The following is a 288,358-nucleotide window of genomic DNA, read 5'->3' on the forward strand; positions in this document are numbered from 1 at the left end:
GCCTCCTCGGTTTCTCACGCTGCCCCAGCAGCGAGTGGCCTGGGGGTGCACAAGAAGTCAGGAGGGGGCACAGCTGGGACAGCTGGCCCCAGCTGATGGCAGGGGTGTCCTGTACCATATGACATCATGCTGAGCAAGAAAACTGGGGGAAAGAAGGATGGAGAGGGGACATTCGGGGTTACGGCTGAGGCCCTGCTTTCCTGGAAATGGCTAAACATCTGCCTGCCTGGGCAGTAGGGTATAAATTCCTAATTTTTCTTTGCTTGCATGCAAAGCTTTGCTTCACTTATTAATCTGTCTTTATCTCACCCCGCGAGTCATCTCAACTGTGCCCTTCAGATTCTCTACCCCATCCCACGGCAGGGGAGAGAGTGAGCAGCTGTGTGGGGCTTATCTGCCTGTCAAGGTTAACCCACAGCACAACCGAAAAGGCAGCTGCCTTCTTTTTCTAGAGTTTTAACAGGGAAACTGATAAAATAGGAAATATGCGTGAAAAATCTTAATGCCTTTTCTACCTAGAGAAGAAGTTCCTTAGACTACAGTTACAGATACTAGTGGAGGACTTTAGGCAAGCTTATACTATTGATAATGACACTATACCCAATATTTATAATAGCACTAGAATTAAGTGTTCTACTTTTGTGATTTATTTATTGCATCTGTAGCAGCATTTCACAGTACTAGAAGATAACTGAAAACCAAGTGGTGTAGTCTGAAATGGGGCCCGTTTGCTGACACCATTGTTCCTATAGAAGAGGACTGACTCTGCCACTCTGTTTCTCAGGGGCTTTGAAGAAGCATTGGCTTAATTTCCAGTGTGCTTTTCAATAATAATCAGGTAAATGTTAGATAAAGGTGATTTCTGGAGACAATGTAAACCTTGCATAGCAAACCTTCATTGTTGCAACCGAGACAAGTTATTCTTCAGGTCTGCAGTCTTTTGAGAAATCAGATCTGGTCCAATAGACTCAGCAGTTTATAAGTGCATGTGGAACTACTGGGCGGAAAAAAAGTCAGTAGGCAAGGGCCCATACAGCTTTCTCACACTTCTTTCACTAAGTCTGTGTGGTAAGAGATATCCTAGTAGCAGAGTAGGACGTGGTTGTAGACTCAAGGCAGACAACGTATCTTGTTGCGTAAGGCAAGCATTCATATTTTTCTTCCTCTAGAAACTGTGCAATGGATTCTAATTTTGATACTTGTGAACTATGAGGAGTAAGTATTCAGAGAAGGTATTTAAACATGAATTGTAGAACTTGGCCACAGCAGACATTAGACCTTGAAGTCCCAACTAAGGGGTCAAAGCTGGAACTGCTTACTACCATGATGTAATCGCACTGTATGATTGTGATCGCTGTGCATTTAAAAAATTTCTGTAACAATCATTTGCTTGATCTTTTCTCCGGTCTAAGAAAAACTGTGAGAAAATTTAGGCACTCTGGATAAATCTTTTTCTTACAGGTTAAAATGGAAGGGCCACGACTACTTCCTGAGCATGCTGTTTGATTCCCCCCTCACTTTGAGATAATTTTGTATCTAAATTCTAGCTGGTTGATATATCAGTTGAATTGAATTAAAATTGGAAACCATTTTAGGCAAGAGCTTGGAATGCAGCCAAGAGTCACTTTATGAAATCACAGTACAAGGTGAACTACACAAGTGCTGTAATTTGCCTTACTCTTTAAAAAATTAATTCAAAATGCAGTCTACTTCTACAGTTAAAAAGTAAAAGTTGGGAAGGTCTAACATGTGGAGAGTAAAGTCAGGACAAAGATTTCTAGGGAAATGAGTATTTTGCACTATACAAATAGAAGAGCTCTTCCTTTTTTGTGTTGCATAAGAAAAATAGAAACTTTTCTGATTGATATTTTAACCATGAGCTAAGCAATGTGCTTTCATAGTAGGTAACCAGCCAGCATCTGTCTTTAAATATGGAGATGCTGACTAGTATCTGGAGTCTCAGGTAGAGGAGAAGGTGGATTGTGTTACTACATCAGATCCAAATCCCGATACTATCTTGGTTAAACTGCAGCATCAGAATTATTTCTGCTGAATGTCACTCAGGTTTTCTCACAGATCCTGACATCAGTGGTATTACTGGGCATGTGTAGTCCCAAAAGACTATAAAAAAGGGGATTTTTCTGATAAGAGGCCAGACCTCTAGTGACCTTGAAGTCATCTCCTCAGTAGGAAGACGGAAGAGGCCTAAACTACTTTCAAGTCTTTAACTGAAGTGTTTAATTTCTCCAGTTTAGAAAAGATAAAGCTACTGTCGGGTTAATAAAGTTAAAAGAGGAGCAAGAACCTATCCACAATTATTAGCTAGGTTCAGAAAAGATGAGCAGTGCTCCAGAAAGTCAACATTTGTACGATTTTTTCTCTTATTGCAACAAATTTTAACAAGGGGGGGGGGTGGGTAAGGGGTGTTGAACGTGCTGTATTTTGAGAGAGAAGCGTGGGTAGGAACATGAAGGAATGAAGAGAGAAGGCAGTGACCTACAGACAGAGCCAAGCAAAAGACTCTGGTGTCATTTCTAGGGAAGCGAGCACATCAAAAGAGAAATCCATGTGAAGTTGTTTGAAAAAGGTTCGTGAGTTACTTTTGAAAATGCACGCCCTATCCAAATAAAACATTCCCTTAAGACAGGCAAGAAATCTTCTAAAGAGCAGGATGAGTGCTCAGCGGGCTGAGGTGCTGCAGGCGAGAACCCTCAGGGACACAGAATAATGCTTCCTTGAGCGATGCATCCTTGAGCGATGCTCCGGCTTCACGGCTACCGAGGCTGACCTCTGCAGGAGACGTTGGAAGTTCTGCAGAAACTATTGTACAGAACGCCTATCAGCAAGCTTCCTGGATAAGCAGGCAGCTGAGAATTTTGTGACCAAATCCCTCCTCGAATAAAAATACAGAGCCAAGTCTTGTCAAATTTTGGAGGGAACCGCCATGAATTTTAGCAAACGTTCTGATGGACAGTTACAGTGATCGCAGCCCATGCTGCTGGTGAGCAACATCAGAAATGGAACAACTGAAGTTAAACGGGAAGATATAATTGCAATCACTAAAATAAGAGGAAATTAAGAGGACACGTCAATGTCAAAACCAGTGACAGTACATCAGCCCCATCATACAATATTGCTGCATGAGAGACAGAACAGCCCCAGAAGGAATAGGTTCCTGCCAGGCTCTCATTTTTCTGCTCAAACACCTCAGCCAGGAGCTGGGTTTCTTTCCCAGAATGGAGAACAGGAGATTCCTTCATCAGGAAAAAGCCATTCTGAGAGGGCTAGTCCAGCCCAATGGCAGCATATCCTTATCCCGAATATATGTGCTCCTTGACAGAATTACAGGATACGCTTAATGATAGTTCCTGATAGTAACTCCCCTTTTTCGCTGCTCTCCCCTTTGAACTGAGCCACCCGAGAAGGAAGGGCTTGTGCAGCAGATCTTGTAATACACCATACAATGTGTTCATGACCCCTGTATCACAACCTACACAACACACATATGCTGCTCATCAGTGACAGAGCTTAAAACAACCCCTAAGTCACAACTTCCAGTCCTCTCCATATTGATATATGCCTGTGATCACCATCATGCCTTGCTGAGTTACTTCCTATCATCTGAGATGCTGTAACGGATTTTGAACATCCACAGATCACCCCACCTGTGAGGTAAACCTCTTTTTCAGCCAGCCCAACATGTTGTACCTCACAGCTGGGTAGGAAAAGAGCACATTATTAGTCCACAAAGAGTTATGGAAGATTAGTTCTATAAATCAAGCTACAACTCATAAAGACAACGTTTCCAGCAGTTTAGGGTATTCTTACTTACTCCTTGCTCAGCTGCTCGTCCCCAGCTGCTGATGTGGCCACACTGTGAGACACACCAGGGATGTGCTGGGGGTTAAAACGCCCTGGAGTGTCAACCACAGGAGAATAAAGGTCCATGCAACAAGAACTTCAAGGAACAGTTTCCATACTTTTTGACCCAGTGATCTCTTTCCTTGTCCTTTTCATTTCCCATGCAGTACCCCAGACCCTCTTCCCTAACGTATCTGTCATCTTATGTGCCAAGCTGAGGACAAGCAAAGGTATGGGGTTCCTGCTGCTAGCTATTCGCCCCTCTCTGCAGTTACAAAGCTGCCCTTCAGCCGGGGCTGGGCCTGGGGCTGCAGCTCTTCCTCTACCCTCCAGACACTTTCGCATCGTTCAGTCCTGAGATTTCAAATTCAAGAGCCTCTGTCGCGTCGGGATTAAGGACTCAGTGTGATCGGACAACGCCAGTTTATTGCGCTACAAACCCGTGTTTATATAGTTCCTTGCCACGCGATAGCTCTAACGTGATTGGATGCATGCACTGTCCACGCGCTGTTCACTCGTACTTCTCAGTCTCTGATTCGTGCGACGCTATCAGACATGTGCATCAAACTGCTCCTCAGGATCTTGTTTTTCTTGCTAATCACGGTTAATGCAGGCCCCATTGTTCCTCATTGTGACCTTCCTGCCTGCTCCATTACCGGCTATCAAGGGTCAGGCCCAGAGTATCTGGAGGGCTCACCACATGGCCGTGGTTCCCCAACAAGCCTCAGCAAGGTGCACTCCCAAAGGCAAGGATATTCTGAAGTGAAAACCACTGCCATGACTTGTGCCACTTTGCTTCTGAGCTTAACAAGAGGAGCATCCCCACGAGTACCCATTTTCGCTTGCTCTCTAGCTCCTGACTAACTGCAGATGTGCCAGTTGTGCCAAGGAGCGTGGATTTCTAGCTGTGAATACCTCCCAGATTGTGCTAGCACAGGGATATTCCAGTAGCACTGTGTCCAGTGATAAGCATTATCACAACGAATCCTAGCTCCCTATAAATCAGAAAATATTCACGTCATGGGCAAAATGATAGTATTTTATTTCTTGACTCAGATTTGAACTGCTCTCTTCAGGTTACAGTGTATTTAACATTGAGCAGTCAGTAATCTACATTATATACTCAGAGGCTCTTCTAAGCATCATCACTCTCTTACAATTCTTTATTGGCTTGCTTTGTAGGTTCTGAACAACTCCCCATTGTTTCAAATTTTTGGGTTGCAAGATGAAATGCCAGCTCTTCTGGATGAGCCAGAAGCGTGCTTCCAGCCTGAAGCTGAACTCACTAAAATTAAGCTGTGGTGACCTACTAGTAACAAGTAATTATTTTTTTCCCCCCCATTAAAACTACATTCTTTAACAGTAGCTTTAGGTAGACCAAAGAGAGTTTACCAATTTTGTTGGAAAGTATAATGGCTTGTGTAGAGTCCTCAGGTGCCAATGACAACCTATACACTGTAGTTTAGATGAACTAGTTGTCATGACAACTCAATTAACTAAACAAACCTATCTGTATGCAGCAGCAGCTCATGTCCTCTGCATCATCTTTACCTCAGCACAAAGCATTCTGAGTATATGTGTAAATGAATCTGTCCCCCATCCCTTTGCCTCTCCTCCTGCCCTCCCAACCAGACAATGATGAAAATGAGGTACCACGCAGTACTGCTCATTCCTCCTGAGCACCTCAGCTGGAACCGTTACAGCACTGCAGCTGCTTCTGACAGCGCAGAAATCCAGGCCAAGTCATTGCGATCTTCCTCTTCTTCCCGCTTGTCCCCATTCTCCCCTTGAGGTTGGCTAATTAGGTCACCTTTCCAGAATTGGCTTCTAGTTATACTATTGATAACTGTAAATGTAACAAATGTAACATGTAGGGGATGTTATCACTTCAGGTGGTCAGAAACAAGTCTTGGTACTTTGTGAATAATTCGGATGGTTGCAAGACAAGGGACTCCTGAATAATCCCTTTAGGCGCCTGGGCCTTGGGAGAACAGGTATGCAAACTACAGAGATAAGGAGGCTGCAGGATAATCTGAAGACCCCTGCCGAGAGACGCCAAACAAACATGTGCGATGGACATTACCATATATTAATGAATTCTCGGAAAAGCCATTACTATGATAAACATTTCTTGGAAATGTAATGAATATGTATGTTAACATAGCATAAATACCTAGTAACTGTGTCTCTTCGGTGCACGCGTTTGGAGGAGAGATCCCCCGTGTGCCCGGCGCCGCAATAAAGAATACCTGCTTATATAGTCTGCCGACTATTGAGTCTTCAATTCCGGCTTTTCACGGCATCATTTCTGGCGACCCAGATGGGACCCGCTCTGCTCGGCTGCAGGACCCGCTGAGAACAGGACTCCCTAGGGTACCCCCGGGATTTCCCGGAGGGACTCCTCGCCTCACTCGGATCACTGCGGGAGCAGACAAGGACCATCTAAACAAGTAAAGGTACTCTTTTTTTTTCCTTTCTTTCTCTGTTTTGGTATGTGAGACCGGTCATTTGGAGAGTTCTCATAAGTCATAGGAGACGTCCTACGCTGAGCGCTGTACACCAGGCTACTAGTGCCTGAGGGTGTACGTCTTGGTACGTTGGTGCAGGCACGGGTTAAGGTTTGCACTTCTGTAATAACGTGCTTTTGGTAATTGTGCGTTGGTACAAGCATGGGTTAAGCTTTGTACTTCTGTAATAACGTACTTTTGGGTATTGGTGCGTTGGTGCAGGCACGGGTTGTGCTCTGCACTTCTGTAATAACGTGCTTTTGGTAGTTGTGCGTTCGTACAAGCATGGGTTAAGCTTTGTACTTCTGTAATAACGTACATTCGGTATGGTACGCTTAGGAAACCCGCTTAAGTTGTACTTCTGGCGATACGGATTTGTTGGTATTGAACTCGGATATCGGATATCTCGGATACTGGCTTGTTAACATACCCATCAGGCATCGTAAAACCAAAAAAAAAAACCACCAAAAAAAAAAACACCTTGCACGGTGAACCTCTTTTCTTGTGACCAGAATATTAATTGTGACATTTTTGGAACGTGGTCAGAGCGGGACAGAAGGGGACGACAGATTAAAATTGTTAAGATAAAGACTAACAGAGGTACAGAATGAACAAAGTAAAATGGGGGACAGCAAAGCAGTGGTATTTTAAAGAAAAGCCCCTTAGGATGTATTCTAGCACATTGGAAAGCTTGTGTGACTGTATGAAGCCTCTGTGTGAAAGACAAATAAGTCAAAAAGAAAAAAAAAAAAAAGAAAAAAGAAAAAAAAAAGAAAAAAAAAAGAGAGAAAAAAAAATGGTGAAGAAAAAAAAAGAAAAAAACACCACGTATGTTTGGTATGTTCTGCTGATTTCCGGTTTTTGACTTGGGACTGTTGTATTTGAACTCTGAGTCTTCGGGGCCGTGGTTTATGATTTCTTAAGTATCAGTGCAGGGTCTTCCCGTGGGGGGGATTTTGAGAGCCTCTCCCAGGATCTAGACGGCAACATTGGGAAAAGTAGGGGGAGACCCCTCACTCAACAACGTCTTAATAATGTATGGGGTTTGGTTTGCTTAAAGAAAATCGGCATGATTTAGGAATTGAGTTGGGAATTTGGGGACTGGTTTTAAAATACAAGTTGGTATATATTGTGGGGTTACAAGTTCTCTAGTTATTTGGCGTTGATCGATCATTTAGGGACTCTGGTTTTGGGGTATGTATTGAATATATTGTATATATTGTTTTGAAAGAGCTCTATGTATATAAACATGTTAACTGAAGTGGTTTGCATGTATATATTGTTCTACTTAGGTGATACAGTATGTAAACAGAAGGATTTTAAAAGATCGCTTCTAGGTTGTGTGTGTGTGTGTGTGTGTTGTGTTAACCGATTGGTGGAGAAGTTGAGAAGTTATTTTATTGTAACATGAGCTTCGGAGGGAGGTGATCCCCTCATAAGGAAACAATTAATTGAATTATGATATGTTGTTAGAATTGATGCGGTTTTGTGGACAATTAAAAAGTATAGGAGATGAAAAGTTTAACGCGGTATTGAAAAAAAAAAAAAACAAACAACCAAAAAAAACCCAAAAGGAAAACCCCTCTGGATTTTCCGAAGGGCTGTGTAAAGTCATTAGAACAGAAAGGTATCAAGTTACAAGCTGCTTTGCTAGCTGCTGCTCTAAATGAAGAGAAAAAAAAAAAGGCAAAGTTCTTAGAAGTTAAGCAACAGAAAAACAAAATGAAAAAGAGGGGAAGCAAGGTAACTTTTTACAGTATGGACTACTAGTGGAGTGTGAATCAGAATACAATACTCCTGTGTTACCAGTAAAAAAAAAAACAAAACAACAAAAACAGGTGGAACTTACTGGGTAGTACAGGATTTAAGAGAAGTGAATAAGATTGTTAGGGACGTACACCCTGTGGTAGCAAGTATGGTTTACGGTATTGGATTTAAATGATGCATTCTTCTGTTTGCCTTTAGCCAAAGAGAGTCTGAATTTATTTGCATTTGAGTGGGAAAATCCTACCACGGGTAAAAACCCCCAGCTTGCCTGGACAGTGTTACCCCAAGGTTTTAAGCATAGCCCAACGATCTTTGGAAATCAACTAGCACGAGAACTTGAAGCATGGAACGCGCCCTCCAGAGATGGAACCCTTTTACAGCATGTAGATGACATTAATAGCAACTGAAACAAAACCTGACTGTATACAGTAGACTATCAGTTTGTTAAAGTTTTTGAGATTAAATGGGTATCAAGTCTCTCAACAGAAAACTCAGATGGTGCGGCGACGGGTAACCTACCTTGGATGCAAGCTGTCTGGACAAAGAGAACTAGGAACAGAACAGAATGAAGCCATCTGCAGGACTCCCCTCCATCAGACGGTGAAAGAGCTCAGGACCTTTCTGGGACTGACAGGTTGGTGCTGGTTATGAATTTATAATTACGGAATAATAGTGAGACCCTTATGTGAACTTTTGAAAAACAACCCCACCCGATTGATCTGGTCCAAAGAAGCTCAAAACGCATTTCAGACACTTAAGCAAGATCTAATGAAGGCCCCGGCTCTGGGCCTGTCTGATGTTACTAAACCCTTTTGGCTGTTTTCTTATGAGAGACAAGGCATAGCTCGGGATCCTAGCTCAACGGCTGGGACCCTACAAAAGAGCTGTGGCCTACTTTTCTAAACAACTGGATGAAGTAAGCAAAGGATGGCCAGGATGTCTACGAGCTGTGGCGGCGGTGGTCTTGAATATTCAGGAAGCCCGAAAGTTTACCTTGGGCCAAAAGATCACAGTGCTGGTCTCACACACAGTATCAGCTGTACTGGAACAAAAAGGGAACCACTGGCTTTCCCCATCCCGATTTCTACAATACCAGGCCATTCTGATTGAATCAGATGATATTGATATTGTAGTAACTAATATTACAAACCCAGCTTCTTTTCTCAGCGGGTCAATCTCTGAACTATCGGTACATGATTGCTTAGAAACCATAGAGACTGTGTACTCCAGCAGACCAGATCTGAAAGAGGAACCCCTGGAAGATGCACAGGACTCCTGGTTCACGGATGGAAGCAGCATTGTCGGACAAGGTATTCGAAAGGCCAGGTATGCGGTGACAACAGCAGCCGAAGTAGTTTGTTCTCAATCACTACCTGCTAGAACATCAGCTCAAAAGGCTGAAACTATTGCCCTAACTAGGCCTCTGGAGTTAACAAAAGGAAAAAGATAAATATATGGACAGATTCCAAATATGCCTTTGGAGTTGTCCACGCTCATGGGACAATTTGGAAGGAGCAAGGACTACTAACTGCGCAAGGGAAGCAGATTAAATACGCTGAGGAAATCCTTCGACTATTAGAAGCTGTTCAACTACCAGCAAAAGTTGCCATCGTGTACTGCCGAGGACACCTGAAGGGTAACACTGACCAGGAAAGAGGTAACAGGTTGGCTGACTCTGAAGCTAAACAGGCAGCAGAGAGAATGTAAGAGATTTTAGCCTTAATTCCAGATTATAGAAATAGAAACCTGAGTGACCAAGAAAATGTTGAGTATTCTAAAGCTGATGAAGAATTAATAGAGGGATTAGGGGGCCAAGTTCCATCCCAGGGGTGGGCCTACTTAAGTGATGGCAGAATTATAATCCCTGCTAAACAGATATGGGGGGTGGTTAAAGAAGAACACAATAGGACACACTGGGGAGTGGACTCCCTGTACAAATTTTTAAATCAGAAATTAATAGGGAAAAATTTGTATACTACAGTCCGACAAGTAACCCAACAGTGTGAAACGTGTTTAAAAATAACCCAAATACAGGTAACCGGGTACAATTAGGAGGTATTGGGAAATGAAGTATACCGGGACAACATTGGCAAATTGATTTCTCTGAACTTCCAAGAAAAGGAGGGTACAAATACTTATTAGTACTTACGGATACCTTTTCAGGTTGGCCAGAAGCATTCCCTTGTAGAACAAATAAAGCAAGGGAAGTAACTAAGGTATTATTAAATGAAATAATACCTCGATTTGGGGTACCGACAATTATCTCCTCAGATAGGGGGACGCATTTTTGTGCAGAAGTAGTGCAACAGGTCAGCAAACTGTTAGGAATCAATTGGCAGTTACATACGCCCTACAGACCACAAGCCAGTGGGCAAGTAGAAAAGATGCAAAAATATGCCAAAAAGCAAATCTATATTGGTACCAAGCATTGCCTATTGCACTACTTCGGATACATGTAAAACCTAGGGTCAAAGAAAATTTGAGCCCTTTTGAGATACTATATGGGAGACCATATCAGGCTAAACATCAGGGGGAAGATTTGAACCAGTTGGGAAATCAGTATCTACAAAATTATGTTATATCCTTAGGAAAACAATTAGAAAGGATTAGTAAAAATGTTTTGGGTACCAGGGCTAAAGGGTTAGATCACTCGATCCATCCATTTCGCCCTGGAGATTGGGTTTATGTTAAGAATTTTTCAGGTGATCCACTGAGAGAGAAGTGGAATGGACCTTACCAGGTATTGCTGACTACCTTCACTGCAATCAAGATTAGAGAACAACCGGCCTGGATCCATTATTTCCGAGTGAAGAAGGCTCCTAAACCAGGATGGATGGTCGAAAAGGCTGGCAGTTTGAAACTATGATTGCGGCGGTAACTTTGTTAAACCTAGGCTTTTTAGGATACCGCGATCATGACAACTCAAGCTACATGACTGGACCAAGATGTGACCTACAGATATTAGATAAAAACACCCAGATATAGGTCAGCAATAATAGCTGCCTATGGAAAGCAAGATCCAACACTTGTTCGTGCTGACCCCCTTCCATACACACAAAAATTGTACTTGCAGAGATGGGTGGAATGATTATTTGATCAACAAAACTACAGTAGAAGTAGGAACTTGGGATTTGAAAGGGACAGGCGCGATATATATAGATTTTTGTAACAGAACCCAATTAGAAACCTATAGCCCCTCGAACTGGGATTATTTTAGGAATGTACCAATTGGCTGGGTAAACCGCGGAACATTTTGCAGAGCTAATCTCACAGCCACTGATGGGGCCCTGTAAATTACACAACACATATTGGTGGCTATGTGGTGATGGCATTAGCAGAAAGCGACTCCCTGCGGGTTGGAAGGGAATGTGTACCATAGGTCATCTAGTCAGCCAGGACCGAATATATAATCGGTCCCAAATACCTAAAGGCATATTGAGAACATCATGGAGACAAGCCAAACGGGAAGACAACCCACTTGTAAGTAGGGGAACAAAATTTAACCTCTTGGCTCCCCAATTTAGAGTGATTGAAACAATTGTTCATGGGAATGATCACACTGGTCGTTTTAGGAATACTTGTTTGCATGTCTCTCAAATGTCTCCTTTGGTGTTGTCGGGATTCAGTTGAGACACACAGTGATTGGAAAAAGGAATAAGATTAGGCACCAAATAGAATTATTTGAAAATAATACCTACAAAATAGAATAGTGAGGATTCATAGCTTTCTAGCTACAAATCCTCAAAAGAAAAGGAGGGATTGATAACTGTAAATGTAACAAATGTAACATGTAGGGGATGTTATCACTTCAGGTGGTCAGAAACAAGTCTTGGTACTTTGTGAATAATTCGGATGGTTGCAAGACAAGGGACTCCTGAATAATCCCTTTAGGCGCCTGGGCCTTGGGAGAACAGGTATGCAAACTACAGAGATAAGGAGGCTGCAGGATAATCTGAAGACCCCTGCCGAGAGACGCCAAACAAACATGTGCGATGGACATTACCATATATTAATGAATTCTCGGAAAAGCCATTACTATGATAAACATTTCTTGGAAATGTAATGAATATGTATGTTAACATAGCATAAATACCTAGTAACTGTGTCTCTTCGGTGCACGCGTTTGGAGGAGAGATCCCCCGTGTGCCCGGCGCCGCAATAAAGAATACCTGCTTATATAGTCTGCCGACTATTGAGTCTTCAATTCCGGCTTTTCACGGCATCATTTCTGGCGACCCAGATGGGACCCGCTCTGCTCGGCTGCAGGACCCGCTGAGAACAGGACTCCCTAGGGTACCCCCGGGATTTCCCGGAGGGACTCCTCGCCTCACTCGGATCACTGCGGGAGCAGACAAGGACCATCTAAACAAGTAAAGGTACTCTTTTTTTTTCCTTTCTTTCTCTGTTTTGGTATGTGAGACCGGTCATTTGGAGAGTTCTCATAAGTCATAGGAGACGTCCTACGCTGAGCGCTGTACACCAGGCTACTAGTGCCTGAGGGTGTACGTCTTGGTACGTTGGTGCAGGCACGGGTTAAGGTTTGCACTTCTGTAATAACGTGCTTTTGGTAATTGTGCGTTGGTACAAGCATGGGTTAAGCTTTGTACTTCTGTAATAACGTACTTTTGGGTATTGGTGCGTTGGTGCAGGCACGGGTTGTGCTCTGCACTTCTGTAATAACGTGCTTTTGGTAGTTGTGCGTTCGTACAAGCATGGGTTAAGCTTTGTACTTCTGTAATAACGTACATTCGGTATGGTACGCTTAGGAAACCCGCTTAAGTTGTACTTCTGGCGATACGGATTTGTTGGTATTGAACTCGGATATCGGATATCTCGGATACTGGCTTGTTAACATACCCATCAGGCATCGTAAAACCAAAAAAAAAAACCACCAAAAAAAAAAACACCTTGCACGGTGAACCTCTTTTCTTGTGACCAGAATATTAATTGTGACATTTTTGGAACGTGGTCAGAGCGGGACAGAAGGGGACGACAGATTAAAATTGTTAAGATAAAGACTAACAGAGGTACAGAATGAACAAAGTAAAATGGGGGACAGCAAAGCAGTGGTATTTTAAAGAAAAGCCCCTTAGGATGTATTCTAGCACATTGGAAAGCTTGTGTGACTGTATGAAGCCTCTGTGTGAAAGACAAATAAGTCAAAAAGAAAAAAAAAAAAAAGAAAAAAGAAAAAAAAAAGAAAAAAAAAAGAGAGAAAAAAAAATGGTGAAGAAAAAAAAAGAAAAAAACACCACGTATGTTTGGTATGTTCTGCTGATTTCCGGTTTTTGACTTGGGACTGTTGTATTTGAACTCTGAGTCTTCGGGGCCGTGGTTTATGATTTCTTAAGTATCAGTGCAGGGTCTTCCCGTGGGGGGGATTTTGAGAGCCTCTCCCAGGATCTAGACGGCAACATTGGGAAAAGTAGGGGGAGACCCCTCACTCAACAACGTCTTAATAATGTATGGGGTTTGGTTTGCTTAAAGAAAATCGGCATGATTTAGGAATTGAGTTGGGAATTTGGGGACTGGTTTTAAAATACAAGTTGGTATATATTGTGGGGTTACAAGTTCTCTAGTTATTTGGCGTTGATCGATCATTTAGGGACTCTGGTTTTGGGGTATGTATTGAATATATTGTATATATTGTTTTGAAAGAGCTCTATGTATATAAACATGTTAACTGAAGTGGTTTGCATGTATATATTGTTCTACTTAGGTGATACAGTATGTAAACAGAAGGATTTTAAAAGATCGCTTCTAGGTTGTGTGTGTGTGTGTGTGTGTTGTGTTAACCGATTGGTGGAGAAGTTGAGAAGTTATTTTATTGTAACATGAGCTTCGGAGGGAGGTGATCCCCTCATAAGGAAACAATTAATTGAATTATGATATGTTGTTAGAATTGATGCGGTTTTGTGGACAATTAAAAAGTATAGGAGATGAAAAGTTTAACGCGGTATTGAAAAAAAAAAAAAACAAACAACCAAAAAAAACCCAAAAGGAAAACCCCTCTGGATTTTCCGAAGGGCTGTGTAAAGTCATTAGAACAGAAAGGTATCAAGTTACAAGCTGCTTTGCTAGCTGCTGCTCTAAATGAAGAGAAAAAAAAAAAGGCAAAGTTCTTAGAAGTTAAGCAACAGAAAAACAAAATGAAAAAGAGGGGAAGCAAGGTAACTTTTTACAGTATGGACTACTAGTGGAGTGTGAATCAGAATACAATACTCCTGTGTTACCAGTAAAAAAAAAAACAAAACAACAAAAACAGGTGGAACTTACTGGGTAGTACAGGATTTAAGAGAAGTGAATAAGATTGTTAGGGACGTACACCCTGTGGTAGCAAGTATGGTTTACGGTATTGGATTTAAATGATGCATTCTTCTGTTTGCCTTTAGCCAAAGAGAGTCTGAATTTATTTGCATTTGAGTGGGAAAATCCTACCACGGGTAAAAACCCCCAGCTTGCCTGGACAGTGTTACCCCAAGGTTTTAAGCATAGCCCAACGATCTTTGGAAATCAACTAGCACGAGAACTTGAAGCATGGAACGCGCCCTCCAGAGATGGAACCCTTTTACAGCATGTAGATGACATTAATAGCAACTGAAACAAAACCTGACTGTATACAGTAGACTATCAGTTTGTTAAAGTTTTTGAGATTAAATGGGTATCAAGTCTCTCAACAGAAAACTCAGATGGTGCGGCGACGGGTAACCTACCTTGGATGCAAGCTGTCTGGACAAAGAGAACTAGGAACAGAACAGAATGAAGCCATCTGCAGGACTCCCCTCCATCAGACGGTGAAAGAGCTCAGGACCTTTCTGGGACTGACAGGTTGGTGCTGGTTATGAATTTATAATTACGGAATAATAGTGAGACCCTTATGTGAACTTTTGAAAAACAACCCCACCCGATTGATCTGGTCCAAAGAAGCTCAAAACGCATTTCAGACACTTAAGCAAGATCTAATGAAGGCCCCGGCTCTGGGCCTGTCTGATGTTACTAAACCCTTTTGGCTGTTTTCTTATGAGAGACAAGGCATAGCTCGGGATCCTAGCTCAACGGCTGGGACCCTACAAAAGAGCTGTGGCCTACTTTTCTAAACAACTGGATGAAGTAAGCAAAGGATGGCCAGGATGTCTACGAGCTGTGGCGGCGGTGGTCTTGAATATTCAGGAAGCCCGAAAGTTTACCTTGGGCCAAAAGATCACAGTGCTGGTCTCACACACAGTATCAGCTGTACTGGAACAAAAAGGGAACCACTGGCTTTCCCCATCCCGATTTCTACAATACCAGGCCATTCTGATTGAATCAGATGATATTGATATTGTAGTAACTAATATTACAAACCCAGCTTCTTTTCTCAGCGGGTCAATCTCTGAACTATCGGTACATGATTGCTTAGAAACCATAGAGACTGTGTACTCCAGCAGACCAGATCTGAAAGAGGAACCCCTGGAAGATGCACAGGACTCCTGGTTCACGGATGGAAGCAGCATTGTCGGACAAGGTATTCGAAAGGCCAGGTATGCGGTGACAACAGCAGCCGAAGTAGTTTGTTCTCAATCACTACCTGCTAGAACATCAGCTCAAAAGGCTGAAACTATTGCCCTAACTAGGCCTCTGGAGTTAACAAAAGGAAAAAGATAAATATATGGACAGATTCCAAATATGCCTTTGGAGTTGTCCACGCTCATGGGACAATTTGGAAGGAGCAAGGACTACTAACTGCGCAAGGGAAGCAGATTAAATACGCTGAGGAAATCCTTCGACTATTAGAAGCTGTTCAACTACCAGCAAAAGTTGCCATCGTGTACTGCCGAGGACACCTGAAGGGTAACACTGACCAGGAAAGAGGTAACAGGTTGGCTGACTCTGAAGCTAAACAGGCAGCAGAGAGAATGTAAGAGATTTTAGCCTTAATTCCAGATTATAGAAATAGAAACCTGAGTGACCAAGAAAATGTTGAGTATTCTAAAGCTGATGAAGAATTAATAGAGGGATTAGGGGGCCAAGTTCCATCCCAGGGGTGGGCCTACTTAAGTGATGGCAGAATTATAATCCCTGCTAAACAGATATGGGGGGTGGTTAAAGAAGAACACAATAGGACACACTGGGGAGTGGACTCCCTGTACAAATTTTTAAATCAGAAATTAATAGGGAAAAATTTGTATACTACAGTCCGACAAGTAACCCAACAGTGTGAAACGTGTTTAAAAATAACCCAAATACAGGTAACCGGGTACAATTAGGAGGTATTGGGAAATGAAGTATACCGGGACAACATTGGCAAATTGATTTCTCTGAACTTCCAAGAAAAGGAGGGTACAAATACTTATTAGTACTTACGGATACCTTTTCAGGTTGGCCAGAAGCATTCCCTTGTAGAACAAATAAAGCAAGGGAAGTAACTAAGGTATTATTAAATGAAATAATACCTCGATTTGGGGTACCGACAATTATCTCCTCAGATAGGGGGACGCATTTTTGTGCAGAAGTAGTGCAACAGGTCAGCAAACTGTTAGGAATCAATTGGCAGTTACATACGCCCTACAGACCACAAGCCAGTGGGCAAGTAGAAAAGATGCAAAAATATGCCAAAAAGCAAATCTATATTGGTACCAAGCATTGCCTATTGCACTACTTCGGATACATGTAAAACCTAGGGTCAAAGAAAATTTGAGCCCTTTTGAGATACTATATGGGAGACCATATCAGGCTAAACATCAGGGGGAAGATTTGAACCAGTTGGGAAATCAGTATCTACAAAATTATGTTATATCCTTAGGAAAACAATTAGAAAGGATTAGTAAAAATGTTTTGGGTACCAGGGCTAAAGGGTTAGATCACTCGATCCATCCATTTCGCCCTGGAGATTGGGTTTATGTTAAGAATTTTTCAGGTGATCCACTGAGAGAGAAGTGGAATGGACCTTACCAGGTATTGCTGACTACCTTCACTGCAATCAAGATTAGAGAACAACCGGCCTGGATCCATTATTTCCGAGTGAAGAAGGCTCCTAAACCAGGATGGATGGTCGAAAAGGCTGGCAGTTTGAAACTATGATTGCGGCGGTAACTTTGTTAAACCTAGGCTTTTTAGGATACCGCGATCATGACAACTCAAGCTACATGACTGGACCAAGATGTGACCTACAGATATTAGATAAAAACACCCAGATATAGGTCAGCAATAATAGCTGCCTATGGAAAGCAAGATCCAACACTTGTTCGTGCTGACCCCCTTCCATACACACAAAAATTGTACTTGCAGAGATGGGTGGAATGATTATTTGATCAACAAAACTACAGTAGAAGTAGGAACTTGGGATTTGAAAGGGACAGGCGCGATATATATAGATTTTTGTAACAGAACCCAATTAGAAACCTATAGCCCCTCGAACTGGGATTATTTTAGGAATGTACCAATTGGCTGGGTAAACCGCGGAACATTTTGCAGAGCTAATCTCACAGCCACTGATGGGGCCCTGTAAATTACACAACACATATTGGTGGCTATGTGGTGATGGCATTAGCAGAAAGCGACTCCCTGCGGGTTGGAAGGGAATGTGTACCATAGGTCATCTAGTCAGCCAGGACCGAATATATAATCGGTCCCAAATACCTAAAGGCATATTGAGAACATCATGGAGACAAGCCAAACGGGAAGACAACCCACTTGTAAGTAGGGGAACAAAATTTAACCTCTTGGCTCCCCAATTTAGAGTGATTGAAACAATTGTTCATGGGAATGATCACACTGGTCGTTTTAGGAATACTTGTTTGCATGTCTCTCAAATGTCTCCTTTGGTGTTGTCGGGATTCAGTTGAGACACACAGTGATTGGAAAAAGGAATAAGATTAGGCACCAAATAGAATTATTTGAAAATAATACCTACAAAATAGAATAGTGAGGATTCATAGCTTTCTAGCTACAAATCCTCAAAAGAAAAGGAGGGATTGATAACTGTAAATGTAACAAATGTAACATGTAGGGGATGTTATCACTTCAGGTGGTCAGAAACAAGTCTTGGTACTTTGTGAATAATTCGGATGGTTGCAAGACAAGGGACTCCTGAATAATCCCTTTAGGCGCCTGGGCCTTGGGAGAACAGGTATGCAAACTACAGAGATAAGGAGGCTGCAGGATAATCTGAAGACCCCTGCCGAGAGACGCCAAACAAACATGTGCGATGGACATTACCATATATTAATGAATTCTCGGAAAAGCCATTACTATGATAAACATTTCTTGGAAATGTAATGAATATGTATGTTAACATAGCATAAATACCTAGTAACTGTGTCTCTTCGGTGCACGCGTTTGGAGGAGAGATCCCCCGTGTGCCCGGCGCCGCAATAAAGAATACCTGCTTATATAGTCTGCCGACTATTGAGTCTTCAATTCCGGCTTTTCACGGCATCATTTCTGGCGACCCAGATGGGACCCGCTCTGCTCGGCTGCAGGACCCGCTGAGAACAGGACTCCCTAGGGTACCCCCGGGATTTCCCGGAGGGACTCCTCGCCTCACTCGGATCACTGCGGGAGCAGACAAGGACCATCTAAACAAGTAAAGGTACTCTTTTTTTTTCCTTTCTTTCTCTGTTTTGGTATGTGAGACCGGTCATTTGGAGAGTTCTCATAAGTCATAGGAGACGTCCTACGCTGAGCGCTGTACACCAGGCTACTAGTGCCTGAGGGTGTACGTCTTGGTACGTTGGTGCAGGCACGGGTTAAGGTTTGCACTTCTGTAATAACGTGCTTTTGGTAATTGTGCGTTGGTACAAGCATGGGTTAAGCTTTGTACTTCTGTAATAACGTACTTTTGGGTATTGGTGCGTTGGTGCAGGCACGGGTTGTGCTCTGCACTTCTGTAATAACGTGCTTTTGGTAGTTGTGCGTTCGTACAAGCATGGGTTAAGCTTTGTACTTCTGTAATAACGTACATTCGGTATGGTACGCTTAGGAAACCCGCTTAAGTTGTACTTCTGGCGATACGGATTTGTTGGTATTGAACTCGGATATCGGATATCTCGGATACTGGCTTGTTAACATACCCATCAGGCATCGTAAAACCAAAAAAAAAAACCACCAAAAAAAAAAACACCTTGCACGGTGAACCTCTTTTCTTGTGACCAGAATATTAATTGTGACATTTTTGGAACGTGGTCAGAGCGGGACAGAAGGGGACGACAGATTAAAATTGTTAAGATAAAGACTAACAGAGGTACAGAATGAACAAAGTAAAATGGGGGACAGCAAAGCAGTGGTATTTTAAAGAAAAGCCCCTTAGGATGTATTCTAGCACATTGGAAAGCTTGTGTGACTGTATGAAGCCTCTGTGTGAAAGACAAATAAGTCAAAAAGAAAAAAAAAAAAAAGAAAAAAGAAAAAAAAAAGAAAAAAAAAAGAGAGAAAAAAAAATGGTGAAGAAAAAAAAAGAAAAAAACACCACGTATGTTTGGTATGTTCTGCTGATTTCCGGTTTTTGACTTGGGACTGTTGTATTTGAACTCTGAGTCTTCGGGGCCGTGGTTTATGATTTCTTAAGTATCAGTGCAGGGTCTTCCCGTGGGGGGGATTTTGAGAGCCTCTCCCAGGATCTAGACGGCAACATTGGGAAAAGTAGGGGGAGACCCCTCACTCAACAACGTCTTAATAATGTATGGGGTTTGGTTTGCTTAAAGAAAATCGGCATGATTTAGGAATTGAGTTGGGAATTTGGGGACTGGTTTTAAAATACAAGTTGGTATATATTGTGGGGTTACAAGTTCTCTAGTTATTTGGCGTTGATCGATCATTTAGGGACTCTGGTTTTGGGGTATGTATTGAATATATTGTATATATTGTTTTGAAAGAGCTCTATGTATATAAACATGTTAACTGAAGTGGTTTGCATGTATATATTGTTCTACTTAGGTGATACAGTATGTAAACAGAAGGATTTTAAAAGATCGCTTCTAGGTTGTGTGTGTGTGTGTGTGTGTTGTGTTAACCGATTGGTGGAGAAGTTGAGAAGTTATTTTATTGTAACATGAGCTTCGGAGGGAGGTGATCCCCTCATAAGGAAACAATTAATTGAATTATGATATGTTGTTAGAATTGATGCGGTTTTGTGGACAATTAAAAAGTATAGGAGATGAAAAGTTTAACGCGGTATTGAAAAAAAAAAAAAACAAACAACCAAAAAAAACCCAAAAGGAAAACCCCTCTGGATTTTCCGAAGGGCTGTGTAAAGTCATTAGAACAGAAAGGTATCAAGTTACAAGCTGCTTTGCTAGCTGCTGCTCTAAATGAAGAGAAAAAAAAAAAGGCAAAGTTCTTAGAAGTTAAGCAACAGAAAAACAAAATGAAAAAGAGGGGAAGCAAGGTAACTTTTTACAGTATGGACTACTAGTGGAGTGTGAATCAGAATACAATACTCCTGTGTTACCAGTAAAAAAAAAAACAAAACAACAAAAACAGGTGGAACTTACTGGGTAGTACAGGATTTAAGAGAAGTGAATAAGATTGTTAGGGACGTACACCCTGTGGTAGCAAGTATGGTTTACGGTATTGGATTTAAATGATGCATTCTTCTGTTTGCCTTTAGCCAAAGAGAGTCTGAATTTATTTGCATTTGAGTGGGAAAATCCTACCACGGGTAAAAACCCCCAGCTTGCCTGGACAGTGTTACCCCAAGGTTTTAAGCATAGCCCAACGATCTTTGGAAATCAACTAGCACGAGAACTTGAAGCATGGAACGCGCCCTCCAGAGATGGAACCCTTTTACAGCATGTAGATGACATTAATAGCAACTGAAACAAAACCTGACTGTATACAGTAGACTATCAGTTTGTTAAAGTTTTTGAGATTAAATGGGTATCAAGTCTCTCAACAGAAAACTCAGATGGTGCGGCGACGGGTAACCTACCTTGGATGCAAGCTGTCTGGACAAAGAGAACTAGGAACAGAACAGAATGAAGCCATCTGCAGGACTCCCCTCCATCAGACGGTGAAAGAGCTCAGGACCTTTCTGGGACTGACAGGTTGGTGCTGGTTATGAATTTATAATTACGGAATAATAGTGAGACCCTTATGTGAACTTTTGAAAAACAACCCCACCCGATTGATCTGGTCCAAAGAAGCTCAAAACGCATTTCAGACACTTAAGCAAGATCTAATGAAGGCCCCGGCTCTGGGCCTGTCTGATGTTACTAAACCCTTTTGGCTGTTTTCTTATGAGAGACAAGGCATAGCTCGGGATCCTAGCTCAACGGCTGGGACCCTACAAAAGAGCTGTGGCCTACTTTTCTAAACAACTGGATGAAGTAAGCAAAGGATGGCCAGGATGTCTACGAGCTGTGGCGGCGGTGGTCTTGAATATTCAGGAAGCCCGAAAGTTTACCTTGGGCCAAAAGATCACAGTGCTGGTCTCACACACAGTATCAGCTGTACTGGAACAAAAAGGGAACCACTGGCTTTCCCCATCCCGATTTCTACAATACCAGGCCATTCTGATTGAATCAGATGATATTGATATTGTAGTAACTAATATTACAAACCCAGCTTCTTTTCTCAGCGGGTCAATCTCTGAACTATCGGTACATGATTGCTTAGAAACCATAGAGACTGTGTACTCCAGCAGACCAGATCTGAAAGAGGAACCCCTGGAAGATGCACAGGACTCCTGGTTCACGGATGGAAGCAGCATTGTCGGACAAGGTATTCGAAAGGCCAGGTATGCGGTGACAACAGCAGCCGAAGTAGTTTGTTCTCAATCACTACCTGCTAGAACATCAGCTCAAAAGGCTGAAACTATTGCCCTAACTAGGCCTCTGGAGTTAACAAAAGGAAAAAGATAAATATATGGACAGATTCCAAATATGCCTTTGGAGTTGTCCACGCTCATGGGACAATTTGGAAGGAGCAAGGACTACTAACTGCGCAAGGGAAGCAGATTAAATACGCTGAGGAAATCCTTCGACTATTAGAAGCTGTTCAACTACCAGCAAAAGTTGCCATCGTGTACTGCCGAGGACACCTGAAGGGTAACACTGACCAGGAAAGAGGTAACAGGTTGGCTGACTCTGAAGCTAAACAGGCAGCAGAGAGAATGTAAGAGATTTTAGCCTTAATTCCAGATTATAGAAATAGAAACCTGAGTGACCAAGAAAATGTTGAGTATTCTAAAGCTGATGAAGAATTAATAGAGGGATTAGGGGGCCAAGTTCCATCCCAGGGGTGGGCCTACTTAAGTGATGGCAGAATTATAATCCCTGCTAAACAGATATGGGGGGTGGTTAAAGAAGAACACAATAGGACACACTGGGGAGTGGACTCCCTGTACAAATTTTTAAATCAGAAATTAATAGGGAAAAATTTGTATACTACAGTCCGACAAGTAACCCAACAGTGTGAAACGTGTTTAAAAATAACCCAAATACAGGTAACCGGGTACAATTAGGAGGTATTGGGAAATGAAGTATACCGGGACAACATTGGCAAATTGATTTCTCTGAACTTCCAAGAAAAGGAGGGTACAAATACTTATTAGTACTTACGGATACCTTTTCAGGTTGGCCAGAAGCATTCCCTTGTAGAACAAATAAAGCAAGGGAAGTAACTAAGGTATTATTAAATGAAATAATACCTCGATTTGGGGTACCGACAATTATCTCCTCAGATAGGGGGACGCATTTTTGTGCAGAAGTAGTGCAACAGGTCAGCAAACTGTTAGGAATCAATTGGCAGTTACATACGCCCTACAGACCACAAGCCAGTGGGCAAGTAGAAAAGATGCAAAAATATGCCAAAAAGCAAATCTATATTGGTACCAAGCATTGCCTATTGCACTACTTCGGATACATGTAAAACCTAGGGTCAAAGAAAATTTGAGCCCTTTTGAGATACTATATGGGAGACCATATCAGGCTAAACATCAGGGGGAAGATTTGAACCAGTTGGGAAATCAGTATCTACAAAATTATGTTATATCCTTAGGAAAACAATTAGAAAGGATTAGTAAAAATGTTTTGGGTACCAGGGCTAAAGGGTTAGATCACTCGATCCATCCATTTCGCCCTGGAGATTGGGTTTATGTTAAGAATTTTTCAGGTGATCCACTGAGAGAGAAGTGGAATGGACCTTACCAGGTATTGCTGACTACCTTCACTGCAATCAAGATTAGAGAACAACCGGCCTGGATCCATTATTTCCGAGTGAAGAAGGCTCCTAAACCAGGATGGATGGTCGAAAAGGCTGGCAGTTTGAAACTATGATTGCGGCGGTAACTTTGTTAAACCTAGGCTTTTTAGGATACCGCGATCATGACAACTCAAGCTACATGACTGGACCAAGATGTGACCTACAGATATTAGATAAAAACACCCAGATATAGGTCAGCAATAATAGCTGCCTATGGAAAGCAAGATCCAACACTTGTTCGTGCTGACCCCCTTCCATACACACAAAAATTGTACTTGCAGAGATGGGTGGAATGATTATTTGATCAACAAAACTACAGTAGAAGTAGGAACTTGGGATTTGAAAGGGACAGGCGCGATATATATAGATTTTTGTAACAGAACCCAATTAGAAACCTATAGCCCCTCGAACTGGGATTATTTTAGGAATGTACCAATTGGCTGGGTAAACCGTGGAACATTTTGCAGAGCTAATCTCACAGCCACTGATGGGGCCCTGTAAATTACACAACACATATTGGTGGCTATGTGGTGATGGCATTAGCAGAAAGCGACTCCCTGCGGGTTGGAAGGGAATGTGTACCATAGGTCATCTAGTCAGCCAGGACCGAATATATAATCGGTCCCAAATACCTAAAGGCATATTGAGAACATCATGGAGACAAGCCAAACGGGAAGACAACCCACTTGTAAGTAGGGGAACAAAATTTAACCTCTTGGCTCCCCAATTTAGAGTGATTGAAACAATTGTTCATGGGAATGATCACACTGGTCGTTTTAGGAATACTTGTTTGCATGTCTCTCAAATGTCTCCTTTGGTGTTGTCGGGATTCAGTTGAGACACACAGTGATTGGAAAAAGGAATAAGATTAGGCACCAAATAGAATTATTTGAAAATAATACCTACAAAATAGAATAGTGAGGATTCATAGCTTTCTAGCTACAAATCCTCAAAAGAAAAGGAGGGATTGATAACTGTAAATGTAACAAATGTAACATGTAGGGGATGTTATCACTTCAGGTGGTCAGAAACAAGTCTTGGTACTTTGTGAATAATTCGGATGGTTGCAAGACAAGGGACTCCTGAATAATCCCTTTAGGCGCCTGGGCCTTGGGAGAACAGGTATGCAAACTACAGAGATAAGGAGGCTGCAGGATAATCTGAAGACCCCTGCCGAGAGACGCCAAACAAACATGTGCGATGGACATTACCATATATTAATGAATTCTCGGAAAAGCCATTACTATGATAAACATTTCTTGGAAATGTAATGAATATGTATGTTAACATAGCATAAATACCTAGTAACTGTGTCTCTTCGGTGCACGCGTTTGGAGGAGAGATCCCCCGTGTGCCCGGCGCCGCAATAAGGAATACCTGCTTATATAGTCTGCCGACTATTGAGTCTTCAATTCCGGCTTTTCACGGCATCACTATAATTAAAGAAAAAAGGACCATTTGTGGATAAATACACAATAAACTACCCGCTTGCCAATAAAATCTGGTTTTACGCAAAGAACTAGCACAATCAAATATGACTGCCAGCCTGAGGCTGTCTTTAAATTAGGTTTTGGTAATGCATGCTCTTTTAGAAATATGTAGTGTAGCAACTTAAGTTATTCAGCTAGCTCCACTTACCAAAGGTCTATGGGCTCTGGAGTCATTGATATATCTAAGCGAATGCTCAGATCACAACTAAGTTATAATTGCCTTCACTACAAGAGGAATGTAATGTTGCTTCATAAAGGAATAAGTGTTCCAATGCCTCCCTCAGAACATAAAGCACCAAGGAAAAGCATAGATAAAAAAGAAAGGTTCCTGATTAGAAAGTTGTTGAGGTTACTGCAGGTTGAGGCCTTAAATGCGATTTAAAGAACAGGTAACATCCACCTGAAATCATCTAGCACTGATGGCTTTTGTTATGTTTGAAAGCACCTATTTTCATGTTCTGTCTTTTACCTACTGTATATTTATCTGTCAGAAGGTGTTATTGTGTAGGACTTAACAATATCAATAAACAGAGCCCAGGTAAGCGAGGCATAAATCAGAAGGAAGATGGACGAGAAATAACAAAACAAAGCACAAAGGTACATGCCATAGTCTTAATGGAGCACCTGACAGCCTTTAACTGTTAGCACCATCATCATTATTTTCATCCCTTTCACACCCTGGTAGTGCCCAGACTGATTTTTGATCCTGAAAGAAGCATCAGATCTGTGACAAAGTCCCATTTAGCCCAGGGAAATGTTCAGTGAAACCACATTTGAATTCTAAGAAGAGGCTTAAGTGGCCCTTGTCTGGTTTGCATTATACTGTGCAGAACAGTTTACACTGAGGTGAATTTTATCCAATATTGAGTCTGATAAAGATAGTGGAAATTTTAAAGAATGTAATACAGGATCTCATTCAGGAAAGCATTTAAGCTACTTACTTTTGTCTTTTTTGGCTCTGGTGTTTTTCTAATGGGATATAAGTTCATGCCTAAAATTAAACTCTTTTTTTTTTTTTTAAGAGAGATTTTTTCCCCCTCTCAAGTCCCTAGCGATTCAACTAGGAAAGCTTTAAACAGGCTGGCTCTGTGAGTTTACCTGGAATCGCTTTGATTGCAATTTTTGAAAACTTAGAAAAAGGGAATAATTCTACTTTTAATATTTTTCCGGCTTTGAAAACACATACATAAAGAATAGGTGCCAACTTCTTCAGCACCCCAGCAACAATCATCCCCAAAACCCCACATAAAGCTTAAATAGTGTGTTCTCATAAGATAACATTTCAGTATCACATTTCTGGACTGTCAGATTTAAGCAGAGAACGATGGATGAACTAAGCATTTCCTCAAGACACAAGCCTCACTTCAGGAGAATAGACAGACGTTATGACTGTTTTTGAGGTGCATCATCCCATCGTACTGCTGTGAAAGCTTGAAGCCTAAGGATTCAGAGGCTGTTGTTCTCAGGCACATAGTACCTGAAATTCAATAGAAAGTGCCAAATTGAAGGAATTCAGTCCAGAGAAGGTTTAATTATATAGAGTGGAAATAAAAGACCCATGATTCTTCTGAAGAATTTCAGAAATGTTACGAGAAATTGTGAAAAGGCTCAGTTTTACTGCCCAGGCTGGTGTGTGGGAACGGAGTGTTCCTCTGCTTTGTCTGCCTTTGCAAGGTAGTCCAGGACTCCGAGTCCCTGATGGCGGCCAGACGCTGACTCGGGTGCAAGCGTAAAAGGACTCATGCTGACAGGCACCTGGGAGAAAATTTGGATCACCAATTCATTAAGAGCTCAGCTCCTATTTATCTGGTCAGTCTCACTGACAGCAAAGAAAACTTCAAGCTTTTGAACAAAGCACATTTTTTTGTACTGAATAAAGCTAGAATTTATCATGCCTGCTTTTCTAATGGACAGCTCCACATAGTAGAGGAATCATCAGTATCTCTGGAACTGCACTAATTTCCATCAGCTGCAGGTCTGACTCACAGTGCCTAAACGTGACTGAAATGTCTTTATATCCTGAGCTCCACAGTGCATCTCCAGGAACCATATGACTGCCCACCACACAAAATTGTGAACCATCTGTCTGTCCTGCTTAATAAGCCTTTGTGTTTAGTAAGTAAATGAAATATTTAATATTTACAGAACTCAGGCTGCAGGCTGCACAGTTGCCAAGTGCAAAATGGCCAACAGAACGTACACAGCTGCATTTCTGCCTGTATGGATGTAGCTGAGGAACTCCTCTGATGCCAGACACTTTCTGCAATTAACATTTCTTAACAAGCAAGCTTCAAAAGCAGAGAGTGTTCCTATGTTTTTGTTCAGCAGAAGGACGCTTGTATCTTAAGCAGGGCGTCTGGACACAAATTTAAGTACTAATAAATAGGATCAATAGTTCAAGCAACTAACATACTTTTCTCCCCTCTTTTTGTTCCCATTCAACATCCTCCATCCTTTCCTGCTTCTCTCTTTGGATTCTAAATTCACTTATTTTTCTTCATCTTACACCCACAACATGAACTGGTAAAAATGCTCACCCAAAACTTCTCAGCTTGGACATCTGTGAATAACCTCCAACCTGGAGGATGTCAAAAGAGCTTCCTTACTGGCAGTTAAGACCCAAGGATGTATCTAAATGTGGCATATTAGCAATATTAGATTACCAGCCCCCATTTGGGCTGTCTGGGAAGAATCTAACTAACAACACTGCTCAATAAAGTTTTACCAGCGCATTTATTTTGGCTGATGCTCTTAAACTCAGAGCAATGTTTTAAGTAGTATGTAAATTGGTGTGGTAATCACTTACCTTTAGTCAAAGCTAGAGTTAATACCACAGAAAATCCTAATAATTAAAATCAGTGTTATAATTTTAAGTAACAGGAGTATATTTGGAAGACAGTTCTCAGACCAAAGAGATTTCTTCCTTCTACTTGAAAGAAACATTCTTCCTAGCACAGCGCTCTTTCTTGTTCATGTCTAGGGCTTAAGAAAACCAATTATCAATTTGCATGGCTTCGCTAAACAGCCATATAATGGCCTAGTAAGACAGAGTGAACAAGGCACGCTGGGGATATTTGAGATCTGCTATTCATTCAGTCTTGAAGAAACCCGTGAATGCAGCCTTACAGTGTATCTTCATGTTGCTCAGCCATTGATGTACAGTCAGCCTGAATGAAGCGGGAGAATATCATTATTTCAAGCACATGAGAACAAATTCCAGAATTATTTAGTAAACCCATCATTCCAGATGTTATAAAGTCAGCAAAACAGAAAGTTCTATGCGGTCAGTCACGTGATGCTGAGGAGATACATGCATGTAGTCCCAATCTAAATAGCTATAAATCACGTTGTTTGGATAATCCTGCATCTAGCAGCCCTACAGAGCACAGCAGCCAGCCTAAGGTAGTGCTGGGCTGTTGCTGCCTGTGGGTTACATGTGCTGGCCTGGAGGCTGACCCAGGCTTGCTCTGAGGCGCCTGCGAGGTGGCACCGTGCAGGGTGGTAGGCTGAGATGCTGGCGGTTCATCCCTTCTTCTCTCCAGGCACATGTCACTTCCCTGACATGAGGCACCTTTCCAATTCTTTGGTCTTTTCCCCTTATTGGAAGGGAGATCTAAGCATAGCCGCTGCTAGAGCAACCCCGTGCTATTTCCCCTCACCAGATAGACTCTGTTTCTAAAGCACACAACTCCTGTGCTCTTACACCTTTTCACACCTTTACACCTTTTTTTCTTCTCCTCAAGTAAGGAACAATTTGACGCCAGGTGTATCAACATCAACTTCTTTTCTCTTAGCAATATTCCCAGTTTTCCAAGCATTGGCGGACCTTCGTTTACATCCACTATTAATTCATCAGTTACTGCATATCTAATTTAATAGTTAATAGCTGAAATCCACAAATAACGCATTCTGTATGACTTCCATTTTTAGCAATGAAACCTGGCAATGAGCTATAGCACTCCCATTTTATTCAGTTTGTTTCCCATAAATATCTGCAATTTAGTAGCGTAGAAGATCTAAAAAGTTATTGCTCTTAGATTCAGAATTACATCCTAATATTTTAAAAACAACTAACAATATATTCTAAACAAACTTAGTCTTCTTTAAAAGTGCTGATTTATTAAGTAGAACCATTGATAGCACCTGTTATCCAAATGTTAAGAAATAAATAATGAATTGAAAGATACAAGATAAAATATAATTGAGACAATGTACATTATCAGTTAAAGTAGGTATGCAGTATAAACTAAAGTCTCAGAGCATGTAGTTTGGCACAACTGTGCTAAGGTCAATGAAATTCTTGTGATTTATGCCAACTACAGATCTGCAGCAATTAAATGATTGGAAAAATAAAATAGTTTCATTAATTTTCTCTAAAATAGAGAATAAAATAAACACTATTTAAATGCCCAGTTTGTCAATCCCTTTTCTACAGGTGTTTGTTTCTATATACAAATCCATCTGAATACAGATTTACATCACTATGTCCTTAATGCTTCAAACATATCTAGAGGTCTTTTCCTGGAATTATTCATATTCATTTCAACAGCTGGATATCTGACTCTTACCGGGGCTCTGGAGAAGCATCATGATCTACCACAGGACTCAAAGACAAATTTAGCTTTCCTCTGAAGAACAGATCCCATTTGTTGCCAGTAGTTCTGGATTTTACTACAGGCATAAAAGGGCATGCCAGCACTTTATTAGGAACAGCTATGCAAATATTTTAAAGCAGCTGTGCTAGCGGTCAAGCACTGCAGCAGCTGCAGCATGAATGGTAGGGGTGTCTCTTTAATGCCATTTATGTCCACATGTAGTTTATAATAGAGTGGAGATGAAGAACGACATAGGTTAGTAAATGGTTGTGGCTGGTCAGTCTAAAGGATTACAGAATTTCGGATGAGAAGAGGTAAATGTACCCAAAATAATGAGTCTGTTGCTAGCCAGTGAACAATCTTTCCCCTGCAGCACTTTCTGACAAACAGGATGATTATTCTTCATTAATGTTTCATTATTACTTGGATGTTTTCCTTCCTAGCACAGGTACTTTTCATTTTGGAAAACAAACAAAACCTACCCTAAATCTGAAGTACTAAGTGACAGGCTACCATATAGTATAGTAAATTTAATTAACATCATAAAGCATAAATTTCTTTATGTTGAAACTCAGAATCCCATACACTAAGTGAGCATTCTGGCTACAGAATTAGAGCTTCTGCAAGGAATCAGAAACAAGAGCAATTCCTTTTTGTGTATTTCTTTGATTACATTTTGGCAAGAGATAAGGTTAGAGGGACAGAGAGATTACCTAATGACCCTTTTTACTATAACTAATTTTTGTTTAACTGGAGACGGTTTAGCATGTACTGTTGTGAAAACTGCATTGCTATAGCAACCTACTGAAAAAGAAGAATCACTGTAGGTACATCACATATGTATTGACATGTAAGCACTCACATGAGGTTTTTCTTGAAAGACAGAAACACCTCCAGATTTTCTATTTTATACGATTTAGGCACAGGCTGAATATAAATAATCTCCTTTCTCGAATATTTACATTCTCATGAAACTATAACTGCCTTAACCCTGCATGAACTCTAGCTATGCAAGTGACATGCATTTTAATTGAGCAGCATACACTGAACTTCTTGAAATGAATATTTTATGCTTTTTTCACACACAGAAGTGCTGTAAACTAGCATATATATGATATTCTTTTTAAAGTAATTTTCATTTTTTAATATGGTTATAATTATTAAATATCAATTTACATATCAAATATATATAAAAGTTAAATGTTCACATAAACGTTAAATACCAAAAGCCTGATTATTTGAGCACTCAAAGAAATGTTAAATGCTGAATCACTGCACATTAACTAAAAGAATGACTAACAACTCACATTAAACTGTATGCCACTTATTTTTAGTTAATTTTATATCAGTAATTTTCTTGTTCTGATACAAGCCTTTGCACTCATTTTACTGTCATGCTAGCATTACTTCTCCCACAGTTAGAGAATATAATCTGGAATGTGTTTTTAATACCTTTTTTCAACTGAGCAATGGCCTTGGTGGCTTGTTTGTAAGAAAAAGTGCAGAGAGTAAATATGTATGTATAAAACACCTTTTCAGACAGGAAGCTATATTATCATACCATACTTACAACAAACAACGCATAAATGTATTTGCAATCAATAATTCAAAGTAAAGGAGTCCTTTAAAATCACCACATTCAAAATAAAAGTAGATATAAATCTGATTTAATAATATTCAGGTGTAACACAGGACCAGTAAGAGAGAACAGTGGGACACCCAGGTCTGGATAAATGCTTTGTCACTTGACTTTGAAGACAGATCTGAAAAGGAATGAGGCACTGTAACACTTCAGTGTCAAACTGCAACGCACCTGGCCCACCGAACAAAAACCAGGGCCCTTTTTAGGTGCTCCAACTTTTGTATACAACAGAAGGGAGAGCCAATCATCCTTGGCCGTGAACCAGTTCAAGGGCAGAATATGGCATTTTCCAATAGGAAATCTCAGAACAGCACATTTGCGAGATCTTTTGCCTTTTAAATGTACGCAGCTTCCCTGCAGCCCAAGGCCCAGGGGAAAAAGTCATCTCCCTGGAGGATGCACCTTTTCGTGAGTTTGTTCTCACACAAACAAGGCACAGCCACGCTCTCCTTCAAAAACATGAGGTAGAGAGCAGCTGCAGCTTCCCTTTAGTGCTCTATTTAACTGCACAGGGCACCTGGCCAGGAGGAGTGAGGGAGACACACGTTCTGTTCTCTCCTACTGCCGAGGCAGTATCCTGGAAGATGTCTGTGTCACCAGGCTTGGCGACTCGCCGCTTGGGGCACTCTCTACTCCTTACCTCCCGAGGGCAGGAAAGAGACAAAAAGCACGACATGGGTTGGCTAGGAGGGCTGTCCAGGTTGGAGGGAGTCATCTTCTAGCTTCTGCCTCAAGAACTGTGGAAGAATTCTATCCGAAGACTGCCCAGGGAAACAATTTCCCGTTAATAAATATGGGACCTGCAGAATTGCAGTTATAGTAACAAGTGTTTAATTGCCTTCTATTCTTTTTGTGCTCAAAGGAGTTTTTTGGGCACTCAAATCCCAGATGGGTATCTAAATAAAAAATGAGTCTTTTGAGTTAAGAAAGTACTTCCCAAACTTCAAAACTAATGTCAGTAAACTTACGTAGGATGCATAATGTGAAGCATGAAGCCCCAGTGGTTTTATTGCAAATCACTCAAGGATTTTTGGTTGGACCTCTGTAAGTTTTGTTTTTAACTAGTTCAAGTAGTTGATTTGATTCAAAAATCAACAAGATTTGCACTTGCTAAAAGGAGCAACAGCTGTAACTTGCTGTCCTTAACAGTTCCACACAATAATGTTTAAAAAAAGAGAGAAATAAAAACAAACTAAGGTTTGAATTTGTACAATTTCTGTGCCAGATCTGGTTGAGAGATGAAGAAGAAAAGAGTCTGCTGGGAACAGAGGAGGATGGTAAGTTAGTAATTATGTCTCTTGGTACCTGTTTTGTTTACTAATCAAAGGTCTAATTGCTTTGCTCTGTTTTAATTAACAGTGTTCTTAGTTTCATTAGTTACTTTTCCTGCATACATTAGCATTGAGAGAAACCACTGAGAATATGAATAATATGATGAAGAGTTTAAAGTTAAGCTTTTTAAAATGTTAAAATCTTTTTAAAAACAATTTCACAAGAGTTTAATAATGAAAAATAAAGTTGTTCTTCATAAATGTGGCTACTACTTCTCCAAGGATTTCATCTTAGAAAAAAAAAAAAAAAAGTTTTTTTCTTTTAACTTAAGAAGTCAACTGGTATAAAATACAATTACCAAGAAGAGATAATGTAGGAATATGAAAGGTTTGACAGTATTTAGATATACTAAAATGTTCAAGCTGGCCAAAGCTTTTGAAACGTCCCAATGCGACAGCCATTCTCTTAAAAACCCATCTTAACATGATTAGCAATTATCTTTGAAACTTATGGAACTTTATCTTCTTCCCTAAGAGAGGCTAGGAAAAGGCCAACAGTGCCCTGTGGAGGAACTGGAGAACTCACACAAACTGTTCCAATTCCTGGGAAGATATCAGAACAAATAACCTTTACGTAAGTACTTTAACAAGGACATACGTAGCAACCGTTGTCTTTTTCCTATGAACTGTTTTTGACAAATGTTTTTACTTCCTCTGTGGGGCAGGTAACAGGCTTGGTGTATAGGGAGAACTATAAATCCTCAAGTTTTGGATATAGCTCTGCCTAATGTTCCTGTGTGCAACCTAAGAAGGGTTGGTCTGTATGAAACTAACAGGCGTACGTTACACAGCTGGTTAGAAAACCACACATGGTAGTTAGCCGTCAAATTGTTGGCAACTACCCAATTGGGATTTTGCAGAGGCCTGAGTCTGCTTACTTTAAGCAGTAAATAAAACAGAAAATATATTCATTAAACTTGAGGATAACAGCAAAATCTCAACGTCTGAAAAACATGGTAGTAGATCATTACGATTTGTTTTGAAAGAATCAGGATGTAATTCAATAGGACAAATGCAAAGTGCTACATTTGGTAGGAATAATCAGCTGTTTAAATACAGAATGCAATAAATACAAATATAGGAACAATTGTTTGTTGCTCTTCCAGAAGAGGATGAGGCAACTTCAGTGGAAGAAGCAGAATATGAGTCAATATTACCACGCTGCTTCACAAATAGCAGTCACAATGGGATATATAAAAAGGAGCAGTGAAGTAATCCTGTGCTATCCAACCCAAGTAAATGGTTAACTCAAATACTATGATCAGGTTTGATTATCACGTGATGGGGGGAAAATGGGGGAGGCAGGTTCGCTGAAGATTCTGGAATGCAACAGAAATGACAAGGGATGTACAGAAAATGTGACTGATGAAAAAACCTGAGGAAATTGGATCATGAAGTCTAGAGATGCCTTAGGAAGACACAGTGATGTAGTTTTCAGGAGTGCAGAAAGTAACTAAGGAAACGAACTACTCACCATTCTGCTATGTACAGGACAAGAAGTGTTCCTTGCTACAACTAAAAACTTCATAAAGCATGGCTAAAGGACTACAATTGATTGTCCAGGGAAGCTTAAGGAAAAAAAACATATATATTTATCAGAGTATCATGTATCTGATTCCATCTTCAGGTGGCAAGAGATTAGGCTGATTCTTGAGGCCTTTGCCAGCCCACTATTCTGATTGCCAATCCTGTACTTCTTTAATGCCACAGCATAACAAATATTTCAGGCAGAATACTGTAGTAGAATACCTACCACTGAATTACCTCTGCAAAGAGACGAATAGTAAGTTTTGCACAGCTGTAGCAGGGAGAAGAGGCAAAGCGAAGCTCAGTCCTTGCAAGAAGATTTGCACTGATTTTAGCCTTGATTTGTTTTGGTATGCTTCTGCCAGCTGAGTGCAACTCCAGAATCTTTCTCTTCTTCAGTAAAAGATCACGCTGCAGTTACCAACCAAACACAAGCTGGTCTTTCAGTGCCAAAATGCTATTGCCCTAGCACAGCAGCTGAAGAAGGTTATGGATGCAATTATCAGAAGCTAAAAAAATATCTTAGAATTGGGTTTCCTAGATAATTAGCTATTCAAGCCATACTTGAGAAGCATTCATTTGTAAAAAGGATGTATTTTGCCAAAGTCACAACCAACTCCAAGTATACTACAAAAGCTGCTTAATGTAAAAATCTGACTTCTGCTTAATTACAGCACAGTTCACACCATTTTTCAGCAACTTTTTTTTAATCACACTTGCATCCGTTAGTGAATGGGGGGGAGCACAAAGTGCAAACACCCAGAGGAACAACCAAGTGGTTTTCTTTATCTTCTTCAAGACTAGCACTAGGGTACATGCTTCTGAGAGACACCAAATGCTTTCCACTCACACTTGTTACTCAGAGAAAATCAGCTGTTTAAGGACTGGCAACTCGCTTGTTTGTAAAGTACATCTCAAACCCAGCCTAAGTCAAATGTGCTTTTAAAAACTTAACCATTTGGCAGTCAGATCACAACCACTATGAATAAGCTTCTAGTTCACTAGCAATGAGGAACACAAAGAACACCGTGTATCTGACATTGCCAGGGTGACTGGTAAAGGTTCAACTACAGATAAGCATTTTAGTCCTCATGAATACTCAACTCCACTTTTCTTTCCTTAAGATGACTCCCTCTGGAGCTGAGTGAGCGATGCTAACAAGATGCTGAGGAGCAAACTTCTGTACTGTTGCCTGTATACTAAGCTTTCCATAGCCTACAGAATTTCCTTGTGAGAAATGTTAAATTTAGCAAGAGTAACAGAACGCATTATACCTCCCTCTTCCCTCCACAAGCCCAACCAAAACAAGACTGTGAAAGTACTTGCCACCTTTTATATTTTTATTGTGCATTTTCTAAGTGCTTAAAGATACGAGACTGTATGCATTACATTGCCCGTACATAGTATGCCACACAGTAAGACAGACAGATCCCCCAAAGTTTTCATATTCTAATTCAAACAGCCAAAAGTTAGACAAAATATTATCTCATTATACAGAAGGCAAACTGCAGAAAGTGTCTGAGATCACACAAAAATAAAGGGAGCAACTGAAAGAGATCTTCCAAATCTGTACATTAAGTCCATCAAAAATACCATGTGCTTTTGGCATTTCTAAAACAGAATACAAATTCTATGAATCTAGTTAGGGCTTGTCAAGTTAAAAAGATTATTTAAAAATAAATTTTCCTAAGTTCCCAATTCAGAAGAAATTAAAGTATGAAAATCAATGAAATAATAAGTACAAAAGGAATAAACAAAACCCTTTTTCCTCCTTCAGTATAAATTAATTGCCAGACTAGTTTGTCATAGATTACTTTTCTTTCTTTCATGTAAGGATGCATATAAATTCATGAAGTTCTTCTCAGAGGATGAAATTAAGTTGTCAAGATCATAACCAGCTTCAAAGGTAGGTCTCTTTCCAAAAATTACAAGAGCAAGAAATACAGCAAAATGTGCAGTAAGTCCCCATATCTTGAATGACTTGTTATGTTCGTGGTCATCATACGTAAAGCAGTGCATCCAACTCGAGTAACCAGATGAGGTTTTATAAGGCAAGGTCTTGTAATTTAAGGGCTTGATAAAGTACTCCAATGGGACAACAAAGACATCACTCACTTCATCTGGATTAGGAGTGGCCTGGAATGTATCCTCTATAAATCCTACAACTGGTGTTACCAAGTGATTCATCTAAAATGAAAACAAAACAAAAACAACAAAAACACCACAAAGTTTGTACCAAGTAAATGTTCTTTTATGTTAAAGTTTTACCTCATCAAAATTTCATTTGTTGGTGCTTCTGTCCATTTTCTCAAGCAGAGCTTGGTGTATCACCTGCTCTATAACCACCCTGGAGGTATCTGAAGAGAGCAACTAGATTCCCTGCTAGCTTTCTCTTCTTCAGGCTGAGCAAACCCACGTCCCTCAGTCTCTTCTCATAATCCATGTGCTCCAGCCCCCTTACCGTCTTTGTGGCTCTCTGCTAGGCTCTCCCCAGTTTACCACCGTCTTTCCAGTACTCCCATGTCTCCATAACTGGACGTGGTACACTAAATGTGGTCTCACAAATACCAAACACAGAGCAAGAATCTCTTCCCTTCGTTCCGCTGGCAACACAGGCCACGCACTTTAACGAGCAGTCCTTATTTATATGTTTGAAAAAGTCATTATCAACATTACAAAAGAAAACAACCCAAGCTTATTTTCTAACGAAATGCTGACTTACTCAGTTTATTGCTTACTTTATCAATTCCAGGCACAAGCCTACAGACGACTTCCACCTTCTCTGGCTCCAGTCCCACTTCTTCTTTAGCTTCTCGGAGAGCAGTATCAATTTCATCTTTATCAGTTGCTTCACTTTTACCTCCTGGAAAACACACTTCCCCTGGTGATCTTCTCAGCTACAATGTAAAGGAGTGCTACTGTTAAATATAACGAGTTTTACACTTCTTCTTGTATCCTCACGGACACTTGTTCATATTGCAGAATCACTTTATCTTTCCAGTCAAAGAACCAGGAAACAGTGGCAAGAGGTTTCTGCACATCAGAAGAAACGTGCCCTATAAAGAGGTACACAAGAAGTTCGGGCTGTACCCAACAAATCCATAAACCCTCGCTATCAAAAATACACAATACTGTACAAGTGATATGTGTAATTCATACGATACACGCTGCTTTAATACTTCAGAATTTAAATTTTTCACCCTCTTGCTTGCATAAGACACAGATGAATCTAGACATACAACTTGAACAGGGAGATCAAAATACTCAAGGTAAGAGCAAGGACTTCTAAAATAAGTATTTAAATGACATACCTTTAAGTACATTATAGTAATAGGCTTGTGCATCAAAGATCAGTAAAAGCCCACTTCCAGTTACTTAGCTGATAAACTGATTGTAATTATTGGGGTCTCAAAATTTCTAAGCAATACCCCAAAAAACTTCCGTTTTTCAGCAACAGGAAACCAGACAATCTCTGAATACAGGCAGGTTGATTGGGGCGGGGGGGCAGTAAGAGTTGTAAAAGGAAACAAAACGCTGGCAGAAGAGTTCTGGGGGACTTGGTTGTTGCCCTTCATGTACGAAAATAAGAGTAATATTAACTGCAGACTGGTAAGTCACAATAGTAACAGCTGCACTGCAATGTCAGCTTCCTTATTTAAAGAACTACAGGATCAAAATTTCCTTTTATGATCCGAAAGTCAGCTTTTACCCTCACGGGTCCCTGGGTATCGGGCATTTTTCCACCACGTACATACGAGAGACCGCCGGTGCGCAGAAACACCCACCGCCAGCCGGGCCGCAGCCCAGGCCCCGCGCTGAGGACGGGGCCTGCGCCAACGCCCCGCTCGCCGCCCCCGCGGAGCCCGGCTCGGCGCAGGGGGGCTGCGCTGCCCCGGCCCACGCACCTGCAGGGCCCGGACAGTGAGCAGCAGGTGGAGCTCCCCGCCCCGCACCAGCAGCGGCAGCAGCACCGAGGCCTTAGGCAGCGGCAGGCGGGAGAATCTGTCCCCAACGTCGAACTCACGCAGGCGGAGCCGGGCGCTCTCCGTCAGGCGCCTTCTAGGAGCGAAGGGAAAGCGGGGTCGTCACCGCGCGGCCGGCGCTCCTCACAGCGCTGAGCCGAAGCGGTCACAGCGCCCGCCGCCCCTCCCTGCGCCCGGGCCTGCTGCCGGCGGAGCCGGACCCGGGCAGGGCTCGGCAGCGGGCGCCGCTGATACCGCCTTCCCCGCCCGCCAGGCCCGGGAAGGCCTGCCCGGCTGGGCTCTCCCCACAGCTGGCGGGCAGGGCAGCAGAGCAAGGGCTCGCGCCAGCCGCTACCTGTGCAGCGCCTCCTCCCGCTCCGCAGCCGCCATCGCTGGCACCCCGCACCCGGGAGCGGACTTTCCCCTTCCCCGTCGCCTCCCGCCCTATCTCGCGACCGACGGCCAGTCCCTCCAATCAACGTGCGAGATCGCAGAGCTCCGCCTTCTGATTGGCGGCGGGCAGGCCACGCGCGAAGCCCTGACGGGGCGGGTGCAGCGCGTTCCCGGTGCCGGCGGGCGCTGAGGAGAGCGGCGGGCGGGGCCGGGGTGAGGCGGGTCACTCCCGAGGGCTATCGAGCAGTTGGGGCAGCTTCCCCGGGCTGCGCTGACCGGAGAAGGACGGCGTTAGCTGCCGGCAGTTCTCGCCTCAGCTGGGAAAGGCCGAAACCCGCGGAGCGGCTTGGCGCCGCGCCCTGCCCGTGGCCCGCCGTCAGAGGGGCGAGGGCGGCGGCAGCGGGCGGCGGCGCTGGGCTCCCGTACGCGCCATTCCCGCTGCCTGAGGTAAGGGGCACGGCCGCGCAGGCACCGGCGTTCCGTCTCTCGCCCGCCTGAAGGAACGGATAGCGTGACAGGCCGCGGCCCCAGCTCCCGGGGGCTGTGGAAGGCACCCTGCACGCCTGCCGAAGCCTGGGCCCCTGTAATCCCTCGTAACAGCTGAAGGACAGCAACAGACCCTCTTCCACACGGCCGCCTGGCTCGCTACTAATTCACAAGGGGAAGAAAAGCCCAAGGTCTCAGGGCTTACTTTAATTGTTTAGAGCAGGTAGGAAACAGCGAGGTGTCAGAGGCTGCCTCAAGCTTGGTGCGGTTCCTAGGCAGCAAAATTCAGCTTCCCATTCTCACTGGGGACACAATTCTCTGCTGTAGTGGTTTATCATCCAGTCTTAACAGCCAGTAATCAGTGTTACCTGCGCTTCAGGTAACACCACAATGGTACAATCCACACGTGATCCCTCAGAAAGAAACAACACCCCAAGCTACATGGAATGTGTAAGAACTAAGCTCAGTGTCATTACCTTAATGTTTACTTTTCTCAATTGCATTAAGCTGAAGAAACACATCTCTTTCCTATTTGGTATGCACTTTGCACGGTTGACTGAGTTTGGTCCATAAATGCTTATTAGCGTATTTGTTACGTAAAGTACATGTTTATATTTACACACACAAGCTCACATGTTAAAATAAGTGCAGTTTATATACAACACACATGATGTGTTACTTCATATGGTAAACTAAAACCCAAACATAATTACATACACATGTCCTGGCTGTGTCCCCTGTGATTCCAGCAGAACATGGTGCCCATTTCATGGCCAGTGTGCCGTTCAGGTTTCACTGAAACTTAAACAGAACTCATTCACCTTTATGCTGCTTTACGTAATCATTATAGGAAAAAATATATGGAGTAGTAACTTTAGAAAATGTTGTAGTTCTTCAAAGAAAAGAGCACAATTAGTAGATTACATCTTACTATTCATCCACTATAGTTTCAGAAGACTGATATTATCAGATCCTGTATTTCTCTTTGGCTTTCTCTTTCAGAATGCAGATGTGCTAAAAAAATATAAAAGTACAACTTTAGTCAATCTTTACCTTCAAACAAAATACAAGAATGGTTTTCAGTTATATTTCTAGCATGATAAGGAAAACAGACCAGAACAATAATCTTTGTGAGTTTGGTTGCAGGTTTACTACTTGAAGTAAAATTGAGATGTTAATATTTGCTTCCAAGCTCATCTGTAATTTATAGATTTGTATATTTTGAAGAGCTCAGGTTTGTCTAATTATTGTGTCCTTTTTCATATTGTCTTGCAGTAGCATAGATCCAGTATGTGTCTTTAACAGAACTGGGTTGTCTTATTAAAAAGACCTTCAAGTGAAAAACTTTTCCACTTAACCAGATTTAAGAAAGTACTTTTGAAAACTAAGGAAGGAAGAAAAGATCAGGTCTGTCTATCAGTTATGCCCTTTCCAAGTCTACTACTCAGTGCAGCATAAGGAGACTGTAACGGAACAAAGGAAAATGATGTTGATGGACCATGTTACGGAGTGTAGGAAAAACCTTCACATGCAGTCCACACAGAGCCATCTGAAAGACTTGACTAGAAAAGAGCAACATAGGATTTCACCAAGACAGACAAATGCCAAATTACAAGTTACTTTCTTTTCAGATGGGGCCAGCAGATTGTATCCTGTCAGCCGTCCCGGAGGATTCAGGGCAGCATGGCTGGGCCATGAGATTTATGGAGCAGATTCATGAAAAGGTAAGGCATAAACAAGTTTTTATGCATTTACATTGAATTATCAGTTTGGCACACTAATAATGTGTTTGCCCTTTCAATGGAAGTTTCTAGTCAGATTTGAAGTTTTGTTAATTGTTGAGAAGCTCGTAGTATACAATAATATTCTTGCTGGTTACCTGTGGTAAATGTCATATATGTAACAGTTGAGGCACACATGTATGTACTTACATTTAGATCTCTGAAGTATTCGTTATAATCAAGAGCGTATCCAACCACAAATTTATCTGGAATTTCAAAGCCTATATCTGTAATAAAACACAATTCTTTTTATACTTGGGTTGTGTAAATAGCTTTTAAGTACACAGTATTCAACACATGCTTCAGCTATTTAAGAGTAATATCTAACAAATACAGCATCTTGCTTTCAAGGTACTTAGCACGCTTCTTTAAAAATCAGAGCCGTAAATTGATGACAAAGGTTAGAATCTATACCATCTCCATCAGTTAGTAATACAATTAAAATGTTAAAAGAATGCATTTTAAGAACGAAATAATTATTTAAAACCTATTTATGAGGTAGTCCTGGGAGAAGGAGACGGGGAGTGAGATTTTACTTATGTCAAAGTAGATGCAGTGCAACTCAGTACGGATTTTCAGTTTGAGAGCAAGGCAAGTTTAATGCAGAGTCAAAACAAATGCCTTTTAGGGTCAAAGCCAAACAACACAAAGTTAAGGTTTGATTCTGTTTCTGATATGTAGTAACAAGTAACCAAACCGCACTCAGAGTAACCGGGAGAAAAAAAGACGATCGTTGTGAGGTTTCAGCACGGGATGGCTGGTTGTCAGTTTAAAAATTTTTATGTATTTTCTCCCCATTTCTCTTGGTCTTCCTGAAACTTATATGCCAGTTTTCAGACTTTCTGCATGTAGTGAAATTATGAAATTGTATTTTGGACAACCAGAAGAACGCAATACTTACAGTCTGGTCTGTAACCTGGACTTTGGCATGTTCTTTTAACGAGCAGGCTGTAAGGCAGAGCAGAGAAGGTTATGTTTTTTAAAATGTGTCTTGCTCTAAGCTGTATACTTCACTTCTCCCACTGCTCTGCATAAGCTTCTACAATCATGCAGTTAAATTAAAACAATGAGATTATTGTAATAGAAAGAAGTAGTGTTCAGCCGGAAAGGCTCTGATCTAGGTTCATTCTGGATGTCCAGATGACTCTTGTTTTACATTTAGTTCTTTTCGATTCTGGATCCCAAATCATTATCTTTTCATGTAGCAATGTATCAGAAAACTAGAAGAGCACAGATGGATAAGCAAGTTCAAGTGGCACGTGAAGACTTTAGGGGGGAGGGAGGGAGAAGAGCACAAGCTGTGTAGTATCACTATGATTTTTTCCATGAAATCATATCCATTCTTGCTTTTCCTATGCACTTCTGAAGAAACTGAGAACCTCCTGAACAGTCACTAGGAGGAGCATAACTGGTACATAAAACAAGAACTGTTTTTTCAAAGCATTGTGATTACTTCACAGAGACAGGGATATTCCCAAAAAATTCCCTTTAGAGATCATCTAAAAGCAGATGTAGAATGCCACTTGAAGGCATCTTGCAAGTGCTGACAAACTATTGGATTCTGAAAACCTGTATGACTCAGAATATTAAGAAAAATTCTGAGTGGTGTTGTTCTAGTATTAAGGCAATGGAGAACGTGTTGGGAAACCTATGAAAAAAGCTGAATTTCCTTCAAACACAAGGAGGTAAGAAACAGGGAATCCATCAGACTTTACGGACTACGCAAAAAGAGCCAGGAAACCCTTTTTATTCATTTTAATAATAAAGGTGATAGTGCATACGTAAATTTCCCAATTTAATAAATACTTAGTTTTTTACCAGCTGGATAAGGATTGCTTCCTGCCTCTACTTCCTCTTTCCTTGAACTTGAAACCAAACAAACACAAACACCCACCAGCATACACTGACTATTCACCTAAACGATTTTGCTATATCTTCTCATTACATGACATTAGTAAGTGGCCATATTGTTATACCTTACAACTTTTACCATCTTTGGTTTGTTGTCTTTTAGTTTTGAAAGTAGCGCTTTCATTGTTCTACCAGTCTCAATAATGTCCTGGAACAGAAAAGAAAAAAAAAGTTATCCTCTCAGTCTGAAAGAGAAACCAGACTGTCAGTGGATTAATTTAAGGCATAAAAGCAGTTAGCAACCCTGGCAGCACAGTAACATTATTAATTGTTTTATATGCAATAGGTATTAACTTGCAAAACGGGGAGAAAGAAGTCCATGTCATTCCCTCCCCCCACATGGCAATCTTTACTTACCTCTACTACTAACACATTCTGGAAAAGATCATGTAGGGAGAGAAAGAAAAGAAAATATTTACATGGCAATATTCAGTGAATTATACATTGCACTACAAACTTCAGTTACAACTAAGTTGCAATTGATTTTCAAAGGAGATTATTGCTTAACTACCTACATTATTTTAGTGCTTTCTGAAGAGTCTTTCTGTAAGTATTTACGGAAGCATAAAATATTGTGATAAAGCCACCTGTGTCAGGTTTTATATATTATTTTATGTACAGCAATAGCATTCTAGAGCCATACTGCGTGAGTCAGTTTAAGATAGTTCATTTCTGGGGGGCTGTGGGATAAGGTGTGGAGTAGGATCTTTAGAAGCATGCAGTACTGATGGTGTTAAGTTTCCACTGAGATCAGTGGGAGTTACTCACTGTTGGAAAGCATGGCATTTTAAACCAGTGGTAAGTGGCTGTAAATGTGTAGTGTCAAAATCTTAATAAAGATGGACTTCCTGGAGGATACACAAGAACTGTTTTTTTCCCTTAAAAACTGAAGATGCCAACTCATACCTTCCCATTTAGTGTAGACAGTTCCTCGCCAACAATACAAATTTTTTCTGTAGGTGAATCATTCTAGAAGGAGAAAGAAGAGAGGGAAGTGACACAAAACATGCTCAAAAGTGTTGTCTTGTATGTGTATGAATGGTGTAGTTGCTTTTCGCCTGTGAAATGACACTTGCAACTTTACACAGCGCTCCTTTGGTAAAACAGCTGTTAAGTAGCTGAGAGCACGAGGAGAGAGTGAAGTATCAGTGCAGACAGATGTTTTCGTGGAGGAAGACTACATCCATATTCATGAAATAGACACCATTGCTTTCAGCTATTTTTGTTACCACAGATTTGTTTTAGAATTCCATTAAAAATTTATAGGATATCGTAAACTGTTGTATTTAGCACGGGGTAGATTTTGATCGGTGCACAGAGCCTTCAAAGAGGGGAGAAGATAAAATGGAAAAAAATAGCAGAAATCATTGCTTTACAGTAGTTGGCTCAGGCCAGCTGTGATTGGTTCAGGCAAAAGATACCTGTTCCCCGAAACACAGATTATGAAAACAAGTCTCTCCGTTATTATCTGTAGGAATAAAAAATAATGTAGAGAGAGACAATGAGCAAGTCTCTGATGCTAAGCTCCTCTCCATAATCCCTCCCACCAAAGGCTACCATGGTAAAGACAGAGCAAAACCAGTATGGAAGCTTTTGGGCTGGAGAGCAGGATGTTGGAAACCTGACCCTGGCTTTGTCATGTGAAGTGTTCTGCCATATGTTCATTCCAGTGAATATACAATAGCCATCTGATCATGGGGACAGATTGGAAGATCAGTTGCATTTCAGTATGTAATAAACTGGGTTGCTTTGAACACAATATATGCATAAACTCAATTTTTGTGGAGTTTTCATGTAAACTACCAGTATTCAGAATGCCGATCTATGGGGGGAGTCAATTTTCCAAAGAAAAGAAAATTACTTACACAGTAGCTCTTTACTCTAACAAAATCCACAGTAATAGGCACAGATTTATCACCATTTTGATTTAGTGCTTTTATATGGTCCAGCAAATCAGCAAAGAATTTATAGCCTCCTTTAAGGACACAGAGTGCAACAATGTGATGGCTTCCCATATCTTGCATGATATCTCTAGCCAAACGTTCTGTCCTGGAAGGAAAAAAACAAATCCTGTGAAGTGCTTTGTGTGTCATATTTAATTGTCCTTATATTAAGCAATGTCCAAGTTAAAATTCTGGTCTTGCTGTTAGGTTTTATAACCAGCAAATTGTGACCACATCAAGACATAGGGAAGTTGGCTGCATATTTGCAGTTCACAAGATGATGCCTACTCCACTTGACATACTATTGATTTAATCCATATATCTCAACAATGCCGGGTGGGAAAGCTTCAAGATATTTGAGATAACATGGAAACTTAACTGGGGTTGTTTAGGAATCCTCTCCATAAAACTCCTCTTGTATTAAACTCCAGAACACAAGTGTTACACCTGCAGGGTTTCCATGTTTCTCACGGGCTGTGCAGAGTAGGGCCTCAGTCTTTTTATTTGGAGGGAAATGGATCATTTGCATCACTATCACTACTCGTTGTTGTTTACCCTCATACCTGTCGAGGATGAGTCCATGAGGAATGAAGACTCTTTCTAAATCTTCTTCATAATGCTTAGGAATGCAAAATAGGTTTTTGTTATAGCCACTTTCTTCATCTCTTATCTGCAAGTGAAAGGGAAATAGCTCTAAGAGTAAAGACAGAGCCATACAGGAAAAAGCCTTCCTGTCTCTGATGATGTGGAGAAAGACTCCTTCCCCCCCAATAAAGTGTCAAAATAAAAATATACCTGAGAGTTTTTGAACTTTCTGATAGAACAATTCACTGTCTGATAATTCAGGACCTAGTGTGCTTGTCCGAGATGTGAATGAATAGATAAGTACTTTGCCCAGTCATTACAAGAGAAATTCTTAACCATCATCAACTCATTAAAAAATCCTGAAACCACAGCAAACCCCCTCTCTTGTATTCTCCATTTCCTGTTCTGCAGACCACAGTAGCTTGCTTGTGTTGTGGGCAAGCGAAAATTAAAATTTAAGCAATTAGATTGGGATTACATCTTGATCTCCAGTCAGCAGGTGACTTTAGGATGCTGCACTTCCTGGACCATCATTTTTCACTGGGTAAAAGAGAAAACTCTGCCTCCTAAGGGTGGATTCACAACTGAACTTTTGACAGAGGTAAGCACGTACCAACCATCAGCTGTCTCAGAGGACAGGGGAGATGACTCCCAAAGGAGAAGCTTTGAGATGGTGGTGGGAAGAGGAGAAGCTGCAGAGAGTGCCCATAGGAGGGAACTGGCGACCTGCTGAGCTGCAGTCTAACTCATTGTGCTGTTTGCCCTGGTAGCAGATTGCTCCTCAGCATGGTTGGGGAGAGCCCATACCTGCTTCCCGTGGATCAAGGCCTTAACCTGTTTGCCATCAGGGTTGAGAATTACAGTTCTTACTTCAATGTGCTGGCTCCAGGCTGTTGCACCCAGAGGTGTCTGGATGCCTAGAAGCTACATATTCTCCATTTGGGCTTCTCTTCTGACTAGTCTTTTGGCCCCAAACAGATCTGTGTCTTGGGATTCTACTACCCTTCAAGACCATAATGGATGCTTTGGTCTTTATTCATTTGTGAAGTGGAGGTACAAAAGCAGGCAAGAAAAAAGTATAATGAGGTAGAGACAACTGTGAATAAGAGGGCTAATTTGTAAGTATTAGAAATAAGTCAAGAAAAAGCCTCACCTTAGTGAGATTTTGTCACGTGCAATATTGCCCTGTTGTTGTTAAAAAATACAGAACAAATTGAAAGAAAAATTCAAAGCTGGCTCAAAGCTTCAATAGTGCAAAATAGGTGAACTACACACCAGCTACATTCAATAAAACTCCATACAATACAATTCAAAATGTAAGAGTGCTGCATTGTGCAGATTTCTTTGGTGGAGCATTTGTTCCTGATAGTGTATAGCCTGTTTATTGAGCAGTGAAGTACGAAGTGGACAACTACTTCAGTAGAAGGCAAAGTTTTAAAAGAGTGGTTTTACTCAGTATTTTTGCTGAGACTGTAAATCTTTTCCCCTCAGATTTGGCACATGTAATACCCCTGTACCAACTGCGAAACATCCTTTGATTTTACTGAACAGGCCTCAAAACCATGGATGTGGTAGCTTGCTAATGGACAGCACAGAACTATGAACTAGGCAATAATAGCATAAAGTATTGCTAACAAACAACACCTGCAAACTCTTTAGACAGACAAATCGTTTTTAATTCCTCTTTTTTGGCATAGAAGTGATGAGTGCTTAGGAAGAAAGGACAAATGGACTGTAGGGAACAGGAGTAGGTTGTTACTTGCAAAACTCACAGCAGGCAGAAAAATGAGATAATCAGTTACTGCTGTTTATTTTGCATTGGCTGCAAATAGCCCACAAATAGCCCGCAAAATTTTATCTTTAAATCTTCATTTAAAGATAAAACTAGAGAGACAGGTGTTAACAAGAATTTCAAAGAACAGATTATCATAGTATAAGACAATGCATATGGGATCTCATCCTGGCTGAACTAGCTGTCTTCTACAAGCACTCAAAATTGATAGGCCTTGGTGTTCCACGTTAGACTTACAGAATAGGCTCATGGTTGACACTCTTTAGAGTGTCAGCAGTACTATTTTGCCTGGTTTAGTTACTAATTTCTTCGTGGCCGAAGTCAGTGAAGTGAAAGCTTAGGTGAAGGATTGTTTTCACATTAAATTTGTTTGTGCTTTATTAATCTTGGAAGAGATACTGGCAGTTACGCTAGTATCAGCTGTAAATGAGGCTAGACAGTAGCATCTATGAGCAGACTTTCATGCAGTGCAGAAATGCTTATTGTTGGTTGAGTGTTATATTAACCCGGCTGGCCAGTTTGAAATGGGCTAGTTTCTGCCTGTGTGAGGTTGCTAGTGGTGACAGACAGAATACACATACAGGATATGGTATTCTGTCAACAAGAAGCAGTGATGGTAGGACATAATTAGAAGCATTGGTCAAACTCAAAAGACAATGTTTATTTGAGACTACTGGAAAATATAAATATAATCTGGAATACAGAAAAAGCATCTTAAAGGATAGTCACTGACATGATAAACGATTTAAAAAGTGCTGTAGAGTGGGTTGTTTGGTTTGTTGTTTGTGTTTGTCTTGTCTTTTTTTTCAGGATTACCATATTTGTTGCATTCTGCATAACTGCAACTTACTTGCAATGACTATACTACTTGTGACTTGAACAGTTTTTCTTTTGCCCAATCATGACACTGATTGCTGTATTTAATGGACTTCAGCCTTACAATTTGCTTTTGCGATTATAATTTGGGCTTTCACCTGCACAGTAAGTTCAGCCTTGTTGCCAATGAATTTATCTTCCTGCTGCATTTGATGAGAGGCGTCACTGGTTCAGCTCAAGTGAGAGACGAGCTTTGTCCGTGCTAATGTAACTATTCAATAAAGCTAAGCTTGAAGCATACAGGTGTGCATAGCGATTACTGCTTATATCTACGCCAACAGTGCAGTTTAGTACCTTTTATTTGGTTAACAATGACGCTCACTGAGACTATTTTGTGCAGTGTCTGCCACCTTAATATCTTGTTTGTTGCTATGTGTGAAGCATTTTTTAAGATCTGCTGAAAGGTTCATGAACAGAACCTTAAGGACTGCATCAGTTTGAGCACCACATCACCATAGCAACATGCTGCATATACCTTACAGGCTCATAAAAGCATTTGTGTTGTGGCAGATGCTCCATAATACAGCAGCATCCCATTACAATAAAGCAATCTACTAAACTATCACACAAAGTCATTACATTTTAAAATCACAAGCTTATAACGTGAAGACTTAGTTATTTAAATTTAAATTCAGTCTCATTTGTTGTTCATTTACTGATGTACGTTTCTGAGTTTCAGGGAGAAAAAACAACAAAATGAACTACAGCAATTATGTACAATAAAGAGATTCATAAATAAGTATTGTTTCATCAACACAGAATGAAAGCCTATGAATATAGGTCTATTAAAGTCAAATAAATAATGTCATAAGTTTGTAAAAAAAAAAAATTGAGTCTATTAAGATACCTCTGTTCTGAAAGCCAGTTTATCTCCTGAGCAAATATAAGAAACAAGGCCTTTCATTAGCCGGTATTTCTAATGTTCTATTATTTTTGCTGAAACTAACCTCTCCCCCACACCCAAAGCTCCCTTCAATCAAATCACCAAATATAAGTGCATTACACTTTCTTACCTGAAGTCCATGAGCCATAATCTTACTTTGAACTACACTATCAGAGAATGAGTTCGTATTACTACTGCAGTTTGTCTTGCTCTATTTTCATCTCGCAGTCAGATCATGACCTGCTTCTAAAAGGTCAAAATTGCCATCCTTCCTGCAGGAAGCATTACTTCCTCCTACTAATGCACTGACATCACAATCCCAGGTTCTTACCTAATCAGATTAACCAGAAATAAAATAGGCATTAGCTCTGCTGCAACCAATCAGAGTAAAGATATGGGGAATGAGGGAGATGCAAAAAGGAAGCACATAATTCAAATTAGTGGGAAGGACTAGGCAGGGTAGTGGCTTTTTATTGAAAACACAAATCAGGTATTTGATTGTAGCAGATTGTAGCAGATGATACTTCAGTGGCAGGCGTGTAGAAGGTAATTTTCGATATCAGTTTCTTACACAATATTTGTGCATCCATTGTTGTGATAAAGTCCACATCTTTTTAAAGTTCTTGTGCTAACTTGCTCTCAAAAATCAGTATCTGAATAAACAAAGCCGTATTTTTAAAGGTGACTTGAAGCAGAGGTCTACAGCTGTTGAGACACAGTGAGCCCTGTCTGACATTGTTCCAGATCATCCTTTCATAAAATGAGGTGATAGTTCCAGTAACATACTCCACATCATTTAAAATCAAATCGTGCTGACATTCACTGTAATCTGATTATCTGAGTGTACCAAACTGCACTATTATCTGAGATTAACATGAAAGTCTTAGATTTCTAAAAATTAATCCTACTGACAAAATGAGCTAACGTCAGCTTGCCTACAACATGTTACAGAATGTTCTTACCAGGTTGGGGACATTTTATTAATTCAACAAGTTTAGTGTTTTCTTGGGGAGAGGGCACATTAATGAAAGAAGATTTTTCTTGTTTCTTTGTAATCTTACAGATGCTCTTCAGATTGTGGCTGATGACACTTGAGATAGTGCAGAAATGCTCTTCCAAGTGGATTAATGGATTTATCCATAACTGTCAGTGATACATTAAATAGTTGTACTATTTGTGAACTATTAATACCTTGAGGCTGCTTGGGCCCTGTTTCGTGCAGTTAGCAATACCTTCCTTCTATGAATTCCTTATCGCATTCCCTACCTTACATATGTGAGCTCCCTGTCTTGTGAAAAGCGTTGCTTTTCTAATTCCTAGTGTAAGGCACACCTTTCTAGCAGGTGGTAACTTGTGGTCAAAAACCTGGAGAATTTCCTCAACAAAATGCTCCTTTGAAAGGAAACATTAACAAAAACCATACATGTAAACAGTGGTGGCTGTTGTTTGCACAGAGATACTCTCCCTTGCTTAGTCTCGGGTGCCAAGATGAAGGTGAACAGCAGCACTGCTGAAGAACTCATGCAAGCGTACAATGCCTTTATTAGTGCTTGTGGAGAAAAGTGAGAGAAAGAAAAGGGAGGGACTCCCAGCCTACTTTGTGTGTTTCCCCTCTCCTGAGCTTTTCAGCCCAGTGTAATGTAGCTGCCCTGAAAGGATGTTGGTGCTCTGAAGAGCTTTGAGAGGATGAGGCCGTGACAGAATACCAAGTGCTGCAATACTGTTAGTACCAATTGCCCATGGATCAGAGCTGCAGCTTTATATGACTGGTTCTAGGATTTAAATAATTTATTTTTTTCTAATTATTTACAGGAAAAAAAGACGTGTATAGCTTTTACATTGGTTTGTTGATTCTCATGTAGTTTTCCATATTGAAACAGAATTTAGTGTAGTTTTGCTAATATCAACAGTATGGGTAAGACTACTTTAAACCTCTGTCTAATGAAGGGGCTAATTATTGGCACTATCTCAGTTTACAACTTCCAGCAGCCTAACTGAGAACAATTACTCAAATTACAGTGAAGAAATAAATATTGTGTGCATATCTGATGTGATTTGTAGCACCTACCTTAGCTCTGCACTTTTTTAAAATGCTCTGTTCTTCTCTACATTATGTAATTTTTTGCATGTTTAATCTCTGTATAGGGAAACCTTGACTGCAGATCACACGTACTAGGCAGCCTTCTCTCTGAACAGGCCACCTTGAAATATTCTCAAGTGTAATATGTATGCTTTGATTCTGTCTATTAGAAGACCACCTCTGTTATGTAAATTACTTTTATAAATCCCTGAAGTCATTACCTGAGTAATGTGGACATTATTCACATTTTTGTAAATTACACACTGGACCTTACAAATCTCTGTCTCTCCTTTAGGCACCATACTGTTTGATCTGATTTGAACTGGGCCCAATTCTAAAGTCCTGTTTAATTCTATTTTAGAAAAAGATTGCAGAAAATCCCCCCCGCTGACTTTATTTCTGAATTTTTACTGGATTTTAAGTATTGTCTGAGCTACAAGTGAGCAATGACTTTTTGACTAGAGTCCGTGTTTAGAAAGAGCAGAAGAATTTCATTCATAAGGGGTGCATGCATATATATGCAGGTATTATATTATTGTTAAATTCTCTTAATAAGTACTGATTTCTCTTTAGAGAAACTGACAATTAAAGAGACTATTGTGATATTGCTTGATGATGGGGACCTCTGTTCAGCTGCAATGCGATTCCTCTGATTGAATGGGGAAAATAGGTACATTCTACAAAAATCCCCATAGGTGGAAAATGGCAGACAGGCTACCATGTGGCCTCCAAAATTTTATGAAAGGAGTCATGAGAAATAGTCAGGTCAACAGCCCATGAAGGGGAAAAAGTAGATTTTTGTATGCTGGGAGACTTGGAGTGGAAACATTTACTGTTGGGAAAAACATACACATTCATTAAACTTTAAGCTGGTTCAAGAAGCCTCTGCTTACTCTATCTGAAACTCAGAAGACTACTTTCAAGGTCATATTTGTTTGAATGAATTTAGGATTCTTGATAAATTCCATAGAACCGTAGTAGTAACCACATACCACTATCACCTGGCAAGTACTTGAAAATCCAATAAATGTGTTAGCGGTCTCAATTACTAGTGGGCTGAGATTTGCATTGTGAAAGTTACTGCTACGATGAATGTTTTTATTGTCACTTTCTGAAGAAAGAAAAATTCACAGGTGAAAGGTTCATGCTAAGACAGCCCTTTGTTGTTGCTGAAGAATGAAAATAGAATGTAGCCAGTTGGCATCCTTTCATGATTTTTCAGTTCGAAATAATGTGATCATGCTCCCATAGGAAAGAATAAAAAAATTTAAGCGTATATGTATCTGTTCCACATAGGAGCTCCAAGTGCCTCTTTTTAAAGTTAAATGTTTTGAGGAAGCCAGTGCACCGAGCAAGTCAGGTATCAATCTGTTACCCTCCTCTAAATAACAGGATACTGAAAGAGCCGGGAAGTGTAGCCCAGATGAACAGACTGGAGATTAGTTAGATCAGCACTGACAGTTTGGTAAAACAGTGGCAAGTCAGTAGAGACCAACACTGCTCTTGTCCTTGTATCTGTTCCCTGAATTACTGAATCAATAATTAGCTTTTTCAGGACATAATTTTGTTGTTTACGTACCTAAGTTTGCTGAACAGTTTTACATTGTATTACAGTTTGAAGTAACTGGTCTTGAGACTGCTACAATAATTTAAAATGTCCTCAAGGAACATTGTATCGGCACTAAGAAAGTCCTGTTAGGCGTTTCCTTTTGGCTGTTTTAAATCAGAAAGCAAATACATGGTATTGGATATATTGTACAACTGTTTCGTTACTGAAACCTTACAAATAAAACATGAGAGGAAAGTGTCCGCTAGAGGGAAGCCTCTACCATGGAAGACAGTACTTGCCAAAGGGGGAGAAAACCTTGCATTTTCTGAAGCAAACCTTCTAGACTAAGAAACTCTGTTTTCAATTAATAAGTATACAGATATCTCACCGAAATACAAATGGAATCAGGTAATTTAAAACGGGCATCTTAAGTATTTAGACCAGTTCTGAAGTTGTATAATAGTGGATTACAGGAAAACTGCTCTGATTTGCACCACTGAAGACCTGACCCATGGGCTCCATGTTCCAAGTGGCTGATAAAGCCTTATATTAAAACTGAGCCTTTGTATTCAGTGACTGATGTGTTATTAATACTCTTTGAAATGGCTTGACTAGAGTAATTTGGAGCCAATCCTAAATCTGTTTTTTGTTTGGCACTTTTAAGTCTTAGGTAAGACCAGCTGCTTAATTGGTTTGCTAAAAACCTGTTTGAAAAAACCACACTGCACATCCCATGGTAAATAGTGCATGTTTACAATTAGAAATTAGAATCAATCTCACAATTTTAAGTCTTTATCACATCTGCTTCTGTGGATTATGTAGCTCTTTTACATAGAAAATTTCGTGAGTATGAACCTTCATATCTTCCTTGGCTGTTTTCTCCCTGGTCTGAATAAGAGATTTTTGGTTTTTTACTGAAACAGAAGAGTGATCTGTCTTGACTAATATTAGATGCTTATAAATGTTTTGCTTGAAAAGGTCTTCTGCTTTTACAGCTCCTCTAATACCTCCAACATCTAGCAAACACAGACTGCTTGATGGCAGAACTTGAAGAAAACACCCCTGTAAAAGGGGACTCAGATTTAAATTTGACTAATTCTTGAATATATGGTGACACCAATTCTTAAATAGATGAATGACAACTGCAGACTCAGACATTCTGATTGCTGACCTGGAGGAAATGTACAATATACATTAACAAAGTCTTTCTGGCTGTAGCATAAATGGTGGAGTGACTGTGTGAAGAAAACCTTTATATACTTTTTGCTACATTTGTTTTGTCACTAGGAGAAATGTTTCAGTCTCCTGGTCTGTATTGGAAAGTCATTTTGAGAGAGGATCTGGTTAGAACTGGTGCAATACAGCAGAAAGACAGGGAATCGGGACTTCTGGATTTTATTCACAGCTCTGACAGACAGTTTATTTGCTGTACGACCGTGGCCAATTTATTTTCCTGACTGCTCCTGTTGTACCTCTGACCTTTCTATGTGCCTGCTTTTTCCCGCTTGCCTCCTATGATCAGCTGACCTTAGTTTTCTGAGGCTTCTCTGCTGTGGGCAACACAGGTCATTGTTATTTTTGGGAAGGTGCCATTTAAGAAGCACCGTTGCTGTCATTAACTAGTGGTCAAATTAATGATTTGAAAGAAGATCGTGGTCTATTTGCCTGAATTTTAAAATACATTTGTTATAGTTTAATATGTCAGTGAGCAAACATGAGTCGCTCCGTAACTGCCACAGTGTCCAGTGTGTCTGATCAAGTTCCCTCCCACCCCGCAACAGCTGGAGGAATTGTTTTACCTAGGGAGCAATGGGTGGTCCAGGAAGCGCTCTGCTCTGCTCTTGGGGAGCTGGACTCATCTTCACTGCAGAGATATTTAATAAAAATATTTGTTGAACAATGGCTTTATCTGGGTGTGTGATCACAGCTGTTTTATTTTAGCAATGTAACAGCAATAACGATTAAATCCATATTTCTTCTTGGATATTTATTTTCCTGAATTCATTCTTAGTGCAGTGAAAGTATTTGGTGTGAATTGCTGAGTTAAAATAGAACTGCATGTCGTGGATTTCAGATTACTTGTGTTACCTATGTGTGATTTTTCTATTACTTGAGACCTTAAAACACAGTAGAAAAATACATACCACAGAGAGGCCACACTGAAAAATATTGTTCCCTCTATTTTTTTCTAATCACTGTTTTTAATTGTTAACAATGTTCTGTTCTGCAAAGCCATGTTTGACTATTAGAAAAGCAATCTTCCCATAACAGCATGTAAGAAAAATGTGGACTATGCATTTTGCTAAAATAAAAAAAATATGGTCTTTTAAAATACCATGCAATTACTGCATTCAAATAAAGATAGCTCATCTCTAAATCTCAATTTTATAAAACCAACTATTTCACTGTTGCCAATGCCTTTTGTTGAGATGTTGAATAATGAAGATGACACTTTGTATGAGCTTGCTTAGAAAGCTCATACTGTTGCTGCTTATGTTTACTTACAGGCGATTCCAGTGGTTGGTAGCTTGCAGTGAAAACAACCGCTAGTGTGTGTTAGCTATGCAGGCTTGCCCACAATCTAAGAAGGAAATTTAGTGCTGGTCAGTACAGTTTCGTAAGACAATGGAGGGAACAAAGAGAAAGCTTCTGTTACTGATTCTGAAGTTTTCAGTTCCTTCCTCAGATCTCCATCATAGTACTCCAGTTACTGCCTGTTGGATCTGATGGCATAGATGACTCTTTGGAATCTGTTTACACAGTTGAGTATCTGAATTCCATAGGAGGCCTGCACCATTGTAAAGTCAGTAAATCCTAGTAAAGATGTTCATAGAGTCGTAGAACAGCCCAGGTTGGAACAGACTTTGAAAGATCATCTGGTCCAACCTTTTGTGGGAGAAGGAGCCTAGATGAGATTATCTAGCATCTGGCCAATTGTATCTTGAAAGCGTTCAGTGGTGGGAACTGTACCCTGTCCCTGGGGAGGTTGTCCCAGTAATGATTGTTCTCAATGTAAAAAATCTCTTTCTTATATCAAGATGAAATCTCTCCCAGTGAAACTTGTATCCATTGCCCCTTGTCTTCTCCATGTGGCACCTTATAAGGAGAGAGCCTCCTTCCTCTTTGTAGCTGCTCTAAGTACTGGATGATGAGGTCCCCCTGAGCCTTCTCTTCTCTGGGGAGAAAAGACCTTAACTGCTTAGATCTTTCCTCACAGGGCAAGTTCTCCAGCCCTTCAATCATTTTACTGTCCCTCCTTTGGACCCTCTCTGTTATGTTATAATATGCCTTTTTCATATTGGTGAAAACTGTGTCTTTTTCCACTTCCAGCACTCAGGTTTCATGCCTTCACCCTCCTTGCAAACTTGCTCTTATTCTAGTAATGAGAGAAGAACTTCCCATGTCCTAATATCCTGTCACCTTATTCACTGAACTCGTTTCCACCTGGTTCTTGCATCTCACAAGTAGTATTACAGCCTTTCCATTGTAAAAGTGTAATCTCATTCTCTTAATCAGGTACCATCTTTCTATTCTCCCATCACACATCACTTCTAATTTCTCTCCGTTCACTGAGTTATCATCATGGGCAAATGTTAGGGCTCACATTTATTAAGTCTGCACTCATGGCAGCTTTTGACCTGGTTAATATCTTCCTCCTGGAACACTTGTCCTTGTTTTGCTTTTGATTTTGTTATCTCCTTCCACTCAACAGTTGCTGATGTCCTCTAATGTATTTTATTTTTTCTCACATTTTCTTTTATGAGGGAAAGCTATAACACAAAAATAAGCAAGATCCACTTTCAACATAATTCACTTTTATGCCCATTAGAGATAATGAAATGTTCTTCCTTAATTGAAATGAATGGATTATGCCCTCAATGCACATCATGCTATGTTTACATAATTTGATATATTTCTTTTTAATTTTTTATTTGGTTCTGCAATGGATGGTGTAAATTTTTGTGTGGTTGTAATTATTGTATTCAGTTATTTCTACTAGAGTCCTCTGCAAACAAAAGCCTCCAGAAACTCAGAGTAGTTCACCACATTTCCATCCTGCACATGCACCCTAATTCAGGTAATTGCTTTCTCTTATACAACCTATATGCCAGACTGGCAGATTTTATGTGTATTTAATATATACATTTTGCCAGCCTAAAAAATAAACATGGCTTGTTCATGGCACTTGACAGCTGTTACTGGAACAAGACAGGGAGCTGGAAAGAAGTTATGCTGGAGGCTTCTTGTGTTTAGTTTTGGATTACACTTAAGTAAATCCTTCAGTGTTAATAAAATAATTTAGATTTCTCATAAAGCCTCCTTTGGCAAATTTTTTTAAAAGCAGTAATTCTGAAAAAGGATAAGTTGTCAGCACTGATATTTCTGAAATCGATTTATTTGCCCTTTCAAAAATCTTTTGGTAGTGTTTAGAAAGGGTGCAAGAAAACAATCATCATTGTAACAGGTGTCTTCAGCTCTGCTGTCCTTTTGAAGTCATCATTCTAACATAGTGCAAGGCCAAGTCTTGTTTATATAAAATGTATAAAGTGTTACAAGTTAAATCGCCTGTCGTACAAAGTCATATGTGAAATATTGATTTATTCTATGCAAACCTTACATTTTACATAGGACCAAATCTGGAATATTTGCTAGAAGCCATCTCATTGAAATCGGATAGATTTTTAAGGGATTTAAGCAAATTAGATACACAGGTTTTCAGGCCTGGATATTTGAATTACTTGTACATCAACTTTACTCTGACCAGAACTTGGAAAATGAGTATGTTGTTTTGTGACTACACAGAAATTAGTGGGATATATAAAAGATTTTTAATGAAACACATTGTTTCACAGTTCCCTTATGCTATTATAATGACTACAATCTGTGAGAGAAGTAGTAAAACCAGAATCTGAGTTGCTGAAAATTAATGCAATTCTACTGTAGTTAATATACGTCTGCTTTAAGCTGTGTATTCACCAATAGTTAAACCTATGCCATAATCTGTTTAAAGAGTGGAATTAATGTTATCTAAATTTTAACCCTCAAATAATACTAATATTTAAAATGTAATAGTTAAGGCTTGTGCCTGTTTGTATCAAATTGTTTTGTTTGAAAGAGATTGATAAAATCAAAATTTTTCATTTGTAAAAAGTCTTGTTTCATCTAAAACTCTTTATCCAGTTTTGACATATTCCTGGACTGGCACTGCTCTTATATGGCCCAAACTCAGTGAACTGGATTTCATATTCATTCTCATAATGACAATGAGTGTGCGAAGTACACAGGTGTATTCAATAAGAACAAGTTAGATTTGTTTTCAGCTCTCCTAGAAGCACCATGGCTCGGAGCAGAAAGCTTGTATGTCATCAAAAGGATCTTCCAAGCCTATTAGTAAGGAAGAGCCACCCAAGTTTTATGGTACAGTGGACAGAGCAACTGGTTTGCACTCTGTTTAGCCATCCACAAGAATATGTCATAATGAAGCAAAAAACCATGGTTGAGTATTAATGAAGGCAAACAGCGTACGTTATTCACTCAGTCTTTTCCACATTTCGTTTAAGTGTATACCAAAACTAATGTAAAACTAAGAGGGAACCATCTTACGTAACATTGTGTGATGCCCTCATGTGATGTGGAAAATGACTTTTCTTTTTGCTTTATTGCTGTTACCGTGCATTTCAGAAACTGCCATCCAGCACTGACTGAAAAAAGATGGCTTTGTAGAAGATACGATGCAGTGGTAATCAAGAGAACCAGAATGTAAGACTGTGGGCTCAGATGCTGGCTGAAGATCACTCAGTCTAGCCACAAGGCTAAAAATGCACCACTGTATGGTAAAGCTGGAAAATCTCTAACGTCTTGGCTTTTACTAACAAAAAAGAAAAAAATTAAACTCATGGAAGACAGCTGTGATAATTTTGGTCATTTCCAGACATGTTAAATTTTCATTATGGCAATTATTCTTTTAATTATCTTCTTAAATAACTTCCATTTTAAAACATCATCCACCATGACTGGCTTTTCAAAAATTCATTTTATTCAGTAGGGGGTCCAATTTAAGAAAACACAAAAATGAATTCATTAAGGACTATCCCTGTTGAAGCCAATAGCTAAAACCATGCTTAACTTCAGGAGTGTATTGAGGCTTCAGTCTGGCTTCAGTTGTGGAACTTAAGAAGTTAGAATGATTCAGGCATAGAATAAACTGTAACTGAAAAAAACTCATATGTAGCCTTGCAGCCTCTCAGCTTCTGCGAGAATGTCTGTGACAGCCGCATTGTGGAGGGGCGGGAGGGAGGGTTGTCTCAGTGTCATAGGCAGAAACTGAGAAATCAAGATCTGCACATTTTCAGTTCAAAAAATTCCACAAAGACACTGTCAGTAAGGGGCTGTAATAGCAAAGTTTCTGTATGGATAATATGGTGCATATAGTGAGTCTGCCCAGGAAAAACAAGACAACCTATTGAAAGAAAAGTAAGTTTTGGACAGCTGGGGGGTATAATAGTACTCTCACACAGCTGTGTCAAGGCCTCAAAGCAAAGGCTTCTCTGTTGAGTTAAAACACACAGTATGTTGTTATGCTTAAGTGTTTTTTTAATAAAATCAATGGTCTCAAGCTGTATTTTCTATCTGGAAGCTTGAAAAGGTTGAGGAATAGGCTGCCAGGGTGCAGCAAGGGGCAACTGCTGCCTAAAGGACAAGGAGCCAAGCACGGTAACATAGCAGACAAGGCAGGAGCCTCACCTGCAAGGGCTTAGTCCCACCGTACGTGACTGCGGTGGACCAGACAGGCCTGGGGGCGCAAATGGGGTCAACCAGGAGTCCAGATCACCAGAAAAGTTGGTGGTGATGCAGCAGGACCAAGGTCAAGCTGGGAAGTCAAACCACAGGTCAGGTCCAGTGATCACCAGGCAAGTCCACAGCAACAAAACAGGTCCAGCTGAGCCGGAGACAGGTACACATATCATATATCTCAGACAAGGACTGAAAGCCCAGTCCTGCACTTAAATGGAGCCTCTAGGCCCATGGCCAGAGAGTATTGGTGGAGGCCCCGGGTGAGACTGGCCATGGCCCGTAAGACCTGTTGGTGCTCACAGGACCCTGACACAGGCCACATGTCAGGGGGATCCGAACAGCAGGAGGTTTTCTCTTTAAAGCAGCCCAGAAAAGTAATGCTTAGAATTAACCAGAAGAGGAAACCACAAATAAGACCAACCTCTGATAGTTTTTTATATAACACCTGTGCATGTTTGAAATAGATATCTGAAAAATGGAAAGAAGAGCAAAAATATGTTTTATTTACTCTAGCAAGAGAGTTACGAGATCACACAGAATCTGTTCAAACCATAAAGGAAATAGTCATTTCCAAAAACTCAGGTATGACATGAACTATTCAGGTTTACCACTGAGGCTTTGAATTGGGTAACAAGAACCTAATTTGTTTCTATCAAATGCTTCCACAGCTATGCATCTTCAGAGCAAGTGAGAAGATAAATGGCATGATGTAGAACAGGGCAGCTGGTTTGGATCCTTATCCCTGTATATGCTGAAAGAGCACTAGAACAATTATTCTTACTATAGGCATGTTCAGACAGCCCATCATCATAAAGTTAACAGAAAGCATATATATCTCTCCAGTATCTGGTGTACTACATACCTCCCAAGCATTGTCAGAGATGTCATTTATATTCCTGTCCCAATTTTTTTTCTTTTGTCATTATTCAGAAAGAGTATGAAAAAGACCAACTTAATCTTTCGTTAACACAGATTTTTCCCTGCTGTAGGCTGTGAACTTGGGATACAAGAGTCTTTTATATGAATTTTTGCGTCCTGCATCTGTGTGCAGCAGTCTGAGAAGACTTTTGGGGCAGTTACTTTTCCATTTTCATTTGTGTGAGGGACTTGAAGTACTTCAGAAAGGCCAGCAACAAGCTAATGCAATGAAATCAAAACGAGTAATTGCCAACTTACTAATACCCAATATGAACAGATAGCGAAAAGATAGTGAGTAAATCTAGGGACAGTAGGCTGATGGCTCTTGGGTCAACTTACACAAGAGTGACATTTCTATATTTATATTCTCATGTGCACGTTGGAAGTTTGGCCTACTAATTCAAGGTTAAGTTCTTGAAAGTATGTGTGTGTGTGCCAGGCTCTCTGATTTCCTGTGAATGCCTCTGAAAATTTTGTGTTCGTGTGTTTTATGGGAGGCCTCTTTTCCCTCCTTTCAGATGATAGTGAACTTCTCAGGATGGGGACTGTCTTTGGCAAGTGAGTAGATGATCTTAATGTAAGGTGATTTTATGTCATAATGCAAACAACTAATGATAGAAGTACTGCAATGGATACAACTCAAAAGCAAGAAACTAATTGTCAAAGTATCACGAAAAAGTATGGAAGCTCTTTTGTACATATGCAAATTTTTTCTTGTTTGGAATGCTTAGAGAAGAAGAAAATTAGGCTATATAAATTAAGCAGTATTTTATAGTGGTATAACTGTGAATGCAGTTAATTAGCATGGGGAAAAAAAGATCCTGAAAATAATGTTGGAAATTAAGTCTGATTAAATAGATGATAATGCTTTTGCTGACTGTGTGACAAGCCCCAGTACAAGATGTCTAGTCTGTAGATTCCACCACTGAGTAACTCTGTGGTAATTCTTGTAAAACAATACAATTTTATCATTTTTCCAATAAAATTAACTACGAACTGGGCTTGTAGTGCAGCATTTAGGCTGGCCTCTATGCCCCAAAGGTCATTATATTGTCTGCATAAAATGTTCAAGTCGTATTTGAAAGAAGAGTAATGGAATAAAAATGTCTTCCTTGGAAGTGTTTTCTTCCCTTGAGTGTAGGAGCTCTTGAGTACTTAACCATAGTACTGTAGCAGATGGGGAGCAGCCAAGCCACTATAATGGGTTGAGAATCTCTAATGTCAACGTTGGCTTCAGGGATGAAAACCACAGGTTTTTATAGAGGGGTCTTACTTTCATCTGAAGCATAGCAGTAAGTGTTCAGCTGCATTTTAACTAAATGGCTTTATTTTCTACAGCAAAAGAAGTGTCAATGTTAGGATAATAAGAACTGCCATCATTATGAATAAAAATCTGTTTCTGCTGAAATCAGTGGCAAGACTAGTTTATTTCAGTGGAATCAAGGCTTCACCAGTCCATTTAAATGTCAAATCACAATAGCAGGCATATGTGCTTTGAGCAGTATCAACAGCATTCTGGATATTCAGTGTATTAGCACCGACAGCATCAAAATTAGATGTCATTGTGAATGACAGTGTATCAGCATTCACTATATGGTTATCCTTGTACCTAATGACTCAGTTTAAAAGTGGGTCATAGCAGTTCTATGAGACAAATAGTTCTTAAGCCTGAATCTATGCAGATATTATGGGAACAGAATCCTTTTTTCCCCAGAATAAACAATGCTAGAGGAGAGGAGCTTATGCTGAGTCTTCGTTCTGCCATTTAGAGAAGAAACACAAAGTGGAATTCATGCAAAAATATCACAAAAGTGGAGGCAGACTCAACCGCAGGCTGGTCTCGCTCCTTGCCAACCCAAACAGGGAGCACGGTAGTCACTTCAACACGGAGTTCGCTCTCAGCTTGCTGAGTCAGCTGAGAGTGGGCCATCCACTGTCCTCTCTAGCAGTACAGCGTGCTGGGACTCTGGCTGTGAGAACAGTGCATGTTGTGTAGAAGTGTTTTCTGTACACTTCAGCTCTGCAGATAGCAGAATTTACCTGCTATCCAGCTTAGACAGGGCATGTGGTATGTGTAACTGTGTCCTCCCACCGGGAGAATATTCTATCACAAGTGACTACTGTTTTGCTCTTTGCCTATCAGCTGGAGTTGCTTTTTCAGACTGATAAAATGCCCTATTCTGGTTTTGCAGCAGAAATACCTGCATTCTCACGTCCTGTCACACACCAACATAGAGACAGACACTTTCACTGCTGCCTCTTTAGTTTAAGTCAAGGAATGAGGCATTCCAACATCGATATGCTCATAACAACCAAAACGTTATTATTGATAAGAAGAAGATAAATCTTTCTGTTCAAAGTTTTGTGTGTGTGTGTTAACCAGCAAAATTATGTCTTACCTTAGTTTCTGAGGTGTTAGGAAAAAGGAATTATGCTTGCTGGCTGAAATCTGAAATGTTTTCACTGTGAACCAGCTGGGAGTCACAGGACTGGAATGACAGGGTCAGGAGAGCAGAGACCATTCTGGTTTGGCATGAAAGTGGAGAGAGGGAGATGAGGGACATGGAAAACATCAAGATGTCTGAATAAACAAAAGGACTAGACCTCAGCTGGAGTAAATCTGAGAACATGCAATGAATTCAGTGATACCTACTCCAGTTTTCTCTAGGCCCACAGACTTTCCAGGGTTTGACAGATATAAATCATATAGTGATTCTTTTAAAGTTTATCCCATCACTAAATATTTGGTGTATCTAAGGGTCTGGCATTCACTTTGAGAGGCTTTTTAAGAACTGATTTTACCAAGAAACCACAGGGTAACATTTTTTAGACTGTTTGGTGTCAGTGGTGGTTTTTGCTCTTTGCGGTTTACTTTGTTCCACAGCAGTGGTTTTATTGGGAAAAGTCTTCACATAGAATCTGGTTTTTCGTTGCCTGTTCCTGGTGATGTTTGCTGAAAAAAAGCATAACATTTCCAAGTTGCAAGTGAAAAGTGTGTGCCCTGTCAGGAACATTTTCCCGGCCTGGTTAGAGTGCAGGTATGCTACCCAAATCCTACACAGAGCTCTGATTTTATAAATAGTGGCATAAGTACAAAAGGCAAAACCTAAACAAACCTGAGCATAAGTCTAAAAGCTATAAACCCAAACAGTCCATGAATCAAATGATAAGATTCCGCAGGATGAAGAATTCAGGAGTAACAAGCATGTAAGTTCACTTGGTAACATGTTGGAAATGTGCCACCTCCTGCAACTGGTAATCAAATCCACCTGAACTAGTGGTTTATGACTGAAATAATGTCAATATTTTCCATCTACTGTATTAGAAGCTAGATTAGAGAAATCAAAAAGAAAGGTTTAACTATTCAAGAAAATAAGAAGAGTTGTGTTTTCACAGACATTTCCTTTGCATTAAATCAAGGTTTCCCTCCTTTTAGTGTCCTCTTCATTTCTGGGGGAGGAGGTGACCTTTCATTTATCAGAGGCAGCAAGATATTTTTGCTCTTGGAAATGTTGCCGTGAACTAGATGTGTCTCAGATGCAGTCTAATTTCTCATTACCTTTCTCACCTTTCGGCCTTTGCTGATTCCAAAATGAGGAATTTTGAAGTGCAAGTTCAGAAGCAAACTGCATTCTTTCAGCAGCCCTCTCTATTTAGGCAGTTAAGAACATCTGTGCAATTTTAAGAAAAACCTTTCAAAGTGTTAGTGATCCACTGATTTTTCTTCGGTTGGCAATTGACATAAGTAAACCCAGGTCTCGACCCAAATGAATGTTTTCTTGAGACTTAATTTTTTTCTTTAGTTTGTAAATTTTTGCTTGTTGGTGACAGATAAAAACCTGTCTGTAAAGGAATACATATTATGGCTTAACTTCATCATTATGCAATACTAGATGACATGCCCTTAACATAATACGATTGAGATGCTGAGCACTGCTCATTCATAAAAGTTGCAAGTCTGCAAAAGAAGGCTGCACTGTTGTTCTTGAAATTCATTGCTCTTTCAAGTCTATTAATTAGTCTTCTGAATGGATGCAATTGTTAGCACAGTATATTATTTGGCATATTCAGGAACAGAATTGAAGCCATATTAAAATCTCCCGTCACAATAGCAAAATTTACGGATTTGATGCTGTGAGCTCCAAACCACATTAATCTCCGAGAACTGGAAACTGCTGGTGGTTGTCTTAGATAATCGTAAGAAAACATGTGATATCATGCATATCACTGAATGGTTACAATTGTTTATTGCTTTTTTTTGCTTATACTAGCACATTTTACTTAGCTATTTATTCAAATAGTTTGATTTAAGCAAACCCTTTGATTAGATTCAAGTCTGAATTAGGTTTAATTGCCTCACATTTCCAGATGTTAGTTTTCCAGTGAACTGAAGAAAAGTATTAACTGGTATGCCTTGAATAAGACAGAGGCACGGGGTGGAAGCTTGCTCAGGATCCTTCAAAATAGCTACACTTTTACACAGTGACAGGAAAAAGCATTATTCCTGGTGTGTCGAGAACTGACTGAAAAATGTCTTCTTTTGAAAAAATGAAAAAAATAATAAACAATTGTTGTTATGTGGTGTTTTCTTAGACCTCTTAGAAGATTCAGTAGTGGGAGCAAGTTGCCTGAAAACAGTTACAATAACTCCAGTTCTGAAATAGTACTTAAATGGAGCAAAAGATTTGTAACACGTAGACTGTTTTAGCATTACACAGATCAGTGACTATCAGCTCTCTTTGGAAAAGGACGTGATATAAAGGATGATGTAGTACAAAGTAAATTTGTATAGATTGCTTTCTGCTAAAAAGCCTTACATCCACGCAGATTTATATCAATGAAAATCGGTGTAATCTTTGCCATGACAATTGCTCCATACAAACCCAAGCTACTGTTTCACTTTGTGGGGTTCTGGAAATATGTTTCCCAACCATTAATTTATATCACTAAGTACTGAATAACATATAAAACCAGTACACCAACCTGTACTATTTAACTGAAACATGGTGTCACTTTCCCCTGCAATTTTTAATTTAATTTCATCGCTTTTTCATGGTTTTCTAGAAGAGTGATACTGAGCACTGGGGGAAGCATAAGAGGAATGGCATAAATCAAGACTGTCCCTATATTCTTTTAATTCCAAACATCAGATTTAAAAGAAAAAAAAAAAAGAAAAGAAAAAGTAAAGCAAACTTTGTGTGTTGTCGTGGTGGGCTCAGGTCAGGTCAGACCAAAAGCCCACAAGGCTTCATTTGCACTTGTCCTCTATAGGACTAAATTTCTTGCTTCTACCTCTTTATATGTAGAAGTCCAAGCCTGTTGAGTTATTTTCTACACTGTTATGCTGGGAGGGGATCAGCCAGGTAGCATCTCTTCCCAGGCCTGCACACCATCTCAGTGAACTTTAAATGATGTCAGCATCTTCAAGAACTAGAGAGCCAGAAATATTTTTGAGTTGAGCAAATCTGTCAGCTCTGCTCTGGACTAAGCCCTTGAATGGCTATCCTGTGCTTTTAGCCTCCTTAGTCTCTCAATGAGCTTTATTTTTTCTTCTCACAAAGTCTTTGCAGCTCGTAGGGAAAGGATCACAGATATAATCAGAATTTTCACATCTAAATGTTTTTTATTCATCATTTGAAAGAAAAACAGCAACAACTGAAAGATAATAGCGTCTGGTATATGCTGGAGAACGAGCATAGTGATACATTCCCAGAATAATCAACTGCCGGAATTATTTTTTTCTTCAGGGACTTTCTGAGCCAGAGGATCATATTTGTGTTTAAAAGACTTTATTAGATGTTTTTTCAATTAATTTGTTCAGTCCCTGGCAAGCCTTTGCAATCTTCCAGCATCCACGACATCCCATGGCAAGAAATTCCAAGCAGCAGTCTGTTAGTTTGATGATTGTGCTCCTATTGTGTTTCTACAATGCATGGAAATTAACAACTCTGTTATATTTTCCTGCCCATTATCTTAACACAGGAAATCACTCAGATATTGCTCAAAGCACTAAGCTAGGTTCTTGACTGATACAAATTGAAGTCAATGGAAATAAGATAATTTATGAAGTAGTATGATGTTATTGCTGTGCAAGAGCAGTCTTGAGTTTGGGATCGAGGTCAAATTTTTCCATCTGTTCACACAATTTACCTACAGAAATTCCTATTAGACTGGCTTTGTGAGGACCCTGCTGGTACTCCCAGGAGGAAATAATTGGGTGAGTCTCCTACTGTAGAGAGTGCTGACCTGCTGTCAGGACTGTGTCTTTCTTGGTGATATAATCCATCCTGTCTGACTTTGCAGTGCTTTCAAATGGCAATTATAGAGGACATGAGGTGACACAAAGTCTTTCTTAAAAAGACCCCAGAATTTTTCACCCTAATAATGTACAACATCTGTAGAAAGTCTGCATTCTGATTGCTTGACAGTGAGAAAAAGAACATGTGGACCTGAGTCCTGATAGCACTTCAGGCTGCAGTGCTTCATTGTCTCTCAGATCTTACACTAAGTATAGGAATGCATCCCATTGCACAGAACTCCTCCTTTCTTCTCTGGTGTCTTTAGGATGGAACTTCCATTTCATCCTGATTACATACATTTAGAACATAACTTTATGTGCAGGAATCTTAAAAACCTTGAGAATGAACAGGGCCAGATTCTGTGAGAAGGTTCTGGAGAGCTCTCTTAGAAAGAACTTACACATGGGACCAATGCAGATAACTTTTCCAAATGAAGTTAGAAGTGGGAAGAGTGTATGAGTGGCCATCTTCTGAACAGCCCATACTTAAAGGATTTCATGCAGAACTGCATAATTTGTGGATACCTCACTGCCAGTAGTACTTTGGACGCAGCAGCACTATGCTTAATGCTGGCTTACTGCCCAAAGATTTAGCCTTCTATCTGGGCAAATTTTGCAGCCTGCAACCATGTCTTGAAGCAGCTATTGACCTGGATCTTAGCTGATTGAAAACTTATTTCAGCATGTACCTTTTAGCCTGGAAGTTCTGCCTTCTGTCTTCCAGAAACTCAGCATGTATGTCCCACCTATCTTGCTTCTTCCCAGTTTTAATTGCTTTTAATTCTGAGTATCAGATCATCTTTTCCCCTTCTTTTCTCAGCAGACAGTAATTCATGGAAAAAATGTTCCTGGTGTCTGGCTGTGGGGTGGATCATATTCCAAGTACAAATGATGACCTAGTTTTGCTATGTGATGTGGCAGTTTTCCTCAGCGCTGACTGTATTTCAGTAGCACTTAGCACCCTCACCTAACTCTTGCCCACAAACTATTTCCCACTACAAGAGTGTTCATTTTCAGTATAAAAATATCGCTCACAAAATGACAGATTACCCACATTGTACCCACATTACTGCTTTTTAATGAAGCACACTCTCTAATGTAAAATAATCAGTGTGGTTTTCGGTTTGGCTCAGAGGTGGCTGACAATAAAATATCGAGTAGTAAAATGGTAGATCAGAGTGATGCTAGAGTAATACCAAATTGTGCATGCCTATCACATTTTATTCCTGTACTTGAAAGGCTGCTCTGTTTTTACTTATAGCAGGGCCTGTTGGCCCTATTGGGAAATGTCCATTCCAGGTTCTGTCTGTGCTGTTTTTCAGAGGACTGAAACTATAGCTTGGCTCTCATGTGTGATCACAACTTGTATTTTTACTTAAACAAGAGCAGCTCATATGTTCAACTCCAGACACCTCTGGTAATGCTTCCTGTGGCAGACAGGATGGAGGCTTTCATGCCGCTTTGGATGCCCTCACTAATAGAGTGCTCAGTGACAGTCCTTTAAGACAATGTGTAAATGATGGAATGCCAGTTTGCTTGCTTGTGCTTATGAATGTCAGCTGCAGGGATTCTACAGATCTTACCTCTCTTGATCAATTAATATATTCTAGAACCCAACAAAATGTTGGAGATGCAGTTACAGAGCTTGTCATGTAGGCCCTAAAAAGTCATGGCCAACTGTCTAAACTGTTTCTGACTTGAAAACCTATTCTGCATGAAAAAGGGCTAGGTCAGTAGATCCATGTCCAGTCCTTGAAAGTAGTGAGTACTTTCAGTTAGTATCTAGGATCCCTTCTATTCTCTGCCTGCCTGCTAGTGCAGTTCAAATTGCTCAGAAATATGCAAGACTAAGTCTTAAATTATAGCCTCCCCTCATCAATTAATTCCTGCTGGCAATGTCTTCAGGGTGAGCATACATCTTTTGAACACAGCACCATGTCTATGTACTTTCATAGGATCTTCAGAAACCCTGTGTTTTTCATTTGATTGCTACCAGTGTTGAAAGTGTCACCCTTTTGGAGCAACAAGAAGATGTGTCTGTCTCATTTCACAAAGCCGTTAACAGGGAATCTTCTGTTCATGCTAATGTTTGTAATTCTTTTAACTTCACTGACCTGGCCTAGATTAGTTGTAATGTTAATGAGAAGCATGTTTTGAAGGTTACCATCCAGGTGGCAGAATAAATTTTTGTTTATTATGAGCTGATAAATCACTTATTATTTAGTTTACACAACAGCTGCAAAAGTAATTGCTTGGATGTGTTGAACGGTTATGTCTAATGAAGGTGGATTTCTAATGACAGCTACATTCTGAAGTTCTTACTCATAAAGCAATAACCAGAGCTTTGAAAATTTAGGACAACTTCAGAGGAAGCATATTGTGAAAGCTGTCTGAAAGAGTAAATTCTGTTCAAAGTAGTTCAGTGGGAAACACTCTAATTTTTTGCTTCTTCTTCAGATATATGTACGTTATTAAGTGGAGGAAGGACAAAAGTTAGGTTAAATTATTGTCTCTATGAGGACTAATATACTATGCACATTGCTGAATGGTGTAAATACAAGAAAAATACTACGATTTTATTTATTCTGGTGGGAATAAAGCAAAATAGTTGGAGGAAAGTATTTGCACTGTAACAAAGGAGCTAAAATATGGATACCTGGTGATTTGCAGAACCCTTTTCATGTTGTCAAAAGATACAGGGCACGGCCTCAAACATTAATAAGCATTTTGTATCCTTGCTCCATGCCAGTGGACGCATAAGATGTCTTGGTACTTCTTTCTCTGATGTTCAGCAAGATTGTATCACAGTAAAATACAAGGCCTTTGTGTCTTGCTGACAATCACACAGGTGGGAAGGATGGCTGAACAGAACACTGCATGCATTCTGAACGCAGTTCTTGGAGGCATGATTGGAGTATCAAGGGGGCAGAAGAGAATTGGGTGGGGGAAGCTGTCTTGGGACCTAGGAGAAGAAAGTATCTCTAGCAAGTGGAGGAAGGGAAGATGAATGTGGACTTGAGCGGTGAATGGACTAGACCATTTGGGTACAGTGGGAGAGGAGATATTAAGAAATAAAAGGACCTACTTAGGTGGATCCAGTACATACTTATTTTGTTGGAACATCAGAACTTGAGGTCTTTCATCTCTTATCCCTCTTTTTTTTCTACAAATAAATAACTTACAGATTGCCAAACACTGCAGACTACCTACCTCCACTACCTGCAAAACATTTCCCTTGACTTCAGCAGAAGTGGAATTATCTGTGCGTATTTAGTTTATAAGCACTGCAGAGCTATGATGATTTAAACAGTTTTATATCCAGGCTGACTGGTATAGAGCCATTTCATCCTGTTCTATGTTCATTGTATGTGTACAGGTTGGATGATTAACTGGCCTCTCCTCTGCTTTTCAGACTATTTCACTGAAAATATCTTACTATGGAATGCATATATTTTTCTTCTAAAACAATACCTTCTGCATTGCACCTTATGGCATTTTTATGTTTGAGACCTCCTCACTTTTTATCACTTTATGATAAATGTGATTTTGTCACTTCATAAAAATTATGGTTTAATATGATGTCACATGATGTCCTAAATAGCACTTATAGCAGCAGTGATGCAGAGCTATAGGCATTCTGGTTGTCAGCATCAGTTTCTATAGGGACTCCAAAGGAGGTAATTTTTGTGCAACTCATACTGGCTTAGCAAAGCATCACACAAGGAATTAGAGTAGAAGCAGTGTTTTCCGGTATTCATGCTTTAAGGCAAGCCCAGACTGAAACTGAGATTTGAACTGTTATTCTGTTTTGACAGTCAGATTTTTCTTAGTGCGTTAGTTTTGAATCCAAACTCTTATTTGGTCTTTTTAAAGTCCACATTCCCAAGAAATGTTTTCCCAGGCACAAGACAACAAATGTCAGCTTGACCTGAAGTTTTACTTTTCTGAATGTCTTCAGTGCTGCTTTTTCCTCAATAATGAACACAACTGCATAGTAATGAACTATTTTTTTGTTCCATGGAATATCGAACAACCTGAACTAGAGTGGGGATACGTTTTATAAAGGACAGTACAAATAGAGCATAATATAATAAGCAGTAATTCTTGCCTTCATTCAATTCTCCATGTTTTATGAGGGATGAGATGGAAGGCTATGCAGTTTGATAGATAGGATGCTGAGCTGGGATACCAAGATTTATGTTCTTGTTTCAGCTCAACCCTTGACTGTGTATATGACTTCAGCCAAGGTTTTTTATTCTGGTTCTTTAAGGTCCTTTAGGACTTAAAGATGTAGAAAAAAGCCAGAGCATGATTTTTCTCTTGTGTCAAGCACCTATCTTCCTGTCTTTTTCGTGGTGATCTTAAGGTAATGACATGTTTTTGAAAATGCACTATCTTAGATGGGATTTATCTCAACAACTTTAAATGCCAAAAAGTTTGTTGGGCAAGGACTGACTTCAAATGCTTTTATGTAACCTTCTGAAAGTTAATCATCTAAGTCTTAACTAGACACAGTAACTTAGGTCTGTACTGTAAGTTTGTTAGAGAAAAATAGGCACCAGCAAGAGATAGGATGGACTGCTGTGCTACCGTGATTTTAAAAGGGTGCAAGTTCAGACTTTAGCATTTAACTTTCAGACATGAAAGGGTGAGAGAAATCCAACCTTTTGCCTGCATGTCTTTTAGTGTACTCCTGCACATTGTCTGTTGCTGTCTTTGCATGATGGTGTACTCTTATGGTATGTTTCTGACATTACCTCAGTTGGGAGCCCAAAATAGTCCCGTGTTAATTGTTAGGAAGGCCTCATTTCTCAGTATGTTTGTGACATGAATGGTCCTTTAAGCATCAGGAACTCTGCTGAAACTTCAGTCATCCAAACCTTGAACAGCCTTACTCAGCTGACATATCTGCCATCTCTGTGATGATTTCTCTTCTCCTCATTCTTTAAAACCCAAAAGATACCACACTGTCTCTCCCTGATGTCAGTTTATTGATAGTGACAGTTATATCCGTAGCTGTATTAGCGCTGGTCATTTGGACAGTTAACCTGGGTAAGTAATTCTGTAGGTGTTGTGATTTTGTTGTACTGGGCTTATTAGATGCTTATTTTTGCCTTACACAATGGAAAAAATAATTTCCTAAATTAATGCTGATGCTTGCAAAGATGTATCATTTTAAAAATTAAAATTAATAGGTTTTGTTTGAGAGTTTTGGTGCACATCCCATCTACATGCTAATAAAGCACAGTAAGCCATGTTGTCTGCAGTCTACTTCTCTCTCTGGATGATGATTTTCTAAACCAGCGTATTTAAAATAGCTATTAAAATGCTTAGTTTGTAACTTGAAGAGTATATACCATGAACTCATTAAAATCTCTTTCATCATTGTACTCGTTAAATTATCTTTAAAGGTCAGGCTGTGTTATCTTGATACAGTTGCATCAATGAGAGAGTTACACGGTTGGGGCAAGCAGCATTTGCCACTAAATCATCCCAACTAATAGGATAGATCGGTGTCAGAGATGTTGAAAAAAAACTCCTCCTAGGATTATTACACTGTGAGTTCAAGCTCATATTACTTGAACTGAGTCAGTATACAAAGTCCAATTAATTTAGTGGAGAGGCTTCCAACTGGGGCCATTGAGCATTTATTTCTGGATTTGAAATAATGGAGAAGAATTCGGTGGCTTAAGTGAGCTTTGACTATGCAAAGTGTATACCTTTAAACCTATATTGGCATACGGTTTTATTTCACCACATTTCATGTAAGCATCTTTTCAAATTATAGACAGCAGATTTGCTTTCTTAGTCAAAAACTTTGAAAAAACTTCTGACTCCTAGTTCCTTTTTCTTACAACAGGAGAGTGTTTGTTGTGTGAGAAAGACTACAGTGCAAAAGTTTTGTGAGGTGAATAGCATATATTCAGTGTGAATGATTATGCAGTTGTTCTGTAGAGAACATTTTCTGTGGATTCAACCTAATGAAACATATGCTTCCTATTATATCAAATACATTTTTTACAATAACTATTTCAACATTATGAAAACGTTTAGATGTTTGCTTTATAATTTATATCCTTCTTTCAAATGTCACCTCTTAAAACTCATAATTGTTTTATGAAAAAATATTTCAGCTCTTTTAACAATTATTGCACTCAGAAAACAAAGGAAAGCCAGTCGTATGTATTCCATCCCAAACTGTGTTTGACCTCATTCAGTACTAACAGGATATTTTTTATAAGATTAAAAAAAATGTAATAACATTCATCTACCACTCAATTCCATTATTCATCCTTAATTGTCTCCTGCAGTTGCTCTGTCTGCATCTGCTATTCTGGCTTTCTCTTCCTGTAACATACTCTAGGAGCCTATTATGCAGAAGAGGAATGGCACACGCGAAGACTGAAGTACACCCTGGTTTTCTTTTTCTGTACAGTGCTTTACCAGTGTGTTCTGCAGGGCAGGAGTGAAACAAATGATAGAGCAGTGTGTGAAACCCTGGACTTTCTGCTTTGTTGTTAGGAAGAACAATATAGAGGTAAAGTGTGCTTTAGGAATTATTACTTTCTCTTTGCTGGAATGCGTCTTCCGCATTTCATATAGGAGGTCCAGGAATACACATTTTGGACTTTTATTTTCCCCTTCTTTTATTTCTTTAGTCTTGTAGGGCTTAATTCCCATTTTCCTCAAATAGCAATGGGTCAGGACTTTACAATTTCCTGTGTACTTTGATTTTTCTGGTCACTACAGCAATTTTGAAGTGGAGATTCTTTGAATGAATAACTTTAAAATACTTTGTTAGTTGTGCCATTTTTTTCTCCCAATTTGTCCCCTTTTTTCTGGCACCTTCAAATGCTAAAATACTCCCCCAAGTGTAAATCATGTATCTTTAATTTATTTTCTTACTGTATCAGATTAACATTGTATACATAGGCTTTGAAAAGGACGCAAACAACTGAAAAGGACTGCTGTATTGTGGGTGTGCATTGCCTCTCTGTAAGATGAGAAAAACCAGCAAGAAGTAGTTGTGTCGTGTCATGTAAAGCATTTGGGACATACTTTCGGAGTATATTAGGGAGAGGAGAGGAACAAGATCCTTCTCTTGTTAAGCAATATGTTCCTTTACAAGCAAATTGATCCCAATGAATCTACTCATGCAGTTTGTTAGTATTCCCTGTGTCAAAGTCTAGTTCTAACTTTGGAGAATAAAAAAATATCCTTATACTTCTGATTTCCTTGAGATCCTTCTGATTTCCTTGACGTAGATTAACATATAAACTATGACTGAAAATGGAGATGCAGGACAAAGGGCATTGGTCAGCACACCATAGGCTGGCAAGAAAACTAGACAGAATTTAAATTAAAGCCCTCTTAGAGTAGAGAAATCTCACCAATACAAACAAAGGTGAAATAGCTGTAGGCCTGTTTGGCAATACTAAACTAATTGAGTGGGTAAAGAAATAACTTAGTTTGCTAGTAGATAATTCCATAAAACTGGTTACATAATGCAGAGTGCTTACCTGAGCAAAGAATTCAGGATAAGTTATATTAATTTTTCCTTTGCCAAATAACAGATATAGGAGCTTGTCTGAAATGAATTTTAACTCAGTTCTCTCTGGCTATCCAGGCTTCTCTACGCTTGTGTATACTCAGTGGCTGCAACACTGAAAAATGCTACTGATTTGTAGTTGATCCTCCATTCTGCATTTCCTCTACCCTGACACATTCATCATGTATTTGTCTGGCTAGATAAGACTAACATTTTAATTTAGACTAGGAGCCTATTTCCAGATAGGGACAGCTACAGACATTTTAAGATGTAGATGTTAAAATTTTTTTGAGTGTGCCAATGCTCAATTTTAATTACACATTCAATCTGCTAATATGCATTTGAAAATCACATTTGGTTTCCACTTGCCTCCCCAAGCGCCTAACCACTGTTTAAAATTATCTGCAGGACATATTTGAAAATGAGACATAGAATGTATATGGATGTTCACAACCAGTCAAGTTACCAAAATTTAATGAGTTTGTAAGCTGAAGTGATTTAAGCGATCAAGTTTTACTTTACCACTGGGGATGACTAGGAGTACACAGTCTGTTTGTGAAACTCAGTCGATGAGCAGAGGCTTATTCCAAGCACTTGCAATCATCAGTGTACACCACAAAAGTGGTATTTCAGGCTCATGGACATGCTGTGACAGGGCTGTATCTAAAACACAACATTTTTTTCACCACTGCAATTGCAACAAAATGGTGAGAAAATGAAAAAAAAAACAACCCCTCCCACTTCTAGTCTTCAAAGTTGAAAAAAATAGACCAAATCTCGGAATACAGGTTGCCCAGGGAGGTTGTGGAGTCTCCTTCTCTGGAGGTACTCAAGACCCGCCTGGACAAGGTCCTATAGGAAAGTTCCTGCCTAATTGATCAAGAACATTATTACTAAAGTCACCTAGGAGAAGGTTCAGCTTTGAGATCAGCGTCTGTTCTCCCAGTGGGCAGTAGCAGGCATTAAGTAACAACTAACTTACTGAATCCTAGACTAAATCTGTGCTCTGCCTAGGCCTAGTGGTGCTCAGAACTGCTGAAAGGGATTGCACAAGATGTTGCATGAACTGTATGCTAGTGAGAGGTATCTGTAGCTTTAAAACTCCTATCTGCCTTCTCAAAACTTGTCCTTTTACTCTTCTAAAAGTTTTGGCTATGCGATCTTTATGCTGTGAGGGAGATTACTTTTATGCGAACTCTTCAGTGCCCATTTTCAGCTATGAATAAGACTCATTTCTGAAGCTGTCTCTGAGAGATGTAATTGCCTTTTGCAACAGCAAACATCAAGAGCTCAAGAATAACAAGGACATTTTGGAAAAAGCAAACATTTTTAAACGTCAGCCTAATTTAATGGTAAAATAGAAGTGAGCTGACAACTTTTGGCATGGACTTTTACGTATTACGTGGGTTTACACATAAAGCCAAGAGGTCAGGAGGTTTCCGCTTATTGAAGGTTTTCATAGTTTTAGCTCCTCTGAACCTTCCATCTTGTGTCTGTTTTTGAATTCTTTTCAAATTAAGAATCCCCAAATGTTTTACCCCAAGGCAATATGATAAGAAATTATTACATGCCAAATCCCCCTTTTTTTGACAAACATACAACTTTGTCACTGTACAGTGAATATATGATATATCTCTTATTATGTTGTATCTGATGAGTTTCTTTTTTCTTTGCCACCTCAGTTTGGTCAAAACACCCTAGAACTCACAGTGATAACAGCAGAACTTGCATGTGTCTAATCAAAAAAGTTCAAGACTATCTGCAATTTGTTCTGAATTACTCAAATCCATAAGTGAAATGCAGTTCAAGTGAATTTTGGAAATCACTGAAAGAAACTGGCTTCCAAACCCTATGTTATAAGGAGTTTGATTCACCTTGCAAAAAGATGTTTACGTTTATAGTGAATTTTTATGCAATTTATGCTACCATCTGCATGACTTATTATGAACTACGTAACGATATCTGAAAGAGCATCTAATCCTTATGCGCATTAATAGATTATGGTAGTGCTAAGGGCTGCGTTGTAAGGTACTTGAAAATACATTCCCTGAAGAAATAAAAAATTATTATCCTTGAACGAAGTAAAGTCCTGTGAAATTCTTTCACATACAGTTTTAAATAGCTATCATCTGCAATCTCTTTGTTTTCAAAGCGCACTTTTTTCAAACCAAAGTGATTTGTACATTGTTAATTTGTTATCTGTCAGGCGTGTGAGACTAGAAACACAGACCTGGTAGTTTTTGTAAGTTCTTAAACAGCAGTTCAGCCATGTGAACACCAATGAAGACCGAAATGGCACTGTTGTAGGGCCATGGAGATCTGTCTACAAGTCCTCACTCCACCGTAGACATCCTCTCCCTAAGCAATATTGTGTTATACAAGTTGGCAAATAGAATAGACTAGAGAGAAAAAGCAATTATATCCAGAAGTGTACTTAGATTGGTCAAACTTCCCTGGATTTCAATAAAAATCTTCCTGTTAGTTATAAAAAGGACTGCGCTGGGCCTGTGGTGGTTATGTGTTTGCTAAAAAGGGTTTTGAGATAGCAGTTAGGCATCAGGAACTTCAGTACCTTATAACACTCATCAGACTTCAAGCCTGTTAAAAGAAATTCTCACAACTTCTTCCCTGATTCAAGGTCCTTGGCAAAGGTCTAAGCAGTGATCAAATGTATGTTCTTACTCAGGATTTACAAAGTCAGCTACCACTTCTGCATTCCAGTGTCATCACCTGGTTAACAGCAAGGCTTTTCTCTCTAACTGAAGGTAAATATCTGTATATTGTGCTGTTTTCTGTAAAGCTAGCAATGCTTTCTCTCATCAGTAATAACTGACATGTAAATTGGTAATCTCTTGAGGCCGTAAAATATTCAGACTCATTTTGAGACACCTCTTCCTTTATAGTATGTTTAAATGAGTGTCTGTATTGTCGAATGTCCTTTCTTCAGTGTCCTTTACGCTTTAATGAGTGTTACTGGGGAACTGAGGGGTTGGTTTGCAAAGCTCTTATTATAATTTGATATAGATCTGAATTCAACTGACTGGCTTACCCTAGCTATTCTTGTTACTGTAGTCAATGTTAATATTACAAAGAATCGACTGCCTGCACAATTTCAATAGTTTTGCAGTGTGGTTGAGTCCTATGTATTGCAAAACAGATAATTATATAGGGGAAATCTTAGTAAGGTGGAAAAAAAAAATTTGTACGGACCTAGCTAATGAATTACAGTATTGATCATTGTCTTGAGTCTGGATAATGTAAAGGTGAGAAAAATGTGAGATACAGCATTTGAAAAATGTTTTCTAGCACTGTCTAAGCATACGTGATAAACACTTCTGGATGGGAGAGAGGAAGAGAATTCCAATTATTTATCTAAGTTACAGAGTGGGAGATAGAAAGAGTAGGAAAAAAATAAGGGATAAAAAATGGCCCTCCTTTCATCTCCCTTTTTGCCACAAGTTGTTGTGGCTACAACTGATTTAGAGTTTCTGGATACTGCAAGATGTCTGTGCATTTCTGTTTTGAACTGGGGTACTGTGAATAGATAAAATGGTTAAGACATGTTTGAAGGCAAGCTAGCTTTTTTCATGTTAGCTGTAAACACATACAATATGGTGAACTGACTTTACCGTTACAGCAATTAGAAAACATGATCAGAATGTCCTGGAGTCTAGTACAACTACACTGCTTTGGTATTTTGCACCCCTGTAGCATGGACGTGCTAACAATCCACTTTCATTCTGCATCTTAGTCCATTTCAGATTTTGGGGGAAGAATTTTCTGACTGGCTCAAAGGCAATCCTGGGGTAAAATTTTAACCATTCATCAGATGTGTATGTACATAACGGCAGGCTCAAAATCACATAAGGAAATATTGCCCTTTGATTTTTAATTTTAAAGTTCTAAAGCAATCATAAAAATACAAAGGTCTGCATATATAGGTCCTGTTATGAGTCATACATATTTACCATATCAGTGTGTCTGTGACTTCACTGGTCCATTATAACAATTTAATACAGCTGAAAATTATAACTATTTCTCACTGGTGTGAATGATAAATGAGTGTGAAACTCGACAACAGTAGAATTAGCCTGGTGAAAAAATGGTAAATCAAACTCAGGGTAAACCAGTGCCTTTTACGCCTTATATAGTCTCTGTGAAAGTTGGTATGAAAAGTAATCAAGAATAATACACGATTTCATTCCACCTTTCACAGAAAGACTGTGACACGTTTGGCAAATATTAAGAATGGCTCCGAAGACTTTGTGAAAAAGGTGGCACTCATAGCCACCCATTATCCTGCCTCACATTATAATCAAATGTTAAGTAAAAAGAAGTTGGGACATTTCCAAACTTGCACAAAGCATGATTTGGAATCTTGAGACCAGATTTATCCTCCATTTGAATTACATCAGAATAAATTTGGCTTTCAGTTTGTTCTTGATTTTGGCTTGAGACTCTGGAAGCGTTGAACTGCTAGAAATGTTTTCAAGTCTGAGACTCACTAATCACTTCTATGATAATTAATACAATTGAGAGAGTTCTATGTAGAGTCAGTTAAAATTCTTGCATAGATTAAATTTACATAGAATCAGTCCCAAACAAAGCAAGCTGTTAACTTATCAGTTAAGGATAATAATGCCATTTCCTATGGATATAGACCATATACTTGCTAAAATCTGCTCTGATGAGAGCACTGACAGATTTTATAATCTGGTTAAATGAAGATTGGAAAATCAATCCACATGAAGGCTTTTTCTTCAGCAATCTGTTCCTAACATGATCTTCATTTGTGAAATTCAATAGCAGCACAAGAAAACAAGTCTTTGATATTTCCTCATATACATCCTATAGGAAGAATTGTATTGCTGTAGAGGGTCTGTACCAACAGACAATGTTATGCAGCCAAACTGTTCATGATTTATCTGTGGCCTAACATCTAACATTTGATGAATGAATTTACAGCAAAATAAGGTTACTGGAGCTTGTTCAATTGTTTCGTGTGGTTAGGACAGCTGTAGGCAATCTGTATAGGCTCTTCTGCTATTAGAAACCTATACATGTTTAGGCAGTATATATTTCATTTATGATCTGCCAGAAAATATATTAAAACTGAAGATCACTCTATGAATATTCCTCTGTGAATGCTTACAGCATAAGAGGAATTTCCCAAGACTAAAAGTAACCATAGTAATTTCATTTGAACATCTCATGTAAATGAAGTCTGTCTGTCTTGAAAGTGTCTTCTACATGTACACTTTATAACAAGAGAGGTCACTTGATATAGATTGTGTTGCTCAGTCTGACCCACTCTTACATTCCAAAACATGTCTTTACATTGCTTGTGTTCACATAGGTAAAATCTCTGGTTTTCTTAAAGCGTTGATGCAAGGCTTTGAATTTACTCTTTTAACAAACCAAGATTTTTCAGCCAGAACCAAATATCACCAGCACTCCACATGATGTTAAATGCAAATAAAAGTAGTCTGAGGTCGAGCCCAAATACATGTGAAACTCAGTCCTAGGAATCAAACTCTATCTACTTTGCCCATCCTCCTCCAACTCCCCATAGGAAGTTTTCCAGACATATGCTGAGTCTTTCGGTTCTGCCTCTCTCTAACTTTGTGTCTGTTGTCAATTATTTTGTCTTTGTCAGCTGTTGAAACAGAATCTAAAAATACACTAAAACATCCACTTGCAAACCTTTCTGCCCAGAAGGAGCTGGGAGGTTTTTGACAATGATTAGCTCATTATTTATTCCAAACCAAGGAATGAACCTCCATCTTTCTTTCCTGTGCAGGAATCCTTATAAGTAAAAACATAATCTGACAGACAGCCTCTAAGGTTTGAAGTGCATGAGTGTACAGAGAGCTTCTGACTCACATGGATGTACACAGGAAGAACAGTTCAATTCAAGAAACACAGACTTCCTCACAGATAAAGATTTAGTGGAGTTGAACTTTCCTGGAATTTTAAGGATTTGCTAAGGACAGGCAAAAGTTAGTTTGGCCCATTTTTGGTGAGCTTTTTACTGAAAGAGAACATCATACCTCTGTCCTAAAAGCATTATTTATAAATTATTGCCTGTCACATGACTTGCAGGAAACTATTTTGACATCCACAGAGTCCAGGACAATGAAAAAAACTCATTAAACTGTGCCGTCTGGAGGAGTGGTGCTGCAGTTTTAATTACAATCCACGAGATGGTACAAGATAAAAAAGCTACAGTCAGTGTGCTAAAGCAGTCTGTAGAGCTTGCTTTGCTTGCCTGTGGGGGTTGAATGCCTATTGCTTTTCCAAATGCCTGTATGTTCTGTACTGGCAGCTAAACCAGTGTGTTGTGTTTGTTTAGCTCTTGGTGGTATATAGCACATGTGTTTCTATAAAGATACTAATTATAAAATCGTACCACTAGTGTTGTACCCTCATTTTAACATTTTGTGACGGTTTCTTCTGTTGTGCAGAATAACCATAGTTATATACTCACTTCCTTCTCTGTAAATAAAACCAGGGTTCACCTGACAAATGAAACCTTCATGCAGCACACATTTAAGCTTTGAAATCCATGAAACTACTAATTTGCTTACAATTAAGTGTTCATTCAAATTTATTGGGGACTTTGAAATTACCTCAGAGTATGTAAATTCACTCAATGGCTGAGCTGTGCTCATGGCTAAGCTCATGGCTCTTAACTCTAATTTACTGCACCTGGTGTTGCCATAGGAGTTGTCAGCTGGAATACTGTTGAAACAAATAAACAAACAAGAATTCTTGTGGCATCTTCAGAATAATTAGCAGGAGTGCCACAATCACGGTAAGGTTAAAGATATTTATTTTCTTAAGTCCCACAACCTGGTGTGAGATGGTGTGTTTCTCCACCCCTCTTGGTTTGAAATGTGAGGCAATTCCAGCAGCATCTCAAAGTAAAACTTCCCTCTCCATGGGTAGTACTTGTTATTGATCAAACGAACTAGCAGGAAAAGGTGAAAGTGAGGTACTAGAGTGTAAAACAAAAGAAGGATACATTATATTAGTTATGTGGAAATGCTAGCGAAAGTGCTTTAATTTCATATATTCATAGAGTATGTTCATGCTGCATATTTAGACTAGGCCAGTCAGGAGCACTCTCACTGCTATGCACCAGTCTAGGGTGAAGACTGCAGAAGCAAAATTCATATTTTACTGCTGTCAGTCATCAGAACTCTATTTTTGATTGGAGCATATAGTGCGTACCGTACCAACATAGGCAACATGGAGATGCTGAGGGTGGTGACGCAGGGCCCATTCCCCCTGCATGGCAGCGTGTGCGTCTGTCCTGGGAGGGAGCATGTGACTGCATAGCACTGGGGCGCTCCTGATTGCCTGTAGTCTCATGCATATGCCTGTGCCTGTTGCTTGAGTTTGTGTTGTCCGTTGTATAACAGAGGTTGCCTACAGCTGGGTTACAAGGTAGAGAAGGAGCTGTTAGACCCTGTCAGAAGCCTGGAAGCCACTTCTTCCTTACATCGAATATGCTGTCAGGAAAGGCAGCAGCAAGCATGCCTAAAGTCAGACAAATTGTTCTGTGGGGCTGATATGGCTCCTAGACCATAGTTTAACCTCTAACTGTTCCATTTCATTTTTTACCATACTAAGCTATGCTTGTATCCATGCTTGTATTCTTATTCTAACACTTCTGAGTTCCGCTGCATGCTTAGGGAAAAAAAATTTGTGTGAATCTATGGATTCTGCACATGATAATCAGGCACATTATTTTGTTCTTTTAGATTATCTTCTCCCGACATTCTTGAGTAGATTCCTGTACAGAGTGAACTAGTGTGTCCAGGTTATTGTCATTATCACAGATTCTTTTTATTTAAAAAAATCCACCTTGCCATACAGATAGCTAGTGCAGCATTTATTGTAATTGTCTTTCAAGTTATGCATGTATGAAATGTTTACACAGTTTGCTACAAGAATTTCTTGTTTTGCAAGTTTGCACAAAACACCAGAAATGGCTCACTTAAAACATACATCAAAAGGGAATCGGTGATAACAGATGAATGCATTTATAAAACTAGCTGGGGACAAACTCAGCTAACAGCAGCTTGGAACAGAGCGGATGCAGCTCAGATGGGAGTCTCTGGGCAAAGTTCACTGATTAAATCTGTGGGAGGAGAAGTTACAGAGCTCAGTTCTGCAGAGGGCATGTGCTGAATGCGGTGCTAAGATGTAGTGCTCAAAACCTGGTGTGCTTGCCCATTCATACTTCTGTTCATGAGAACGCTGATGGATGGCTACCGAGTAACTGCCCCTTCATAACACAGTAGGGTCCTTCCACGTGGTGCATTTGGAGTCTCCCCTGTCACATGTCGTTGCTTTTATAGACAATAAGACCTTGGAGGGTAGAATCAGGTGTAACTTATAATACCACATCAGGCAAAGGAGAGACCAACAGCTTAGGTCTTGAAGACCTGGAGATTCAGAAGACAACATTTAAAAAAATAGTCAATGGCCCAAATTTGAAGGCTCAACTTTTAAAGGCACTGAACTTTGATGTTACAGAGTTACTTGGATTTTCAAAACCACCTGTGATATCTAGCTAATGGAGCTTGCACTCCAAGGTCACTTAGATGATACCAGATGGCCATAAAAAGGGTCAGTTTCCCATTTCTTTAGCAGAATATATTAAGAAGCCTAAAAAGAACGTAGCTGTACTTATATTGAGTTACTGTTTGGGTCAGTACTGTGGGGAAAAAAGTTTCATGCCTGCAGGCTGTATTGTCTGTATTGTCAGTTTGCTACCTTTTGTTTTTTCACTTTCACTTTTTTGTTTTACTTTGAACTCGATTTATGTACGTTATTTCAAACTTTTCAGTAGATTCCATTTTGAAATGGATGTTCAGTTATCATGCACTGAATGTATCTCTAAGATCATATATGTTTCAAAACAGAGTTTGATGAGTCAAGTACTCTTTAGATCACAGCACTGATCTTATCTAAACCTGAGTCCAATGGAAATCAAGCGGAAACCTGTGTAAAGGTGGCCTCCCTAATGATACCAGTTTTCAGAGATGACTTAAATCTTGCTAAGTTGAAAAAAACCCGTTCAGTTGGTACAAGGGTTCAAACCAAATACAGGCTGTTATCAATTGCAGTCATCTGGAAAGGAAAATGCTCTTAATGCAGTGCCAGTAAAGCATATTCCCTTGAGTTTTCTTGCTCCGAGCTACTGTAGCTTGTTTACATTCCCCAAAGAAACTGGGTGAAATCTTTCACACACAATGTCAAACCTTCAGGGAAGTTTAAGATAGGACTTCTGTTGTTAGAATAGGTTGATGTGTTTTGCTAAAACTTAACATTTTAACCATAAGAACTCCTGGATCCTGCTTCCTTTTTTTTCTTCCACATACTGATCACTGTGAGAAGCATCAGACTTCTAACACATTTATACTGTGAAAGTCAAAAGAAAGCTATCCAGCAGGTCAAGGCATGGAAAATAGTAACAAACACCTGCTGCTTGTACATATGGATAGATTTTTCACTTAAGTGGAAATCACTTAGCTGAAAATCAAAGCACTGGTGGAAAGCGTATCAAAGCAGTTAAAACCAGAAGAGCGCATGGAAGTGTTTTATGAGAAAGCGTGTAGCTTGAAGTGTTGAACTTTCACAGATAAATGTACAGAATTAGTTAGCTATTTTGTCTCTTTCATTTGGTAATCAATTTTCCCCACTACCAGCCTACGACAGCTAGTAGGCCTGCACATTTGTTTCATATGGTCAAAGAATGTTTAACCCCCTACTGACCCTCTAGTGTTTGCTCTCCCTCCCTCGAGGCACGGAAGACTTTAAAGTAGAAAACCGATGAATGAAAAGAATTAATCGCTTGGGGGCTTTTGTCATGAAAGCTTGAAAGGGGATCAGAACAGTCTGACATGTTGACAGCTGAAGTCAAGAGGAAAATTATGATATAATACAGCAAGTCAAAAATGTCATGTGCCATCGTATCCAAAAGGCAAACATACTGCCTTATTTCTTTTTTGGCTGCTCTTGCTACTGGTAACAACAGTAAATTCTGTGCTGGAACCTCTTGAAAAAGATGAAGGGTATTCATGTCTGCTTTTAAGAATAAGCTGTTGAGCTTCTCAAAAATGGGTGTAACATGTAAATGAGCTTCTTCTGACCCTGGCGTCTTACCCCTGCTACAGCCTATGATGGATCTCTGGTTGCTGTTACTGTTCTGGATACTTTAGTTCATGCTTTGTCTTCTTCTAACTAGCTTACTTTGCTTGGAAGTTGTGAGGCTTCAGCTGGATATATTTAAATTTTTCTCCCTGAATACAGCATTGGCCAACTCCTTATGCCAATGGTGACATTGTTTGCTGTATGAACTTGCTTTTCTTTAATATAGTCTTGCTTAGATACCTTTTCAGGTATTTTTATTATTAATTTACATCAGTGATTTGCCTAACAATTCTAAAGGTAATCAAGACCAGAGTGGGTTTGTAACTTAAATCGCAAAAGAGAGAAAGTTTGTGTACATTTGCATTCAAAAATGACAGCCATATTCTTTCTGTTGTCTTCATTCTAATCCCTTGGAATGGCCTTTACATCAAATGGAAAGGTATCGACAAACTGCAGGAAAAATAACACGTTCAGTCCTCCTGTGCTTGTTCCTTTTCATTCTGCTCAGCATGGAGAGCCAGGCACGGCCACAGCCGTGCTCAACAGCGTGCTGGACAGTGAGCCCAAACCCAGCTGTGTTTTCACAGCGGTGTTTTAAATCTGTGGCTGACTTTCTGGTTAGCGTAATTTTAGGAGTCTCCTGGGCTCCCAGCAAGCTTTGCCAGCTAGGGCAAGCTGAGAGGCATTGCCTTGAGTTTCCAAATCATATCACAGTGAGCCAACAAGAATTCTGTTAGCGGATCTTCTGTTGGCAGAAGATGTGAGCATCGAGCCAGTGTTACGTTTGCAGCAGGACGGTCAGGTTGCAGGGTGAGCCCAGGTGCCTGTGCAGCTCCATGGCTGCATTGCACGTGCCGGGGCAGCGGGAGGCGACAGTGGGTGTTGTGTGCGGGAGTGCGGCGGGTGTGAGCGGCCGGGAGGGAGGTGCTGGGCCCATTGCTGCCCGCTCCAGACCGGCCGCTTGCCTCGCGTTATCGCACGTTGCCCCTGGCCCGCGGGAGGTGACAGCGTGATCAGCAGCCTTACTGCAAGGCACGTCTCGGGCTGTGCGCTCTGAGAAGCACTGGGAAACGCGGTGCTTTTCAGCTGGAAAATGCGGAGGAAGTCTTTCCTGGGGTTTTTTTCTCCGTTTTTCCCTCCTGAGCCCAGCGTGCGGCCGCTCTCGGGGCGCGGGGCCGGCCGTGTTCCCCCGCTGCGGCTGGGCGGCCGCCAGGGGTCCCCAGCGGCCCGCACGGCCCGTGCCGGGCCCGCGCCTGCCGCGCAGCCCCACGCCGCGGGCAGGGTGCTGGCCGCTCGTCGCGGGGGTCAGCGCCCAGGGCCCCCGCCTCTGCTGCCGCAGCTGCGCTGGCGCTGGCTGTCCCGTCGAGCCAAACGATGGTACGAACAGCTGGCCGAGGGAGGCACCTGGGGAACGGGAAGAGTGGAGAGGGAACACCGAACCTCCCAGCCTAGCACCAGGCGGAACTGGAAGACTGGAACATCCTTGAGTATGTGCGTACAGGCATGTGGGGACCTGTAGGGAAAAACTGAAATGAAGCAAAATGGGATAAGCTTTTCAGTTGTCGTTTTTCAGCTGAAAAGAGTCCAGAGTTCATTAGTTGAAATCAGATCTTTGAATTTTCTGGATGGAAATGGGAAATCTTTGCCTTCTAGAAACTGTTGAAGAGATGATACATATCTACTAGTGAAGTACAATTTAAAACAGTTTTCTAATATGACTGTTTTTAAGAAACAAGCCACGTAGACCCAGATTATAACCCTGCAATTGTTGTGAAGAAAGGGGCAGCGAGTATCTCTGTTGCTTTACAAGCCCAGTTCACACTGACAACATAGCATGGAGTCTAATCACCTCCCCTAATCAAAGGGTGCAGTGATGTAGGTAGCTCATATCATGCTGATTAAAACTGGTTTATAACCTCAGTTTGCTGTGCGGATAAAGAGCACCCTTTCAACCAAGCTGTTAAATGTTTACTAACAAGATTAACCAGATATTTCAGTTACTAAAGGGAAACACTGCTGGTTTCCCTAGTGTGTCTAAAAGAAATGTCACCAGAAGCGGAGCAGGGGATATTAGCAAGTTGAAATTTGCTAAAATGAGTCCCAAAACTTCATGACTTTCATGATTTTCAACATTTTGTGTTTCTGGGCAACAGTGATATTCCTATGTTTGAGATGGTGGCAGGTAAATGTGAATACTGGACTGCAAAATAAACAAAAAATTTTGTTTTGCATGGAATTACATGCATTACATGGAAGACTAAGACAATAAAATAAAAACAATTATGTTTTAAAAAGTAGAAAAAAACCTCCCTGCTAGCTGCTAACTGTGAAAAGACTTGTTATATGTATGGCAGTTTGTATAAACCCTGAGTATACCAGAAAGCATTGGCAGTAATTGTAGCGAAGTTGTTCACGTAGCTGTGTGGGCACAAGTCATGGGACTGTCTGGCCAGTATGGAGTGAACTTGGAAGAGTCCCCAGGAGTCCTGAGTCCCAAACCTGGTTCTGTGTGAGTCATTAGTCCACTTTTTCATTCTGAGGACTGCAGAGTATGCAAGAAGAGAGCCTCTATGTTCTGATCAGTGTACCGAAGTACACTTGCAGTATGACCTACAGAGTTCAACCATATGAAGCGTTTTTTGGAAGCCAGATTAAAACAGGCAAGTTTAAAAGCAAGATGAACAGTAACTCCAATTCAGCCCATCCAGTGAAGGCTGGCTGATTGAATGCAATTCTCAATGTATTAAAAGAGCAGTTGTATGCTGAAAAGTGGAAGTGTTATAAAAAAAATATATGCACAAAGATTAATCAGTTGTTCTTCACTCAGATGCCTCCTAGGACCATGATTCTAAGGCTTTTTGATAGCCTTGCAACTCCTTTCAGCTAAGAATGAAGCTGTCTTCTGCAAGAGGATGATAACTTTTGGCTTCTCTTACCTATTTTTTGGAGCAAGACTGAATGCTCATTTGGGTCCTAGACTATCTGTGGAAATTCCACTGAGTTTAGTGAAAATAGATCACAAGGAGGGGTTGCAGGAGAAAAAAGCCTGAAGGTTGATTGAGCTGAGGTTAATAAGTTGAAAACTTAATGTCCGCAAAAAGTTAGTGGGTTCTGTTTATGTATCCATAGTTACTTGCTACACGTCATTCCGGTATCACACATTCTAATTTTAAGAAGCAGTAAGAGAAAAAAGTTACTTTATCTGAATCTGTGCTGCTTGAGGATGCAAAGTTCTTTCGAAAATATCCTGAGTGGCTAACACAGTCCAGTGTTTATTATTAGTGCAAGAATTTTGTTCGTAGCCCATCTATTTGAAGAGATGCTTCAACATATCTGCACAGTGAGAAGGCCAAAAGTTAGAATCATGGAAGTAAGACACAAAGATCCAAATTCTCTGCTACACTATTGTTTTTAGCTTTATCTAACTATTATAAGTATTCCAAGTTTTATCTGGGCTATAATGCTGCCTAAAATAGTTTCACAGCAAGCATGTAACTGTGAAAATTATGTACTCTGTGAAAAAAAAAGAAGATAAATAGGCACAATCATATGATTAAAGTTGATCCTCTGGACACATCCAACTCAAATTAATATCAGTCTTCCACTAAATTTAATGGGAGTTTTACAGAGAATGCTGGTGGAATGCTGGGTTCTCATGTAGCAGCAATATGGGAAATACCAACCTGAGGTTTCTGAAAACTTGCTTTAAAATACATTTAAAAATTAAATCTTAATATGCTGACTTTGGAAATGAATACAGTTGTCTTGAATTTCCTCCCTTCAGCTTCAGATAGTATTAACTTACAAATTCATGGTCTTTTCACAGAATTTACTTCAATGAAATAGATTTCAGTAGAATTGGTTTGAAGATCCATGTTGGGCTTAAGAATTTTTTCTGCAATTCAGAGGTCAAGGGCAGAATTTTTCACAAAATGAAAAGTTGTACTCTAAGTAGGTAATGTGCTTGACATAAGCATTTGTTATGATGAAAGATCCTTAAAAACCTGGAGGTTCAGTGGAGTTCTTGAGGTTCAATGGAGCATAAATTTATCTTCTAAACTGATGCTACTTTACATGCCATTTAAGTTTCCTTAATGACCCACAGTGGTTCAGCTGTAGCGCAGGGTTGATCACATGTAAAGATAAAGAACACAGGAATGCACATATACTAATATTTACATTTTTATGTGCAAAATTCATACATTTGCAGCTTGGTAAGAATGTTAGCATTTACCCCAACTTTAGCTGAGAACACTGTGATCGAACTGGAGTTAATGGAACCAGATACTGGTCAATAATGTTTGGTCTGCAGTATTTGCTGACAGGATTAAAATGATAAATGTATTTATATTAGCTACAGCTAAGCGAGATAGCTAAATATGAATTGAGTTGACATTTACTGATATTTAGGGATAGCTGAGGCATAATCTAATAGTAACCAAATGCTAAAAATAACTAGCAGTTTATGGTCATGTTGCTGAAAAAGTACATATAACTGCCTGGAAGGTATATCACACAAATTATGTCTCATATGTTTTAAGCAGAGCTATGGGTTTCTTGTATTAGCACTAAAATGATACTGACAAGTGCTGCTTTCCTTCCAGAGTTACTTAATATGTCTCTTCCTAACTTGTTGCAGTATATATGAATCACATACACATGCTTTGGTCCTTAACTTCTGGAGTTCAGGCCATCATCTGTTATATTATCCTTCCTGTTTGAGTGTATTTGGCAAAGAAAATGAGCACTGCAAGTAAGAAAGCTATACATTTTCTTTTTCCACTACTCTGGCCTCTACTTCAGTTGTATCATTCTCATTCTGTCAGGTGAGATCATTATTACATGTCTTGTCCTGGACGGTTATTCTCATGTGGGGTGTGTAGTTTTGAAGCAATCAATCAGAGGTCAGATTTGGTCAGGGTGGGACCCTTTCCAAATTACTCCTGGAAAAGGTGGGACCAGTTCCTGAAGCAACATTCTGTGAGTGGAAAAAATTATTTGGTGAAAAGCTGTAACATTTCATGGATCTTTTATAAGACAGCACTATGTAGGAAAGCCTGAGAACAGACAGACTGAAAAGTAGAAAGTGAACAAATGCCTTAATGAGAATTCATCAAAGTTAGCTCTTCGTATGGAATATTAAGTTGAAGTAAGTCTGAATTGCTTCTCAATACAATGAGTTTCTGATTATGTGATCAGAATTATGATTTCATTATGGAGACTGTGTTAAATTATTCTTCACCAAATGGGATTAAATCACTGTCCTCAGTCCGTCATTGTGGAAGTCTGACATCAAACCAAGCTCTGGATCTGCCATTTGCTCCTGGAAATCCATCTTGATCAATAGTTCAAACCTTGGTTAAAGTAAATATAAAATAACTGGAAGCCAAGTTAATGCAATTTATTTTGCTTTGTCTTTATCATTTGCAGGCGTAACTTGCTGTAAACAAGCAAGTTGTAAAGTATGTAAAGTTGCAAAGTATGTAAAAAAGCAGCAAACACCAATACAGATAACAAATGAGGGACACCTAAGTTTAGGACAAGTACAGAGCTATAAATTATGGAGGGGACACTTGCCTGTGTGAAAGACAGTTTTAAAAGTTGAAGTTTTCTGAAGCAAGAGAGTAACTGAAATAATAACTTAAGTGAGTGCACTTTCACTAGAGACTAGTAGTTACTAGTAATTGTGTTGCATATACACTTTAAACATTGACCTCATGTCTCAGACATTCGGCATACCAAAAGCTTGGTTGCTTAGCAGTGAATACTAAGTGACATACTAAGTTCAACCAAATGTCAGTCAATGCAATGATGTCATGTTGTCCAAAACCCATTAATTACTTTGAAAATTCCCACAGTAACTGAAAATTGCAGATTATCTGCCTGAATTAATGGGAGCCCTGTAACTGAATGATGGATCCCATGCTGTTATTTTGTACCCTATGTAATTTACATATACATTTTTGTAGGGAAATGAAGATGGCAAATACTGGTTTTGTTGATCTCTCCTCATCTTAGAACCTCTGCCGATTTTAGTATTGTCATTAAGAACGATTCCACTAATAATAAGAAATATGAAAGATCGTATTCCCACAGTACACTTTAGAAATTTAATATCCTGTATGAGTGATATGCAAAGATTTTGGTGGAATTACGTGGCTGAGAGTTGGAGAGTCAGCGCCAAAATCTCTCATTCCTGTTTTGGCAGTGTTTGAGATTCCAAGGGAGAGAAAAGGAGGTTACATTAATTTTTTTAATCTCTCCCACCAACTGAAGTATAATTTTTCTTTTTTCTCTTCAGTCAGGAATGTGGAAAGAAATCAGAAAGCTTTGAAGTATAATTGTGCACTGAGTTATCAGGCTGTAGTTAAATTCCAGAACAGTGCGTGTTAATACTTGGGGCTTCATGCATTTGTCAGCCAAGCATCGGGAGGCGTGGCCTTCTTTCACAGTGACAAGCAATTACAGGGTGCAGGACCCTGTTACTCGCAGGTGTTTTTTGCAAATTCTAGATCCCTCTTCAGGCCTCCTGGGAGAGATGGGGCAGAACCCTTACTTGGTGGTGTCAACTGCCAGTCTCCCCTTCTACATTTGCTCTCAAGTCACCAGCGGTTTGTGTATTCTATGTGATGTGGCTGCGATGCTGCTATATTTTATAGGGTAACACCTACAGTAGAAGAAGAAAACTCCAAATTTGTATTATGAGACCTGAGAACATATTTCCTAGTGAATAGTATTCCAGATGAAGCCTGTCTCGTTGTTGGTGGAAACTTTGCAAACACTTTGCATTCTGCTTGATTTTTCTGAAGCAAGGTCTCGGAGAGATTTTTCTTTCACTTTAACAGATGCGTTGTGAGCAACTTGCCACTGTGAACCAATATTCAATATTCAGAATTAGGTTATGTTAAAGTTCTTCCCAATGCCACATGACATATTTGATTTGGAGGGAGCAGGTATGAGAACAAAAGAAAGAAAGATTAAATAAATTTTGTTCAGGCTTTTTATGATTACTGATCAGGCCAACTTTCTGCTGGTAAGAAAAAAATATGAAATTGTCTGGTCTATCAATCAAATTGCACTGAAGAAAGACATGTCTGAAGCGGCTGGAAAGGAAAGCGTGATTCGCAGCATTGTGAAATCAAACATATCTGCACTTTCTCTTTAATAAAGAGATGCATAGTCATAAAAAGAATTTTCTTGCTTTGCAACTGTACATATTGGCAGCAAAAGATGACTTGATGCTTCTTCAGATATGTTTCTAATTTGCCATCGTTTCAGTCTGCTATTCTTCGCACGTGTACAGGGCGTGTTCTAACAGAAGTGTCAGAAACGGGCTAATTTGAGGTGCACTCAATAGGCATTGGAAGCCAATTTCTAGGTACTTCATTTCTTGTGGTACCCCTCAATCAAATGGTAGGACCAGATGGAGGAGTGATACAGAGTATTTCTCTAGTTATTCCATCAACTTGTATCTTCAAAAAAATTACAAACTCAGCATTTGCCAGGCTGGCTTTATATATCTCAAAATATCAAGAGAGCATACTGTGGGGAACATTAGGTTCTATTCAATTTAAAATATAACTGTTTTTCTCAGTCCTTCCTTTGAGGAAGATTGTGTGCCTTCAAAAAAAAAGAAAAGAGAGAGAAGGGTATTTATTAGAGTCAGTCAGTCTTATGTAGCTTATATTGAGCTTAAACGAAGTCATCTATTAGACCTAATACAAATCATAGTGTCAGTATTAAAAATAACTCTAAACCCCAAAAATATATGCAAGTAAAATAACCCAATCACAAGCAGCGGCTGGCTATCTAAAAAGTAGGACTACTGAACATTCAGTGAAGTTTCTGAGGCAGAGTGAAACCCAAATTCAGTTTATCAAAGTTGAACTAAGTCTTTCAGAGTTGGTGGAGTGATTTTGGTTTTGTTCCAGCTGAGCACTGGTCAGCAGGATCTATTCTGAGGATAAGGAATGCCCCAAAATGCTGAATGTAGAAGTTAAGGCCACTAGGGCTTATCATTATCCTTTTCACACTGTGGAATGGACCGTGTAAATTACCTTCCTCGGCCGAGGAACCGAAAGGCCTGCAGAAGCCTGGTTGTCTAAGCCATCTTCTGCTTTTAGCAAGCTCGTTTATGTGCAGCATTTTGCTAACGTTGCCATTTAAACTGACTAAGAATCAAAACCATTGTGACCTGCCCCTCCCCAAAGGGATATCGCCTTTCCTAGTGCGCTGACTCAGGAAATGCAGTAGAAGAATGCAATATCCTTGAAATTGCAGTTCTCTGCCAGGAAAATCAGATTTCACTCCTGAATCTAAAAGTATCTCTTGTTATTAATAACAAACATGTATGTAGGAACTGTATTTGTATTACAGTTTACCAAAAGGAACACGACATTCTCCTTGCCCTGATTAATTTGCAGGTTAAATAAACCAAACATAGCATATTAAGTGTACCTGTTTTAAAATATATTTAGCTTCCATTACCACAGACAGATAACAGTTTTATATTCTTAGTGTTTATTTGTTTGTCTGTTTTCTGATAAAAGGCCTATTAGACAGGGTAATGCTATTATTCCTATGGGGAGCTAAAGCACAAGAAGCTGATTAGCTGGATTTCACACCAAAACACACATGGCAGGCGAGGGCCCTAAGCTGATGCATTCTGGCAATGACACTGTGGTCCTGACTGATGTATTTCTCTTGAAATCAGGCAAAAGAAGGCAAAAGGGAAAGAAACAACTTTTACTTTAAATGATTTGTCTAGCTGGAAATCCTTCAAGAAAACCCATGAATTCTTTGCTCATTTTTAGAAGCTCAGGAAACGCCTACCTTCAGAAGAAAATCCTGTGAACCCCCAACTCTCAGAAGGAATATATCTGATTGTCAGACTTCTCAATCATGAAGTGGGTAGGAGAATGTAAAGGAGTATGTAGAAAGATCACATTATCACTAATCACAGAAACTAGAGGAAGTATTGCTTAAGGCATTTTTGAGAATATTTTAGATGCTTATTGGTGTTTATTATTCAAGCTCAGTGAATTTTTTCTCCACATCTTGGAAAACGAATTTCAAAGTTAGTTTTGCTGAATACTGACATGTTCTACACAACCACATAAGGGTTCAAAGTTACAGAACTTACTGCCTATGAAAATAGTTGCTCCTGGGAGTCACTCTTACTAAGTTTTCAGAGGCAAAGCAAAAATTAAAAAGTCAAATAAAAACTGCCTTTCATTTTGGATTATTGAGCATACACACACTCACTTGCCTAAACCTCTCAGACACTGACGTCAGTAACCTAGTGGAAATGCAGTGACCTGTTGTCAGCAACTGGCTGCATCACAGCACAGTTTCTGAAGCCCAACTCTGTGGTGTTGCAATAAAGAACACATGCAACATTCCCAACTAACTGACCAAACAATATTTTAGATGTACTAACTTATCAGTATACAGGAAAGCTGGGCTCTTGTAAACTTCCACAGGGGAAAATAAGAAAGATGAGTGTCTTTCTTTGCAAATGCCTTTATTAGACTGGTTTTGAAAGGGTCGCTTTGGATGATGATAGAAAAAACCCAGACTAATCTAATGTAGAGATTCTAAACCTAATCTCTTAACCTTGATTTTTACTTTAGCTCCCCAAACCGTAGCACTAGATCATCTAGACGTAGAAGAGTCCCTCAAAATTTGAATGTCACAGCATAAAGTTTTTTCCACAAAATGATCATGCTTTAACTTAAAAGCAGAATTCATGTGGTTAGGAATTCTCTGCACATTTTCACCTTAACTGTATTAATAATAATTTTAGATTTTTATCTTAGGTCATCTTTTGACTTAAGTAGCTCCTCTCTTCCTCTGTGAGGAAATTAATCCTTCATATGTTTTATAGGCAAATATCCTATAAGCAATTCCTTTTCTCCATTTTTCTGCTAGCCTTTTCTGCTGTCCTACCAGCTGATAGATTATGCCTTCCACCAGCCATTCTTTACAGTTGTTTGCACTTAGAAAATTTGCCCAATAATTTATTATAATGGAGCTGGCTATGCAGTCAACTAGGGAGGTTTCTGTGCTCTGTATAAGCCGATGCTTCCGGAGACACATCTACAGAGTTGTTTGCAAACTTCTGATTACAACTGGCTGTCATCCAGCTAGCTTTGTGTGGGTAAAGCAAGCATGCGTGTGCCTGCGAAATACCAGGGTGACACCCCTTTGGGGTTTTCTAGCATTGCCCTAGGTACAGCACATTCTTGTGAATCAGCTGAGTGTCAAAAACTATGCTGAGGTCTTGGCAGAACATTTTTCAATGGTAATAGGAAGTAGCCCAAATAACCGAATCCATAGGAAATAATGGACCCAAATGCTCTTGAAGCTGATAGACCACGTTTGACTTCACTGGGCTTTGGAAATAGGCCTGAATAGTCTTCAACAGTTGTAAAGCAGAGCCAGATCTGACCGCATAAGCATACTTCATGTTCTCATATTCCCTACCATTCTCTTTTTTCCTTCAAGTAAAAAAAGAGACCAAAAATGGACTCTGCTGCTTTTTTCTATGATGTGAATGCTCCCAAGCCTCTAGAAAGTGCAAATCAAATATATAAGGCTGCATTTTCGGTGATAGGAAGTTTGATCAACTGTAGTTAACACTGACTTTTTTTCCTCCTGATGTGGATTTCTTAAAGCCAAGATACAACCAGTCATCCTTGTTCTCATTCTATGGATTATGCTTTATCCTGAGTTCTTACAAAGCATTGCTTTTGGCTTCCAATTGTCAAGGCCTGTTAAGTCATTAATTGCCATGGGGCACTTAAAATCTGTTTCTGCTTCCATCCACTACTGTTTTGGTTGTGTTTTAGTTTATAATTGCTTTTGAATGTGCGTCATAAACATACATTCTTTTAGAAAGTTATTTTAAACGGCTAAATTATTTTAAAAGGAAGTTTCTTTCCCCAAAATGAGTATATATTTTGGATGGCATGTAGTCATACTACATAGGAGAATAATGCAAAACTAGATTACTGCATTAAATTAAAATCAATGTCACTGAAATTCCCTAATCTAATGAATGCCAGATATTCCGGATTTCTTGAGCCAGAGTACTTGCTAAGTCCCTAGCTAGTGGCTGATTAGAAGAAAAATGTTGACAAATTACACAGAATGAAAACAACAGAAAGAAGACAGAATTGGGATAGAAATAGTGTTGAATGAAACTTTAAAGCTAGAACACCTCCTTGGTGAACTTCTATACATGTAGTTTATATTATCCACTGCAGTTTTAAAGGGATCAAGTATTTATGTCACAATGAAAAGAGCCAAGGGATGGTGGGTTAAATGAAACATGGTAGGAGTATCAATTGTTTAATGCTAACAGTCTTGTTGCTGAATAAGAAGCATTCCATTCCACATTTAAAAATTAACGTTGCGTATGGTTTAATCCAGATTTATAAATAGATTGGCTGTATATCAGTTCCCAGTCAGTATCATGACATTGAGCTTTGTGCAGTCCAGCTGAATGTAGGAAGAGAAGCAGAGACCGCCTTGTTGTACAGGCTTTGTGTAAATAGTAAGCCAGGTATAGGAAAAAACCTGCTCCTGCTGAAGAAAAGGGAAGCATGTAAGTTGCAAATACAATGTAATTGAGAGAGGTCCAGAATTATTTAGATCTATTTTGGTTAAAGAAACCACACATTAGCCAATTTAACTTGTTAAATATGGACAAAATTTAAGTAAAATAGTAAGTAGAAATAAAGAAACAGTCTTCACCGCCTATGTATAAAAATTCTACTAAAAGTTTTGCAACACATTTTGCTTCCCACAAACAATAACTAATACTGTGTCTTGACTTCTGTATCACAAATAAAAAGACGAAGGTAGAAATTATTGAATGTATAGTTTATTTCATTTAGTAGTATCTGAATTAATCTGTGTAAAACAGGAAATGGAGATGATTTTTTTTACAGCTTTTAAGTATTTTTAAAGGGTCTTTTTTTTGAAAACTGTTTCAAGTGACTGCAAAATATCAAAAGCAGTAATGGTTTAAACTAACTAGTTTTAAAGTTTCTTTGAGAAAAAACTGTCATTTGTGAGTTTCACCCCATTTCAGTGCAAAGCTGTGAATTGATTCACGTTTTGCTTGGCTGTGAAGTGGATGCCAGGACACCTTTCTGCAGGCCGGCCCTGTGTTTGTGCTTCATAACAAACATCATTACTGCGAGCACTCGGCATGGTGGGAGTCACTGTGTGCAGCTAAAATGATCCCATAGTCATGTAAATGCAAAACTTCAATGCTTGTAAATGGATGTCTGGTGTGAAAAGATTATCAGATACACCAGGGCAGAGCTGTGAGCCCGCAGGAGCTGTTTGAATTCCAGGGAGCCATGAGTGTTTTGATCACAACACCGGGAGATGCTGACCACCCAGTGGCTTAACTGGGAGTGGCAGAAACTCAGTATGTTTAATGATCATGTTCTTGGTTATATAGCATATTTTACACACAACAATCAACTGACCTGTCTGAGACTGGAATACATCCCATTTTCCCTCAGTACCTATCACCTCAGAGTTTTCCTGTCTTAACAGTTCACTTAACAGCTTCTGTACTGATTTGTGCCAAACAATGTAGCAAGTTCCAATGTACAGAAAATACACATTTATTCAATTATTGTATCTAGCATACAAGAAAATAGGAAAATAGGGAGCATAGGGACCAGTTAAGCAAGAGCAATAGAAGCAAGGATGGAATCCACCCAATATACTCTATCCACTAAGCAGTTTCAATATATTCTGTATCTGCTTTAACTAGCCACAAATTATTTGTAGACGTTACCAAACTTAAGTGTGTAGGCACTTTTTCACTTAGTGTGTAGGTTAGCTTTTAGTTAACCTTATGATGGTTTTGATTTTGGATAATATGCTTTAAAGTATATTTTATCATGGGACTGAACATAAGCTAATTTTATTTTGACATTTACTGGAATGCTGTATTTTTTGGCAAATTGAGGTTTCCTGAAATGTGGTTTATTTTGCAAATTTAAAAAGTGTAGAAAGCCACATTCTTGATCTTCTTTTTAACAATCAGATCTTATCAAAATTGTGTTTTTCTACCCTAAATTCCCACATGCATAGAAAAATACTTTATTTGATTAAAATATTTCTGCTAAGCATGTTTTAAATGTATTTTTATATAGACATTTACTTTCTTGTACATTCATTTTGTATTTCTAATAGATCTTGTCAGACAGAAGAAATCTATAAATATCATGTATTGTACAAGCTGTATTTAGCTACTGAATAGCTCTGACTCAGCACGGACTGCATAGAGCCAATGGCTGTTGAAAATGGGTTGGTTCTGTTTGGTTGACTGAGATGGCAGAATATGCCAAAATCAGCACAAACTCTACCGGCACTACTAAATAGTTTTCTGTTTGTATTTATCTCAAAAGTGACTAAAGACTCCTTGGTTTTGCATTAAGAGTTGTTTGGGTTGACATCTGCTTCTTCAAGTAGGAAAACTTCCATGTTTATGTTTTGGCATACAATTGGATTTTTTGGTGTGTCTTTTTAATACCACTTTATGTGTAAGGAGCTTTATATTCAGGAAAAAAAGTGCATTCGCAGATATTTAAAGTGAAAAGACTCTAAAACTTGTATGAATACAGGAAAAAAATATGTGATGTTGTTCTTAACTTAGATGGTGTCTGACATGCTCACCAGCTCGTACTATCACCCTAGTTCTATTTAGTTCCAGAAAAGTCAGCCAAACATGTCTTGTCCTTTTCTGGAAATGGAGTGGGTGACCCCATATTTTGTCACACTGAGTTTCCACGTTGGTGGGATGCAAAGAAGGAAGGCCTAATGGTCATCTCTTGGTCTGTGGCCACAGGGAGGATAGTTGATGCACTAGTATTTGATTTCATTGATGTTATTTAATTTTCTCCCTACCACACATTTGGATCAGTTGTGTTCAATCAATCATCCTGAAATTGCTGTTTGCAAAATTATAACACCCTTGGCCAGAGCAATGAATAATGTTAACTCTCACTTCGTGATTCCCTGTTTTCTTCAGTTTAGAAGTAATTCATTGGTCTCCATCGTGCATGTCCTTTGATATGCTAGGGAAATGTGATAACAATTTTGTATGTATGTCCTTCTCTGCCATTTAGAGAAGTTGTAGAAGTCCAAAATAAGTTCCTCACCTCCCTGCATTGTAAATGAGCTCTTAGAATAACAGCACAGGGTAGAAATGAAATCCATTTAAGATGAGCAGCAGTGTTGGCCTTCATCACATTTTCCCAAAGCTTTCTAAATGCAAGGTGTTCAAAAGGCCGATTCAGTTGCTGGAGATAGTCTGTGATCCTAAGGCAGATCATTACTAGCCTGTTACTAGAAGAGTTTTATATGCTCAGCCCGGCTCCTGATAGCTTCTCATTCCTCGAGTTGTCAGTAAAGCCACTGCATAATATTCCTTTTAATCTGTTCTGTGCTTCCGAGTCCCACATCTTTGTACTGCCTCAGTTCAGTTCTTTTCAGACAAAAACAGAAGAGAGAATTGTTTAGAGAGTTGCTACTTGGGGCAAGCTGCCGATTTCACACCCACCGCTGGAGTCTAAAGGCAGCTGCAGTTCTGCGGGGAGAAGGTTACTTAAACAGAGCAGTTAAATACAATCAATCATAGCGACTTAGTGACTGCACAACCCAAGTTGGCTCTGAGATGTTCATCACAGAGCCAGGGCCAGCTGAGATCCGTACTATTGTTCTTCCTTACTGGAAGCTGACGAATTTCTGAAAAAATTATAGGATACATTGCTCACAATAGCAGAGGAGTTGACTCAAAGATCTAGGAGGTCTGTTCCCATCCGTTGTTTCTACAGAAACCCAAACTGTCGAGTTCAGAAATTGGCTCGATTTCTATTAAAGGGATGCTGAAGGACTCTGTGAAGCTGCCATGTTCTCTGGAAGGCTTGGTGACATATGTAGATGTTAGTGCCACACTGAAGACATTGAGAAGTCATCTCTGATTATGTGTGTGAGTGTCCTGGGAATGGCTTGTGCTGAAATCTGTGTAAAAGTAACAGAGTGGGAAAAAATCTGTTGGAAATAACCACTTAGCAGCTATTTATAAAATACAATGATTGCAGCTGTTGTTTTCAGTGTTTAGATACTACAGGTCATGTGTTATTTATGAAGAAATTTCATCACTTTTTGTTTCAAAAAATATTAAAAAATGGAATTGTGTTCTGCACATGAGTAAAAAATTTGAGCCTGGTCTCAGGAAAGAGGGTTGTACACTGTAATTACGTATTTTACATCTGCCCCCTCTTAAGACAGTTGCAGAAAATGGTATTGGAAATGACAGAAATTTTAAGATTATGCAGAATCCAAAGCTTACTGATTTCATTGTCTACGTGCTATTCAATAAAAGAATGGGGAAAATATTTCCTGTAGAGTTTGAAGATTTATGACAACATGCAATCGGAGAAGGTTAAAATCTGTATTTCAAGTAGTTTTAAAGTTTCACAGAAGTCTGTTTGTAACCAATTTTATTTGATTTTCCATTAAATATTTTCATTAATGATTGAGATGAATGAACATGCAAAACTCATAAATTATAGTTAACTGGGAGCAATTTCAAATATTTTGGAAAACAGGATGAGAAAACCTGTGTGCGAAAATACTGCATAGTAGTTGTTAAAGAGAAATATTCACACCTATTCCAGCTGCTGACTGCCGATGTTTATACATGGCAAATATTATTCTGTAAGATTTTGCTTTCTGTTTCCTTTGCTTTTACACTGCAGTAAGATTTATTTTTGTAATCCTGAGATTTTGCCTTTCTTTCAGCAAAAGCTGAAGGGCAGCAAAGAGGAAAATCCGTAAGTGATATCGCAGCACTCCCTATTCTCCTCTTCTACTGCACAGGTTTTGAGTAGCACATACACAAGGTAAAAGTGTTTTCCAAACACTTTTACCAGGCAAGATTTCAAAAAAATTCAACATGTTGTAGGAAAAATAATAATAAATACAGTTGTTTCAAGAAGAGCCCTGATGGCTATTTAGCTACCACAGAGATATCAGACAACTTTGTGTATTATGTTCACTATTTATTTATAAAGAAATAATCTGCCATTGCCTGTGTACTTGCTAATGATTATCTACAGCTATTCCCATGCTACTGTCCCAGTTTGTCTTCCCTCTGACCGTTTTTTAACTGGTATAATTCCATCAGTTTAACTGGAGTAGCTCCTAACTTAGTCATTAGCTAAAACTGAGGTACAAATGATGGATACTTGTAGTGCTTACAGGAACAAAGAGAGTTGAAGTACATAAATAAAACTTTCTTGATAGATAGCATTGGTGCAATGAAAGGAACATGCCATTTATGTAGTTGTTGCTGCTGCCATAGCATGTGAAGTTTCTTCCACCTCTTTCTGTGATGTAATACTCTATAAAATAAACAACCTTTCCTTTTTCACATTAACAGTCCCATTGAATTCAGTACTATTAGGTATGTGAGAAAAGCTAAGTGAATTTGACTCACATTGATTTTGACATTAATGGGACAAAACCTCAAAGTGGAGAGCAAGAAAAAAAAAATGTATAATTTCTAATCAGAAATAAACATAAAAACATTCCATTAAGGCACAAAGACAATGAATCTATCATATTCAATAGGAAATTATGGGAAATAGTTACATTCAAGTGAGAATTTTCCAATACATTTATCATGCATATAGTGTTTCAGAAGGAATTTGTCCAATTGATCATGAAGTTAGCAGATAAATCACTAAGGAAATGATCCATGGTGATAGACTTTATTGTTCCTCACAGAAGTTTCCCTGTATTATTTTCCATTATTTCATTGGAACAGTTCTCTAAACTTGTAAGACAATAAAAACATTCCAGTTGAACCACATGGAAAAATCAGATTCCTATCCATGCTATTCCTAGGACAGATACTGCAACATCATCACAGCACACACACACTTTTGTATCTAAGAATGTGACATCCTCTATGTTAGCATGCCTAAATTTATGGCCTTTGAATTAAAAAAAGGCAGTTATTTTTAAGTAGTTAAAGTGGTTATGGTACTTAAACATATTAGAAGGGGACAAGCACACACAATCTCAAATTTGCAGTGTAAAATTTCAACATATGGAAATATTGCAGACTCCTAGCATCAATAGTAGGTGTTGTTCAATATAGGCCTGATCTGTTTTTACTCTGTCTAGTTTACAAATTGCTAGGACCAACTTGTAAAGAACTCTTTTACCTAATGTGTGATCTGTAGCAACTTTTTGACATTTTGGGGCATTTGACATTGTGGGACAATTGATATCTACCTTTCTCTCAAGAGACCAGAAGTACCTGTGAGACACAGGAATGATTATGGATCAATTCCTTTGAAATCATTTGACAAATGAGTCTTTGTGAACAGTGAACAGCTCAGATTGCTCTGGCTTGGCACATAGGACAGCAAGGATGTTTCTGTTTCCTGATGAGCTTGACTCCTCGAAGCAGGACTGGCATGAATGCTCCGTTATTACTAACTCAAGATACATTCAATATAAATCTCTCTGCAGTATTAACTCAGAAGTCAGGCTTTGGGCAAACAGGACTTTCTGTAGACTTATGTGAAGTGGTGGCAAGCTAATAACAATTGAAGTCATGGTATAAACCTTTCAGAACTGCGGAGATATTTTTGCTGTATTCCCCAAGCACTGATCAGAGTTCATGCAAACGTACGATGAAGAAATAGACACAAGTTATCCTAGTACATTTTTGCATCTTAACATGCATATTGCAAATACAAAACCCAAAGATTTTTAACTTTAAATAGTGCACTGCCATCCAGCCTAAGTGGTTTTTATTCCTTAGAAGCCATTTCCTTTAGCTTAAAACCATGGGAGTTTGTCTTTTCTCACTTGCCAAAGCCACAGTACAGAACAACCATCAGAAAGTAATTAACACTGTCTGTCTTTTCTGATTAAATTAAACAGATGTAAGGTATATGTCTAGAGTAGAGGCTGAACTTCCTAAATGAATCTCATTTAAAACAATAGAGTTGGTATCTTTCACCACTTTAATGAAGAACTTTTCCTTGTTCCATTTTATCTTAATGCTAGAGCAAACACAGTTACCCTCTTGTGGTGATCATGATCTCTTATCCGTTCATGAAATTTAAAAAGAATGACAGTTCATATCAGATGATCAGTGGAAAGTCTGTGCACCTCGTTTATAGGTGCAAGAGCGCACATGTACACCTGTAAGCACTGCACACTTTCACATGTTATATCTGCTCAGAGTGCTGCCTTGGAACTGGATTACAAAATCTAGCTAAGGAGTAATTTTTGAATGCCTGGTAATGTGGCAGCAGTCTATGTCGCATTTTTAACTCTCTCCACAGGATGGAAGACAAAATGCTTTAATGTGGGCTGAGTCTCTGCTGTATCTCCAGGTAGTCAGCATGCACATCAGTCTAACCTAACGGCCTGTCCAAATATCCACCACTGACATTGTCTTGCAAATAAAGCACCTGAGCAGCCAGTAAGTGTTAGTCAGTTCCACTCAAAAAATTAAACACACTTTTTGTCATATACTGGGTTGGAAAGAAGAACATAAGCATAGAAACCAGAAGTGTTTATATACCTCATTGAATTTTATACTGTTTGAACAGATGGGAAACTTAACAGCACTAAAGACTGCGGTGTCTTTATTGTTCTATGTTTTAGGTGTAATTTAACATTTCAGCATAGACATCCATTAAGTTATTGTAACATGGTAGCTACTATGAACTATAGTTCATTTCAGCTTTTGAGTATGCCAAGCCTGTTTCTGCATATGATAAATGATGTATTTTCCAGAAATGCTTTGCTTCAAGGTTATAGTTTTTACTAAGTGACATGAGTTGGCAGTTAATTGCAAGGAGTTTGCCAGAGGATCATAAGACAAAGAAGGAAATCATGTCAATAAACTTCTTTCACTTTTCCTACAGGACACTGATAATGACCTTACTGTTACAATTGTGCTGTGTGTCCTATGCAGGAGTATGGATCTGTGCTGCACACAAGTAGAAAACCACTTACGCAGACTGATGAGACTTTCCACAGTATCACCAGCAATGTTCCCCACAGCAATAGCTATTTCCCAGTCTGAATGTCGGGTGTGCTGGGTGTGCCGGAGAAGGCTTGTGGCCAAAGGCCTGGCTGTGCTCCAGCGGTTCCTGTCTCCAGCAGCCTTGTAACCACATTTCCTGGCCAACAAATTTCTTATGCCATTACATGAAGAAGGAGGGAAAGGAAGGCTGTGCTGCAGGCCACTAGAAGCAGGTGTGGCCCTAGAGTCTAACAGGCATAATTTAGAGCATCTTACAGTTTCTTCTAAACAATTCTGGGAACCCCTTGGGGACCCCACCTGTTCTAAGGGAAAACAGTAGTGGCTTACACTAGTTTGCCTCTTGATCTTCCGCTTAGGTGTGCCAAGTGGTGTTTCTGTCTCTCAATGTCTGGGTCTGTTCTTAGGCAGTTATGAGACATGGTATGTCTCATAATATGGACACATACATGGACACATCCAACTAAGCTATTTATGCCCATGGGAATTTTTTAAAAAACATCAGGAAAACAGGTAGAGAAGTTGTTTATCTAATTTGTTCCCTGATGAATCTGGGAGGAAAGATGATGCTTAAAAGCTTTAATAAACGAATAGAGATAATTTGAAATTCAGATCCCTTTATGATTCAAAAATCTTTCAGAGTTAAGTCATGTTTATACAATCAAACCCACAGAAAGTGGCCAGAAGGAGCCATCACAAAAAGTTACTTAGAATTTTTCAAAGTTTTTGTCAATGTTACATCTTCTGTTCACTTTACTTAAGAAGCTGATAAACTTTTTTAACTTTTAGTTAAGCATGCATTTTTTTAATCCCATGTTAGCATGATCCAGTTGGCTGTGGTAAATGGTAATCCTTGAGAGACGTATATCTGGAATTGAAGGAACAGAATTCCATTATTTGTACCTTGGTGAGACATGAAATATAATCCAAATCCTCTTATTCAATTAACCTGGCTTACTTTAAAACAATAAAGGCTTTTGTCTTCAGTCAGTTGTTCTGTGGAAAAAATGCTTACTAGAGGTAAGGTTGATATTTATCCAAAAGCTGTTCAATGACTATCCTAATATTCAGGACAACAAACTGTAGATGAAGAGACTTCAGATAAGCAGTACAGTGCAGTTTATGTGTCTTGTAGATAATGCTAGCATAATGCTCCTTGAGGACTAAGAAATGTAGCTCCTCCAGATTGCTCGCAATGACTTGCAATAGAATAGGGAGACAACACATTTAAATGCTCTCAGGCTCCTTGCCTTAGCACTAATATATAATTCTCTGAGCAGAATTCACATTATACTTACTTTGCTGTAGTACAGTTTCACACATTTTATCTCAGACACAGTTCAACACCTTTTCTGAGTCCTCTGAGCTGTCTGAGTTAAAGTATTTTGGGCCTCACTTTTCTTGATCTGTCCTCCGGTAAGTAGTATGCTGATGTCAGCATGCGCTGCTGGTACCTTTCTGCAACTGTGTTGAAATCTCTCTCCTTGCTGTTAATTCTAAGACACTGTGAGCACATTTTGTTGCCTCTGCAACTTCTAGGATCTGTGTTTGGATTGGACTTTACCTTTATTTTACCAATTAATCATTTTCAAATTCTGCGAAAGAGCTTCTAACACATGAAGCAGTTACTGGCCACTGACAAATACCAGCCCTCCCTCGCACCTGAATTTCCAGAAACCTTCATTCTGCGTGGAGCTCAGTAAGCAGCACAGGGCACATTTCCCTTACTTTAACTAGCTGCAAGCAAAGGCCTGAAAAGATGTCTTGATTCTGCTAAAAGCAAGATAAATTTGCATGGGGAGTGGCAAAGGGACTAAAGGGAATCGTAACGACTATTTGTGGCAGAAGTAACTTTAGCAATAGAAGGAGGGTGAGAGGATCAATTCTAAATGGCAGAAGCTGTATTGTAGAGGGCAGAGAGCAGAAGCGATGTGTGCAAGTGGCCTGTGGGAATGTCAGAACACAAGCTCATTTTCAAAAGTCCATAGATACATTGCACCGAGAGGACTACTAAACTCTAATGCTTTTCTTTTATGTCCAGGTGAACATTTTTACTAAAAAAAAGACTATGCTAGAATTCAGGTGCTTTGTGGAAGCAGGAAAAATGTGGGATGATGGTGTCTTAGAGTCCCAGGGACACTGAGAACTACAAAGAATAGTTTTTATTGGAGAGCGAGCCTGGTTATTTAGCTGAAGTCTTTTACTTCAGATTTTTCTTGGAGCCCTGAATAGATGAACGTCTTCACCCAGGAGTAATACATCACAAGGGAGACTGGACTTCGTTGTACAAACCAAAAAGCCTTACAGCCTTATATGCACTAGTTTTGCAAGGCACTTTTGCAAGGAAAATGGCTATTAAACATTGGCTTTGAGACCTTTAAGCTTCAAGAAAACAGTTCTTGTACATTATGTTTACAAGTACTTTGCAGGTAGGTTTGAAGATGTTGGACCAAATCCGTATGTTGCTCTTCCACCACTAGTGTCTGTGGTGGATCCCTAAATCTTCTAGTTAAGAAACTTGTTGCTTAGTTTAGTGCTCATTTAAATGACTCACACTCATGCAACTAACAGTAAATTAAACCGTAAGTTTGGAGGTAAAGCAATTGTTGAGGTACTACCCCTGGGACTCAGCAGCTTCTGGATTGTTTCAAGACGTAGAAGGAGGCAAATGCAGTTCACCACTGACGATGTAAGATGGCTCTTGGGAACATGCACTAAATGGGAACATATCCAGATGTTGGGCTCCCAGATGTGTGAGTCATTGTGGAATAATCATCCAATCAATCAATTTGTGTAAAAGCAGGAATGAAAAGGCAAACAATATATAAATGTGAGTTGGAAATTGAAATTCAGTGGGCTGTAAGGCACAAAGATGGTCCTGTCAGTGTACAGGACACTGGCTATATCATGTCTGGGAGGCTCTGTGTATGAAAGTCAGTGTTACTAGACAGGGAAAGGAAGGCAAAATTTCGCTTCTCACTTGTGTGTTGATGTGTAACAACAGTAAACAGAAATGAGATGTCCAACTTGCTGAAAATCAGATCCATTCTTTGTTTCCAAAGTGTGCCACAGAATCACCATAGATTAATGGCATTTAGAAATCACCACTTCCACTCCGTATTTTTATAACTGATTTTTTTCTGATTTGTGTTTACTTAACCCATTGCGGTCACATGCAGTATCATACAAAATGCTTGTAGTTTAAAGGATTTATGAACAAAAATTAATAATGGGAAAACACTTTGGTACTTTCCTTGACCTAACATTTACACAGAATGTTTTTAATTTTGACGTGACTAGACAGATACCGAATGCCAAGTGGTTTTAACTAATATCAATACACAATTAGCAGTCTTTGTAATTAATCAGGGCAGAAAATTGGAGACAAGGGCCTAACACAGGCTTCTCTCAGTTTTAATGTCCACTCTGCAAAAGTATAAATTTTTTCCCTACTCTTTGGACAATTTTCGAAATGGCTCCTGCACAATTTAAAGATGACAATCACTATTGTTGCCATTCATTCAAAGATCTGTCAGTCTCTGAAACCCAGTCATTATTTATGTTCAAAGGCAGGAAATACTAATGAGGTTTGATTTCACCAGTCTCCATGAGACTACTTGCATGTAATTCTCCTCACAAGATAAGCTCACATTTTGTGTTTATTTTGTGAAATATAAACTTAGATGTAAAACATGAGAAAACAGTAGCTGAAAGATGGGTATCCTTAAACGGTCCTAATATTGTGGTAAAGGTACGCCAATAAAATCCTCAGCCCAGCCATATCATTGCAGTCTGTTTCTGGATTTATGTGATTTTAGGTCTTTAACATGCCATTTCAAGCCCATGGAATAATAACATACATTCTGCTTAAGAAACACTTTGGAGTCATGGTTTGACTGTATTTCAGTTTAAGTATTTTATATTTCTTCTGGTACAAGATATAAAACAAAGTTAAATTTAATTTTCTTAGCCCTCACAGAATTACTTAAAAGACACCGGACTCCAATCAGCAAAACCTAAGATGTTTACTACTTGAAAATTTAATTGGAATTTAAAAAAAGATGTTTGCAGTGAGTTATTTTATTCACAGCTGAACTATTTTGCTGTGTGGTTTTTTGTGTGAGAGAATCATAGAAGTTTTTGGAGTTCAAGATTTTTACTGTTTTTCTACTGACATTTCCTATGGTCTTTCAGAATGACTCACTTATCACTCACCAGTGTGATTTACCATTTAACATTCTGACTGCTAATGTTTCCTAGTCCAATCAAAAAGGTCATAGAACAATATATTACTAAAAAGTCCAGTGTAATTAGGTTACTTGCAATGTAAATTACAGCTACTTGAGTTGAAATGAAATGTACTTAGATTGTTGTTCGTGTAGTAGTCATTATACTTTTCTGAATTTCATCTTTTAAAATGTGGATTTAGTGTGTTTTTAGTTTAATAGCTGAAGGATTTTCCATGTGGCTGGTCCTATTGCACAGATTTGACTTTAATCTGGGATCAGAAGAAAAAACATAACCATGTATAAGAATTAATTACAGCTTTAGTAGATAAGCTAACTTTAAAAGATACAGGCAAATCTGTGCTCATCAAATAGTGATTTTTTTCAAGCTTCTTTGTTGATTGTCTTTGTTGTGGGAAAGTATGAGAGACATTTCAGGAATGACAACCTGACTGCAAAGATAAATACCAGAAAAGATTTGATCATGTCATGGATATTGATGGGAAAATATAACTTGGTTTTTCATGGGGATTGACTTGATGGGCAAGTTAAACTGCATGTGTAAGGATTAGGCTTGTCAGTGGGAAACACTAAGTCTGGTCATTACAGTTAGCTCATTTACAGTACAAAGAGGCAAGTGAACATTTCTAACTCTTCGGTCCTTGCTGAATGAAACTGAATGATTTGAGTCAAACTGCCATCTCAGCTGTAAAATATCAGAACTATCGGATAGGAGCAGTGATTAGTGACTGCAGAATGATACAAATCCGTCTGTGTCTTGGGCACTAAGAAAGCATTGGGATAGTCTGTCCCAAATCATGAGACTACCATAGAAATGCTCATGTTGAAGAATATGATTCCTCCTTTCAAAGCTAGTGAGGAAGTTAATGACTTTGGTTTATAACACTAGGCAGCAGAAAAAATACTCAACTTGTTGGAAGAATGCATGTGTAAACTGTCTGGTTTTCTTCTTTACATGAAGAACTGAATAAAATTGTTCTAACTGGCCACTGCTCTGAGAGTTGAAGCAGAGACTGTATAGCCCATGCTGAAAGGTTTCAGAGCTTTTTAACCATCTTTGAAATCTCCCACTTATGGTCATAGCCGAGGGCTACAGAGACTCTCACTCCAAAAAAGCCAGCCTTAGGAAAGCTTCCCCAGCCACAGCAACCTCCCTTTCCTAAGATTTCCTTCTGTCTGTCCAGACAGTGCTGACAGCTGATGCTCAGGTTCTGAAATAATCAGTCCTAGCTTTTTTTCTTCTGGAAGGGAGTGATAGGATAGCTTTATGCTTGGTTGTCATAAGGTCTGTAATAAGAGAGTCATCGTCTCTCAGGTCTCAGGACCCCAAAGAGCTATTTATGTCCCTATGCAACTCAAAAGAAGAATGAGGGAAAGAATCTGAATCTTCAGCCATCTCTTAATATTCAGATTTATGAGTCATGTCACACCAAGGTGCAGCCCCATTTTGTTTATGCCATACTCTCAATGCAATTCTTTCTGCTTAGTCAATTTCAGAGTCGTATTTCTGTGTTTCACATGGTGTGTTAGTACTGATTTTATTATAACTCAGAACCATGTAATTATTTCTGCTATTTATATGGCCCCAATGGGAAGGGTATTCTCTACTTCTTGGTGCATGTTGTAAAAACTGTAGTCCCCAGTGAATGCTCCATTTGTTATCAGTAATTATTCAGTAATGACAGAACAATAGTGGTGGCTTAATGCTCAAAACATAGAAATATTTTTAACCTTTTCCAATATAATAAAACTTTGAGATACAAACAGAGTACCTCTGTTCCATGTGAAGTTAGGTCTTCAAAACTGACAGGAACTTCCAGAGCCCATGGGCATGCAGGAGTTTTGAAAACACAGCTTGAGTAAAGGAACCTCAGCTTTCTGCTTGGGCCTGGTTATGTAATTCCTTCTTCAGCCAGAACTCAAATTCAAGTCTGATTTGTGAGATGTATATTTGAATTATTTCCCTAATAGGGACAACAAAGTCAGCACAATACTAGTGCTTTCTATTGCACATGTAACTCATTTCCAAACCATGTACGAAAATCAGAGTCTTGGTTGAGCAGGCTGTTTGGTGTAGGTGCGCCTAACTTCAATGACAGGAGAGTTGCTGTTCATTAGTCAACTGCAGGGGGTCACAAACTAGTCCAGAGGATCTCACTGCCCCTGTGCTCCTGCAAGTGCATTTGTAGTCATGATTACAAAGAGTAATGTCTAAAGATCAAAGTAAAAGGGTAATTTTCAACCTTGTAGTGCCCTATAGTGGAGTCAATTACATGAATAATTCAATATGTCACAGGCATGCATTGTAAAACCCAGGCAGAGGAAGTACCTTTGTGATAACAGCCCTGCGTCAACGTGTCTCTTTGCCCAAAGTGCACTGGGACTGAGAGCTTTTGCTTTGTTATTTTCAATCAGTCTTCTTTTTGAAGTTTTCAAACAGTTTTATCCTACAGCTTACAGGAACAATGGTACCTGTGTTGTACTATATTAGAGCAGCACTTTGAAGGGGTGAGCAAACAGCTGAGGAGTTATGTTCTCAGAAGCCATCAGAAGCAGACTGAATTTGGCAGTCAATGGCCACCCCATCTTCTCCAAGGTTTCCATGTCCTCCTTTGCCTTGCCAATAACTTCTAATCACATTCCTGGAGATCCTTTCAGATTCACAAGTAACCTAGAAAAAGTGAGAGGGAATCTCTGCTAACCCCGTAATCATGAAAACAGAGAAGAACCTTTATCTTAAAAGACCTATCCTACCTGCGTAAGAGAGAGAGATAAAAAGATCATATTAAATTTACTTCAACTCCTCCGCTACGCTCCTCTATCTTCACTTTAGTCCTCATTGCTGATGTTTATATTAGGAGTGTTGCACCAAAGCAATCTAGTGCTATGGCACAAGAAAAAAACCTGCAAATTCATGAAGTTATTCCTTTCTCTGCCTTATCCTGACTTTTGAGATCTTGGCTTGCTGTTGACAGACAGCAAGAATATGTAGTCAGAAGTACCTTCTCTCCAAGAGCAGGTGAATAAGCATGCCCTTCAGTTAAAGAAAAGGCTGACCCAGGAAATTCCTTAATAATAATAAAAAACTCTCACAAGCAAGGAAACAATTTTTTTCTCCATAAGGATAAATTAATTTAAAACATGTTGTAGGGTGTGTCTCACATGCTCTAATGGGTATGTCAGACACATGACATTATTTACTATTATACAGCACAAGGCATCATCTTTGCATCAAAGTGTTGGATGGCCCGTATTTTTGCTTGACAAGTAGCAGATGCCATTTGCTTACAGAAATCTTCAGATGAGATTGTTAAACTACAAGAATAGGTGCAGTACTGAACACAGAATATTAGAGTGTGCTTTGCAGGAAAAGCTGTTCATTACCAGGAGAAAAAGAGCTTGAACTGTATCAATTCTAATGCCAGTTGTAGGCAACTCCATCAAGCAGTGCTCTCAAACTGTCATCCTTCTCTTTAAAGGAAGCTGCGGCAGGTGATGATGTTTTCTTGAAGTGCTGGTTTATCTCCCTGGTCAAACTAAAGGAGCAGAAGTAAAGGCTTTTCCTTTCATCCTCCCTACCAGCTGGATCTTCATAAAGCTAGCCACAGTCTTTGAACATAATCTTCTGCCTTGTACTCTTGGCATGTGCAAGAAAACTCCAGTTGCTCATAATCGGGAGCCAAATCTTCCAGTTTAAGTACAGGAACAATATGCAGGATAAACCTTTCAAACTGGAACTATGTGCGCATGGAAGGAGCAGAGCATTAACAGCATACAGCATGCTAGAGCTCATGCTGCAGTGGACTGAAGGGAAAATTAAAGCTCTGGGCAGTAGCTGTCCCTAAGGAAGCCAAGGAGATCGCAGTATTTTAGCAGAGGAATTAAATGTTGCTCTTTAAAATCAGAAAGTGACTGGTTTGCGCTTCTAACAGCATGAAGACAATACTAGATCCATGAAGAAGAGAAGCATAGCTGTGGCCAAAGGAGATGACTACTAGTGTTCACAGTGCCAAAGAGGTTGGTCAAAAGTCTTTTAAGCTTCGCTTTTGTGAGGCCACCCCTCAGCTGGGTAGTAGGAGTGATACTGAAACAAAAACTCATTGCTGCTTCTTTTGAAACTATTTCTGCTAGAGTGATCCCCAAAACAATAAAGGTTTGTTCTTTAATCAACTTTCATTAATGACTGATTTCCTCTTTTTTGTCTCTTTTGTCCCTTTCTTTTTCTACCTCTTTTCATCTTTACACACATTGCCTCAGGCATTTGGATGTTCAATATTCAATATTCATAAAGCAAAAGTTATACATAGCCTATGAGGAAGTACATGCCCATTCATATATTTTTTCAAGGTGAAGTACAGACCTTTTCTGAAATAGTGAGGAATCTTTATCCTGTACTAATAACTATCACACATGGCACAGGCACTCAATTGTACTCACAGTTAGTGTGCTCCCTGTCACTTTGCCAGGCACACATTCAGTGTTGACGCTAAAGAAGGGAAAGCATGAGCATGAAGAGTCTCTAGGATGTTGTTTAAGGTGGAAAAGAGAGGAAAAGCAAATATAATGAAGGAAAAAATTAAGAAATAAAAGAGAGGAAAATGTTAATAGAAAAAGCAAAAAGAAAGCAAGCTGTAGTGTAGAATTTGTACGCATTATCCTTTTAAAAGAAACTGCTAAATATTCTTCACAAAGAGTATGAACACAGCACTATATACTGTACACGTCATACAATAAACTTTTAAAAGTCCATTTCAAGTCCTTGCTAAAACAAGTTTAGCAGTGTACAAACAAGAATGCTTTTAACATTGCAACACCCACATCCATTTTATAGGTCTTGTGGCTTGGATCTCATTCTTGGTGGGGGTTACTCTTTATTTCTTACCCAGAGTGTTTACATCTTTGTAGTGTCGGCAATACAGACCCATCTTTATAAGAGCATCAAGAAAAAAGCAGCAATAAATCTCTGCAATGTGTTTTCAGTATGTCTATAAATCCAAAATATTTAAATGTAAAACAGTCCTTTACTTTGAAAACTGTGGATTGAAACTCACAAAAGGATTGATTACAATATTTTTACTCAAGATGATCTGAACAAAGATGGGCCTAATATGTTTTCCTTCAATATAACCTTGAAATTAAGGGGCACTGTGAGAGAAAAAACCCGCAGTATTTTGTTAAAGGAATTGTTGGTGGTTTGTCACTATGGGACTCAACCCAAAACTGTTCTTACAGAAAGAAGTAAAGTTCACTGATAAAATTATATAACCTGTGTGTTACATACAGTAAAAAGTTCAGCTGTTTAGATAAAAAAACTAAATAGGCAGAGATGTATCTCTCTCCTATTCATATTCATCATCTTCAATGTAATGTTATTCGGACAGGCAAACACAGATTCCTGTAGGTAATCTGTAAGTAGTTTGAGAGATATCATACAACTGGGCATCTGTGCTCTAGTTTTTTGATGAACTGAGATTTTTATCTCCTATTTTGATAAATCAGAATATTTTCATAACAATGTGATCCCCAAAGTATCAAAGATTCATTGTGTTAAGCACCTTTAGAGCATTCAGCACTTTCTAGAGTCAAAAATAGTTTCTGCCCAACAGAGATCTTACTGAAAGGATGAGACCTGAGACAGAGTGGTAAATAGATAACTGAGGTTTGAAAGGCAGGAGAAAGACAGCCCCATACAAAGAAAACTACAAAGCCAGGTGGATTTGAATAGGTCAACAGCTTCAGACTGCAGTAATCTAGAGTGACCAGGGAAGAGGTAAAATTATCTGGGTTGTCATTCTCTTCTTGTCAACAAAGTGCTGAACCTAACAAAGGTGGAAGTGGATTAATATGGAGATTGAAGGAAACAGAAGAGATTTTGATAAGAAAAAGAATCTTTTGAAAGATTCAAGGTCAAAATATGTGTTTTAATTCAAGAGTGGTAGCAGCCCCTTGTGTACACTTGCCCTCTCTCGTCTCTGTGTCAGTACCTGAGTGCCATGAATTCGCTTCTGATGGGTGTACGTTTTGGGAAACTCACCACACAGTAAAGCCATTCTTTCTAATACAACACTACTTCATATAATCCTTTCATAAATGAGAAATACATTACATCATCTCTTCTCTGAGGCATATACCACAGAGCATGTGTGTACCTGCCTTCCAAGAGATGCTGTTATTCCCAGTGTAAGATTCTAGTAAAAAAAGTCTATATTCAGCTATCTCCTCTGAACACCAGCATTTTTTACCTCATTTCCTTAACACACTAATTGTTCACTCAAAATACAGGTTAGTCACTTGTCCTTGGCCCTGGTCTTGAGAACATCCGGTAGAGGTTTTGGCAACAGAAGAGGATACACAGGTCCACATTTTTCACACTTAACCTGAGGCAACCATGTCATATGTATGAGTTAGGTCTGTAGCATGTACATAGGCTGCCTATGTGGATAATGCATAGACGTTTTCAGAGGTCGAGTCAGCCCACTGAAGATCTGGATGCAGGCCACCATGGCGTTCCAGTTTTCAAGAATTTTTACAACAGCTTCAAAATATCAATGCAAAATTCATAAGCTGCACATAGACAGATTCCACAAATAGTCACATGAGGCAAACCCACACACCCAAACGGATATTTCCCAGCTGCTGGAGCGAGTGGGGTCCCCTGCTGCTATCTCTGTCTGTCTTAGCAGCTGGGAAGGAGTTTCCTGCTGCTTCAAGGGCAATTGGTCCTGTTTTCCACTTTTAGGATGGAAAGAGTGAAAGGTTCCTAGAACATTCTCACTATGTGCGAAGGGTCCCTAGCCACCAGTACTGCAAGAAGAGAGTAGGTCTTACTGTTTGGGTGAAGAACCATCAATGACCTTGTGCTGCTTTAATTTGATGTAATGGAGACAAGAAAAGAAAAATTGAAGGGAAAAAGAGAGTTAATATTGAACATGAGTACTGATGGTACTGTAGAGGAGCTAGCACCTAAATTCAAGCATCCTAATAAATGTAGTGAATTGAATAAACAATTTTTGTGACTAGCGTGGGTCAAATCCTGGAAAAACACATTAGCAGATATGTTTATGCCAGCATAAACATGTAAGTAAATCACTGTGTATTAGTGTAGTAGCATTGTATTTGAACTGAAGTTGTTAGAAATCCCCTTCAGAAATCAACCCAATTATTTTTCATAGCAATTATGGCTTTTTGCAACCAGACTCACATTAGTCATCTTAGAAATACAAACATTTCTAATTAGCAAAATGGCAATAAAAGTGAAATAATTCATGTGTTAGGTTAGTGGCTGTAAATGTGTTCTTTTCTCAACTATGAGCTGTGTTGCTACATTAGCTTTCAGAAAGACTGCATATAGTAGTTTGCCAGGAGATTTGCTCAAAGTACAGTTGTACAAGTGCTTCTGTACTCTAGAAAACAAGAAATGACAGGAATATGTTGTAAAAATGTATCCTCTCAGTTGGGAGGTTTTTTATTACACATACATTTAGTCCAAATAATTTTAAACTTACATTTCCACCAAGGTTCATCTTTGCTTTAACAAGTGTTTTTTATTAACTGGAATGATGGGTTTTTCATTTTGAACTGAAATCTCCTTTTTGTGTTTTCAAAGGGCATATATCTGAAGGCTTATTTTTAAAGCTGAAATGCAATATGTTGAAAAAGCAGTTGTGAACTCTTTTTCTGTAATTGAAAAAATACATGAGTTGGGCTTTAAAGTGTGAAGAATGATACAGCTACTATCTGTGCTGACTCAGGCCAACTTGCTTCCATGCTGATATGACCTTCAATAGGAGTTAGAAAAATCACTTGTGGAGAAGAGAATTTCTGTCTAAAAATGGGAATCAAAACTTTTCATCACTGCATGCGAAATATCAAGTGTAATACATGTTATCAATTCGATCTTAATGTAGCTTTTTTCTAATATTGGCAATATAGTCTGACTACATCAGGATCCTAGAAGAATTCTTTTGTTTTATACTTGGAAATCATGCAGTAATAAATTCTTCTTTCTTAAAAATGTAATGAGAAGCAAGTGTCATTGCAGCTATGTTACTATAACACAGTGCATTTTTTTATTGTATCTGGCTCTATGTTAGTACTACCCAGATCCAAACGTCTTTTTTTTCTCTATGTCTAAGTAGTAGTTAGGGATTAGAATGGCCATAATGATCTGAATGGTCATAAGTAGAACATTTGTATCAGTCAGACAAGAACTTTGATCAGTTTTTAAAGACACATAATCCGCACTGATTATGTGCAAAGGTTTAATATGGTTTTATGTTCCAGAATTGTCCCTGCAGGTCCCCCGGTCAGCAAAGAATAATATCTAGACAGATTTGCCAGTCCGAAATGGTTTTAAGTGAACTTCCTGCCCATGGTCAACTTAGCTTGATGAAACTTGGTCAAAGTCAACCGTTTCACTAATGTTAAGGAAGAAATATGTGAAAACTACACAAATGTATAGTTTTCAGTAGCATATTCATGAAGTGGTTATGTATTTTGACAAGTTACGTAGGTTGCCAGCAGAATTTTTACTGAGAGGCTAAATGGTTTAATCTCAATAAATGAGAAGGGTAATGTGTCAGTGAGCATCGATGGCAAATATGCCTAAAAATAGACATCTGATTGATAATTGCCAGTATCTTATTCCAGACAGACTGGAGAGAAGAGATAGGGTGGCTGCATTAGATATTTTGGCAATTCCCCAAAATTCTTCTCATGTATGGCAGCGTGTGGCCTGTGTCACGAGGTGTCGCAGTCCGTAGGGTATGTCATATGGTCAGTTACTTGTCTACAAGTCCACATATACTGTGATACTACGCCGTGCATGAAGGGCTCTGTGTGTGGAAGGCAGGTGATCTGCTGGTCAGCTGCAGGCCATTTATAATTATTTTCAGGAATAACAGTGGTCATAGTTTGGGATTGCTTCTTTGTGTTAGACATTGCTTGGTATTTTACCTAAGCTTTAAAGTGAGTATTCCTTTCCACTGAGCACTCTTTATGTAGTTGCTTGCACCATTTACCTAACGTGCTGCCTCCTGATTAACAGAATTCCCATCTGACGTGCTTGTATCAGTTTCTTCAGGGAATCAAGGAAGCCACTGAAACCTAGAACAAGCACTGTAATTGTCCCACTTGCCTTTCACATTCTCCTAGTTTTCATGGCTCATTTCACAGATATTTTTGTACATCTCTTATCTTTCTATGCTGTAAAAATGGGGTATTGAAATTCCTTTCCAGACATTTCTCTACTAGTGTCTATTGTTGTTGGACTTTACTGGTTCCAAAGAAGGAAAATTAAAGAAAGATGACATTATGTGCGTAGTCCAGAAACAACACAAACTTAGACAGTTCTGTGGCCAGGACCCCAACTGATTCCTCCAAGTTAGCCATAAGGAAGGATATCATCATCGTCATCATGCTGTACGCAAGACCATACCATCTGTTTCCTTAGATTCATACTTCATAATCTAATGATCAAGATCAATGTACATCATCATTTTGCTATAGCATCTGAACAGCTGAGTGAGTGACATAACGCATCCCTGCCAAACCCCTTTCCTGATGTTGGACCATTGTGTTTTGCAGTGCCTTTTGTTAGTTGACTGCTGTTTTCTGCTTAAAACGGTGAATTGACGAAGTCTGTTGGGACCGGACATTCTGGACTTCGTCAATTCACTAAAGGAATATTAGGAATGTCCGGTTCCAACAGACTGGCAAGCTACATTAAAGTTGTATAAAGCAGTTTTTTACTCAGTAGCTAAAGAGCAGCATCACATACTGGGTAAAGTTTGTATGTTTTCATTGATTGCTCTGCAAGAGGATGGTGCTGTTGAGTTTCATAACTGGAGTTCTGCAGATAGTATAAACTTAATTTTGTGAAAGTGTACACAAATAATATAGTCTATCCATCTCAAAATGTTCCTGCAATCATCTTTCATCTACCCACTAGTTTCAACCCAGTGTCCCTCTCAGCTATCACACTCAGCATATTATGTGTCCTGATGGCTGTTGCCTCTCTATTTCTGAAGGATCACCAGTGATGTGACAGCAGTGCCCATCCTATGTACACCTTCACACACTCCTTTTTTAGGTGTTTGTTAAACTTTAAACACTGTTGTGCTGTCTCTTGGGCTTCTTGTTCCCCGTGGGAGGAAAACTTCCAGTGGCAGTTGGAAGCAGAGAACTTCATAGTCTCCTCATAATATGGAATCTACCATATTACCTGATACTGCTGTACAGTGACCAGCGCAGACAGCATCTTCAGGAGTAGGTGGTTCTGTACCTCCCATGCTAAACTACTGTCTTGTTCATATTTTGTCTCTGCATGGGGCTCAGAGGCTAGAAGGATGCTAAGGCCTGCAGTGGTTATGCCTTGCAACTCCCAGTAAACCCAGTGATTTAAGCCGGCATGTATTTCAGTACACTTGCTCAAAAAGAAATGCAATTCTTGAACTTTCTCGCTTCTACCTGATCATCCTTGTTCGTAATTCAGTCTAGAAGCACTGGTTGGCAGCAAAGTGTTCAGACCATACAAGCGTATTTTCGTTCCTCAGCTCAGGTGAAACAGTTGCAAACCACCTGAAGTTGATAGCACAGAAGCCATGGTGCAAACTTCTGGGGCACACGAGAGTCTAATGCCTGCTTGCAAAAACAGAATGTCTCCAAGATCTGTACAATTTCAGACCAGAACTGCTTTTAGTAAGCAAGTGCTCAGTTGCCAGACAAAAAAAGGTGATTCACTTGGATGGTGGGGAGTACTACAGCTCTTCTGTAATGAATTCATTATTAACACAGTGAGAGACAGAACCAGGCAGTTTCAAATTCACAAATCATCTGTCTTTTTGCTAATATCTGTGGTTTTTGGCACCCCAAGAGCAGGCCCCATTCCCCTGGAGAAACTGTTTTATAATGCTCAATAATGCATCTGTTATTATGAGAAGGATGTTGAGAGTTTTGAACACAGCAGCTCAGCTGAAGCAGCTGTTGCTTCAGAAATGGCAAAAGCAGAAAAAAGGACATTTAAAATTTTAAAATATATGCTCCCATGTGGTCTGTTTCTCAGCCCAAAAAGGGGCCTTTGCATCACAGCTGCCACCTGTCTGCAATGGGGGAAGCTTTATAAAGGATTTTCCTGGAGCTGCACTTGGCGGCCCGTTTCAGGCCACAGCCAAAGCCAACTGTTAAAAACCATTGTGAAGAGTGAATTCAGCTATTCCTCCATGCTTAGATTTCTCTTGACCCTGGTCTTCCACAGGGGCTGGCAGTTAGAGTGAGTGACATGGTAAGTCTTGGCCAGTGAAAAGCCTAGCAAACTTCAGAAACAAATATAGTTACCTGGCTGATGGTAGGTATACGATTCAAAGTGCCACAGGAAACAGCAATTACAATTTCACAGAAAAATGAAGTGTTAGTAACCACAGCAGAGGTCTGTATATCAGCCAAGGAATGATCCTCAGCCTGAGAAGGGAACTGTTGTAGGCACCCATCAGGTTTCTTCCAGGGTGAGAGGGTCTGCCTGATTGAATGTGACAGCAACACGGAGGCTGGTTAACAACTTTCTTGAAAGGATGCCAGCAGAGAATCCTATGGATAAGCTGTGTATATCTTTCAAAGACTGTACTTTATTGTATACAAGCTAGTTGCCATATTATATGCCTACCACTGCTTTTTCTGAACAGCAAATATTTACCGTTTAGATTCTGCCTCCTCCTTCAACCCACTTTCTCATACTAAGTAACACCACGCTCCTTAACTCAACTGTGACTTTTAAGGGGCGGTGAAAATCAGTTCTGTAGGAAGTTTTGTTTTTAAAGCTGTTTCATATAAGATTTTATATCTAGCTTCTTTAAGTACAGAGTGGAAAAACTGAACCATAATTTATGCAGTAGTTCCCTTTTCTGTGTTTTGAGAGTGTAAATCAAAGGTAAGATTTATACAAATATAAAACAGCAAGTGCCCGTTAACACAGAGGGTGTTGGAATTCTGGATTTGCCACACTGATATGCAGAGGCCAGTGGGAGTCATCTATATTTTAATGCATTTCTAGTAATTTCTACAATTCAAGAGCAAGTGTCCTGTCCCTGTTGCACATTATTTTGTTTACCTTCCTTGACTTCTCCAATTAACAAACACGGCCATGCTTGAAGTTATGGCTTTTACAGACCCATGTGGCTTTATGCTGACACAAATTGCAGCTCAACAGACAAGTAAGGGAAAGGAAAATTTATAGTTCAGCCCAATACTATATGCCAAAATCTAAAAATGGTTTAAGACAGCTTCTTAAATAATCATACTTCAAACAGCACGCTCAAGTTCTTGGGCCAGAAATATTAGGCATTTTTTACTTCCCCATACTCTGTGGAAATAAATTAGTTTAAAAAAAAAATCAGACAATTATTGGAGGAGATGCTGGACAATTTTCATCCAGTCTCAGAGCTGCCAGTTCTCATGATATTGGGATTTTTAAAAATAATTCCAGCTCCTAGAGCATGAATTACAACAGATTCCTAGTTCCTATTTTGTTTTTCAAAGGCAACTTCCTTGTCCTTTGAACTGTGGAAAGAAAACGGTAAATGTGAACCCTTAAGGCTAAAAAAGTTGAAAGCATATTTCATAGTACTATTCTAAGTAGTAGTATTACTATTCTTCTGCTTAAAGTTAACTCCTTCGTTTTGGGAACCTAACTCACAATGCTACACCTGTGCCAACCTGCTGTCTAGTTTAAGATAATAGGTACTCTTCTGGAATCAACTCTGCTAAACAGAATATGGTAATATCGTAATACTCTTGTTGTGTACAGAGGTAATGCCCAAACTTAAGTATTTTTACTGCAGATTCCAATGGCATATATGAGAAGAAAATAGAACCTATGTAATTCTTTATGAACTACATAAATTTTTTTTGCGATTGCCCTCAAAATAAATTTTTTAAAAATCCTCTAAACAGGTCAGATAATTACTGTTCCAGAAGAAATTACAAGGAGAAAAATCTATGATGGCTTAAGACCTAGTGTCCATTGAAAGGGTTTGAGTTAGATTTCTGGTGAAACATCCTGTGTCAGTACAGACAAATTGTATAGTGTTAAAGTACATGGCATTTTTGTATCTCAAATGAGATACAGGAGTGTAATTATATTAGCAGTAGGAATCATACAGAGACCTAGTGTAGATATTTCACTACTGTTACTAGCTTAGATTAAGTAAACAAATTTTGGGCATTATTAACTTGGAAGAAATGTATTAGCTGTGAAAGAAATGTATATTTGGAATTATTCAGGAGTCAATGGAGTTGCATAGGCTGCACTCCAGGCAGTTTCCAGAACAAATTGATGTCTGCAAGATCATGCAGACAGCTGATACCAGGTGTGTCATTGGTTATATCCATGCTTAGCCACACTGACATTGCAGAAAAGTGTTGGCAAGAGTTTATTTTAATTCAGCAGAGAAAAGTAATCCAAGGTTTGGGGCCAGTTCTTGAGCACTGGTGGTGGGGTTGCTCTTTGTGTGTTCTGTCTCTGGCACAGAGCGAGGTGATGTGCTACTCTGCACAGCCCCTTGCTCCTGTTGCAGACTGATCGCCTGCGCCTCTGCGGACACAGGAGCGGCCAGCTGGCTGCTGGGGCGGTGCATGCTGTCCGAATTGCTAATCCCAGTCTTTTCTGAACAAAGTGTTATGGGCCAGGTGGAAGTGTACACTTGTCTATGACTGGCTTGTGAAACAGCTGGAGTTGCCACACTATTTTCTTTTTACTGACATACCGTACATTAACTATCACATTTTGTCAGGAAGCAGACTGTACTTGTGATACAACAAAGACATGAAGTAGTAAAGCATGAATTACAAATCTGTGCACAGGAGGATTAGATTATTCTGCAAAAATGAAATACTGACTGATGGCAATGTTCGTACATGAATTTCTGAACTTACACAGTCATTGACATGGAGAAGATACGGGGGATAAGTAAGATCCCATAATTGCTGGGGAAGTATTCCAATTTTCAGCTATTTATTCTTCCTTATTAGTCTCGACTCCTTCATGATAATCCACTGTTTCTTCTTCCTCCTAATCTCTTCTAATATTAATCTATGTTAATACCATGTATTTATGTATTTGAAACATGGATTCTAAGGTGTCTCCACTCACTCTGCTTCTTATTATATTTTACACATTTGTATGTATAAATATACATATAGACATACATATAAATATTTATGAATACAGAAGTATGTAATTCTTTTTGTATATATATGTATAAATATGTATGTATGTATGTATGCATTTAATTGCTGTCAAAAGTACCTGGATACATACCTGTATAGTTTTTTACTTTTGTGAACACATCTTTCCTTAAAAAGGGAATATATCAATACATATGTTTATGTATACACAAACACTAGGAGCTGTGCAAAAAGAAGGAGCATCATTTTAAAAATAACTGTAGAAAAGTCAAACTGCTCTCCTAAATATTTTTGTATAACATATACATATGTTTGTGCAAAAAATTAATTTTGCATTGTACAGATTTATGCATAGGCTTAAGTCAATAAACTGTGAATATTCTCATTATGATCAGTGGATTGCTATCAGGATTTAGTTAAATATGAACCTAAGTCTTTCTAGAATTAGGAATATATATTAATTAAATTATAAAGAACAGACATTTATTTGGATGGATGGGCATCATATTGAGAACATTTGATCACACTATAGCAAACTGATTCTTTTTGAATGCGGCATTTAAATCCACTGGGAAATGGTGTTATAGTCAAAATCCTGGCGTAACTCTAATGTATTGTATAATCATTCATTTTAGTTAAAACTGAGGGTTGGGAGGGTTGTTTTGTTTTGTTTTTTGCCCTAAGGATTGTCTAGGACTTAATCAGACTTACTGGCTTATTTCCATATCAAAGTTAAGTAGTAAATATTTTATTAACAGATGTCTGCATCAAAAACTTCCATTTGGATACCAGCCCTCAATACGAAGTCTTATTACAGAATAAGAACAGCTCCTGTACTGCGACATAATTTTCATTGTTCTCAGACAGGAACCCTCCAGTGCCCCACTTATGAATGTTCTTACATATTTCCTCCAAGGAATAATTGCAAAACAATCAGAGCACATCTAGATGGGGCTCAGAGTTGAAAACTTCTAAATCACTGTTGTCAACATTTTCCATCAGTGGTTGATTTATGATATGACCTAGTGCTATAATGACACGGGAATCCTAATTTGTAATTATCCACTTTCAGGTGACTTTATTAAATGTGCTGAAGGAGAATGGACCATAGACCATCCCTCAAATAGTGCAGAATGGTGTTTTACAAGCCAACCTGTGGAAGATCTGTTTATGTTCCTGTAAAAACTGAAGATGAGGTAAAAATTCCGTTACAAATTATTAATAGTTTTGGTTTTATAGTGGTCATTTTGATACGGAATACAGGATCTAGCAGAACTGTGACACTCTGGGAAAGTTTATTTTACTCATTTAACAGCCTTGCTGCACCCTGTACTATACTCTGGAGTCCAGCAGTGGTTTTGAGAGTCTATCTAAACTAGGCTTCCAGATTAATTCCTTTCTTTAGAAGTATTTTTCCTCTCTGAAAACACACATATAGAGTGAAGCAGCATCCCCTGAAGGAAGCAAAACCATGGAGTCACCTCAGTTAGAGACTACAATGGCCAGTTCAGCAATTTATTTCGTGCTCCTGAATAGAAGCTGAATTTTATTCTCTGTGAATGTTGATTGATTCAATATAATTATCCTCTCTAGAGCTTTAAACAAACCAGCTTTCACTATTTTAAGTGATGTGGGTTTAATCACTTCCTTTGGACAATATTTTCATTGTCTAATAGATCTCACTCTGAATTTTCTTCTGATATCCTTTCTAAATTACTTAACCACTTATCATTATCTCTTATTCTACTTAGTTAAAATTCCTTATAGCAAGCCCTGTCAATTACTGTTGCTGGGAGCTGCTGATTCAAATGTTTAGGCAGAGATCATATAGCTAAAATCTTTCATCAAAGAAGGCATTCTCATAGGTATTAAAGCATTTGGCATTAAAATATATATATATCTCTCACAGATTATTTAAGTTTCTAAGCGTGTAAAATAATCCTTAAATCAATTATAAGGACTGTATCATTTGTAATTACTGCAAAATTGAAGATCGATCTAATGATAAGCAGGATATGCTCCTCTGGTCACGCTGTGGATTGGGATGGCCAGTGGGAAAACCTCCCGCTGGGTATTGAAGCATTTGTCACCAAGCACTATGATCTTTCTACAAGCACTGTGCATCTCCTGCAGCTCTGGGCAGAAACAGGTCTCTTTCTGTTCTGGTAGTCATCAGGATTCATGATTGCTCTGCCAGATGGCCATGGATGTTAGAAAAGCAATCCCGCTTTCTTGATGAAAAGGGTAAGTGAGCCAGCAAGCCTGACTGATAGAGAAGGGAGGCAGCTTGGAAGCTGCAGGGTCAGATTCAGGCGCTTTCCAGGCAGAAGGCAGGTCGGTCTTGACTATTGGCCAGGTTAAGACTTGGGAAAATCAGATACGAGTGCAAAGAAGAAAATGCTGATGACAGCTTATTGAAAATTATTACACTAGCTTTTACACTGGAGTAATCATGTTCAGGTTTGCTGATTAACTTACGGCTGCTTGACCAAAAACCCCAATGTGCATATCCACCCTTACTACCTGCATGCCATTGACAGATCTCTTTTTACATGGGCTCTCATTAAGGAGACCACAGTCTGAATCCCTTGAACTTAAACAACCATGTAATTTGCATTTTTGTCAAGTCCAGTTTACAGTAAATTTTGGAATCTCCTCATTCTCTTGAATCTTTACCTAGTGCATCTTAGCATGCTACATAGGAGATGGCCTAATATTTTGCTTCTGTTCTCAGCAAGGAAGATATTATGTAGACCCAACCTGGGTGCCAGTCAGAATGTTGTGTAAGACAGAGTAAGCAGGTGTTTCTCCCTTGCATTAGATCTTCAAGTTTACTTCCCTGTAAATGACAGAGCACTGGAACAGGCTGCCCAGGGAGGTTGTGGAGTCTCCTTCTCTGGAGATATTCAAGACAAGGTCCTGTGCAGCCTGCTGTAGGTGACCTTGCTTCAGCAGGAGGGTTGGACTAGATGACCCACAGAGGTCCCTTCCAACCCCGAACATTCTGCGATTCTGTGATTCTGTGTTGCTTATAGCATTATTGCTATGTAAGGGTTTGTTTTGCTGAAATCCTGCAATGGAAAGCAATAGGATGTTGGCACGTACAGATGCAGTGAATGCAGTAAATGTTGGGCAATGTAGCAGGACTTTTTCAGTGCTATATGTTTGGCAGAACTAATGACTGCAGTATACAGGCAGTCCCTCAGGTTAGGTCTTCTTCCAGCTAAACTAATCATTCTTATCTTATGCTTCAGCAGTTGTGGGTTGACTGTGAGAGATGCATTTAGAAGCTTGTCACATAATCATATGGGATGGTAAAAGAATTTGTGACATACTTTCCTTCCCATGGGTTGGCAACATCTGTAGCAGTAGAAGATGTTTACAAGTGGGTTTCTGTCATGCTTTCGACAAACTCTTCTTTTCAGACTTCCTGCAAAGAAAACAAAAAAAAAACTGTCCAAAGGCAAGATTATTTTTATTTCTGTCCTCTCTCAAACCAGTAAGATATATGCAAATGAGAGATATAAATTACCTGAGATAAACACCAGTTTCAAGACAAAGTCCTGTCAGGTGCTGTCCTACCAAGTGCTGAAGTGATGAGAAGTGGACATAGCAGAACCATGGGTGTGGTCTGTGAAAATAATCTAATTTGGGGCATTCTCTATAGATACAGAGTATGCTGAACTAAATCGCTCAGCTACGTATTTATAAGCAGAATTGCGTTTATTCCTTTCTTTTATTCTGCTCTGACAACTCCTGTAATGCCTTACTATTGAATACTTCCTTATGGATACTTTCCTGTTAAACTAAATCGGTTGCATATCCTGTTCAAGAGATTGTCTTGAGGGCATGTGGCTAAAATGGTTAAATTACTCAGTATAAGAAGTGACTGATTTTCCAAGGACTGAACAGTTATGTGGTGTCATAAGACAGAGGACACATGGCTGATGAGATTACTTGAGGAAATACACTTCTAGTGCAATGTTTGAGGAGCCAAGATGGTGGAGCAGCCCATTTCTGAGCGGTTTCATCAATTCAGTCATCACTAAGAAAGAGTTCAGGTCTATCCTTTTTCAGTCCATGAAACATAATAGATATAAGAATGTAAATAGCCCCAAATAGCACAAAATAATAAAAATACTATTTTGAAGATTCTTGCTAGCTGCTGAGAAAATAAGAGGGCACACTAATAGAAGGAGTATTTTTTTCTGCTGCTACATACAGGACTTTTCACATACCAACCTTTCGTTCCATTGATAAAAAGGACTCCCTCTTTTCAGAATTACGTGCCACTGCTGGAGGTCATACAATTTCTGTGTCACGTGTCCCTTGAAACTAAGTTCCTTCAGTTTTAAAGCCTCGCTTCTGTTTCTGAGTCTTACAGTATTTGAACTAAACCACTGAATTAGTGTTTGCCTTGAAAAAAGCTTTTGTAATGGTGTGAATGAAGAGTCTTCAATCAGTGTTAAAAGAATAACAGAGAGTGTAGCAAATTGTGTTTCTACCTTCCATAGCAGGCAAAATTGTGAAGTTCAGGACTCAGAGGACAGAGAGAGCTCCATGTATTGTCTTTAAAAAAAAGAATCTGAATATCTTATGTTTGGCTTATGATGGCTTTAGCAGCTGGGGTTGGCAGAGGCATCAGCATGGGGACTGCATACCTTACAGTACCAGCACTTCGTTACATCTTTTCACTGGGGAGGTGCATTGTAACAGTGTTATTTTAACCACAGCAGCTAAACATGGAAGGTTGGCTAATGCCAGAATACTGTGAAGTGTAAAAACGGGTCAAAGTACTTCTCTTCCATTAAATATATTCCCAGGGTGGAGGTGAGGAGGAGAGCATAAACAAATGAACACTTGTGCTCAGCAATATAGGGTTAGCGTAGTCTCAGAGAAGACAATGAGAAGCAGAGAAGGAGTCTGACCATGCACTGTGCTGCTGTCCTAACCAACAGTCAAGTCAGCTGGGACAGGGAAGACACAAAGCCTCTCTGTTAAGTTGTCTGAGGTCTTTTTCGTTGTAGTACACCCCAATAAGCTGTCCTAGACCTTGTGCTACTGTCCAACAGAATAGACTAACTAACTCTGTATTAGCTGTTCAAACCAGATAGCCAAAGCAAGCAGTTTAGAATAGAAAAAAGTCTGCTAAAAGAAACATCAGAATGATACAGTCCTCATGCAAAATACACTGACTCTGTGGGACAAGTGTAAGATCCTGTAACAATAAATAGAACAAACAGAATTGTAAAGAACTGACTGAAAGGACAAAGCTGACTACAAATAAAATCATGGCAATAAAAGGGAGACTACTATAATTCTTCTTCCTGGCTTTTTTTCCACCTACTCTGCCACACGGAAGGAAAATTAATATATGCACACCCGCCACATTGTTTCAGCACTGCACTTCCATACACAAAGCAGCTGAAATGCAGATTGTATATATTTTGCTTCTGTTGGCAGCTCCTCACATCCCTTCAAAAGCTAATAAGGCATTTTGGATGCTTCACCTTCTTTGTTATCTTCCTGATGGCATTATCATTCCAGTCAGAAAGGCACTGAATTCAGCCACCTCTGAGATCACCCATCACTTACAGCCATGCTAGCAGGGAAAGCACATCCAGAATTATGGTCCCCCTGCAAGTTCTTCCTCCTGTTGCTGTCACCACAGATGTACACACCTTTAGAGACTCTATGAACCATATTTTTATTGGAAGAGTTAAATGAGAATTGACAGGGCAGCTCTTTTTCTTTCCCAGTCCTTGCTGTAAGGGTGGCCTTCGTACTCTGGGAAGGGAAGTGCTCACCCAGTTGTTTTACATGCTGCGCACACAGTCTGTATTAAGTAGGCTTCAGTTGACAGCATGAAAACACTTGGATTAACACATCACTAATGCTCCACTACAGTATATGGGCCTCTTGCTCTGATAGCTTCTGCAGAACAGAGCCCTGGAAGAGCACAATATGACCACTCACAGACTAAAGCTGCTCACTGGAGGTTTGCCATGCCAAACTTCAGGCTGTTCTTTTTCAGCGCTGGCATCCATCCTAACTGCATAGCAGGCTTTAAAATAGTGTGGAAATTGGTACCAGTCTTGCTAAGATGCCATACCCATGAGATTATATATTAAAAGATTTATATCTTGTTAATGATCTCAGAACCACCCACAGGTTGTTTTGCTTTAGCGTCAGTTCTTGTAAATTGATGATTAGGATGTAACACAAGGGATTTGTGTTACAAATCTGGAGCATCTCCACTACGAGGAGAGGTTGAGGGAACTGGGCTTGTTCAGCCTGAAGAAGAGAAGGCTGCGAGGGGACCTTATAAATGCCTACAAATATCTGAAGGGTGGGTGTCAGGAGGATGGGGCCAAGCTCTTTTCAGTGGTGCCCAGTGACAGGACAAGGGGTAATGGGCACAAACTGAGGCACAGGAAGTTCCGTCTGAACATGAGGAGGAACTTCTTCTCTCTGAGGGTGACGGAGCACTGGAACAGGCTGCCCAGGGAGGTTGTGGAGTCTCCTTCTCTGGAGATATTCAAGACCCGCCTGGACAAGATCCTGTGCAGCCTACTGTAGGTGACCCTGCTTCGGCGGGGGGGTTGGACTAGATGACCCACAGAGGTCCCTTCCAACCCCTACTATTCTGTGATTCTGTGATTCTGTGATTCTGATTTGTTCCAGTGAAGCACTATTTTCTCTTTAATTAATACATGAATTTCAGGGGAAGACACTCTTATCTCTGTCTCCTTAAGGGAAGAGTGAATCTTCATACCAATATCAGCAAACTTTAAAACATAAGCACTGTTTGGTCCATATGTATTATTTTTGCAAGCGTAGATAGTTCACGTAGTTTGTTACTGGGATTCTTTGCTCTTTCTCCCCAAAGGTGGCAGTGAGCTTCACAGCTTTGGATAAAATAGAGCTCAAGGGCAAAAAAAGTGTCTGAGCAAAGAAAAAGGTTTGTCAGACTCCATAGCAGCCCAGCTAGGTGTTGTGCTGCTATTACATGGTGCACTCGCTGTGGGGAAGGGAACTGTTAATTATGTCTCGAGGCTCATGAACAGGAGGAGATCACTGCTCTGTGGATCTTGCTGTAAGATAACAACATGGTTGTTACGCACCTTTCACAGCCTAAAACAGCAAGGACGGGTATGGCAAGTAGGCAACTTCAGGTCAAAGAATTCAACGACACAAGCAGTCTTAGATCAAGGGAGACATAAAAAAGATCATTCTCTGGTGAACTAAAGAGGAGTCCTGTGTGTTTTGTGCGGTAGACATTTATGAGAAATTAATCTCCTTGGGTGCTGCAGTGAATTTTGTTACTGAGGCTATAGCTGGACCCCACCACAGGTGTGTAACGTAGCATGCTCTAAGGCCATGTTTTTCCAAATTATTTGGATTAGAAACCTGGCAGGATCACACAGGGACTCTCTTTGAATACCCTGGCAAGGCAGGAAATAGGTGCCAAATTCTCCTCCCAGATAGAAGTCTAATGAGAACAGTTCCTATCTTCAGATGCTTAGTTTACACAGACTAAAATCAGCTTTTATCCCTGGGAAGAAGTTGCTAAATAACTGACAGCTCAAATAGATCTCTGAGGAGACATGTCATGGCTACAGTAAAAGGGGCAGAGCATTCAAGTATTAAGACAAATCAGTGCTTGTGTAGTGAAATACATGTCTGGTGAACTACATGTTTGGCGGACACATCTATGTAGTTAGTAAAAGTAAGTGATTTAAACCAAGGTTTTGAAGGTGGTAATGCTGCGTTCCTCATTTTCTGGGGATCCAACTTGAGACATCTAAGCTAATATTTCTGGTTTGCAGGTGTGGCAAGATCTCTATTGCATTGACAGATGTTGTGAATGGAAATGTGCTATGCATTGTAATTGCTTTAAAAAGTCAAGCCCTATGTTTCTTAAACCAGGCAACCAAAACAAGATAGCACATTTGGCAGTTACAGAAGGCTTATGAGTCTGATGAGGTGCAGCAGGGAATGCAGAACGTTATGCAGTGAAAGAGGGGAACAAAATAAAATACTCAATAGCAGTAGTGAGCATTGTGTATTCCTGTACAAGGCTTATGGCTGTATGAGAGTCTGTACCATAATACATGTACATATGCATGCCAAATTAAGACTGCATAAGCAATTGCAGAGGAAGCCTTAGTTCTGGTACTTCCTGGTTGTTGAATCCTTACTTCACAAACTTAGTGTCCTTTTGTATATAGGCTTTGGTAAACTTGACATCATTAATTTGCACCACAAATCTCCCCAGAGGTAGAAGCTTGTTACATTAGGCACTGTGCAGACCTAAAAAAAAGGGATGGTCCCAGACCAAAGAGTTGAAGATTTAAATATGACAAAGTACTTGATGGGGGAATATAAAAAGCATGTGAGAAATGCTGAAAGAAAAATCTGTCTCTGAGATGTATTATAGTGACGTCTCCTGTCCCATATCAAACCTAACATGCAGCAATTAATTAATAGTAATAGAAGATGTTCATACATTGTTCAGCCCTAGTTCTGACACTGAACAGATTAAAGATCCTTTAGTCATCACAAGACAGCATCCCTTTCTAAAGTCATACTTTCTTTAACAAAAGCTATTTGTATCATATTAAAAAAAAATTAATTACCTCCTACTAGTTCACTGGAAGCAGGAGTAATCTACCATAGGGTGCCTACTACAGGAGGACTCTGAGCCTGGAGCCACCCAAAAACTCAACAGAACTGCCCTACTAATAGCTTTGAAACCAAAGATTCTCAAGACCTTCTTAAGTTTCCCTATGAAATCCTGTCATGCTTTTCCTGACCAACCAAAACAATAAAGTACAAGTCCGTACAAGTCTAAGAGCTGCAGGAAAACCTGGTGCAAGTTGAAAAACAAAAATTCCAATGTTGGTGGGCTCCAGAGCTGGACTATTGTGAATTCTGTGAAAATCTAACAAAGCAACCCCCTAGCGTTCACATAGGCCATGTAAACAGAGAGCCACGTCTGCAGCAATTGGCCTGGGTTTCTTCTGTGGGGCTGTTATTGCTTTAGCCAGACCACATGCACGACAAAGTAAACATATCTTTGTCTTTGCTCAGCCTTACATCTTTCAGAATTAAGTGCAACGCGAAGCTCAGCTTCGGGGAGGTGATGGGCAGAACTACATGCAGGCTGCTTTCTCATGCATAATCACCTTTGTTATCAACAGAAGAAGTAAAAATTAGTAAAGATTTTTATTACTCCGTTTCGCCTAATCCTTCTCACCCCAGCTTTATGTCTCTTCAGCAAAAGTTCAGTCTTTTAAAGCATGATTTAAAATGTGCACCCATAAAAAGAGAAGAACAAAAACGCACGGATCCTGAATGTTAAAAATATACTCATCTGTAAACTGTGCCTTCCTTTTATGTCAAATACACACTCCTTTGCTGAGGTCTGGTTATCTTGTACTTTTTTTCTGAGATATCTTTGCATGGAAAGAGCTGATATAATGAGCAAATGAAGGAACTAAGATACTGATTGTGTAATGAGATGGAGCCTTAATGAAGATCGTTAAAAAGAGAGCTGTACTTACAGAGCATGTCTTGGGAGGGATCAGGCTGAATATCTCCAGATTCTCATGGATCTGCTAAAGGAGATCCACATGCTTTGCTGCTGCTTCCCTGATAGCACAGACTAACCAAGGCCTCGGGCAATATTCTCCTGCTGATCTCAAAACTCCACTTTAAGCAGTCCCACAGTCTGGTGCCATTCTGAAGAAAAGTCCTGTTAGGCCACAATAGCATCTCGTGGTGACCCAGGAAAGCTCGGGCCTGCAGCAGGCTTGCCATAAGGCACAAGGTTAGACAATTTGTACACTGTGAACATTAAATAATAACAGAACTGAATGCCTGTAAAATGCAAGAATTTCACTCTCTCAGGATGGAACATTGCTTGAGGCTTGGTAATACCAAACCCCTGGATGTGGACGAGGTGACTAATGTATTTAATGCTCAGCAGTTCACCTCAGCTTGAAAACGGAGGTGCGCTGGGGAAGGGTGTTGCACTGCTTTCTTTCACCATCTTCCTCCATAGGAACATTCCCTTTTCCTGAAAGCCCTTAGTGATCCGTAAGATAAAAGAGCTGGCAAATGTGTGTGGAAAAGTAACATACTGCTGCTGAAGTGTCTGCAAACACTGGAGGTGTGGGAAGTAAACCTTCCCCTGCACTTCTGTCTGGCATAGGCAGGAGATCAGTAAAGGCAAAGTTGTTGCTTGCAGGCAAGCTGTGTTGCAGTGAACCAACCTGTATGCTTTGTACTAAGATTCATTAGGCTTACTGACATTGTGTAATAGTCTTAGTGTGGCAGTAAAACACTTCAGTTTTCCAACTTTGCATCCACCGAGGCTTTTAAAAGTCCTGTGAATTTATCTCCAGTCGTTTGCAGGGACATTTTAATGGAGAAAGAGACATCATTATAGATTTCTTTACCTCAAACAACAGGGAAGCAGGGTGCCCACTGGCGAAAAACAAAGCCAGAAACACGAGAAAAATTCTCTAGGGGACCAGGAAAATACAGTTCTGCCTAGAGATAATATTTTTTATTTAAAGCTTTTATTGTCTAGATTTTTCGACTGAGGCTTCTGCTGTGTGAGAATAGGCTGCGTATTGTGTATGTTTGGCCTTTTGCTGTTGTTTTCCCAGGGATGTTTGGCGTCCTAAAGGAATATGCAAGCTACAGATGGTGCCCAAAGCAAGGAAATGTGGAATGTAGCTTGGAGTGCGACACACAAATGGAGCGCCTGTTAGCCTCCTTCTCTGCTCGTAAGGGCCAGGGGAGCAATGCCGAATAGAAAGACTCTTTGCTCCTATTATGTTATATCAAACTGTTTGCTGAAAGACTGTTCATTTTCCTTTTCTTTCTCTCCGTCGCCCACCCAAAAAATCTAAACATTTAAAAGCCCAGTTTCAATAGTGGAATGTGTGGTACATTCTTGTCTTGCCTGATGGGACAATGTCTGTGCCATGGGGGATTGCTGAGGTAATTCTTCATTGACCCTGAGTAATTCCGGGAGCTTATTGTATAAAATTCCAATGAACTGTATTGTGTCAAAACTATGCTTAATTTAATAGCTAATTTAATTAACCTTTCTGTTCCCTGTGCTGGAGGATGATAATGTGGAAAGATAACTCCCAGGATATAGCCAATGCGTTTCATGGGTTATACTTGCTTTCCAGTGGCTTAAGCTGGTTTTAAATTAGTATTTTAGGTTTGAATTTAAGAGGTTTTACATACAATTAGAGCTCGCTTTTTAGCAGAAAAAGCAAATTAAAAAAAAAAGAATTCTCATAGTTAAAGAAAATTCAGAGTTACTGTATCATCTTTGGGATTTATTTTTTGTTACTTTTGCTTTCATTTCTCAAAAAAATCTGTATTGTCTAAATGAAGACATTATAATTCTGGTAAATAAAGGGGGACTAGTTCTTGCTATCTGCAATCCCATGCTGAGGCATTTACCATCTCTTCTGTGCTATGTTCATTTACACCATGGATGCAACAAAACAAGCAAACAAGCAATCACAGCTGATTGGAACAGAAATGCCCTATCTTGTAAAAAATATTGAGACTGTGTAGAAAATAAACACTTTGGATCAAGATGGAAACATAGGCTGTTAATTATTCTGAAGAAACTAAATTCTGAAAAATACACTGAGTTTTCTCCAAAAGTTGTTTCAAGATTTTAAATAAAATCAAATATTTGTAATGTGAGGCATATCCAGATGGAAGATTCAGGCACTTTCAAACTCAATTGCTTCTATTTCATTAACGAGTTTGTTGGAATGGACAAAATAGTCTCTTAGGTATCATCACAAACCCTCTTTCAAAATGCTTCGTCTTAAAAACATGTAGCCTGTACTACTGTGCAACATGCCAGCATATTTTTTCTTCATCAGCTGCAGGGGAGGTGGGTCATGGCTAAAAAAGGTCAAACAGGGCATGTGATGTGATTGAACCATAAATATTTTTTAAAATTTATATATTCAACTCCAGAAAAAGTACAGACTGTATAATATTGCTTGCGTATGATTTAACGCCTATGTGATAGCAATGCAATAAGGAGCCGAGTGATTTAAATGCAGTCAGAACATGAGGTCGCTGATGTAGCAATGACATTCACATATCTTGAAGATGTACAACTTCTGGAATACAAGTAATCAAATTTGCTAGATAATTTAGTTCAGATGTTTTGTGGTTACTGGAAAACAAACAAAGACCACAAACCGAGAGAGAGGCCTAAATATCCTCTAATGATTTATTAGGAGAACTTTCAGCCTACATAAGTGGGCCTATAAAATTGACTTAATAACTGAGATACAGAACACAGTAAACCCAGACATTTTTGTCTTACAGATCAGTGTAACCATATCCTACAGCAACATTCTGAAAACTCAAGCAGATGTTCTTTAAATAAATTGTTTCATGAAACATGCTACTCTCTTCTTTTGAGAGGAAATGTCCTTTTAGCTGGGCTGTAATGGGGATACTTCACTGACTTCAGTGGACAGCAGAGAGAAAACTATAACCATATTGATTAAAGCAGACATTTTTAGTTCAAAAGCAATAATAATAATAGTACTGAAGACCTTAGTGAGATGAAAATTTATTCCTTCCTAAAGCTCTATAGCTGTAACTGCAAGAACAGAACAATAAAATGTTTGTTCTTTCATTGGGGCGATGCGGTGCACTGGTCCCACACCGCAGTCAGCATGCCATGACACTGACGGCAAGGTGAGTCAGAGAAAGGCCAGAGCGCCTGTCCCGAGTGTTCCTCCCATCGCTGACACGGAGTGGGTTCTCTGTGAGATTGTTCTGTAGGCTCGTCTTGGTACCCCAGATGGAAAGAGGGAGACTTGGTTCTCTGGATATTATTAGGGTACCATATTACAGCAAGGCAATATGTACGAGCCTACTCTAACGAGTGTGTGAGAGAATGGAAAAGACCCCTGCTGATTTCAGTGGCCTCTGGTAATTTGCTAAAGGTTCAATGACCTTTAAAACTGAGTAAAAGCGACAGAAGACGGTAGCCTGGGTGAAGGGAATGTTGTAATATAGACAAGAGTTCCCTTAGTCAGGGAGCTTTTCCTTCCATGCCCATTAAGGACAACTCTATTTTACAGTAAGAACTTCACAAGAAGACTGTTAAAATATTTTGTATGCTTGTAGATTGCAACAATAGATCCACTCAACACCATTTCTTGCCTCCAGTGTTTTTTGAAATCCTTTGTGAGCAGGTGGATTTCAGGCTGTGCCAGCCAGCTGGGTAGGAAGTCAATTTTCAAAAGCCTTTTTTAAATTTTTTGCTCCATAAGTGACATTTTCAAAACATCGTATGCAAACTCTAAAGCCATAAAGTAGCCTGGGCAAAGCTCTTGGAGTTTAATGGGGATTTTGATTCAAGAAATTAATCAGCTCTTCAGATCCTTAAGTATTGTAGCGTGCTGAGATGAACAACTAATTATTCAAACAATCGAATCTCTCTCAAGTCATTTATTTGCTACCCTAACGTTCAACTCTCTTGAGAAAGACTCTTCTGTGAGACATCCTTTGGGAATGGATGGTCTTCTGGGTCCTGTAGAATGCATGTGGCGGTATTGTGATCATACAGTGGAACAGATGGTAATATTAATCAATATTCATAAAGGATCCTCTATTAGGCTGGAAATATGGGGAATATGCAATTTACTCATCAAAAGATGACATTTGCAATCATTAAGCAGACTATAAATATTAATAATTTGGCATCAGTTTCTCTGTAAAACAGAGGTGATATTTATCACTAAGAAAACTCGCTGTGTTGATGCATGTAATAAAGTGACAGATAAGAGCTATGTTATCAGAAATGTATTTTCCCTGTACAATAACAATAACTTAATTAGTACTTCAAAAATACATATCTTATTTTTCAGTATATGCTACTGTTTATCATAGCTATCTGCACATGCCCCCAGAGACACCTCTATATCGTCTTCATAGCGGAGGGCTACGAGGATGGTGAGGGGACTGGAGCATCTCTCCTATGAGGAAAGGCTGAGTGAGCTGGGCTTGTTCAGCCTGAAGAAGAGAAGGCTGCGAGGGGACCTAATAAATGCTTAGAAATATCTCAAGGGTGGGTGTCAGGAGGATGGGGCCAGGCTCTTTTCAGTGGTGCCCAGCGACAGGACAAGGGGCAATGGGCACAAACTGAAGCAGAGGAAGTTCCATCTGAACATGAGGAAGAACTTCTTCCCTCTGAGGGTGATGGAGCACTGGAACAGGCTGCCCAGGGAGGTTGTGGAGTCTCCTTCTCTGGAGATATCCAAGACCCGCCTGGACAAGGTCCTCTGCAGCCTGCTGTAGGTGACCCTGCTTCGGCAGGAGGGTTGGACTAGATGACCCACAGAGGTCCCTTCCAACCCCTACCATTCTGTGATTCTGTGATTCGGTGATTCATGTATTAGTCCTATAAGTTGACTGTCAGTTCTTGCTGAAAATTTCTTTTGACATTGGGACTGGTTTTTGTCAAGTGTGCAAATTTCCATTTGGTTTTGGTTATTAAAAAAGCATAAAGGTGGCTTAGAGCTCTAACCTGTTTTATATAGAGGCTGAAATCAAATAAAGCAATAGAAAAACATTTTACGCCTTTCTCTGACTGAAACACGGTAGCTATAGTTACAGAGCAGCAGCCACAGCATATTGAAATTATTGTCTCTGACATGCGGTATTACCAGTTTTTGAAACAGCTGAAGTCCATTCTGGTGCAGAAGGCGATGAAACTGTTTCTCTGCATAAACAGGTTCAGTGTGGAAAGCAGCAGTGTAACAACCTTACAAGAGGGTCAGTGCATTATTTCGGCCTGGCAGAGAAAATGTATTCACAGCACCAACACTCAGCAATACGGTCAGACCAGAGAGGAGACCACACATAGGGTGTGTGAACAAACAGATTAATTGACCTTAAAATGTTGTGTGTGGGGCACAGAGAGGCGATGGTTAAAATTCCCAGTGTGATGGTCCACATAATGTCTCTGAGTGGGAACACGTGGCTGTAGTGTTCAAGAAGCTTTGCCTGCACATTCATTATTCTGATTTACGATCTCCAGTTTGCTTATGCTTGATATGATTTCTCTCTATACCTCTGATAGGAGTGAAGAAGCTAAAAGTCTTTGCCATTTAGCAAAATAACAGCAATTTATGTTCTCTTCATTATTTATTGACAGTCATTGCTACCTCAGAGATATTTTATGTTTGGTAACTGATAGATTTAGTTTTCAGCTGTGGGAAACCTGTTCAGTGATGTCTCTGAGCCACATGTCTGTGGTGTAGGAGCATAAACATGGCATGAATATAAAACCAGATCATTTCACTGAAAACAACTATTATCGTAGGTGTAAAATGATGCAAGTAAATCGCCATCAGGCACTAAGGCTGCTGGAAATACGGCAAGCTACTAGAAATATGGCAAGGAACAAGTATCTATCAAACTCTGAATTCTTATAATGAAGGTACTTCATAAAAGTATTGGTATTTGCTTTTTACTTGAGAGATGAATAGAAATTACTTGCTTGAATTCATCAGGAATGCATGTTATAAATGATGTACCAAACACCTGCATCTGTTCTCGTTTTTGTAGTCATGTACATTTTAGTGGACGTATTCATAAATGGGGCCTTTTCTAGACGAAAAAAATTCCATAGAGACCTTTTTTATTAAAGTAGATGCAGAAATTCAAGTGAAGAGAATTTCAAAAACACCCCCAATTCTTGTATGTAATATGACTGATAAATGGTAACTTTTATTTGACCTTTTGACAACAAAGTATGAGAAAAAGCTCAGAAAGCTCAAAAGCCCCTAAAATTCTTTCCTCTAGAAACAATTCGGACTGTTTGGGGGAGTTGTTTTTTTAATCATCAGCATCAGACATCTCTTTTATGTGTTTGGCAAATTGTTAACTTTTTTTTTTTCATTTTGATTTGATTAATTAGACCACAATGAAGACATTGGAATAAAATGGACTGGTTACTTCTTCCTTTGTTTAAAAAATAAACATTTGGTTTGAGATCACATTTTTCCACTTGAGTGCATGAGAATATACTTTCATGGGGCTTGATTTTTGAAGATTTATTTGCAAAATGTCAAACATGTTTCTGTTTCGCTGGCTTTATTTGCAGTTATGATTTCTTTTTATTAATCTATTTTATTTGAACCATGTTCATATTCATTAGAACATACTGTTTAGCAACTTTCAACTACTGAGGTCTCTGTTAATAGGACAATGAGAAACTTGTCAAATTCATGAGGAAAAAAGAAAGAAAACATATACCAATTTTTTTCAGCAATTTTAAATCTTTCCACCTCATGACACACCACTTGTACAATCATTAAAGAGTTCTGTGACATAACCATGTGAAATCATGAAAATATATGGGGTGAGAGTATTATGAAGTGATAACAGCCGATTCCTAATGTCATCATCCATTATATTTCTTGTCTTTATGAACAGCTTGAGATAAGCTGATTTTTGTGGTTGGTATATTCATAATTAATATTTTGCTATATTTCTTGAGACATATGTACTCTGCAAAATATTTTAACCAGTGGAAGCGCCTTTCTGAGCTAAATAAAAGGACAATAATTTAGGACATGCTGAACCCATGTAGAAGTCCCCCTTCTCCCTTTCTGCATCTGCCTAAGGAATGAGCTATGAGTCAAACCAGGCAAACAAGTTTGACAATGCTCCGTTTGCAGGCCCACTGAATAAAACGGAGAAAGATGGAGTGAAATATGGAAAAAAAAAACAGCTACAAACAAAGTTGAGATCATTTACCTGTTTTGTCTGGTCTGTGAGTCAGCCTAATTTAACATTGTAGTTTAAAGAGCCAGAGAGGAAGAAAGGAAAATCCTCACCAGTGTCTTTTGACATGACATTTGCACTCCACATTAAAGTAACAATTTCAGTATTTGTTGGTAATCAAAGTAAGGGGTAGTTCTCAAAAGCCTCATTTCAAAATGCTATCTGCTTGCTAGATTACACTTTATTATTGAATGATAACCTATGATCAAGTCCTGAAATAACAGTTGAGAATGGGCCTGAAGTCAGTTCTCCAGTGTTAGCGTGTTCTTCTGTTTTAAGGTTTTTTATGTATTTTGTGGTATGTAGCATGTATTTCCACATTAACATTTAAATGCTTAACTTTCTATCTCTGTAGTTTAATCTTATTCTTATATTCTTCAGCCTTTCATGACATTACAGTTATCTGATAAATGCACAGTTCTCTGTTTGCTTTGAAGTAGTGAATTATTACACAGTATGGACAAGATTATCCATAGAATATCTTCCATGCAACACAAATCGTGCGATTCTCGAGAGCCCAAGCACACATTCTACATTAAGCTGCAAGGTCTGGTTCAGTACTTTTTCCAAGATTATGGAAGTGAATTTTCCTTGGCTGGTTTTAAGACGTAGCTCTAGCCACAGGTGCCTGAAGGGAGCAGACGAGCTAGAATCTTTGCAACAAGCAGCATTTAATTTGTTTTCTCTGAAGAGTGGTTTTATTGTGTAAAAGTAAACATTGTCCCTGCTCTAAGAACGGTCAGCCAGTACTAAAAGGAAGTTCCAAACTCAAAAATTTTGCTTTTTAGGTCCAAGATTTGATGTTTATTATCAACTTCAGTGATGGTAGTAAGGAGGAGGAGGTAGAGTCCCAAGTTCCTTGAAATCACGTGGTCATTTAAGGATATTACCTTTCATCTAAAAAAAGAAGTTTCCATCTTGTAGTTGTAACAGAAAGTCTAAAGTCTATGAAAAACTAAAGCAAATAGCCTGTGCACAACTGAGCTTTGCTGCATAAACCCTCATGAAAAGATGAGTACATAATGATTTAATGACTTGTACATTTCTCTCATTATTTTTGAGATGGCTCTCATACATCTGATTTGATGTGAAATGCTAGAGTTAGGACTGGAATGGTGCCTCGGCCTTCTCTGCATTCTGGTAACATGGATATCTGGATTGTGAGAGGTGGTCTAAATCTGTCAGTAAGTAGCCCCAGGATTACAGACAAGTGAAACATACTTGCATCTATACTCAACACTACAAAATCCAAACAGTGTGAAAGTTAATGTTTCCTATAACATCTCAAAAACAAATATTATGAACTAAAGTAACAAAAAAAAAAAAAAAGGAAGATATTTCGTCAGCCAGAAGTCTAAATGAAGAGGAGTGTTGTCTGAAGACTCATGAACCCTGTAATTCTGTGTGTGGCTTTTCCTCACAGGACATCATCAAACTCTCCGATATTCACAGGAGTTGCAGTGAAAATACTTCTGAGGCAAATAGCAATGCTTCCACTGCACTCTTCAATCTCCTATTCGAGGAAAATATTCTGTCTGCTATGTGCATAATTGTTCAGGTTTCCTTAGTGGGTACCTCCAGCGGACTGATCTGTTCTTGTGCTGGACAAGTGTTTAGAAGCTTATGGTCCATGCCCAGTTCCTAATAACTTTTTCCACTCCACAGACAGTCAGATGGTGCCCTTAGGAAATGTGTGATTCAGTCATTCCAATTCTCTTTTAATTATTAATTTCTACTCTTCATTTATATTTTATTGAACTGCAGAAAATCTCCAGTCATCACAGTGCCCCTTCCATCTCTTAACAGCCGGAAATATTTAGTAAACTTATTAAGCTCCAGTCTCAGTAAACTGCAACAAACGTGTGTTTATGGAAACAAATCTAGCCATTAAGATTAAATTTAAATGAGTGCTAAAAACTTCTTGCCTTTGGAGATTTTTGGTTTTCCTCTTTTTAATTTGTCGTGCTGATTTGTAAAGCTTCCTAGTTATTCTGGTAACATTAGCACTGTTGATAATAACAGACACTGTTTGTCTTGGAGAAATGCCAGTATTCTAAGTACATATCTAATTTGTCCAGACAGTTTTAAAGTCTCTTGAATTTAAATTACAAGTTTAACCTGAAGAGTTACAACAGCTAATTACAGATTAAAAATTGGAATGAGAATTCTTTAAACAAAATGAACTACCAGAATTCTTTGAAGCTAAGGGCACTGAACAAATTCTGCCACTATTTATATAATGAGTGGCACCAACCCATGTGTTCAAGCAGGGCTCTCAGATTGTTGAGCACGTGAACTTTATGCTATTTAAAGGTTTCAGCAGACCTTGTGTAGATGATTTTGAGGCTACTGCTAGACCTAAACCTGGGTGTGTATATTTACTGGGGTAGAAAAACACTTTGCCATTGCTGGAGGCTCTTCAGGAACGCCATCCAAGTTAGTCTTCCTCTGAAGCATCCTCTGGAGGACCATCTTCGTCTCCAGGAACTACAGATAGGCTACTGGGATGAGGTCCTTAGGCTGTGATAAGTGGCATTCTAGAGTAGCCTTCAATCTCAGGGGCACTCTAGAGTAGTCTTGAATCTTGTACTCTCTTCCACAACAGAATCCTCAGTAACGTATTTTTTCAGCAAAGTCTTCCCATGAAGATAGAAAAGTGTGTTTAGGCTGCCATAGCAAAAGTGCTAGCTACTTGAATACTAGCTCTTAACCACTGAGAGTAATTGCCTTCATTTCTACTTATGAGCCTTTCTGGAAGCTGTCCTCAAAAGTATCGATGTACTTACGCAGTGACTCCCCAAGAACCATTGGAATAATTGTGTGTACATAGGCTGTACAAAGCTTTCTGTGAGCGCAGTCCCCTCTCTCCTTCAACAGCAAGGGAGCAAGCTCTTTCCCTCAAGAAATTCTGGCCATAGGATTTACTGGGTATTACAGTTTGTTTATGGGTATAGACAATATGAGACATCCAGATTGGATTAAAAAGCCTCTTGGATTGCTTCATATTCCCTAGACAAAATTTGCGATTGATGCACATTGCTCCAGTTCTGTTGTTACACTCTGAGCTGGCCTGAAATTCCATCTAGCAATAGGTTTCAGCAAAACATGACTTCAGTTGAGCTATACTGGTTCACACCAGGAGAGACTTTCGGGAGAATCTGACCCTCTGTTCACAGCAAGGAGCCTGTGAAGTCTCACCGATTCTTTTTAGTAAGCTGATACCCAGTTTTACTACAAGTAAGTTTGCTGTGAAGTGATGTGAAATTCAGAGCACTGTATAAGAGTTGCCAGTTATGTGAATTAACAGAACATGAGGCAGGAAGGTTCTCTTCTGAATGAGATAGGTAGTGTAGGATTTTTTGTCATTTATAGACTCTCACTTCAGTTTCAGCAGATGAAGGATCTGGAGCATGTCCAAAATGAGGCCCATCGTGACTTGGTAGTGATGGGACTATAATGCCACCCTTCAATTCAGTGATATAACACTTGCTATTATAGGATTTGCAGGTTTCAGAGTTATATAGCAGCATGACAAATCTAAAAAGCTTAGCTATAAAAGATAGCAGCAGATCTAAGAAAACAAGGCCTAAAGAAACAGAAGTTATATGCTGAACCAGTAGTTTTAAATTGCATCTTTCAGCTTGAAAATCAAAAGGTGGAAGCCAGTGATTCTTAAAAAGACAAAAGGCCTCCCACATAGTCACCCTTGCAATGGAAATATTAATTGATTTTTTTTAAATACAGCTGTTTCCTTCTTGATTTATATGTTGATGACTTTGTCTTCTACTTTTTGTATAAATGGAGCTCACCGTATGCCCTGGAAGGAGCTACAGCAGAATGTGACCTGAGGGGGGTGCGGCCTTGCTGCTGACATCTGCTGGGTGGAATTTCAGCTTTACTGGTGAAGGGAGTTTGTCTTGACTTGCTTCTTGGCCACAGTGGAGTCAGGACATAAAATGTTGTGGTGGCATAGAACAGAAGCACTCCTTTATGCACATACTAGGTCTAGCATATCCTTTGGATGTGCTTAGCAAGCTGGGCCAGTTCCACACTGACTGCTTTTCAGGCTGGAGCATGCAGAGGGACTGGATGCAAAAGTCACCAGATAAGCGCTTCTGAGTTTGTGATTGCCTGAATCCTACCCCTTGCATGTAGAAAATTTGCTTAGCATTATTTTCCTACTGATTTAAAAAATATTTGTGGGTGTGCTTTGAGTTAGGTTACTTGGACAGATAAGCCTGGAGTTGAACATGGAGTGTGCCTTTGGCATTGTATGCTGTAATGAGATGGATTTTAGGAAAAAGTAGCCCTGTTTTTTTTTTTTTAATCCAAAGAAATAGGAGTCAGATAAGATATCATAGCTTGATAGCCATCAGTGTATGTTTCCAAATAAAATCACATTTTGTCTTAAAGTGTTTCTGTAACTGCCAGTCAATAAGTGTGTGCAGAACTTGGGTCATGGTACAATGACATTAGACAGGGTTCAGAGAAGTAGGCATACAAACAGCGTAGCTTTTTGAGCTGTGGTCATTCAGCCACACGAGAGTAGCGTGTTGCACTAACCATTCCAAGTCCAGTTATTTCCTCTGATATACTAAAATATTAATGGTACATTGCTACAGGTAGAATTACTTCATCATTTGACTGTGGTTTTATAGTCCAAGGCAGGGAATGCATGGATGTATGGCAAGTGTATGTTCTGGAGTTCCAAACATTTTAGTCACTCTGGATGCAAAGGGCTTTCTTTCCCCATCTGAGGACTGCGGAGCCTGTTCAAACTACAAATACATTGAAGTGCATTTCTAAAAGTGCTTAAAATCCTTAAAATCTATGGTTAAGGTCAAGATTTTTAGTGTATACGAATCAAACACATCTATTAGGCTGGAATGAAAATGGCTTCTTGGAATTTAATGTTTCAAGGAGCATTTGACCCTCACAAACACCAGTACTTATTTCTGGCCCCCTCTAGACAAGAGTGGACAGTGACATATTTTTCTAATCTCTCTCTCCACTGAGCACTCAGGGCAATAAAATGGAATTCTCTGTTTCAAGTATCTATGGATTCAGTTCCATTTTTTTTTGAGCTGATACAAATGATATCTTCAGATGTTTCTATAATGATACCGTTAAGCATACCAAATGAAATTTGCACTTACACAGTTTACCTAGGACTGCATCTGACTTTTTCCAGGTATGTCCCTTTTTCTACCTAGATATTTCGTCCAGGAAAAATTGAGGCAATATGATGCCTGTTCAGGACTCTGATGAGCTGATCAAGGCCGTTTGCAGACATATCTATTGCATATGGTCAGAACTGCTCTACAGTATAGGAACAATGGATCCCATGCATTTGGGATGCGGGGGATCTAATGTGTGTGCACTGAATAGGTGATCTGTATGAGCACAGTAAATCCAGTTCACTCTGAATTTACTGTATGTGTATAAATCAAGGATGCATCCCAGACACATTAGTCTCACTGCATTTCATTTCGTCTGGGAAAACCTGAACAGAAATATGGTAGCCCTAAGCTTCCCACATTCCACACTCCACACACACACGTAATAGGTTCATGTCTTGAACCCTTAATCTCTCTTGGGCTTTTGATTGTTGTTGATACAACATATAAATCTCAGGTTAAGTGTTCTCCTGACTTTGCAGTTATTTGTGATTTTCCTATAGGCTCAACAGTCTTTAAATCCTTCTGAGTCGCTTAGTAGATTTTTAGGTGGGAAATAACAGACTCCCTTTGATTTATCTCTGAGGATGATTCAGTAGAAATCTCTTCTCTGTGTAATGCCCTGGTGTCTGACAAACCACTCCAAGTGATTTTTGCAGACATGGGCATTGTTCTCTTTGTTTAATGTTCACTGTTGTTTTCTTAGCAAAGTTCCTTTGGTATTTATTAATTGAGAGTTGTAAGTAATTCAGTTAATCTAACACTTGATCAGCAATTTCAAATCAACATTTGGGAGGGAACATGCCCTAAGGCAATTGTTATTTATTCTGGTCAGGTAATTCCTTTCTGGGCTGTTTAAACAGCAACAAGTTTTCTGTAACAGTGAGGTTACCCGACTTAGGAAAGGAATTTGCAGAAGTCTGCCTTTCTGTTTCTTTAAAATTTTAGCTAAGTAGACAGCTTAGTGTGATAATGATAATCAAGTATTAAGATGGGCAGACAGCAGCATAATTAAGAATATGTAACACTGCAATATGAAGTCCAGGCATCTGGTAAGGATTAGATTTGCTGGTTATACAAAATCATGAAGATACAAACCATTATGACAGATCTGATAGGGAGAAGAAAGATGAATGCATTACCATATAAGATGCCCTTGTAGCACTGAGAAATCCTGTAGTGTTTTCCACTTAAAATATTTCAACTTCAAAAGCTAAACATTTGGCTCTCAGGGAAAAGTTGTCATATTTACATGTATCACCCATTGCTAAATTCTCCCTTAAGTATTTTAAGTGTTTTATTCCTCAGTGGGGGAAATATCAACTATTACTGCTCACATTTGGATTTTAGGAGATTTCTTTTCTCCATTTGGAGTTTTGGAGTATGAGTAAGTCTGACTTGGTATTCCAAAAAAGTCCAATAGCCATGAACTCCAGAGTAGAGTTACTTCTGGGCAGCCCATAAGAAAGAAGTTAGAATAATCTCGCTGATATATGAAAGACCAAGCTCTAATAAAAGCATTGTGATAATTTAGGGGCTAGCATATACAAGCCAGATTTGTGGTTAATAAACAACCAAGCTTTAATCACTGCAAGTAGATTGCTCCCTTTACACCTATAAAAAAGTGCTTTGAAAGTTAAGCAGCACAGGCATTTAATGAGAACTCTGACATTACAAAAGTTATACCTCTTTGTGTTTATCAACAAGGTAAAGCCATACCACAAGCCTCTGTTCTCCCTTTTCTTCCTTCTCCCAAGAATAACAACCTGCACACTACCGAAGCATTAAGCTCTGTTTAGTGAATTGTTAGAGCGGGTTTTTCCTGGACCTAATAAGGCAAGTGTCTGCAGCTCCAGAATAAAGTGGGAAACTGAAGAAAGCTTCGAATTTCAAACATCTTTCAGTGAGGAATTAGTTTTAAAAGACATACAACAATAAGCCATGAAATAAGTCCAGACACCATAATTCAGGGATAGAATATGCTATGAAACTGGCAGGCATCCAGGCCAGAGCCAGGTGCCTGTTTTGGATTAGATTCAAGTGGCCTTAGGCCACCTACAGAGCTTTCAGGTAAAATCTGGAAGCCGCTCACCTCAATATGCCCTACCTTACTTCTATTTCAGGTACTTGTGAAGGATCCCCAGATGGCTGGCCCTTGTCCAAAACAATATGCTTTCAGATCGTATTGTCTCAGTAGTCTGATGAGGCAGGTATTTAAAAAAAAATGTATCTGGAAAACAGAGGCTTAATGAACTGCCCATTTTCCTCAGTTTGCAATGACAAAATTTTACTCATGAGAACAGCATTTATGTCTTGCTTCTCATGACACCCTTAGTGTGTGATTGCAAATGAGCAAGACACAAGTGTATATATAATCAAAGGTACACAAAAGGTAGAGCCTAAAAAAAAAAAATCTTACAGCTTAGACTATTGTAGGTCATAACAAATAAAAGTACTGTGTCAACCTAATTCATATTTTACCTGTCATATTTTTTTGTCTACTTTTAATTCCATTTTATTCTGAATCATGAAAATAGGCTAAGGTAACTTAAGTTGTAGACTTTAGTGTGCAGACTTAAGACTGCAATTAATTTTTGCTCGACTGTAGCGAAGTCCTAGACATGTGATGCGTTCCAGAGTCCTCTGAAAGGTCCTGTTCATATCTCAGTACACATCATGCCGTGTGCGTCTCCAGTTCCGTACCGTGAGGGCAGCAGGCAGTGCTAGATGCCATGGCAGAGCTAGAGTCAGCACATTTCTTCCTGCTGGATGCAACTCAGTAAAATTATCCTGTGAGCATGGATAAAAAATAATCAAGTTACCCTCAAATAGACTAATCAGTTTCAGTTTCTGATGATGAAGCTCTAGCACAATGTTGCAGTGTCTGTGTTGCCAAGAAGGTTTAAATCTCATTTAAATTCAAGCTAAAAAAAACCCTGCTCTCATTGAAAGTAAAATGATTGAAAAGGGCATGAAATCACTTTTATTAAGGTTACACTCTTTAGGAGTTCATCCATGGAGCAAAACAACAGCACTTTCACAGTACTTGGTATTTCTTAAAGGAGAGGAAGGGGAGGGTTTTGATAATATGGCACCTCCCTGCAAACATGAACATACCTGGCATTAGACTCATACGTAAGGCTTTGCTGGGTAAAGCTCCAACCTGCATGACTCCAGTTTTCATTAATATTTTATTCTACATTTCTCTTATTGTAATACGCCTAAAAGTCACTTCTTCCTTAACTCTCCCAGCTACCTTTACATTCTTGCTCCACTAGAGCGCTTGTCTTAATATGAAAGTTCAGAATTGCCACTGCAAAGGTCCAACTCTACCCTTACTGGATTCAGCTGAAGAGGGGCTGTTAATTTCAGTGTTATAGGCATACAGCCTAAAATGATTTCATTCCTTTTTCTTCCCAACATCCAGCTCTATTGCAAATAGATGAAAATCACTTTCCACTCAGTACACACACAGAATAAGATATTATTAAATGTTGTCACAGCAACGGGTGCAACACTGAGTTTGTAAAACAACTGTTTGACTCCTAAACATGCTGAAATCACTTTGGAAATCAACACCATAGTCAGGGAATAGTTTTGTTTGCAAATTAGGAATGCAAAGAAGGCTGTGGTAGATTAAAAACTGTAAGCTGAGCTGTTGGGATAGGAACCAATTTCTGTTCTGCATATGTTCAGCACCTACCTCAAGGATGCCTGTACAACTACTGCTACCATATTCTTAATCTGTTATTGTCATCTTTTGGCAAGAAAAATAGTGGTAAAAATATCCTTCTTTGCAGAAAATAAAATGCAAGTCATGAAGGCCATGTTTTCCTGGTGAAAGAGTATAAAGCAAGTTAAATATTTAGAGTTAATACCCTTACACAAAGCTGTGAAGTGATTGCTCACTGCCATTGTGGTGCAAAATAGCCTACAAGAAATGAAAATCTGGTCCTTGAAAAATACAGCTTTCCAATGTCTAACACAAACCCCACTCTTGTTATGGTACAAGAGTTTGAAGTCTTTCAGTACACAGCAAACAGAATATCTATGCAGATTTATCAGACAACGCCTTCTTTGTACAGTATTGCATGGTGCTGTAAACCCTTTCTTATAGAAGCAAATATGGAACAGCTCCATAATTCTGCAGGAGACATTTTCCTGTTTGATTGCCAAGCTGTAGTTGACATTCCCACTGAGAGGTCCATTTTGAGTAAGAAAGAGATGAAGGTGGTGGGTCTGGGCAGACACCTACAAAGGGAAGATGAACACACTCTGAACCCAAAGTAAAAGCACCTAATTTTCATAGGAAATGGGCTGATATTTAACTGAAAATGGTAAAGCAAAGTATTTGTGGGTGCACTGCAACTGTGACACAGAAGGGACTGAAAAGACTCCTGAGCTTCTTTGCAGTCTGTGTTCCCAGCAAGAAGGCTGAAGTAACAAAGGCTCATTGATGTGAAAAGGGGGGGAAGTTTTTAATAGAGGAATCCCAGGAGCCAGCCAAAGAAGCATTATCTTGTATTAAAAAAATCTGCAAATAATGAAATTCAGAGGGGAGAGAAGCCAATTTTCTTCTTTGCTTGGCCCATGAAATCAGTAGAAAATAAAAGAGGAAACACATGCAAAAAGGACTGGAGACTAAATCTTCCCAGCAACGTTCTTCTCAGGGTACGTTGTTCAGAAGAGTACAGGGGTTTATGTTCAGAAATGCTGAGCGGGTTCAGTTCCCCTTGATCTCAACTGGAGCTGTGATTTCTTGGTACTTTGGCAAATTAAGTCCCCAGAGCGCACTTGAAATTTTCATCCCAGAACTCAGACTCCCACCCTGAAACTAACTGGATACAAGCAGGAAAATTGTTGTCAGAGATCTTACCTTACACAGCAATGCAAACTGATGCTCGCATTTGTGGGAACAAGTCACATCAGCAGAAGTCACCTTTGCAGTCCAGAAATAAAATGAAAAAGCAAGATAATATGTCAGGCTTGGGTGAGATGAAGCAACACTACTAGGAGCAGGGGAGAAAAAAACAACTTTTAGCCTCTATTGGATGAAACAAGTATTTTTTGTTTGCAGAGATGGAAAGAAGAACCAATAAGAAACAAGTGAGGTACCATTTCATCCCGGTGCCATTTGTTTTGGGGGTGGAGTAAACTCATACATTCCTATCATGGAAGAAAGAGGTTGAAACTTCCATATGGGTTTTCTTTCTTGGCCTGGTTTATCCTTTTCTGGGGTGCAGATGCTGGCTGACTGAGACTGGGCTTTCCTTCCTGCACGTGCTGCCAAAGTATGTCTGAAACCCCTACTAGTGTCTTAGAAGTAATTTTCAGGGGTTTTAAATATGTCTTTGTGACTCCACAGGCTACACAGCCTTCCGGGTGTAGTGCACATCGGTATTTATAAAAAGCATTTTCAAAGTAGATCGTTGAACCTGCTGGACTGCACGGTTTCTCCCATGCCATTTTTGAACCATTGTATAAATACAAATTTTGGCACGTGCACAACATTATAAACTGCATAATTGTTTTTATTAGAGTTCTGTGAGTTTGGAGGTACCTGTGCTTTAATTACACTTGGCGAGTTTCCAGGAAAACTCTTCTAAAATGTAGTGCTTGCAAAGCCTTAGTCGGGCCACCCACAATGACAGCTTTTATTTTTCTGCTGTTAGTGATGGACATTTTCATTTAGTTTTGGTCTGGGTGTGTGACAGAGCCCCCATGTACTGAGCTGCAGCTTCCCCCTGTTCACTTGTCAGCCCCAGAGTGTGTCGGGACACTGTGGCAGCAACTTGTGCCATTTGGATCCAAGCCAAATGAATGCTATTTGAGGAGTTTTTAGGTTGTCTTTCTGGCTTCCTTGGTCTCCCCTCCCCCTTTTAGAAATTGCTAGTGACACTAGAAATGCAAGTCAGTTAATCTCTTAAAAAATCTAAGCGTTAGCCTACAGCACTGACTGCAAGAGAAATGCAGAACATTGCGCTGTGAAGTTTCCGTACGTCAGCCGTAAGCGCCCAGTGTGGAGGTGGTTTTAGTTCCGCTCCTGAGCCCAAATCTCTTGTGTAGCAGGACAGAGCAAGTACAATGCTAACAAGTCAGCAGGATAGCTGGAACTTCATACTCCATGCCAGAAAGTAGGATGTCCAGCTAGCACAAATAAATGTGTAGAACTAATCAAATTAGGATGGACATGCTGTGCAATACAGAGAAATGCATGTAAGCAGAAAATTGTGTTTAATATTTGTAATCAAAAGCATTTATTTGGGACTATAACAGCCCAGTGCTACGTGCGAATTGGGTGAGGAAAAAAAGTAAACATTGTTTCTTTGATTTTGTTGGGAGTTCGGGTACAGCAGGAATTCTGGATCAAGCTCCCTTCCCAGTGGCTGTGATTAAAAAGCTATGTGAAATGAATTTAGGGGCTTATTGACAGAAAATATTACTGTAAATGGTGCTGAAAACCTATTCCACAGAGATTACTCTTTATTGCGTTGAGTTTGCCAGAATTTATAGGATGCAAAGTGAAAACTGTGGGTTTAGAGACCATTTGAGGAAATAACTTCAGGCCTAACACCACGCTTTGAGGCTTCTGCAGAAAGCAGAATTTAACACAGAAACTGGTGAGACAGTGGAATTTTATTCTGTGAACTTTCAGGCCCTTAAGCAACAGGAATTAACGGAGGAACCACACTAAGTCAACCACTAGATGTTTTTGTTACTTATACAGTTTCCATGTCAGCTGAAATATAGTTTCCCATAAACAGAATAACCAATGACATGGTATAGCCCATGCCATGTGCCACTGAAGAATGCAATTAGCCATCATGCAAAAGCAACTTTGTTACAGTAGCTCATACTATAGACTGAACACTGGTTAGAAATGCAGAAATACGGTTTTGGGAACATGCTAGACTAGCGTTTTCCATTCCTGAGCATATTGTAGTCAGCTTCAGATTTCACGGAAGTAAACAAATAAGTCCTTATTGTTTCTTTGTATGAAAGTAGCCTTTTAAAATTTGGGGACGGGGGAAAGGACACGGTGTAGGAATGGATGTGCTTGTTAGCAGGCATTACAATACTGTCTAGTGCTTTATAAACCTACTCCGTGCAAGTAAAGAGCAAGTGCTAATGCCGTTCCTGGAGGGGAAGCTGACCAGTGTCCTCAGACCATCAGTCCGTTGGGATGTGTCACGATCCAGTGGAGGCCCTGCACCATATGTGAGGTGCTCCCTATGCCAGGGAGGCTGGCCACGAACTCTTTTTGTTTACAACCTCCTTTCTGTACAAAGGCTCTTTCTGGCAGGAAGGACCCAGTAGACTACCTCAGGGCACAGCAGACTAACTTCTCAGTTTCTGTAACTCAGCTAGATAGAGGAGCTATGATCATTTATGCCAGCTGAAAGGATTTGACCTGTTCCTAAACTGAGTGATATTGTGTGGGTTTAGATAATGTATGAATAGCCGTGCAAATGTGATATGGTACCAGATGACTACATCCCTGCAACTACGCTTAATCTACATGAACCTTTCCACAAGTTCCTTTTCAAGTTGCTCGTATTTTGTTCAGCTAGAGGTTTTATCCTGCTACAACTGAGTGACATTTGCTGAACTCTTTCGACAACGTATATAAATTCACAAAATGCCTTGAGATTATTGAATGAATAATGGGAAGGACAAGCCTCCTTAGCAATTGTGGTATGTATGGAGCATAACCAACTTTGGAGCATAACTTCACTTTGGAGCCTCTTCAAGTTGGGAGAAAGCTGAACTTGATGGGTTTTGATAACTACCAGCTCATTCTAAAGAGGGCAATTTTCATTTGTAAAGGGGTTTCCATGAAGGCTTCTCCACAAGGAGTTTCACCCAGCATGTGATTAATCACCACTCACTATAAATGAAGGCAAAGGGCTTCTGTGCTTCACAAGAGTGAAACATCTTCATGAGGATAAACATGAAGAGAGCATAAAGACTGATCTGGAAGAATGCTATGGAGTGCTTAAACCCAACAAGTATGTTGTTTGCTAAGAAATAGTGACAGAAATGGTCAAGTGGGAATGGACAGTTGCAGAAATTGAATGATGAGTTAGAAAAAAACATATCTGCTCCAATTCTGCTAAGCATAATCACTCAATACGATGTGACTACCTGATTAAAACAAGCCCTCGCTGCACCATTTTCCCATTGGAAGTACTCTGCTTTCAGTCATCCTATCATAGATGATTTCAATATGGTATAAGTTATTCAAATTAATTTCTACTACAAATATATCTGGAAAAATAATCTATATTGACAGAGGAAGAGGTGACAGCTTTCAGACAACAGATTTCTGTGAATCGTTCGCTCATCTCAGTGGTCACGAATGTCTCACATGATGAAAAATTTGCTCTAACAAAGACAGCAAAACAAGCATGATGGCATTTTAAGTCAGGGCGTATTTCTTCTGCATGCCTTTCAGTCATGTTACCAATAATGTGAGTTCTGTGTGGGGCTAGACGCTATCACAGTGGCCACGACAGCGTAGTTCTTGGGGGAAAGAAAGTGTAGAAATTCGCAAGAAAAGAGGGATTCAGAATTAGGAAGAATAATTAAAAACAGTAAGCCATTTTCTTTAATAAACTAGCAAATGGAAACAAGAACATCCAACATCTTTGCATCTAGACATCAAGACAATGGACACTGCATGCAGGTGTGATCTGTCTGGAGCGGGTGGATGAGAAGCCCTGGTGAAACTCGGGCTATGCTCTTGAGAGCCTCAGAATGGTGATAAAAGTGAAGCAGTAACTCGCTGTTGGTGTAGAGTAGCAAATCCTCTGCTTTCCCTTGCAAAGACGAGGGAAATCCTAACTTCCGGAGTCATGGTCCATAAATGATCTCTGTGCTGGAGATCCCTCCCCAAGAAGGGTTTTAGTGTCTGTAATGCAGTGCTGCTTAAGGGTGACAAGCTTCTGCTGGGTTCCCTGTGCTTTCTTGTATTCACCGGGAACACAGGAGTTTCTCATATAGGTGGAACACAGCTACAACAGGTGAATACAAACGAGTAGGGAAAGAAAAAGACCTACTGGAAACATGGCAGAACTGATCAGCATCAGAAAGTGATAGCAGCATCCAGCCCGACAGCTTAGGGAGAACAGAGAATAGTCCCATAGCAGACTGCAGTATGGTAGTGGTTTTCTCCGAAGGAACATATGCTTGCTTGTCATCTGAGGTGGGAACTGCTAGGGAGTGGGGAGAAGAAAAAAACCCTCTGACTGCATTGTTTACTGCACTGCTGACTGTGGAGCTTTATTTCTCTACTGTTTTGCATGGTAACTATGTTTGCACATGGTAACGAGCTGCCTGCAGGATTCTCTGATGTTTATGACCATCACTGCTGGGATCTTGATTGACTTGGGGAGCAAAGTGTGATGTTGTCTGAGCATGTTAACTGATCAATGTTGCTGCCTACAGGCCAAGAAAGGTTGGGGTCCCCTGCCTAATGCCAACTCAAATTTGGACGCATGTCATTTATAGTCATGCAAAGCAGTGTCACATTTTTTCTTCTTCTTTGATCATACTCAGAGACTATAAATCCCCAGGGTGAAATCTTAACTCCACTGAAATCAAGAGCAAAACTCCCTTCAGCGGTGCTAGGTTTGTGGTGGAAGTTGTCTTTTTCTTTCTTAAACACTTCTTGTAATTGCTAGAGAATGGTATTTATTTCCCTCCCCTCACAGCAAATAAAATGTCAGTCTTCACAGTCAGGTATTCTACTGAAAACAGTCAAGTCTGTCTGTTCAGGGTGTTGAGGGCCAATAATAAAATTACAGCCCAATAATTTTATATTTTCCTCCTATTATCTGCAATGCACAGCACGTTTTATGTGTTCTGCTCCACTGAGACTGTTGTAAACCTGTAGCCAGCTACTCCGTTTGAATATACTCCGTGGGAGGTGACAGGTGCACTGTTACAAAAAGATCTTGAAACTTTATCATAATGTATTCAGTAAGGTGATAATGTAAAACCCACTGGGAAATGGAGAGAGGCGAAGGGAAATTCCACACCTGGGAACTTATTTAATGTTTAAAGACGGGAAATGTTTAGAAAGGAAAATATCTCTGATCTGTGTCATCCACTGCCCCAAACTAGTTATGAACCCCCCGGTGAAGGAGGTAGACAGAGGAGATGACCTCCATCTCACCTCGGCTTCCACTGTGCTCTCCAGCTTGTGGCCAACTGGAGCAGCGAGACACCTTAAACAGGCACAGCGACTGTTTATCTTCATGTGCAGCCCTGGGACAAGGGAGATTTTGAGTGAGGTTGGACTGAGACCCACACTGGAAAACTCTCCAGCACAAAAGGGAGATCCTCAGGTGAGGGATGCTGCTCCAAGGGCAGCCAAAATCATCAGAAACAAGTTCTGCCTTGGTTTCCAACCTGGACCAGTCCCATTCACTTCAATACTTCAGTTTCCATTCAGATTGTTTAGATCTTTGATCCGTTACTGAGGTTTTCTGCGGAAGGGAAAGTGTAACCTGGCAGCACCGGCTGGGTCAGTGGAGCCCGGAGCCCGGTGCTGCTGGTGGCTCCGTACACCCGTGTGAGCCGCTGGGTGAGGGTCAGCTCCTGCGTGGGCATGGGTCGGACGGGTCCTGGCTGTCGCAGCTCTGCTTTCTCCCCAGGCAGCCCCACCTCTCTTTCATTCCTCTGTCCGTTCCTCTCCCCCGACGCTCCTGTGACGGACACGGCACGTCCTCTCGGTGCCACGGGGCACGGTGTCGTGGCAGCTGGCGGCGGTGCCGGACTCCCGCTCCCCGCGTCCTGGCGAAAGCTCCGGTCCTGCTGACGAAGCCCTGTGCGTCGGCCCCCGTTTTCGCACCCCTCCTGCCCCAGGGAAGGGCCCCCCGCTCTCTTCGCCGCAGGTGTGCCCGCACCGGCGCTGCCCCGCTCAGCCCCGCCGCCTCCCCGCTCCCCCCGCGGCCGGGGGGGCCGCCCGCCGCCCCCTTTCCCAGGTGCCTCCCCGCCCGCGCGCCCCGGCCCGGCCCGGCCCCGGCGCCTCCCCATTGGTCCCGCCCGCTCCGCTCCGCGTCGCCCCCCGGGCGGCGGCCGCGCCGAGACGCGGCGCCGGAGGCAGCGCTGCCCCGTGGCGGCGGCGGCGGCGGCGGCTTAAAGCGCGCGCGGCGGCGAGGGCGCGCTGACCCGCCTCAGCCTCAGCCTCACCTGGGCGCCGCTCCATGGGCTCCGCCGCGCGGGGCGCGGGCGCGGGCGCGGCGCTGTGGGCCGGCTGGCGGAGCCGCTGCGGGGCAGGGCCCAGGTGACCATGCGGGGCAGCCGGGCGCGGCCGGCGCAGGCTTCGCGGAGCAGGTAGCACCAGGGGCGCGGCGGAACATGGGCTGGCTGCTGCTGGTCGGCTGGACCTTACCCGTGGCGGTGCTCGGCGGCGGCTCCATGCAGTTCCCGGCCCTCCCGTGGCTTGGAAGCGCTGTAAAGGCAGGTCGAGAGCGCTTTCTTTCGCAGTCGCCTGGTGTACTTTCACACCAGGTTACTGCACAGTTCCTGGTGCCTGCTCTTTCTGCCTTCCCTCGTCAGGTCAAGCTCGCCCAATACTCCTTTTCTCTCTGTTTTGTTTTGTTTTTTTTCTTTTGCAGACCCTTCAGCTGTGCTGCCTCTGTTGCATGTCTCACGCAGCAGCTTTAACCGGTGACAGCGTCAGTGAAATGAACCATGGTTTGTATGGCTCTTTCTCTCTCTGTGTATCCATGCAAATGTTCGTATGCTTTTTTTGGTGGACTGAGCATTTAAAGGGAAGAAGCCACAGTGTTCGGGGAATAAAGTGAAAGCAAGTTGATTGCTGTAAAGTAGCTAACTGTGGGCAGAGGTTAACTTGTGAAGCCCTGTGTGCAAAAGCTGAAAGGAACAATATATAACAACAAAGCAAATGAATGCGATGGTAAATACATCCACGTTTACATGTGCAATTAGGAACATGAATGTGTGTGTAGCCACAAGAACAGAACCTCATGTGTCTGTTATGGAAGTAATGAAAAGATTTGGGTGGGAGAGCAGAAGAAGCTGGGTGATGCAGGCTGAGGGGGGACGAACCTGGAGAGAAAGGACTTGTGTGCATGAGAGCTGAGGAGCTGTTTGCTCCCAGGTTGCAGAGACTAACACCGAGATGCTGATGACTCTGGGAAGTTTGAAGTGCAGTATATGCTTTTTATGGGGTGCAGGTGGAAACAAAGTACAATAGAAAACCACACCAGGGTGCAGAAAGGAAAACTCTCTTGCACCCTGTGTCTGCTCACTGGGGAATTCCCTCTCTCCAGCAGCTGCTTGCATTTTTTGGCCACCAGCCTGCTTAGCATCCTGGACTTCTGCCGTTGATTAACACCACTCGAGGAAAGAGAAAGTTCTTGATGTATTGTTTCCACTGTCTAAGGAAAAACAACCTATCGCTGGCTATGTTTTCAGCTTAATGTGTGTCCAATAAAGTCTATTCAGGCAAAGAGATGGATAGCTTTTGCAACATCTGTTGCAACACAAGAAGGAGGGGGGTTGTTCTTTTTTAATGGTGTTCCTTCAATTTGGGAAGAGAAATGAATTATTTTGCTGTCAAATGCATGGACATCTTTAAGCATTCACAGAGAAATACAGCTCAGAAATGAAATGGGGCTGGGAAGCAGTTTATTCAGCATAATTACTCATATAACCAGGAATAGGTGCAAAGGTCCTAGTTCAGCAAACGGCTAAAATTGAGACACGGCTTTCAGGATATAAGCAATCCCTGTAAGACTGGGTCAACAGCAATGCTAATGTACTTCAAGCTAGGCACCTGCTTGTGCAGCTAGCTGAATCGTGGCCTCTTTTTTTTTTTTCTTTCTTAGGTGATTGTGAGTAGATCTTAGTCTTCTCCTCACAAATAGTTTTGTAATTTTTCACATATTTTATCCACAACAATAAACTTCTTTGACATGCAATTAGCAATGGCGACTAAAGTTTATTAGGTAGGATGTAATCTGTTTCTGCTGAAGGTCAGTTACAATTTGAAACCCAGTCTAATCGAGTCACTACAAAGAGAGGAGGTCCCACGCGGTTAAGGTATTAATAAAGTAATCCTTTAATCCATTTGAACAAGTGGTACAGTTCTACAAAGTCTCAGTCATGGTTACCACTACAGTGATACAATATTTGCTGCGTTCTTAGGAAAGGAAAAAACCATCAAACCAGAGCAGCCTTCACATTTGACAGCAATTAATACTGGGGGAGGGGAAAAACTGCAGATCTGCTGGTGATGACAAATGTCTTCAGAAGAGCGATTGTGGGAATGTTCACAGCTATGCTAGTTAGTCTGTACCTCTCCATGGGTCAGAAAGGAAACAAACACTGTTTGAGAGCCTGTGTGACTTACAGGGGTGAATTTATTCAGCCAAGCCTATACACACATAGCCTGCAGAGCTTTCAGGCCATTCCCCAAATGGGGGAATACTTCACGCCAGAGTGAAAGTCTGATGTTTACCATGTTAGAATGATGCTTACCTTATCTGTTGGATACAAAAGCTGATGGCTAAATTTCTATCGTTACAGATTATGTATTTGTGACACCTGTCAAAGTGGATTCCAGTGGATCATACATTTCACATGATGTTTTGCACAGTAGTAGGAGAAAGAGATCAACTCAGAGTTCAAAGAGTTCCTTGCACTACAGATTTTCAGCATTTGGACAGGAACTTCACTTAGAACTTAAACCTTCGACCATTTTAAGCAACAATTTTATTGTCCAGGTACTTGGGAAAGACGGAGTCTCAAATTCTCAGGAACATGAAACTGAGCAGTGTTTCTACCAGGGATTTATAAGGAATGATAGCACCTCTTCGGTAGCAATATCTACATGTGTAGGCTTGGTAAGTGTTTATTTAAAACAAATCAGCATTAAAAGTATTTTCATATGTGGAATAGTAGCTGAAGGTATGTAATTTGTATAATATTTGGTATACCATATACCATTTAGTTATTTTCCTAATACTACTAGTTGCTATTGCATTTAACAGAAGAGATTTAGTTATAGCCAATGAACTGCAACACATCCTTTGTATTTTTTGATCACAGTCTTTCAGGAAAAAACAGAAGACTGGTAGTCCTAGTAATTATCCCATAGCAATTTTCATTTGTTGTAGTTTGTGATAGTTTATATAGTTTTGCTTGCTCTAAAGTAAATGCTCTTCCTGCCTTTGTGAACTCCTATGAATAAAGAAAAAAAAGTCCATCCATATGCTTGTGAGGAAAAAAAAATTGTACCTAGGTTTATCAAATGCTTTAAAGAAGGGTGAATTTCGTACCTCAGCAGGAGATATGAACCAGCTTCCCTTTGTTTCCTTTGACAATTCGAGCCTTATTTGGGTTTATAAGTCTTGATTAGTTGATCTCTTATGAATGTGTTAAATATTATCATTGCATATTTTCTATTTATGGCTGCCATCCAAGTTCGTGATAAATTATTACAAATTGTTTTTTCAAAATACGTTGACAGTACTCATTGCCTGCAGAGAAGTATTTACTGATGTAAATCATTTACAGGATAAATAGTTATTGATATTTTTTAGGTTTCAGCCCTTGCACTTGCAAAGCAATCTGCTATGCATGCAGATGAAAGCAGTGACATTTAATAGTATGAGGTATAGGAAGCTATCTGTATGCTTTGTGGGTGACTAAGGTCCAGAGGATATGTTGGGTCACCCTCTAGAAATCTGTTTTGCAAAGGTTCTTGGCCACAAGGGCGATTAAACTGTGTGAGGGGACCAAGAAGGGAGCACTTGAGACACACAGTGTTTCCTTTGAAATAGTGATCAGTGACTTCAGAAGAGGGTGGTTCATTAGGAAGAGCTGTTGAATACTGATAACTGGTTGAAGTAGTCTGGGTTATATTTTGAAGTGCTCTACTTTTTTTTTTTTCTCAGCAAGTTAGAGGAATCAGTATCTTACAGTTCATTTGAACAGTTGCAAATGTGATGTTAGAGCAGGTGCCAGGAATGGCAATGAAGCTTTGTTTTGTTGTGTTTTGTTTTTTCTTAAAGTTGTGTTTGTAGTGCTGAACTGTTAATATTGGATGTGCTTATTTGTTTCGGTGGAAGCTTGATTTTCACAACTGCTAGATTTTACTATATTTATTCCGGAAAAAAAAAATGTTTTCACTTATTGCAGTGTTTGTTTTTTTCTCTAAGAGAAATGGTCTACCTACACCCAACAGTTACAGTTTGGGTGATCTCCCCTGTTTGGTCAGGTTTTGATTTTTAACATGCTTTATGAGCTAAGTGATGCTGGGCTTGTCAAGTCTTGTCTGGAGGAGGAAGGTTCAAGTCTGCCTCAGGTCACAGAAAAACAGAATGTGGTGATCTTAACTGAGACTGAAATGGATCTTTTACCACTGTCTCGACATAGAGATTGTTATGACTGGTAAGCTTCTTTTAGAAAAGATCCAGAAACTGATCAAAAGAGAAGAAATATTGTGGCATGAACAAATTTATTATGGCAGAACCTGTTTCAGTACCTAGATTATCACCAATTAGAATCTCTCTCTTTTTTTAATCAGTTCCAAGGTTCAGTAGATTTCACCTCAAATTGTTATTTTAAACTGATAGATGAAGTAAGCCTTTACTTATAATAATCTCCTGCAGAGTAGGTATCACAAATAAAGTATAATTGTTCCTTTCTCCCTATCCATTTATTGATTTCCATGCACCTAATGAATCCCAAGCAAATTATCAACAGGATTATTAGTCTTTCAGTGTGTAAGTCTGCCTTCTTAAAAATGTGTTGTCAGCTGTCTGTAATGGCAACCACGTCATCTTTTACTGTGATCCAAATTCAGTAATCATATGTTAAGTCTGGATGCTGTGCTCTGATCAAGAGAACCTTGTGAATAGCTTCTATATCCTCTTTGCACCAACTACTTTTGTCACTTGGTTGCCCTTCTTTCCTATTTGCTTTGTTCACTGCAATTAAACCGAAAGTGGTGTTTCTTCTATATGGTTGGTAGCACTAATCTTTCCATTGTTCCTTTCATTAGCAATAGCTTCTCTACAATAAAACCGCAGTGACCCATTCTTTCAAGCCTGGAACACCACAATGTGATTTGGAAGCAATTGCATTTCAATAGACTACAGGGACTCTTTGATCTAATATTTTGGATGACCTAGAGTATTCAATCTTTCAGCTGTCTGTTACCTGCCATTGCCTGCAGAGTAGACTTTTGAGAGAGTCTATACGAAATGGCTTGTCAGGCAGGATGACCTTAACTTAACAGTGGAAAGGAGCAAGAATTTGTGGCTTTGGTATAGATCTACTCAGAGATGTGTGTATCTTACTCATGTTTTAGTAGCTTAGTTGACAGTAAGGCCCCAAGTTTTTATGCTAATTTGTTGATTTCAGACTAAATCTTTCCATCAGTCAACACAATTTTCTTGATGTGTTAGAAGGCAAAACTGGATCTATGCTCTTTATCTGAAAAAGTGATACATTAAGTTAGCATTTTAAGAGAATGTGTACAAGTTTACTGTGAGTACTGTCTCATGCCTTTTCATCATCAAAGTGTTTAGGTGCTTTGATTTTCAACAGGAAACTTGCTTTCTTCTGTCTTCTGCCCTTTCCTGCTTCAGTCGGCATCCTTTACTTGTTGGAGCATCTGTTATGCAGCAAGCAAGCTGTGATTTTTTAAAATTTTATTTATTTTTTTTTTTAAATGAAATTATCTTGTACGCAAGAAATCTTGTCAAGATCTTCCTAAGTATCTTTTTCACCATCAGGCATTGAGTAGCAGTGTCATACTTATTTAGCAATAAAAGAGTATGACAGATTTATTAAAATTCAGACTTATGTTTTGTCACACAGATTTGCTCAGTCATTTTATCAAAAGTGCTCAAAAGACAGATGTACTTTGTGCATCGTCAGAAAAATGTGTCCTGAACCGTCTGTGGAGAACATGATATACTCCCTCCAAAGAAGTTGTGATAACTTTTTTCATTTTCTTGTATTTTGTTAATACATGCTCTCTGTCAGGGGTGGGATTTTTTAATTGTTACAACTTTGGGTCAATGAGTTCATTTATATTAGTAAATACTAAACTAGTTTCTCTCTTTGGCATCATCTTAATGTGGCCCAAGTAGAAATTAATGCAAAATTTTCAACTCATTTCTCCACTGATATTCATTATTGCTTTCTTGGAGTTTCCTTCAATCCCTTGTGCTCAATTGACATATCCAGGCCACTGGTTTGTCTTGCTGCTTCATCCTCTGCTTATGTTCTTCATTTCAAGCTGTTGAGTCTTCCCAAATTCAGGTTTTTTCTGAAATCCTGACTTGAGCTAATTCTTACTTATTCTGATTATATGGTTTTACTACTATTATTATTTAGTAATATATTATTATTTATCATTGCCTTTAGCTATCTAACTGGGAGATAAACCCCTGCATTCTGTGGACTTGGCGTAGTCTTTCAGTTTTCCTGAAGGAGATGGTGCTGGCCACTGCTAGAGTAAGAAATTGTTTTTTAGGACTTAGTGTGGCTGTGTCTGTATTCCTACCTCATTCCTCTTGCCTCATCTGCATGTTGTGCTATCTCGTCTGTGTTAAAAACAGGTATCTACTGTAGGTTCACCATCTTTAACTCTGCTTCCATGATGACATTGTCTCTAAAAGCCTTACTCCTGTCTTCCTAGTCTGTGTATAAACTGTGTGTTGTCTCCTTTCTGTCTCCTTATGTGCTACTTATGTTAGGTCTATGTATACACAATCTCTTGTGTAAAGTGAGTTGTTTGCAATCACATGGTAAATCAGGGCAGAATACAAGAGAACCCCAGAGCTGTCAGTAGTCCATTTGTGTCCTAGAGACATTCCTAAAAGTAATTTAGGACTGTGCATTTAGGAGCAGAAGTCATATCCCACTTGCGGACAAGAACTCTCTTACAAAGTCGAACAAGTTTACGCTATAGTCCAATACACAACATAGAAAACAGTGAACATAAAGAATGAGTAGTTTATTGTATAGCATTTGTGGGGATGCTGCTGCTATTTGGTGGAGGAGCCAGGTGAGGGTGTATACCGAGTACAAAACATGTGCGCTGAGAGGAAAGAAACATACATACAACATAAAGGAACTCTCCGAACATTACATCACAGAGGAGACATGCATGTGTGTTTTGGGTCAGAGAGAAAAGCAGTACAGTTCAGGGGAACAGTTCAGGTCCTTTAAAACTGTCTGACACACAGTTTTATTGTTCAGGCCACATTCAGCGCTAAGCAAACACACTAGTGTGGCGGCTTGAGAGGATGCACCTGCTTACGCTAGAAGTGCATGTGGACCATTCTCTCCCTTTTATTTCTGTATCTCAATTAGAAGAGTGGCGTCAGCTTCATGCGCTAGCTGGTGTCCTCCTTTGTTTTTGGTAAGATGTGATCAAATCCTTCATTATAAGGGGCCTCTTTGTCTTGTCTCAAGTTCTGTTATGTTTGTTAGTGTCTAGTCAAGGGAAGAGAAAGAGGAGGGAAGGGTGAATCATGTTACACTCACCGAACTGTCAGAGGAGTCTACGACTGGAGAAAGGGTTAGATGTAGTACTGAGAGATAAACAGGAGATACATTAATTCAATGGTTGTTGTGTGTTCATGTCTGAGTGCAGGACTTTGCTTGAAGTATCAAAGAAGCCACAAAATTAAAGCTTCTTAACACAGTCTGGCCACCTAAGAGGCAGGCAGGCAAGGCAACTCGTGTACCTATTCTTTGTAGTCATTTAATTACACCCTGTATTAGCATTATTTAAGTTCATGCTAACAACAGCCTCTTATTCCTAGAGCTCACACTTTAAGACCAATTAAATATGTTGAGACAAATCCCAAGGTTCTTATGCAGACAAACTCCCATCAAAATCAGTGAGCTGGACTGCTAGTAAAAGTACAAAATAATTGCTGTTCACAGTGAGGTTCCTTTAGAAACCTACAGCTGTGAAAATAGGACAAAATTTGGCCCAGTGGGACCCTGAAGAGAAACTAAGTACAGAGCTAGTGATTTGACTTATTCTTCAAACTATTTTTAGTCCATCCACAAGTCAATATACAAATCCTACATTTTTGGCCATTATACCTGCACAACATGAACAACATCTGGCATATGAGTTCTTTGACTTTCTTTATATAAAGACACCATTACATCTCCAGCCTTTATAAAGCACAAGCTGTTTCACAGGATCTTAATCTTGTCTACTGTTTTGATGGACATTTTGCCATTATTCACTCCATAGTATAGTAAAGATGAAAATAAGAAAAATCTTTACAGGAAAATCAGGTGACAATGGGTAAAAGTTGTAATCTTTAAGCTATTTTAAATGATATGAGACAAATACAGGGCGCTGTTTCTGATCTCAGCCTTGAATTGACTGCTGATAGGGAATGAATTGTGTGATCAGATTATTCATTGCCCTTCTCCATATCTGTCTGATAAGCTTTCTGTTTAACTCTGGCTTTAGCTCTGCAAGACAAAGACAGTGTTCTCCCAGGCATTTTGACCTTACTGATTCCTGATGGGTGAGAAATGGAATTAAAGAGGATTAATGATGGAGAAATAATCTTCTTCCACTGGACAGGAAAAGTAATAGAAGTTGTGTTTCTTCCAGGTCTTATATTAAAAAACCTGGAACCCTTGACCATAGATACAGGAAATACTGTGTTGCTGCGAGCACTTTGGCTCCATCAGCCTGAACACAGTGGGCTGTGGATGTAGAACAGCTCAAGAGAGTGCCCCCAGGAGCTGGTCCTCTCAGTCATTGTTGCCAGCTCCATTATTGCTCATCTGGCAGTAAGAGCATGGAAATTGTTCGTCGGTGTATTTCAGACCAAACTTCAGGCTCTTGCGAGCACTGCTGCTTGCACCCACAAAGCAGTTCCAGAAGCAGGGAGCCGTCCATTTGTACATAGACAAGCAGTTGATCCTGGCACTTTTGTTAAGCAGCAGTCTTATCATAACTTCTAAAGGAATTAGTAGACTCTATCTACATTTGAAACATCAGCATTTTTCTTTCTGTAGCGAAGTCTTTCCACAAAGCTTAGTTCCCACACTTTCTCTAGTCCATTAGAGAGAAGCTTATAGTCAAATGCCCTCATAAGGGTCAGGAGAGGATGACCTGTCTGCACAGACTTGACCTCTTCATAACAGGATGTCTTTGATGTAAATGAGGATTTTTATTTTAAGCGCCGCTATTTTCATTTGGACCATACCATCTCTGCTGCTGATATGCAACATATTCTCTTCTACACAGCTGTGAACTGCTGAAGGGCTAAAATATTTGCCTTTTTAGAGGCAGATTCTAATAACTAATAGCAGCTTTCAGTCACTAATAATTAACTTAAACAAAGTTTTATTTCTGGTTTTTTTCCCTTCTTCCTCCACTTCGGAAGTGTTTGAGGAAGATACCAGGTTTGCAGACCTGGAGTGTAAAGGCTTTTATTTCAACAAAACACAATGACAGTCTGTGAAACTGTAGTTCAAGTCCAGCTCAAGCAGTCCACTCGTAGAGCTCTGTACGTGACACATAGCAGTAGAGTGACTGCAAAGCACAGGAGTATTTTGGTTGTGCCCTGGCCCTGCCACAGAGTCCACTTAAATTTGAGCAAACAGTGGTATCAAAACTGTTCTTAAACATGTTGTGGTTTTTTTTTTTGTTTTGTTTTGGTTTTTTTTCCCCAAGTTTACTCCCTCCTTATCCTCTCTGCAAAACCGGTGCCCTGATTATCATGACAGCTTTGTGATTTGCACACTTGTACTCAGTTGGGAACTTGATTTTGATTCAATGTAGGCTGCCCAGTCATAACTGGTCTGGATGGTCACTGGGAATTTGTTACCAGCTCCATAAGTCCCTCAGTCATTTTGGCACCTACACTTTTTGTTTGTCACAGTTATGTTTAAGTCTACAAGATATTTAAAGTAACTTTTTCTAATTTGCAACTTTTTAGGGAAGAGTTTGTATTTCTGGTGCACAGCATGTCCCATACTCTTTCAAAGAGATGGCAGTTTGATCCCTGGGACTGCTGTCCAGTACTGCAAATAGTGAGAGAAGGATGGAGGTCTAAAGACTGTTCTCAATGTCTGTGGCTTTGAAACTTGCAGTCCATGGATGAGGGCAAGACAAAGGCATCCAGGCTGTGATGCCAATAATATATTGGTCAATTCTTTAAGACAATTTCAGAGCTATTTATATCCGATTTCATTCTCTCCTAAGCATGAGTAAAGTTTCTGACTTACAGATTTATAGCTCTCTAGGGATTTTCTAGAAAATACCTGCTTTCTCTTTCTGGAAGTTGCAGTGTCCGATGACCTGGCAGCAGCCCCACTCTAGTCAGCAGCCTTTTTAGCCATCAGAATTGTTCCCTCCCTCTTGACTCCTGACCCCATACAGAAGCTGTTAGCTTAGTGTGCCTCATTTTACAACGGTCTTCTCTCAGTGAGCTGGCAGGAGAGGGGTTAAACTTGGTTATCTCTGCAGTGAGAGCTAGCAGTGGTCCTACAGTGACCATGTCATGTCAGCTGAAGCTCAGACTTCGGTATCTTTTTTCCTGAAAACCACTCATTTTGTGTTAGGAAGGCTCTGATTAGCGCTTAAATGGTATCTGAATTGAATTTTAATGGCTGATTACATTACAAACAAGGTGTTCCTCTGTCTTTTTGATCACATCACTAGAGGCAGAAATGTTGGTTCTTTCTTGCCTTTTCATATCCCGTTTTAATCCCAGTTCTGTTGCTGCAGGTCTACCATAAAATACAGTATGCTAAAGGAATTTCCTATTGATTTGTTCTGACAGTGATTTGACCAGCTATGTGAATAGCTGATGGAAGCGGAACTTATCTTTGGTTCAGACAGTGGAGCATTGACTAAAGCTTTGAGGCAAACATTTACAGAAGAAACCTGAAATCGTAAGGCCTTACAGCTCAGCACAATTTACAAATGTGTATTAATTAAGCTTCAGTACTGGCTTTACTGTGTGTTAGATGAGAACAGCATCCTGGCTCACAATAGGTTGACATCAGTAACCTTTTATTGTTTATCATGCTCGGAAGTCACTAAGAATGAGGGTGAAGAAATGTCAAATAATCAGGTCATATGCAAGTGAATGAGTCTTGATGGTTGAAGCTCAGTACCGTGGGAACCATTATTGTTCAGAGTAATTTCTGGAACATGCAAGTTAATTTCTTTTTTACGATGTTAGTTCACAAGCTAGGGAAATCTACAAATAAGTGGTACAACTGGATGAAAATCCTCTTCCTGAAACTCATACATGGCTGCCCAGCTAGTTCCTGCCAAAAAATGGTAAAAGAAAAAAGTTTGATGGCAAAGAAAATAGGTCTTGAAGTTATTCTTGCTGGAATAACAAGGCCCAGCACAAACCTGCTTAATAGAAGAGGAAGCTGAGGCAATAAAGTGATATTTACTTGCACAGACAATAGGGTGTTGCCTTTTCACTCTTCTGTGGCATTAGCATTTCTAGCTGCCCCACTATGTACACAGCACACTCATGGCTTTATTCTTTGAGGACTGGATTCTTGCTGTTCACAGTGGGATCACTTGAATGCTTGTGCCTGCCTGCCTAATATATGTTAATTGAAGGACTTTTGTGTCTCAACATCTTTATTAATATTAATAGATGAGATTTTTAATAGACCTATACAAAATATGCTTGACCTAACTTGAGCCCTCACTTTTGTTTTTATACTCTGCAGTACAGTGTGGCTTCCAACTAATTTAAGAGTGTAATGTTATATTCTGTGGCAGAATACACAAACTAATGAAACATGGATTACTCTTCAGATCTGCAGTTTCTTTGCCATGAGATATAAAATTTATGTAACACCAGAATATAATTAGTTTTAAATCATTAAATTAAAAACACACTTGTTTTTTCTTCATGTGAATTATTGCACTTGAGTGAAAAGAGTGAGTGTTTAAAAATAATTCTATCTTGAGCAGGCTTGTCTTATGCCACACAGTCATTCTTTTTTGTAGGAAGAAGTCATCAAAACAGTCTTAAAATTAGGCTAGGCTAAACCTCAAGAAATATTTCAAGTTAATATTATAATTAAAGTAGAAACTGGTCCTGGTAAGGGATAGGTATAAATGCTGTAACACAGTGTCAGAGAAGAATGTTTAGATTTTCCTAAAAACGTGACTACTCAGTTTCATTTCTGTTAATGCTTGACAAAGTCATGCTGTTGTTTTGGTAGATGCAAGTATAAATTAAAGATTAAAATACCGATCTTGGGCTAGGGCTTTCTTTCACTTTTGCACTTCTTTGCTACTTTTTCTGACAAAGGATCATTCCTTATAGTCTGCTCTACGTTACGTTGTTTGCAGTAGATGTCTGTGAAATCACTGTAGAGACCAGCCTGCCACAACAGTATCTCCAGCCCCCAGTTTTCTTTTGCTGGCTTCTCTTCATGCTAGAAGCCATGCTGAAGGCCATGTGGATATTTTTTGCACTCCCAACATCGCATACTTACGTTCAGTTTGTCATCCTGCCTCTAGTAACAAAAGCTTGAGCAAAGGGACGGGACAAAGGACAATTTCCAGGCTGAGACACAAGTAAGCAGCTGATGTCTACCAATTCCTGCAGCACAGTATCTTCCACTCTCATTAACAGGTATTTGCTGGTTTACAGGCTTCATCTAAAGCTTGTAGTGAGTAAAAAATTTTATGCTGACTGCTCTGGATGAGAATCTGGCCTCAGGAGAGTTCTCTTTTCTTCCTCCCTACATCTTGGCCCTTGAGTCAAGAGACACACCATGTCTTTGGGAAACATTACTACATTTGCGATTTGGTTTAGAAAGACATTTTGCAAATGGGAAGTACCACTGGCTCATCGAGAAAGTGAAGCATGTCCATTTCGACTGGCAAACCCCAAAACACATAATCCAAGGTGGTGCTGTATAATCAGATTTCACTGAATCAGAAGTGAGATGGAGGAAAACAGCCTACTTGAAGGGCGAAGAAACCCATCTGCAGACTCACCCTATGCTGTTCTCATGGACCGCTCTGACTACTAACAGCTAGGAGTGAAATGAGGTGGGACTTCATGCAGTTTCTCAGAGAACCAGCTGCTGCTACTGCTGCCAGAAAATGCACTGAAGTGCTTGGCATCTGGTGCCTGCAGCTGCCAGATACTTTTCAGTGTGCTAATGGCAACTGTTTTCATTCTGCTCTGCTGCCAGAGTGTTATGACAATGAAGTAGCGAAGAAAGCACAATGGCCACCAAAAAATACGAAGTCAAGAGTAAATGTAAAGAGGGTAATTGGCCTAATCCCGATCAAGTGCTGATAAAGTCAGGTCTGGCATTGGGAGCAAGGAAAGTAGCTTTTGAGGCTTGCTTCTTTTGTTAGACAGGAGATGGTCTTCACAGTTTTTCATCTGCAGAAAAGTGCAAGGATATTATCACTTGTCATTCTGGGAACACCTGTAGGAGGAAGACCTCATTCATCTTCTGCTCTTAGTAGGAGAACTGAATAATTGCAGAGAGGAAAACATATAGTCTGTTACAGAAATAGTTAATTGATTCTTCTGATTGCTGTGATTCCTCTGCTTACCAGAGAGTCCTGGGTGGTCATTTTAACTGCCTGAGGCACAGAGTCCTGCAGGTGTCAGTTAATGAAGACCATGCACAAACCCAAATACAGGGTGGGAGCCATGACAGAAGAGCATACAGTTGGTGCCATGTGTCACTGAACATCAGACTAATGGTATGGTGACAATGGCTTGCTTCCTCCATCAGGCTGTGAGACAGATGAAATACCAATTTGGACCAGAAATTGAATCAGAATGGCTGACATTACCATAGACAGTTGGAGCTGGGAACAAAAATGTGTCACACTTTGGTCGTGGCCTATGAATATTGCACTGGTTCTGTTTACAGGTTCTCAGCTTTTGGGCTATAGTGCCATGACAATTTACTTTTGTTGTAATTTTTCCAAGTGTTTCTTGAAAACTAGCTTTCTAGTGTGCAGAATAGCACCACAACACTAAATTAGTTGGAAATAGCCTGAGGGCTGAGGGAATAGTATATATTTTTTCATTGTGGCTGTTCATGTGATTTATTTAATCATTTTAAAGATTATAGTTTGGGAGATTCAGGAACATGCTCTAATGTGAGAAACAAAACAGAAGGAAATGTTATTCACCCAGAATGAAGATCTGTTTTCTGCAAACTAGCATTTGTACATAGCAAAGGTCACTCTATCTCCACAGCCCTACTTCTTTGTTAGATTTAACAGAAGAAGATGTGGAGCATTTCCGCATGGGACTGTTTCCTGCTAACCGTCAGCCTGCTCGGAATTGTGCCCACGTGCTCCAAAATACCTCCATGGATATACCACATGCGCTTAATGACAGCTTAGCCTCTGGACCTGACTTTTTGCATTTTGCTTTCCAATAAAAAGGAAGACAAATTTATATACACGTACGTACCTGTCTGTACCAGTGTACTGAACTGGTGCCAATCCTTCAATCTTGATTTTATAAAGGACAGTGCAATTCAGTGTCCATTGTCTGAAATATTAATATATATTTGTATTTCCATAAAGTTGCACAAGGCAATGCTCTTTTACAGCTGTTGTCTCTTCTGCCATTCAATAACTATATCACATGCTAGCAAAATAGTAATTATCATTTAAACCAATACCTTTGTGATTATCCTAGGAAGGGACTTAAATTTGAAAGAGAAGGTTGATATAATTTGTCTCTAATTTTTACAATAAGTGGAGGGATGTAGGGTTATTGCTAAAAATGGTAATGTAGAGGATGTGCATCAGTCTTGCATGCTTTCTATCATTATATGCTAATATATGTTAAATTAGCAAGTCATAAATCTGGAAATTATCTTATAAAATTTACTTACTCTTGGAAGAAAATCAAATTTGTTTTGGATTGGTGAAATTTGTGGTAATTGGTAATAGTATAAATAATTTGAAAAAATGTGATAGTTCAGTGTCCTATTCTAGTCCTTTTGAGGAGTTCAGTGGAGGTTTATAAAGAGAAGCCCTGGACAGGGCTGAAACTTTTCCAACAGGATGGGGAGTGTAGTTTAAGCCCTCTCTTATCTTACCAGCATTCTTGTGCATACTAGCTGTCCGCAGCAAGATGTTTGATTGATTCATAGCAACTGATGGGCAGTTTAAAATTACAAAGTTTCAATATCTTTGTTCCTGACAGATAAGGAGGGTGGGCATTTCCTGATTGTGTGGTATACATTCAAAATATTTAAGTTCCCTATGGTGCTATTTGTGACTAATTTACTTCCATAGCACATTAACACTGCTGATTTTATGCTGTGGGAGGAGTGTATAGCGTAACATGCTGTGAAGAGAGAGAATGTTTCACAACAAGAGGTCCTTCTGGCTTTTCCTCTGTTTATGTTACCACCTGGAAAGAAGAAAAGGTGGAGTACATGACTGATGATCCAGATGGATTGCATGAACAGTCATATCTTTTGTCATGACACATTAAACTGGGCAAATTCACACTGAGAAGTGGCAGGATTGCACTTTAACTCCTGGAAGCACGTATAATCTTATGTAGGAAAATGTGTAGACACAAATAGGGCTTGACTACCTTCATGCCTGCAGTCTTTTGGCAGGCAGTGCCCACTTAGTGCCCAGTGCCCTTTTCAAGGCCAGGTTGGATGGGGCTTTGGACAACCTGGTCCAGTGGAAGGTGTGCCTGTCCATGGCAGAGAGGGTGGAATGGGATGATCTTTAAGGTCCCTTCCAACACAAGTCATTCTATGATCCTGTGATTTAGTGGCTGCTGAGCAGCCGGATAACTTTAGGGAAAAGTCAGGGATACACTAATGTGAGGGACAGGGGCTTGAGGACAGGCACTAGCAGAAGTTAAAATCTGAGAATGATAGATCAGTGGCTATGCAAGTGACATGGAGCTTCAGAGAGACTCAGAATGGGAGGACCACATTTTTCACTTATCACGTTCACTTTTCTAATTCTTGCCTATGAAAGTAGACAAATTACCTCTTATTTATGGGAGTTGGTGTGCTTTGGCACACTACTTATTTGAGTCATGTAGCACTTCTCAGCACACCTGAGTGTATCCTGATTTCTAAGGGCTCAAGATACAATAGCAGCTAAGCTGTGCAACATGTCTCAAGTTATGCCTAGAGTCTACAATGAGCAGCTGCTGGCTGCGGTGTGGCACGATGTGAACTTGGGTCTTGTGTTCCCTGGTGTCAGGACAGAGCAGAGAGCACACTTGGATCCTGGGACTAGGAACTACAGAAGACATTGAAACATCTGTAACTCTCACACTCTTCCCTGATGTCCCAGAGCCTCTGTGACCCTGACAGCACATTCCTCTTGGGGCTTTTTTCTTAACCTATGCTTAACCTGACCTTTGCTTAACCTACTGTTCAGTAGATTCATTGCAGAAAGAAGGTCAGGCTGCTTAGGAAATTTGCCACCTAAATCTTCTGCTGATTTTTTTTTTTTTTTTTTACCATCCATTTATGGTTTTGCAATACGCTGAGCAGTCAACAAATTCCACATAATTGTATGTCCCTTGACTTTACAGCATTTTTATTTCAATAAGAAGGCCTATAGTGTTTAACATAGTGGCATGGCAACTTCTGTCGCAACAGATTTCTAGATTTCTTGGACCAATTTAATATAAAGAATATCTCATAGAAGAAAGTTGCTTTCAGGCACAGCCTTCCCTTTGTCACTACTTCCTGAGATCTCAGAGATCATCACAGGATTTCTTAAATCTTTGGTTCTCCACAGACTATATTCTGAGAGCCTGATATGTGAGGTAGTGCGCTGAAAACACTCCACAAATGCTGTACAAATGCTTTCATGAAGAAATGCTATTCACATTCTTGAAAATCATAGCAAATGGTGCTTTCTGGCACAGGAATCAGAGGCCTCCCTTCTTGGATCAGTTTCTCTGGGACTCTGTAGAAATGGGAACCTTTAGGTCCTCTCCTCAGCTGCTTCTTTGCACTCTGTTCTCACTTCTGATTCTCAGAAGTGCATAATAGAACTGATTTCATGATGAAAAGGCAGAAGTAAATGCTCCCGCACCATCTTACATACTTTCCTTAAGACTCATCCCTGATAAACAGTCACATAATTCACAGGCTTCTACTGAAGTCCGCTTATGGTAAAATCAGTGTAACCTTTCATGACCAGTTTAGTTCTGCAGGTCTATTCAGTAAGCACAAGTCAAACATGGATCTGAATATCTGGAAACTCTTAACGCTCCAAATACTGGTTTAGACTTGTATGTTCTACTCTGACCCTGTCAGTAGACATAACAGGAGATGTAAATTGATGTATTGGGTTGAAGAATGGATTTACCTCACTTTATGCTGAAAATGTGGACAGATATTAAGATAGTATTACTGTTTCCATTTTAAGAAGACAGTTATGGCATGATGTTTTATTTCATACCAAACCAGGACCTCTTTATGGCAGTTTTTGCATGTGATCACAGTTATTTCTACTACAGAGACTTCTGTAGTTAGAACATTGTACTGAATGTTATTTCTCATCAAACTTTCATTTATAATAATATTAAAAAATTTTCTAGTCTGGGACAAATCCACCCAGGTTTCCTGCTTTTAATGTCAGTACAGTTTCATCAGCAGAGCAGTTATAGCATGCTCACCTTTGTGCATCATTCCCTTAAATCAGAAACAGAGGCGAATTTGTGGGAGAGAGGAGTGGGAATGAGTGTGCACAGTTTTGAAGGAGGACTGGGACTAGTGCAGTATGTCTGAGCACTGCTGATTGGTAGCATTTGGCTACAAGTAGAAAAACAAAAACTCTTTGGGCCTGTGGTATACTTGGCAATATAATAGTGTGAAGGCAGGTTTTGTGGCTGTAAATGGTGCCTACAAATATGAGGCTTTTTCATGACATGGAATATAGATGTAAGTTACTACATTTATCTTTGCAAATAACTCACTTCTTAGTCAAATGCTCACTGTAAACTAAGATTTGGATGTTAAGGATGTTTGTATGGTTATTTAAATGTCACGTGGAGTTGCCATTGTACAGGTTTCTTTATGCTGTGAAAAACTGAGGAAATGGGAAGTCTTATTTTAAATCAGTGGATCTTTGGGTGGCTGCTGCTCTGTATTTCAGGTTTAATAGTATGTATTGCACTCAAAGTTTTACTCATTTGCCATTTCTTGGAAAAAAAATGTTGTTCAGACACACCTAGGCTGCTGTCCTGTTCCAAAGAGGTGATTACAGCAAAAGAAGAGCAGCTAAAATTTATTCTTTTCTGCTCCTCCTTTCATAGTGATGCTGAGTAATCACACTTTCTCTATAGACGTGTAAAGCAGAAAGCATTATAGCAAGGGAATTCCTAGTTATGAGCAAACGTATCAACCTTCTCGGATTCCAATGAATATGACTGTGTATTTCTGGGTCACTTACCATGTAGCCTGGTTGTTCCTGTGAGCGGGGTCACATGGCAGGAGCCCATCCAGTGGTGTGACAAGGGACAGATCATGGCAGAGCCATGCTTAAGGAGTATGTCTTTGAGCAGGGCACTTGTCAGCGTGGAGCCCTGCAAGGAGGCCCATACCTAGCTATGCTGTGACCTTCAGTGCTTAGTGCCCCTGGTCACTGGATCACAGCGCAAGCTATGGAGTGACATCCTGGAGGCTGGGGCTGCAGCTTATAGTGAGGAAGATGGAGGCATTTTATTAGAACAACCCAAATGGGGCAAAATGTGAGCTTTCACAAGTCTCTCCTGAACATTTACTGGGTTGGTTACAGAACCCTGCCTATAAAACTGAGAAATAAGGAACAGAGAAGCTAAATTGCTGAAGAACTGGGAGTTTAATCCAGATAACCCAGGCGCCAGCCTGACATTCTCACTTCTGGGCCATCTTTGCTTCTTGTTTTCCATTCCCTTAATGGCCTAAGCTCTTTTGTTCCCCTCCCTTCTTTCTTCCCACGTAGGTATTTAAACATATGTATATGTCTGTGTATGTGGAATATCAGCAAAGCTGATACTTTGCTCCCTACAGAGTTCCTTGTGACCACTCTCTCATGTAACTAATCCATAGCAATGTATACTCCAACAAGGAAAATTAAAAGGTTGGGAACCACTGACCTAACTTCTTAGTAAGCAATACAGCTGGCAATCAGATGTAACCCAAGCTCCTCGTTATTGGAGCTGCCTGAGCTATTCATAGTAAAGTAAAATTGCTATGGGAATTGAGCTGGATTTATTTTGTTTGAATGCAAATTATCCCAGGTCAGACAGGCTCAGATCTTCTGCCCTCTCAAATGCATTTGCATCGGCTCTGCCAGGCTGAAGCTTTTATCTGGAGGATCTTTGCTGGGGAAAAGTGTGTATTGGTAGTGAACAGCCAATGTCTAGAGCATTTTCTCTGGGGCTTTGATGCAGTCAGTGTAAGTCACTCTGAAGCCAAGACCTCTGAATGGAGTGAAGGGTCTACCATCAGCTAGCCCTATGTGGTGTCCAAGGGCATTGGGTAAGCATCTCCCTCTCCTGGCTGCATCTTCAACAGGTTATCTTGTAAGGGAAAGGGAGTCTTCCAGGCTTGTCTGCCACACTCACTCATGGTATGAAATGTTCTTTCACAAGGTCCAGCTGCCAAAGTCCCATCATCACAGGAAAAGCTGTGTTTTCACTAAAAAACCCAAAGTCTGATTCTAGTACACATGATCATAAAGGGTAAAAAACCCAGTTAAAAATTCAGTTAAAAATGGTTCAAGAAATCAGAAAGAAAATAAAGCACCAAAGCCGTTTGGCATTTCTTTAAAAAAAAATCTCATAATTTATAGTGTTATTTCCTGGAAGGCCTGATTCATGGCTTTTAATGTTTGGAGTTGCATGTCTGATAGGGAGGAATGTTTCTGACCGGAAACACTCAAGCAAGCATCTGTTAATGCTAAGTACCTATGGAAAAGAATTTCCAAGTACTGATTTTAGCTATCTATTGTCAGGTGTTTTTTTTTCAGCTGTTCATTTTCTGTGTCACTGTCCCCTAATCTGATTGGGTTTGCCTTTATTACAACTATAGGAGTGGAAGAATCATTAAGAAGGCATGCAGTTTCCTTAGAATATTAGTACATCTGAATTCCATCCACATAAAATCAATTAGCTGTACACAAAGGAGGAGGAGAATCTTGCCAGAACATTTTTGTTGCACCTAATCCTTCGAGCAGCATGAATAATTCATAGCAAACCATCCTTAGGGTGAAATTCTGCCCTGTCCAAAGGCCTGTTAAAGATCTAGGCATCCTGAAGTCACATTTCAGAGATTTAAGAGGAGTATAAATGGTGCTTTTATTTTGTGCTGCTACACAGAATGAGAGGACAGGGAGGGCTGCATTTTCTAGATTTCAAACTTTCCAAAATGTAGACCTCCTTTCACATTTTAAGGATTCTCTTAAACTGTGCGCTCGGTTACGTGGGATGCTAGATTAGGGGACTAACTAAGCTACCTTCTGAAGTCGGTTTTTATGTTATTCTTGATGTACCATAACTAACTAATCAACAGTAAGACAGCACATGACAAATACTGGGCTCTTTTTAGAATAAGTGAAGCATAAATGCATTCATAAAATGATCCTGCTGTTTCCTCTTTGCTTTGTGATGGATTTCAGAACTGTCATAACTAATAAAATATTTAGATTTTATCTTACAGTAGCAGGGCTTAAACAGGCCATACCCAGGTGCTTGTAAACTACCAAGCCTAAATTTGAACTGTTGGATTTATCTAATTGCTTTCCAGACCCATTATAGCAAGCTGAAGAGCCATTCTGATGTAATCATTAACGAAGTGATCTTGAATGCACATTGGTAAACCTTTGGCACTTAAATATTATTAGCGTATAATTAGTGTCATAATGCTGTAGTTTACATTAATAGTTTTCTTCTATTCGTTTATCATGCCTACTTGTGTTTTTTAAAAAAAAAAACAAAACATGAGAAATGAGGGAGCTCACGTACTGACAAGCAAGTATTTAATCTGTGGCAAAGCAGTCAAATTTGCGTCAGTTCTAGAATATCTCATTACCCTGCAGTAAATACCAATTTAATACATTTAAATACCAATGTGACTGGTTCAATTACCTTAAGTGGAGGAACAAATAAGTATATTTCCTTATTTGCCATACGTTGACAGAGGGTTGCATAAAGAGGTTTTAAACAAGTTCAGTCAGCTGCAGAAATACAAAGGCACTATTCAGAGATAACGCTGTCTTTGTTCATATAGGAATAATTAAAGACATGCAATTTTGTTACCTTGTTCTAATAATTGCTGAATGCTCTGCGTAGCACTTCTTTTGAGCAACCAAACAGAGTAGTCTTTCATGACTAACTCAGACTGGCAATTTAAACATTGTACTTTCCTTCTGTCAAATCCTCAGATAATAAAATGCTGTATTGTTAAGAACTCTTAACATTTTACATTTGCAAGAAATCTATATTATGTTGGAAAAAAGAATAAATTGAGGTATTTTTGTGAGTCATTTAGAACCTAAAGAAAAATGTGGTCTGATGTACAATTCTCAAGTTAGAATAGGCAACCAGTGATTCTAATGCATCTTTCATGATAAAAATATTTTAGTGTGTATAAAGGCCATTAACTTAACCTAAACATTTGCTGTGGTACAGAGCCAGATATTCCAATCTGGTGAAAATCAGTAAAGGTCTGCTGAGGTTATTCTCATCAGCCAGGGACCCAGTCCAATAAAACATTACATTCGTACTTCCCTAACCCCAGGTAGTCGTCGGTAACTGCCCATATACAGAGTTGATACTTTGCTGAAGGATGGGTGAATTTGTTTGGCAAACATAAAAGCTAGGGAAAAGTTTAGTTAACTTACATTCTTACTTTAATTTAGTGTGTTCGCATGCCTTTGTGCTGCCTGGTTTGGGATAGGATCAAAAATGAACATGCTCTGAGTTTTACTCGTGGGATTTCTGACTTCAATAATACATGCGTATTATTGGAAACCTCATGAGAGTCCATTCTCGCTAGTTTCCCAGAACATTCTTTCCCAAACTGGTATAAATGTGCTCTGGAAATGCTTGCAGAGACGATGTTCAACTCAGTGTGAGCTTCTGGGTGCTTAACACTCTTTAAAAGTCAGTCGTTTATTTAACAACCTGTGTATGGATTTAAGGTCCAGACCTTTCACTTTTTGTTGGAGAATCATGGATTGTGTCCCTGTCACTGTGTCTCAGAAGCTTGTTTAATTTCACAGAATCACAGAATCACAGAATAGTAGGGGTTGGAAGGGACCTCTGTGGGTCATCTAGTCCAACCCCCCTGCCGAAGCAGGGTCACCTACAGTAGGCTGCACAGGATCTTGTCCAGGCGGGTCTTGAATATCTCCAGAGAAGGAGACTCCACTACCTCCCTGGGCAGCCTGTTCCAGTGCTCCGTCACCCTCAGAGGGAAGAAGTTCTTCCTCATGTTCAGACGGAACTTCCTGTGCCTCAGTTTGTGCCCATTGCCCCTTGTCCTGTCACTGGGCACCACTGAAAAGAGCTTGGCCCCATCCTCCTGACACCCACCCTTCAGATATTTGTAGGCATTTATAAGGTCCCCTCGCAGCCTTCTCTTCTTCAGGCTGAACAAGCCCAGTTCCCTCAACCTCTTCTCGTAGTGGAGATGCTCCAGTCCCCTCACCATTCTTGTAGCCCTCCGCTGGACTCTCTCCAGTAGCTCTTCATCCTTCTTGAACTGGGGAGCCCAGAACTGGACACAGTACTCCAGATGAGGCCTCACCAGGGCAGTGTAGAGGGGAAGGAGAACCTCCCTTGTCCTGCTGGCCACACTCTTCTTGATGCACCCCAGGATCCCATTGGCTTTCTTGGCAGCCAGGGCACACTGCTGGCTCATGGTTAACCTGTCGTCCACCAGGACACCCAGGTCCCTCTCCGCAGAGCTGCTCTCCAGCAGGTCCACCCCAAGCCTGTACTGGTGCATGAGGTTGTTCCTCCCCAGGTGCAGGACCCTGCACTTGCCCTTGTTGAACCTCATCAGGTTCCTCTCTGCCCAGCTTTCCAGCCTATCCAGGTCACGCTGAATGGCAGCACAGCCTTCTGGTGTATCTGCCACACCTCCCAGTTTGGTGTCGTCAGCAAACTTGCTGAGGGTACATTCTAACTCTTCATCCAGGTCGTTGATGAAGAAGTTAAACAAGACTGGGCCCAGTACTGACCCCTGAGGGACACCACTTGTCACCAGCCTCCAACTAGACTCAGCGCCGCTGATGACAACCCTCTGAGTTCTGCCATTCAGCCAGTTCTCTATCCACTTCACCGACCACTCATCCAGCCCACACTTCCTCAGCTTCCCCAGGAGGATATCATGGGAGACTGTGTCGAAAGCCTTGCTGAAGTCAAGGTAGATAACATCCACGGCTCTCCCTTCGTCTACCCAGCCAGTCATGTCATCGTAGAAAGCTATCAGATTGGTCAGGCATGATTTCCCCTTGGTGAATCCATGCTGACTACTCCTGATAACCTTCTTTTCTTCCACTTGCTTCATGATGGCCTCCAGGATAAGCTGCTCCATCACCTTTCCCGGGATGGAGGTGAGGCTGACCGGCCTGTAGTTCCCTGGGTCCTCCTTCTTGCCCTTTTTGAAGATTGGAGTGACATTGGCCTTTCTCCAGTCCTCGGGCACCTCTCCTGTCCTCCAGGACCTCTCAAAGATGATGGAGAGTGCCTCAGCAATGACATCCGCCAGCTCCCTCAGCACTCGTGGGTGCATTCCATCGGGGCCCATGGATTTGTGGACATCCAGATCGCTTAAGCGATCCCTCACACAGTCCTCCTCGGCCAAGGGAAAGTCGTTCTCTTTGTAGGCTTCTTCTCTTACCTCCGGGGCCTGGGATTCCTGAGGGGCCAGTCTTAGCACTGAAGACTGAAGCAAAGAAGGCATTCATTAGCTCTGCCTTCTCCGCATCCTCCGTCACCAGGACACCCGCCTCATTCAGCAGCGGCCCCACGTTGTCCCTAGCCTTCCTTTTGCTGCTGATGTAGTTGAAGAAGCCCTTCTTGTTGTTTTTGACATCCCTTGCCAGCTTCAATTCCAGGTGAACCTTGGCCTTCCTCGTCGCATCCCTGCATGCTCTCACTACGTTTCTGTACTCTTCCCAAGTGGCCTGTCCCTCTTTCCACATTCTATGCACCTTTCTCTGCACCTTTCTCTTCTGCCTGATCTCCGCTAGAAGCTCCTTGTTTAACCATGCAGGTCTCCTGCCTCCTTTGCTAAATTTCTTTCTCAGGGGGATGCATTGCTCCTGTGCATGGAAGAAGTGTTGTTTAAAAAGCGACCAGCACTCATGGACCCCCCTGCCTTCGAGAGCCCTGGCCCACGGGATTCCTCCCAGTAGCTCCTTGAAGAGGGCAAAGTCAGCCCTCCTGAGGTCCAGGGTTTTGATCCTGCTTATCGCCCTGCTTCCTCCACTCAGGATCCTGAACTCGACCATTTCATGGTCACTGCAGCCGAGTCTACCTCCAACCTTCACGTCCTCCACCAGTCCCTCCTTGTTTGTTAACACAAGGTCCAGCAGCGCGCCTTTCCTTGTTGGTTCCTCCACCACTTGCATCAGAAAGTTATCATCGATGCTCTGTAAGAACCTCCTGGATTGCGTCTGCCTAGCTGTATGGTCTTCCCAGCTGATGTCAGGGTGGTTGAAGTCCCCCATGAGAACCAGAGCCTGTGACTGTGAGGCTGCTTGCAGCTGCCTGTAGAAGGCCTCATCAACCTCCTCCTCCTGGTCAGGTGGCCTATAGTATACACCCACCGTAATGTCACCCGTGTGAGCCTGTCCCTTAATTCTAACCCACAAGCTTTCAACTCCTTCTTCACTTGCCCCCAGGCCAAGCTCAATGCATTCCAGTTGCTCCCTCACATACAGAGCAACTCCCCCACCTCTCCTTGTTGGTCTGTCTTTCCTAAAGAGTCTGTAGCCATCTATGACAGCATGCCAGTCATGCGAGTTGTCCCACCACGTTTCTGTGATGGCGACCAAGTCGTAGCCGTCCTGCTGTATAATGGCTTCCAGCTCCTCCTGTTTATTGCCCATGCTACGTGCATTGGTGTAAACACACTTGGTGTAAACACATACATTACACGTACATTGGTGTAAACACAATTTCCCCGGTGCTTCAGTAACACAGGCAAAATATGCCTCAGCTCTGTTACCTGCTGCTGTCCCCTTTGCAGTCGCCACCCAGAAGAGGGGATGTCGGTCATAGCAGAGAGGGAATGAACTTCTTTAATTACTATGATTTACTGCTGTTGGTTTGGCTGTTTGCTCATGATGCTTCTCGAGAGTAAAGATATCTTTCACCTCAGCAACACTTTCTCCAATTCGGCTCCTTCTTTCTTCTTTGCCAGATATGTTGCTTGTCGTTTTTTTCTACTTAATTTCACATCTTAATTTGCTCATTTTGATTGTATTTTCCAGAGCATTGACATTTTCACCCTAACTTGAGAGGTGCTCAGTAACCCATCTCTCATTAAGTCAGTTAGTGATATCAGGTATCTACAATTCCAGATCAGGCTGTACTGCTGGCTGTAATTCTTGGAAGTAGTTTTGCTGATGACTGTAGTAAGGTTACAGTCTCACATATTTTTCAGACTACCAACTTAACCCATCCCAAGAGGTAAGTCTACTTCATTACACATTCTGTAAAGAAACAATAATTTATTTAGACTGCTTACATGATGCAGGATTACTTTGAACAGCCTTGTACTGGTATTGGTTGAGTATCCTTGCTTTGGAGGAAAGGATTCCATAAGATGAATGTTGGCAAACTTAACAGGACATTATTCTTCCTGGGATTCCTTGGCATGTGTGAGAAAACCATATCTCTTCCATTTTCAAGGCTTGACCCAAACCCGATTTTAAACAGCTGATGCTTTTACTGCTGTCCTGACAGGATTTTCTATCAGGCTGCTGGGATATGCACAAGGGGACTGCCACCTCCACGAGGGTTTCTCTGAGTAGACATTGAAATGGATTGGAAATCACTGTCGCTGTTCTCCAAGCTGCTGCCCATGAAATAGATGTTACAAAATACCATGTAGACACATAAATGTTATGCTGTGCTTGAGCTAATAACCCAGTCTTTTAGCAGCTCCACTGCTTCTAGTTTGAGCTGACTTGCCACCAGCTGCCTCGGAGCATGTGCAGAATGATTGGAGGGCTGATGGCAAAGGTGAAGATTTCTTAACTTCATGAAGGGGCTACCACTATTCGCTTATAAAACCTGAGGCAAGGACCTCATCTTCCCATCAGTCTGTGGTGGAATCTGAGCAAAGGTACAGGAGTTACGGCGAGATCTCTTCCTTCTAGCACACTGTATAGTATGTTGGTATTTGATAATTGACTTCTAGCGGCCCAAAGGCAACTTCTGGCTGTTGTCAGGTAGCTCTCAATTGTATAAATAGCTTCACGTTCTCTGGATCTCCAATGTACCCTCTTTCTGCTTCTAAGATGCTCATTATTCCAGTATGGGAAATGGTCTGGCAGACAAAACCCGCAGGTGGGACATCAGAGCTAGGGGAGTCTTTTGTCCAGCAAGGGGATTCTTTGGTGGCAGAGGTAGGTCTTTTGTGTGTTTCCTTTGTGGTGACAAAGACTTAGCAGAGCATCAGAGCAATTTGATTAAAATGAACTGTAGCTAAGATAATTTAATGAGTTTTCACTGCAAAGTCAATGAGAAAAGACTCCAATATGCTGTGACGTAAGAGGGTCCCAACAATATTGTGATGTGAATACTAGACATCTTTGACCTCGGATCAATTTAAATAATCAGTAACCATAGTTCTTAGGTCATCTGTTCTTCTTTATATTTCAAGGAAGTTCTTAATTTACATTTTATCTGTTTTAAGTAGAACTAAAAACTGTACTTTGTCTCTCTGTACTTTATGTGCTGTAACTTTTGTTAAGATGTGTTTGAATCAATGATTTGTGGTTTTTAGGAGCTGGACAGTTGGGAAATAGCACACCAGAAGTCTTGGATCAATGTCCACTGAAGTCTGTGGAAAGCTTTATGCCAATTTCAGTTGGCCTTTTGTCAGGTCTTTTAAAACTGTGCATGAATATTTGGAACTATTTTAATGGGTGTGAAACTACATTTAACTCTTCCTTTTGAGAGATTTTTCATCTTGAGTACATGTACACCCATCTAATGGTATAGACTTCATTAATTTCTTTGGCCATTCGTTTAGCCACTCTCAGTTTAGACACTGTTTTTTTAACACATAATTTTATGTATATGCTCATAACACTGAATAAAGCATTCTGGATATAAGTAGTCTTCCTTAGACAATACATGTAAACTTTTTAGCACTTTATTTAGTTAAGATACTCCTGTCTTCATACAAACTGTAATTTAAGTCAGTACTAAGTAGTTATGTTTAGCAGAGACATTGCAGGCCAGGCCAGCTTTCTCAGCATTACTTTGGAATTACCAAATTGCAGTTTATTTATTCATATGTTTTAATTATTCTCAGTTTCATTTCATTATGCTTCTTACTTCATTATTTGCATCTGGTTTATGAAACTCCTGTAACTTTAATATGCATATGGCTAAGCTGTTGCCTATAATTTAATTAGCATGTAATGAAAATGCTTTGCATGCAGAGAACCCACAGCCATGAGGCTGTTCTAGTTTAGAGCAAGGAGTTGCCTACTATCTCAGAACTTAGCTTTGTTAAATTACAGACAAGAAATATAACTTCTGAAAATCCCTCACTCACTGTCACTGCTGTGTTTTTTATGGAGGGTCTGTTTTTTGGAGATGCTGAAATGTCAAAATTTATTCGGTTTACAGGTTGGTAAGCTGCCAAAGGCTTTGCTCAGAGTCTAAGAGCACAGGGGGAGACAAGTGGGAGCAGCCTTTGTGCTGTTCCAGCAAGAAGCCAATGAGACCTGTTAGAAACAGATATGTTAGCGTGTGACTCTCAAAACCGTTCCATGTTGGCCTAAAACCAGTGGAAGATTTACCTGTATAGCCAAGATGAGCATTCAATAGTTTAAAAAATACTCATTATTTTTCAGTTCATAATCTGCTTTAAATTTAAAAAAATCTTGAAGCAGACATTTTATTATAATTTCCTTTGTCCAAATTTCATTTTTGAGATTCTTCCTTCTTTTGAAACACACCAAGAAAACAGAAAACAAGTGCCTTACCTTGGTGATAACACCCTAATGCTGAGGAATTTCATGAAAATGTATTGGATCTGAAAATTCCTGTGACCCAGAGCTAAGCAAATATTTCACAACAAATAACAAGGGGGAGGAATGTTGCCTTCTCATCTCAACTTTTCTGCAAAGAAACTGCAAGTTCCTCTAATTTATTGATTCAGAATTATTTGCTAACCAAACAGGTCAATGTATGTCTTTTCATTTACTTTCCAATGGCATGGAATATCCCTTACAGAAGGGCAGCAAATACGTGTTGTGAGGGAAGAACAAGAGAGCAGCAGATTCCAGCTGAGCAATCTCTTGGGTTTTCCTTCCCACCATATTCTCACAATTACTGCTATTATTAGTGATAGCCACAGTGGGAGAGAGAGGGAATAGACAGAAGTCCCTGGTCTTTTTCACGCTGTGTTGTCTAGACTTAGTAAGAATGTTAGATGTTGTCGTCCTGCTTCCTCTCATGGTGTTATAATTGCAGAGAATCTGAAATAAAAATGGAGTTTCGACCTATCTGACCCTCTCCATGTTGGGTCCCAAACCCATCAAAGTTAATGGAAAGATATCACTGAGTTCTGATTCAAGGAAAATCACATGTATACTTTATGCTGGCAAGAGGAAATCTAATGCATAAATTTCCATGATGCTTTTGACAGTATTTCGTCATCTGCTGAAGAATTTGAGCTGGATAAACATACTGCATCTAACTCACAATTACAGAGATATTTTATATATTTGTACAAAAAATTCCCAGAAGCATTTTTTCTTTTTTTAATAATTACGCTGCCCAGGAGTAGACTAGCCAAAATCTGGCCTTCAAGAAACTGGAATTCTTTGGCAGAATAAAGTTAGAAAAGATGATTCTGTGCTAGTATCCTACCTCTGTGCTCTGGCATCTCTCAGCTGGCATATTTTCCAGCCAATGTGACCATAGCCATAGGCCACTTTGAATTTTAGCCTTAGGTAAAGCAAGAACCTGCAAGAAATGTATCTGGCAGTTATTGCCCAACTGCCCCCTTGGCAGCAGTCCAGAGGACTGCATCTCTGTCGGAAGCCAGGGCAGCTTTCTCAGCATTACTTTGGAATTACCAAAGAGATTATTTTAAGATTAATCCTTGGAACCATCCCATACCTGGAAGAAATGGAAAATGGTCTGTGACTGAAGGAGTGTCCAGACTGCTCTGTGGCACTTCCCCTTTTTTCTTGACAACTTCATAAAACTAGATGTTATCAAAAAAGAAGGTATCTTTCATTCACACAATGTTTTTCAATTTGGAGGACGTATCTGATGTAAAACCAAAGGAAAGCAGTCTTATTGGAGATTTAGGGTCATTTCTGCTGGGGAAAAAAGTGAATACATTTGTAAGGCACCCAGTCATCTGCAGCCTGTGTAAAGGTGCAGTGATATACATGCAGTACAGGGCCCAGAATTCAGTTTGCTTCCCCGCTACCCCCTAGAATTTTCAATTCACCATTATAATGTTAAATATAGAAATTACATTGGGGGCTGAAATTTGGTGTATGTCAGGGACAGTTTCTTACAGGAAAATGTAGAAACCCCTTTGTTCCATATGGTTTGAATCATTTACAAAATGAATCCTACAGGAATAATTTCAGATGTGGAACCTTTAAAATGGGGAAATAAAAAACAGATTCACTACATTTCTGTTTTCCAGCTGAAAAAAAAATTCATTTAGCAGTGCCCAGTTATCAGTGGACTCCAATAAATAAAGATTGTCTCTCAAAACCACTTTTAAATTGTGTGATGACACACATCATAAGGATTAAGATATTAGTCTTCTTCCCTACAGGAAAGTACTTTGTCATGACCAAATGTGATCTGACATTTGAAATGTGCCAATTTATTGCAGTGAGCAGGCAAGTTAAGTTCTCGTCAATTATTGAAAGTCTGTCTCTTATTGACAGAGGCAATTTTAACCTTCGTTTAAAATGTTAAGTAGATATAGGCTGAGATACATAATTATGAATTCATGCTGAAGAAAGGAGCAGGGGCAAATTGTTAATCTGAATGTCATCTGTGTTTGTTTTCATATTGTTTTTCAGGAGGCAATTAGAGCCTCCCAGTTCATAATATGGAATCTCTTCTATTGTCATTAAGATCACAAATGATTTTATAAGAGCTATTATTATTAGGCCTCTGTGAAAGATGCTTGTATTAGGAAGTACTGCGAAGATGCCTTTGATTTGGAAAGACAGGAATGAATTTCCACAAAAAGGACATAATGTATGACTATAGACTGTTGAGGACCTGTATATCTCTGATAAATCTTTTCAACTGGCATAGACTTAACGTCAGTTTTAACATTAGCTTGGTAAATAGTTCAAGCTGTGAAGATTTCATATGTAAGTTTTTATTTTCACTTGCTTTTCATTTTCTGTTCAGTTTTCCTCATGGGAAACAGTTCTGAAAGTGCAGAAAATTCCACAGATCCTTAAGAAATACAACACTTATGTTAGGCATTGAAACTGCTCCCTTTCTGATACCCTTGGCATTCTGCTTCTAGGGGGTTAGGCTAAAGGAAAGCGTCTGTTTCAGGAGGGAATTAGTGATACATGTCTAATGTGTGCATTTTCAAGGAATACTTTTTGAGGAAGGAGGTGGAATCATGATCTGGGAAGACTTAAGATGTCAGGCAAGATGGTTTGCCATTGACATTTGTTTGTCTGCACGTATTTTTCTGAAGCATGAGAGATATAGTCCTTGTGGGATGTCAGTTTTGGCAGGAGAGTGTTGGCACATGGTAGAGCCTCACTGATCCGAAACAAAAATCTATATCTAGTATTACGTATATAATGTAATAGAATTACCTGATGAAACTTCTTCTTGGTTTTTGACTTGGTAAAAAGGAGTGTTTATTACAACATGTTTTACAAAACCAAGAAATGAAATAAAATCATAACTGATTAATGAGCTGCATGAAAATACTTCCTCAGTGCCACCCACATTTCCCTGGCCCTGATCCTGGAAACACTTCATCACATGTGCAGTTTTCTGCACAGATACTATGTGAAAAATACAGTGTAGTTTTCCCATACTTACTTCTGTCTTTCAGGGATCCAAGAATAAAAACAATCAGATACTTGCTTTTACTGATCAGTTTTCTCTTGTAGGAGGGCATAAAATTTAAACTGCCTTTATGATTATTAAATTGCGGGGAGCTGATTACTGAATGATAGTAGTAAAATGTTCAAATGCTGTAACTTTGTGCTGCTGTACCATAATGTGCTTACATTTCTACTTAGAGTCACCTTAAATCTGGGATTACCATTTGGGAATATCTTGTTCTGAAGAAAGCCTGAATCTTAATTAAAATATTTTGTTTTACTAATGTATGCATGATTAGAAGTTGCATTTTCCAAAAGCATTTTCTTTTTATGTGAGACTGTATATCCTGTACACAAACACACATACAAACAAATCTATACTGTGAAGAATGGACTTCTATTGCTCATGAAATTATTCATGGTACTGTGTGAAGGTGCTGTGCTGCCAGTCCCACAACATTCTTGTTTTGTGTGTTACCAAATGTGAAACCTGGTCCTCTCCACAGTGAAACAATACATATTTTAATTGGGAAGACTGTCTAGATTATAAGATTATATCTTGAGTAAATCTGATTCAGAGGAGCACATTTCAATCTGTCTGGGATTTGAAGGGAGATTCGCTTTAAGAGCTAACATATTCCAGCTGTGAACCTTGACAGTCTTTCCTCTAATTCATGGTGGTGTTTCTTTCTTTAGTCAGGTTTGATAAGGACACGGAAGATCGAGTTCCTTATATCTCCATTACCTCAGCAGCTAGCACAGGAGCACAACTACACATCACCTGCTGGACACCATCCTCATGTATTATATAAACGAACTGCGGAAGAGAAGGTGCACCGGTACACAGTACAGTCCAATCCCAAATACTTTTCTTTTGGTCAGCACAGAATTCACACATCCCACAAGTATCATGCTCAAGCGAATGGTTATGACCATGGAAGGTTTCAAAAGCAACATTTCTGTGGACGTCGCAAGAAATGTATGTAAGGAAACTTTCTCTCCTTGCTTGAGATAGTGGCTCTTAGAGACTATAAGGTGATTCTGAGGTGTGGTTCATAGTCACCTTTGTAATGGAGATACCATATTTTTAAATTATTCTTTTCTAAAGTGAAATAGATATGAGAAACTTGATTATTCCTTCAAATTGATGTCATCATGTTTTATTAAGCCATCAGAATCACTGTTTAGTTTTCTTATTCTCTACTTAGATTAAAAGATCCTTTGCCTGATTTTTTTTTACATTGACATGGTTTTCAGTAAGCAATTCTGATTTAGATATCTGCTTTTGCACAGTAATGGATGCCAAGTCCCTGAACTGCTCTCTTTTAGTTTGGGGATATATAACTAATTAGGCTTGAAAATGGAGAAAAAGTCTTCCAAATCTTTAATTTCTGAGAGGATAAAGAATAAGTCTTTCAGAACTCACCATTTGATAATGAAATTTTTAGCAACTGAGATCTTCAAAAAGAACCTCCCATGTAAATTGTTTAAATAAGATTTTGGAGCCACCTCTTAAAAAACATATTGGAATATATTATCCTGCCAAGGTCTGTTCTGAGTCCTGCATTAGGCCTTCAAATTGCAGAACATTTTAGAGCCCCCCTGGACCCTGTATCTGTACTTACAGCATTCAGTTGATGCTTTTTGAAAGCTGAGCTCCTTCTGAGCAGAGTTGCTTAATGAAGGTCTCTAGGACTGCACACAGTATTGAAAACATTGTCTCAGTCCAGTTATATTCTTCCAAATTCCTGCTAGAGTTCTGAGAAAATTAGTAGGTTCCTTTTCCAAAAGGCATGTAAGGATGAGAGATAAAAACAAAGAGAAGGGAAGGAAAGAGAAAGGAGGTAGTGGAAAAGGTGGCTGTCTGAGACTGAGGCCTATTTGAGGCTTTAAAACTGTTTATTAAAAATTGACTGCTTCTTCAAAAATCCTTCTCCCTAGATTTGAAAGCTAGACCTCAAACACCAGATGCACAAGCCTATGATTCAAGAGGATCGAGAGTAGCTCTGCTGAGAGGGACTTGGGGGTACTGATAGACGAAAGGCTGGACATGAGCCGGCAATGTGCGCTGGCAGCCCAGAGGGCCAACCGTGTCCTGGGCTGCATCAGGAGAAGCGTGGCCAGCAGGTCGAGAGAGGTGATTCTGCCCCTCTACTCTGCTCTGGTGAGACCTCACCTGGAGTACTGCGTTCAGCTCTAGAGCCCTCAGCACAAGAAGGACATGGAACTGTTGGAGCGGGTCCAAAGGAGGGCTACAAAAATGATCCGAGGGCTGGAGCACCTCTCCTATGAGGACAGGCTGAGAGAGTTGGGCTTGTTCAGCCTGGAGAAGAGAAGGCTGCGGGGAGACCTGATTGCAGCCTTTCAGTACTTCAAGGGAGCCTATAGGAAAGAGGGGGACAATCTTTTTAGTAGAGACAGCAGTGACAGGACGAGGGGTAATGGTTTTAAACTAAACCAGGGTAGGTTTAGGCTAGATATAAGGAAGAAATTCTTTACAATGAGGGTTGTGAAACACTGGAACGGGTTGCCCAGAGAAGCAGTGGAGGCCCCATCCCTGGAAACATTCAAGACCAGGTTGGACAGGGCTCTGAGCAACCTGATCTAGTTAGTGGTGTCCCTGCTCGCTGCGGGGGGGGGTTGGACTAGGTGACCTCTAGGGGTCCCTTCCAACCCAAAACTTTCTATGATTCTATGATTCAACCTGTACACATGTGCATTCTGATTCAAAACTACCTCATTCCATACTTCCTTCCCCTCCTGCCTGGTTTTCCTGCTGCCTGCTTCAGAGCAGAGGGTAATGGTGCTAAGTTAGCTCATCTGCTCTACAGTGTTTTATTTGCATTGTCCTCTGTGTTCTTGCACCTTAGGTACTGTACCCTCTGTGACTGCTTGTCCAAATTCACTATTATTCATCTCCTCTTCAGCTTTTACACAGTACTTATCCCTATAATAGAGTGCATTTTGAACAGTACATTTTTGTAACCTGCTGGGATGTGAGAAGGTATTATAATTATTCCTGACTTATAAATGGGACTCACAGACACAGGAAAGGTCAAAAATAACCATTGCTTCTGGGTACCAAGTCAATAAACTGTGTTTTTCTTTACAATAGTTTCTAAAGATATGCTCCTGTAATTGTAGATGTGTATCTATGTATTCAATAATTTCAGTTACAGCTGTAAGTTCTTAGCTGCAAATTCAAGCTGGGTTTGTGTTACATGAAGAACGTGCAATTAGCATCCAACTGTGATGAGTTTCCTATAAGTGATCTACCCATCATTGCTTAGGAACTTGGTGTCAGACGCTCTGTTAGAATCCAATTAAGCAAGATTGCATTTAATTACCTTAACCATGACACTTTTTCTTTTCACATCCTGCAGTCTTTCACTTCATGCAGTACATACCTTTAACCTTCTGAGAGAAAGGAAGGAGGAGTTCTAAAAAATAACAACCTATTTCCATAGCCAGCCGTGGTTAATCTATAGAACAAGTTGATCTCATGTTCACTGAATGAATGCAGTCCTACAGATAAAATAATATGTCATCGTTCGATTGAGTAGGGGCAAATACAGGATGCAGAAGAAAAACTTATCGCTCCAATAAAGGTTACACCCCTTCTGTGAGTAAAATCCAGTCTGGTCATCTGCAATAGAAAATTTCAGCTTGAATGAACAAAGGCATTGAGAATGCAGCCTTATGGAAGGCAGTCCTTTGCTATTAACACTCCCTAATCAAAGTTAATTTATCCTAACCTGAGAATGAATCCAAGCTTGCTGAATAGCAAGAGGGAAGAGCATGCAGCAACTTTTGGTGTTATAAAAGTAGCTTTTCCTACTCACCATCTTTTAAAATTTCATATGCTGGCACTGTAAGCACTAGAGTAGCCAGTTAATCATCTTTCAAATTCTTCTTCACAATCTAAATGTTTTTAGATCATGAGAATTGACTGGATTGTAGTTAGTAGTAAATCATGCTTGAAACATTGCTGCTGCTTAGGTTTTATTAGTAGCAGTGAAGTTAATTGAAGAGCAAAACTCCACTGCTCGTGCATTGAGAGTCAAATGACTTGAAGTTGTATTGCCTTCAAAACAGTACATGGAAACTGATGTGCCTTGAACTGAACACTTCACTCTTGGGTGAGGCATGTCTTCATGTTTTGATGTGCTTCCAGAAGAGAAAAGTTCTTGGAGCTTGTAAAGGACAATTGTTTATAATGAGTGCTACATATTAAAATCTTACTAGCACAGTCACTTGCAGTGTTAAATGTAGTTCAGAGTGACTTAGTTCTTGAAAGCAGACCACTGTTGTGCATTCTACAATATTCCTGATTTTCCAGTTTGGCATGGAAAGAAGTAGTGTCTGTTTTAGCTCTGTCATTGGAATAACTTTCTGATGAGGTACAGGCAGGATTTTTTTAATTACCTGAGGCTTGCTCAATTGTGTCATGTTACATCCTGTGTCAAAAAAAAATCCTATTGTCATCCAGATAGTGCGTTAAAGTGGCCTTCGAGCTAATTCTTGATGCAAAGGCAGTGTAGGTTTATGCAAAAGAAGCTATGGCTAACAGAAGCATTATAGGATGTAGGATGTACATTTCTTTTCCCATTTTCTGGCTCTCTGAAGAAAAGAAGTAGAGAGCATTCTCTAACCATGCCATTGACCATGCAAGACAAGCACAGAGGGAAAAAGCGCACCCTGGCATTGGGGTGTGCGGGCTGGATGCACAGATCCTGCTGTCAAGCCCTCCTTACTGTTGCCTGACATTCCCCTATACTAAATAAATATGTTCCCACCAGGAATAATCTCAGTTGCAAGTTCATATAGAAGGCTAGTGTCAATCACAGTAGCAGGCTGGCAGGAATCTTACTTGTGGTCTGTGTCTGCTTTCTGTACTGACGGTGGACATCTGTTGTGGAAAGGAGTTTTTTACCAACTGCTATGTAAGTAGCACATGCCAAACACCTCAGGAAGTTATCAAAAGGAAGGAAAAATGTAGATATTCTGTTAAAAATTCTGTGTGTGTTTTTTGCCACAGATGCTACCATTTTATTAGATTAATTCCTTATTTTAAACTGCTTATTGCATACGAATGTGGTTCTCCCATTTCCTTCTCTCCCTGTAACCATCCTTCCCTCAGGAATGAATCAGGTCTTTTTTAATAAATATACAAGAACTTCACCATAAGTATTAAATCACATGCTGTAAAAATAATCTAAGGCTCTAAACCTGTGATACTTCATTTTCTGATTAAACTGTTCATGGGTGATCTGAATCCTTTCCAAGACTGAGTTTTATTTCCTTTTAGATTCACCTAAGCCACCCACAGAAGAGACATACATTCGCTCGGATGAATATGGGACTTCTGCAAGATTCAAAAGATCATCTGCTAAAATTCAGAAAAATGGAAGTCTAAATGTTGAAACCCTTGTTGTAGCAGATAAAAAAATGTTGGAGAAACATGGCAAGGAAAATGTAACAACATACATCTTAACAGTTATGAATATGGTAAGATGCAGTGTATGTTTTTCCTGTGGAATATTGTTATGTCAGAGTAGGATATTTCATTAGACAAATGGTGATACCAAAAAGAGCAGGGGCGCCTTACACAAGCCTTTCTTCGAGCCTCATCTCATGTATTACTTACATCAAAAAGCTCTTGAAAAATACAGCCCTAGATTACCACAGCTCTGGCAACAGTACTGTAGGGTAAAAATAAATAAATAAATTGGAAAATATTTAGAAGTTAAATTTTAAAATACTTCTTGTGTAGTACAGAAAGGCAGGTACTCTGAAATTGAAAATTTCATTTCTTTTAGTATCATAATGCTTAGTCTGTTTTGTCCGATGCCTCTCCTTGTGTCTTGGTTGTGGCTGGGACAGAGTTAATTTTCTTTCTGGTAGCTGGTGTAGTGCTGTGTTTTGGATTTGGGATGAAAATAATGTTAACATACTGATGTTTTTAGTTGTTGCTAAGCAGTCAAGGACTTTTCAGCTTCTCAGGCTGGCCTGCCAGGTGCGTGGGAAGCTGGGAGGGGACACAGCTGGGACAGCTGACCCAGCCTGGCCAAAGGGATATTCATTACCATGTGACGTCATGCTCAGTATATAAGCTGAGGGAGTTGGCTGGGGGGCAGCGATAGCTGCTCGGGGACAGGCTGGGCATTCGTCTGTGGGCAATTGTATTGTGCATCACTCATGTAGTATATTCTATTATTATTATTGTTACCTCTTCCTTTGCTGTCCTGTCGAACTGTCTTATCTCAACCGAAGAGTTCTACTTTTTTTTATTCTACTCCACATCCCATTGCGTAGTGAGGGGGAGTGAGCGAGTGGCTGTGTGGTACTGAGTTGCCAGTCAGGGTTAAACCACGACATCTTGAAACAAAAATTAATTTGAGAAAGCACAAATATTTTTTGAGAAAAATAACGTAATTTAACTAGAAATATGTTTTCCTTTGTGGCTTTGCCCTTCAGTTTTCTACTACAAAGCTTTGAACTTTGAACTTGATTACACCTGACCTAGGAGACCAAGGACAGAACAAAGTCCATTGAAATCAATAGAAAGTTTTCAAAGTTTTTGAATAAGTATAGTGATTTGGGCCGTAATTCTTCTGGGTTAAGCTCTTTTGGATTAATCCTACAAGGTATATAACTCCAGTAATTTGTATTGAAAGTTGAAGCCAAATGCAGTAACTCAGTACATATGTTTAGTCTATTGAAAAAAAAAAATACATGTAGATGGTATTTCCTCTTCAATAATCATTGCAGGTCTCTAGTCTGTTTAAAGATGGAACAATTGGAAGTGATATAAACATTATCATCGTGAGCCTTCTGCTTTTGGAACAAGAGCCTGTAAGTTGTGTCAGAATTTTTATGTGGTATACTTCATATGCTACTGTTCACAGGGAGCATTGGGTGTTCCCACATTATATACATGAATTTTCATTAGAGGTTTCTTAAGACGTAAAGCATGAGAAGAAGATTAAAATCGCAAAAACCTCCAAAATCACACTTTCTGTATTTCACTGCTTCTTGGTTTTTGATACTAAAATCTTCACTTCATATAGATGTTCTTTAGAAACATTGAAATGCTTCCAGTAAGATAAAACTTCACAATTTCCAGCATTTTCTTGAAGAGTAATGGCTGGAATGAGAAATCTACTTAAGAAGTATTAAATAAATAAAAAGATTTTGACCTGGGCTTTCCAGGATGTGATGATCAGAAGGGGGAAGAAGGTAAAAGACCCAAACTTTTGGGATAGCACATAACAAAAGGTGGGAGTGGAGCCAAATCTTTTGTCAAGGGCGCCGAGACAAAAAAGACAAAACCTCTTTTGGTGAAAAGAAATTTTGATGGGTTGATACTTGGATAATACTTTCTTTCCACAGAAATCTCCAAACATTTTAATCACAAGGTTGAAAATGGTTTATTGTTCAGCTTTATCAGGAATCAAATGTATTTGTACACGGTAATTCCAACCACTGACTTTGCAAGTATCTGTGTGTCTGGGGAGACATACAGTGTTACTTTACAATTGTAATAGATTCACTCATCAGCTGAATCGGTCATTACAGACAGTTAACATGGGAATACATAAGTATGTAGAACAAATATGAAAAAGTAATTCCCTTTTCCCTAACCAACTCTTATTCTTTCAATCAATTTTCTCAAGTACTGATGGCAGCACCTTATTTCTATGTCTGTGAAATATCTGCAGGGTGGATTACTGATTAACCACCACGCGGACCAGTCACTGAACAGCTTTTGTCAATGGCAATCTGCTCTGGTTGGCAAGAATGGAAAGCGCCATGACCATGCCATTTTGCTTACGGGTTTTGATATCTGCTCTTGGAAAAATGAGCCCTGTGATACTTTAGGTATGATATGAAAACACATTCTGAAAAACTCATGGGTGTCAACAGCAGCATCTTGATTGATAGAGAGTGAAATGTTTTAAAATAAAAAAGTCTATTTTTGCACATAATGTTAGCCTTCTTGAGGAGGAAAGAACAGTGTTATTTTCTGTGTATTTGTCTTTGAGGTACCTAGAAGATAAAGAGTTATTACTGATATCATTGCCCTAGAAAAAGTTGCAAAATAAGCTATCTGAACTCATCCTCTTGGACTTTCACCTTTTCAAGGAATATTTTTTATTTTGAGAATATTTCTGAACCACTCTGATATTTTTTTTTTCTTTTTGTGACTACTTGCCCTTTTTGAGTGAGATTCCTTCCTAATTTGGGAGCAGTAAAAGTATGGGGGGGGGGGGGGAAGAATAATCTTTACAAGTAAAGTGTATTTTGGGAGGTTAGGTTTGAATTATACTTCTTATACAGGAGTCCCTTTATTATCAAATAAAAGTCTGCTATAATTCTTTCATGATAAACCTGATGAAGTAGACAACCATCTTCATGCACAACAATAGACTGGCTTATTAGGACCAGCGCAGATGATATATGTATTTGGAATTCTGTAGCGGAACAAGCTGTTCTACTGCTTCCTTCCTTCAGGATTTGCACCTATCAGCGGCATGTGCAGCAAATACCGTAGCTGCACCATTAATGAAGATACAGGCCTTGGACTGGCTTTTACAATTGCTCATGAATCTGGACACAAGTAAGTTTCATGAGTCTTACATGCTCCTTCTATAAATAAATATGTAAGTGAATGGAAACTTAGCACCAGTTAATATAAACCAGTGAAATATGGATCATTTAGAGAGCTATATAATGATTAGAATATATAGAGCATCCAGTTAATGCATTGGCTCTATTAAATATCATCTCTTCAACAATCATAAAACTAATCACTTTGGGATTTTAATCAATTTTGCTGCCATAGGCAGAGGGGCCTTATTCTCATACAGGTACCTCATAACTTTCTAATTTGACGGGAAGTGACAGGCAATTTTAGGCCAAACAGAGTCAAGACTCTTCACTCAGAGGTGTGTCCTTTAGCATGAAATGGTAAATCAGCTGCCTGGGGTGCTTTCCTTTTATTTTTATTTTTTGACATTTTATATATTCCAGGTGATAGCCAGACCAAACCATAAAAGCTGTCAACAGTACCCTACAAGCTTCCCACACTGCTACCATATTCTGGTAGCCAAATTGCTTCTAGTTTCAGTGTGGCTGCTCCAAAGAGACAAAGGACACTGCAGCTTACAGTATGGCGAAGTGCTCTCTCTGAGTCTCTTAGAGACCCCTTTCCCAGAAGACCTGGTATTTCATAGGATCTGGGAGCCATTCATTCTATTCAACCTGTCCTCCTTTGTTCTCTCTACCTATTTCACACATGATTTGGCTAAACACATCCTCTCTGGTGGTTTCTGCCTTTCTGTATCTATATCCATTGGATTTCCAGTTGATTTCTATGGTAAAAAGACTGTAATGTTCCTAAGAACCTGCTGTCTCTCAGACAAAATCAGTAATAATCTTCCATGGACTTTCAGCTATTCTCTGAATTGCAGAATTAAATCTGAAGAAGATGATTGGGTTTTGCTTTTGTCTTTTTTTTCCCAAATAATTTTGAATTACTTTTTCACAACTTTTTGCATGGTTTTGATTTTCAGTTTTAACATAGCTCAAGCTGGAGTCTGTCTAACCACTGGCAGTATAGAAGCATAGTTTCTCTAGGTGCTACAAACCTGAAACCAAGGGTCAGATAAGACATGGGCATAGCATCTTTACTTTGTGCAGCAACATTACAGCACAGAATACTTTTGAAAAGCAACGGTACTGTATTCTGCTGTTTGGTCAAGGCATGGATGTTCTGATTCTGCAAGACTGAATCAGGACTATTTAGTTTTCATTGTACAAATATGCTCTACAGTGTATACTATGACCTAATGTCTATATGAGTGACCCTTTCACAGGTTTCTGTACGTCTGAAGGGAAACAAGGAATTAAAGAATAATCCAGCTACCAGTGAAGCCCGTGGGAATTGTGCCAACACTTTTAATGGGACTGAATATGTAAAATACATATTGTTTGATCCTTCTGTCACACTAATGCAATTTCGCTGACCTCAGTACATTTTTCGTGCCTTTCGATGAGTATTAGGAGAGAATCAGGCCCATAGCTTAGTTTTCAAGAATTATCCCCGTCAGTCTCTTAATGTCCTTCCTTCTTGTTTATTTTCTTACTTGCTTTGAGAGATTATGCTTGGAATTTTTTTAATGTTTTTTTTTCCCTTTGATTTCTGCCTTTGATTCTGATATTATTCAGCCTTTCTTTGGTACAGTTCCATACTCCTGTTTAATAAAATGCATCTTATCTCCTGGAAAAAATCTGCCCCAGATACAAAATATCTTTATTATCACTTGTTCATGTTCCTGAGACTACCTAGTACGGGATGTAAGACAACAGAATTCGGTTTCTGTGATACAGAGATTCCTGGAAGAAAAAATACCTGTGACAGCTATGCAGGTGCTGAGGTCCACTGTGAATATATTAACCTAAGGACTTCATAGTAGGAGAGTGTTGTATACTGTATAGATCACACTGTGTGATTCACTGAGGAGCTTCAGCTGTTACACATTCTTATGGATTTCCTTAAGTAGTTTGTGTTTTCACCTGAAAGCTTAAGAGTTCCTTTGGGAGCTCAGAGCCCATTGTGTCAGTGGTTGTATAAACTGGGCATTCTTTGGCTGCAATGAACATGAACAAAGTTAGTATTTTATAAAGGATTCTACAATACTAGCTCAGTTGGGACTTTTTTTGTCCATTTATAGAAGGAGCCATATATTTTAGCAAGTTGGAGCCTCAGCTGGTGGCAATGCATGCAGTAATGGTGATGAGCCTGCAATGATTTATAACAGTAGAGGATCAAGTCCAGTAAATTAGATATTCCCTGCACGTACACAGATTACATTCGTGAAGTCGCCAATGTACTATAATGTTAAAGTAACAGATTATGAAATTTCTATTCAAAACACATTGAAATTCACAGATGTCCCATACAGTGAGTAAATATAAAACAGTGAAAGGAAAAAAACTGAAAATTAGCTGTATTATAACCATAAACTCCATATAATTTATCACTTTTAATGTGTTTTTTACGATTGCTTATTATTCTTCGTATTATCCTAACATCTCTCCGAGTGAAAGCAGGGCCTCATGATGCTGCAGACTGAGCAAAGCACCCAGTAAGAGGCAGTTTTTCCCACTAAAGAGGTTACAGTCTAGATAAAGTAAGTGACAGTCTCTAACAAAGGCGAAAAAGAGAAAGTGATTTGCCTGAGATAATATAGCAAGTTAGTGGCCAAAATTAGAAGAATAATCATATTTTTGTATTCATACTTTACATTCTATTAATTCAATCCCACTTCTTTTGCTACAGATTGAATGCAGGTATCTAGTTCTTCCCTCCTATTGGGAGGACAGTTACGTTATATTCTCACAGCTGTGTAATGCTGATATTTCCCTGGATTCTAATCTCCATGCCATTCATGTTAGCAGGCATTATCACTAGGCAAAGAAAGGCTCAGACTGCAGGCATGTTTTAAGCTGATAGATTTATAGGCAAGTACAAGTGTGACTGAACATGAGATTCACCACAAAACATTTCTCTGTCAGGAAAGAGAAGTGGTTAAACTGTGAAACTTCTGACACAGGCCACAACTGTGGTACTTATGTGCTAGTGTCTTGTCATTCACTCACGTTGCAGAGCTCCTGTGCATCACCAGTATGGATCTTTCTTGAAGCTTGACTAGCTTTTTCTCATCAGACAAGTGTATGATGACGATAAAATCTGAACGCTATTAATTGGAGCTTGTTTCATACTAATAGTCATTTGTATGGTGCTTATGTTTTCATCCCTTTGCAATGAAAGGGATGAATTCCACATTCCCTGTGGACTTCAAGAATAGAGCTGTTACCCAGAAAGTGCTTCTTCTGCCCCAGATTGTGTCTTGCTTCTAATTAATCTAGATTTTTCACTCTCACGTCTGGTTCTCTTTTCAGCTTTGGTATGATTCATGATGGAGAAGGAAATCCTTGTAGAAAAGCTGAGGGTAATATTATGTCTCCCACACTCACAGGAAACAATGGAGTGTTTTCTTGGTCTGTATGCAGCAGGCAGTATCTCAACAAATTTCTCAGGTAGGTCAAATCTGGGTCGGTGCCAGGGAATGTATCTTTAGTGACTAGACTTGAACTCTCAGACAGACATAAAAATTACTTAAGTGTGAAAGTCACCTCTTTTAAAATGTGCTGAAATGCATGTACTATTTGAGCCCACACACCTGGACTTAAAAAGCGTATAGGTGGTGTGGCGTGTAAGTGTTTTTGCCCTGCCTCATTTCAGAAGAATGAATTTCACCCTCCATGAATATCCTGCACTAATGGCTGGCATATCATTCTTTCCCAGGCATTCCTGTCAGCAGCAAAGTTTATTAGAGAATTAGTAGGAAGTGAACACAAAAGAGGGCAGACACAGTGGTACCAAAGTCATTACAAAATGTAAATTAACATTAGTGGCCTTTCTCACTGGAGTTTCTCTCTTGATCTAGCTCATGTCATGAGTAAGGACATTTTACATTTTTCATGTACTGTTTCTGGGAGAAAAAAAAAAAGAGAAAAAGAGAAAGACGCTAATTATTTCTCCAACATGTTTGGCATCACTCAGTGATGTTTTTAAAGGAACTGTTTTTTGGTCTGTGTTTAATGTCATCAGAATTGCAGTCCTTTCCTGTACAACTTTCCTTTTATTTTGTTTGTCATACATGGGTAGACTATACATGATTACTAAAAAATGTGTAAGCGGTACTAAGACCCAGATCCAATGCAGGCATTTTAAATGTTAATTCCTTAGAATGAGAATCAAGCACCTAGATAGCTCTGTGGATCTGATCCTTGAATTCCAAGTTAGTATCTTAGAGTAGTGGCCAGGAAAGGTGAGAGAGTTCTGGTGATTTTTTTTCTGCTGCAATGATGCAACATATTCTGCGTATACAAGCAAATTGCAAACTAAAAAGTCACATAAGGCCTCCAACATGCAATATGGTCCAAGAGACTTACACTCGGAGATAAGTCCAGCACAGAGTGACCTTCTGTATACGTGGGTTCTCAAGCTTACACAAAGGAAAAAAAGTAGACCACAGGGTACCTTTGGTCTTAAGCAGGACACTGCCAACCGAAAGCACACAAGCTGCAGCAGCCTTCTGTCTGTCCATCCACACAAAGTGAATGCTGTAATGAGACAGCATGCCTGTTGATTCCATTGACACCCAATTTTGGGAAGCCATTTAAGGGGAAGAAGCAGGCTAGATCACCTTGCTCTTGGTTACATAGGAATAAAGGGAGGAAAAGAATTTGACATCATTCTTTCTTGTTGTCAGAACAGTTCTAAAGCCTGGAAATTCCTGCTTCCTTAAAACTTTGCAGGTCAGGCTACCAACAAGATGTCAAGATCTTTTGGGTCCCGTAAGCAGATACTGTCATTTCAGTGCATACCTCTAGAGCTAGTTAAAGGTACTGTATACCTTATAATGTGTTTTTGCTGGTCTGTAGCAAATTAAAATATTTTGATACAAAGATCATAGTCATGATTAATATACATTCTCATTATAGTACGGCTCAAGCTGCCTGCCTGATTGATGAACCTAAGCAAACAGGACAGTATAAATACCCTGACAAACTGCCAGGGCAGATCTATGATGCTGATACCCAGTGCAAATGGCAATTTGGAATGAAAGCAAAACTGTGCAACCTCAGCTTTGTAAAGGTACCTACTGATACACTTTTGAAAAGTTAAAATTACTTTAGAGACCTGCAGTGCACTAAACGAGTACAAGTAATAGTGTTCTTCAAAGGCTTGGGCTGTTTCTCTAACTTATCTTGCTTGGCCATTTGCTTTGAAGGTACTGGCCTCTTCTGAGGAATATCACAATCCCAGGAGAGTTTCAGAAGAAAATGTGTTCTTTGCCGGAGTCGTAAGGAGTGCAGCTGAATATGTGAGACCCATGAGCCCTTGCCCGCTATGCTAAGGGAAATGAGCAGGCAGCAGAATTTTGATCAAAACTGGTGTGGGGTGTGGGGTAAGACGGACCAAGTTTCTTGTGTTTTGTTTTACTCATGCATTGACAGCAAAGTCTGGAAAAGCTCTATAGAGTTAGTTTACAACAACAAAAACATAACTTATACTCTTGACTTTGTGATGAAGGCTAAATTTAGGTTAACCCATTATTTTCGTGACTGCTACACTCCTTGCTGATCTCTTCAGAGAAGACATTTTATTAAATAACCCAGAGTGCTCATTCCAAAAAGAAGTATTGTCACTTCTTTTACTGTTGTTATTATCCTGGAGTATTTTGATTTATTTTATACTAACCACTTTTATCAGGTGATGGCAGCTGTGTTTCTTCTACAGCTAATAATCAAAGAAGAGAGAGTGAACAGCGTTGTGAAGAGACTGCATTTCCAGATATCTCCTGTGTTTTAGGAAATCTGGTCTCTTCACAGTATTACAGTCCCTGTAGACTGGATGAAATGTTAGACTCAAACTCTTTAACACTGTTTTTGTTCTATTATAGTGTCACACTCAAAATAGTTTTTAAAAATATGTAGTGAAATGGTGCATAGACAAGAAGGCAATGTACAGGATCTGGCTGTGCTATGAATCTTAAACCCCGGATTTTCTAAATTCAGAAAAGGTTTTATTTATATGGCTTTTAAGGTAGCAAAAGCATGTATTGTTTGTTACTCTTTCTAATCACCAGGAAATAATGAGAATTATGAGTACTATAGTAAGTACTGTTTTCTTTTCAGGATATATGCAAATCTCTCTGGTGTCATAAAGTGGGTCATAGGTGCGAGACAAAGTTCATGCCAGCAGCGGAAGGAACAGCTTGTGGAATAAGTATGGTAAGTTGGTTTTTAAATAGGGCAATGTCATTCGATGTGGGTTTCAGACTATTGTGTCAAATGCCAGCTCCTGTCAAACCAGTTGTATCCAGATCCCTCCAGGTTTGCTATCATGGTCTTCTGGATTACTCTGTAGAAGATTGCACTGCGATACATGGTCAGGACTGGTCCTCACAGTGGTACCTATGTGATGGTAGGGAGTGATGCCTTTCCCATCGAGATACATCTGGCAAATCTAAATCAGTAAGAAAATCCATTAATTATAACAGAAGTTAGATCAAGGCTTCAAATTCCACTCTGATACAAATATTCCTCAAGCCATAATATTTGCTGTGCAGACTAAGGCCATCATGCATATTATCGTCAGTGATCACTGCTAAAAGAGCATGGATATTTGTTTTAGTCAAACCTTCTAATTTACACTCATCTAGAGGTACTCAAAGTATTTTTCTTTTGCTGTAATGTTTCTTCCACTAGAATATTGTTTGGATTTTCAAGTCACTGATAAATGTTCTATTTCATATTTTCTCTTTGTGGAGTATTTAATCATGGACTGATACAAGGGAGAAATTTTAGCAGAATTTTAGCAGGCTATTTTCAAATTACATGGGAACTTTTGAGGTTCTGACAGCACAGGACCATAGATTAACATGGATTTTTGGGGGAAGAGTAATCCAAAAAGACACTCTCCAAGAGAACATTTTTGAAAATTTGTGACTCAGAGGTCTTCAACTCGGAACTTAAACAAATTTTAGGACATTACTTATCTATACTGTTGTGTGGATTGATGTCCTACTTCAGAGTCCTTGTCCTACTGTGAACTCTCTCACTGAGTTCAGTGGGTGACCTCATGTTTATTAGGGCTAAGCACTGGAGCTTTTAATTGTGGATTTTTTCTTTTTTTTCCATCTACTAGGTACCGCTAACTCTGATGGGGTATTTTTTGGCATTCTTTTGGCAGTGGTGTCGAAGAGGACAGTGTGTCAAATACGGTGATCATGGGCCCAAGCCTGTAAATGGCCAGTGGTCTGCCTGGTCCGAGTGGTCAGAGTGTACTCGCACTTGCGGAGGTGGGGTCACATACCAAGAAAGACACTGCAATAATCCAAAGTAAGGCATAGATATGAAAAGGTATTATGGTTATGCAAACTATTTAACTTTTATGGAATAAAAAAAGCCCAGAGTCCATTTCTGCAGCGAAATAGCATGTGTGAGAATATTTCTAAGGCCTTTTTTTCATGTCCAATATGACCAACCAGTAGCTGAAAGGCATAAATATGTACTGATACAAGAAAGTAGTGGCTGTCTGAAGACTGCTAGAGTGCTAGAACATCTACAGCCCAGCTTCTCAATTTATTTTGTGACATTACAGTTTATCAATTACCCGCAGAAGTAATGAAATGCCACACAGACATATTCACACCTAATAATTTAAAAGCAAGGGAAAAAGGTCTTAAAAGCTATTAATACTTCTGATGAGATCATATTATCCAGGATAATAGACCAAAAATGTTTACAGTCAGTATCAAAATGGTTGTAGACAGATGTCTTTGTATGTCTGTCATGTTCTTTGCATTCTTTTATGCTTCACAGCTCAGAATAAAGTTGCGAACTCATGAAATATTTCTAGTATTTTCCACCAGTGAATGTCTTATCACTGTAAATACTACTACTCCTTACAATACTATTTCAAAGTAGAGGCGAAGTGTTATCTGACTGGCATCTTTCCCAAGTACTCAATTCACTACAACTGACTAGAAAAAAGGATTTCACTGTTTTCTTTCCTACACAATTTCAACAGGCATAGACACATGTATTCTTCATTGCACACAATAAAACAGCATTTAAACTGCAGTAATAAAAAACAGAGAAAATATGACATAGTTTATATGAGGCTGTAAAGAAGCCTCACACTTACTATACAGTGCTGCAGTAATAATATCCACGCTTCATATACTATGTTATAGGAAAATGTGAGTTAGTTAAAATAGTCTTTATTACCCTAACCCAGTCAAGCCAATTTTTGCAGATCTGTAGCACAGCATTTTTTTCAGTCTTTTCTGTTGCTTCTCAGTGTATTTGGATAAATAAAATTACTTGTATAGTTTCCTTTATTAAACTATTTAGCAAGAGAATGCAGGGTCTCCATTACATGTCATATGTGTATTTTGTTCTTGTTACTTTGGTCCCTGTTTTGCCTGCTAAATTTGTTTATATGTCATTGCTCTTTGCATTTGTTCATAGCCTGCCCTTACTCTCCCTGTGTGACAGAGTAATGTCCAGTAATTGAAATGTTGCAGTTGGGTGCACTGTTAGAACTGATAATGATTTCAAATGGTCTTCAAACAGAAGCTTTTTAGCATGAAGGGTGTCTGTTACTGCAGCAATAGGTATTTCAGACTTGTATGCACAGTGATCTGTCTGTTCTAATTAAAGACTTAATGCCAGATTTGATGTAACCAAGTAGGACTTGATACCAGAACTGGATCGTGTTTGTACTAAATTTAATTTTACTATACTGGTGATAATTCAGTTAGAACAAAGAGAAGATACTGTAAATCTCTCTCAGAGTTAGAGTGATAAAATGACAGGATTATAAATAAGCCATCCACACAGCCATGTACAAATATCCAGGTAGCTGTATTTCCCATCATAGCCCTTTTGTATAAATGGGGAATCATTAGAAAAATGATACTATCCATTTTCAGTGTTACACCACATGGAATGATTTATAACCTAGTCATTGTTCATTGTACACCTCTATAGCTACACATAAACAAAGAATAATGATTCCTTTCTTTTTGAACTTCTGCAATATATTTCAGACATTTATATATTTCAGTAGAAATATGTATATTATTTCATATGTAATATATTTATTTAACTTTTCCTAATCCAGAGTTGTGTGGGAGCTAATGTTTATTTTGTTCAAAGGCTTGATCGATGATTTTGGATAGCAAAATTTTGAGAATGACAAAGAATAAACTGTATTTCTGTAACAGATTAGTATAAGGGGTGTGGATATCTGAAGAACTGACTGGACTCTAAAATCAGATTTTAAATAAGTAGTTAATTTTTCAAAGCAACTGACTTCTGATGAACATTGAGGGAAATTTCTAGGTTTCCAGTGATTTTAAAGGTGACACATCTTACTGAGAGCTTAAAGACAGGTGAAGAACGCAAATTCATGCTGCTGCTTATGAAAATCTTGTTACCTGTGTTTGCATGTGAAATCCTCCTCTTGCAAATAATATCCAACCAGTTCAGTTCCCTTTCTCTTGGCAATCTGAAGACAGACCTTGTGACCACACCCAGACAGCTCTGGGTATGGCTTCTGAATCACCACTGGAGTTATGTATGAATTCATACTAACAAACACCTATGAAGGTCATCTGGAGAACAGAGAACTATGCAGATTTGCTAAAATCATTATGTTTCTGTAAATTGTCACAGAGTAATTTCATGGATCTGGTTTTCATACACCACAACATTTTACAGTTGAGGTACTTTTCCAAGATAGAAAGAGATTATATACTTTAAGAGTTTAGCTGGGAAAGAACCTGAAGAGTGCCCAAGAGATTTAAATTAATACCTAAATCATATCTGTGGGATTGCATCCTACCCACTTCACAATGGTGCATTGTTCAGTAAGAGTCAAGTGGAGTTCTAGGCAAGTATGCAATCAAAAGACTAAATCAAAATTGCTTGAACATGTCTTTTTAATCTTTTGTGTACAATATCTGTAACAGTGGCTACAGACAATGCAGTGTAAACTGATGCAAAGTAATGATGCCTTTTAAAATACTAATTAAAAATTAAGACGGTCAAAGGCCTTGTGGACCTTTCAAATTCATGCAGAATAAAATAGTCTGGCTTTGTGGTACTACCACAATATGGCCATAACATGAGCAGAAAGGTTCTCACTTGAATTTAAATGATTACAAAACATTAAAAAACAGGAGTCCAGAATTTCAGTCTAACTCCCTTTGTAATTCATAAAATACTTTCCTTGATCAGATTAATTCCAGGATTTCTCACTCTCTGTGTTACATTGCCGTGAATATCCATTTTACTTTCATTGTTCATGAAGTCTGTTCTTAAAAGGGTACTGCAGAATTGATTTAAGCTAGTCTTGTAGCATTTTGAGTCTTATATGAAATGGAGTATTTACATCTTTGCACTTACATTCCTTTTATAAGTCATTCTTTGAAGACCTTTTGTGCTGGTCATTCTCACCAAATTTCTCGCTTTTCCATTATCCTCAGCAAGGCCTCAGCTCTAACAGCACCTATTCACGCAGGTGTCTTTACCTATACATGCCAGCGCTGGGAGGTACACGGATGGCTGAAAAGCTCAGGCTATGTCTGTGTTAGGAGCACTCTATCACTGCAGAACCACTGGAATACCCTCTGCGCAAAGCGCTCCATTGCAAGCGCAGTTGTACTAACAGAGCCTCTGCAGGCCATCAGTCCAAAATCTACGGGTGGTCTAAATGTCACCGATACAAGCATGAATGTGTCAGTGTAGATAATAGTCTTTTTCCAGAAATTTAGTTTCATAGATCTGCGTCTAGTTTCCTGTGAATTACTTAACTCTTACTGAGATCTTGTTGGTAAAAAACAAAGGTGGGGAAGTTTCCGTAATTCTCTGGCCAACAGTTTCAGTAATGGGAGTGTACTGTAATATTAAAATGCTGTCACAGAGCTGGGAAACAGAATGTGTCTTTCAGTGCTCCCTCAGTTTTTTTGAATTTTGTACCATCCTCAAATGCAAGACTGGCTGGAAATCGTGATCTAGCCATAAATAGTTCTATTATATTGCTTGTTTGGTGGCATTTACTTGGAAGGAGGTTGCTTCTTTTCCTTACACTAAAGCAGACTTGTACTCTGGGGCTGAAGGAGGTCAAAAATCATACATGTGCTGAAGCTGTAAAGAAAATCTATAGAGAATTGAGTAAGGACCCAGTGGTTTGGCTGCCTTAACTCAAAGCTCTCACCAATTGCACGGTCAACATAAACACTCCCTGACTTCACTGATGCTACATATCCTCCCTGCCCTGCACAGACTGCATTGCCACCAACTGGAACAGAAAATCTGACATCGTTTTAAGACCTCTGCGGTTATACCCAAGAGTCAGAGTAGCTAGAAGCTGACCTCAAGAAAAGCCGCTGCAAGTTGGGGGTTTTCCCACAACACATTTTGCTGGTGCTTTAACCCAGTTTTAAATAGAGTAGCAGGTGGGTTTCCACCTCTTCCTTTGAAAGACTGTTTTGTAGCCCAGAATTCTGGAAAAGCCATATAATGTGTACATGCAAGGCTTATTCAAAACGTAAACACCAAGCCCCAGCTTAGTTACAGGGTTAGACGTATGAGGGTTAAAATTTATAATAAAGCAAGCAGAAAAAGCCCCTGGATTTTCTCATCCATGTTGCACCAAGCTGTTTCCATGTTACTCCAGTCAGATGCGAGTCAAGAGAAGTTGCATGGGATACTTGATATGGGGGAGAGTTATAACATGCTGTTTAGGGGTTTAAACAAAAAAATTATACGTGTTGCAACTGTATCTTTTATACTATTATTCTTATATTTATTCAGTATCTTTTATATTGCTCCAGGTTTTTTTCCTTTATGTATGGGGAAGCTGTCTACTGAAAGACCATAGCTTGCCTTCTAAGTATGTGTGTTCCCTAATTTTTAAAAATCATTATATAAATGTATGCAAGTTACATTTCTTTTCACTTGACACATGAAATTGTGTAATAGAACAAACAGTTCTTAGAATTCCATGTTTTGAAGATTTGGCTCAGTACTTGCAGGTGTATATCTGAGCATTGTGAAACTGCAACGACACCATCAGTGAATTCCTGTGTAGATCCATAAGGAATACAAAAGTGAGTGAATACACTTCTGAGCAGCTTGTGACACCTCTCAGTCACTTTACAAAGAGCAAGTCTTACATTTTACACTGTTTTACAGTTGTGTGCATAGACCAAATACTTAAAATCTATTATTCTGGTAACATAAGATCCTAGCAAAGTAATAGAGTACGCTGTTCTCATTCTGGCCAAAATTGAGGGAAATGCCCAGGTAAGGTTTGCTGAAGTGGATGCGATATGATGGAAGTTCTCTATGAACTCCAACATTTTCCTAAAGCAGGACAACTGTGCACAGTCCTTGTTTCCTTTGACTGTTTAAAAGCACATTTTTTCTGAAATGATTTACAGAACATTTGAACAACCAAATGCAATTATTCATTCTGTTTATGTTTGATCAGTGTTATGTTATCCTTTATTAACTCTTATTGCAATAGGTAATTCTTTGCACATGTTCATTCCTGGGTTACAGCAGAGTAAAAACAACTATATAACGAGGTTGAAACCAGCCAACACAAAATAGCCCTATAAATATAAATTAGTGAAAACATGACTCACCTCTAGATGGTTGCATCTTTGCTGAGTTTGCAGTGATCTGAGGAGATAATTCATGGCAACTGCTTTGCTTGGTTTTAGAAACCATGCAAATTAATGGCCCATATAACAAGTACTCATCTCCTAAGACAGTACGTCCTCTCGTTTTCTCTGTTAACACACATGTAACATGCCAATCACACAAAAAGTAGGTTTTGCAAAAGAACTTTTTTTTTCTTGTTTTTTTAGGCCACAGTATGGCGGCAAATTCTGCCAAGGTTCCAGTCGTATTTATCAACTTTGTCATCATCAGCCATGTCCAGCAAATAGTTTGGACTTCCGTGCCCAGCAGTGTGCAGAATACAACAGCAAACCTTTCCGGGGATGGTACTACAAATGGAAGCCATATACTAAAGTGGAAGGTAATTATGCCACAGCTCTGATGGTCAGAGGCAATTGCAGGAAGTGAGCTGTAAGCTGTAACTCATCCATATTCTTTGGGCAAATATCACCTGATATAGGCAAATAGCAATGCAGTTGGCTTACTGGAGATGTGTTTGCTTTCTAGCATAGTTGAACCCGGCCTCCCATGCGATACTGCCTGTAGGAACATGCAGAATTGATTCTGGTTGTGAATTTGAGTCTTTGTCCTTAGCATGACTCCCTGGCTGTTGCTACCCCTCTCTTTTATTTTATATTACATGTCTGTTAGTGTAAAAACAAAACAATTTCCATGGATTTTTCAGCATGGGAAATGTAAGCTCCGACAATAACACTACCAGAGTCTTCCTTCCTTTGGAATGTTCTCAGATTTCGAAAAGTAACAATAAATCAACCTTTTGACTTTTCTGCTGGTAAAGTCCCATGAGAATTGGAAAAACAAACAATGTACTGGCATACATTTTTTAAAGTCGTCTTTTACTAAGAGTTCTTTATAAAGTTCAGGTCTCAATAATTATTTCTTGTCTTTCGTACACACTTGTACTTTATGCATCTTAATTTTGCAAATATTTTGAATCAGTATTCATTTTTATCAGATACAACAAATATTTTCTGCAGTTTGAAAGCACTGTTTGTAGCTGCAATTGCTACTGCTTGAATAAAAGTGGCTGGATTATGTCACGTTGTAGCTGCTTCATTTAGCACCTGTACAAATTTGCTTTCGATGACTGTAAGTGTATAATTTTATATATATATATATATATATACACACACACAAAAACACATACATGTAACTTTCATTCATAGTTTGCTTATATTTTCTTTGTGGGTATTTAGAAACCTATGTCCTAACAGCCACAGAGGAACAGTGGACAGAGGAAAGATGAAATATGGTTTCACAGCATGTAACAACGGGTGTTGTATCAGAGGGAGAGCAATGCACCCTGTTTAACAGAAATGAAGGTAGCCTACATTGGTTTTAAAGGTAGAGGCTGCATTTAGTAAAAGAAATAGGAGCTTAAAATGAGGGACAAAGGGCATAATTTTCAAAAGCAAGACGTCCTCAAGTGACTCTGACCTTCAAAATGCCTGTTCTTACTCTCTTAGCTGCTTTTCAAAATCTCCCCCAAGATCTAAATTTGTAGTCCTGAAAACATGATCTGGTTTTCAAAATTGCTACAGATGCCTTGCCTCTGTAGAAAGCGCTATTGAAAATCCAGCTGCTTATTTAAGTATGAAAGGATACTATTTTGAGTTCAATTTCATGGTCTTCAAAATCTTGTTACCCTGTTTTATTTGTAGCAATTACTATTTGTAATTGTGTATTTCAGCAATTTTGACAATGTTTACAATTGCATGACTGTTTTTGTCTATGTAGAATTAATCAGCCCTTTATAAACATAACATACCAGCCATGTATAAGAAGAAATTTGGTTGACAATGGTTGGGATTTTTTCGAGGAAAAGCACTTTTGTTAGGGGAGGATCTGGCCCCCGTCCTAGCTGTCAGCTGAACTGATCACTTCTGCCATCTTATGTCATTTTCAAATTTTAACTAACAATTAAATAAGATTATTACAATCTCACATTTCTCGTAATAAAAAATGAAATTTAAAACTGTGAAGCAGTGGAACTGAAATCAGGGCCACATGAGTAGAGGTAACGCAATGTGCTTGTTTCCACACTGGTTTTGAATTCTTAGTTCTATGTATGGACAGTCAAACCCACGTGTTCTTTTAAAATGGCATAATATAAGCTACTGTATTAGGCTGTATTTCTGCCCATCTTGGGGTCCTAATACGTTACCACACACAAACAGTCCTTGTAGCTCATCATCTAGGATGCAGGAAGAAACAAAGAAACAATAGCAGGGTGCTTTTTTTTTTAAAAAACTGTGCTGCAGGTCCGCTAATACATTCTTGTCTTGTGGGGTTTTTTTTGTTTTTTTGTTTGTTTTTTTTTTCTCAGAGAAAGATAGATGTAAGTTGTACTGCACAGCCGAAGACTTTGACTTTTTCTTTGCAATGTCCAGCAAAGTGAAGGACGGAACTCTGTGTTCTCCAAATACATATGATGTTTGCATTGATGGAATATGTGAAGTAAGATAAAATTAAGTTTCTTACAATCCTAATGTCTATTTTTTTAAGTGGGCAATTGACTCCTTTATGGAAAATGCAGCTGTTTCTTCAAATTCCCTTGTGTCTGAGTCCTTCACTTGTGCCTTTTGGTTGCAGCAAGTAGGGTGTGATCATGGACTTGGTTCCAAAGCTGTACTGGATGCTTGTGGAGTTTGTAAAGGAGATAATTCAACGTGCAAATTCTTTAAAGGCCAATACTTGATCCAGCACAAAGCTAACGGTAAGGAAAGCTTTTCCACATGATCATCAACTCATGTAATATATATGACTCCTTGCTCATTAGGGCAGTGGCTGAAAGTCCAGATGTGAACTGAAAATCACAGGGAGAGTGAGAGGAGAGTTCACATGTCTCCTGTTTCTTGGTAACAAGAAAGCTATGAGCATAAGCCTTGGTTAGTTAATTTGCAAGCATTCCTCTTATTTCTTAAGCCACATTTTCCCTTTACGTGTGAATTTCCTCTTAAAAGAGATTTTAGTATTTAGGCAAGTGAAAAAATAGCTGTCAACAGCTCTGACTGGAACAGGACTGCAGAAGATATAAAAAGCCATACACAGTGTAATGCCAAACATGACAGTATTTCCATGTCCGTTTTCAAATTAGGTTGACTGGAAGCTATCCAGCTGATTCAGTGGATGCTCCAGTCACTGGGAGGTGGACTGTCACAGGCTTCTTGTGAAATAATCTCACTGTGCCTCAGTTTCGCAGGCATAAAACGCAGATAATATTTCTTTACCCACGGGGGTATTTTGAGGATCCATCTCCTGTTGATCATAAGATATGTCAATACTACAGTATAGGCAAGGAGATTGTTTAGGATATAGTAATATGGAGATTCAATGCTAGAAAAATAATCTAAACTGAATGCTCAGCAAAATCAGCTGTGTGCAGTGCGTGCTGCAGATTGTCAGCGGTGTGTCATCTGACTGTCGAATGACTGAGATTTCCACACGCTCAGAGTGCAACAGGTTACAGCAGGGAGATCCAGTGGTATAGAGGGTTCTGCAAAAGCCCTCTGCATCCCAGCGCACCTCACCTCAAAAACCTTGTCCATGATGGAAGTAGTACCTTCCACTGGTATAGGGAACTACAGGTAAAGCATGGTAAAACAATTCCAGTGAAACCACCATTAGTCTGCTCTGCATTTTTCTAAGGTGAACTTGCTTTTTCTTGTCTTTAATCACAAACAAAAATTCCAGGAATTGAAATACCTCCGAGTTACTCTGATTACAGGCTGCACGGGGGGGTTAAAACGAGAACTGGTTTCTCCTTGTGAAAATGGGGTAACTTTGGTGGATCAGAATAGCTGTCTTCAATGTCTTTTAAACTGCAAAATTTCAAATTGGCTCAGAAATGATAAACCATCTCTGTCTGTATGACAACTGCAGAAATGTTGCTTGCTTCTTTCATTTCAGACTACTACGCCGTGGTCACTGTTCCAGCAGGAGCACGCAGTATACAGCTCCATGAAATTCAGATCTCCACCAGCTACCTTGCAGTGCGCAACCTCAGTAAGAAGTATTATCTAACAGGAGACTGGACAATTGACTGGCCAGGAAAGTTCTCTTTTGCTGGAACAGTTTTTGATTATCAACGCTCTTTTAACCATCCCGAGAGTCTATATGCAGCAGGACCGACTAATGAGACGTTGGTCTTTGAAGTAAGCTTTTTTCTGTTTATTCTTCCCGTGATGTCTATTAAAGAATTAGTAATGACAGCTTTAGCTCTGCACTCTAGCTCTCAGCCAGATTAAAGAATAGCATTGAGTCATGATAGTATTCAGACTTAATTGTGTGGTCATGCTAGATTGAAAGGCCTTTCATCAGTTTATCAAGGTCTGAAGTTTAGTAAACTGTCACAAATTCAGTGAAAACGAAGGTACCTAAAACACACCATACAGCATTATTTCTCAGTTGCTGCGCAATGGTAATAGAGATTATAAACACATCTCATAAATGGTATACAATAAAATTCAGTGATGAAAAAATATATCTAACATGACGGCAAGGCTTAATGGTAACAGTATCAAATAATGCTTCTGAAAACGCAGGCGCATGTAGCCATTTTTACATCTACCTTGGGACACATGGTCAAAGTACCACACACAGGATCCTGTGCAATTTCTGTTGTTTCGGTTTTATTGGTGATAGCATCTAACATAATTAAGTTTATACTTGTTTATCTCCCAGTTAAATTTGTATCACTCTATCTGCCATATGTCTTGAATTGAAACTATATTTAGCAGAAAGTAAGTTTGGTACTCATATGGTTTGTTCCAGTGTTACAGTTATGAAATTGGCCACTAATAGTTCTGTTCTAAGGAAAATCTCATTCTGCATTAGGTTACTTTACTACATTTTCTTTTAAAATGCATCAGAACATCTGAGGATCAGTTTTTGGCTAAATCGCCAGTCTTTACTCCCTCTTAGCTGCATTAGTTTGCCTGCTTTGTCAGAGAGCTCTAGCAAATCCTGGCTTTGTAACTCAACTGTTATGTCCGTTTTGAGGAATCCTTCCCTGTGAGAAGGAAGGAGCCCTCCCCAGAAGGGACTCAGTTCCTTCCCGCACCTTCCAGCAATGCTCTGGTCTGCTCGCTGTCAAACGCGTAGCTTTCTCTGGCGTGCGCTTGGGGAGCAAGAAAGTGAGTGCTGTACCAGTCCTTGAGGCAGCCATCTGCGGTTCTTCGCCCCACCACGCAACACCATAACTGAGAACTGCTCTCTGCAGAAGCGGTTAGCTGAGAGCTCTGCATCCCGTCTCCCTTATACAGCTTTGTTCTGTTAAACTAAGAAACCCAGTAAGTATAGACTGTGACATGGAATATATTCAAGATTTGTTTAAACTTTCACAACTATTCAGTAAAGTTTTTGTTTGGAATGCTAAAGAGCCTTACTGCTACTCATACTGATTGAGTAATGTACTTAAACGCATGTTTAAGACCCACTGAAGTTCACGGACCATGACCACATCTTGAAGTACTTCAGGATGAACACGTGTTTAGGAAGGGCAGTTTGACATGGGCGTATTTTCACAAATTACTATCACAATTTGCAATGCCTTTTTCAAACATTTTTCCTCAGTTGAAGAATTTTCAATTTGGGTATGTATGTAAATAGGAATGCTTTAGTCCAAGGAAGAGTTTGGTCTACAAGTTACAGACATGCTTCCCTGTCTGCAAATCACCTCCAAAATAGCCTTACCCCAAAGAAACAAGCACACTTGTAAATACTGTGAAATGTTAAAACTGAACTCTCAGGAATCTTATTTGTCATAATGCAAAAAGTAGATTAAACTGTATTATTACAGAGCTAAGTATGAATAATAAATTGGCTGCAAGATGACTGACTTGGCTGCATATCATGCACATACTTTGCAGAATAAAGATTAAAGAAAAAAAATTTAATGCCAAATAACACTTCTATTTTCATCCTATCAAATTATGCTAAACAGTTTTATTAAGATTTAACATTTAACTGGAGGCTATTGCTCCTCTGAGAGCTTATTTAAACTTCCCTTGTAGTTTTATTGAAATACCTACACCACTGGCAATGGTAACTAAGGATTCTAACGACTGGAAATGTTACAGTTACGTATTCCCCAATTATATCTCTCTATGAGCTGTAGTTAAGATTTTTTTGCCTTTCAATAATTTAAGCAACATTCAACAAGACAAATTTTGAAAAAAAGGCAAAATTTTGTGTGTTCAGAGATCTGCATTATTTATGATTTACCAGTGACTCCAGGCAGCAAAAGTGCCAATGAAAACTAAAGAAATACGCTTTTACGAGAAAACACACATATTGCTGAAGATCTGCTTGCAGCAGTAATAACAAAACAAATCCTGCTTCGACCATAAATACCAGAAACTGATAGAAGGCTGAAAAAAGGAATGTTTAAGCATACCACATTGTGTAGCTTTGTTTTTATCTCATCTGTAGTTTTCAAAGCAGCATACAAAAAAAAGTCCTGCCAGCAATTTTTTATCCAATAAAGTTGATTTTCAGTAAGATAAGGCTTTCCAGGGTCTGGACCTCAACTTCTTCCTGTAATGTTGAGATATTTTTTTCTTCATTTTTTAAATTAAGTTGTATTGAAAAGAAATTTAATACCCCTTTTCTAGATTATTTTTTTTTCCAGAAGAATTCAGTGCAAGCCCTTGTAAAAATGCACACTGCAGGTATTGAGAAACTGAATAAACTGCAGGCATAAATAAAGGAAATTTTATTATTCAGGTGGGCATAAAATATAAGGTTTTGTAGGTGTATTTATTGCCATTCCACTATGATCTGACAGACAGATTAACACAGCTTGTGCGTGTTTAATTTTGTGGTCACAGCTTTGCTAGACATTTGTGTGGTGACTCAAACGGTCCGGGTTTTCGCTTGTGTTTGTGAATGCAAAGCAGCCTGCACGCGTCAGGCAGTCCAGGTTACACGCGGCCCCTGAGCAGCAGTCGCAGGGGAGGATGGATGGGACCAGCGCTCACCAGGTACAGGTTCAGGCAGGTCTGGCGCGTCTGTGCTGAAGGCAATCCCTTCCTTCGGAACACAGCCGTTCTGCAAGATGTTTTCTTGAAAGAGACATCTGAGGCATGTATGAAGAGACAAGGAGGAAACCCAAATAAGAAAAAAAACTTACAATTCTCTATTGTCTTACATATCACAAGTTCAGCCTTGCAGTTCTGTGAAATATTTGTATTTATATCTTAGTTTGTTCATATGCATGTATTTTTTTTATTAGGTTTTTCAATAGTTCAGCTAAGCATGTACCATTTAATCAGACTTTGCAGTCCTAAACACTATTCAAAAATGGGGAAGAGACAAGAAAAAGACTGATAAAGTGTTTTTCTTATTTACCCTGGAATTTCACAAAAAATAAATACACACATATATATTCACATATATTAGATGTATGTCATTATGGGAACCAGTCATACCAAAGAAGACAAAGGGCAGTGAATCTGTCATTTAACTAGGTTGTGGGAGAAAAAATACAAACTATAGTGGCCAAGTATTTTCTGAGGAGCAGGAGGAGAACATTGTGAGATGAATGTGGAATTAAATGCGCAGGACTAGTATTTCCTGAGCACAACTACTGGAAGTGTAAATGCATGATGAGATTTCAGAATTCATCAGAACTCTCTCTGGATTGTTCAAGAATTAATTTCACAGAAGGAGGGAAGGCAAAAAACCAGGAAGCCAGTGCCCTTCAGAATTTGTGTGTCTGTATCCCTCTGAAGTTAGTGTTATTGATACTTCGGTGATTGTGGGTTTGCAGAAACCAATAAAAGCTGAAATGAAAAATATTCATGGATTCAGAAGGCAGTTCCAAAATGGTCACATTCAGGTTAGATGAAATAACAGACAAAGGAGTAGAAATATGATAGTTAAATTATAATCTTGGATCAGAAATTAATAGCAGAAAAATACAGTTTCTGTAGCATAATTGTCTCATCTTAAATTGAAACATACTGGAATCTTTTTTTAATGTAGTTGAATATATTCAGCTCATTTATCTGTCATTTGGTCATAGGTAATCTAAGGTCAGCACTTTCAAATTAAAGACCTTGTCAGTTGTTTTCTGTTAACTGAAAAGTATTTAACTTGAGGAGAAAAAGCCAGTAAATTCATCATTCATTTATCTAGCTTTGCAAATAAGGGCTGCCAGTAGGCACCATCAACTGTGGGAAACACTTTCCGGAAGATGCTGGCAGAGCACAAGGGACATTGCCGTCACAGGGCGCTGCCGACACAGAACTCCTGTGAGGTCCACTCGTGACACCCATTTGCTGAACTATTCAGTCACCCTCCATGACTGACTTGTATGACGGGAAAGATTCTGAAAGGGCAACAGAAACGGAACTGTTATGTGGGCATGAAAAATATTGCATGACCAGGGGTTGATAAACTAACTTAAAAACACAAGAGTGTAATAATTTGGTTTTCCATTCTATCAATAAACGGACAAAGAATTGACTGATTTGAGAAGTCAAATAGGATTTGAGAAAGCACTGTAGACTTTTTCGGGACAAGATAGGATCAGTATCCTCACTGAAGTTTACCTCAAATTTGGTGAAATATTGAATCAAGAAATTGTGAAATCTTGGTGAAAAAATATATTTTGACAGAAATAAGTAATAGATGGAAAGGATGCTTTGCAAAGAGGCAGACATTCACGCGAAGAGAAGGTGAATGGAGCTTCCAGGCAGGAATATGTCTAATTAAAACCAGTAAATCACTTCCTCTGTATCAGTGGTGGTGGGGGGGGGGGGGGGGGGAAGAGAAAGGAGGCCAGGTGGAATGACTTTACTGATGATCTAGCTGCCACTGGGAGAAAGCCAAGTTGCAGTTATAAAGCATTACATTTATTATTAGCTACTAGATGATAAATTTGTACTTATTTCCCCTAAAGAGAAAGTAAGCAAAAGAGAGCTAAGATGTGCTTATAAGATACAGATGTTGATGCAATACAATGGATAAAAGGGTTCTCCTTTAGTGAGGAGAGATTAGCTGGACAGTATCCCTGACGGTTGTACATTTAGCATGTGAACAGTAAAAAAATGGAGACACAATAACAACAGAAGACAAATTTGAAACAGCTGAAGTAGAAATGAGATCATACAGGACCTTTCAAGGATACATTTGTTTTCCCTTTTAATGACCTTAGTGGACTTTCTTGAACAACAATAGTTTGTCATAAGCTTTTAGTTAAGATTGTGTTTAAAGTGACTTTAGAAATATTGAAGGGATAAAGACCCTTTTGTTTTAAGGTTTGGCTTAAGTAACCAATGGGTAATTCTTCCTTTGCTGGTGCTTTCCAAACAGGTGTCTGTCACTTCCCTTTGAAGCTCCTGGTGTTAGCAACTGTCAAGGATCCCATCCAATAACTGCCCATTCAAGACAACGGTCCTGTTTTAAAGCTTGTAAACAGTTTTCCACCAGCATTGTATGCTGCATGCTTAGATTTATCCTACTGAAACCAGAGCAAATGCATAAAAGTCAATGGAATTTGTCTTGATTGAACAGAGAAATCAGAATCTGGCTTAGGGTGTTGGATGTTACAATATCTATCAAACAGCATGTAGATTCACAGTGGAAGAAAACAGCAGGTCTGGCAAGCATGACACAGCCAGACACCAGTCCTCCACACAGAGAAACTTCTGCGTCTGCCCTGACTGGTGTAGCTGATGGCTCACTGCAGATAGCCTAACTCTGGTACATACACCTGAAGAAATTATCAGAGGCTTACAAAGCATGGAGGTGACCCAGCAAACATAGATGCAGTTGTGGACTCGGATCAAAGCTACCACATATGCTGGGATTCCAGGTTCAGGGTCATGCCCACTTTGTAATTTATGCATGTGCAGAATGAGTAAAGATGAAAATACATGAGGCACATACGGGTAAACAGTAGCTATTCCTTTACCTGGCTTTCTCTCTGTGCTCAGCTTCACTCCGTAAATGTCTATTAGGCTGTCACAGAGATAAAGAGCCTTTTTTTCAGCTTGTTACATGCCAGGCATTAGTATGCTTTCCTATACATTGGACAGAATATTGTGGAAGAAAGAGGAGTTTATCTTGTGTAAATTAATCTCTTTCAATTCAGTGCATTGAAAATAACTTCACATATACATATTATAATACAAAACACCTGAAAAGCACAGAGTCAGCCATAACAAAGTGATGCTGATATGCTCTTTAAAAATTTGACCTGCAAAAGGGAGTATTGTATTGGAAACTGAAGATAGGCATGGGGAAAAAAAATAATCTCAAACAAAGGAGCAGATGCACATCTAGTTTAGAAAATGTATTGGTTTAGCTTTGAAATCCAAATTAGCAGCAAAAGGAAAAGGTTCTTTACTCAGGAGAATTCAATTTATCCATTGTTTTAACATTTTGTGCCCTAAGCGAAAGCCACAGTTCTTTTTCTTCAGAATATATCTGGCAGATTCCAGCCGTAGACTCTGTGGTTTTCAGACTCAAGAAGCTGTAAATTTTATAACTCTGCGCCCTGCGGTCAGAGCTGCTGAGTGTTGTGTCTGAAGTCAGGTGGTTGCTGTGTTAAAGGTAGACATTAAACAGTTCTGTTGAGGAACTGGAAATGTTTAAGGAGGTTGTTTGCCAGCTGTAAATTTGGGAGCAAATGCCAGTTGGCTGAAAAGATGCTGGAACGCATCCAGTTAAGTAGACTAGCACTGGAGGTCTTTCCAAATTTGTAGGTCTGATAACTTGGCTGTATATGCAGACTTCAGTTATTGGGTTGTTAAGGAAGGCCTTTATAATGAATGTTTGAAAATACGATAGAAAACTTTTTATATGCTCATTACTTTAGCAAAACTGCAACTTTGCAATAGTATTGCATTCCTGATGAAAACTTGGTTGAACATTATACATTGTATGCTATTTTTCAGCTGAGTGCCAGGGACTTCAAAGTATCTGGTGTTGTGCCCTGCAATATTTTGTCTCCAATATTTTTCCAGAGTTTGATTTTGCCCTTTTTCTAGGTAGCTGGGATGATACAGGTGGAAAGAGACCTGACTGTGATGCAGCTCTTGCTTTGCCAGCATCTCCTCTTGCAGGCTGCTGGTGGGAGAGGGCTCTAGCTTCGGCTGCTGGCCAGGAAGCGGAGAGGAAGTTCACCTCCTCTGCCCATCCCAACTGCGCCTGCTCGCAGTGTGCAAGCAGGGGCTGTAGCCGTGCATGGCCCAGCTCGCCTGGGGCACAGGATTTACCCCACAGGCACTCCCTCAGCAAGAGGCTGCGAGTTCCTGACATCATTGTGTGGTCGTTCTCTGAAGTGATAGATGCTACCATGTCTTGTTCTAACTCATCCAAAATCATTGCCTCTTCTTTCCCTTTGCTCTGTTGAAGCACCAGGAGAATATTGCTCTACCAGGAGTAAAACTGGTTGCCACTTTTATCTTCTCATCCTCCCTCTTCCGTGTTCTGAATTCTGTTGTTCAGGATGCATTCGTTCTGTTTCTTGCCTCTACTATCACAAAGTGAACAGCACTTTCAGAAGACAGGAGTTCAGTCTGATACTTCACAATATTTTTATTAGAAAAGTTTTAAGCTTTACTGTTTTTTTGGCCACTGACACAGCACAGTTTTATGACAGTTGTCAGAATCAAATGAGACGCCGGCTAACCCTTACACAAAGTCTTGAGGTATGGACAAAACCTCCTCCTCTTTCAGCACATGACTTACTAAAAGGCCAGATAGAATTTCAGCCTCTGCACTTGAAGGAACACAGAGCACCTACTGAAATGGGAGAAAGTACATCTTGGCATCCTCGTAGGACCATGAAAGATATGAAATGAAATGAAATAAGACCATGAAAAAAATACCTGACTGTGACTGTTCATACATTAGCCAGATCTTTTCTAACACAAGAAGAAAATAAAGCTACTCTCTGGCATTGTTTCTGGCTGCCTAAGATGCTGAGATCTGCGCTAATACCTTGGACTCATAGGACCTTCCAATAAGTAAAAGCAAATTAAAGCATTTTGAGGTCTAGTCTGTAAGAAGAACCAGGAAAGGAATTGTTTTAATTAAAGAATAGTTTACCAGGGCTCAATTCTTATTAGGGTTAACAGACCCTATTTTTTTCTGAAGCACATGTTCTGAAGCTTCACACATTGGGTATTTGTCTCAGTTTGTCCTTATGAGAAGGACAGTAGAGCAAGCACATTATTGCAACCTGTTTTTTCTAGAAAACTCTAATGCCGGTAGACTTGAGTGACTGTGCAACAGCTGTTTTAACAGATTTGGACTTTTTGCTATCAGCAGTCAGACAGCTTTCTAAAAATAAAAATTTATATAGAAGAAATATTTGCCTTTACTGAAAAAATCTTATAAAACATTTATATCAGATAGTGATGAATAGCCAAGGAAAAAAGTCCTGAAAATTCAGACTGGTAACAGTTTGAATAGAGCATAGCAAATAGGGCGCAGAACCACACTTTAATGAATGAGCATAAAGTAAAATACGGAAACTTTGTAATATGCTCATTAGCGAGCACCATGCGCTGTGAGCACTGAATATGGTAGGGGCTTTCTGGGAAGAGAGTACCAGATCCAGAGATTTAGAGTGCATCTGTGCAGGGCAGCGTGATGTTGCCAGCAGTTTCAATTCTGTTTCCTAATTTCAGTGTTTGATTTCAGTCTTGTTCTTGTACAACAGTTGTGATATACACATACATATATGAACCACCCCTAAAGCAGACACAGTCATACTACTTCTATCAAGAATATTCAGTTAAAATAGAGAGGTCAGTAATCACCCTCAGGTTTGTTTCTTCCATACTCTCACAGGTATTTTAAGGTGCTCATGAATTAAGCTTGGATGGGTGAGATGTAAACTTTCACATGAAAAACTTTAATTTACCTGTGCTTGGAGGATCTTCTAACATGAATCTTCCAATGAGAAGGCACGCACTCTCCAATTCTTTTGGAAGTATTTTGCCTTTAAGAGTCCTAATAGCTATACTCTCAGTTTGGATCATTGTTACGGTTCACTGACTGAAATAAAATTGTTGGCTACTAAGAATGGAAAATAGAACATCCGTTTTTCTTTCTTCTAGAAAAGTAAACAATATTCAGTCCAGATCCTTCATGTGTTCAACCTTATTAAGCTGGAGGTCATGTAAAGTTGGTCTGAATTTTCACTGTCATGGGTAATTTCTGTTTTCCAGTGGGTGCATTTTCAAAATACTTTAAAACCCTTGGCTACATCTGAAAATGTTATATTTCTTGGTCTTACATGACACAAATGCAAGTTTGTTGCTATTTTATAAAACCAGTCTATACAGAGATCAGTTGTACCCACATGGATTGCTTAAGCACTTAGGTTAGACATCATATGAACTTAACTGATATTTGATTAATATTTTGAAAGGTAATCATTAACACAGACTAAAATTGTACTTGAAATGCTAGTGCTTAACAAAAATCATGTTTAGGAGCTGAGGTTAACTGCACCTGCTCTTTATATTACCATGACCAGATCCATGCTGGTGCAGAATTAAAACTTAGTAGAGCTCTGTAACTGTAAACCCTTCCGCTTTTTCTGTTAATTATGAATATAAATGCACTTCCCTGCCAAAAAATAGTTTCTAAAATAAATGTTGTTAAATAGAAATTTCTCCCCAAATTTAGGTATATGTCACATGTTCATGCATCTTGCATTGATTATAACTCAGACTTGAAATGAATACAGTGAATTTTAGAAAGTTGCCTACATGAAAACTGCAATATAATTCCCCACTAAAATAGTACACCCGCAAGAGCCAGGTTCCCTGAGTTAAATGACAAAGATTGTTATTATAGTCAGTAATCACGCTTTCTATAAATTTTCTAAGACATTATGCTAAAACCATGAATAAAAGATTTTTTTTCCAGTCCTTTCTTCCTTGTAGACACCCAGGGACAGGTCCTCTTCTGGACTGAAGCTTTATCAGCTTCAGTCATCATGAGAAAAATACCAGCTGAGGTCTTCCAAACAAAATTTATCACCTGTATGCATAGAAAAATGTTTTTTACAAGTTAAAAAAAAAGTTTATTTTATACCCTCAGCCACACGTACTGAGGAAGCCATCTCTAATCACCTCTATTGCCAGTTCCCACACAGCTACGCAACTGCCTTGCTCAAGCTTCTTTCAGTAAAGCATGTGAGTCCTGTTTACTTAATGAGCAAAGGCTTCTTCATTCACACAAGCCACTGTGGAAGGATCAGCCAGCCTGGACTTTGCTTACTAAATGAGAGAAAATTTCTCCCGTGCCCAAACCCTTCGTCCATCCACTGCGCGGCACATGCAAACCCAGCACCCACCAGTGAGCCCCAGGGAACGCAGGGATCCCCTCGGCAAGGGCTAGCTGCGAGCACCCACAGCTGGGGGGGGGGGAGCGGCTGATACTGCACTGCCGAAGGTCTTTGGCTGCTATTTCATGTCTAGGGAAGGTCTTTCTGCGTCACCAAGCCAGTCAAATGCCTTCTGATTTAAAGGAGTGTTATGCTGAACCGTGTATTCCCCACGCTTCTGTTCTATGCCCTGCAGGTGTTAGTCCAAGCAAACACTTTGCTGTTTAGGAATTACTTCAATGGTTTTTAGTTTATCAAAAAATGAAGTCTCCTGAAAATTCTTTCACAAGCATGGTGTGTATAAATGTCTTATGTGTGTATCATCTTCCTTCAGAATGACAGAATCCTTTTCTTTTTTTAACCCCTTCTCCCTTTTTTTTAACCAAACCCCAAATACCCCTCTATAGATCCTGTTACAAGGCAAAAATCCTGGGATTGCTTGGGAATACACATTTTCCAAAACCAACAACGAAAACAAGACGTCTGTCAAAAAACATAGCTACTCCTGGGTGACAGTGCAGTCAGCGTGCTCAGCTACTTGTGGTGGTGGTAGGTAACTTTCCAATTGCCAATCCTCTGCTTTTTCATTTTTTTAAAGCATCTCAGACATTTCAGCTGCTTTTACTTTTACAAGCACAAGTATCAATACATACAGGGGGTTACACTGAACACCTAGTCCTTTTTTATCTGACAACCTAGAACAGAGATGAAGTACCTTCATACTTCCTTTAGAGTAAAAAAAAATATTCACGCTATTCTCAATTCATGTCACTTACAGTGACTCTGTCTTTTTTCTTTAGGTTGATCCGTAGGCATATAATAGTTTGCTGATGAAGTAATGGGGGAATTAAATATGTGCTTTGATGTTGTTGTAATTTGGGAACATAGAAGGATACCAAATAATGAGTAAAATTTACCTGCAGAGAGTAATCGAAGACTAAAATACTATCAAGACCTTTACTGACAGTTGCACCCTGATCTTCTCACTGTTTACGTATATTTGCGTTCTGCCAAGTCAAATCTGAAATTCTACATAAGCTAAGGATTTCTTATTACCATATTCCTCTAGGTATTAGCTTTGTGCAATCCTCTATTTGTTTTTCTAAATCCTGGATGTTCTGTCAGTGAAAGTAATTCTGGGATGTAATGAAAGCAGAAAACTGGCATGTGGGAAGTCCTGCAAAAAGAACTGAGACTTAAAATTTTACTGGCCTTTAAACTGGAACTGGGTCATATAAATAACACTATATGATGCAGTTGTCTTTAATACCAAGGAATAGGACTGGCTAACCAAGGAAATGCCACCTTATGCTCCTGTATTGGCCAAAAAGTCTAGGTGAAATTCAGGAATATCTTGGTAGCGTGTTGTCAGACTCCACAGCATCTCAATAAAGTGTTTATGGAAGAAAGACCCACCAGGAGCACTGCAGACATCAAATATGACAGCTGTATTTTTCTTGTGTCCCTTTAAAGCCAGTGAAGGTTGCAGCATGGATATAAAGATGATGGAAACAGCCATGTTTCCAGGTTGAACTTGCTGTGCCCAATGAACTGTGTGTGAGGTGAATGATACATCTCAATTCAAAGATAAATCCATAAAATCACTTCATCTCTTAAGGCATTTGTAGTCTTCTCTGTAATCTGTCCTGATGTTGACACTAGATAGAGTTCAGGTACAGGAACCTGCAGAATTCTGATGTCTGTAAAGATATACTGTCAAAAGCTGCAAAATGTTTTGCTGCAGTTTGCCAGCGCGTGAACAGAGCTCGAAGCAAGCATTGCTAGTTTCTGCAGGGAATTAGGATGTGAAGGATTACTAATTTTTGCTGGGGGAAGATTTTGCAAATATATAACTAAATTGTTATAACTAAAATGTTTCATCTGACTTCAACAGTACCTGTGTTACAGAGAAGGAAATTAATGTTAAAAACATGTTGCCAAATTAAATCCTATTTTATTTAGTTCAAGTCAGTGGAATTGTACCAAGGATGAGCTTGGACTTGTTTAGTTAAAATTCTTCCCTGTTACTTTTTCTCTTACATTTTGAATAAACTTTTTATTTTACTGTGTTTCTTTCTAATACTTCCATAGGACATGTTACAGCAAAAGCAATTTGTTTAGAAGATCATCGTACACGCGTTAATTCGTCCTTTTGTGGCCCAAGAATGAAGCCTTTAACTGAAACAAAACTATGCAATACTAATCCCTGCCCAGCACAGTAAGTTCTCTTTATTTTTGTACCTTTTCGCTGTGCCCTATGACTGAGTTTGCCATGAAAGAAGTCCTCTCGGACAGGTACACACAATTGTATAGCCTGCTAGATGAGCCCACTTTTATTCTGTAACGTAAACCAGTAATTGTTTAAAAATGTAACTTGTGTAGGCTTCTGCCCAATGATAATAACAGAGCCGGTACGTCTAATGTTGCTAAGCACGATCTCCCGAGGATCACTTGCAGCTCTGTCACCATCCTGGGGTTAGCTATGTGACACGGAGTAAATCTAAGTTACTTAGAGGCCTGTTCTGCCACCTTTACTCACCTTGAATCAATAAGACCATTTCCAGAGTAAAGTGCTACTCCCCGTGTGGAAGCTTGGCCCCATGACTCAGATTCCACACATTAGGTTAAAAGAATCTTGTGAAGTCTAATTAGTGATTTTTGGACAAAATGTCCCACAGAGTGTTATGATACCAAGAAGAGGACTATCTAAACCAAATAAATAATCAGCAATGCTCCTGGTGCCCACAAAAATAAATATGAAGACATTGCCTCTGTGAACAATCTTATTTTCTAAAAGACATAAGAAAGGTGAGATGCCAAGGAAGACATTGACATATAGATAAGCACTTAGAATCCAGCTGGTCTAAATCAATAGAGGTCCTTTAAAAACAAGGGAATTACACTGATTTATAGTAGCTGTAGTAGGGGTCCTTTGGAAGAAAAAATGTTGTGTGCTTATACAATTAAACACAGTGTTAGTGGCTTAGAATGTAAATGGGTAGATTTAAGGACACATTGGCCATCTTTCTTCTGCTGTTTTTTTCACTTTTGGATTCCCGACTTAGCAACCCTACCATTACTTTAATTTTGTACTAAAGATCAGAAAAGCTGTACTATGTTGGACAAGACATTTCGAGTTTCAGAACAGGAGATTTTCTACAACAATATGCTGAAAAAATTAAAAGTGTTTCAGTGGGAAATACAGCCAGCTGAAGATGCACTGAAGTGCGCAGGCAGCAGAAGGCAGAGGAAATGGAGGAAAGCTCTAGAGCTGGTGTGTCATCTGCTGGTTTGACTCTGCGGTGATAAAAGGAATGGGCAGTAAAAGCAATTGGCTGAGCCCGGTCCCGCGCTTCACAAAAGGAGGCACTTAATGAAGTTTAATAGGAAGCATTCCTCATTTTCTCCAGTCCAGAAGAGGATGAGGGGGGGAAAGCAAAAAGATGCACGTGTTCTGCAGTGGCTTTGTTTTTACTTAAAAATCCATAGTTTGCAATACGTTGACCATACAAAAAAAAATAGTTCAGTAATAGTTTGGAATTTCCTGCAAAATTCAAAGATTACAGCAGAGTACGCAAAATCCAAATGGCAAATTATACACTATGACCACAAAACGATAGAGATAAGGTTGAAATAATGGTAACATGTGACATGAGAGCCCCATGTCCCTGCTTCAGCAGTTTCGTTAGATTGTGTTTAGCCACATGATTTTCCCAATACTAATTTTCAGTAATCTGTGTAGCCAAACACAATCTGTTCATATGCGACTGATCTTCTGCCAGAACTATTTTTATCCAATGAATTCAGTATCATGTACACAGGAATGTATTGTCTATGATGTTCCCAGGAACCTTTTTAAGCTGTTTATGCTTACCTTCGTTTTAATGTGGCATTGTTAGGCTACAAAGCTGCACCAAAATCATACTCATTTCTATTGACCACACACAAAATTTCCATTCCTGTTAACCAGAGACCCCGATGTATTTTGAACAGCCACTGATGCCTATCACTGAAAATGCTAAATATCCATTCTGACGCGCAGTGCAGTGTTTTCATACTGAAATTTCCCTGATAGTCTTAGATTTACTACTTTAAAACACAATGACTTGAACCCTAAGAAAAGTACAAAAAGAAAAACCGTAAAAGCCCCAAGCCACCTCTAGGGAAAAACAATTCAACTCACCAATTAATTATATTTAAAATCCTTAGGATATATTAATGTATGGAGCATCTACATGTAGGACCATGTCTTAAATTAACAGATTGCCATTCAGCTGAGTGAAACTATGCCAGAATATCCCTGCTGAGGAATCTGCCCAGAAAGGCATGGCATATAATATTTCCCATAAAAAAGACTGCCAACATCAAAAAATGTAGTATTAATAAATGCCATGGAGGAAACAAAGAATGCTTAATAGCCCGCAAATAAAGCAAAGCCAAGCACAGTAGGCATAATAGGCAAGCGAAGGAGGTGACTAATAGATGAGATGCAAGCATGTCAGTTTTGTGACATAAAAGAGGCTCCAGACTTACAAAGGTCAGTGAGGAATAATTACTGCATAAGAACAAAGCCTTATTAGTCTGAGTAGGGACAAACTATTGTCCCAACAGTAAGAACATAGAAAGGCATCAGAACTGAACACTGTTGTTGTTGGATTTCAGAGCTGCCAAATCTGGTCATAATTATTTAGTTATTTGAGCTAATGAAAGATACTCTTGGATCACAGCCCAGATAATCTTGGAAAATGGCAGTTTACTAGAGGACATTAAAGTAGGTTTATTGCCCTCTCCTCTGTGAAGAGGGGAACCTTCTGGGCAGTTACGGTGAATAAACTCTTGAACACTTTTGGTTTCTCTACCAATCACTGTCGTCAGAAACATCAAGGCAAACTAATTAAAAGTTGTAAAAAGGATTAAAACTATACCTTTTTTCCAGAAGTTTGTATTGCAATAGTCCAAATATTTAGAAATCAGACAAAAAGGAAACTTCTGACATGTTCTGGAATTACATAACTCCTGACTTTTCACATTAATATTTCTTTGTCCTTAAATTAGTGCTTTTTGTATTTCCCACTACTTTTGGCAGTTACTGAAGTTGCTAAGACTGAGAGTTGGGATTTATTCTATTCCCAAAGGGATTTTTTGAAAATCGGCTTTTGATATATTTTTTATAAATTGAAATTACCTTTGTTTTCAGGCAGATGTGAACAGACAGGCAAATGGGATGTTGTTCATCTTTCACTTACTAAGGAAAAAAAAAAAAAGCTTTCTTGCCATTAAAACTGTATGCAAGCAGCTATTCCAGTGGTCACAGGACTGATGCTGTGAGAAACTGTGGAAGCAGGACAGGCCAAGCAGTTGGATTTGAGATGAGAACATTTGCTGTGGCACAAATTATTAAAGATTTGTAAAACTGCTGTTTTAAAATCTTTAGTTTCATTTCGGTGCTGGATTACCTGAGTAATCATTTAGTCATTCATAATTTCCTTTGTGTCTTCACTTCTGTTTCCTATCTAGTTGTTATTTATGGTCTTACTTTGTGACACTGTGAGCCTTCGAGGACAAAGACACTTGGTTGTATGTTTGCAAAGTGTTCCACAAAGGCTCGGGACCCACTCACTGCTTCAGTAACAGAAATACTGAGCAGCTATTGACATTTCAAAACTGAGTTTATCCTAAGCAATCGGCAATAATTCTTCAGACTCTGTGTAACTTCAGTGACATGATGCGTAACTGAAGCATGCCTGTGACTGGAGTATAGGTTTGCCCAGCAGCTTTTCCTGGTTAAATTTCCTCTGCTTTATGTAGGTTCTACATCATCTGTCTGCCAATTTATTAGTCTGAGGACAATTAAATCCTTAAGACACTAATGACAGGACTGCTGTTTTTAGCGAGCAAGTTCTTTTTTTGTGAACAGAGGCCAGTAAGGTTTGACATAAATACCTCTGGGCAGCACCATGCCAACATTTGTCATGCTGCGTGAATGTATCTACACACAAATGCACTGGGTACATGCTTGGCTAACTTGGCCCCATCCTCTCCCTGCCATGCCGGCTTTCACCTTATATCAGCGTAGGTGAATCTTCCTCCTCTGCCCTGTCTTCCAAGAGAGACGTCAAAAGGAAAATATGTAACAATGAAGGGCAGGACTTTCCAATAATCAAATCTTACTGATTTACAAAACTCTCTCTGTCTGTCTGGCCTCTTTGGCCTCGCGGCTGTTAAGTCTATTTGGAGGTCTCTTCAGCAGCTAAATGACAAAAGTGATCATCCTACCATTTCTTTAGAAAAGATTTTTCTTTTCCTGTTTTAGTGCATTTTTTTCAATTAAAAGCATAGACGTGGTTAAAAAGGAATGGTGATTTGTTAGCTAGACCCTTAGATCTTCTAGATACTCCACTGGTCTCAATGGCAGCATCTCTCTCAGTCCCCAAGCTGGTTCTGGTAGACAAGAACTGTAAATAAGTAATTTTAATTTTTCTAGTTGTGTGACACGTATCATCCCTAGCAAGATGTTCCATGCTTTGAAGATAGATTGTGTAGCTATGTATGACTTTTTGATTGCTTGAACAGATCACCGTACATCAGAAGAGCAGGCTAAGCAGAATCACTGAATAATTCTATGTGTTGATTTTGTAAAGCTAATTGGACTCCTGTGTGTCTAAAATACATTTTCTCCTTTAAGCTGGTCAACAGGTGACTGGAGTGCATGCAGCAAATCTTGCGGAGGAGGGCAGCAAAGTCGTCTCATTCAGTGTGTCCAGAAAAGGGCTTTCCAAAGAGAGGAGGTAGTGGCCCACTCCCTGTGTCCTGTCAGCACCCCGACACAGGTGCAGACATGCAATAGTCAGGACTGCCCACCCGAATGGAGCCCTGGCCTATGGTCTCAGGTAATTCGGAGAAAAACTTCCATTTTTGCCTGATGGCATAATGAAAATGTTGCCAAAAACCCTACTCAGAAAGAAGAATAGTGCAAACTTCATGAAGATCGGTATTTCACAAGTGGCTCTATTCATGAAGATAATATGTAAACTATGTATATATTGTAAGTGGCCTTCCTAAGTGCTCGGACAGGAGGGCTCGCCACAAGTGGACACGTGGTGTCCTTTTCGGTACATAAATATGGGTGGATAATTTTTTCTGGTTTCATAACTTAAGGGTCTATGAATTCTTCAAAGCCATTAACCCCCCTCCGAGGTTACTTCCTACCGCAATAGTAACTTTTCTCAGGGATGACAGTCAAGGAATGAAGAAAGATTTTGGACTAGAGTGGCATATTAATGCACACACATATGTGACTTGTGGGTTGATAAATTTTTTATTTACACATTCACTAATCACTGTGTACTTTTGCCTTTGTTAGAGTAACTGTTCTACTGCAAGTAGAGTACGGCTGCAGTTAACTGCCATGGGGGCATAAGGCCCCTGGGCAGATTCCTGTGTGCACACACCCTGCTTTACAACCCTGCGAAATACCTGACATTAAACTAGCCACAGTTAAAAAACCACACACACGCTTACACAAAACTCACCTCTGCTTTCTTTCTCTACTATTGATGCTGGCATGAACTGTTCATGTAAGGATAAATGAAGTACCGGGAAATCTGAGGTTTAAGAGAGAGCTGACAGTACCCTTATATCAAAAGGAGCTACATTATTTTTATTTTTCCATCTTCAGTTAGTGAGATTCAAGGTGGATTTAAATTTATCGAAAAATCTATTACTTCTGTGTACACTTCTTGGTACTGTTACTCTTTAGGTGGTCACGAACACCTTGACCTAAGCATTCCCACCTGAGAAGCACAGACTGCCTCTCCAGAGGAGTGCCCCGTAATGTACTATGACAGATGAGTCACGACTCAATAGTCCATCGTAACAGAGTTTTAACACTCAAAAAGAAACTTTTTCTTCCAGTGTATGTGACAGAAACCTTAGTGTGGCAGGAGAGCATAAAAACCAGGTATGACAATTAGATACTTTAAAAGGAAGAACAAAGTCTTCAAACACATTCGCACTTTCAAACTTCCCTTCCTCTAAAACTACAAAAAAAACAGAAAAAAAGTTTTACAAAAATCCATTTTCCTCCTCTATAGGAGGTGTACAATTCACGTTGGGATTTTCAAATAAGCCTATGAAAATTAAGTTCACAAGTCCTGCTGAAATGTAGTGAACAGGCCTATTGAACAACTTAGTGAAGATTTTAAGATTCAGCTGAAAGCTTCTACAGCACAGGCTCAAAGGAGTTAAGAGGAAAAAAAAATGCAAAATACCCAGCCTCTCTGCACAAATCAGAGTAATTTTAAATGAAAGAAGTTTTTTTGGGGCGGGAAAGATTAAAACCACAGATTTTCAACATGCAGATATTTCTGTTGCATCCTCAGTACACCTGGGCTTTCATGAAACCTTTTAAAAACATTTGTGGTTAATATGGATAGCGACAGTGCAGACTCTGCCTTGGAACGCGCCCCTTAATTATCAGTAAAAAGATGACCAATTAGAAGAAGATGCAACAAGGTAGGAAGCTGACAGCATTATTTCAGGGCCATTTATTTCTTCATTTCGTCAGAAATGGATCATTCATGCATTCTGTTGTATGCTAAGGCAATGTTTCACCTGAACCATGGTTCAGCAATGCATATTTATTCACTGGTGGCTTGTCCTAAGCTTCAGTTGTAATCCTGGCAATTAAAGTATCTTTGGTCAAACTTCTTAGCCGTTGTCTGCATCAGAGTCTGTCTTGCAGCGAGATTCATTTGGTGAAGGAGTTATGTATAGATTCCCTGGCCAGTTTTCTCTGCTTCCATCTCATCCCTCTAGGCCACGGTGAGGACAAAATAACAAATAGCTGAGAACATCTTGCCGTGGGAGATTTTGCAATGGGAGGTTAGGACCAGCTTTCAACTGTGCTGTCCAGGGAAAAAAGCATTCTGCTCACAAGTCCAGCTTACCTCATCTACGGAAGAGAGATGTTACTTATGTGTTCTACATGGGGGCTGTAAGAGTTCATAGTTTACATTAAGAAAGAACTTAGAACAATGTTTTAGAAGGGACATGCAGATGTTACTGTTACTTATTTACCAATAGAATTTGAAGTTTACTTATATTTTAATGGCAGCTAGACAGCACATTAGCCTTCGTTTCCATGCTCTGCTGTAACATACAAATAATGCCAATTTTCATTTGCTGCACTTCAGATTAGTATTTCTTTCCATCACAGTGCTCCAAGACTTGTGGGAGAGGCATCAAGAGACGGGATGTCTACTGCAAAAGTACTGGTTCTCCCAAGGTTAAAATCTTGCCTGAAAGTATGTGCAGCAGAGACCATAAACCTGAATCCCAGCAGACCTGTGTGCTAGGGCGCTGCCCCAAAAATGACCGACTCCAGTGGGTGGTTTCTTCCTGGAGCGAGGTAAAGTGGTGCGGTTCCACGGCTCACTGCCTGCTATTGCTGCTGTTGGAAACGTGGACTCGGGGACATATGCAAACCATGTGGGGGAAAGCAAGCTGAGCTGTCATTTGAAAATCAGGTGTTCTAGGCAAGCCACTATAAAAACACAGTTCTTACATCCAGATGTAGTCAGATGTACCCTGATGTCTTTGTTTTTCAGGAGTTTCACTGACTTGGATTCATATTTCAGTTTGCACATTACAGAATATGGTCTTTGTGGGTTTAGTTATGTAGTGCTTTTGTAGTTTCACATAATTTGGGGTCACTTGCACATAGCATATTCTCCTTTACCTGAATGTGTTTCTGTAGACCTAAAGGGCGTGCTTTGCTTTTGTAGTGCTCAGCCTCCTGTGGCCCAGGTGTACAAAAGCGAGAACTAAAGTGTGCTGAGAAAAGCATCCATGGGAAATTGATCACCTTTCCTCAGAGAAGGTGTAGAAACATCAAGAAACCAAACACCGACCTGGAAGAAGCTTGTAACAAGGGGGCCTGTCCATCGCAGACATTGTATAACATGGTGTCTGGCTGGTATTCCTCACCCTGGCAGCAGGTAGGAATGGGAAAATTTCTCACCTCTCTCTCCTTGTCCAGGCTAGCACTTGTTCTCCAGCACTGTTTCATGTCTTGGCTTTCATGGAGTTTACAAAAGGAGCAAGTTTCTCTACCCAGTAATTCAAGCAGCATCCCCTAGTGCTTTCCATTACACAGCATTAAAGACAACTGCCATGTGACTGCTGACTCTCTGACACCAAGATTAGAAGGTGAGGTTGCAGTGCTGGGTGTAGAGAGCAGCACACCTAGAAAAGCCATGGCATCATATGCCACAGAATGAACACTATCTGGAGTGGCACAAATCCTGGCAGGCATAAAATGCTGAAGACACCGCTGCTGTGACTATGACAGTATGAGTCCAAGCTACCTACATTAAAGCTAGCCCCAGCCTTACATTGTGCTGTAGTCGTGTCCGGTTGTATGGAGGAGATGCCTCCAGTAGGGACAGTCCACAGGTGTCTCCTGCACGTAGCCATTCCCTGGAGAAGGGTGCACCACTCAGCCACTGAAACATGATGCAACTGCTCCACATCCATCATGTGTTTCAGTGCAGCTCATTTCTTTGTCCTGAAACTGAAGAATGTCACCTAAAAATGTTACTCATGCTCAAGAGGCACTACATTCTACACTCACTTTCCAACACTTTCTTCTCAGTCTTCTTCGAACTGCACTGTGGTTGAACTATTACATATGTATATGCACAATGCATTTGAGCATCTGCACAGATTGCCTGGAATTCCCTAAATACTATGATTAATTACAGGATCAGTCTGTATTTGTTTCTACATTCTTGCAAACAAGCTTCTGTATTTCTGGAACTTATCTACTTTATGAGTCACACATCAATGAGACGCACTCATTTAATAACATCTACATGAAACAATGTATGCTTGACAATTGTAATCAGATGAAAATGATCACATTTATCTTAAAGACAACTTTTCACGAAACACATACAAGTAAAAGGCTTATTCATTTTAAAATACTTCATAGATCTTCCTGCACAGGCACAGCGTTTTCCCCCAGATACTGCCATAATTATGGTTCCAATGGGAGTTTTATCTCTGTTCAGACAGCGGGATTGGGCCCAGAGGCTCAGAGTTCAAAAGAAATCAGTGCAGACAATCACGAACAGATTTTCTAAAATGTTCAGTTCCTGTCTCGATGCCTAAGCAAGGAACCAAATTTTCAGTGGAGTCCTTAAATAACCAAACTTTCGGAAGGGAGAACAGATGCACACATCTTTGAAAAGCTGGTCCTGATGGGGGTTGCTGAAAAGCAACACATCAGATCCTGACCTCTCTCTCTTTCAAAGTCTCTTCCAAAGCCGTTGAAAGTTACTCCTTTGGCTTTCACGGGCTCCCCGAGAGTCTCTGTAATGAAAGACGGCTTTTTCTTTATTCCTCTCTACAGTGTACAGTAACATGTGGAGGGGGAGTGCAAACCCGGAGCGTACAGTGCCTGCGCCAAGGAAGACCAGCTTCTGGGTGCTTGCCCCATCAGAAGCCAGCAGCCCGGAGAGCCTGCAATACCAACTTCTGCCCAGTCCCTGTGAAAAGAGGTAAAACTGTGCTCCGCATGCTGCAGCAGGGCTTGTTGCTTAGAACTCTATGTCCAGCAAAAATCATCTTTTCCAGTTACACCTACTAAAGCTTAGTATTTGGCATGTTCCTTCATAAGTGATTTTTTCCCAGACTTTCCAGATTTACAGTTACTCTCTGATACTACAGCATCTCTCTTCTCAAAGTGAACCCTCTTAAAGCAGACTTGAGAGTATAATTAAGACAGAAGATTTAAAAAACAGGGATATGTTAAAAAAGGATGTCAAAAAGTTATGCTATTTGGTTCTGAGCTGCCTCTTTATACTATCTTGTTGAATAACATAAGAGCATCGTATGCTGGTACTGTTTTAGGGTGAAAAATAGCAACTTTTGAACTAAAAATAAGAACTTGCCATTTATTTTTAATCTTTTGAAGTCTGCCCAAGCTTCAGATTGCACCCATATCCTGGGAGTCCAAAAATACTTTGTCTAGGATGTACTTGTCTTCTTACTGCTTCCGATCAGTGTATAACATGCAGTCAGGGAACATGAAACTAAGCTCTGTCCCCAGTTATATGTCTGCTGTACCCCTCTCCACCTCTTCGGTGTGTTTTGCACTTCTAGAGGAGCAGGAGGAGCAAGAGGCTTTGTGTCGTTCTGAACAATGGCAGGGAATGAATTCTCTCAGAACCACCACAGAAAGAGAGGTGCATTGGCCCCATCCCATATATTTGCTTACAAGCTGGTTACAGTTTGTGACGCCTTAGCTGCAGGGAAAAAAGCTCATGGAGGTCCAGGTTTGTCCCATATAATGCTAGTTATCTAGGTACGCTAAAGCACTTTAACTTTCACAATACTGTACCTTAACTGTCTTCTTACCATTTTAAAACTGGGAGCTGAAAGTAACCTCTGTAAAACCTAGGCCGGATTGCAAGAGAATGGTGGTAATGGAGCTGGGAGCAAAGGTCAAGCTCGGGCCCGCACCTTGTGAATTGACATTAGCCAAGCACCCTTCCCATGTGTACTGATTCCCGGCACTCACTCTGCACAGAAACCCTGTAAAACCCAGTGATACCTTAGCAGACCATTCTACTGCATCAACTCAAGTCATGCAGAGTATCAAACTGATATATTGGGGGACCTGACTCCAAACAAGGATATACAGATGAAATGGTCCTAAAAGGGCTAAGTAGTTCTGCTGCTTTTATAAGTAAATGTTCTTAACACTTCAGATTAACCTTCCTAAAAAAGTTCTGCTGTACTTTGGAGTTCCTGTATTACATCCTTTTCTGTCATGATATGGCAAGCACTTTTCTTTCACCTCTGCCTTCCCCTGCTATATTTCATGTCTGGAGTAATGGCTGTTATTAATTTTGGCCTTGGCCTGTTTCTCTCTCTCCTCACATCTGCAGGAGCCCTTTCCCCTTTATTATAACTGGGTCGTCAGGCTCTAGAGATCAATTATCTCTTCACTGCTCTCTAACTTTCTGTTTAAACCAGCAAAAGGAGAGGGAACCAGCTGTGCTGGAATCACACTGAAACTAATCAGTCTCTGTTATCAGCCACGCAGCTCCAGCTCAGTGATCACAGCCAAGAAATTAATGTTTCGGGGAGAGTTTACACACCTTCCTAGTCAAACTGGGTCATTTCCATCCCTCTGTTAGATGCAGTTACGGTCACTGTAACTCCTAGTAAATCCAACTGCTTAAAATGAATGAGAATTTAAACAACATTTAAATACTTGAGTAAACATAAATAAGGAACTGACAGCCTGATCCACATCCATTGAAGTTTGTGGGACTCTGTGTTCATTCCAATGGTCTTTGGATTAGGTCCCAAGAGTAAAATTTTCATCCATACCTCTGTAATGTTAGCATTGCACTCCGATCTTCAAAAGGGGCGTAAAGATTTATTACCACTGCCTCCTCAATGATTATAATTATTTTTTTTAAACAGCAATTCCTAATTTTTTCAAATTTATCCTTCCATGGCAGGAGAGCTTCTTCCTGACTTAATCAGAACAGCTTTCGTCGCTTTGTGCTGTGCACGTTTTTCAGCTGTTGTCTGCTTTGGGTCCTCCCGGCAGCAAATTCTGGCTGGTGGACAGTAGGGGAAGTAACATGAAAGCTGGTGCTGAACTCCCAGCTGCATCCCTACTGACAGTTAAAGGCACCGAGCTTCCTCATTCCTGGACAACTGTTTGTTCTTTGCATAACATTCGCATTCACAGACAGGCTTATGTTTTTAAAAACTGAGGAATAAAATGTCAGATTTTAAATAAGTTATTATTATTATTTTCTTATTCAGTCAAATAAATTTTAGGGTGATACAGGTATACATCACCTTTGCCATCATATAAAATGGAATCAAAAAAATCAGGGTGGTGACTAATCAAAAAAAGTTCCTGTAGAGAGATGGAGATCACTCCTGGCCCACAGAATATGAAGAAGTTGTCTGTGCTGTGTGAGGGAGCATTTATCTTCTGTGACTCAACTTAGCTGAGTTGAGAACACAGACAACGGTGGCTAGATTTTTCTTCAGTCTCCTTGTAAATTCCTTTTACTGACCATGTAAACAGTAGTTCTGAGAGTCAAATGGAGTCTTTTCCCAGGCTCACAGGAGATTTCAGTTTAGCTATAAATTTTGCTAAACCTCATTTAAATGTCTTCCTGCTCTCTCAGACATGGTGAATTTGTTTATAAATCATCCATATGAATCATCACTCTGCTCTTTTAAAGAAACATAAAGCATCCACTACAACACTACAGAAAGGAGCAACTAAGAAACGTTTTTAGAGCGACTGGGCTGTGTGTATAAATGATCTGCACATAAATCTAAGTGAAATAAAATCTTAATTGAAAAATATGGTTTATTTGGATTTGTAATTAAAAGCTGGCCTTTTCAGAACTCAACATTGTCAGCCTGTCTCTTTTCCCACTGCAGTTAATTAAGATTTCACCAACATGGGATAGTCAAAGTCCTAAAAGCCTGATTCGTGCCACCTAACTAAAGTGTCTAAGAGGGATTTCTTAGGCTCCCTGCAGTCAAACGGAGAGAAGTCAGTCCCTCTTGAAAGTGCTGGAATGCACACACATAGCAGAGCAGCAGAGCACTCTGTGCCCACGTGTGCACAGAGCAGGCAGGGTCCATGCATTCAGATTTCCCCACATTTTTTGTGGACATGTACATATGCTCAAAGCTGCCACGACCTTGAGGTGCAGGTAGACTCCACGTGATGTTGATGGTGACAAGCTATCAGCATCAAGCATGGGGCAGGCTCATTTGTACAAGTCCCTGGCTTCAGAACAACATTCATAATCAGAGATGAAAACACAGACGACTTTTTTTATCCTCTACAGTGGAACTTCCTCCTGTTTTCCTGAACGTCAAAGTGTGCTCTAAATTTTTTATTTCCTGTAGCCTCTGACCCTCCTATTAGTTCTATCTCTATCAAATTAACAAATTTGATCTCTTAACAAATTAAACTTATCTCTTCACAAATTAAAAAAGAAAACAGTATTTTTGAGATGGAAGCTAGTTCATGGTTCCTCTTCTTTGAATTGAGCCATCCATTATGTTTTTAGTATTACCAAATGCATACAAGTGTGCAGAACGCTTGCCTGACTTGTAGACTTGCTAAAACAGAGTCTTACCAGATTGCTTGGATGTCTCTCCTTCAGATGATCCTTCTTGTGTGGATTTCTTCACTTGGTGTCATCTGGTACCCCAGCATGGTGTCTGTAACCACAAATTTTATGGCAAGCAATGTTGTAAATCATGCACGAAGAAGAACTGATAGCAGCGTGTTATCTGAACCCTTCAGTGACAGGATTCTCTTCTTCAATTTATGTTGGAATTAACTTTGCTTTGAGCAAGATGTGGTGCCACATAAACCACTGCTGGAAGAGACATTTTTTCTAAGGGAATGTCTGAGGTACAGTAACTGTTGGAAATATGCTGGAAAAGGAATGTTTCTTTCTCTTTTCTCTTTATTTGCTGACCTCACTAAAGTACAGGGTACTATGGATCACTTGAACACTGAGACTCGAGGGGCAGTTGTTCTTTCTTTGAAAGTGTCATTTTGCACTGTCGTATGTTACGAGGATGAAATTAAGGCAAGGAAGCCTTTTCTGGCTAATTTACCAGAATGCAAAGCAAAAGAGGTTGGGAGCTGAAGGAGGAAGGCTACAGCGCGGCAGCATGACAGATCGCACTATCAAAAGCGCTTCCTCTCGTACTGTGTTAAGATGCTGCCGTCCCAGGGTGAGGAAGCTGGTTACTGCCACTTTCACAGAAAGACATTCAAATGGCTGGTGGCTGGAGAACGCGGCGTCACCCGTGTGACCACAAGAAGTAAATCGTGCACTACAAAGATATATGGTGCTTCTCTATTAGGCTTGCTGCTGGAAAAGCAAGTTTTGCATCATGCTAATGATTTTATTGTTTTGAAGAATTCGTGTTCTGCTTTGTGTAGAAACTCAGAGGTGGTTAACCAGTAACTTGAAATGTATTCCTAGGAATATTCAGCGTTAGAATATTTGGACTTTTAATATTGCTGTGTTACAAGTAAAACAGAATTTCATATTTCAGCTAACTCAAGGAACTCAGATTTATTGAGGTCAATGGTTATGTTTTCAACTTTCTAAGCTCATTAGATATGTAATTTTAAAATTTAAATGATATTTTAAGGTAGTTTTTTTCAGAAGCTAGGTTGTTTGAATGCCAACATACTGAAGAATATCTTCCTTTTAATCTCAAATCTCTCTGCAAATTTTGATTCATCCGTTACCCAAAGGAAATAGCAAGAATATTACAGTCCATTAATTCATGCTAAACTTCTTTAAATAGTTATTTATTCACACAGGTTATAGGAAAAAAAAATGAAAAAGATAAGTGGATGATTTACTCTAACCAAATAAAAGTCAATTCTATTTTTATACATTCTCCTAGTACTTTTATTTAGTTCAGAATCCACCAGCAAACAAAGGAAATGTAAACATAATGATATCTGTAACCATTCAGTATCAAGATGTTCGGTGGCACTGTATATATCAAGTGGTCCAATTTAAGAAGTCTCTGCATTGAAAAAACACCCAACTTATTTGCCAAACCCATTCTGAGACAGAGCTGTGTTCTACTGTAATTTTCTGGGGAGTGCCTATGAGGGACGTATTTATCTAATTCCACCCAATCCCACAACCTCGTTTGATGAATGTAGTTCAGTTTTACTGTTTTTTTAAAGTATCATTTCAGCATAAGACTAGCCAGCTCAGCACTAATGCCAGACAGTGGTCACTTAAAATTAGAAGTTCCTTCTGCAGCAATTTAAATGGAAAACATGTATTCTACGATACTTTAAGAAATGATGATTTGAAACACGTCTTAACCTATACCGCTCTGTCTTGATATTGGACATTGTGTAATTATAACCTTTTTTTCTAGGAAAACTACAAGGTTTTTCTTGTTTTGTTTTTATAATTGTGTCCTTTTTATTATTTGATGTAAAATAATTAATTTATTAATGCATAGCTTTTCCTTTATATTTCTTTGCTCACTGCCTTAAGTGACAACGGAGGAAAGAAAATGGTAGTGTCACAAAGTATGAATTATGGTGTAAAAAAAGCAAAAAATATAAGTGTAATATTTAATTATTTTATAAGCTTTGTAATAAAGTACTCTAACTGTTTCATTATATTTGGAATTGTAAAATTCATGAATAAAATATGGAGGTTATAAGTAAATATCAAGTAATGTAAGTGGTATGTGCATTCACTTGCGTTTGTGTTGATTGTCCCACAGTATCTTTACGTAAAACGTTATCCTGTTTCCTTCTGCTCCGTAACTGGCTAATGCTTGCGACTCCGAGCCCATGCCAGCTCTGTGGAGATGTAGCAACAAAAGCTGCCCCCGCGAAAGGCCTGTTGGTTGAGGCAGTGGAAATTTAGCCACCAGAGCTAAGTGTCACCTCTCTGTCTAACCATGCCCTTACCGTTCAGCGTTTGTAGGGTTAATATTGGTGGGGAACCCTCAAACCAGTGGATTTGAGTGTTAACAAGCCAGTATGATGAATGGGATGGAGGTCACTCCTTTCAGGCACTCAAAGTCAGGCGTATGTGCTAAGGTCATGTGAAACTTCTCTACTTTTGAAGGTCCCATTATACTGGCAAGTGAGGAATGCACGACTGGTAATTCAACAGAGTGAATATATTGTAGTTGCCTTTTAAAAGACGAAGATGTTTCTCATTTGATGACTACCCTACAATTGAAGCAGCTGGCTTGGATTGTGCCCATTTCAGGCACAAAACGGCAAAATGGACATAACTTCATAGTTTTATTTTTGTAACGACACAAAAGCTAAAATACACAAAAATACAGTTGTTCCCTTATGTGCAAGACAAAACTGACCTATTGCTTCTCTCACCAAAGACAGAGGAAACGCGTGTATCACAGAACCAGCGTGATTCTTCCCTCCGTGCATTTATCTGCAAGGTGGTTTGCAAGATAAGAAGCCTCATTCAACACAGCATTAGGTGTTACAGCCTCTCCCATCAGCCTGTGGATACTTTATTTTTCTAAACATGACTCAGCTAAGAAGTTGCCAAGCCCTAGTAGGAACTACATCGATCCACTGGCTCATTTTTTATATATATTATCTAACATGTATTTGCTGCTTTTCCCTTCATTCACCGTCACTCAGTTCTCTGACAACAGCAAGCTATATAGAGTATTGTTGATAGGAAATACTGAGCATGCTTCTGACTTACAGTCTAATCTAGTAGGTGATAATAAGCAATAGATCAGTCTGCTCCTGAAGGATTCCCAGCAAGCGCTCTTTTGAACATGGTTCGGACTAGCAATTTAAATAATTAATATGCCCAGACAAGAATTCAGTCTCTAAACTGCTTTGTGTTCTGGGCTAGAATTTCGGAATTAAAATGAACTGACGGTTGTCAGTGAATTACAGTGTTGGAGATGGATGTTGAAAGGAAATATTGTATAAAGATGTGCTATTTTGTGGTTGGATCAACCCCAAGTCTACAACTGCTTTATTGCTGAGCCCTTACAATGATATTTGGTATACAAAGCTTGGCAGTTTTCTAGAAATATATTGCTGCAAGGCTCACTTCATAAAGCAGAATGGGGTCTTTTCACAAAGGAATATCTCCGTTTCCTGTAGTCAGATTTCATCGCTCAGGTAGAGGATGCATCTGCCTAAAACTCACACAGAAATTTAATGAATGGTTTGATTGTGTAAATCAAACTCAACTATCTCGGATGCCCAGAAGACATGAAATGTTGGAGACAGATGAACGTTTCGCTGCATGTGGTTTTATGGTAACACGATCTACATCCCGTAATTCCTTTGTTTTTCAACAAATCCTATTCAAAAGCATCAATAAAATAAATTAACATTATTATTTCTATTGTAATAGAAGTCTGACCCTACTGAGTCACTGGGAGCCCATTGTGTGCAACACTGTATCCACACGTCACGAAAGGCTTACAGTCCTGCGTGTACAACAAGAAACAATAGGAAAACAACCTGTTAACAGTGAGCTCATTGTGATTAGGAGAAAAAGTGTTGCTCGTGGCTCACTGTCTGTCTGGACACTGCAGAACATTTCAAAGGCAGCTCCATGCAGATAAGATCTGAAAGCACAGTATTGAGGAACTTTATCTTAACTCTCTTTCAAAAGCAAACGCTGAGCATTGCTGAGGTCTGAGAGGACAGCAGAGGGGAAAGGCAGCAGGGAAGCTGGGATACAGTGGAACGAATCAGAAATGAGGTGTGTTCAATGCTGAGTCTTAGCCAAGATAGAGACTATCACGAGAGGGAAGCAATACACATGAATCATTCAAACTGTTAGCCTGGCACTTACCAGGGACTAGAGAGATCCGAGTTCTTGGCAAGGCAGTAAGCCTTCCTTCCATCAAAAAACGTTCTGAAATAAGGAGATGCAGCAGCTAGAAAGTACCTTAAATTCCTCCCCAGCCAATATTGTATGAACAGCCAAATCAAGCTGACCTTCCTGCCTGCTTCCTGCACACTGTGCACCACTATCATAGGTAATTCTTCATCCCCTGCTCTTCAGAACAAATCCAGGTCTGAGCTGGGCTGGAATGTGTCCTCGTATCCCATTCCGAAGTTCTTCACCTTGCAGCTTACAAACAGCACTTGCTTCTCACAAGAACAGTCAGTCACAGACGGTAGCGGGGCCGTCCTGAGTCTCAGACTTGCCCTGCAGATGGTGCAGACGCGGGATGCTACTCACAGCATTTGTGTTGCATTGCCCAGGGGAAGTCATTGCCTCTGCCCTGCGCAGAGGTCATCAGAAGCACACTCCAGCCCGAAGAGCTTGCCTTCTAACAGCCAGCGCACACCAGGCAGGGCTAAGGGAAGCAGTGTACTCGTCTTCCATGAAAGATACTGGGGCGGAAACAGCCTGAATGTCCCAGCTGGGCTGAACTGGAGACAAAACCTGAATTTCTCAATTCACAATGCAATGTAGTAATGTCAAAAACAGTTTTCCTCATGCTCCCTGAAGAAAAGATTCTATCATGGGACCTATACTTCAAACTACTAAATATTTTATGTACTTTCTGTTCAGTAATAAGACATATTCAATCATGAGCAGAATCTGTTTTAATTTCTGTATTCTGCCAGTGGAGGCAGGAACCTTCAACTAAACCCTAACTTCCAGGCTTACTTTCTAAGCATTCAATCAAGCTATTGTCACCATATATTTCAGCCTTAACACTGTTGTGTACCTACTGCAACTTAAGACAGACCTTTAGTATCCCTTAGGTGATGGGCTGCCAAGCATTAACTTATTATGTTCTATTGTGATAATGTTCACTAATCCTTTCATAATAACGTAGAAGACCTGACAAAAGCTCATTCAAAGAGAATATGAAAGGCTTTATAATGGAAATGTTTACTCATGAAGTTCTTACCTATGGGAAGCAAACAGATTTCAGAGAAAAGCATACTGAAGAACTCTTTCTTTGGGATCTTCACCTTCTCATATCACTGTAATATCTGAATTAGTCTAATACAAGAAACTGAAGGCGCTCCCCCCAAAGCAGAAATCCCCTGCCAACACTCTGGTGCTCCCATGGAAATAATGGCCCTCTATTAGCTCTGTTTCAATTATAGTTGAAGAGATTCAGGGTATCTGCAGAATTCAAGAGTTGTTCTTGAATACAATACTTAACCCTATCTATAATGCCCCTTCTGACCAACTGTCACAGTGCTTTTAGCATGGCGATGTATTGCAGCCCTGCCGATTCCTCCCCTCAGGCACTGCAGGACACTGCAAAGACGCCCGGGATCCTGGCAGGGCCCAAGCAGAGGGGGCACCTGAACATGAAGTGGCTACGTTTTCCTTCCATAAGGGAAAGTGAGAGAAAATGCCACTAATGTTTTCCCCGGACGCAGTTAGGACTCGTCTCCGAGGAAAAGCCATTCTGGCGCAATGTGTTCCCCAGAGCACCAGAACTCACATTTCCACATTGTATCTTCAATTTAACTGTTGAGCGAGTAAAAGGTAACTGAGGTCTCCATTTCCGCAAAATACACCTCCAAAAAATGATTTTTGTAAGCTACTGAACAAAATATTTTGTGGCTTTCATTTTAGGGGGCTTTTGATAGCCAAGATGTAACTTTTGACTAAAAAAAGACAGAATAAGCTTTCTAGGTATATTTTTAATATCCAAATAGATAATCTCGCTCATTTTTTTCCCCAAATGATACAAATAGATAAACCCTGCAGAAAGTGCTCATAGATTATTCATTGCATTAACAATATGTCACTATCCACAGGAGCTGAACACAATTCAATATACAAATCATTATTTCACCCTCCACCAAAAAGATACTCTACTTCGAGTCCATTACAGGAATTTTAACTTTCGAAGAATTTACTTCAACTGCACAGCACCCTCCAATGACAGATACTATTTTAACTGGATCAGAACATTTGATTTCTAGCCAGAGATACTGCCTGTCAGCAGAAAGCTCATCAGCTCAGACTTTGCAAAAATACACTGCAAATGCCAAGTTGCCCAGAACTACCATGACTTACTCATTCTGGTCTTTGCTGGTGCGTGGGGAAAAGTCAACCAACACAGACAATAACAGACTGTAAACACAGCTCTCTCCAATTAAATGTAGTATATACTTCTTCAAACTGTATCACTTACCACAATTTAATTTTGAGGTTTTTGGTGTCCATTTCCAAAATACTAGTTGCAAAACCAAAATTGTATATAAACAAACTGGAACATCTAATCTGAAAAGCATTCAGCTATTGAGTGAGACCATCGGATGGCATATGGGCTACTGTGATACACGTCTACCGTATTACATGTTCTGAACTTGAACTGGCCTTGCGTCTTGTGGCCAGTTAACATCTAATGCTGACTCTTATATTTGTTTCTCAGTTGCAGTGGAACTTGCCATGAAAATCATGAACTTGTAACAAGCTCGTTGTTCAGGTAAGCATACTCCAGCGTCAGAAACAGTCTATAATCTCTAGCTAGACCTATGTTACATTAGCCACATTGACTGAAGAGCGCACCAGGGCAACTCTCAGGTAGCTGATAAAACAACCCTTAACTCACTAAACACATTCAACATCTGGCACACTCACCAGCCATTTTATTCCTTAGCACGGTGATTCTACCCTAGACCTTACACATTTTTGAGAATCCAGCTCAGTTTCACCAGTCATATTGCTGTTCGTAAGGTAGAGCTAGAGCCTCGGCACCTCCCTGCCGCAGTGCAGTGTCACAGCTTGGTTGTGAGCACTGGTGAAAAAACTTCACCTGGGCTAAGGTGCTGAGAAGACTGAAGTTCACAAAACTGCTTATATAACAGGGGAGGGTTGATGCCAGAGCTATAAATTAAAGTTTGGGGTCACAGGCCTTCTGAGCTTTGACCTGTTGTGAGCAACAACTGCGAGGCTGAAAGGAGGCCAGACTGACTTGTGTTTGCTGCACGGTATTTGCATTGCATTGAATTTGACCCACTCTTCAGTGTTTCTGCTGGTCTTCAGCAGGGGCAAAGAAGGGGTTTTTCATCTTGAAGCGTAACTCGGAAACACAAAATAGAAGGGAATTTATCTTCTGACTGACAAAAAGCAGAGAGGACATACCGTACAGGATTTGCCGACACTCTCTTGTTCTTGGCTGAGTGATTTACTCACTCTTTTTTTACACCCAGTGCTAACTCTGTGCTCAAGGACTCACACAGTTAAGAACATCTGGACATTTTCAAATACATTCCTAGTATTATTGCACATATTGTAACCTTTTCTACAATCTTCCTGTGAATTACCAGGTTTTGAGTCTTTGACCTTTTGTATGAAGTCTGCTGTAAGGTGGTAGATAGCGTTTTTGCAATTTCTTGTACTTGCACAGGGGAAGGAAGAGGGGAAGAGGAACATAAGAGCAGATACTCTTTTGGTTGACTCTGGACTCTACAGCTATGACATAGCAGTCTGGTGTGGTCAGAGACTGGATTTGATAAAGCAAGTGATCACTTTCAGCCCTTTTACCACCTCTCTCTAGCTCGCTATATCCACTATCCCCTCTTTAATTAGTTTGGTTAAATGGTTAATTCTGTCCAGGGCAGCCACAACTCACACCCCCTGTCTGCATGAAGGCAGGCACAATGGGGCCCTCGTGTTGACTGGTACAGATAACAGCACTCATCTGCTGAGAGATCGTGACTTTAAGAGAGATTAAAGGTCTTACTCTTCTTTTAGGTCAGAGCAGAGATTCCTCTAACAAGGTCAATTTTAGCATCTGCCACCCAAACTCTTCTTACCCGCTGTACTGTTCTGCCAGGCTGTTAATCTAGCTCTTTTTTTTATATAAGGAGGAAAAAAACCCAAACTATTTCATACATGCTATGTCGTCTTATTCAGGAAACAGCCAGAGTAAAGCAGTTCCCCAGCTTCCTAGACAACACAATCACCCTTTGCCCAGGAACAGAGTACTTCAAGAACTGGGTTATTCTTAGTGCTGGCTTTTGTAAATGCTCTTCCCCGAACTTCTCATTAACCTTCTGAACCTCACGCCTACTGGATGGATCTCAGCCAGCATCCTTCAACAACCAAAGGACTCTTTGAAAGGAGAGTTTACACCTCAGTTTCCAAATTGTGTTACTGTGGCATACTAACTGTATAGAAGAGGAAGGCAAACAGTGGATTTGCCTTTTTAAAAACAGCGGTCGATTAAAAAATGAAGTACCAGTAATGTGAGAATCATGCAGTCCTGAAACCTTCAGACATTTTGGCACATAGCTCTGTCTCTCTCAGGCAATTGCACCCCTTTTTCACTGCTTCTCTCCTCCTGTTCCAAAGCTTCCCCCAAAGCCATGGGGGGGGGTGTGGGTGGAACAGAGTGGGTTGTGAAGTGTCTTGGGGTAATCCACTCTGACAGGGAACTATGCTGATTAAAAGTTACGGCTTTGGAACAGTAAAGCTCCCACTGCTGTCCACGTACAAGTTGCTGCTTTCTATTTAAACCTTAACAGTCACATCTGATCAAGAGAAAATAAGGACATTTTTATGAATTCCATGAGAAAAATTCCCCTCAGGTGTAGGTTGCACGGTTTATCAGCTCCAGTGTTATGTTTTAGTGTTTCATATTAATCCCGCAGATTCTGAGCCAAGAACGCTAGCTTTCATACTCGCCTGACAGCCAGGCAAAAACACTTTAGCAATTTGTTATTATTTCAGCTAAACTTGAATATGCAAATTAAGATTTATGGCAAATGAAGGCTGAAAACTATGCATTTATCTTCATGTGGAAAAGGTATCATGTAGTTGCAAGGTGCCAGAAAATACCAGAGCTGGGCAGAGAACAAGCACATTGCAGCTCCCAGAAGGCACTGGAGAGTTGTACATCAGCATTTTGTGTCCTGATGACAGGAAACAAACTATTTCACAGTCTGAGATTTTCTGGAAGATAGGGAGTTGACCCAGCCCTCAGACGAAGTATCTCGTTTCAGTGTTTCCAACTGAAAGTTGTTTAAGTGTCAGGTAAATCCAGGTTTTTCAACAAGGCTAATCTAAAAGAAAAATTATTGTTTTATGGAATGCAAGTATCCTGCTGAAAACACAGCAATGGGAAAAAACTGATTAAGTACAGATAACATTTATATTCCCTACAACTCTCCCATCCTCCCCCTGGTTTCCCCATGCATAAAGCAATTAAGATCTTTTCCAGCCGTGCGCCGATTCAGCTTTGCTGCAACCACATTAAGGCAGACAAGATACTGCCTATTCCCTCCCTCATCGTTCTGGGATAGTACAGAGTGACACAACCCACGTCAGCGAGCTTCAGAGGTGCTCTGGAGAGATGCATTCCTGTGTGGTCTTATTCCCCGCTTTGCATTCTGCAGTACTGCAGACAATAGGATGACACATGGACTGGAGATAGATCCATGCATACTTTCCTTCATAAGTCAGGGTTTCCAGTGAAAAGCACTGGAAAACTGAGATACATGCCCAAAGTTCAGCTCAGCCTGAGCCTTGGGGTCCAATTTTTGCCTCAATCAGCAATAATTCCCCTTAAGTTAAAGGATTCATAACCATGCAAAATCAGTGCGTGCAAGCCAAGCTCCAGCCACATCTGGCAACAGGGACCTCATCAAGAAGGATGTTGAGTGAACGGCACACATTTTTGCTCCGTCTGTCCCTCACACACAAACCACAATCTCCAGGCTCGGGAAGCTGCTTTGCCTCTCTCCTCTGGGTTACTGGAGGAACAGAGTACCCTTACCGGCACATAGCCTACCTCATTCCCTCTTCTCGCCTAACTCCACCAGCTCCGCACAGAATTTGAAAAGCTGCTGTTGCGGGGAAGACCTTCGAGCGGGGCTCGGGCTGCGCCGCTACGAACACCCGGCTCTGTCCCGGGGATCACACCCGGCTCACCCGCGGGGCCGCCGCTCCCCGGCCCAGGCCCTGCCGCTCCCCGGCCCAGGCCCTGCCGCCGGGCCCGCTCCCTCGCGCGGAGGCGGCAGCGGCGCGGCACGCGGGGGATGCGCGTGCTCGGAGCGCCACCTAGCGGTGGCAGCCGCCTGTCCGAGCCGCGGCAGGGGCGGCGGCGCGCGGGGCACGCGGGCAGCAGCAGGTGAGAGCTCAAGGACTACAAAAGGTGTCCGAGGGCTACGTGAGCGTCAAGGTTCTGCTCAGGAACAAGTATACGTGTAAATACAGACTTTCACCTCACCTTCTTCTTACGTACTTTGTACCAGCTGTGTGTGCTAAACTCCAGCTCCACGAAAGAAAAGAAAATAAAAAGCCCTCAACCATAAGGGTCCACAGAAGAACATTCAGGAATGATTTCTGAGTTTGCCGTCGCTAAGTCCTTCCAGAGAGACCCCCGGCAGTTACACACTGTGGGTCTCACGTCTGTGCGGTGCTCGGTGCCCGCAGAGCCCCAACAGGCAGCTCTGTCCTCATGTTTGAAACAGGCGGAACGTGTGGAACTGCAATGCGCAGGCAGAGCTAGCACCTCAGCAGTCCAGTGGTTACCTATTAACCACTGCTTGCTAAATCACTTTTTGCTATGAAGACCACTTGCGAGAAGAAAGCTCCCAGATGGTCTCTTTTTATAACTGTGATCACTGAACAGAAAATGAAAAAAAGATCATCTGAAATAAGAGATTAAGACACAGTGGAAAACCTTACCAAAACCGTGGTTCTCCAAAGTTTCCTCTAATATTAACACACCACAGAATAGCTGCGGGGGGTGAGTAGCTCAAAGCAGAAACAATCAAACCCTGCTGATGATAATCTGTTTGGGATGCTATAGAATTTCGACTTAGATATTTAGTGCCTCCCAGCAATCAGATAGAGAGAGCTGCCATAGCTGCAGATCATGTCAGGCCTGAACCACTGCTGCAGCCTTGGACATACAGTTTCTTTGTTCTTACAGACTTGTAGCATTTGTAATCCCCAAGTCCAACAATATAGCAATATACTAAAAATAGCTGTGAGTACACTATTAATTCCTCTCAGAAACATCAGCTCTACATGCCTAATTAAATATCCTCGACTCACAAAAAATAATTGCAAGGAAAAAGAAATCTCCCTCATGAGGACCAGATGATTTTAATTAGGTCTCACTCAAAATCTTCCTAGCCTCACATGGCTCAGCTCACTACAAAACCTCAGTCACACTGAGATTGCACGCTATGCTCCAGGCCTCTCCTTTCCCTTTCACACTACTTGCTGCTCTTCTGTTCCAATTTCTTTCTGTTCCTTTAGAATTTACTGTCATCCAGCCCTCAGACCTCCAGTTCTCAAACTCCCCAGACATGTGGGGCTGGAGCCATTTGCTGATTTCTTATTTTTTGGTACCTCAGGAAGAGCTAGCCAACACATATGGTGTGCTTCTGTGTAGAAACTGAACATAGGCACAAAGGTTCCACACAAAATCTGTGGAGGAGGAGAAACAGTATTTATTTATTCCAGAGAAGAGTTAGAGCCCCTGTGTCTTCCCACAGACACAAACAGATCTGCTATCAGTCCAGCAGCTGGAATACAAACTCAGATCTCACTGCCTTAGAGGGCAAGAGGGGCTAAATCCCAATGGCAGCTCACCAGACCCTGAAGGCTATCACCAGAGGGAGCGTGGGTACCACCGCCAACAGAAGAGATCACGACAAATTCACACTTCTGCCATCTCCCTCCACAAACCTCAGTTTTCGTCTCGTTTGTACCCAGGCAGGAATTCGTGCCATGATGCTGGGGTGTTCTGCGACTGTGCCGAGACACGTGCGATAAGCACTTTTCAGTGTCTCAGTTCCAACTCAGATATTTCAGGATCTGGCATTAAAGAATTGGGGCATCTCTAAAGTACAGTCTTCCGCCTCCCCACTTCCCAGCCATACTTATGAAGTACTAAATTTTACAGTCCATGAGAATTAGAATGATATGAATGTCCTGTTTGCTCTCAGTAGGTATTTACAAATACTAGAATTATTTCATCCACTTCAGTATAACAGATACTGGTTGTCATCGTCAAAGTCCTGCAGTTCGTTCTTGTGTGATTTCTCCTTTCCCAGTCCTGACTATTTTCACACATAGGCTTTTGGTTTGGGTTTTTTTGTGCGTGTACTACGAGTTCAAACATATCCAGTATTAAGTGTCACAAGCCTCATCCTGGTCCTGAATGACTTTTGTTTACTACAATGCTTTATCTGTCATCTCAAAAGTTCGTTCTAGATCTTGCCATGACTTATGAAGGTTTTTTGTTTGCTTGCTTGTTTTCAAATGCCAAATCGAGGAGTCTGGCAAATAATAACTTGCAAGACAAAATTCCAGCTGCTGGAAAGTCTTACAACATGGAACACAGACCTTCTGAAACACTTCCGCTGCAGTGTCATAGTTCTCCTCCACCTGGGGTCACCTCTGGGGTTCCCCGAAGGCCCACTAGTTTCCAGCGCTCCCCTGCTGCTGGAATTCAGCACTCACAGGTGCTGCATGTGACATTTCAGTCTGAACTTCTGCCAGCCACTTCTGCAGCCGCTGAGGTTTCCAGCTCTGCTGTTACGAGTTCTATTCCTCCATGCTGGGTTTTTTGTTTGTTTTTTCTCACTGCTAGTACTGCAACTTGTTCAGAAATTTTATCAAGAAATCTGCTTCCAGTTATCGTTTAGTCACTCATACAAGCCTCTTTAAAGGGATAGTCTCCAGTCTCCATGATTCTTGTGTGCTTCCCCAGTTTAGTACAGATATCCACACAGATCCTACTAGCAAAATTTAGAAGCCTTTCTCTTTAATTGTTAGAGATTGAAGCAACAAAATTAGATCAAGAGTCATATTTAATTTGGCCAGAGAGAGAAAGCTGCTTACTGCTGTCGTACTAAGGTAGTATTATACTAGTGATTACAGTTATAAAAGTACTCCAACCCGAAGCATTTTCTGTAGCTGTGAAACCGTACCTATATTAGGCTTCCTACCTACACATATCATTCTTGCTTTTACGCAGCTGACCTTAAGTGCAAGTAAAATTCATCCCCATCAGAGTATGCAGCAGGTATTGCTTCTTAACACTTGAGAACATATAAAATCTATTTTCTTTGTGTTCAACATGTAAAAGTTATAGTGTATGTTTCTCTTTTAGGTAATAACTGTATAGCACTGATTTCTACGTTATATGATTAAAATCTTTTCAGTGACAACCCCTGAAAACAGTCCTTCAGAATACCCGAGATCCCTGGGACTAGTTTGACTATATGTTCCCACCAAATGTCTAGAGGTTCCTTTCTGAGAGTATTTGACCTCTGTTCCTGCAAAGTGGATGAATATTACATGTTTATACACATTTTCTATGGAGAAACCTCTTTCTTGTGAAGCCCGATTCAGATTCTATTTTTTTTCCCCCATAACTCTTTGTTCCGAGACAACCTTGTAAGCAGAATCACCCCATGAGGTACCAATTTATAGCCATAAGACATTGCAGAAGTTACGCCTGTAGAAACAATAACGTGAACAACAACTGCACGTCCAGATGAGTTCAGGCATAGCCTGCAATTTTGTTCTAGAACTTCTGTTCATTCATTTGACAATTTGCTTAATACCATTGCTCTTCTGTATGAAGTGAAAAATCTGGGCAGGAACCAAAAGGATCCAAGGAACTGAAAGCAGACCAACTTTCTGTGGCCCCAGGAAAAATATCAGACTTCTCATATGAATGACCATTAAGCTGCATCCATCTTTACGTGGTTTGAAAATAAAGGCAGGACTTGACTGAATATCTTTGTGATCATGGGTTTAACCTTTACTGATTCATGGCAAAAATACCTCTCCAGGGCCTTCTAATTTAGAAAGAAACTCTACCATTCTCTCTGGTGAACTACCCCGTAAATGGAAATTTGGTATCCCCCAAAGCCTCTGGAAAACACTCTAAGCAGACTGGCAAAATCAGAACCATGAATTCTCTTGCAGAGGAAGATCTGCTTCCCAGATCTTTAACTACAGAAACATTCTTTTCAAAACAGAGTTCGGATTATTTTGTTGTTTCTATCTCTGATTTACTAATTGGATGTTTTATTTTTAAGTTTTGAAGGCAGGCAACAACATGACATTACAGCTGAAGCTAGCGAGAACTTGAAGTATGGAACTACTGAAAATTCACCTCTGATGTCAGAGTAAAGCCATTTTACAGGAGTAACCTTTTTTCTCCCCCTTGTTCCTGTATCTACACATCAAGAGGGCTGTTGAACAAATCTGCAAAGAGGATACCACTAACAGCCTCTGAAAACATGGTAAGAAAGAGCTTGTAGAGGTTCCCTGTCTGTGGCTTGTTGCTGTGTGAGTGTAAGAGGAATTGATCAAAGGCCGGGGCGAGATTTGGAAGAGCACATCATGCAATGTGGGAAAGGTATAGAACAAGATGACAACAGGTAGATCTGACTGGCTTAACCTGCTTGATAGATTAAAATGTGTCCACGTTAAAGCTAAGTAGTATAAAGTCTATGTTGCACTGCTCAGAGCACACTAAAAGGGCTGGCTCTTTATAGCTACCGGTCTGGAGAGGAGATGGCCTACTTACGGTCAGAGATCTGCCGAGTCTTTCCTTAAGGGCATTGCCACCTTCAAAGTACAGGCTAGAAGTAGCTCTAGCTTAATTCAGATTGTGGTAAAATCAACAAGACGGTACATAAATGGAAACCTTGCATGAAAAATGGCACAATTCTTAATTTAATGACTTTCTATTTCTTTCTGTGATTTCACTGTAGCTCTTCTCTCTAACCTTCTGAATGCACTGTATAGAAGTACATGGCAAAACAGCTGCACTGCTGCAAGAAGCAGGATCCTTGCTTCATTCCATAAGGAAAGTCTGTACTTAAATATAGTTCAAACACTTCCAGCAAGTGACAAAACTCAACAAGGAACCTCTTTACTCTTTCATGTTATACCTATCTATTTCTGAGCTACCCTTGCCAGTAACATCCTCTCTGAGGTGATAAAAATTGAAGCTAGTTTATTAATGTTACACCTGTTCCTTTAATACACACCTCCAAAAAGGCGTTTAATCAGAGTGCCTTTCATAGCATGTAAACAAGCTCTCTAACCCCCACCTCACAAGCCTACTTCATTGAACCAGCCACTAAACACAATGCATAAATGAGCAATTGCATTTATATTGTTTGCCTGAAGGTCTTGTGCATATGTGGATCTACTCATATGCTTTAAGAAAAAATACTCCTGCAAGTAAAAACATGAATGTGTCCTTAAAATTGCCCTTCTGAAACTAGCTCAGCCTATTTGTAAGAATTCCTGCAACTTAGCACATGCTTCATCTTTAGCTCAGAGTGTTAGCCAAGTAATAATCAGCACTCAGCAAGAATTAGAAAGCCAGTTTGTCACAGTGAGGTCATGGGGAAGATTATTCCTGCTTTATGTCTCCATTTATAACAAATATTCCATAGCCTGTCATGGAAAGGATGTAGAACATATTTATACTTCCAACCTCCCTTTTCACATACAATTCATCAATTTCTTTGGGTAAATTCAATAGAAGCCTATTCCCTTCTGTCATTTTTTACATGCCTTCTGGCTCAGAAGAACCAATAGTCTACCTTACAGTGCAATGGAGATACTGTATATCTTTGGAAGTTAATATAGTACAGATCTGGACCAGCAAAGGTATTCAGGTATTTCCTTTTGAGGTAGAACATAACTGTATAAATCATCTTCTCAGAGTCAAGTCAAACATATGATGCACTCGCCTCATATTTAGGCTGCTTATGACCATCTGTTGAAATACCATGATTCAATTTCACAACTTCATCTTACTCCTACCCAAGTATTTATTGTAAGATAACTGTGGGGCTGGAAAAGCAGCCTGCAGGACAGTGTAACGGCTATCTCTTCCTCTTTCATAAACAATTTAAGGCCTATGTAGTGCATTTCGCAGAAGAGAAACATTCTCTTCTCTGAAAAAGGCAACAGGAAATGTGAGCAGTGACTCTCTACATGGCAATGAGCTAACTAGGATTACTTGTGGTAGTCATTAAGAAGTTAGTCCTACTCTAAGCGATCTCGTAAGAGCATCCTAGGTAGTGCACTTATCTGCATCTGCACGTAGAGGTGCCTAAGAAAATGGTGATGAAGTTGGCTATTGCATAGCTTGATGGGAATACTGTATGAATTCTGCAGATGGGATTGACTTTGTGGAGGAAATCAGTAACCCAATTACAGTGTCTTAATACAGGGAGGCTGGAGAAACTAGTCTAATCTACAATGGTTGGCTTCCAACATGACATCTCCCACACCCAGATGGTCAGAGTTCAGCAGACATTAGACACAAATTTCCTACGTCCTCAGATTCTCTAAGGGAATATGGCAAAGGAGCCAGTTGTGGGATTTTTTACAGACTGGAGACTTCTCACACCAGGAAATTCCCTTGAGAATATCTGGAGAACAGCACATGCCAACACCAATATGCAACTTGGCATTGCCAAGTTTGCAACCCAGGTTGAAGAAAAACTCTAGGTTCTTTGCATTTTTACTCTGAACATCTTAGCAGCACCGCAGTGACCATGCAACTTTAACAATAAAATAACAAAATAAATCAGATTGAGGAATGTATTATAACTCAGGTCCCAAACAACTGAAATGATATAAAAAGGCAGAAGACAGAACACATCAGCTAAGATTTCAACAGGATGGTATCTCAGAAAGGCTTATAGCATGAAATTGGCCAACAAACAGAAAAAGTATTTATTTACAAGACATGAAGATACACGCTGTATCTATGTCCACTATAAATACTTGAGAAGTATTTTAATGCCTATTGTTGAAGCAAATTGAGTACAGACAGCTATCTCTTTTTTTCAAAACATATGGGAATGATCATGATGGAATTGCTCTTTTCAGAAACTCAGGCATGAAGTTCTGGGGAACTTCCAGTTGTACTCCAATAAAATAGTGGCTTAGACAGAATACAACAATTTTTTCTGTGAAGAAAGTTTCTAATCCTACACTTCTTAATCTATAATTCTTACCCAATGGCTTTTACTGAAGTCTACTGCATAAAGAAGTATTCTCAAGCGACTGAAAAATAATAATAAAAAAACTAGTAACATATTTAAGCTTCACAAATAAATAGACGTTCATCTTCTCGAGACAGTAAATGAGATGTTTGTCTTGAGACGGACTTGAGAAGTAACTTGCACGTGATTTTTTTTTTCACAACAGCGTAGCAACTGCTGATAGGGTTGTGTGGCACATCATAGCTGAGCTGATGATTCTGCGTTGACATTCAATGCCTAACAGCATTTAAATATTTCACAAATAGAACAGAGGAAATAAGTGCACCTATCCTTAAGAGAAGCGAGGACAAGGATCTTGGAAATAAAGAGGAAGAAGGATTTCCCCCCCTGCCCCTAAGGATGAGAATCTGTTAAAACCTTATGTAACTTTGTGCAGTTTTTCAGCCAGTTCACACAATTGTTACTTCAGGACAAGAAATCAGACAAAGAATGAAGGAATGAACAAACAGTTAAAGAAGAACCATGCTGAGAACAAAGCAGTAATCACATATATCTGTTGAAAGATGTCAGAATTTGTATTTTAAGTCTTTAAAACTACCATAATCCTTTGATAAGCTAAAGGTAAGTATTCTTACCTCCATCTCCTGATCTTTTCTTCAAAACATACATCGCCTCTCAGTTGCAGATCTGACCTGGGTCATTTCCCATAGCCTCTCCCTAAAAGCTCCTGACATCAGCACCTGGTCATTAGCTCTGTCTAACTTTACAGTACCTGTACCTCGACTTCCATATCCAGGAATTGTTAGCATCACATCATTCAGTTCACTGGACATTTCCATCATTATTTTAAGCAGGATTCTGTGACATTTTAGCCATTTTGGTTTGGGTCATTTCAGTCCTCTAAACTAAAGCTGCTAGTACTCCGAACAACGGACTTTGCATTCTGCATACACAACCACAGATTTTCACATTACATGGACAATACTGGTGTATATCTGAACAAAACGTCAAGTGAGCTTAAGAACACGAGGTTTTATGAGTTTTTCTGGGGCTGCAGCACTTTGAAACTATCAACATGGTGTATAAAAGTCAACAGTTAATTCTGTTTAACTATCCTATTCAACAAGCTGTTCGCAGTTGGGAGTAGCATTAGCATCTCCATGCACCAGTTGCAGAGACAGAGGCAAGAAGTTTATGTCCCTTCTAGAGTAACACCTACCATTAGGATCAGGCCTGCTTAGAATTCAGGAAAGTCACCTTAAAACCTGTACACAATCCTTACAGAATCCTTTCCTTTCCCACGCTAACAAAACCTAAAAGTAGTTTGCTGAATAAATCTTAAAGAAAATAATAAAAAGATATCAAAAGGCAAGCCAGATGAACAGTGAGAATAAGGATTAAAAGCTTGCAAGATAAATAAAGATATGAGCAGCAAAAAAAAATAAAAAACCCTGAAGCATATGTCCTACATTGTAGGTAACATATCTTTGGTTAAGATGGGCTACACAATAAACCTGTCAAGAACCTTCTGCAGACCCATGAACAACAATATTTTAAAAAATCCTATGAAAAATGCTGAACACAAACCCAATTCAGTAGAACTAAATACTATTTCTTCTTGAAGCTAATGTAGCACGAGTGCAGCACTCAGTTAAATCTCTGGCACTTAACAGCACTTGGAGAAATACACAATGCAATCTTGGAAGCCAGGCAAAGACAGATGGAAATGAACAATAAGTGAACGGGTGGCTAGACAGACAGAAAATCTCACCCAACATTTTATCTTCCATCTGCTTCTCCTTGTAACTGTACTTTTACGCAATCAATTCAAGCCCCAGATTTCCCTTCCTGACAGTGGAAATGGCACAAGGAGTGTTTATGACAGAACAGAGTGGAATGTGTTTAAATACAAAAAACAAACAACAAAATTAAAATCTTAAGCATTTGAGAGCAGAGACTCTTGAGAAAGGTTGCTTTAAAATAAAACATTCTTGTCATTTCCTTTGTTCTTCCATATTGTTCTTTAATCTTCCTCCTAGAGGGGGGTCTGAACAACAGCAAGAGATAAGCAGAGAAGACATGAAAGAAGGAAAAATGCAGCTTTGAAAAAGTAAAATCTCTTTCTTTTTGTCTAGCTCTCTAGTATCCCCTGCAGCAATACGGAAAAGCAGTAGGAAACGTGCTGGGGTGGGAGTTTTGCTGCAAACTGGGGCTGCAAACAGTACATTTTGGCACAGCACAGAATACAGCGTTTTTCATGCTTCCCATCAGGTCTAACGATATTTCACACTTACAAGTTAACATATACCATGTTATTTCAAAACACTGGAAATCACCTTCCATTTAAATTTATGTTGCTTCTGTGGGGCAGGAGGGAGGACAAAAAACCCAAGTGGTTAAAAGCTAGGTAGTTACTGAGCAAGTTTCCAGGGTCAATAAACTACAACAGTCAGTGACATTCCTTAGTGGGTTTTATATAGGAGGACTGGCACCTGTGATGCTATGTACCATATCATCACAGATACTTCAAAGATACATACGATTACTATATTCTCCTGTTGTCAAATGTGCAGTGATAGTACGAGACCAAAACTTTCTCTTCCTCTGCACAGGAAGAAATACTTTGCTACCTAATATAAAGTTAGTTTTTCAAGACATAAGTGATAAACAAAGCATACTTAGAGCTGAAGATACATTTATAACGTAGCCCTAGATTACTTCTTCAAACAAAACCAAACCACCCTAACATGCTGGACTTCCGGAGTTCTGACTCACCATCTACATCATACTGCATCTACTGTAACTATCACTTTCCATCCGTATTTACTAGACTCAGAGAGAGTATGATAAAACCATTTTCAACAGGATTAGCAAATTTAGAATCAGTTTTATTGATGCAAAGGACAGAGGGATTTCTGGCAGCAAAAGAAAATGTACACCTCCACTTCAAGCTTTCACTAGTTTAGATTTCTTACTTTAAAGCAGCAAAACACTTTTGAGTTATCCCTGGTGACTAATTCCCAATGAGAATGGAGTTGGCATGGAGCACTAAATCAGTGCAACAAAGGAAGCTATTCCCTGGCACTAATGTAGTATATTTTTATGCAAAAACCATAGTGATTGCAGGACCATTCTGTAGTCAAGCACTTCAGAGTGCTGCAAAGACTCTGCAAGAGTTGCAGCACCGAATTTTATCGGTTGTGTCAGTTCGATTGGGTTATATTCTAGCTTCAGAGATGTCAGCTATATAGTAATATCTTATTGCTTGTACCTCCAACAAAGACTGTATTATCTAGCTCTAGAAACGTACTTAGAGGGCTGTAAATAAAAAGCAAAATTTTGCAGGACTGGGATTCCAGGCTGTGAACGGCAAGAGGGCACATTCACAAGGGAACACTGGTAGCATTTTCTGGCCCCTAGTTAAGCGTTCTTGCTATTTTAGCAATTGAATGATGGAGGAATCTACAGTATCTTTGCCTGGGGTCACAAAGGAGATCAGTGTTTAGGTTCAGAAAAAAACTCTGCATTTCCATCTCCCTGCATGTTAGTTCTGTCTTAGGGAACACTCTTTGCTGGGTAACTGTAAAATACAGTCTTTTGATTAAATATCAAAATTAAGTACAGAAAAGGCATTCTGCTGAGCAGAAACTTTGCATAATGCACATCATAGCATATATACAACACAGTGATGGTGCTTCTGAAGACATGTACTAACCTGCATCCAGTGCCTATCACTACCTTCTAGCATATGGCTTACTTTGCAGAATTGCCTATGTGTTCAGTATCACAGATGACAATACTAATGCAGCTAATGGAGAGTTTACTTCAGCTGACAAAGTGGAGAGCTCCTCTGAGAGCAAGGGCTGCAGAGTCTGCATTTCTGTGTTGTGCTGAACCTGATCCAACATCCATTCCAGCTGATGGAAAGACTCCTGTTGACTTCAGCATGCATTATACTAGGCCCTTGGTGCAGTTAATTGCAGTGACAGTGTTTGAATGCTGAAGTTCTTGAACCCTTAAGCTACATGGATATTTAACAACTTAAGGTACACAACACAAGACAGAGCTAGAGAAAGTTATTTTCCCTCCCTTTCCATGCTCATTTTAGTCTATCACAAAAAATACCAGTTTCTCCAAGCCATTGAGCAACCTTCCTTGATTTTTCCTTGGGGGAAAAAAAAAAAAAAAAAAATCAGGCAAAAATATCACCTGCATTGTCTCAATATTAAACAGCTACTTCAGAGCAATGGCTGTCTTACCTTTCCAGTATTTGGCAGATTTAGAAGCGAATTGTGTTGCGAGTTGAGAAGAATCAGCCATTTCATTTAGCGAATCAAAAAATCCTAGTTAAAACATTGTTCCATTTCAGGCATGCCCTTATATTACACAAAGACCAAGAGAAGCAGTTCTTGATCATGGACCAAGAGAAGCAGTTCTTTCAAGAAACTAACTGAAAGCTTCTCAAATATCACCTCATGCTAAATACTTTTAAACTTGCTAAATACTTTTAAACCAGTTTCAACAGTCTGATTTACCACCACCACCATTTTCCTCTAAAATTGCTATTGCTTCTAAAATCCATACGATACATGTAGGAATGATTCCTTTCACAGCTGTAGTTATCTGGTGTATTGTCATACTACTACTGTGATTAAATATAGTAGTTCTCAGTAGCAACTCCTACTGATAAATCATCAGAAACTGAAAGTGCTTAGGAGAAAAGAGGCTGTATATGTAAACAGGATTTTCCTTGTCTTCCTTATTTTTTCTATTCATAAGTGCCTCCATAATACAAGATGTCATAACTAACATAAGAAATTTAAGTTATTTAATGATCTTACACGGTATTCTTTGTTCCTTCAAGCAGCCAACCCTTTCCCTCTATTGTTTAGCAGAGCAATGCCTATGCTTGGTGACAGTGCTGTGACCAAGGCTTAGCAAGTTACAAGCCATTGAGATTTGAAATGAAGGTGAATTCTATAAGAACATATTTTATTTTGTGGTAGTTCTTTTTGTTAAACTTAAAGATACGATGGCATCATCAAGAGAATAACATATCATGGAAGACTGTTTCAAGAGAACGAGGATTACAAGCTATCCATGGAAACAATCTACTGGAGGTATTTCCTAGAGATCCTATCACTGTCATAGTAAAATTTCAATGTGTGAGGCAGATAAATATGGATGGCAACTGAGCTGCAAATTGACCTTGTAGGCTTGGGATAGATTTAGTCACTGCTGCCAAAAATATTTTCAGGTACATCAGAGATTTGTGCCCAGGGGTCCTCTTCTTACCCAAGTAACTTGTAATCACAACTGTCAGTTTCAGAACATTTCTACGACCCTGTGGAGCGTAATGAGTCAACCATCTGAATGTGAAATTCGTTAGACAACTCCAGCATACTCAGTGGGAGCAGACTGAGACAACGGTGATGTATAAGAGAAGATGAAAGAACAGGTTAAAGGGTTCCTGCAGTGGTTTTGCAGGTTTGGGAATAGGTGTGCACATATTATGTGCCAATGCGCCTTCTCACACACCTCAAAAGACATCATTTGGATGCTGTGAAAACTTCAGCAGTAACAGAATCTGACACCTATCTCTTCCAGTATCAGGATATAACAATGATTGGGCTACACTTTAATAAGTCTTGCCATTCCTTGTTTATCAAGGACATCACACTTTGAAAGCACAATTTGTGAGACTGTAATTTTGCTGTAAAAGGTGTGAGCCGCCCTCCCCACACCACTCTAACCACTACCCACAGCATCTCTCAGCCTATGCCAATCACTCATCTGTAAATCATTCTAATTGTAGAAACAGGTTTTGAACACTACTAACTAGTGTCTAGTAAAAGCAAGGTTGATTTTGTTACTTCTCCCTCACTTATACCAGTTAGCCTTCAGAAGTCCAAAAGGAATCTATTGATACAGTTAAGGGCTTTATGTAAAACTGAAGCCTTAGGCAATGAGAGACTACTTGGCAGGCACCCACTGAGTTATCAGCTACATATTTTTTTCATTTAAGTCTAATTTTACTTCCCACTGCTATTTTTCCCCATAATTTCTTATTGCTGAGGTGGACACTTACAGAGAAAAGCAGTAGTGCCATTAAAAGAATCAATACTTACATCACACAATACTTACATTGCTTCATTCTGTTTACATCCTGTGCCCTTCATATGTCAGGAATAGTGATCAGTTATGAAGATCTATCAGGTTTGTTACTACACAAGATCATTTATTCTGTTAAGAGGATAAAGCAAAGTCAGCAAGCCAAGAATATATCAGGTCAGCTACAGTTTCAAAGCCTACAGCTACAGCCTGTTCGAGAGACAAGTATATTTCCTGCATTCTAAACTCAGAGCTTAAGAACAAAGGGACAATTCTCTTCAGCCTGGCCACCAAAGAAATGTAATTAAAAATCACAACATACAGCTTGAAAACTCCTGAAATCTTTTTCTAATAGTGTTTTTGCCTAAAAGCATTCCCCTAAAGATCTCCCCTCTGTCATAAAAACAGTCATCCAGAACAGTACTTATCAGATCCTTTCTGTACTGGACCAAGAGAATTACTTCATTTTCCACAGCTGGCCCAGTTCAGGTTCTCCGGGAATTACAATTAGGGCTTGCAGCTGTGGTCTTCTCTTGCCTCTCTAAGACAATGTTAACTTGAATTTGCCAAACCTAGTAGATGCCCAAGTACACTGTAACAGGTAAAAAGAAAAGTAGCAAGTATCAGCAGAATACAGCTTCCAGATCTCTAAGAGCTTGTTATTAGTGTGATTAAGCTCTAGTACTGCAATTGAATAGGCTGGACCTATAGCTGTGCATGAGCTATATGGGAGAGTAACAAGAAAAGTTCAGCTTTAAATGCATTCCTACCACTGTGTGTGGAAAATCTCCACTGCATTCTGTAGAGTTGAAATCTGCCCTGAGAAGAAAATTTGGCCCTAGAAATAGCACAGATCACATTGTGTAGGTCTAGCCAGAGCGTGCCGAGCTAGAAGGAGAATTGGGTCTACGTGGTTTAAGACCATAGTTTCTGCCTTGAGTCCCATAAAGCAAAATGACAGAGAAAAGCCCACTTTAAGCATAATTCTTTGGCTCAGGAGCTAACGTTTTAAGGGTGTTGGTGGTATTACATATACCTCCAAGCAGATACTTAGTGCCTAATGCATTTTAGTGGGAACAATTTGATTCAAGACTTTAAATGTTAAGGGATAGTTCATACAGGGTTTTGAAGATCCAAGAAGCATAAACCTTACTGGTTTTGGTTCCTGGGGTCAAGTCACTCTTTATGTTCTCAGTCATATATATTCTTCCTACCTGTAAGGTCTGAGCACAAGTCTGCCTGGGTTTCCTCTAACTGGAGAGCAAGAGAAGGTTCAACACGCAGGACTGTACCTCTTCTAGTAGAGTTTGGGTTCAAATCCTCCAAGGTACATGGCTTTCAGCTGGCATGACATGCAGTAGATAATAGGTGCTTGTTAAGGATCTGGACCTCAAATGTTGGCACTGATTAGTGCCTTAAATCACTGCTGAATGGAAGTGCAGAATGAAAAAACTTTTTACCATCAACATAGTCCTTTCCAAATTCGAATGAGATGTTTGCCGAGGACAGAAAATATCTTGAACATGCTGTACTTTCACTATACCTGTTCTGTAACTCTGCAGAGAACTGGCAGTTCTGGCATCTCTCCCAAACTCTGCAGTATGTTCACTTTCAGTTTCAACCAGTTTAGTAGTAAAAGATCCTTCCTTGGCAGTGGCTGCAAATACCAGAATTCCCACTGTGAGGAAAAGTTTAAATATTCGGAAATTCCCCTTCAAAGTGTTAGTTGAAAATCACTATAAGGAATTCTGCTCTTGTGCTGGTCTTTCATCTTGTGAAGAAAAGCAAAACCATAAAACCTTAAGAAACAAAATCTGGCTTTGACCTTATCCTTGCCTGGATTGGGCATACACATGTATGGAACTATAGTGTCTTGTTAGTCAGCAACTGAATGTGTGTGCAAGTTTAATGACAGAGTTATGGTCCCTATCATATAATGGGTTAATGATTCCTTTAAAATGTGAACAATCTTAAAATATGTATTTGCATATATGAAACCAGAGTTTGCATCCCACTCTGAATGTAGCCCAATGACATTTGGTGTTACTGTGTCCGTCCTGAGTCTGCTGATATGTTACACATGCAATGACAAGCTGCAGAGAAACAATGCAGAAGAAAAGAAATGCAATTTCAAATGTGTTATGCTTATCTACACTTGTAATTCCAGTCATGGATCCCATCTGTTTGTAAATTTCAAAGCAAAATATCTCTGAACTTGCTAAGTCAGTATGGATATGCTCATCTTCTTCTTGCTGCATAAAATTAGACACATACCAGGCAACTGTGAACTGATTAAAAGAGTCTCTCCAGCAAAATAAAAGAAGGTAGGTCCTGTTATCAACTTGGTTGCTGACTCCTGACAGAGGTATGAATGTAAGATGCATTGAGATGCTTATGAGAGTCCTACTGATTATTATGAGAACTTTAAGAAGTGGTTATATGCTGAAAAGTGACTCTGAATAAACAGCATTGTGAAGTTCCAAATTTATTTTCTCTCAAAGTCTTACAGAATAAACTTGCCTGCTCTACAGGTAAAGACACATTTTCTCTTGCTGACAGCCCTGCAAACTCGGAAAGTCACAGCTGTGTTCTCCTTGTGCATTTCATTACTATTCTTCTGAAGTGGCGTCTTAGTTAAAATTCTATTGTTAATGTAAGCAAGAAAATATTATCCAAACTACTTCCCTACCTCTCCGTTCATTCTACAGGACTAACAAGAATAAAAAGACCCTGAAATTGTTTTTTGCCATATAAGAGGAAAAGCACGCAGAGAACAGATGTAATGAGTATGAAGGGAACACTATACGTGGCTCTATTTTTGACCACTGGACAATTAACGGCACCCCCATTAATATGATTGAACCAGGTAGCTCTGAGAAATATCTAGGGGTAAGAGTCGACCCATGGATCGGAATATCAAAGCCAGAGCTACTGGAGAAACTGCAGGGATGGTTACATCAAATCCACAGTTCTCCACTTAAACCTATGCAGAAAGTTGACATCTTGAAAGGGTATATGCTCCCACGATTATTCTATCTGGCAGACCAAACCGATGTGAAAGCCACGTATCTCGAAACCCTTGACTTAGCAATACGAACAGCTGTCAAGGAGTGGCTACATTTACCACCTAGCACATGTGACGCCCTCCTGTATTCTAGCACTAAGGATGGCGGACTGGGTATTACCAGGCTTCTGGGACTTATCCCAAGTGTCCAAGTCCGAAGGCTGCATCATATTGCACAGTCTTCTGACGAAATAACAAGAGAGGTGGCCCGAAATGAGGGAATAGAAAAGGAATTTCAAAAACTATGGGTAACAGCTGGTGGAGATAAGAATAAAATACCATCTATCTGGGACCCAAAAACTGTTATGGTGATATCCAAGGAGTTGGGCGGGGAAGAACCGGCATCCGAATGGGAAGTGCCAGCCCCAAAACCCATCTTTCCTCGACCCTGCGACTGGAGGAGGCAAGAATTCATAAACTGGACCAAACTTTTATCCCAAGGCCGGGGAATATCAAATTTTGAAAAGGATAAAGTCAGTAACAACTGGATCGAACATTACAGGGGCATTCCTCACAGAAAAATCATCACGGCCCTGCAACTACGGGCGAATGTCTACCCCACAAGAGAATTCTTGGCTAGGGGTAGGAAAGACCAACAATCAACATCATGTCGGCACTGCGGAGCGGACAATGAGACCTGTGCCCACATCATCGGCTACTGCCCTGCAGTCCAAGATGCCAGGATTAAAAGACATAATTACCTGGGTGAAATACTAATTGGTGAAGCCAAAAAGAAGGAGTGGGTTGTTTTCCAAGAGCCGTTGCTCAGGGATAACAACAACGAATTGTATAAACCAGACTTGGTCTTTGTCAAAGGGGACCAAGCATTGGTGGTCGACATCACGGTGCGATATGAAAGTAAACCAACATCATTGGCGGATGCGGCAGCAGAAAAAGTAAAGAAGTATCAACATTTATTGAACCAAGTACAGGAACTAACAAATGCAACCCGCATCAAATTCATGGGCTTCCCACTCGGAGCACGCGGAAAATGGCATCAGGGCAATTACGAGTTATTGGCGGATCTGGGCCTCTCCTCGTCCCGACGAGAGAAGGTTGCTCGTCGACTATCAAATCGAGCACTATTCACCTCTGTGGACATAATACATATATTTGCGAGTAAATCGCGGACTGTTATACCTTAATATTGTAACCTTTAACATCTTATTCTGTTATTCCAATATTGTATTTTAACTTTTATTAATAAAAGTGGGAAACACCCCCACCGTACTACACCTCTGGTCTCTGTAGTATGTAGGGACCATACTGGGACTCGTGATCATGACGCGTTATATACCAAATTATGACAAAATTCACCAATTTTGACACCAGGTGGACGGGCCACCTTTACTTAACTCGGAAAAGGAACATGTATAATTTATATATGTTCGATAAATGGCTCTATTTTTGATCAGAAGGAGAGAAGGAACACAGGGACAGGCAGGTGCAAGCAATGATCTGTAGGTTTTCTGAACTGAATTTTCTCACATTCTTCGGTAGCACATCTTCCAGTCTAGGTTGCTTATGCAAATATTAAGCAATAAATGCCCCTCAAAGTTAAACAACCTTTTCATTCTGACCATGAAAAATATCCTGTTTGTGTCCAGTTCAAATTAGAGGTAAAGGTGCAATCTTCCTTACATATCTACTACTACCGTGACTGGCCCCATAGTAAATTTAGAGTGCAACAAGGTCAGTCAGGGCCCAAAGGCAGCTGTGTCCCAGAGGCAGAAGATGAAGTTAACTCATGCACCGTGTTTGGTCCCTTTGCTCAGAGATCAGAACTGGCAGTTTCGTTACTATCAGCCAGTACAGCTGTGCTGCTCAGAACAGAAAGTGAATAGCTGGAGCCTATTTCCACACTGTGTGTTTTGTTGGGTTGTGTGGAGTCTCCTCTCACATTGATACAAATGTGTTTATCACACATGAAGAGCTATGCTGTGTGCCTCTATGCTGTGCTTACCCCGGCGGATTCCTTTATGCAGACAAGTGTTTACAACTGTGATGGCTGCAGTTGCTGTGGGCTATAGAGTAAATCTTCAGACATTTCTGCCGCTGCTCTGAAGTCTTCCCTGACTCTAGTGGAACTCCTCTCTGGAAAACCTCTAACTTCAGCCATATACATGAAGACAATTGGCCTCATGATGTACTAGGAAACTGTGCAATCTCCAGTACATTTACCCATTTAGCTTCAGATATAAATACCTTAACAGGCATTGAATATAAAAAAAAAAAAACATCGCACATCCTAAGATTACTATAAAGCTATAACCATAGCTAAGGGGGGACACAAATCACTCTGAGATTTGATTTGTCTGAATCATAAAGATTCACCATAAAAATCTAGTTATGAGCATCGTTAAAAAAATGAGCTTCAGAGCATGAAATGTTAGAGACGTCTGCAGTCTTTTGGAAAAATAGTGTCTTGTTGAAGATCAGATTTTAAATCATCCTCTCTAAGTTGTCTGAATGCTAACTTCTTGCAGGCAGGTCAAGGAGACGTGTTAAAACATTGGCAAAATGTATTTTAAAAGTGTCATTTAACACACTCAGTACTGGGACGTCATGGTCTACTCTTGTCAGAAAGGGATTAGGGTCACATTTTGAAAGACATTTGATTTCTGAAGATGCAGATAAATGCCTATTGACTGTTTTGAAAATTTTTAGTATCTCACTCTTGTCAAAATCCTTTAAATCCGTAAGTATCTCAGCTCTTGAAAATTTCAGGAGGTAGGAGCATGACAAGTGCTCAAATGACTTTGAAAGTCTAATCATCAGTGCTTTTAAATGGCTGGCAAAAGAACACATAGAACAGACCCCTTACACATTTAAAGCAACAGATAAATAGATCACAAAATATAATGGGATATTTAGCATTGCTCTGATTCTGTTCCTTTTATCAGGGTAGGTCATGTTATGTCATTGAAGTTGACTGCAGTACACAGCTGCAAAATCAGTACGAGATAAAATAAATGCCCAATATGTATATGTAAAAACCATTCTTGTTTGTAAACAGCTAGGATGTTATGATTCGTCTTGTATTGGGGATTTCAGGATTTTGAGTAAGAAATGAGTGGAGTTCTTTGCTGGATTTCATTAGCATGTTCCCAGAAAAATCTTTTCCAGTGGTGAACATGAGCTCCTGCATGAGCACAGGGTGGAAGCACCTGTGAGAGAACTGGAAGCTGTACTTTGCATGGACCACTTCAGGACTCATGACTTAAATCCTCCAGATTTTTTCCTTCAAACTACCCCCTAAATGGCAGCAAAATGAATATGATGCACTGTTTGAGGAAAGTGCATTTACCTGCTGATCTGGGCTCGAAACTTTCAGGAAGGCTAGAGAACTTTTCTGAAAAACTGTTGTGAGTTTGGAGAGAATTTTAAAAATATAATATTTTATCCTATTATGTTTAGATCTTTCAGAGGAAGTCTGGATATTATCTAGTAAAACCCCAGCTCTGATGGACCATTTTCATCTACAGAAAGAATTCTACATAGGAGAATTATTTCATCATTCTATTTTTCTAGATCCGAAAAATGAAGTACAGGAAAACAATATGACAGAGGAAATCGAGAATCTGAACAACTCCTAGCATCCCTCAGGTGGTAACTTTATCCACTATGCCACATGATATACTTTCCAGCAGACCTCCATCAAATGAGGAAATACACAGTATTTGGTGCCTGTCTGGTAGTAAGACTGAACACCATTTAAATACCAACTAAAATATGATTTTAGAGGTCTCATTTTCAGAGAAACTGAATATTCCTGCTCATCACTTCTACTGAAAATTGCAACCAGCCAGTATGTTATTAGATCAGATTTAATGAGTTACCTAAATAGTGACACAGGGCCATAATTTTCAGCACCCACTCTAGCAAACTGCTAGTGCCTGTCTACTCATACATAATTTTTCTCTGGCAGGACAGTAGTTATTTTGTCCCTACTTTCATGGAGAGGGCAGATCTGGATCCACACTCCTTCACAGTCTGTGACTATTTGCATCAGGGATTTGTTTTAGACATAAGGAAAGAACTGGGACTTAGTTATTTTCTTCCCATTTCAACTTGTAAATTTCCCTGGAAATCAGAAAGCCTTGGAATATTTCCATAGAAAAAATTGCAATTTGTTCATGCCATTCTACAACAACATTGTTTAAAGCTTACACTGCCAAGTTTATTTATTTTATTTATATTGGCCCATCGCTAAACCAAGCATTTTAAACTCCCTGAGAAACTTTCAGCCCCAGAAAAACTGGGATTAGATCAAAAAGCCCATATGGCACCAGTGGCATCCTCTTTGGAGTATGAATAGAGATGTGGAGAGCAAAGTAAAGATCAGATCGCTGTGCTCCCCCCACTCCCTTTGTGCGGAAACGAATATTCAAAGCACTGGTTCTTAGTAAAGACCTTAGATAATTGACCCAACTGAAATCAAGGGATTGCAAAACGCTTCTTGTCACAGACATGTGGTCACTTCTTCTCAGGTTCAGATCTGACTCTGTCTCTGACACATGCATTTGTTGTTCAGTTTTACAGATGGAATCTTCTACATATATTCTGAAGTAACACTAGAGGGCAATAATGCATGAGATATTCAGAATTTCTGAGCCTGAGAATGTTTAAGATGAGTAGTCTTCATTTGTTAAGTTAAGCAAAATTCATAATTTGCTACATATGTTTGCTTTAATTTGGAAAGGACTTGTGCTGGGATAGGAAAGGAGAAAGCAAAACTTAACAGAAGACTGGAAATGAAAAATCACTTGTTTTCTTTCAGATTGCTGTGATATTCTTAAAACAAAATAAGAAACTCTTTTGGGAATGATATCCGCATACAGGGAAGGGGTGTCTCTTTCAAACAAAATATTAAAGGACATTTTAAGACCCCTGAATTTATTTTGTATTTTGGTAAAGCACTGACAGAGAAAAATCTCTTGGAAAGGAGAGAAGAGGGAAAAGCGAAAACAGATGGAAAAAGGGAAAAGAAAGGGGAAAAGACAAGAGATGAGAAAAAAGAAAAAGTTTATAGAGGTAGGTAGAACAAAAAAAAAAAAATTATCTGTTCATTAGGGATATCTTACCAGCACAGCCCAAAGATTGTACTTACCTTTGCTGTCAAGTCTCTCTACAAGTTTTATCTTTAAAGCTAGTTGATCTGTAAACTGAGAGTTTGGCAAGGGAGGGGAGGAAGGGTTTGATTTGGTTCTCTTTGCTCTTGAATCTAATTTATCACCCTTTCATATAGTGTATGGGCCATATATTAACATAGATTGCTACTAGCAAAGGATATTGTCTAAAGCTTAGACATTCTATGGTGCTGGAAAATAAACCAAAAATCTTCACATCTTGCTGCTTTCAAGTCTCAATAAATTCAAGGTACCTGGATGGCTTTTTGTCTTGAATTTACAGCTCTAGTGATTAACCTCTTCGGGGTGCATTCAGACATCAAGAGAAGGTTTTTCTTCAAAAAAGCTTTCTTTTAGGAACGTCAAGTGCAAAATAATGATTCAAAATTCAGTCTGTAAGAAATATATACACGTGTGAAGTGAACCTTTAATGGTCTGTAAGAGGGAGTGACTGCTTAGAAGAGTTTTTATAGCACTGCACTTCCTGCTACTTCAATAATAATAATAACAGTAACAGTAATAATGCATACCTCTTATATTTCACTTCCCATCAGCAGAATGCAAGTAATTATGTTCGTTTCTTATCTTAAAGCAAGTATTACCAAAGAAGGGAAAGTGATAATGCGGTATGTGTTTTCTACTTTCTGTGTTTTTAAGCAATGTAGCAGGACCGGTTTTGTCTCCTCTGCTAAGGCGCGATGCAGAGAAGGACCAAAGAGCATATAAAACTCTTTTTGAGCACCCACATTTTAGACAGATCACTGTAATTTCCTTAAAGATGAGGTGGGGATCATGCTGTAGCCACACAGGCTGTTTGGCTCCTTTGAGTAGAAAAAGGATACATTCATTACATTTAAAAGCCTCACCATTTCTGCTTTCAAATATATAGCACAGGACTAGCATGAGGCCACATTAGTATGGCATGTTATTGATAGCTGATGCTACCTATCAGTCCCAGCCAGGCAGTTTAACAACAGAAGATTATGTTCTTTTTTAGAAAAGGAATTAAAGAGAAGTCTTAAAATGCTCATCAGTCTGAGTGGGCTTCATTTTTTTTCCTCCTACAGCCAACAGAAAATTATCACACCGTATGAAATTAATTCAGGTCATGATAGTGCAGCTGTAAAGCTAGAGGCCAACTCATGGAGATTGCTCAGAACAGACTCTCTGTTTACATGTTGTGTTTAATGAACCTTTTGGTTGAAAAATTTGTTATGACGCTCTTCGTTTCCAGTGTAAGATGAATATGGCTCCTGTGTTTTTGAGCCTCTCCAAGATAATTACTGAGATTCAATTGTCTCTACTTTATGTACCTACGTTCCACAGGTCTACATTCACTTTGTCATTGGCAGGGTATGAAAGGGAACAATAAGGATATTCACACAGGTCAGGTTTCCCTGAAGAGATCTTGCCTCTCATACTGGTGTTCTTTCTGCTAATCCAAACACAAAGATGAATAGTAACAATTCATTTCAACTATATATTATTAATTTTAAGCAGTCTAATTTTTCTTTCAGCCACTTTATATTACCCACATGTAATGACCCTTGCCCACATAAATTAGCCAGGAAGATTTAATTCGATGAACCCAGTTCTGTTCATTTCCAGCCTCTTCCTGCAAAACGCTGAACATAACGCTCATTTTTTCTTAGTCTTCTTGAGGAAGCAATGCATAACTAAACCCTTCAGTGAAACTTGGAAAATTGCCCTTCAGCTCCTAAATGCTGACTATTAACTACAGGAATTTTAAGTGTTTCACTCTATTGTATTTAGCTCTACTATGCTAGATGATTCCTTGATTTTTGCACTGTCCATTTTTGTTGAATGAGGTGATAATTAAACACATGCAGTCTATAGAACAGAAAGCGTTATTCAAAACCAACCAGCAAAGGTCACAGAATAAATACATTGACAACTTGCTAAGAAAGCAGATTATCCAAAGTCTTGACTTGGTGTTATTTCAAATCCCAAGACACAAGAGAGTTTTTATTCCCTCTCAATTCCTTTGTTGTTCAGGGATTTCTATGTATTGCTTAGCTTTAATTTCTGTCAAAGCCATCCAATCAACTATGTTGACTGCTTGGTGAAATTCCCTTCTACACTTGGGTCGGTATGTACTGAAGAACAGGGTTATCTGCACTATTAAACCTTTGACTTCTTGTCTTTTGAAGAGATCATTTTGCATTTTGCTATGGCAGAGCTGTAATTAGATCTGTTAATTAAGGACAGAATGAACTTTTTAAAAACTGTAAACCCCTTTGCATTTTTGATAAGTATGCTTAGGTTGCTACTGACCCTCGTACAGGGTTTGCCACTGCTTATTAATTGTTAAATTTTAATTAGGCATGGTGATGAATGTGCTAGCCTTTGCAATAAATAAAAGGTAGCTTCATTTATAATCGGATATTTACCAGTCTACAGTGAAATTATCTGCTTTCCTAGAACAGTTAATTTAACATATTTTGATAACAGTAATTGGTGGTATAGAAAACCCAGACCCAAACAGATAAATATAATGACTCCCTGCTTCAGAGACTGGATTACCAGTGCAAACTGAGCTAAGACACCGGATCTTAAAAACATTCCACAGGCACTTGAACTAAATGACTTTAACAGCTGGTCCGATATTCATGGTATTTTTACTGAAATTCTTTCAAAACATGTTTCCCAGAGAAAAATCAACCCTTCTTACAGAAAAAGCAGGTCAGACTGGGGAGATACAGAGGCAAGGGGATGAAGAAGAGGATCATCTTTCACGCCTAAGGGAAATGAAAATTTGCAGCACTAGCAAGCAATCTGCTTTCTTCTCTGCCAGTAATAAATAGGTGACCTGTACTTCTGTCTGTGTGACCCATCCAGGGACTCCACAGACTAACCGACCCAGAAGGTTGTGAAGCATAATAACAGAATCTGTCCCAAACTCCGCTGAAATCAAAGGGTATCAGGAATCAAAATAATTCTTTCAGATTGACCAATAGCCCCATATCTGAAAAAAATAGCAAGTATCTCTCCCGTTTTGAATACTCGAGTAAAATTAGTAACCACTCTGTTTAAATAGGACCTCCTGCCACCCTCACCTCTTGCCTCTGTGAAGGATCATCACAGAATCTTCTCATGGTGAATGAGATATTTAATTAGCCATGTCCACTGCCATGCAGACAGAGTTAACAATCATCAGCTTCTGACACAGCACACTTGTGTATGTAACTTCATCCCCAGCTTCAGTGCCATAACTCTAAGCTGCATAGCAAACTGTGAAAATAATAGAGACAGTGACTGAAGTCCTGATTCAGGTAGAGGCAAGTAGCAAAAGTCACCCTAATTCCCACACAGTCCCTGCCAAACTTTGGAGCTCAATGGCCAAATGCTCTGCACTGCTTTTACCAGAACCCACCACACACATAATGAAATGCTACTGCAGCCAGTGCTGCTTTTCCAGATGTTTCACTGTTTGCCTTGAAGAAAGAGCATGTACGATTAACTTTTTGCTGGGAAGTTTATTAAGTATCTCTTCCCAAGGACTGGGTAATTAGATAATTATCATGTTGTCTGTATTATTACTGAAGAAATCCTACCTAAATTTCATTAGGGAAGGTCCAAACAGGTTTTGAAAGGCAATGAAGTGTACTGCTCATAGTGCCAGGGGTTCGCTGTCCTCTGACCACCTCGAAGCATGTGGTCACTGCTGTTTGGTTTGATGACAGTTCTTCAAGTGTTGAGTGCTGCTTTTTAGATTCACGCTGCAAGTAGCAGGGCTGATGATTGACTTGCCAGGGTGATTTCAGGCAGCCATGAAAGTACTACTTTTCAAAGGCTGGTGCTTTGGGAGCGTTCTACCATACTGTAGGAATATTTTGCTAGTGGTAAAGCTAGTTGCTAACTGGACTTAGAGTGAGAATTCAGAGACAGTGGGCAAATTAATTTTCTGTGTCTTAATAAGTAACAAGTTTCAACAGACTCCTTATGTGGGACTCAGTGATATGTGTTTGATTATCTCCTGACACTGAAAAAGAGACCTAAGCCGATTTTCAGAGAGTGTTCAAGTAACCTGTCTGCTGTTAACCCTGTTTTATCCACAGATGTTCCTGGCAAGTCTACTGAGAATCAATTCTTTTTCTTTTGAAATCAGGTAGGATTGCATGCCTGGCTTCACTTTTCCCTACAATGAAAAACCAAGAGAAATACCTGAAAGCTTTCCCCCTTACGGACATAAAAATGACATTACATCTTGAGCACAGGGTGGTGCATGCTTCATCTGCTACTTCGAGACACAGACTAATGCATCTTATGCAGTGCTGTTGATTTAAGTGAAGACCAACACCCTGGAAATACAGTTGTTACTGCAACAGAAAATGGGGCATGAAATAGAGGCCTCATATCAGTCTTTTTAATAATGATATCCTCGGAGCTGTATTAACGAGCTGGAGCGAGGAATTATGGTTGAGCAGAATTTCTTCCCCTTGAACTTAGAATAGCAGCAGGACATGAAGGAGCTGTAATAGAATGTTATTTTACAAGAAGTAAATAATGTAATAGAGTCTATAAGGATGTCAGCAGGAGAGTTAGAACTGTCATAGCATAATCCTGACTTGAGCAGCAATGTGTGAAAAAGTAGCCTGCAGCAGTTTCTCCAGGACTTCAATAATTTCTGCTTTCTCACTGATCTTTGTTTACTCTACTTACCTTGTCAAAAAAATGTTTTACCTTATGTTAAAATGCAAGTTAAATGAGGTAAATGTATTCCCAAAAATCCCAACTTTTCAAGCATACACATTTTCTTTTCTTTTTGAGTCGTTATTGTGGAAAAGATGGAAGAAGTGTATTCCCTTCACTTAAAAAATATGAAGAGTAGTAAAACCATAAATAAAAAGAAGCCTGTGTCTTTGTTGCTTCTTTTTCCTTCCAACTGATGAATAATTCAAAAAATTGGCAGTATTTCCCTTCACATCCTTGTGATGTGATGGCAGTTTTTCCAATGAGTCCTCAAATGTAAGCTCAGGAGGGTCATGAAACTACACAGTTATCATTATTGGAATACAACAACATCTTCCAAGACACTGCAACACCTTTATATCATTACTGAAGCAAGGCAGAGAGGACAAGATGCAACCAAATAAAATGCTAAGTATTAAACTGAAGTTACAAAAAAAGGGGAGTCGGGCTGAGTCTCTTTTGTCATTTCTTTTTTCGTTTAACATCTATTTAAATTTTTTTAAACTGTTATTACAGGAATGTAGTGAAGACTGGGGGACAAACAAAACCAAACTTTGAGGATGGCTTTGCTCCTGTCTTGACATCATGCAAAGAATTCAGAGTATGTACCCCCAGAAGAATACTCTCACAAGCCTTCCCTGGCACAAATTCAGTCTGACTTTCCACAGGCTCTAGGCACCTCTACTTTCCTTTAAAAAAGTGTTGTGTCTGTTGCTACTTTACTAACTGGTGCTCTTGCAGAACTCAAGATCCTGTGCAATTCTCTCACCCCATCCTAGTCATTGCCTCATGAATACTATGCCATGCTTTTAATTCAAATTATATTGGCTTCTCTAAGTTTGAGACAGACCTTTAACATCAGTTTGGTGTAATGTGTTTGTATGGAATATTTGTCCTGGTTTTAAGGAAATACATTAGAAACCTTTCACTGAGAATATGAGCTATCGCATTGTCCTTGAAACTGTGTTAGGTCCTTCAAAGCCATTTAATCTCAATTAAAGCAGAGCATATAAGATAAGGTGCTCTGAAGATGCATTAAAGCATGTTATAGTGCCAAGCCTCTGTGCACTTTGACACATCCTAAAAGCAATGTGGCATTGGTTTAAAGGTACGGTTCAGAAATCTCCTTGTGACCCATTATCCATGGATTATTAGCATAATTCAAAACTATTACAGTGTATTGTGCCAACGCGTGCTAACAAGAACTGTTAATGTATGAAGTCTTGACATGATAGATTGTAATGCCTCTGGCTCTGTCATGTCAATGGAAGTTTATGCATTAAATAAAACACATCAGGGGATTAGATAGCTAAGAGATAGGAAATGCACTATAAAGCCTTTTAATTCAAAATCACCGTTTGTAATCTATGCTGGAACTTCAAAGTACAACCAAAAGTTTGACCTCAGAAATTTATTTGAAATGAGTTTACTGTTCTCAGTACAGTCCTTCCACCACAGGACGGCATCCTTCATATCATTCCTACTGGGATCCTAAGGACTGTCAGCAAAATGAAGCCCAGGCTACCCTCACAGCTGAGTGAGCACAAGACATTTCAGGGCGACATGAGCAAGTTTATGCTGCCACTGATTTTGCTGCATTAATTCAGAGGATAAACAGAAGACTCAGTTCCCCAGAGTTATCAATCTGGCACCTTTCAAGCACATTTAGATTGGCATGGGCTTTTGCTTTCTGTTTGCTTTTTTTCCTGTTCCTAATTACATGTTAAGTGCAGTAGTGTTAACAGATGTCACTAGAACATAATTCCCAAGGATTTCAAGAGAAAATAACACTAGCAAAAAATTGATTCACAAAAAAATGTTTAGCTATCATGATCATTTACAATAAACCACATTATTTTCTTAAATGCCTAGTTCAGCTACTGGTTTTAGAGTTACTTTGTCATAAGATTTTGCCAAAGTTGCTAGCAAACAGTGTTGAATGACAACCACACAGGAAGAAGATGGTGCAACAGTGAGAATTCACCAGCCACAACAATGAAAGGCATTGGGTCATGGTTTTTACAGTGGTCCAACCTCCATACCTATAATATGGTACATATTGCAAAATCCTGCTGTGGCAGAAAATGTACTAATATTTGTAACATGCTAAAAAACACCACATGAGTACCATGTTACCCTGGTTCTACTTCCTACTTGCTTTTTTGGCTTATATTTCTGTCCTCCTTAAGTTGTTAACAGTGATTTTTTTTAAGCAGCTTGCTTACTACATAAGTCTGTTGTTAATAAATTTACAGCTGGTGTGACTGCTAAATTTTAAAAAAAGAATTACGTAGGAACCTGAAGTAATTAATATACCAGAATGCCTATTTAGATTCCTATAAAATAATGATCTCAGAAGCACAGAGTTCCCACAGCTTCCAAAGAAGGTGGTGAAAGCTGCAAAGATTAAGCCCCCCTGAAAGCAGAGCTGTTTTAATACATCTGCCCACATGTGGACATACACGTCAAAACTGATGCCTACTAATTGTATAACCTCAGGCATAATAATGACTGATTAGTAGTTAAACTTCTTTTTGGAGTTCATTACGACTGCCTCTTTATTTTACATTAATACACATCAGGTTTTTTTAATATGTATCTATTTTGGACGTGGCAAAGCAGGTCACAAACAGATGAGCACACTTAAATAAAAATACTCAACACAGACTATCTTCCTAGTTCAGGTACAAGGACTGTACGTTTGTTTAACGCTACCCAGATCTACTGCCAAAAGTAATACCGATAAAAGTAGATTAATCTGTGAAAACTGATTTCTGTGTAAACTGGGAACATCCCTGGCGCTTACCAGAAACTGTTTTTCATCTTCCACTAGACCACAGCGCCTGGAGCTGTACTGGCACATCAAGTTCAGACAAGTCTCTTCTGCAGGTCCCGAGCTGGCTGGCTGTGAAGGATGTCTAGCCTGGGAGCCATGTGGCCAGGCCAGCCAACAGCCAGCTGAAACCTGACCAGAAGGAAACTAGCTTGTCTGGCCAGCTCGAAGCGTGGGGACAGCAGATGTGTATCAGTCTGTATCTGATCATAGCTTTTTTCACTTTTTTTCACTCCAACTTTGCCCTTGGACTTTGGGATGAGATCTGCTCATTTTGCCCATTCTGAGTATGGGCTCAGGGAGTTACTGTCCCACTAGGAGAAAGCCCACTAGCACCCTTCCCACTGACATTTGCCCACAGGCCCTGAAGTCTCCAACACCGAAATAGAAACTGGCCAACATCCATTGCAGAACAGCTTCAACTATGTGCTAACACTCCTTCTACACTGTGCCACAGAAAAAGCAGTTCCAGCAAAATACATCAAGATTTTGCACTTTTACCCTTACACTAGCGTATTCTCCTCCCTTAGTCCATTGTTTAAAATGTGAACAGAATCTGGGTTTTATCTTATTAGTGACCTGGATTTCCAATACTTCTGGAACTATTTCAGTGATGAACTGTAGATGGAGTTATTAACCCACCAGAAGCATCTAACAGAGGAAAAGGAAAAGGAGAAGGCCCCTAACACATTCTTCTCTGAAACATTTCTAATCTTTGCAATTGTTTGTTCATTTACTAAAAATAGTATATTTAAAAACATGGAAAGGCAGAAGGCTGGAATCATATTGATGCGTATGACAGATACGACAGATACCTGGTCTGGAAATGCCATATGACTTCTTGTCCATATACCATCATCCACCTCCAAACACTTCACAAATTCTAGACCTGCAGGAAAAGAACATAAGCCATAAATGCAAAAGGAAAATACCAGGAGCGACCTTAAGATCAAAAAACACCCCACCACAAAACACATTCTCAGAAACACAAGTAGTCAAATTTGCTTGATTGAATTTCACTTTACGAATAGCAATAGCTCCTCACTGCTCCTCAGCTATCAGTTAACATCACAGCTCACTTTTTCAGCTGAGCTTCATCAAACCCCTGTTCAGTAACATCACCATTGGGCTAATACAAACAAAACCATCTTCATTTTCCAAGATATGACAACTGCCTATTGAAAATATTAAGATGACATTATCCTTCTCTGTAATAGAAGATCTTCTCACAACTGTTATAATACTTGCACATTTCTAAAGAAGCAGAAAACCCAGTCAGTGGGTTAAGAATATCCCCTGGAACTGCATCATGAGCAAGTTTTATTCCTGTTCAGTGATTTATTTACATGCAGTTATCTCTGAATGATAAGAAACAAATCCTTAGGGTATTCACAGAAGCAGGCAGTTAGGGCACAAGGGGATTTTTCACCTTCAGATTGAATTAACTGACTTTATTCTAAAATGAGGATGGTCAACTGGGATGGTTAACCAAGCATCTGTTCAAGACTAGATGACATGACTAGCAGAGGAACTCTGCTGACCTGAAGGTTTTTTGAGTAATCTGAAACCTCAGCCGTGGGAGCAAGTGAATTAGCAGAGACTACTGGGGCTGAAAACCAACAGCCAGTCCTAAACAGCATCCTGGAGAGCTGTTTGCTTTTAAGGCACTTCTCACCTCCTCCTCTGTCAATTTTACAAGGGGTTTGGTATGCATTTTCTTATCACTCTCAGCAATATGAAGCTATCAAGATACAGTTTGTACCGTTAGGAAAGCCAGTCTAATCTCTTCTAGCCAGCTGTTCTCAGCAACCGAATGCCCAGGCAAACATGGAAGCGTCTTCTCGCACCAGGAGATCCACAGCAGAACCTCTGGATCACAGGGGACACAACAGCCAGGGCACTGCTCCTGACATACTGCACTAACCAGGAGGAGCCACACCGGGCGTGTTTGTAAGACCCTTGTACTCCACTGCAGAGCACGTTTGTCGCAGGGCCTGAAGGCAGGCTGGCTTGAGGTGTTCTCTTCCTTCAGCTAGACCTCCTCTGCTTTCTCCCTGTCAGCTTAGTGTAACAAGCAAGGGCCAAGAGAAACAATTTGTTTTGAGTTCAATATTACTTGTATATTTTCAATACTCACATAGATCTTTCTTCGTGTATTCTGAATGTGAAAGAATATGTTGATAACCTTAATATAACTTTCTTCTATACACATATATATGCCCTTATTCAAACATAATTCCACTGTTTGCCTAACATCAGACCTTTAATTTACATCAGAGCATTGTAGGAGGTGGAATAATTCTGAAAACTGCCAACACAGACATTCATTATTGTCAATCAGAGAAAGGTGGTCCTAATAGCTTCCATGTAAGCCTACATAGCAGTTAAATCTGCAAGTTTTCTTATGCAGATAATGCTACAAGATAAATTGCACACAGAAAATTGTTCATATTTACAGGCAGTATGAAGATCATGCCTTTTAGCTATCTTAGAAGTATGCAAAGTTACCATTTAAAAATAAAACGCTTTGAGAAATGTTTGTAATAATCCTTAGGATACTGCAATTATTGGATTTGAAAAAACTCCACGCCTAGCAAGACAAAAATTTGATAGCTTGCTAAAAGAAACCAGCCATAATAATGTATTCATGTTAAGATCCCGCATTAAATGAAAGAACCACTTGAAAAGATGTATGTCTGATCCTCTGTTACCCTAGGGCCACTTTAGACTACTCTGGTAAAACAGCCTTAGATCATCAGTGCTGTTTATGCAGTATAGCAGAAATGGGAGTTCTGGCTAATATTTATATCCTTGAGAATGTATAGCTATTTTTTGATGTATTGTATTAAAAATACCATAGAAATGCTAAATGAGACTTAATAGAACTGATGATCAGTGAGTACTTCTGATTAGTAAAAGAACAGCATTGTGTAATACATTTTTTGCCAAGGAACACTAGAGGACTCTCTAAACCTGCACTCTTTTGATGTCCTCTCTCACCCTTGGAGTGCTTGTGTATGATCTCTTATTTTGGACCATAGTTTCTGTTTATGCTTTAGACAATTTACCTCATATAACCTGAATGCTAGTGTATAACACCCACTTATTGAATTAATTGTTTAACAGACCAATTAACTTCAGCTATTTCTCTCTGTAAGTGCGCAAATGAGATCATTCTCTTCCTCTCCATAATACGACACTACTGTAATGAAAAGTTAAAGTAGATTGGGTAAAGCAATGTAGCATTAATCTTTCGAGCATGATCCAAGAATTACTGCAGGCAGTGGGACTTTTGGTATTCATTCCAGCTGCATCACGATCTGCAAAAAGCCACTGTACTACAACAGAGCTGCCCATGAAGCTGTATATTTTTAACAGATTCATGTATCACCCCACTCACTAATGCTGAGTTTACCTTTTAGGCTGTGTATGTGTTAACTTTGTCTCATACTTTACATTTCTTTCCAGATCGCTCAACTAGTTGGCATATTAAGCATTTTTCACACTCAGTTAGCACTCACTAAACAGTGTGTAGAGCTGAACTTCTGAGGAAATGCTGCCATAGACATACTCGGGGTAGCACCTGCTCAGTGAAGCACATAAATTCCTTACCATGTAATTCAGTGTCTTTGGCTGACTCCTGTCAAAGAGCCTGCCCAGAGATTCACCTCAGTATCATCACCATCTCTAAATTAACCTGTGGCAACTAAGGTAGTTACAGCTTCCAGCTGTTTATGCCAGTCCTCCGCCGGAATTCACTGCCTCACACAGGAGAAAGAGGATCCCTCACATGCTCCCTCAGGCACTGAGGTGTGCACTGAGGTTTGAGGTGGACTGCTCATGGCAACATAGCAAAGGGCTCTCACCTCAGCTCTTAGAGAGAGACCCATCCCATTTCTCGCTCTTTCTTCTTCCTTATTATAGCCTTTATCACCAGTTGTTGGAAAGAAGTGGAGAAGTGCGTAGGAACAGATGTCAAAAAACTTCAAATCTGATTTAAGATCCATTGTCATTGGTATATAATTTGGCTGTATTAAGTTGATCAGTGAGCACATGCCTTGCATAAGTTAAAGTCCCTCTTAGTTAAGAGTTGTGCAGTCATCTAGCTTATTTTTCCTCACAGTAAATAAACAAGTCTTTCTTTTGGTGTGTGGACATGCTGTTATCTCAAGTTCCATTTGGGAAACTGAGTCACAGCAAGTCTGAGTAGCTTGCTGAAGGACCACTCACAACATTTCTGACAGACCAGAGCCAAAGCCAGGTATAGAAAAGACAACTGAAGACTTGGATAGTCAGTATTTCATCAAGCAATGGTCTTGAATCTTTTTACCTGGCAGCAGGTTCTTATTAAACAAAATAAAAGCACTTTTATACATAATGTTCTATTACATTCTGGAGTTCACTATCATTTAATGTTATGGAGAATAAAAATGTAAATGGTTTGAAGAAGGAATTAGAAAAGTTGATCCTCATGAAAAACAGATCTGTTAGTCTGTTCAACCAACAGACTTTCTTTGTATTGGACTAAATAAAAAAGTCTACATGCAACAGCAGCAAGCCCAGCTGATTGGATGAGAGGAAAAGGTTCACTGTCACATACACATTCCTTAAACACTACCCTCATCTTCCGCCCTGCTCCCTCTGGAGACAGGATGTTTCACAGAAAAGAATTTGTGTTGACGTTACCACTCCAGCTGAGAGGAGAGAGAGGAAAGCTCTATTTCATGAAGGATAGCAAGTAAGGAAGTGCAGTTATGGTTATACAATGCAAACAGGATTTGCAGGGAAAGAAGAGTTATTTTTATGTTTTTCCTCTAAGGTTCAGAGACTTTGTTCCTCTAATTCAGAACGGCTGGTTCAGGATATGCCATGGAACAAGAAAACAATTTTGACAGAGTTTGCACCATGGCCAGAAGACTAAGCTTGTGAAGTCAATGCAGGTGGGTTTGCCCTTCATTGACAGGACATCAGGCCTTTCTGACCTGACATGGAGACCTGTCACATACTACACTGCCAGGTATGGAAATCAATACACAATAAGAGAAGACAGAAGTTTCAAAAGGAGTCTTTGTACCTTTTTCAACCCAAGCACAGTTCAGTGATTATAAGGGTAATTTTGAACCGAAGGGCCCTGCAATGTTGTTTTCTTTTTGCAAAGCAAATGCCAGTTCTCCAAGTGTAACGGCAACTGATGGCAGCTCAAAAGGCTACATCCGTTTTTATTCCATGAGTGTACCAGGAACTCGTAGTGCTGGGAGGCTGCTGTGGAAAATGGGGGGATCTAAACAACTATTTGTTTACATAAGCATTCTAAACGTGCCTTTAGTAAATCATCGTGGTTATAGAACTAATTACCCTTCTCATCCCCTTACTGATTTCCATGGCTGCACCCACTCCCTTTTAGGGCAGATCTCCCATTTTTTGTATGAGTCTGTACATGCCCTGGTTTTTATCGATTATCATGTGAAGGTCAAACCAGATACGTGTTTTTCTCTCCTCAGGATCCTGTTAGCAATACTATACTTATTAAGCAAGTATATTATTAGCAAACGGAGAAAAAATTTAAAGCAAATGAAAATAAAACCAAACATAAGCAGTCTGTTTACATGCTTACTCTTACCTAATGACACTTCAGTGCATGTCTAGTTAGATACACTGCCTTGCAGTTATAGAAGACTGCAGTCAATTTACACCCTTTCACTTTCTTAGGTCAAGGAGCTCTCTGTTTAGCAGTGACTACTTTACCCAGTGAATGTCTCCCCCAGCTCGGCTTTGCCTTTCAAGGATGCTGTATTTCCTCCAAAAAATCCTTAATTTTTCTTAATTTTCATACTCTCAGTCATTCTTGTCACACAGTCTTTATCTTCTTTTATCCACCATTACCTTTTTAAAGCTGGCAAAATTTTAGCCAAAATAGAAATACCAGGAGAGAATGTCTCCCCAGTTTAGTTCAAAATTGTAAGTCATCAATGTGGGGCTTTTTTATCAAAATTCGAAAATTCTCTTGAAGCAATGGAAACATTTTGTTCATTTCAAAACACAGATGTTTCAGGTTTTATTTTTCAGGATGTTTTTTTCTTCACAAGCTTGTAAATTACATTTAAGTAAATCTATCTGTAAGCAAATTCAAATGATTATTTTCTGAAATGTAAGAAATCAAAATTTCAATTTTTTATAGTTTTCCTTTTTCAGTCAAGAATCTTCTGAATTTGAAAGAAATCTCTAGCTCATGCTTATTAACCTGGAGCTGCATTTTTAGCAAATTACTACTGCTTGTTCATAGCTAATTTCCCAGTTAGGCAGAGGGCTCATCCATGAGGATGTCCACATGATGGTCTTGCCATTGTTTGCCATCTTCACAGCTTAACTGATTTTGTGCTTGCAAAAAGATATGTGGAAAGTATCTTTGTGATAACACACCTCTGATACTGAATAAACTCCATTCTGGAACAGCATTGTGAGAACCTACAGCCATATTACTCATGAATAAGTAGATAGACCAACACTGTGAGAAGCCTATCTTCTGTTAATTTTACTGTATCTGACTTGGCTTTAAATGGGATATAGTTTGGCTCTCAATATTTTCATTTAGACTCTTAACAGATACATATTGTTAGCATTACCAAGCCTTTCAGATACATCAAGGAAACAGCACTGAAAAGAGAGGGAATTTCAGATACAGACAGGGAGATTAATCTTTGCTCCTGAACAGATGTCACACAATCTTTAAAATACACGAAGCTCAAGATGTCAGTTCCTGAGGTCTTATTTCAGCAAGTCATGCAGATCAGAAAATTGACACAACCTCACCAAACATGAGCTGAATTAGCCTGCAGATTCATGGATTTTAAAGTAAGTAAAGACAGCTATAACTATCCAGTTTGATTTGCGTTGCTTAGGCCAAAGAATTTCATCCAATAAATCCTGCTATCAAATCAATTATTACTTCCTTCCATGTAAGCAGTCTTTATATCCAGTAAGTTGTGGCTGAATTATAGCATATCTTTCAGGAGGGCATCCAGCTTCCTTCCATCCTATAATGCTTACGAGGCTAGGCACGAAGCCCAATAAGCCATCTTCTTTTCCATTTCATAGTGCTAGAACTTAATCCAGCTATGATGTGAAGGTAAACTTACGCTGTTGCGACGTACTACTCCCATATACCACAGACCCTTACCCTGTGCCAGAATTCTACCTGTACTCAATGAGATAAGTATTTCTCCAGAAATGATGACTCGGGTACCAGGAAGAAATCAGTCAACAGAGGATCGCTACCTACAAATTGAGGACTTCCCATTTGGGTCTTTTCCCAATTTGTTTTGCAAACTTGGTAGAAATTGAAAAGTGAAGCAGAGATTGGAAGGATGAGTGAAAAAGACAAAATGACAAAGGATAAGAACATGGAAATATCTCAGACTTCTCTTGTGCCCCTCACTGGAAATTTTTGAAAATAATACCCTGAACTTTCAGAGTGTTACCCACAGTCTCCCTATACTGTCAGCAGTGAGTTATACACTTCTGGAAGAGAACTCAGATCGAACAGGCTCTGAATCTTCTTTGCATGCCCCTTTATATCTGTGAACATGCAGCAACACATAGAGAGCAAGTATATTTCTTACCTAGACACTGCTTTTGCGGGGTAAATTTGAACAATAATCATAGTTATGTCTACATGAATGTGAACTGAAAACTGTCCTATTTATTGTACCGGCAGGCATGTGAAATCATGTTGCAGCTTAATTTGTGTTACTATTACATCGTTTCAAAATAAAATATGTTTAATAAGTGGAATCCCAACAACTTCAGGATGGAGGACAGATTTTTGTTGTTGTAGGTGTTTGCCATTGGTGACATAAGCAAATAAAAGATGTCCCAGCTGCAACCTATTCTCCCGCCTGATTCAAGATTTTAATTTGAAAATGGCTATTTTTAGGCTAGAGCTCATTTGAGGTTGTTCTCTGTCCCCAGCATGTAGCTGATTGCCGATAACCCATTTTGGGGAGTGGGGGTGAACTAGTGCAATCTGCAAACATTACGAATCAGATTGACTGAAAGGCAGAGCAGAGCTGCAGAGACCTTTCCGAGATTCGAGTCTGATCTCTGATACTCTGCCTTCTCTTAAAGACCCACTCTTTAGTTATAAGTGACACTTCTTTCACATTTTAAATAGTTGGCAGAAAATAAAAAGGAAAAAACCCTAAAATGCTTTTGCCAGAGTAGCCGATGCGTTTAAGATTAAGCTGAACATTTCTATACATCTGTGACCTTTAAAATCTGTTAGGAAGGTGAGATGTTAGGATTTAGTCTCAGCCAGGTGATTGATGTTTTTTTTCAGCTGTAAAGCAAAGCTATATTCTGTAGTCTAAAGCCTATTTATAATCCTCTTTAACAGCACTTGGTATAAAGATACAACTCATTTCTTTGTGAAAATAGCCTGGCTCTGCAATAGTATGATATATTTAAAGAAAACAGAGTAAAGACCTGGACCTTGCCTCCAAGATATATATTAAAGAACTGTCAATAAGTGCCTTGCATTTGAAGGAATTTTGTTAATATGAAAACCTGACAGCATTCCTGCAAGATAAGTGTCAATAAGGGTATTTCATTCATCCACTTGTGTTCTGAAGCAAATTGGCAATGACAATAAGCAAGAAAAGAAGCAGGTGGGGCATTTGTTTCTCAGACTGCTCCCAAGGATATGTCACTTTATACCACTTGCAAGTAAGTGCCAGTGCACGAAGAGCAGTCTGAGGGTCAATTGCCTATTGACAGCAATGCTTAATGCAGATTCCTTCACTCTTCTTAGCCTGGTATGCTCTTCTGATCCATTCTTCATGTGCTCAAGGAACAGCATACATCCAGACTTATATGTGCATGCCATTTGATGACGTTTTACCACACAGCTTGTTTTTCCTGTCTGTGGAAAACTAATGGAAAGAGGGAGAGAAGGGCTCTTGTTTTCACTGAAGTACAGAAATGGCGCAAATTCAACAGCTTGGCACCTCAATGTCAAGTGGAAGTCAGAGCCTGATTGTCCTTTAGTTCTAAATTCGCATCACAATGATCCTACTGACTGCTTTCTGTTACCTCTCATTATCTGACACTGCATTGCAAATCTCACAGTAAACCATTAATAAGCCCAGGCCACGTGCTTACATGGAACATTTTATACTGGTCATCAGACATCTACCTTGCTTCTGGAAGGCAGGGCTGATTTTTTTTTTTCTCTTTCATTGTGTTTTTTCAGTATGCAAGGCTGCAAATAACACATCAGAAAATGCAGCAAAAATGACAAGCAAAATCTATTTGTTTTACTTAAAGGGATCTACCTTAAAGTCTGTCCTGATCCACTTTCATCTGCTGACATACAGAGCATGTATCACCCTCTACAGGTTGGAGAAGTATTAAGGGCACATTATGCACTCAGGTTTTAGTCCCTCCACCACTGAAATTGCTTGATTTCAGTCTTAAATCTGCAGTAAAAATTTACAAGGAAACACATCCCTGGTGCCTCAGTGCAACTTCTTTTTGAGTTTTCCAATGGAGCAAAAGGTGGGAACACTGCCTGGGTTATTGCAGGCTGATCCCCCTGTGCATTCAGTCCCTCCCTGCCAGTCAATCCAGACGGCTGTGTTCCTGCCTGCTGTCTTCTTTCACCACCCTTTTGTCGTACAAGGTGAAGTACGCCTCACTGCTGGCATTCTGACTGATCAGCCTGCCTGCTCCCTCCAGAGCTGATCCATTTACCCTTGATCTTTACCCTGGGGAAAAGTTCCTTGCACTCTGCAGCTACCAGTCTCTATCGGCATGTCTTTTTTTCATATTCAGTAACTAGAAGACTTAGTCATGAGATTTTCCTCAGGCGGATTTTAACATGAAAGGGATGCTATTGATTTTAACAGTGTCACCTTCCTTTTGCCACAAAACACCACGTTTGCACAATGACAAAGTAAAGCATTCCCTGCAGTCACAGACAAGGAGCTTTCTAGACTACGGATGTCCCAAGAACTAGGTGTAAATAAACAAATTTAAGAACACATAAAGGTTCAGGCTCTGAAATGGAGTCTCGGTTGAGCACCTGTCTGTCTAAAGACCACTGAGACTTAAAATACAGTGCATACTCTTGAAAAAAACCCAACCAAACGTACATTTGAAAAGGGTCAAAAGACAAACTCCGGGGCAATGTGATCAAACCTAGGGTTTATGTGGGCAAGGAGAAAGAAATATTAACCAATCCCTTAAAGGAAATACTGAATCTACTATAGTGGAAGGAAGGCCTCATTTTACTCTGTGTAGTCAGTTTGGAATTTCCCAGCTTCTCCCACAGCATTGCTGCAGGAACACAGCGTACATATTTCTTTTACCTCAAAACCAATACAGGATCATTTGCTCTTACATCTTGATATGAAAATGTTAACTGTTAGTGCTGCACCTCTCAGGGAAAGAAGAAGAAAAGGAAAAAAAGCTCAAGTAGCAGGTAAACATCCCTGCTACTAAATCTTTCTCTGCATGTCCAGCCTTTCTATTTTGGTGCTTTGCTGAAAGGAAGTACAGGGCTACACGTAAGAAACATGACTGTCAGCATTCATTAAGACCAATGCTTAATCTCAGTTGACAACATCAATGTCAGGATCGTAGCTGGGAGCTGGCAGCATTTCAACAGAGGATTCTTCTGAGCTCTTACACACTACTTCAATAAATAATCCTACCGGGAAATATGGAGAAGAGCATTTAAAATTATTTTAGCTGGCACGTCACTACAAGGTTGAACCATCATGTAGTGATGTGCCCACTGCCTAATTCCACTGTGAAATGTTGAAATACAGCTTTTAGCTCCACAGAAGCATGTAGGCCTCTATTTACATGCAAATTGATGCCATTCATGTGTGAACTACAGCAGGTACTGACTCTGCCAGATGGAATAATTTGGGGATGGGCCCATTCTCTTTTGCTGAGGGCTGCATGTATCCACACACGCTGTAGATAATTGTTGGAGTTTCTATGTCACCAGAAGTCCCAATTAAATAACTATTTAAATAATATACTTTTTTCCAAGTGAAACATGGTCATGCACGCAATTGCACAGACTAAAAATACTGATGATGATAATCACACTTATAATACCACTATTAGTAATAACTTCATTTGCAATCATGGAGAAGCAGGTGGTTCAGGGCAGAGTATCAGGAAACCTGGATGTGTCACTGCCCAGTGATTTTGGACATGCCATTTTATCTCATCTCTTTTTTCCCTTTGTTGTCATCCATAAAATACTCATGGAAGGAATTATGCTTTATTCGGTTTCCTGATCTGAAGCAGGCAAAAACCCCCACAATCATTACTGTAACAGGCGTTAACATGCATTTCGTTAAATTAGCCCCCACTTGACCTTCACCAGCCGTGAGGGTCACTTGATTTTAGTCAATGGCAGCCCCTTTCCACAGAATTAGGATGACTTTGCAAAGCAGTAGGTGGCTAACCTGACTGATGAAAACAGGCCTGGTTTGCCTGATAGTGCTTTATTTGAAGCCCTCGTGCTTAATATGTGTTCAATTATCATCAGCAGAGAAATCAAGATATCAGTGTGCGAACCTCCTCAACATGCGGTGGCCAACCTTATATAGGGCAGCACCAAACACAAGACCTTAAAGGAATCAAACAACAGAATCAGCTGATCTATTTACAATTGGAAGCTACAAAGGGTTTTTTAGCCAGTGATTTTCATTCTCTTGAAGCTGGAGATGCAGAGACAGATTTTGACAGTTGCACAAAGAAAAGGATTTAATTAAACTGAAGAAAACGAGATAAACTTTGCATAACAAAAGAAAGGAGGAAAACACACCTATCTTGCAGAAATAGGCTGGGACAGGATGTGAGGGGCTGTCCTCACCTCCCGGTCTCCTTGAAACCTGTTCCTATAATGTGCACTTCAAATCGTACAACAGAGGAGCAGTCTCGGTGCTGCCAGCCTGCACTGTTTGCACTGAATCTGCATCCCAGGGTGTTACCGTACAGGCAGCCCGCTCGCTGACGGGGCTAGTCCTCCGCAGGCCGCATCCAGCCACTGCCTGACACCGCCTTGCTAACAGCCTCTGACTGGCCCTCCAGGAGACACCTTCCTGATTTTCATAAGAATTTTGCCCCAAAACAACCTGCTTCTGCAATGAGCATCAGAAGTGTTACTATGAAAAGCCGTGAGAAAGGAGTACGGCAAGTGAAGGAAATTAGCTGCACATTCAAAAATCCGTAAATGAAAATGACTGAAAAGATCATAAACAAACAAAACAACCAAAAAACTCCACACCAGAAACCCTGTAAATTCAGGCTAAATGTGCAGCCATTAGGAAGGTCAGCAGAGCCCTTTTCTTTTTCAGTTTGTCCTGTTTCAGAGCCATTTCATGAGCATTTGGCTTCACTGCTCCCGCCCCCTGGCACACTCCCAAATGCCTTTTCATTTCAAGGTCTCTAGGGCTAGCACATGGGTTTGCTTCACCTGTAAATGTTG

General features: G+C 39.8%; 3 protein-coding genes across 10 annotated transcripts; 1 reads left to right on the forward strand and 2 right to left on the reverse strand.

Moving 5' to 3' along the window:
• Window positions 1–35,219: 35,219 nt before the first annotated feature.
• NUDT7 (nudix hydrolase 7) lies at window positions 35,220–38,295 on the reverse strand. 2 transcript variants are annotated; one of them, XM_075433606.1, is made up of 4 exons: window positions 38,218–38,295; window positions 37,806–37,959; window positions 36,639–36,797; window positions 35,220–36,087 (listed from the first exon to the last, which is right to left on the reverse strand). In XM_075433606.1, the coding sequence occupies exons 1-4, from the start codon at window positions 38,250–38,252 to the stop codon at window positions 35,704–35,706; spliced, it is 732 nt and encodes a 243-aa protein (XP_075289721.1). In that variant the 5' UTR covers window positions 38,253–38,295; the 3' UTR covers window positions 35,220–35,703. The 2 variants fall into 2 exon arrangements, with proteins under 2 accessions (XP_075289721.1, XP_075289722.1); XM_075433607.1 differs by having other exon boundaries at window positions 37,806–37,956; window positions 38,218–38,290.
• Window positions 38,296–39,606: 1,311 nt separating this feature from the next.
• Window positions 39,607–48,707, reverse strand: LOC104339190 (hypoxanthine-guanine phosphoribosyltransferase). The gene is made up of 9 exons (XM_009945330.2): window positions 48,643–48,707; window positions 44,940–45,046; window positions 44,299–44,482; window positions 43,340–43,402; window positions 42,791–42,808; window positions 42,499–42,581; window positions 41,424–41,470; window positions 40,673–40,749; window positions 39,607–39,755 (listed from the first exon to the last, which is right to left on the reverse strand). Exons 1-9 carry the CDS (start codon window positions 48,658–48,660, stop codon window positions 39,708–39,710), a joined length of 645 nt encoding a protein of 214 aa, XP_009943632.1. The 5' UTR covers window positions 48,661–48,707; the 3' UTR covers window positions 39,607–39,707.
• Window positions 40,385–238,610, forward strand: ADAMTS18 (ADAM metallopeptidase with thrombospondin type 1 motif 18). Of its 7 annotated transcripts, none has more exons than XM_075433705.1 (24): window positions 40,385–40,465; window positions 122,468–122,591; window positions 155,060–155,138; window positions 156,996–157,312; window positions 186,427–186,709; window positions 191,039–191,238; window positions 192,502–192,585; window positions 193,452–193,611; window positions 194,245–194,350; window positions 197,698–197,835; window positions 199,306–199,459; window positions 200,503–200,598; window positions 201,515–201,708; window positions 207,255–207,427; window positions 209,414–209,544; window positions 209,680–209,803; window positions 210,997–211,241; window positions 221,848–221,989; window positions 223,532–223,658; window positions 228,126–228,330; window positions 230,658–230,849; window positions 231,226–231,438; window positions 232,854–233,001; window positions 236,662–238,610. In XM_075433705.1, the coding sequence occupies exons 2-24, from the start codon at window positions 122,529–122,531 to the stop codon at window positions 236,775–236,777; spliced, it is 3,690 nt and encodes a 1,229-aa protein (XP_075289820.1). In that variant the 5' UTR covers window positions 40,385–40,465; window positions 122,468–122,528; the 3' UTR covers window positions 236,778–238,610. The 7 variants fall into 7 exon arrangements, with proteins under 7 accessions (XP_075289820.1, XP_075289821.1, XP_075289824.1 ...); XM_075433706.1 differs by having other exon boundaries at window positions 201,560–201,708; XM_075433712.1 differs by lacking the exons at window positions 40,385–40,465; window positions 122,468–122,591 and adding an exon at window positions 154,748–154,901 and having other exon boundaries at window positions 201,560–201,708.
• Window positions 238,611–288,358: the final 49,748 nt, after the last annotated feature.

This window comes from Opisthocomus hoazin, chromosome 12 (genome assembly GCF_030867145.1).
Source record: "Opisthocomus hoazin isolate bOpiHoa1 chromosome 12, bOpiHoa1.hap1, whole genome shotgun sequence".
NCBI classification, from domain to species: Eukaryota; Metazoa; Chordata; class Aves; order Opisthocomiformes; family Opisthocomidae; genus Opisthocomus; species Opisthocomus hoazin.

Coding starts and splice junctions, on each gene's coding strand:
- LOC104339190 (XM_009945330.2), bottom strand. Junction 44,483..44,939: donor CATGGACTCATCCTCGACAG/GTATGAGGGTAA, acceptor TTTTCCTTCCAG/GACAGAACGTTTGGCTAGAG. Junction 39,756..40,672: donor AATACTTCAGAGATCTAAAT/GTAAGTACATAC, acceptor ATATTTTTTTAG/CACATCTGCATTCTGAAAGA.
- ADAMTS18 (XM_075433705.1), top strand. CDS start 122,529: ATGGTGTTTTACAAGCCAACCTGTGGAAGATCTGTTTATGTTCCTGTA. Junction 197,836..199,305: donor TATCTCAACAAATTTCTCAG/GTAGGTCAAATC, acceptor TTCTCATTATAG/TACGGCTCAAGCTGCCTGCC. Junction 223,659..228,125: donor ACTAATCCCTGCCCAGCACA/GTAAGTTCTCTT, acceptor TTCTCCTTTAAG/CTGGTCAACAGGTGACTGGA.
- NUDT7 (XM_075433606.1), bottom strand. CDS start 38,252: ATGGCGGCTGCGGAGCGGGAGGAGGCGCTGCACAG. Junction 36,798..37,805: donor TCACTGTCCGGGCCCTGCAG/GTGCGTGGGCCG, acceptor TTTACATTGTAG/CTGAGAAGATCACCAGGGGA. Junction 36,088..36,638: donor TTGTGCCTGGAATTGATAAA/GTAAGCAATAAA, acceptor TTTTCATTTTAG/ATGAATCACTTGGTAACACC.